This window comes from Artibeus jamaicensis, unplaced genomic scaffold, assembly GCF_021234435.1.
Source record: "Artibeus jamaicensis isolate MK-2021 breed Jamaican fruit bat unplaced genomic scaffold, CSHL_Jam_final scaffold_1964, whole genome shotgun sequence".
Classification (NCBI taxonomy): domain Eukaryota; kingdom Metazoa; phylum Chordata; class Mammalia; order Chiroptera; family Phyllostomidae; genus Artibeus; species Artibeus jamaicensis.
Genome location: NW_026522030.1, coordinates 38,771,903 through 39,001,821, shown reverse-complemented (window position 1 = coordinate 39,001,821; position 229,919 = coordinate 38,771,903). Strand labels below are relative to the sequence as shown.

The following is a 229,919-nucleotide window of genomic DNA, read 5'->3' as shown; positions in this document are numbered from 1 at the left end:
AAGCTGGGAAGAGAGCCTTGGTGGTCCTGCCCGCTGAAACGGTAACCACCCGGCTGACCTCTAGTTCCTGGTCCCTGCGCAGGACACGCCTTTACGCCCGAATGACACTATGGAATCCCCATTATGCAGCTCAGACATTTGTGACTTACAGAAACTAAGAAACTCTTTCGAGGGTCCTTCTGCGGCAGAGATAACGGTCCCTGTCTGGTTTTTGAACCACAACCCTACGGGCGCCCGCGACTTTCTCCTGCCTGGGCCCCTCTCGGGTCGCAGAGGCCGAGGCCTGGAGGGCCCCGGGCCAGGAAGCGCCGAAGCCCGCGCGCGCCTCCGGTCTCCCAGCCTTTTGCCCCGGAGTCTGCTCTGCATTTCCTTAGGAAGGTCACTGCGAGGACAGGACGTGGCCACCACCCGGGGACGTCGAACTAAAGGACTCCACTCAACGAAGGGTCTCAGAGAGGCCCTAGAGTGCGTTCTTGTTCCCTGGCCGCATTTTCGTTCTCTTTCCCCGCGTGATCCCCAAGAACCCAGGCGTCGGAGGCACAGCGACCCTGGTCCGCTTGCAGACGGGACCCGCGGCCTCCTCCCTGCCGCCTGCCCCGCCGGTGGGGGTGGGCAGCTACCTGCCCCGCACTCTCCCGAGATTCATCTCTGGAATCTTGACTCTGCGCTCCACTGCGCGCTCCGCGCGGGGCCCTGGATCCGGACGTCGGAGGCGTCCTGCGCCCTATCTGCTGGGCGGCACGGGCTTGGGCGGGTGAGGACGCCGGGCCGCGGGAGCAGCTGCCCTCGGTTCACGCTCAGGTCGGAAGGTGGGCTGCGAGGGGAGGGAAGGCTCAGATTTGGAAGAAGAGAGAGAGCGTCTGGGGGTCGGGCGGACTGGAGCCCAGGTGCCTGTCGCGCCAGCAGGCCCAGCGCAGGGTGATCCAGCAGGGCGGCCACACCTTAACCGCTCAGGACCCGTGTATCCCAAACCGCTGGTACTGGTTTATTCCTGGGAGTGTAGCTGACCCTTCAGAAACCATTCTCTTCTCCCGTCGGCCTGAACCAGTCCCCCTGCTTCTTTCATGTGGATTGGAAGGCAACAACAGACGGTAAAAAAAAATCCAGAGAAACAGCAGAAACTATGTAAAAAGAGACTAGGATCAAAACAGCGATGCGAACTAATAAGGCTGGGAAAGAGATACAGCACATTTCGTCTTCTAAGATTTTGCACCAATCTCTCACCACATTTGGTTGAAAGTGCAGGGACTCAGCTCTATCCCAAACAGTACTTAGGGAGAACGTCCAGAAATGTCTTCTGCATTAACACTGGTTCCAATCTAAACTGTGATCTTGTTGTCATTGCTAATGTCCCCTTCCTGTAATCTCTACAAAAACAGTTTAGTCTTAATGGCTGCTTTTTAATATCAGCACTGACATTATTTCAATGTGTTTTAAGCACTTATTGATTCCACACACACCACTAGGTTCAAAGAACTTAATTAGGTGATAGCTAATACTATCAAAATTTGCCACCCTCTCCCCGTGAAAAAACACCCCAGAAAATTAGATGTAAGGAAAAAAAAAGATTTGAGAATCCAGTCTGAAATTTAGTTCAACACCAGTTCCCTGTTTCTCAATTACCTGAATATACATAACCAAGGTATGTTTGTTAAAAGGAATGCATGTAACAGAAGTATTAGGTTATACACTGTATTTTCTTATTTGTTCTTAGAATGCAGGAGTATGTTTATTGTAGTCAGTAATTAAGAATATTGGGATAGTTATTATTTATTCAATTGGTGAAGCAGTTTCTATTCCCAAATTTAAGCAGAGAAAAAGGAGATTAAATTAAGTGCAAGAGATTTCCTTTTCTTCAGATACTGTAGCTTTGCTGTGTATAGCTTTGTCTGTATTTAAAGTCATATTTGCAATCAATAATTCTTCAGATTAAGGTGACTGTTATTGTGTTATCCGAGGTAACTATTGTATGAAAGATACTGTGTGGCATTTCAAGCAGTATTTATATTTTCTCTTAATTATTATCTCTTTTTTTTTTTGAATAATGGGAACTTCCAAACACATCCAAAGCTAGAGAGATTGTTGTAATTAACCCCTATGTACCTCTCAGCTGGGCCAACCTGGTTCCATCTTTACTCTCTGAAAGTCCTCTCCCCACTGAATTATTTTGTATCAAGTTCCCAGGTATTCTATCATTTTATCCACAAATATTTTTTAACATTCTCCAAGAGATAAGAATTCCATTAATGTGACCACAACACTGTTATTCGGTGTAAATCGTAACAGCATCACCGATTCATCCAGACGATGTTTAAATGTTCTCAATTCTCTCAGAACTTTCTGTTTAGTTGACTGGCTTGCACTGGAAGGCAAGTAAGGTCCACCCACTGTATTTGGTTGATACACGTTCTCTTATGTCTCAGGTTTCTCTCTTCTTTTATTTATTTATTTTTTTAAAAAACCCTTTCTGTTGTTGTTGAAGAAACTGGACACATTCTTCTAGTCTTGAAGAATTTGGCGTTTTGGATTTTGTAATTAAAGGCAATATTTTTATAGTAAGATATTCCCAGGGATAAGGTTATTTCAGACTTCTGAATATTAGCAAATAATAATATTGTGTGTAGAGCAGAGGCAGTAGTCAAGATACTTTGAAGAGTCCCCTGTTGAGAAAATAAATTTTAATTAAGGTACACGTGAGTCTGGGAAAAGTTATGTGAAAGTTCCCTAAATGTAAATGTAATGTTTTCTTACAACTTTTAAGACTAGATTGCTATTTCCATGTATTTATAGAAATATACAATTACCAATCAAGTATTTCATCTAAAGATATCAATCTAGTCTTATTTTGGCAAAAATAATGCTCTTTATCCCTTTAAATTTTTAGTTGAAGTTCCAAAGACATTTTATGTTTCAAAATTTTAGGTTTTACAGTGTTTTGTATTTTTAAAGTGAAAGTTAAAATGTGATAACATCCAGTCAGGGAAAGAGCAGGGTAGTAACAAATTCTGCACTCATGAGAAGGAAAAATCATTTTTGGATAACTCAGGATAGGGAAGAAATTAAACTTGATAGAACAGATTTCACTTGAATATAAGAATTATGTTCCATAAAAGTTGAAAGTAGCCAACTTTGGGGGGCTCCTTATTGCTTTAAAGAATATGCACACCAAGTAAAATATCCATTTTCATTTTTCCTTTGTATGTTGGGCTTTCATGACCTTGTTCATCTTGGTCTGTAGTTGTATGCCAAGGTCACTCTCTGGAGTTCCCGTGAAGGGAGAGACCGAGTCTCACTCATCTTTGTATCCCAAACAGTTTCCAGAACATTGTCAAAAATACTCATGAAATTCATTTGAATCTATCATATCTATAACGTTGGTGTGTATTGAAGTGTGGTACATATTTTGGGCTTTAACTTAAGTTTAGATGGATCTAAACGTATTCAATTACCAAAATTGTCTAAAAAGTATTATTTATCCAGAACAAATAGAGATTTTGGGTAATGATAAATGTGTATGTTGTAATATCTTAATAGGTCACATTTCTTAATCATTTAACACCTTTTGGTAAGCAGCTGATGTTTTATACAATATTGTTGGGTTTGCTTTTTTTTTGCTTGAGTTTCTTGGTTCATTACATATAGAACTTAATATGATATCATATATTGTATCTCTATATAATATATATAAATATATCTATTATATTTGACATGCAATAACTTTGAAACTTTAATCCTGGAATAGATTTCCAGTGTTTACGAAAATTATTTAAATGCCTAGTGTATGGAAGTAGCTTTCGTTTGTTAAAGTGAAACCTAGACTCGCGATTTCTCAAGGATGGGCCCTGTTTCCGAGGACAGATGGACAGCAGTGAGAGGCTGGGTTTCTGGATGAAATGTGTGTCAGTTTGCATTCCAGTCCTGACTATTCCCAGCTCTACATTCTTGGGCAAGCAACAGAACCTTTCCAAGCTTCAGTTTCCTTCCCCATTTACATAGTGGAGATGATTATAGATCTCATTGTGGGGACTACCTACAATAATGCATGGGCAGTGCTTAGCACAGTGCGTGGCATGGGCTAAAGGCTCTATAAACGTCAGCTATTATTTAGCGATGCTGATAACTATGATGTGTCTCTAGGTGGAATCCTGGCTGACACGCTCTTTCCGGTGTCCTGGTCAGTCTCACACGGTGGGCATCCTTTATTTCTTGCCATACATGGATGGTGTACTGGGCATGCTATTTCTTTGCTGCCAGAAGGTCCCTGGTGCAGGTCACCTGCTGGTTTAGTTCAGCCTCTGGTGTGAGGGGCAAGCATGTGCACCATCGCTTCCCAAGGACCAGCAGAGTGAGGTACACATCCTTAGGGTGAGCTCTTTCTGTTTGCATAGAGAACTGTTCTCCTCTACCACAGAAGCCCAGTAGATAACATGAAGTAACTAAAGTACCTGTAACATGAGAATTCATGCATGTTGGATAATAATAAGATTATCCTTCTGTTGAGTGAGTTGCCTGCTTCATTTCTGCTCAGCTTAATTTTTACTTGATACAGAGATGTATTTTTCATTTATTTATCCAGAAAATAGTGATTGAGCAATTACTCCATGTTTGTGCTGGGAGCAAGGGACCCAACGACGAACAAGACAGATGCAGCTCCCTCCGTCAAGGCCTGGAGCCCAGCTGAGGACACAAACGAGGAAGCAGGCAACTACAGGACTGTGTGATAGGTGTGGTCTGGGTCAGCCCACAGTGTGTGGGACGTGCAGGGAGGACGGGGCCACATGTGCAGCTGTGCAGCAAAAAGTGCTGGCTTCTTTGGCTTCTGGTTACTTTCATTCATGGAAGTGGAGGTGGTGAGAGACACACAGAGGCTCTAATTTGTTTTCACAGCTTCCAATTTGTTCAGGGGGGTTCCAGTTTGTCCCTGCTTTTCCCCACTTCATGTGTAGCTTTTCCTTCTGACTAACAGTCCAATCAATGTGCAGTGATTTCCAGCCACCACCAGACACAAAGGCCTACTGCAGACTTCGCCAGCTCTCACAACTGCGTAGTCTAATCCCGGTAATAAATCCCTTATTGCATACCCTCACAGTGGTTCTGCCTCTATGGTTGAATCATAATGGACACATCCTATTAGGTTATCAACTTCCTGCGAGAACAGACCAGACGTTACCCCTTTTCCTATGGAGTCTAGATAGACCAGGGGTCAGCGAAACTTGTCACTTCCCCTTTTCTTCTCTTTCTCCTCCTCCTCCTTCTTGTTTTGCTTTTCTTGATTTTCATGTTCTGACCTCCTCCCCCTCCTCTTTCTTTTCTCCTTCTCTCCTTCCTCTCCCTCCTCCTCCTTCTCTTTACAACCTTTAAAAAGGTACACCCATTTTTAACCCACAAGCCATACAAATGCAGCCCATGTTCTGTTCTGGCCCCTGGTCTATTCTTAACCAACGTTTCTTAAAGAAGTGGCACCACACTCAGGAGTGACTTTCATTTTCTTGGGCATAATGATTGGGAGGCATCATGGATATCGAGTGAAGTTTAGGGTTGGTGAACATCCTGAAATACACCAGCAGTCCCACGTGAGGGAGAAAGCCATGCATGATACTTGAATCTGAATCAATGGTGTAACACTTCCTGTAAATGGTCTGCATTGGTAATGGTCACTTCCATGGTGATTTACATGTCTAGATGTAAGCATATGACTAGTTCACTGTCTTTTTGTGTAGTCTTACTCGACATTTGGAAAAATGCAATCTTTATTTCCTAAGTATTTCTTTGGTCCCTGTCCATATTTGGACTCCAAATATGCAAATATCAGGCTGTTTAAAGTTGTCCCACAGCTCATTGATGCTGTTATTTTTTTCTATATTTTTCTCGGTGTCATTTTTCATAATTTCTATTGCTATATTTTGAAATTTACTTATCTTTGTTCTGCAGTGTTTAACCTGCTGTTAATCCCATGTTCATTTCACCTGTAGTTAAAATGTTCAATCTTTTCTAAAGCTTCTGGAACATATGAAACATAGCTATATAACTGTTTAAATGTTCTTGTACAGTAATCCTATCATTTGTGTCATTTCTGGACTGGTTTTGATTAATTTTACTTATAATTATTCGTCACATTTTCTTGTCTTTTCATGACCACCATAATTTTTGATTGGGTGACAGGCATTGTGAATTTTATCTTAATAGTTGGTACTTGATAATTCTGTATTCCCTGTTTGGAAAGGATTTGGGCCTTTGGGACCTTGCTTTATTGGGTGATAAGAACAGCATTTAGTCCAGAGCTGGTTTGCTCCATGACTGAGTCACAAGCCATCTGAGCCTGTGCCTCATGAACTGAGGTCTCCCATTCCGGCTGCTGGCGAACGGCGGTATTCTGGCTCCATGCGAGCACCTGGTGCTACTCCCTTTACTCTTGTGGATGGGTCCTCCCCCGGTCTCAGGTTGCTTTTTCACTCGCAAGCTCTGATCAGTACTCTGCTGATACTCAGGGGGAGTAGTAGTTGCCGCAGCGCCTAGCAGTGCTCTCCTCCCCAGTTCTCTGCCCTATTCCATTCCAACCACCTCAGCCTTCACGGATTCTCAGCTGTCTTCTCAACTCCGGAAGGCCTCTGGGCTCTGTCTGCACCCATCGTCCTCTGCTGTGGCCTGGAAACCCTAACAAGGCAGTAAGCTGGAACAATTGAGGGTTCACCTGGTTTGTTTCCCATCTCCAGGGGATCACTGTCCTTTGTTGCTTAGTTCTAGTATCTTAGAAAGCATCGTTTCATATATTTTGCCCAGTCTTTTAATTGTTTTAAGGTGGAACAACACGTAGCCAAGCATTTACACATCAGAGCATATATAATCTTACTTTAAGCTATTTCCTTTTCAAATCTTCTTTGTCTTGTATTTAGGGCATTACATCAATATTTGGAAATTCTATTATATTCCCATCTGTTATCTATTCATTTTATTTAAGGGTAGTGCGCAGGGCATTCCAGGGAGCAGGGGGTCTGGCAGGGTGAGATTCACAGCTCTAATACTTAGAGGGGCTTTTTAGTTTATTGTGCATATAGAGATACTCTTGAGAGTGAAATTGGGTGCTATAATGATTACATCAGGACCATGGCCTGCACCAGACTCACCCAGGCAGCCTGGGGCATATTTGTATCTCACCTGTACTCTATGTCTGTATCCAATTCATTGCTTAATTCTACAGCCTTTTTTTGAGCCTGCTGTGTGCCAGGGGCTGCCATGGACAAGATCGATCAGTGAGGCAAAGTCCCTGCCTGAAGGAGCTGACGGAGAGACAGGAGACAGTTTGTTGTGACCCAGGGCAACCTGTGCTCTGAGGATGGCCCAGTAAAGGGCAAGTGTAAGTCCAGTGGAGGGGAAGTCAGGGCACTTCACAGAGGAGATGAGTCTTGAACTGTGTTCATTGGGTCCTTAGGACGAGAGGTGGAAGCAGAGGTATTCCGAGGACTGTGTGTCAAGGCCAAGAGCCAGGGTACACCGAGTGTGATTGCAGAGTGATTCTGATTGGCTGGAGAACAATGTACAGGCAGAGCTGGGAGGAAAGGAAGGGGAAAGGTAGTGCCTACAGCAATAGCAGTTAATATTTAGTGCTCGGTTACCATGTACTAGGTGCAGTTTGGGGCACTGTAAACATATTAGTTTATTTAATCTTTACAACAACCCAATGAGGTAGGTACTATTGTCATCCCCATTTTACAGATGAAGAATCTAATATGACACACGGAGAGGTTGAGTACCTTGTCCAGGGCCACACAGCCAATACATGGTGGGTCCTGGAATGGACCCCAGTCTCCCTTCACTCTAAACTATTGAGAGACAGATGCTAAGGAGTCTTATTATTCCAAGCTAAGGTGGGTGTGCCAAAGACATTGGCATGCAGGCAGTCGGGAGGCTCTGAAACTTCTGAAATAGAAAAGTGACTTGTCTTAGGTGGCATAGGAAGCTCTTGAGCAGCATTCAAGGGAGATTTAGGAAGGATTTATATTGGTCACAGGAGCTGGCGAGAGGCTGAGCTAAAGCAGCAGGAGCAGGGACAGGAGGGACCCGCATGGGTAGAGTCCTCTGGCCTCAGAGACCACCGTGAAGGAGGTGGGAGGAGTCCAGGAGGATGCCCAGTGGCTGACTTGTGCCCCTGCATGGACATGTGGGTTTTACAAGGGGGACCGCCCAAAATCGAAATTATCTCCTGGAGGGTGGGCCCCTTTTAGTACAGGCATCTCCCTCCAGGTGAGAGTTCTAGGAGCCCATCGGCATCAGTACACCAGCTGGCATTGCTGTGAAAAGCTGCATTCAGCTTCAGTGAATTTTTTTGAAGGCTCTTTCAATGTGTTTTCTCATTCCGTGGTGGGTGATTTATGAGCGCATCTGCCCACAATGCTCAGCGTGCTCAGCAGGTTTTGACAAAAAGCAGCATCATCCCCATGCCTCACCCTCCCTGCTCACCCGATTTCACCCCAAGCAACTGTCTTTTGTTTCCCTGGATGAAAACGTCCTCAAAAGGAAACATTTTGCTGAGGTGGAAGAGGTGAAACAAAAAACAGCAGAGGCACTAAAAGGCGTCAAAATTGACTAGTTCAAAAACCGTTTTGAGCAGTGGAAAAAACATCTCAATAGGTGTACTGCATCAGATGGAGAGTGCTTTGAGGGTGACTGAAGTTTAAGCAAGTAGAATGAATACACAGATTTTTTATAAACAAATTCCATTTTGGGGGGTCCCCCTTGCAGAAGGAGAAGCAGGGGCATTTGAGAAGGGGGTTCTGACAATGACTTGCATCTTAGCCACGTGGTATTTGAGGTGCTCATACCAGCGCCAGCTGGACATGTTCAGGTGGCAGTAAGAACTTCAAAACTAGAACTCGGGAGAGAAGTTTGGGCTGGGGGTTTGGGCGTCACCATCATGTCCGTGGTAGGAGGGCTGGTGTTTGGAGGAGATGGCAGCAGGCCCTGAGTGAGAAGAGAGGCGAGAGTGGTCCCAGGGATGCCACTTTTCAGGAGGTGGCTGTGAGTAGGAGGCCGTGAAGAGGGCCGGGAAGGATGCCGGAGGAAAACCAACGCCCAGTGATACTGTAGATGCCGAAGGAGAAGGGCAACAGCAGGAATGAGTGAGTAGTGCAAAGTGAGGACGGTCAGATAAATCAAAGACTGGGTTGGCTCTAGCAGGTTATGTATGGAAGAAACTTGGAGCCCAAAGGAAAGCTGTGGTGACTTAGAGGGTGTTGGTGTCCTGGGGCTGCCATTAAAAAGTACCTCAAACTTGGTGCTTTGTAACAACCATACTTTATTCTTCTCCTGTTTCGGTGGCTGGAAGTCCAAAATCGAGGTGTCAGAAGGGCCATGCTCTTTCTGAAGTCTCTGGGGATGGGTCTCTTCCATGCCTTTCTCTCCACTACTGGTGCTGCTGGCAGTCCTTGGTATCCCTGGGTTTACAGACACGTCATCCCAGTCTGTGTCTCCAGTATCATGTCACAATTTCTGTTGGCTGTCTGCATTTCTTCTGTTCTTATAAAGACACTGGTCATACTGGGCCTTTCTCCTAACTAATTCCCTCTTCAACACCATCTTCTTCTCCAAAGAAGATCTCATCCTCCTGGGAAGGACATGAATTTTGGGGGGAGACACTGGTCCACTAAGTACAGGGATAAATACGTAGCAAGGAAGACTGTAGACTTCACTCTAAGAAGCTAGAGATGGAGACAGGGATAAACGGAGGAATCCTTTCCTCCCCACCACAATGGGAAAGACTTAAGTTACTTCGTTGAATAAATGAAGGAGCTCCAGGGATGGAGAGGGTAAAGATTCTGGACCGAGAGCATATAATTGATGGTGTGAGCTCCTGAGGGGCTGGAGGTTGGGACACAGGTGGACGGATCAACATTGGGCAGAACGGGGGGTGGGAAGGGGACAGGCGTGTGCAGATGCAGATGTGTTTGAGGGCAGAGGGGGCAACCAGCTGAGCAGATGAAGCGTGACAACATGGCTCCATGCGTGTTGGAGGTGTTCAGTAAGCAAATCGAGAGCAGATGTTGGAGTGAGCAGCTGAGGCAACAGCTTGTGGAACTAGCCCTGCTTTGTGGGTAGGGCATTAGTTAAGGATCTTGGCCATGGGAACCGAGAAGAATAGGGGAGTCTGTTCGTGCCTATTACAGAGCTTGGGGGTGGGGCAGTTTCAGCATCAACCTGAGGAATGTCCATGAAGGCCAGAGTGAGAAGCCCTGCAATCAAGGGCACCAGTTCTTATTTGGCGGTGAAGTCCTCGCCCAGCACTATCGCTGCCCTCTGTTTAATGGTCCCAACCCAGGGCAATCTGTAAGAGTCGCTATGAAAAAGGACTGAGGGGTAAGAATATGTTCCCAAAGTTAAGATGGAAAGAGGATTCTCCAAGATAATTCATGCAGAGGGTGGTGCAGGTGCACGTAAGAAGCCCTCCACTGCTTCAGTGTCAGGATGGAATTCATTCATAGAGAAAAGCCCATCACCGTTTGGACCCATGCGTTGGCCTGAATTTATTCCCCAGGCTGGAGGAATACTTCCCAAGATGAACTCAAGAAGGGAAAACCACAAACCCTTGTCAAACGACAGACCCGCAAACCTGCTGGGTAGTCCCTCCAATTTTCCCACACTTTTTCTTCCACTTGGCTTTGCCCCTTAACCTTAGGGTCCGTGTGAGGAACCAGGAGGCTCGAGGAATAATGATTCCAAGTGAAATTCCTAGTGTGCTCCATTTACCAAATGGAGGGGAAAGCTTTATACAATGTAATAGTTTTCATGGGGCTTATTTCTACCAAATCAGTTTTGGGTCCATAGTGAGGAATCTTTTCTGGATTAAACCGTTTAATTGTTGTGGAGATCCTGGCCTAAAATCAGAGTAGATAAAAACACTTTCAGAAGAATTGAAATTCTAACCCTTAATGGTATCAGACAGGGCTGAGCCCTGCCCTACAGTTTTATACATGCATTTTACTGAGCTGCTGCTGCAGCCGAAACAGCAGTTCTCAACTTGGGGCTATGTAGCCCCTCCCACCCCCCCGCCCAAGGGGACATTTGGCAAATGTCTGGAGACAATTTCTTTTTGTCGTGGAGAACATGAGTCCTTTCTTTCTCTTTTCTCTTTAAAAAATCCTCACCCAAGGACATGCCCATTGATTTCAGAGAAAGGAGGAGGGAGGGAGAAAGAGAGGGAGAGAAACACTGATGTGAGAAAGAAACATCAACTAGTTGTCTTTTGTAAGTGCCCGGACCAGGGACCGCAACCTAGGAATGTGCCCTGGCTGGGAATCGAACCTATGACCCTTTGGTTTGCAGGATGATGCCCAACCAACTGAGCCACACCAGCCAGGGATTTCCCCCTCCATTTTTAAAAACTGTGGCGAACACACATACCAAACAATGTACCATCTGGTCCGGTTTTAAGCTCGCAGTTCAGTGGCCATCAGTACACTCACTGTTGTGCTCCATCACCGCCCTCCATCCCCAGAACAGTTTTCATCTTCTAAAGCTGAAACTCTGCCCATTTAACAATAACCTCCCATTCCTTCCTCCACCAGACCCTGGCCGCCTCTGTTCTACTTTCTGTCTCTACGAATCTGATTACTCCGGGCGTCTCGCACATGAGGAATCAGACCGTCTGGAGGTGTTTCTGACCGTCGCACGGGGGAAGGGGCGCCGCTGGAGTCCTGTCGGAGGAGGCCAGGGATGCTACACAACGTCCTGCCATGCGCAGAATAACCTCACAACACAGCATAACTCAAGCCCAAATGTCAAGTGTACTGAGGTTGAGCAACCCCGAGCTAGAAGAGTTCCATTCATAATCTCAAGCTATAGCATATTAATTGAAAGACACTGGTTATGCTGCAGTAATAAACAACCTTCAAATCTCTGTGATTTAACACAAAAAAATTTGATTGTGCTCTACCATGAGGCATCTTAGGCCAGGGACTCAGTAAGTGATGGGTGTTGTAATAGCTTCTAACACTTCCACGGGAAATGTGCACGTCACTTGCTTTCATTCACACTGTACCCACCAGATCCAATCACATGCCCACGTCTCACTGAAACGGGAAAAGCTGTATTTGTGCTGCCTGTCACCTACCAGACCAAATAAGCAGAGACAGGGATTGAATCATATGGGCTCTTTGTCGGATGACCAGCGATCTGAGAAGATGGTGGGTTATGCACCCTAACAGACGGTGTTACATTTCCTTTCAAGCCAGCCTCTTTAGAAGGAGAAAAAAGTGTGGGTAAGTGTTGGAACTCAGGAAAGAGGTCAATCAGATAAAAGCTGCAGTCCAGCAATTTCCCTGACATCCTTCATCTACAGTCATTTCCTGTATCTGTGTCCTGTGTCCTGTGTCCTGGGCCACCAGTGGACTGTCTCTCTGGAACACAATGGCTCGGATACCACCTTGATTACTTCTGGAGCACAAAGGTCAATTGCCCGTGATCTCCTGGAGTCAGGGTGAGCTGTACCTGTAGTTCCTGAAGCAATACATGCATTAACTACTAGGCTTATTAACTGTTACCTTAAACTAAAATTTTCTAACTCTTGAGTCCCCTATCACTACTTCCAAAAGGGTAAAGAAGTACACTTCTACTCTGTGCCCGTCAGAAAGAGAAACCACCACACACAACAATTAAAAACAAACTTCCTGGGTTATCATCTGCTTGCCATGCTGGTATCCAGAGCAAGCCTTCCTCCAGTAGGAGAGCTCAGGCTGCCTATCAAAGGAAGTGGTGGCTGTACGTGCTGTGCCCAGGGTCCTTCAGTAGCCACCTTCCTCTGCAACTTTAGGTCTTGCTGCCACACTGGGCTCTGCTTCTTGCAGATTTTCTGTTTGCGTCTGCGCCATCCCCTTTTTGGAGCCTTAGCTTACTTGCTTCTTTAACTACAACCCGACCTCTTCCTTTGGGCTGGAATGTCTCCTTCCTTTGGCCTCAGTATAGTGAGGGTCACCTGAGCACCTGTGCTCAGTGCGTCCTGGTGCTTCCTGGAATCTCTGTCTTCATGACTTTGGCTAAAGGCTCTTGCATTAGACTGTTGATTTCTCTCTTCTTTTTCAGTAGACTTTTTGGTCACAGCAATATTGAGCAGAAAGTACAGAGAGTTCCCACAGACTTCTGTCCCCATTCTTAATGACCCACCAGAGTAGCACATCTGTTACAGCTGATGAACCTACACTGACATCATTATCACCCAGAGTCTGTAGTTCACACTGCGGTTCACTCTTGGTGTTGGGCATTCTGTGGCTTTTATAAACGTATAATGACATGAATAGCATTATAGTACCATGCAGAGTGGTTTCACTGCCCTCAAAATCCTGTGTTCTGCCTGTTCATTGTTCTCTCCCCAAAACCTCTGACAATCATTAATGGCTTTCTGTCTCCATAGTTTTGCCTTTTCAGAATGCCATATAGTTAGTCATCAGTGTGTAGCCTATTTTTTAAAGGTTTTATTTATTTATATTTAGAGAGGGGAAAGGAGGGAGAAAGAGAGGGAGAGAAACATTGATGTGTGGTTGCCCCTACATCCCTCCCACTGGGGACCTGGCCCGAAACCCAGGCATGTGCCCTGACTGGGAATCAAACCCGTGACCTTTTGATTCGCAGGCCGGCACTCAATCCACTGAGTCACACCAGCCAGGGCAGTATGTAGCCTTTTAAAATTGGCTTCTTTTACTTACTAATATGCTTTTACAATTTCTCCATGTCTTTTCATGGCATCGTAGGTCATTTTGTTTTAACGTCGAGTGATGTTGTATTGTCTGGGTGTACCACAGTTTATTTATCCATTAACCTACCAAAGGACAACTTGGTTGCTTTCAGATAATTAGCTACTCTTCAGAAAGTGATGCAGCAGCAACTATGCTGAGACTCAAATGGTTTGGAAGAAATTGCAAATATTTAAGTGAGTAAATTGTTACACTCCATCTAGTAGTTTATTTAAAAAAATAAGAAGCCTGGTGGTGTTTCATCCTGACTGCACACTGGAATTACTGGAGAGCTCTTAGAGATACTCTGATGTGGGTCCCGTTTCAAGCAATTTAAATGAATTGGCCCCCGGCTGGTGTAGCTCAGTGGATTAAGCACGGGCCTGCAAACCAAAAGATCACGGTTTGATTCCCAGTCAGGGCACATGCCTGGGTTGCAGGCCAGTCCCCAGCAGGGGATGCGTGAAAGGCAACCATACATTGTATTTCTCTCCCTCTCTCCTTCCCTTCCCCTCTAAAGATAAATAAATAAAATATTAAAAAAATGAATCGTTTTGATTGTTTCATGTGCAGCCAGGATTGAAAATCGCTGGTTTATCTAATTCTAGGGGAACACATTTTACATGGAACTCATCCTGGTCCCATGAAGACAGTGATCTCAGAAAGCAGAGACTCGGTTATGACTAGTCGATTAGTAACTCCTGCTCTTAAACACTTCCTCCCGTCATTAAAAAACTCCCTTTAGTGTTTTTTGGAGGAAGCCGAGATGAAAAGATGTGCCGAGTCTTCCAGGTTTCTCCATAGGACTTTGGGGCCTTTCGTGGTTCTGTTCTGGATCTGGATCTTTGTGTATTTCTCCCCCTGAGCAGAAATGCTGATGCCATAGCTGGTATGGGGTCATGTTGCCGACTGCAGGATGGATTGGTCTGGGCTTATTACCCGGAGTGGCTGAAAGGATGTATGTTCTGAGAGGTGAGAGCCTGTTATGGAAAAGAGGAGTGTTCAGATGCAATCAGAGGCACGGAAGATTAGACAGGACACCGAGAAAGAGGTCAAGGACAGGTCAGGGACAGACGCTTGAGGAAAGAGTAGGCCAAGGCATTCAAGATTCAAAAGACCATGACCAATAAGGGACCTCAGCCATTCACTTTTATCAGCCACAAGATACAGAGTGATTTAAAGGCTCAAGTCAGGCCAGACTGGTTCCAAGCCTTACAGCTGGTGGGTTTATGAATGGAGTCCAAGTTTCTGTGGGATGAGATTTGAGGGGATCCCCCACATTCAGCTTACTCAGAGCATCAAACGCAGCAGCCTTTGAAGAAGCCTGAAAAATTGAGCATTGAATTGGGGTTTTTTGGTGAAAAGTATTTACTTGAATTAAAGCAAGTGTTATTAGTTGACTGCCTCTACTATCGAAGTGCCTTGGTAGGGAGCCAGCAAGGCTCACCTTCCTCCGAACAGTATGATTTCCTGGTGCACCTGACTGGTCGAGTTTGCAGGGACTTGTGCCTCCTGGTAGACAAACAAAGGAACTTCAATGGATTTGAATCAGAGGATGTTAAAGCTGAAAGGAATCGTAAAAGTCTTCTACTTGAGTGATGGCAAATCAGGTTCATTGTGAGGGTCATCTTTGACTAATAGGTTTCGTCTACAAAGAAAGGATTCACAGTCCATGAGAGACTGTAATCGGCATGGGAGGGGTGATTGGTCATACCTGCCGCAGGACTTTGTCATCCCTGATTCTAATCCAATACTTTCGTGTGCCAGGAGACAGAAGCTCTGAGACAGTGGTTTGTAAAGCTCATTGTCTTACTGCTTTTGTGTCATTTGTTGTAGGACTTAGGTCTCCTGTCTCCAAGAGGGTCAGCTGCCTCATTACCGTGTAACATGGCTGGGTTGTCCAGTTCATCCGCATAATAGATATTTATTGAGGACCTACTTGGTTTCCAGCACTGAAATAGGTACCAGGTATACAGTAGTAAATAAACAGACTAAGTCCCGGTCCTCACTAGTCTTACATTTTGGAGAGGAGATGAATTAATAATTAGGAGAAAGCAGGGACTTTCTGCTTCCAGGGTAGGATACCAGAAGGTAAATTATGATGAAAGAAAATTTGGGGTCAAATCCTTAGTATGCATATATTTTAGGATGAGTGGGGTGGTCTGGCAGAGGGCACAGGCGCTCTAGTGCAGTCGGAGGGACCAGAAAAACCTCCTCCAAGGCTCTTTCCTGCACCGTGAGCCATCCTTGCTGTCTGTCATTCATGCGAAGCTCACTTCTTCCTCAGAGCCTTTGTACTTGCTGACCCCTCTTCCAGGAATGCGCTTCCCCTGGATGTCCAAATGGTACTCTTTTACTTTGTTCAACTCTCTGTCAAATATCCCCTAATGAGAGAGGCCTTTCCTGACCTCTTTAGTATAGAGTAACCATCTTCCTGCCCACTTACTCTTCTTCGCCATTTTTCATAGCATCCATCACCGCCTGCTGCATTACATATTCATTGGTTCATGGTTTTCTTCCTTTCTAGAATGTCAAGTCCATGAGAGCAAGAGTCTGCTCATTGATGTGCTTCTATAGTCTAGGAAAATGTCTGGCCCATGGTAGGTGCTTAATCAACAATTTTTAAGTGATGAATGGAGAATGAATGATGGGGTGGGAGAATAAGAAATGAATCCAATCCCTAAAGGTGCAAACCGTGCATGCAGGAGATCTAGGGAAGCTTCCGAGGCCTCCTTCAGCCGGTGAGGCGGTGCTGCTGATGCTCGTGCAGCCTGAAAGCTGGCATGTGGACAGGAGCTATGAGCTTCCACCTTCTGAAGCCACAGGTCATTTTCAGTCCTTCCTGTTCATTTCCAAGCTGCCTCAAGTATTACACATGCTTAGTCTTCTTACCAGCCTCCTTACTGCTGCATAAACTCTTGCCTTAACTTACAGCTTAAATAGCAGTGGGAAGCAGGGCTTTGTGGATATATATATAAAGTTAAATAAATGAAGTTCAAGAAAAATCTAAATTTCTCAGCAAATTAAGCTTCCACACCCTGCCCTGCCCCTACTGCACTGTGATCCCTGAAGTTACTCATCAGTAGACAATTTGGAGCTGCTTTTGCATTCTTTCGAAACGAGGATCAGGTCTGCATCCATTCCTTTTTAGGGCTATCACGTTACCTCCTGCTTTCAGTGTAGATTGCTGTGCTCCAGAGATAGAAAAATAAATCCAATAATAAAAATAACAACAGTATTAATAATAACAGAACATTTACGTTTTACTTATCATGTGTCAGTTACTATACTAAATCTTTAAATACAACTTTTATTAAAACGTGTTATATATATACTTGTATATATCATTTCATCAAATCCTTACAATAACCCTTTGAGGTCAATACTACTGTTTATCCTACAGAGCCTCAGGCACCTTGAGCGGCCTGAGTTGCACAGTAAGAGAGAGAAGTGGGGTTTTAAGAGTGTACCTGTTGGGTATGGTGTGTATGGTAAAGTCCGCATGGCCACTGAGGAAACAAGAATGGGGCCTGGAAAGAAGTGTCACAGATCCCAGAGAGAAGGACACTGTATAGCCCAGGGTCACAAGGGAAAACACCAGAGGGGTCTGGAGGCCAAAGACAGGAGCAAGTGGATTGCTTAGGCCACGGCTTCTGTTGGAATCTGTTGTTGGGGCGTCTGTGGAAAGACAAGGCAGGGCAGAGCAAGCAGCTTAGGACTGGCTTGTGCGAATGATTTTGGTGGGACTGACCTACAGGGTGATCTCTAGTTGCCTGATACCTGGCTCCAAGGTAATTAAGGCAGAGGCATATTGTTTCCTGGAGCATAGGGGCCAGACAAGAAGAAAGCTCTGGATTAGTTAGTTTGTGTATCACAGGCTTGTCCTGGCTGGGCTGTGTGATTCCTCTAAGAATTGGTTGGCTGTAGGAGGGGCAGTCCCTCAGCGAGAAAGGCTTTTGGAGATGTCAAAACATCATAATATACAAAAATCAAAAAGTATGGTAGTTCCCTCTTAACCACCGGTTCACTTTCTGAGGTTTCAGTTATCCATGGTCAATTGTGACCTGGAAATATTAATAGGGAAACTCCAGAAACAAACAATTCATACGTTTTTAATTGTGCACCATTTTGAGTAGTGGGTTGAAATCTCACAAGTCCCACTCCTCCCAGCCTGGGATGCAAACCTTTTGACTTGCAGCTTTTATCTCACGTATTCACGCAGCACACACTGTGGTCCCTCCTGTCGGTCACTCGGCAGCCGCCATGTTGGCCGTCAGATAGACTGTTGCAGTATTGCCGGTGCTTGTGTTCACAAAGAGGCATAAAGAGCTGTTACATGCAGTCAGAAGGTGAAGAGTAGCCTGGAGCTACATCATAGTGCCTCTGTCATCCACCTCACCTCATCTCATCACGTAGGCACTGGATCGTCTCACATCCGCACAAGGACAGCGAGTACAGCACAATAAGATATTTGAGAGGGAGCAAGCACATTCACAGTGCTTTTATTATAGTTTATTGTCACAATTATTCTATTTTATTTTAGTTATTGTTGTTCATATCTTACTGTGCCTAATTTAGAAAGTAAACTTTATGATAGGCATGTATGTACAGACAAAAACAGTACATACAGGGTTAGGTGCTATGTATGGTTTCAGCTGGGGGGCTTGGATCGTGTACCCTGCAGACAAGAGGTGGGGCTGCTGTACATACAGTCCAAACCTATTCATCTGGTTCCAGGTCTGGAGGCTGATCTGCCTCCTGTGTTTCCCAGGTAGATGGCCCAGGGTCACATACTCACGGGGCCCTGCTGCCACATGGACCAACACAAGTGCTGTGTTGGAGCTCTCAGCAGTGGGAGGGGATGGTTTTTAATGGAGACAGCTGCTTGGTGGACTGGAGATTTCTGGATGGGACTCAGGACTTCGGAAGGCAGATATAGGAGATAAAGTGGGGGCTGCAGAGAAGCCCTGCCAGGTCTGTTTCAGGAAAACGCTGAGAGGACTGCAGAGTATTACCAGGGGTAGGGAGGGAGAGAGACAAGCCCGAGGGCATAGAGTGGAGGTCTTTGAAGGCCCGGTTAGAGAGTTTTGAGATCTGTTTGTGGAGAGGAACTATGTAAGGATGGCAAAACTAGAAAAGATGCTAGAGATAAACGAGGGAACTGAGGCTCAGCTTCACAGTAATAAGTGGGCACCATTGGGAAATGATGTAGCAGGTGGAGTTCACAGAATAGGCAGGCACTTGTGGTAACTACTGGTGTCAGGAGCTCGGGGTCCCCAGGTGGAAGGGAGCACAGACCCCATGGAGTCTGGGGCAGTGAGAGGCTCATGGGACGCCAGTTGGAACTGAGGAACATGTCTGGGCAGAAGCTGTGCTGTGTCTGGACATGGCAGGGCTGCAAGGCAGGAGGAATTGCCAGGAATACATGCAAAGAGACCGAAGAGGTTGAAGGAATCCAGTGCCAGAGAAATCAAGGCAGGAGAAGATTTCAAGGAGGAGGAGTGGCAGCCAGTGGTTCCAAACTCGGAAGGCTATTCCGAGTTTGAGTTGGTTATGGCCCTAGAAGATGACGTTTTGTGTCTCTGCTGTGAGATGCACCAGACTGTCAGGAGTCGAGGGAAGAAGGGAGGTGAGAACATGGAGGAAGGCAGCACAGATGAGAATCCCAGATGTTGACTGAAGTCAGGTGGACAGACTCTTTCAGGAGACACAACTTGAAGACTGTGTCTTTAGAAGGGAGATAGGAGAGTATTTTTGGCTTGGGGAAATGAGCTAATCTTGCATAATGGGATTAAAATTTTCTTTTTATTTTATCTCTGAATCTTTCATCTTTAAAAGAGAGACAAAAATATGTCCTAGATTTATGAGGATTAATGGAAAAACAGGAATAATGCTTAGCATAGTGCCTGGAACATTATAAACACATAATACATAGAAGTTATTTTTAACATCTTATTACTACATGTTTGTGAAGGGCTTGTCCCAGAATCTTGAGGTCTAGGAAAGTATTTCCTACATTTTATTTTTTAAAGTATATTTTATTGATTATGCTATTACAGTTTTCCCAATTTGTTCCCCTTATCCCTCTTCTGCCCTGTACTCCTCAACCCTCCAGCATTCCCCCTCCCCAAGTTTATGTCCACAGGTTGTACATATAAGTTCTTTGACTTCTCATGCCATTCTTAACCTCTCCCCGTCTATTTTATGCCTACCAATTATGCTTCTTCTTCCCTGTACCTTTTCCCCCTGTTTGATGTCCATTTCTCTGATTCTGTTCCTGTTCTAATTGTTTGCTTAGTCTTTGTTTTCATTGTTTTTCTTTTGGGGGGGGTTCATTTGTTGATAGTTATGAGTTTGTTGTAATTTTACCATTCATATTTTTCATCTTCTTTTTCTTAGATAAGTCCCTTTAACATTTCATATAATAATGGCTTGGTGATAACGAACTCCTTTAACTTGACCTTATCTGGGAAGCACTTTATCTGCCCTTCCATTCTAAATGAAAGCTTTGCTGGATAGAGTGATCTTGGATGTAGGTCCTTGCCTTTCACGACTTCAAATACTTCTTTTCAGCCCCTTCTTGCTTGCAAGGTTTCTTTTGAGAAATCAGCTGATAGCCTGATGGGAACTCCTTTGTAAGTAACTGTGTCCTTTCCTCTTGCTGCTTTTAAGATTGTCTATTTATCTTTAATCTTGGGTAACTTAATGATGATGTGCCTTGGTGTGTTCCTCTTTGGGTCCAACTTCTTTGGGACTCTCTGGGCTTCCTGGACTTCCTGGAACTGTATTTCCTTTGCCATATTGGGGAAGTTTTCCTTCATTATTTGTTCAAACAAGTTTCCAATTTCTTGCTCTTGTTCTTCTCCTTCTGGCACCCCTATAATTTGGATATTGGAACGTTTCAAGTTGTCCCAGAGATTCCTAAGTCTCTCTTCATTTTTTTGAATTCTTGTTTCTTCATTCTGTTCCGCTTGGATGTTTACTTCTTCCTTTTGTTCCAAATTGTTGATTTGAGTCCTGGTTCCCTTCCTGTCACTGTTGTTTCGCTGAATAGTTTGCTTTATTTCATTTTGGGTATCTTTCCGTTTTTCTTTCATTTTTCAATCTGGTTCAATCAGATCTGTGAGCATTTTGATGACCAGGGCTTTAAATTCTCCATCAGATAGGTTGACTATCTTCTTATCACTTAGCTGTCTTTCTGAAGCTTTGCTCTCTTTTTTTATTTGGGCCATATTTCTTTGTCTTGGGGCACCTGTTAAGTTGTAAGGGGGCAGGGCCTTACGTGTTCACCTGGGAAGGGCAACCTTCCTTGTTGTGCTGTGGTGCTGCCTGTGGGGGAGGGGCCAGAAAGGGGACAATTCAGTTCCTCTGCTTGGCTCTAGCCCAGCTTTCCAATCTCGAGTGAGACTGGGAGTTTCTCCCATCTCGGCAAGCACCATAGTCCACAGTGAGCTCTGGGTCTCAGTTTCCTGTTCAGCCATTCTCGTAGGCACAGTCCTCCACCTCACCCCGGGTTCTCTCCATCCACTGCCTTACCTGTCTGGTTGTTCTGGTTGACTGTTTCTTGGTTGTCAGAGTTCCATGCAGTTTGATTTTCTGGCACTTCTGGTTGTTTATTGGTTTTAGATTGGTTGTTATCCTCCTTTTGGTTGTGGGAGGAAGTGAAGTGTTTCTACCTATGCCTCCATCTTGGCTGGAACCTCCAGTATTACCTACATTTTAAATCTTGGTATCTTGTATTTGTCATTTTGGGGGGGTACAGTTGATTAAGAAATATGACTTCATATGTTTTGAAAGATTGGGCTGGAAACAGACCCAAAGCAGCATTCTTGTTACTGCTCATGTACATGTGGAAATCATACATTTTAATTGTGTTATTATAGGAGCCAATTTCTTCCTCATGGGTGTTGGTGGGAGTTTCACCCCTAGGGAGAGGGAATTTGGTTTGGGATTTATTACTCGCATCTGTGAAGGGAGTAAGGAAGAATAAGAACAGGATACTCTCTGATAGGCAACTTGACTTTTCTTTTTAATTTTGATTTGAAACTTGTCATCTGAGACTGAGGTAATTTTTCTTATTCTTTAAAAATATTTTTTTATAAGCGGGAATGATCTTGCATGAGGAAGGACAAGTCCTAGATGATAGTGAGACTTTTTTCTTGGAGGAATCCATCTCTGTTCTTTTCAGTGTAAACTTCATGAAGAAGAGCAAAAGAAAAAAAAGCCCACAACACACACACGCAGTGAAGTGTGTGTGGGTGAAGTGCTGGGAAGCCAAAGGACAAAAATCTTTCTTTTTAAGGAAGACACCTGTGCTGCCAGCCGGCCAGCACAGCCACATGGAGCGGAAAGGAATTAGTTACAGCCCTAAAGGGGGATAAATGCATCTGGTGTCAGATTAACTCCAGCAAACAGTTTTGCTTAGCTTAAAATACCCTGACTCGAAAACATGCTGATTTCAGCGTGAGAAACAGATGTGTAAAGAGGTAAACACGACTTTTCAAAAAGCAAAATGTGGTGGGTGCATCTTAGGTGGACAAAAGGCAACGTAAAACAGCCTGGCCCATTCGTATAGAGATATAGCACATACATATTAAAGGACATACGTATATCTAACCTACTAGAGAGGTTGCCTAAGAGGGAGGGGGGCTGAGTGTGGGCCTCAGAGATAACAAGAGAGATACAATAAAACAAGACCGGGGCTATGCACAAACTGATAACAATGTGCTATGAGTTGAGTATGATTTTTAAGAAGAAAGAAATCTTTTAGTTGTTGGTCTTTTCTTTGTTGCCCCGTAACCAATCTGATGCAAAGGCAAAGAACCTTCCGGAAACATGCTGTCCTAGTGGTCACGTGTGTTTCAGGGAGTTCCTCAGAGCAGTGTTAGATGGCGGTTTCCTGAGGGGAAAACAAAGGAGGCCGGATTTCAGTCCAGCGTCAGAACCGGGGCACCACCTGCTGCCTAACAGTAGGGGGCGCCCTTCCCACAGTGATGAGCACCACCTGCCCACCTGGGCTGGAACCCTGAGCCTGAGCCCCTCAGGGCTTTCCCAGGGCTGTACCGAAACATATTTTTACAACTTATGTTTAGACTTAATTCTGCTGGAAAAGTTATTTTATGAAGATGTAAACAAGCAATCTGGGAACTGTCTAGCGACACTTTTACATGAGAACACAGATGAAATACTTAACTTTTTTTTTTTTATTGGGTTCAACATGGCAGGGTAAGAAGAGCCTTAACTCACTTCCTTCCATGGATTTAACAAAATCCACAACTTCATGTGGGATAATACCGTCTGAAAGGGACCTGAAAACTAGGCAATCAGAGCTGCCACAAGAAAGGATAAAAGGACAGAATGGAGACTAACAGGAGAGGCAGAGATATGTCTTGCCAGGGGGGAACCTGCATCCGAGCAGCCACAATCCACAAACGGGAGGCATCTCAGAAGTACAAGGCTTTTCCTGAGGAGAGGGGGGTTGAGTTCCATATTAGGTACCCCTTCAGTTCAACACAGGACGGACAAGCCCTTCCCTCACCGCCAAATCCCTGGCTTTCTACACATTAATATTTTATAGTAAACCTTTTTTTTTAACCTTTAAGATGCTTGCTTCAACTACTGCTTGTATATGGGGCTAGGAAGGTTCTTTGGGAAGGATTTGAGCCTTAATCTTGTCTGGTCCCTCTAGCTAGTGGGGCATCTCAAAATGTGGTCTGGGCCACATTTGTATCTGCAGGGAACTTGTTAGAAATGCAAAGCCTCAGGCTGCACCCGGACCTCCTGAACCAGAAACTCTGGGGGCCCGGGTAGACCTGGGTGTTAGATCTTTGCGTTAACAAGACCTCCAGGTGGTTCTGTGGCAGAGTTCTAGAACTGCTGATCTAAATCTCTCTGTCTTAAATGTGCCTGTACAGGCTTCCCTCACTTGTTACCTGCCATCTTTTTATTAAGCCTAAGTCACCTAGGCCTAAGCCAAACTCCAGACACTTACATTGGAATCTCTGGGAGGCAGAGCCCAGGCCTCAGTATTTACGTCTCCCCAGATGGTCCTCATGAACTGGGAATGAATGACTTGCCCTCCTCTGGGCTTCAGTGCCCTAACCCATCAAATCACAGGATTGGGCAGTGACTAGCCTCTCTTTAGAGAATCACTGATCTAGACCAGGGCTTCTCAAACTTCGATGTGCACCTGAACTAACTGGGGTCTTGTTAAAAGGCAGATTCTGAGTGAGTAGGCCTGGGGCGGAGCCTGAGGTTCTGCTTTTTTTTTCTAGCCTCCTAGGCAAACCCATACTGCCGATTGCCAACCAGACGTGGAGAAACAAGGGCCTGGGAGCAGAGGAAAGAGTGTTAGCTGAGGGGTCAGTTGACCTGGCTTCCGGGTTGTCTTTGCCTTCCTCTGGCTGGCGTCTTGCCTGAGCCTCCGCCTCAATTCTTTGGGCCCGAGGTTTGTGTTGCCTTACCTACCTCATAGGGATGTCGCAAAAACTGAGTGAGTAATGCAGAGTTGTTTCTCAAAGTGCGAGCATATGCCCCATGAGTTTAGCGAGTATGCGGATAAACATTTAAAAATGATAATAGCTGTTTATTTATTGCTAGGAATACTTTACTTAGAGTACATGTTGCTGGCCTTCCCCGTACAGTAATAAGAAAGCTTTCTTTTAAATGTGAGTCCCTTTAAATAAATAATAATGGAAATAGTTGACAGAGCAAAATTATGAAGATAGGATGACTCAATTTTTAGAAATGCTGAGAATGCAGATGTAAAAAGGGTTATGAGAGCTGAAAAAAAGTGCCCTTGATTTTGATTGGCCTGAGAGAGACCATATGTCAGATCACTTGTGGGCTAGGCATTCTGCAACACTCATGTACGGGGCTGCAGGGATCATTATGCAAAAAATATTTATGGAGTGACTTCTTTGCACTAGATACTGTTTTGGTCACTAGGGACAGAGACAGAAACTAATTATATCCACAAGAAAGTTATAGGAGAATAAGAGGTTATGAAATAAATGTCTACACCTCTAATTTAATATTTCACTATAAAGTATGCAAAAAGAAAGTCTTGCTCACCAACGGCTGGGAAAGCTGCCTTAACCCAATAATTCACTCAGACACAAATCAAAATCAGGGCAAGGCGAAGTCCCAGTTCTGACAACTTCTAATGGATAGACTGTGTTTACCGGACATGGGGCAAAGAGTTACTGCCCCCCTGCCCTTGCCTGAGCTAGTTTCTTGAACTGGCTAAACGGTCCTTGTGTAGGATGCTACCAGCAGGTCCTGTCATGGTCCATGAGGGCGGAGCTAACTGAGCCTGAAAAAGAGGTCACTGACTCTGATTCAAAATAAGAATTTTCTGAGATTACTAAATAAGGAGGCAGGAGTCTGGTGCAATTCAATGATACTTTGTGATCCTGGACCTCTGTCTTTGAACATGAGAGGAAATTGTCAACTGGTCATTTTCTCCTTTATTTTATTTAAGACATTGGGAATAAATGACTTGTTCTCCTCTGGGTTTAAATGCCCCCACCCATCAAATCGCAGGATTGGTCAGTCCCTAGGCTCTGTTTAGGCATAACATTTGGGTATGTATGATTTTAAAGTTGAGAAGGGGTATCTCACGGAGAGTTAGTGGAGAAGACTGGAGGGCTTATTAAAAATGCAGTGAGATACTGCTTGTTAGAACTGCCTTTTCCCGTAATATCTTTGCCGAACAGGGTGTGAACTTAATAATACTGCTTTATTTGAACTTAATAATACTACTTAATAATACTACTGATTCTTCTCTTTGATTTGAGATTGAGGCTGTTGAAAATGTGTCCTAAATTAGGTCCATCCAGGCAGAGTGAAGGTGGAGTCAATGTTTGCTGAAATTAAATAAGGTAGCCAATAAACAAGATAACTCTCACTAACACATACATATGAGGGACGACTCCCCAAAATACTGGAATTATCTTCTGAAGGGCGGGCCCTGTAGAGTACAGGGTCCTGTAGAGTACAGGCTTCCCCTACTGGGTAAGTGTTCTGGGAACCCATTCATATTCGTGTACGAGCTGGTGTTATTGTGAGAGGCTGCATTTGGCTTCAGTGTTTGCTCGTTGTTTTTTTTTTTGAAGACTTTTAATGTGTTTGCCCATTTCATGATAGATGATTTATGAACCTACCTGCTCACACCGTACTGGGTATTCAGCAGTTTTTGACCAAAAATGGCATAACCCCTGTGCCCCGTCCTCCTTATTCACCTGATCTTACCCTGAGCAACTTTTTTTGTTTCCCCAGATAAAAAAAAGTCCTCAAAGGGAAGTGTTTTGCCAATGTGGAAGAGGCAAAATAAAAAAACAACAGAAGCACTAAAAGGCATCAAAACTGATGAGTTCAAAAACTGTTTTGAGCAGTGGAAAAAATGTCTCGATAGATGGATTGCATCAAATGGGGAGTACTTTGAAGATGACAAGTTTAAACATGGAAGAATAAATACACAATTTTAATAAATTAATTCCATTTTGTAGGGTCCCCCTGAAACAGTTCACAGCCAAGAGGGGAGGCCCAAATAGGGATTTGGAATGGGGTCCAGAACTCAAGGAGTCCAGGAGACATTAGAAAGACATATAAGATGTCCTCACCCCTGCCTCCCAAAGGGGTGTGTTGGGGGAAGGGGCCCCTGGAGCAGGGACATGCAGAGCTGTTTTGTACAGCTACAGCCTTGCAGCTAATCCATGGCATGGCCATTTAACATATCTATAGACTTTAACTGGTTTCATCGATATGTTAAATGGCTGTGGCCATGCTTTGAGCCAGGAGGATGGAAGTGACTTTCACCCAAAATGTAACGGGGTTGGGGGGCAGGTCCCCCTGGTTGCAGTGCCTGTGTGAGAGCTTGGACAAGATTGGCTCCATGACATGGGGCCACACCTGCCCAGACTCATGATGGCAGCCCAGTAAACTTGGAATAATACAGGAATGCTGGCAGATGTAACTGATTGTAGGAGGGGTCAGAAATGGGGGTACAGAGGAAGGTTGGCTCAGGGATTTAAACCCAAACTCAGCAGCCATTGACGGGAGAGGACCATGCAGTTTTGGCAGAATGAGACCTCCACAGTTTTGCAAGAGTGAAGGGCTTTGGGGTGCTCCCCTTGGCCACGTGGCCTAGGAAGCAGGAGAGATTTTGCCTGGAAGAAGGGTGCAAGGACTCTTGCCAGTAGGTCATGGGAAGGTGCCACATGACTTTGGATTAATTGGAGATCCTGCCTGGATGGCAACACAGCTGGACCTCTACTTTTCCTGAGATGTGGTACCCCAGATTAGGACTGAGGGAGAAGGAAGGACTGTGTGCATCTGTGGGTATCCTAAAGGACTCTGATATTTTAATGAAGACATTAGGTCACTCCTTTACGTTTGTATAGCTTTAAATAAACATTTCTTTTCCTTTTCACAAATCTCTGGCATTGAGAGACATCTTTCCTCTGGTGGCAGACAATGCAAACCTAGTAGGGGGTCCTTTCAGTAATAGTATATCATACCTGCCTCAGGCCTGTTCTGTAACAACCCCTCATATCAGAATAGGCAAACAAAAAATTCCGTTCTTAGTTATCAGCTTTGTGGAATTGTGATACAGCCCCAATTACCTGTGCCCGTCCACCCTGGCTTGCTTGAACACAGAGGCGTGGAGAGGACCTTTCCAGACGGGTCTTCCCAGCCAAACCTCTGCACCTGTAACCTGCCCCCTGGAGACAGAGGTCTAAGATTTATGTTACTCGAACCAAGAAAGAGCCAAAGGGAGGATGGAGGACTGATGGCTTTGCTGCTCTATGTGGAAAAAGAAACAGACCGAGTGAATTTGTGTATAGTCCCTAGGGAGAAAGTGTTTTTTTGTGCTGTATTTCTTTTTATCCTAGAGACTCTGAGAGCAAGTTAGTGAGAAGTTGGAAGAGGCAGTTGCTAAAGTCTGGATTTATTTGAGTTTTGGGGAGAGCCTTGATTACAAAGGAAGAAATGCTTTGTTTATATACACCAGATGGGACGCAGGATTTCCTGGTCTGTCTTTCTAGGCACTGGGAGCCTCTGATGAAAATCAATGATCTCAAGTGGGGTGGGTCCTTACTGTTTAGCGGAGCCTGATATTAACATTTCCTGCCCAGGGTTTGCTGGAATCTGCGTGTTCCCGTCAAGTGATGACAAACCGATTGCACTGGTTTCCTGTCACCGGCATAATCTTTCTGCAGAGCCTGGGGAGGCCGGTCTTTCCCATGTGCCAGGTCCCTCGCCTGCTTTTCTTTGCTGTCACAAACTGACTCTGTTGCACTTAACAGCTCTCACTGTAAGTGGTGCTGTTGGACCATTTTCCTCATGTGTGTGCTCTTCCCACTGGTACCAAAAGGGCATTCAGAGGATGATTTGATATCAAAAGGATGGTTCCTTTGGACTAGTGGAATGAACTTTCTTCCTATGATACTTTCTTCTTACTGAGATATGTGGAGGCAGCTCTGTCTCCTAGTTTGTAATCCTGAGATTGCTCTTAGATGGGGGAAAAAAATTGAATAAAGCAGCGTGGGTGATGTGGTGGTGACTACTGGCTCGTCAGTGTTTGCATCTAAGAGGGAGGCTGAGGGCTTGGGGGATGCCCAGCAGCTGTGGGAGCCAGTGGTGTAAAGAGTGTAAGGGAGTTGGGGGGGGTACAGATGACAGAAGGTGAGCTGATCATTTATACATAAAAGAAGTAATAAAAGGGAGCCCAGGAAGGTGCAGGAAAAGGAAAGAAGATTTGCCTTGATGATTAACCAGGAGAGGCCAGTTATATTTTGTGGGCTAATTACATGTGGGAAAGTCCTACTTACAACATTTTTGTATATGTGCATGTTTGTGTGTATAGCTGTATATATATGTGTGTTATTTTATCATCAACAAACGGGTTCACTTCCTCTTCTCTCATGAGCTCCTTCCCTAAGGCACTGGACCCTGGCAGGCCCGTTCCCCTTCTCCCTCGTCCTGAACACTGAGGCACAGCTGCCCCACATAATCCTGGCCCTAGGAGGGTCATGCAATGTATACATTTTATCTTTGAGGAGCTTGCTGCTTAGAGAAAGTGTGTCACATTTTTAAACTGTGACTCCTTTGTATTTTGCAGTTTTTATTTCATAAGAGTAAGAGGCACTAGGCTTGTTATTATTTTACTGGAGGTGAGAGCTTAGTGGCTGATGTCACTGACACACTTGTTTTTCCTCGCCTGCCAGCAGCCAGGTTGCAGTGCAGTAATGAAACGATGGCACTACCCCCTGGACAGCATAGCCAGACTGGTTTTTACAGATGGCAAGCACCTTGGTCTGGAGAAACCTGGCACTGAGAGGGTGGTATACTTGGTTTCCTTCTGTCTGTCGCACTTTTGGTGAAATGAATTAGACTTTTAAACCAGGAAATCCAGCGAGATAAGTTAGATCTTTCCATAAAAGCAGTGGAGTATTTCCAGCTGGTTGGAGATATGATATGCAAATGCCTTGCTAAATCGGGGTCTGGTGGATTATTGCTGTCCCGGTGGGTTCCATTGCTCCTCTAGCAAGCTGTGGGCTGCGTGCAGAATGGAGCCAGCACGAAGCATCAGCACCGCTTGCTTGTGGGAAGACCTGGTGGTTCAGGTGTTTTTCATTAGGAACTGAGTGTGGGATTTTTTTCAAGCTAAAACTAAAGCAGCAGTTCTGGTAGGAAGAGCCTCCCCTATCTCCTTCTTCTGTCTCTGGATACTCTTCCTTGGAGAGCCAGATTTCAGCAGAAGGCATTGTTAATGGAGGACTTTGTGCAACTGAAACCTCCTGGGAGGAATGGGAAAACTGGAGAGACAGGTGGTTATGTCATGAACTTCAACAGTTTATTCAGAGGCTATTGATTTTAGAATAACCAGCCGAGACGACCAAAAGCACTTCACTTTGTAGGAAAAAGTTGCCTTCCCTTGCAATTATAGATAAGCTGAGTCCTAAGACTCATAAAGCAATACATTTTCCCAACTGATGACTGATTTTTCTGGTTGTACAAGTGATATCCAAGTTATCAGCAAGTACCTGGCTCAGGAACCCCATCGCCAGTGCTTTCCAAGGCCAGGTCTCACTTCACCTTTCCCTCCACCTTGTCATGTGTGTTGGGTGGGAATAAGCTTCCTGTGGGTTCTGTGGATCGGCTCCATTGTTACCTGAACAAAGTCTGAACATCCTGTTCAGACAGAAACAAAATTCGGCTAATTGTTCCTGAGTTCACATACGGTTTTTTTGTTTTGTTTTGTGCCTCTGGATACCTGGGACTTTCCTGTGGCAGAGCTGGCTTTGCCCCACGAAGAACCTGAGGCACGGGGCAGGGGGCGTGCTGCTCAGGACTAGGCACACACATTGGCAGGTGTTTGGGCAACAGTCTTGGTTAGCTCAGAACCCTCGGGCTCTCATGGGGGAGAATTAGCTGCCCACACTCTGCCTGGCGATCTGTGTCCTTGGTTGAAATAAGACCTGGACTGGAATGCGGCATGGAGGGACCAAGTCAATAGTTATCATTACTTTAAAACCTACTTAGATTGGTTGGAAAAAGTCCATCATAGATCTGATGACGAATCAGTGGCTGAACCTAATAGACCTAAGTTAGGGTTCAAGGGAAAACCATGAGGTAGGTTTTCTTTTTCACATCCTGTCTTGCCTTTCAGTTTCTTACCCCCATCCCTCAGGGATGCCCCCTGCTCACCCCCATCTGACCCTCCCCCTCAGTGCCCTGCCTTTGGAAGGGGAGCCTGCAAATTTCATAGTCATAGTGCTGGCCAGTGTTTAGTCTTCCATGATTTCTCTGTTTTAATCAGGGAGCGCTAGAGCAAGAGTAGATCACGCTAAGCTTTTTTTTTTTTTTTTTTAAGATTTTATTTATTTATCTTTAGCGGGGAAGGGAAGGAGAGAGGGAGAGAAACATCAATGTATGGTTGCCTTTCGTGCATCCCCTGCTGGGAACTGGCCTGCAACCCAGGCATGTGCCCTGACTGGGAATCGAACTGTGATTGTCTGGTTCGCAGGCCCGTGCTCAATCCACTGAGCTACACCAGCCAGGGCCTGCACGCTAAGCTTTTTAGTAAAAATCCGAAATGGTAGAATTTCTTATGAAAAGGGTAGACATTTTGGGGCAAGCGAGCTTGCCAAACGAGCTTGGCATGTGGGTGCCTGCTTCTTTGTTGCTTAAAATATGCCTTCAACTTAGTAAGTTAATTTGCCTTCCTCTTTAATTTGTATAATACATGCCATAGTTAAGAGATTTGAGCCCAAAATTTGTCACTAGTAAGTAGGTCGTAAGCTACGTGACCTTGGGCAAGTCACTTACTCTCTCCGGGCCTCAGTTTCATCATGGAAAGCGGAAGAAATAATAAGCTTTTAAAGAGTCTTTGTGAGATTCAAATGGGGTAACACACACACATGATCTCCTTGTTCTTACAAGCATAGGTTATCCTTCAAGGATATGAAAAAGTCTGGAGATATTTAGTTTCCCCCAGGGAAGTAAACAAGGGCAGGGGTGGAATACTTTTCATTTTGTATTTTTTTGAATTTTGAACCGTATGTAACCTACATGAAAAATTAAAATTTAAATACACCTAAGCTACTTACCAGGGATGTGTGAATATAAAAAATGCCCCCTTGGTGGTGGCTCTTTTACTCGGTGCAGGTCCCTGATGAGCAAGCGTTTCACAGGAACAACCTCCTTCCACCCTCCCAGCTGCTGTGTGAAGAGGCCGCTCTAGAGGGCTCCTGGCTGGGGGCACAGGAAGCGACTTTGGCAGCTGTATTCTGTGTATGTAATAACTTTAAAAATATTTTTATTATAAAATATTTCAAACCTACAGGAAAATATAGAGAAGTCTCTTTCTGTAATTATTTAGAGTGTTCTTCAAGAGTGGCCGTGGCACTTATTAGCCAAATCGGGATACTTTTGAGAGAGAAGGGGCTGCTGTTGATAATTACGTTGTGATAGCGGATGTAAATGGAACAGCCCCGGGGAAACTGGGGTGTGGTCACCTGGAAATCGAGCGTTAGCCCCTCGTGCCTCTTTCTGGCCTGTGCCCACCCCGCCGCTGGCAACCACAATCGTGCTACGGAAGTGCACGCTGTTCACAGTTTATGTGCATACAACATATGTGTGTATCACAAACGGTGCAGAGGATTCCTTTGTGTGTTTCTAAATGTTACATAGATGGTGTCAAATGCTCTCACTGTTTTAAGCCAGTACAGCATTTTTTCTTCTTTTTCTGGGCAATTAAAGAAACTAGGGCCAGGGAATAATGACATAGTAGCTAAGGTTCTTTTGACTGAAAGCAACAGAAACTAATTCTGGCTAGATTAAACCATGATGGGTTTAAGGAAGAATATTGGAACATCTTAAGTGTCTGTGACTGGGAAAGAGGCGTTTCAGAGCAGCTCCTGGGATAGGAGGGACAGGCAGCTATAGATTTAACCCCCCGAGTTCCCACCATCAGTATGGCCTTAGTCTGTGTATGTCTGGGGTCCAGTAGTTGAATTCTAGAGACAGAGAGAATCCAGTTTGGGCCAGGCTCTCTTCACTGGGTGAACCCTTAGCACAGGGTCAGGAATGGAAGATTGTGTAACAAGGACAAAACTGCTGAGAGCTCCTCCCGCATGACTGGGACTCTTCCCAGAGCGAGCGCAGGAAATTATGGGCTGGGCATCTAAAGAAGTGACAATCGTAAGTGAGCAGAGAAAATTTGGAGATGAGAAGGCAAGTTCTATGTCTATGGTTTCTTCTGAAAAGGAACAAAGGGAAAGCGTTTCCATTTGGGAATTCCTTCTTGGCTTTTCTTGGGAATTTTACATGGACTTCCAAATTCTGGATTCTGAGAAAAATCAGCTGAGACATCTTGAAAATTGGGCGAAGTAGTATAATTCTCCTATAAGAATTAAAGCTTAAATAGTCTGTGTAGAGACCTTACTGGTGGGAAGAAATCCTCTGACTTCAGGTCGAAAGCAAAAGCAGGCCATGCTGATGCGTGGAACTGAAGGTCAGGGTTGACTTCTCTGGGGCCTGGGCCAGGAGCAGCAGAAGAATTAGTCCGTACTGTATCTGTTGCTATAGGTGTGCTCTCACAGCTCTGTCCTCTGCCGACAGTGAGTCGTTTTTGTGAGTAAATATTAATAAATTTTTAGGCATAGTAGAGTTTTTATAAATCCTATGAGTGATGTTCTAAGAAATACCAGTTTCTGGAAGCAGAATATGTCATTAAATTGGGTATTCTGACATTTATTTCTCTGCGGTGCTCTTAGACTTGCCAGGAACCCCAAATATTACATTATTTGAACTTTATTGGTGAGAACAATTGATGTTTTGTGGAGTTGAAGTTTTATTTAAAGAATAATCCTGAAATATTTGTGGTGTTATCTTCCAATTTTAAAATTATCTTTATTTAGCATTTTGTTAATGATCATTTCTTTTAAAAAATGTTTTCTGTTATCCTGTGTCTTTATCAGGTAGATATCATTTTTATATATCATTTGATTCTATAATCTTGTCATAATAATTATAATAATAAACCATCCACTTGTTATTATATCTTTCTTTAACAGAAGACCATGAAAATTTCTTATCTAATCCTCTTACAGAAAAATGCTTTTCTATTATTTTTCAAAAACTTGTAAGTAAAGTATTATGAAAATACAGAATGGCATAAATTCTGGAGGAATTGTCAGATACTCCATTTCCTTATTCTCTAGTTCCAGGGATTACTGTCTGGCAGAAGTTTGGACACAGCGGGACAGAATAATATCCTCTGTTTAATAGCTGGTGCACTTAATGACAAAATGTCATTGTTCAGCTTCTCTTACTAATGATGCCCCCCGAGTGAGTCAGACTCACTGGGGGACCTCAGATACACAAAGGGACCCGCCATTGGGTCAAAACCTCCTGGTTGATTTCAGCTCCTACTGAGAGTTGGAAAAATCAATTCTGTGAGAAATGGAAAGTGATCACTTTCTGGCTTCCAAGGAAACCTTAGAAATAGGCGGAAGAAAAATGCCAAAACAACGAAGGTGCCATCGGTCTTCCCTTTGAGACTGGAAGCCGTGCTTTAGACCAGGAAACCAGGCCATGGGCACCATTTTTGGGATGCAATAGTGTGTCAAGAAAACACCAGGTTAACATGCAGTTGTGGGCCTTGTTTCTGCACTTGACTGAATTCACTTTTCAAATTGGTGTAGCCTCTGTCGATGTGCTCTGAGGGAGTGAATGTAAGACTGGGAGAAGCACATGGAGAAAACTGGTCAGGCACAGAACTGCTGGGGGCAGTGGTTCCTGGTAAATGGGTGAGTGCCGCCAGAGCCCAGCCGAGCCGAGGACTGAGGGTGGAATGTGCTCACAAGTCTGAAACGGCCTGGCCCCGTTTTTCACTGATGTTTTGCTTTCAGCCATGCAAATTCACCCAGACTTCACAGGTGAAAAAAATCTACTTGTAAGGCAGGACTATTGGCTTGTACAGCATACTTGTTACTAAGCTCCATGACCCAGGTGGATGTGAAATGGCTTTTAAGAAGTGACTTTACACAGGAATGCTAAAATATTTATTCAAGTATTTGCCCTAAATTGGGGATCTGCTCCTAAAACCCAATGTAAAAACCACCAAAGAAAAATTTCATGGAGGCTATGATTGAAAATGGCTAATAAAATATAATTTAAGTAAAACCTGGAAAATATATTTCCTTTTTAATGAATATTTACAAGGTATTCTTTTAACAAAATCCAACTATTAAAAAAGAATAAAGATTCCTTTAGAAAATTTTTGTCTTTTATAACATAAAGAACTTAGATAAGACTTTCTGAAGTTTTTAGTGACCTGTTACTGTGAATCATAGGTGGTTCCAGATACTTTGGGGGACACCTGGAAATTGAATGTCCATCCTTGGCATATCAGACTCTCATTATTTTTAGGTAAAACTAAGCTAAAATGAAACCATTTGCTTTCTAAACACACAATATTTACAAGTTAGTCTTTTAACATTGAGTGCTTTTCAAAGTTGGGGCCAGCACACACAGAAATCAGGAAACCACACCCACACTCCTCTTGCCCATCAGCGTCTCGTGCGGCCTTGAAGGAGTGATGCGTAGCCCTTCACTGTTCCTAAGCGTCCTGTGGCACCTCCACAAGTAACCTGCAGAGATGCTGGGAACTGCACTGCCTGCTTTCAGGAGTTGTAACTGCCCCCCATGGATAAGGCTGAGTGAGTGATCTCCAGCATGCGAGCCACTAAGGAGACAAAGTTTGTTTCTGGCAGCAGCACTGCTTCTGTTTCATCTCCTGCCCCCAATGCTTGGTCGGTTAGTCAGTGACAGGTAAGACCCCTCAGAGGGCAACCTAAGCCAGACATGATCACTTGGGAGGCCATCATGGAAGGACTGGAGAGGGGGGCTGCAGCAAAGAAGGAGTGATGGACCCTTGCCCCCTGGCTATTCTGACATAGCCCGAGTCCCCATTTCTGTCTGGGAGAAGCACTTCCTGGCTGTAATCCACTTAAGCCTGAAAACCTGTGATGGGGGAGGTGGTGCAGCCTCTTGTTGGCTAGAGCGGGATCTGGGGTGATCAGGCATAAGAAAGAATTCCTAAAGTCCTGTGAAGCCTGCTTTGCTAAGAGTGCTTTCATTCATATGATAAGGGTCCGAGCAGGAAATGAGTGTGTCTCCCAAAGTTTCTGCAATCCCCTTACCTGACAGACACTGACTCAGACTAAGCCCTCAGATTTCTTTGAAATGGTATCTACTGTTTGATCCTTGCCGCCTGACATTGATTGATGAGCTTTACCTGTTTTCCTGTGTATCACAACCCAATAAAAGTCATTGAGGAAGGGACTCCTAGTCTTTCTCCTCTGAGAGATTGACCACCTCTCCTCCCCAAGCAGATCATGTCTTGGTAGTTTCATTTCATCTGTGGCAGATGCGGGGACTTGCTGGTAAAGTTGCCCCCACACAGAGACCCTGGAACTTCCATGTGTTAGGCTGATGAGTCCTTTTGCACTCTTACTTACAAAGGATTTAAGGGTCAGTAAAAAGAACTTTTTTTTTTATCCTTAACTAGTTCCTTACTTTGCCTATGATGTCATGCTATATATTTTCTGAAAAGGTTCATCAGACACAGTTCATTCCTGCTCTCAAAGACAGTACTACCTCATACAAAGATTAAGGAACACTGCTTTTACAGTAATAATAATTAGGTGGTAACAATAGTTTTAGTAAATATAATAGAAATAATTTTACGGCTACTAATATAATAACAGTGATAAATAATTGCAGCAAGCTCTTATTAAGCCCTTATTATGCCCCAGACAATGTACTGAGCAATTTCCACATATTAGCTCTTTGAATATGATCATCAACCCTAAGAGGGAGTTAGCATTATGTCCATTTTTCAGGGGCAGAAACCTAGCTTTAGGGAGGGTCAGCGACTCGTCCAAGGCCACTTATATAGTCATCAACGAAGGTGGGAAACAAATACTTGAGGCCCAAGATGTAGGAATACAGGGACAATTGTGCTAATATTCATGAGACACATTTGTGACAAGTACCTTTCCATCACCTGAACGCTTCGTGGCTTTACAACGAAGGAATTAGAGAAGCAGCAGTTGGAATTGCTGAGTGCCATTTTATTTGTTGGGGAACAGAGGCTTAGTAGAAGATGTATTTTGGGAGAAATAGAATTGATTTTCCCCACCACCCAAAGGTGTCTGGACAGATTAAAAAGTGAACCAGTGTTTCCTTAGGGGACTGACGGCCTCATGACATTTTCCACCTGCTTCTCTGGCTCTCCGATACTTTTGGCATTTCTTCTGCTATGAGAGTCAGTGACTCAACAGCATGTTTTTAGCGCTCCCTGTGTGCAGTGAAGTAGACTCCAGCTCCACAGCAACGCATAAGCGGCAGGAGCCAAGTATGTGCGCCAGCCTGCCCTGCCAGCCGGGGGGAGGGGGGGACGATGGGAGAACAAACCATATAAAATAAAAGGATATATAAATACATATGCAAATCATTTTAAGTCTTGAAATCGCTCAAGGGCATATTTTTTAACTAGATGATTTTACCTGCTCCCTTTTGCAAGTTCCAGTAACTTTCTTAACAGCAACCTGACAGAAATTAATATTTTAATGCTTCATAACTCAAAGAAGGGAATCATAGAATGATTTAGATGGAAGGAACCCCCAAGACCTGAAGTGTTTCATAGAATATTTATGTCCTTGCTCTGCTAATAGGTATTTTGAAAAAAGTCCCCATGGTCAAATAAAATTTGTAAATTCTGGGTTCCAGTTAAGTAAGTTTCTTGCTTACAGAATCTCCAGTCTTTAATATGCTAATGTGCTTTGTGAATCTACAAGAGGAGGGATAAAGTATGAAGTGTCTCAACGCTCATTTTACCCCAAATTCTCTTTTTGGGAAATGCTGATCTAGCTGAGCTAGCTAGTGTATTGTCTACATGAAGGCCCTGGCTAGCACCATTTTTTTTTTTTTTGGAGAGCAAGGAAGTCCCAAGAGGAAGGGAGGATATATCAGTTGCTCCTGTTTCATGCCAAGAATTCTTAGTGAGATGCCTTTCTCTAGAGGCTCCGAGAGGGCCGAAAGGCATTTCTAGGCAAACCGAGCTGCCCTTCACTGGGACTCAGGCTGCAAGGAAGCTCTGAGCTCAGCACAAAGGGGTGACCAGCTTTTAGATGCAGGAAAATTTATTTATACCTGACCTAGCCCACTGAGGACACACGAAGGGGAAAAGGGGGTGTCTCCACCACAGTCATAAAGGTAATCTGAGTCTCTTAAGCAAGCTGGTCCTGTGAGTTTAGGTTGGGAAGCCCCAATTTTTAAAAAAGTTAAACTGATGGCTTTTCTGCAGGACTTCCCAGAGCTTTTAATATGAAAATGTGCATTACAAAGCTCCCAGAATTGGGTAGAGTGTGCAGGACTTGAAAAAGTTCCTTAGCCGTGAAACTCTTGCTTTGTGCGGCACTCAGGAGGCACTCATGGTCTAAGGAAAACCCTTTGAGAAGCACTGATCAAACCTGACCTTCTCGTTTTACCAGCGAGCGACTATGGGCAAGGCATTTCGTATCTGTGGGGCCTCTTGGGTTTCCTTCTCCGTCACTGTGACAAATTTATTAAAATAAACTTGATCAAATTTGGAGGCAGCTTGGAAGGGATTTCTTTAGTTTATAAACCTTTCTTTTGTATGTTTCAAGGGCAAATTACTTTATGTATTTTGAGTTCCCCTTATCAAAAAGCACAGCTTAATTCAACCAAGCCTTATAGACTATCACCTGTGCCCGAAGACCTTTTATGTACTGTGGTGATCTACAAATGTATAAACTGTCGTTCTTGCTGTACATTAATAACCATAAATGCTTTATTATCATTGATGCCAATAATGGAAACATCTAACATTTGTCAGGCACTGTACCAAGTACTTTAATCTTCCCAACAATTTATACGGTAGGGATTATAATAATGCCCATTTCACAGTGAGGACGCCGAGGGGAGGAGGGGTTCAGGGATTATTCCAAGGCCACCTACAGCTTGAGGAGGGAAGATATACATAGAAAGGTGCAGCAACATGTGAGACATTCTGTATGAGTAATACCAAGTGCTATGCAAATTCAGAGGGAAAAGAATTCAGAAGATCTGATCAGGGAAAGTGCGAAGTACCCGGTGAACACTTGTGGTTTGGCCTCCTGTTCCCCCTCCCTCTGGAGAACAGCCTCTCCCAGCTTTGGAGCAGTTCTTTTCCCTTTCACGGTGGAGCCTGGTAACACAGTTGGGCACATTGCCTTGAGCTGGGCCAGTCAGAGTCTTTGGGAATTTGGGGGTTAGAACCGAGGGAGGAGGCTTTCCTCTTGGCTGGTAAAAGTGTAAAGGCCTGTCTAAGATGCACCTCACTTGTCTTCAGCCCTGTGGAAGGAGCTGGGCTTTGGTGGGACAGAACGATGGTGGCATCATGAGAGAGGCAGGTGCTGAAAATGGAGAGGTGAGGTCCTGGAGGTCTTTTGGGCATCTCTAGGCTTGGGGTCCTGACTGGGGTAAAAGGACTTACCGCCGTCTCTTCTCCTGGAAATGATACTGTCCTTTCTCGCAAAATGAGATGTTATTAGACAGTGATTTAAAAAACCCGACACTATAGAGATATGCACGGATCCTTAAAAGTGTTGAGGTTTTGTCTAGTTGGTGCTAAGCCAAGTGTCCCTCAACCACAAAGTCAGGGGAATGGGCTCCTGGGGTTTATCTTTTTAGACCATTCTCTTCTGTACTCCTGTTTTCTGTGGGTTTTTCCTTGGTTTTGGATTTCAGGTGAGCTTTAAGGAGACAAGGCAGATCATCTCTGGCCCCAGCAGAATAAGACAGTGCATGGGAAGTACTTCATACAGTGCTTGGTCCCCTGTCGTTGTTTATTTGAAGGGTGTTCATTCATTTCAGGTAGGTTATTAAAAAGGGCTTTAACCCTCTTCCTACTGTAAGCGAATGGTTCTGGGAAGAACTCAGCAGTCTGGGCAAAGACAGTGTGGGCCAAGCCTGTTTCTAAGCAGGAGCTGGGCTGGGGAGGGTGGGAAGGGCAAGAATGAGAAGGAAGTGTGGGTCTGTGCTGCTGCTGGTACAACCACGGCCAGAAAAGCCGTTTCCACACGGAAACGTGGGCTGCCTCGAGAGAGCACGGGGGAAGTGCGGATGGCCGGGTGGGTCCCGCTGGACCGAGGGCCTGACAGTCTGTGATTCCCTGCAACAAATGGCAGTGGTGGAGGGTGTGCGCACACACACACAGACACACGCAGCGCCCAGCCTCCAATTTCAGCGCTGGCAGAAGATAACAATTCTCAGCTCGCCTTTCCAGGGTTATTTTTGGCTGGGGCTGTTGCTGATGGCAAAAGGTTCGGGCCCCTCCCAACTCCCTCGTCCTTGTTCAAGAGAGAAACTCATGCGTGTAAACTGCTCACTCCCAGGGAGACCAATAGACAAGTTTGCCGGTGAAAGGGGAGAGGATCCCAAATCCTGCTGCAGGATCATTTTCACCCCCAGATTATTTTCTAGCGGAGGGTGGGCCGTGGAGACAGCCGATTGTTGGCAAGGCGGGGGCCAGGCACGGGAGGAGCCTGCAGGGGTCGGGGTAGCTGGCACTGGGAACGTGTTTTAGGGACGACACCCCAAAAGTGAGTCCAGCTAGGGGAAGAAACTGCGGGCCCGTAGGACGACCGGCTGGAGAGAAGTCAGTGGGGGGAAAACTTTGTCGGAAGGTACAGGCCAAACTTCGCCGGGACAGCGAGCGCTGGAGAGGGAGGATCCACCGGTCTGTGCCGCAGGAGGGCGCAGGGCTCGGGCCGCTGGGGAGGGGGCCGGGGCGCGAGGCGGAGTTCGGCGCGCTGCCAGGCTTGTGGGGGGGCCCTGACGGGCTGCAGATTCCCTCCGGCTCCCGGGAGCCGCGGCAGGACCGGCCAGGAGGCGCCATGGAGGGGAGCCCCATCCCGGTGCTGACCGTGCCCACGGCACCCTACGAGGACCAGCGGCCCACCGGAGGCGGCGGGCTGCGGCGGCCCACCGGGCTCTTCGAGGGCCAGCGCAACTACCTGCCCAACTTCATCCAGAGCGTGCTGTCGTCCATCGACCTGCGCGACCGCCAGGGCTGCACCATGGTGGTGGGCAGCGACGGCAGGTACTTCAGCAGGACGGCCACGGAGATCGTGGTGCAGATGGCTGCGGCCAACGGGGTGAGTTACCTGGTCACCCTCGCTTCCCGCCACGCCACCGCCGTCCCCTCTTTCCGCCCCTGCCCTCTCCTGCCGGCGGCCACCGTGGACCTGGGCCCGGACTCCAGCCGTGCCGCTCTCCCAGGTCCTCCAGCGTCTGGCCACCACTGCCCTCCGCAGACTCCCCGGCGCTCCCCGGACATTTCCTATTTCAATCACCTTCTTCCACCCTAAAGTCTGGGTCTGCCAAATTTAACAGTAGTATCAGCTCAGAACATACACCAGGGTTGATCCCTGACATACTTGGCGAGTGTAATGGGTGAAAGTTTTTAATATCGTTGGATCATGAACCCAGTGGAATTATTTCATGATTAATATGATTTAGGTAGGAATGGGGTAGGCATCAACCTGATGCTATGCAGCCTGGGCGCTCAGTCCCCCCAAGACAAATCTGTAAATAGTCGGAAATGAGATTTGCAATGCCCCCTTTAAAAGCAGTTCCCAGCTTCTCTCCAAGACACCCTTGGCATTTCACAACATTTCATGCTGCTTCTCTCTGTGCGGTTCGCCCTCATTTCCTCTCCATTCTCCCACGACCTCTGCAGCCTTCTTCTGCAGTGCGAGTTCTCAGACATCGGTTTTGGGTGTTGCTGTTGTTGTCCCTTCCCCTCCCTCCTTTTGGTGTTTCCCGTACCCCTCTTTCCTCCTTCCCGAATCCAGCGGCTTCTCCAGGACTTTGACAAGAGGGATCCTTAGCTTCAGGGATCTCTGATTTCTATGTGGGAAACATTGTCTGAAAGAGTAACTTGAGCCTTGTCAATGCAGTCAGGCCCACTCCCGCAGAACTCTTCTTTACGTGGAATCCCTGCAAATGTATAAATGAGTGTGAACATGTAAAAAGTGAAACTAAACAATTTTCTGGCATTTTGATTCTGTCCTTTCTCTTCCCAACACTTTCCATTTTTTTCTCATTGTGTGTGTGTGTGTGTGTGTGTGTTAAAGCTTTGGGGTTGTCCATGTTTCATGTTTGTCTCCTGTGAGTCCCTCTCCTCAAAGTTTCAGGGATGGGGAAGGGTATTGGGAAAAAAATAACAAATCAGTTGGAGGGAACAGGGCTGAGGGGTGAGTTGGTGGTGGGATTGCGATTTCCAACCCCTGCAGATGATGATGCTGGAGAGGCAAGACTTGTGTTTCTCCGTGACTTTCAGTTGGGGTTGGTGAAAATTGGCTGGAATCAGGGGTTTGGAGAGAAGTTGACGAATGGCCTTTTACTTTTGTCTGACAACGCTGTCCCATGGAATGATGGAGAGCAGTGCGCCCTGGGAGAGCCGGGGCGGCTTTCATACTCCCTCCTGGCCAGTTTTTCCTGGGAGTGAGAGAAACATAGTCTGTCCAGTATTTACTGTGGCTCAGGGTATTTTTGAAGCTGCTCAGGATACAATTGTTGATTTGCACAAGCAAATTAATATTATGCTTTATTGTTTCTTGGCACACTCTACCATGAGTGTACCATGAGGGCTCTTCAGCCTCTTCCATGGGTCTTCCTTGATAAACACATTTTATTAACTTTGAGCAGAGTTTATTTTAGGAGATCATTAGCATATATTAATATATAACTTAAAATAGACTCAGCTTGAACCTTGCTGTGGTTATGAAGAGCAGAATGACAAATTAAAGTCCACATAGAAATACCATCTCTTAATCTGAAAGTACTACTTCTAAGATGGGTAGGCATGGGTGAAGAGAATGGTGGACATTTATCAAAATTTTCAAGCAGCCAATTTTAACCAATCTCTCCCTCATTTTGTTCAGTTCTTGGGGGGCTTTTGCTAAAGCAAAGTGAATAATCAAAAAACTGGCTTCTGGGGAAAGTGGTTTGGATAACTATAAGCAGAATTGGTCTTGAGTAATTGCAAACTGGTAGTAATGTCCTTGTCTCCTGATTTGGACTACTGAGTTGTATTCAGAAATGATGAACTTGGATTCTAAGTGCTTTGGCCTTTTTTGATTCTTACTGAATATTCAAAACAGGTTAGAAAATAGGAGAAAACTAGAATTTCTTTTTTTTTTTTTTACCTGACTGGAACCTGACTGGGCAGACTGCATTTTCTCTATCTAAGATCTCTTTGTTTTAATTTAAAAAGTTAATTTTACAAAATAATTTTATATAAGGAAACTATTATTGTTCTTTGATTATGTAATTGATGGAAGAGAACAGAAGTTTGGAATTTATAAAATGGTAAACTACATTATCAATGTTTGCATATCTTATAAAGTTTGAAGTAGGTTCTCAGACATATACCTGTGCAATTTGGGATTTAAAAATTTTATTACAAAATTATGAAATGTTCAAACTTTCAGAAAGAGGAGAGAATAAATAAATGGCATTCATATGCCCATACCCTAAATTGTTAACATTTGTTATACTTATTTCATCTCTTTGAGGACTATTTTAAAGTATATTAAATAAAGTGACATTTTACCTCTAAATTCTTTAGTATGGACCTCTAAAAAATAAGAACATTTTCTTTGAGCGTTACATTGTCATTATCATCCCAAACAAAATAAAAAGCAATTTCTCTGTATCATTTATTACCCAGCCTACGTTCAGATTTCCTCAGTTATTCCGAAGTATTTCTTCTAATCAAGGAACATGCATTGCATTTGGTTATTTTTCTTAAGTCTCTCCTAACCTAGAAAGTACCTCTCTTTTTATTTTTATTTTGTCAATGGAGTTTACTTAGCAGAGCGAGTAGGCCACCACCCCATTTCTGGAATTTTCTGATTATTTTTTGATGATGTCATTTAACTTTTCACTATATTCATGTTTTGTTTGTTTATTTGTTTCTCTTTTGTGAACTAAAGATTAGTTGTAAAGGCTGAATGAGACTCGGGGTCAATGTTTTTTACAAGAATATTTTATAGGCAATGGCGTATGTTCATACTGTATCACATTAGAAAGTATGGTCTCTGGCTGACCCGTCACGCGTGATGCTGAGGGGGTCACAGGGCTGTGGTGGCGATTGCCTGTAGCCTCCATGATCTCCCCCTGGGGACCAGCAAGTAGCCTGTGGGGTGAACTTTGTACCCGGTGAATATTTGTCTCCTTGTCAGCTTTTACCTGCTGCATCTGTGAATGATTCTGGCATGAGTGAAATGTTTCACTGGGGCTTCACAAGTGATGATTTGCTAATTCTCTAATGCCTTCTAAATGTTTTAGCTAGTGTTTTTTTTTTCCTATAACCTGGGAATTTCCCCCACACCTGGGCTATTTGGTTATCCTGTGATAGAGTTCCTTCTGGAAAGCAGGATATATATTTATCTCTCTCTCTTTAATTACCAATTTTCACAGTAAAAATTTGGTGAAACAGCCACGTCCATTGGTAATACATGAATTTTGTTTTGCTTTGTTTTCTTTTCTTTCTCTTTTTTGAATCTTGCTGTGGACTCCTGGATTCACATATAATCAATCTGAATGGACTCATGACTACTGAAAAGGTACTTTTAACCTGTTTTTGTAGTTTTTATGTGGTCATGTGAATTTACCTAAAAAATCCCAAGAAGTATTTTAATTCCTTTTTGATAATGCACATGATATCATATCAAAAAGAAAAATAACTACTAAGTACAAAGGGTAAATTGTATCATTTAAATGAATTGTGATTAAACTTAGTTTGTAACTAATTGATATTCTGTTCTATTTCTATTTCCATCTGCCTCAGATCCTCTTCAGGGGTTTAGATTCTCTATGTATCGATTCATTGGGGTATCTGATGGAGTTCAAGAGCTAAATACAACAGAAGGGCTACGAGAATGCCTCTGCCCTTGTCTGGGTAGATCCATCTGGCTGAGAGCGTTCTCTCTTTCCCTTCTTTGTTATCAACATTTTTGTCCAATCCACCTTTATTATTGGACAATGACAGCACTGAGTCTGCCTCAAGCTCTTCCTGACTTTTTCTAAAGTCTTGTCTCCCTGGAGACGACATTGCGTATCATCAGCACTGTCCAGCAGAACTTTCTGTGATGATGGAAATACCCTGTAATCTGTACTGTCCTGGCCACTAGCCACATGTAACTGCTGAACACTTGAAAGGCAGCTAATGCTACCGAAGAACTGAATTTTACATTTAACTTAATTAACTTTAAATAGCCACAAGTGGTTAGTAACTACCATACCTGACGGTATAGCTTTATAACTTAGCATTTAAAATGTGTGTGTGTGTGTGTGTGTGTGTGTGTGTGTGTTTAGTGGCACCGGACTGTTATATTCAAAGCAACTACAGGTTAAATAAAGGTAAACCACCAAACATTACAAATACACATTTGGTAAACCCAAACCAAACTCTAGCCTAGGAGACAAAGAGCTATGGTATAAAAAGTACTGTATCATCTCTAGCCCTGGCAGAATAAGGTGATGCATGGAAAGGATTTTATACAGTTTCTGATCCCCTGTCCTTGTTTATTTTGAGTTTATTCATTCATTTCTGGTAGGTTACTAAAAAGGGCTTTAACCCTCCTCCTACTGAAAGTGAATGATTGCAGTAAGAACTCAGCAGTGCGGGCAAAGACTGTGGGCCAAGCCTGTTTCTAAGCCTGAGCTGGGCTAAGCATGCATCAGCTTTGAGAATCAGCATTTGGCCTCCCCATATTTTCCCAGCTCTGCCTTACGAGTTGCAGGGCAAATGCTTCAGCCTCTTGAAATACCGAGAAGCCACTCGTTTCCTCATCTATAAATTGGATATGACAGCACCACTAAATTATCCTGGGAACAAAGCACTGCCTAGGAAAGCATTTTGTAACATTTATAACACTAAGAAATATTATGGGGTCTTATTAAGGCCAACCTAATGTGTTTCAAAGAATAATAATTTGAATGCACACATTGAATAAACCATGCAGTGGGCCCATTTGCAAACAACTTATATCTCTGTTTCATGTTTTAGTCAAGAGGAAATGCAGTTGTTGACTAGCCATGTACAGTACTGGGCATATGATAATCAACAACAGTATTAGTATTGAGTTACAAATTCCAGAGCTTGTCAAGGCCTTGTGAAGCCTTTTCGAGGTGGAAGCTGAAGTGCAATGACAGGAGGAAAGCTGGGTCCGCAAGGGGCTTGGGGGTGCCCTCCAGTTAAGGTGCTTGCACAGATTGTGTTTGATTCTAATGGGCCAAGGACAGATGGTCACTCCAAAGAATAAGAATACACTTGCCTTGAAATGATTAGACTATCTGGGGAACAAATTTTGGTATGGACGCAAAGGTAAGAGACATAGGCTTGGAAGAGTTGCAAGAAGATATGGTGTTGGGTGGGGAAGGAAGAAAAAGGAAGTACGAGAGGGAAGCTTGTGCTTCCATATGTCAGGTTTATTTCCTGGAATGGCTGTGGACATCTGGGGTTGGTTGGCTCCAGGTCTTACCTCTGGAAGGGAAAAAAGAACTGGGTGGTGATTGTTCTATATTTTCTACTGGTTTTCACTATGGAAGAGGTAGATGAGATAAGCTGTTGTGGCCCAGACCTTGGGAGGTCTTGTAATACACTAGAAAACCTTAAAGAGGTTTCCACTGCTATATCTTGCTTCCCTTCCCAAATCCCCATCCCAGATCTGTGGGGTTGGGATATCTGTTAAATGAGTAGTAGCAAGATTTAGGGAGTCCTCGGTTCCATCTCTCTATCTGTTTGCACCAGTTTATTCTTGAATCTTTTAACCCCAAGTCTTCACTTACTTTTTTTCACAGGAAAGTAAAGAGAGTGGGAGAGGTTTTGAGAACAGCTGGGCCCTCCCAGTTGCTGGAGTGGGTTATTTTAAGCTTTGTTTAATGTGTCCAGAGACCCAGATGGCATTTTTAACTAAGCTCCTTTATTAAACCTTCTAATAAAGCATAATGATGTTTATTGAAAAGACAGACACACATCAGCAACATTATGTGTGAAACTTGCCCTAAGAATTTTCTATGAAACATCTGTTCTCTTTGAGCCCTTTGTGATCTCGGAAGTTTGCTAGTTTCTGTACAGACTTGAGGAATAGAAGTTGGGACCGAGTTTTGAGGAATCTCAGCGTAGGTTTTGGCATAGCCAACCTTAACCCTTATCTTTTGGTCCTCAGCCACTCTTCTTTTAGACAACACTGATGTGAACAAATACTGTAAGAGAATTTGAACAGGATTATTTTGGAATAATGGATAGGGGGGAAAATGTCTAAATGTCCCAGGGATTTTTATGTTAAAGGTAGAAAGCTAGGCCTACAATGTTCTTCGTTTGCCTACAGCCTTGACAGTTAATTGCAAACAGTCAAGATTTGGCCAATATGCCTTAACTGTTTATACTTGCAAAGCCAGAGGGAAAGTTTTAGGCTCTTTCATCTGACTCACTCTCATTAGTTATGAGTAAAAGGATATTTAGAATATATACAAGACTTGTTAAAATCCACATTTTCTGAGTCCTTAAATATCTTTCATCTCTTACATTTTTAGTGACATAAAATTTTGGACTAAAGTCTATATTTATATGAAAAGTTTCAGGAACATTCAATTCCCCAAAGAAATTCTTTTTCTTGGTATAGAGTCACAGGAGTTTTTTTTTCCCTTTCCAAGTCTCTACTAATAGGTGCTTTCTACAAATATAATATTAAATTATTGCCAATATATTGTTTTCCTCCAATAAGAGTCCTGACTGGTAGCTAGGGGTATCTAGTTTTGCATTTAGGAATTTCTGATGGGAAGAGAAAAGAATTTGAAATCATAAACACCAAAGTTTATCCCATTTGACAAAAGACCCCCAAAAATACTGGGAGGAGAGTTTTACAACAAATGCATGATATCTACAATATATGAAAAGCTTTTCCAATAAGAAAATTCAAACAGTTCAAAAGAAATATTGTCAACAACAAAAAATACATGAAAAGGTGATCAATCTCAATAATAAAAGAAATATGAAAAAACCACCCATCGATTTGGAAAAAAGAATAGTACACACTCAGAGTTGGTGTGGATGGGGAAAACTGTTATGTTTGTACACTGATGGTGGATGTTAAATTGATACATTTTTTAAATTAAATAACTTGGCAGTGTATATCTAAATTAATAGAGTTCTTGTTCAATAATCTGGGAATCCTGTAATCTATGACACTACCTTGTAGACTTTCCTAGTACAATGTGCAAATTCTATGTACAAGAATACTCACCATAGCACTTTGTGGAAGAAAAACTTGGGAGCAATCTGTATGTTCAACAGTAGGAACAGGTACATAATGTATGACACACCCTCAGCACAGGTGTGTTCACATTCATAAACATGGGAGGTGGATCTATATGTGACATGAGAAAGTCGTGAATGACAGCTTGTTGCATGAAATGAAGTAATTAGTAATTATGTGTAGCATGATCTCACTTTTGTGTACATACTCTAGGCATAAAAAATAAGGTTAGAAAAATACACTCTACACAGTTAACAGTGACTATACTGGGTTGACCAAAAAGTCTGTTACATTTTTTTCTGTATGATGGCTCTAGTAGCATTTAGTTGTCCTTGACGTCATTGGAAACAATTTTGTTAGATTGTATTGTGGCAGCTGTCATATCAGCATGCATTTAAAAATAACATCAAAATTGGTGAATTTTGTGCAGCCATTTAAACATTGAAGATGGAAGAAGATATGCAGTATTTCCTGCCTATCACTCTTTATTATTTCAAGAAAAGTAAAAACACAGCTAAAACGCAACAGAAGAGATTTGTGCAGTATATGGAGAAGGTGCTGTGACTGATCAAATGTGTTAGAAGTGGTTTGCGAAGTTTCTCGATTCTATTGACATTTTGGCCAAATAATCCTTTGCTGTGGGGCTGTCTTATGCACTAGAAGATGTTTAGCAGCACCCCTGGCCTCTACCCACTAGAAGCCAGTAGCAGGAGATAGCTGACATACTCAAAATATCCAAATCAATAAAGTTATTGGTGAACATGAAAAATGTGTCTCTTATTTTACGGAAAAAACGTAACAGACTTTTTGGTCAGCCCAATATCTGAGGTCTGTGGGTGTGTATGGTTGGGGAAGGAGGATCCTTTCCCTCTCTCCTTCATATACTTCTCTTTATTAACTAATTATATACATGTGTGCATTGCTTTCATAATTAAACACATCAACAACGAATAATGAAGAAAAAAGAAGCAGCTCTAGATTTGAATCATGGTACTACCATTTGCAACTTGTATGATTATGAAATCACTTAGCCTTCTTTCTTGGGTTTGCGGCCTCATTAACAAAAACAGGGAAAGTAATAATACTTGTCCCCCATATCTTCCAGGGCTATTGGGAAGATTGAATGTGCTAATGTATTATTACCAATTATTTTACTTTTTCGTATAACAATTACCACCAAACAATTTTCCTCTGATGAAAGTAAAAGGACATGTGCACACTGGCTTTTTAGTCTCAGGAGCGTTACTGAAGAGAAGGCACCTGCTGGTGTGGTGACCACATTCACTTTGGGGAGGTTCCTCTTGACCTTTGGTGTTCCTCCATGCTGCTGAAGGCTGGCTGGGGAGGTCGTGACCCCGCCCCTCCCCGCACTACACACACACACACACACGCACACACACGCATGACACACCACTGGCACAGTACTTGAGGTAGCAACAGCTGCTCTGGCATAGACTTTTAACTCAATATAAAGGACTTTTCTTTTAGAGTGGTCTGTGCATTATGTCCTGTTATGAGTTAGCTGTGCCAATGCCATGTTTTCCCACCTTAAAACTTTCTGAGGCTCAGGCTATGTTGAGAGCAGCCCCCTAACCCCAGCTGCCCCACTGCCCACTCCTGAGGCCAAATCTTAAGCTGCTCTTTTCAGGAGTATTTTCGAGCCTAATGGACTGGGCCATGTGAGAGATTATGGAGAGGAACGGGCTCAGCAGAGGCTGAGAGACTCCATGCTAAGCTGCTGAGTGGTCTGAAAATGCACAGCTGCGGCAGCTAGTGATGCTTTCAGCTCTTTCGTCATGCTCTTTGTCAGGGTGCCTGTCTCTGCCGCCCGGCTGAGTGTTTGGTCAGGAGGCAGAATCTGCTTCTGGACAGGCGCTCCCAAACATAAAGTGACAGATGCTAATGTGGAATATAATACAGAAGACCCAGCTTTGCTGTCATAAATAACAGTAAATTGTTTAATCTTGCTGAGTTGTAAATCTATGATAGCCAGAGGTCCTTAGTTCACTGGAACATGCTATAGGGGATAGAGGCACTTAGCAAATGGGCAGTAATTATTTCCTGGCCAGACAGAAAGTGGTCTGATGGATTATTTAAAGATCCATATAAATGTATTTTAATTGATACATATATATTCCCATGAGTGAAAGATACTCATGGGAAAACACAAAGCTATAAAGAAAGGCTGAGATGCCAAAGATTCTGAGTTTTTATTTTGGGAATATATATATATACAGTAACCCTGTATATATGTGTGTATATATATTCATTCTACAGTTAGTCCTATAACTTTATAACTTTAAGTGGAATGACATATAATGCAACCAATTTTACCACAGGATAATTGATGTAAATACAGTTAAGTTCCTTTTGTATCCCATCAATGTTATAACAAGTTGATATTGAACAAAATGATGTTACTCCAGAACCTGTTGTATAAAATTTCTATCTGCCTATAGAGGTGCCACATATAAAATATTCTTAAGAATTTAGGTAGTTTGTCAAGTAGCAGATGTGTGTGTGCACTTGAGCAGAGGATACCCCACCCCCTTGAAGAGATGTATCTTCTTTGCTGGATATATTCAAGAGGAAGATAGAACAGAGTCCCAGACGTCAGGAGAGTTTGAAGACTGACTGCGTAGAATTTGAGGAGGTGACTAAATGTTCCCAAACGAGCTATGTTTCTATGATAATAAATAGGACTTGTGCTGGCACTGGGTGGGCCAGTACAAAGGAACATAGGCAGGGTGTAAGTCCTGCTGTTCTAGGCAGGGGTCTATGCCACAGGGCTGCTTTCCACGGTGAGCTCAACAGCATGGGGAAGTCCGCGGGCCGGCACAGTCTACACCAGGGGGCAGTGCCAGTCAGAGGTGCAGATGGGGGCAATGAGTGGAGGTCTGGGTCAAGGCAAGGGTGCAGACAAGGTCCTGTCACTCCTCACCATGGACTTTGGTAGTTTCTTAGTGAGCAGTTTTGGTGGTTAAAGGAGAAAGAAGACATAATGTATAGTTATGAAAGCATGTTACAACTAATTTTTAATTTAATTATGGGCAAGATATATTCATTTTAACTTATTCCACAGATTGAGTTCAGTCATCAAACATTTTTCAATTTTCACATATAAAAACTTTCAGTGAAAGGACACTTTTTTATTGGTCAATACATTATAGGACATTTAAATAATAGAAGATGCTACAGCCAGTAAAATCATGTGGGAGAATATTCAGTGAGAGAGAGAGACACACTTTAGGGAAGGGCTTGTTATATTAAGTGAAAGATGTAGGCCACACAAATTTTTTTTGTAAAAACATAAAAATATGTAAATGAAAGGAAAGGAAGAAGGGAGGGAAGAGGTGGGAGAGAGACAAAGAGAGAGAGAGAAAATGAAAGAGAAAAAGGGAAAGACCAAAACAGATGGACAAAAAAGACAAGGGGCACACATAAAATGGTAACAGTGGTCATTTTTAGGTTTACTGAGGATTTTTATTTTCCTCTTCCTTATGTGTACTTCTTAAATGTTCAAAAAAGGAACATGCAAATATACATTTTTATAATTAGGAAACCATTAGAGATTAATAAAACAACAAACTCACTCAATTATTATGATTTAAGATATTCAAAATTAAGAGTTGAAGAATGCAAGAGAAATGTATTAGAACTTACTGGGTGTCAGGCCCTGCACTGGGCTTGGCTACATTGGCCTTCATCCTCCATCATGTGATTGTTAGATCTTTTAGATAATAAAGCTGAGACACAGAGGGATTTGGGGTCTTGTCCAAAGTCATATATGAGGGGAGACTCCCCAGATACCTGGAATTATCTTCTGGAGAGTGGGGCGCTTGCAGTACAAGCTTCCCCCACTAGGTGGGTGTTCTAGGAAACCATCTATATCAGTTTATCAGCTGGTGTTGTTGTGAGAGGCTGCGTTCAGCTTCAGTGAATTTTTTGAAGACTCAACCCATTTTCTCATTTCATTACGGGTGATTTATGAGCACATCTGCCCACACTGCATGGAGTGTTCAGCAGTTTTTGACCAAAAACAGCATGACCCCCATGCCCCACCCTCCCTATTCAACCCGATCTCACCCAAAGTGATTTTTTTTTGTTTCCGTGGATGAGAAAAGTTCTCAAAGGGAAACATTTTGCTTATGTGAAAGAGGTGAAACAAAAACAAAAAATGGCGGAAGCACTAAAAGGCATCAGAGTCATTGAGTTCAAAAACTTTTTTTGAGCAGTGGAAAAAAAGTCTCAGTAGGTAAATTGCATCAAATGGAGAGTACTTTGAAGGTGATTGAAGTTTAAACATGTAAGAATAAATACATAATTTTTTAATAAATAGATTCTGGGGTTTTTGGGCCCCCTTACAGCTATTACAGTTAACGTGTGGCAAAGTCAGTTTTTATATCCTTTCCCATTATACCAACATCTCAGTTTATCTGCAGGCACTCAACTCTTCCGTCCTTGACCCAGGTAGATCCAGTTGTTATCATCCTGGTACCCAGGTGGGTTGGTCACTTCATGACATGGTTGGTCACGTTGTGACATGGCAGCAAACAGGGCCCTTTCTTATTTTAGGGAGCCAAACTCTGTACCTTAAGGTAAAAATTTCAGCATTTTTCAAACACTGAATTACCTTATCACTAGGAAGAACCAAAGTTCCAATTCCACTACCCTCATTTTGCACCTTAGGAAAGCAAGATTGTCTGATCCTTTCAGTGAGATCTTAAAAATTGGTGGGCTGATTGAGGAACAGAACTTGGGCCAAACTTCTAGATGCCTGTGAATTTTCTGAACTTGTTCAGATGTTAGGGATCGAATATGAAATCCACATCTTGATTTGGTTCTAATGGACCCTCATCTCTTGCTTCCAGCCCCTGAGTGTGTGTATAAAGACTTCCAGGGACACAGGGAGCTGAGGATGAGTTCCGTTGCTCCCATCTGGTCTCCATGTAACAAAGCATTTAACTGCACAATTATCCACGAGCAACTGGAGAAGTCCCTTGGTGTTTGGGTAACCACATCCATGTCTTGAGTTTGTTATTTCTTGAAATTCCACTTAGCCATCACCTGCTTACTCATGTGCAGTGCTGCTTACGGGCTGGCCCTCCTCTCTGACAGCTGGGACTGAAAGACTGAAGCCCCTGCCATCCATGGCAGTTTGGCTTTGGACTGCCTTTGTAGTTTTTGGTTTTTGTTTAACTGAGAAGATGGGAAACAGTCACCTTTGTGTGTATGACTTTCCAAGCACTTTGGAGGTGGATGTGGTAGTGGCTGTGTGGTCCTGTACAACACTCTCTCTGTGTAGCATCAAGGAAGTTTCTGTTTATTGCTCTCCTCACTCTCTCTGATTTGCTTTGAGACTATAGGGCCATGACGCGGTGAATGGAAGACAGTGAGGAATGTCATGCTTACTCTTCCTTCTCTCTCTTTGGGACTCCTTTTTTTTTTTTTTAAATACTTATTTAAAGCTAAAAGGAAATCATCAAGGGGAAGTCTTATTGAGGGAGTTCACACATGAAAACAATCCTGCCTTCATGGGTAATCCCCTACTGGGGAAAACTGATTTGGAATAAAAATTCTGCATCTCCTCTGAGATTCTAACCTGTGGGTTTAAATTGTACATCGCTGCTCTTTAGGCTTTTAATTTGAGCTAATTAAAAACTGAACTCATGCTAAATCTAATTTAGAAGAGTAGTCAGCAGAATTCTGAAAAGAAGGAGCCATCAGAAATAAAAATCATTAGCAAAATTAGCTGTATGTGCACCTGGTGTGAAGAAATGGAAGTGTTGGGAGAAAGCTTTGTGTAGTAAAACTTTCTCTTTTCAGGACACTGGTCTCTGTCATGTGGAGGGGGGTCCAGATTCCCTCAGCACCTGCTATGCCCACTCATGGGTAGAGCCAACAATAATACAATTTAGGTGAAGTTTAAGGGTGATGAAAGCCACTGGCATCAAGTTAAAGGGTTAGCACAGAGAGATTCTAAGTAACCACGCCATAGGAATGATGGTGATTGCTTGCAGAAGGAGGGCCCACAGCGCCCGCCTTTCCTAATGGTGCCGAAGGACATGTTCCTCAGTAGCAGTAAGGCCCGTCCAGGGAGCTCTAGTGTACCTGCTGCAGGGCTGGGTTGGTTGCCTTCCTCCAGCCAAAGACAGGCCATGTGGTGTGGGAGTGGAGATTCCTCCAGCGAGGTTGCCGCTGAATGGCATGGGTTGCACTCCCCAGCTGTGGACTGTGTTTCACTCAGGAATAGAAGACAGATGTTGCCTGTTCCAATGCTGTAAATGAATCAAAGCCAATTATGGAAGTAGAACATCTTTTCCTTGTAAGGTAGCAGTCTGCTACATTGATAGAGGGCAGTATTTCTAGGACTTTTTCAGAAAGTGAAGTGTCAGTTTAAGGGATAATCTGCCATCTTAGAATGAATTTTAAATGTTGGGGGAAGGGATTGGGATTTGGAGAAGGCAGTAGCATAATTTGGGTCATGTTTAATTTCACAAAGAGTTTCCCTTTATGTAGTTTCATCATAAGTGAATTTTCACAACCCTATACCCTTTTTGCTTTAAAGTTGAAGCTAGCAAGCTTTAGCAGAGTGAGGTGATTTGCTGTAGGTTAGGGACAGAGCCAAGACTCATATCTAGATCTTCTGACTTCAAGTTAACTACTTTTTCTTTATACCACAGATTATATTTATTTGGTCAATATATTTATTATATTTATTTGAGATCTATTACTAGATCTCAAAAACCATATCTTTTCTGGTGTCATTTGTCTTGAGCTAATTGGAAGAGCAAGAATTAACAGAAGAAGAGAAAACAGACAGACCCATGGTGGAGAAGGTGATGTGAAGACAGAGGTGGAGATTGGAGTGATGCAGCCACAAGCCCAGGAACACGGGGCAGCCCGCAGAGCCCAACAAAGTCAGGGAACAGATTATCCCCTAGAGCCCCTAGAGGAAATGCAGCCCTGTGGGGTTTTAGACGTCTAGCCTCCAGAACTGTGAGAGAATAAATTTCTGTTGTTTTAGCCACCAAGTTGATGGTAAAGATTATATCTTTAAGAATAATTCTAAAAATAGGATTGGTAGAAGACTATGAAAAAAAGATACAATAAATTTTCAGGTTCTTGAATGTACAAACTTACTCCTTGAGAGAAGTGACTAAATTGTATTTATTGCTATACCTGCAGAATCTTCAGCCTTGGGTGTAATACTCAGTAGAATGAGTTGAGTAATCAATTAAATTTTAACAAGAGCAGGTAGAACATAATTTATCATGGCTCCGGATAATGACATGAGTCTAATTGTTGCCCTATGTCTTTCCTGTCTCCATACATGGCACCACCATTCATCTAAGTTTAAAGGTAGACAACTGTAAAAGAAAATATCATAAAGTCTAGTGGCTTATAGCAATAACAAATATTTAGTATTTCTTACAGTTTCTTCTGTGGGACAGAAGATGGGTTGTTCTGGCTTGAGATGGGAAGTCTCATGAGGTTGCAGTCATACATTGGTGGGGGCTTTGTCACGTGAAGGCTTGGCTGGGGCTGGAGGGTACGCTGCGAGGTGGCTCACCTTCACGGCTGGCGAGGTGGGGCTGGCTGCTGGTGGGCGGTCTTCGCTCCTCTCCATACAGGTGCCTACACAGGGCTCCGTGACTGGTGTTTTCATGGCACAGTAATTGGTTTGCTCCAGAGTGAACAGTCCAACAGTCCTTGGAAGTCACACACTATGACTTGTCAGTATTCTATTCCTCCAGACCTGCTGTACTCCGTGTGGGTGGGACTCCACCAAGGCGTGAGTGCCAGGAGCAAGGACCACTGCTCCTAATTTTTAGAGTAGCTCCTCTCTTGGAGGCTGGCTGCCATAGCTCCTCTCTTTCATATTTCATTCCACATACATGTTCTGTTCATTCTCCTTCCAAAAAATGTCTCAGAAACAATCACTTCTCTTCATGCCTGTTGCCTGTAGCCTAATCCAAGACATTATTCACACTCAGCCTTTCATCCGATCTTTCTCCTTTTGCTCTTGTCACTCTCAGATGCATTTTTCACATGGTGCCAATTATTCATTTTTTTCAACCAATTCAGTATATTTGAATATATTGAATATATTCAGTAGATATTTTTTCAACTAATTTTGTATTTACTGTGTACTTCCATGCCCAGTTTGTTTTAGAATCTTAAAATATTGCAGTGAATTAACAAAGTCCTTAGAGCTTATACATAGTGGGAAAATGAATAAACATCATGGAAAATATTAGATGGTAATATGTGTAACACAGAAGATTAAAGCAGGGTAAAATACACAGAACAACAGAGAAATTAAAGACTGGTGGGTGCTGTATTATATAGGACTATCAACAGTGCTCTCTCTAATGAGTGGACATCAGAGGAGAAACCCAAAGGACAGGACAGGGTGGGTATATGAATACTCAAGTAAGAGAAGTCGAAGCAAAAGAAAGAACAAACGCAAAAGCCCTGATTGTGTCTGAGGAACAGCAAACCGGCCAGTGTGGCTGAAGCAGAGAGAGGGAGGGAAGTGGCAGGCGATGGGGGTCAGGTCACGTAAGGCCTTGGAGTCTATGATGAAGGCTTTGGCTTTACCTTGGGTTGGTGAGGGACAAGGAGAGCCAGGGGAATGTTTTGCTGACAAGATATACCTTGCCGTTTAACAAGATCATATGGATTGCTCAGTCTGTGATCTTTTAAAATGTAAATGGTATCAGGTCACGTCCATTGCTTAATACCCTTTGATAGATTCCCACTGTACTTAGAATAAAATCCAAGCCCCCTTGGCTATTATTAGTATTGTTATTATTAAAATCAACACCCCGTTATTCTCTGTCATGGAACCCTGCTGACTTCCTTCCTAATATGTATCCAAATTGTTGTTTATTATTATTACATTTATTTGTTTATAACTTGCATTGTCCTCTGAAAAATGTAATCTGGGGATGTTATGGTGTGTGGGTCTTTCATACTAAGTCATCTCAAGAGTGCTTTGTTTTTGGAGCTCTTGTGTTTGCTTTCCGTGGTACATTTTTTCTGTATCTTTCCTCATTGTCATATTTGATCAGTGACCTACCTCCAGCAATGCTATTGTTGGTGCCAGAGTAACTGCTGTTGAGCTCAATGCCAGACCTTGCCTTTGTCTATGGATTACATCAGCACTTCTGAAACTTTTATGGAGAAATTAATTATAGAAGGAAGAAAAAGCATCTTATTAAGATACTGATTCTTGCTCTGACCAGGGTGACTCAGTTGGTTGGGCACCATCCTGCAATGCAAAAGGTCAGCAGTTCAGTTCCTGGCCAGGGCATGTGCCTGGGTTGTGGGTTTCGTCCCAGGTTGGGGTGCATATGAAAAGCAACTGATAGATGTTTCTCTCTCACGTCAATGTTTCTCTTTTGTTTCTAAAAATTAATAAATGAAATCTTTAAAAAAAAGGATACCGATTCTTATTCAGTAGGTCTTGGCTGTGCCTTGAGGTTCTGCATTTCTGCCTGGCTCATTGGTAATGCTCATGCTGCTGCTCCTTTGAGTGATGCTCACCAAGCTTGGTTGAGCGTTAGAATTACCTGTGGAGCCCTGAAAACTACAAACGGTTGGATCCCACTCCCCAGAGACTCCAATATAATTGGTCTGGGTTGCAATCTGAGTACAATGAATTTTCTAGGCTTTGTTAGTGATCTACTTTGTAGCAACGACTGAGAACCACTGGATCGGATGGCATTGGGTCCTATTTTAAAACAAAGCAGACCGAGTAATGCTCTGCAGAGCTGTATTGCTTTTTTCTTTAAAAGTCTAGTTTGTACCTATAGAAAGAGTCTGGCCACACCAGTGGATGACTTAAAGACCTCTGCCTAGCATGACTGGGTAGCTTCTTCAACATGCCCAGCACATGCTGTCACTGAGTGGCCGATATAGAATTCCTGCTTTCAGGAGAGTGGTCATTCCGACTACAATTAAAATGCACTCACTGACATCGAGGCTGTACAAGTCAGGTCCCCTCCTGTGTGAGTATGTGCTGAGCCAGAGGAAGGGATGAAGCATAGACTTGCTTCATTTCTTTTTTCCTTGTAATTTCCAGCATGTTAATGTGCAGTTTTGGAGCCAGAAACAAAGAACTTTTTTTGTGGTTCAAGCTAACCCTTTGGTTGTTAAAAGCAGATGGTTCAAACTACTGCAAATTAATGAGGCAGTTCCAATTTACAGATTAATAATTGACTGCTAGGCGTGAGTGTCCCAAATGGTCTTGGAGACATTGGGCAGAACAGACAGTGCTCAAGCTCTGTCCCCTCCTCATCCCCGCCCACTCAGTTCCTTTTGAAGTGATTTATTTTGTGCTAACAGAGCCTGGGGCACTTTCCTGTTGAAATGTACTTCAATCCATGTAACAGGATTGATTTTTTTTCCTGGTTCATCTAGATTGGACGACTGATTATTGGACAGAATGGCATCTTGTCAACACCTGCTGTTTCCTGCATTATCAGAAAAATCAAGGCAGCTGGTGGAATCATCCTGACAGCCAGCCACTGCCCCGGAGGACCAGGGGGAGAGTTTGGAGTGAAGTTTAATGTTTCCAATGGAGGTATGTGATTCATAATATGTCTTAATTATCATGATTTCTTCCACCTTATGTTATCACAATCCTGCAATGGCCCCCTGATGGTAGCCAGAGTATAGAGGAAATAGCTCAGAAATATCTAGTGAGGTGTCTGTTTAAGTCAGGGATTTCCAGAGAAACACAACCAATAGGATATAAAAAGACTTATTTTAAGGAATTGGCTTATGTGTTTATGGAGGCCGAGAAGCCCCAAGCTCTGCAGTTGGCAAGCTGGAGACTCAGGAGAGCTGATGGAGTGGTCCTGACTGAGTCGAAAGGCCTGAGATGCAGCAGATCTGATGGTGTAAATTCCCGCCCGAGTCTGGGTCTGATGGCAGGAAGGACGGAGGTGTCAGCTCGAAGACAACCAGATCAAGAGGGGGAATTCTCCCCTGGTGTTTTTGTTCTGTGTGGGCCTTCCAAGGACTGGATGAAGCTCGTCACTTGTCTGCTGATTCAAATCTTAATCTTGTCAAGAAACACGCTCAGAGATACATCTGGAATAAGGTTTAATGAAACATCTGGGCTCTCTGTGGCCCAGTCAAATTCACACATGAAATAAATTATCACGATGCCTAAAGTGACAGGACAAGGAAGTGGCATAATGGGATCTTGAACCCATTTGGTCTCTTGGTCCCCTGAACGCCTCCATATAAAGAGTTGAATAAGTTGATGCTTATCTGATATGGAAAGACTCTGGACTGTAGAGTTGGAACATACCCTCCAAGTCATTTAGACTATTATTGTTATTTTACAGGTGAACAAATCAAAGCCCTGAGAGGCTCTTATTTGCTCAAGGTTGTATGGCTGCTCAGGGTTGACAAAAGCCTTTTTTGTCTAAGCCCTGGGCTCTCCTTTTCTACAGTGCTGACTCCTCACTGAAATGCTTAGAATTATTTCACTCTTCTTATAGTCACAGAAATTTATAGCTTGGAGATCCTGGTGGGGTAGGATATGTGTGTGGTATGAACTAAAAAATTTAAGTGTATGAGGTCTGCACAGAAAAAGTCCAGCCATTATTACTATAATGAGAATGGTTTGCACAACATCAATGTACCCTGGCAGCCAAGGAGAGTGGACTGGAATGTGCGTGCATGAACAATGATGATTTTCTGTACTAGTCAGTGGGGGTGGTAGACACTGTTGAGTGAGCATGTGTACTGTTTGGCTGTCCCATTCAAAATTACTGAGTGAGTGGAGCAACAAATTTGCATCAAATTTTGCATTAAGCTCAAACATTCCTTCCTCCACGGAAACTATTCGGATGATTCAGAAGGCTTTCAGGGATGATACGGTGAGTGCAGCACAAATAAAAGTGTGGTGCAAATACTCCAAAGATGGCTGAGAATCTGTTGAAAGTGATCCACATTCCACAAGGCAACAAGCAGAACACCTGAGAATACTGAACAGTACGGACTGCAATCAACAAAGATCAGTGACCAACAGTGCGAGAACTAGAAGCTGATTTGGGGATTCCAATAACTACTGTGTTTGAGATTTCAATGCTGGATCTTGGCATGAAAGGTGTTGTGGCAAAATTTTTTCTGTGGCTTCTGCTACCAGACCGGAAAGAACATCATGCTGCAGTTGCTAAAGACTTGATTCAAACCTCTACTAATGAACCACATTTCCTCCAGAAGGTCATAACTAGAGATGAATCATGGGGAAACTGTGTGAGGTCTCAAGGTGCCTACCTTGAAGGGGACTGCAGTGTCATTGTTCTGTGTACAATGTTTCTTATATATTTATCATCTTCAATAAGTGTCTCTACTTTTCATATTATATGGATGGATACCTTCTGGACAGATCTTGCATATAAGATAGGGAGAATAATGAATGAATATGTGTATCCATTACTTTGTTTTTCATTTTGCTTATCTTTTTTTTCTCTGAAGAATTTTAAGGTGAATTACAGCATGAAGGCATTTTATACCTACGTATTTCTGAATGCACCCCTTGAAAAGAAACAGATATCACACCCAACCAAAATAACACTAATTCCTTAAAATAACCTAAAACTTAATCTATAGTCAAAATTTTCCAATTGTCCCCAAAATGTCATTTATAGTTATTTTGTTTAAACCAGAATTTATCCTAGAACCATGCATTGCATTTGGTTGTTACGTCTCTTAAATCTCTTTCCATCTAGAACACTGAGTCTGTGTGTCTACATGGATAGAAGCTAAATTTTACCTGACAAAGGTTACCACTACAAATGTTTCCCGACTCCAGGCAAACATAGCGCATCCTGAGGGAACAGCATTATTGCCCCCTCCTTGTAGCCATTTTGGATGTTATCCAAACAAGGAAGTTTATTGATGTCAAGCATTTAAAAAAACGCCTTATGAAGTGCCTTCTCACTGAAGGTGTGTTTTGAGGAGCGCTGCTTCACTAAACATCACACCTAGGACCTGAAAGCTGGTCTTGCAGCAGCTAATGGACACTTTGGGAAAAACTGCAGTGTGAAGTATTTTATGCACTAACAGAGAGTGTTGAATGGGCTCAGAAAACAGCAGTTTGTAGAGAAGTGTCATATATAAGCTACCAAACTAAGCAACAGATTTCAAGTAAGAATTTGGAATTAATACCTGACTTCATAACTTACAAGAGCACCCCACTCATCTCTATGATATCCTGTGAGGCATAAAGGAAGTTGTTATTTAAATACCCAATTAGAGGAGGTTTTGAGACCTATTTAATCAAACCTTGAATAAGAGTAGAAGATTGAATTTATCATTTAGCCTTTAACGATGGGGTTGGCCAAAAAGTTTGTTTAGTTTTTTCCATAAAATAAAAGATAGTTTTCATTTTCACCAATAACTTTATTGATTTAGATATTTTGAGTATTTTGACTATTTCCCACTATTGTCTTCTAGTGGGGAGAGGCCAGGGGTGCTGCTAAACATTTTCCAATCATAAGACAGACCCACAATAAAGAATTTTTGGCCAAATTGTCAGTAGTACCAAGAAACTTCACGAACCACTTTTGACACATTCAGTCAGTCACAGCACCTTCTCCATACAATGCACAAATCTTCTTTTGCGTTTCAGTTATGTTTTTACATAAATGAAATAATAAAGCATAATACACCAAAAATATGTATTTTCTTTCATTTTCAATATTAAAATGACTGCACAAAAATTCACCAACTTTGATTAGCTTTTTAAAAATACACACTGATATGACAGCTGTCACAATACAATCTTACAAAATTGTCCTGAGTGAAGTTAAAGGCAACTAAGCACTACTGGAGCCATTGTGTGGAAAAACTAAATGAACTCTTTGGCCAGCCCAATACATTGAAAATTCTCCCTATTACTTTTAATTCTTTATGTTTGCATGGCTTGGCATTATTAATGAAACTAACTTTCCTGATGGCACAGAGAGATTCAGCTGGTCTCTTCCTACTCAAAGTGGAGTGAGGTTTAGCATGACATCCTTCATCTGAAGTTGCAGGCACAGATCTTTTCTATTGTGTGTCATGTGGACACATCATATGGAATAAGTTAAAGGGCTAAATGTATAGAAGAAGTAGGCATATCTGGCAAATTGGGACACATCTGGAGCTGTTGCTTTTAAAATATATTTAGGGAACAGGACTATTCTGAGCATGTTTTTAAGTTGAGGGAAAGATGTTAAAGAACAAATGGAATTAATAATTAAAACAATGATTATTTTTAAAGACTTTTAAAAGGGTTTATTTATTTATTTTTAGAGAGAGGGGGAAGGAGGGAGATTGAGAGAGAGAAAAACATCAATCTGTGGTTGCCTCTCATGTGCCCCCCAGCTGGGGACTGGCCCACAACCCTGGCAAGTGGCCTGACTGGGAACTGAACTTTTGGTTCACAGGTCAGCACTCAACCCATTAAGCCACACCAGCCAGGGCTACTGATCTTTTTTTTTTCCCATGTTCATATAACTTTTATTATAGTATGTTGTTATATTGTTCTATTTTGTTATTATTGTCTTTAATATATCTTATTGATTATGCCATTACAGTTGTCCCATTTCCCCCCTTCATTCCCCTCCACTCTGCACACTCCCTCCCACCCACATTCCCCCCCCTTTAGTTCATGTCCATGTGTCATAAATTTTTTAGCTTTTTAAAAAATTTTTATTTGATTGATTATGCCATTACAGTTGTTCTATTCCCCCCCTTCATTCCCCTCCACCCTGCATCCCCCCACCCCTACCATCCCCCCCTTTAGTTCATGAACACCTGTCTCAAGTTCTTTGGATTCTATATCTCCCATACTATTCTTGCCCTCCCCCTATCTATTTTCTACCTACTGTCTATGCTACTTATTTTCTGTACCTTCTCCCCCCTTCTCCTCCTCCCACTCCCCTGTTGCTAACCCTCCATGTGATCTTCATTTCTATGGTTCTGCTCTCGATCTAGCTGTCCTTTTAGCTTGCTTTTGTTTTAGATGTGGTTGTTAATAACTGTACGTTTGCTGTCCTTTCATTGTTCATATTTTTTATCTTCTTTTTCTTAGACAAGTCCCTTCAACATTTCATAGAAGAAGGGCTTGGTGATGATGAACTCCTTGAACTTGATCTTATCTGAGAAGCACTTTATCTGCCCTTCCATTCTAAATGAAAGCTTTGCTGGATAGAGCAATCTTGGTTGTAGGTCTTTGGATTTCATGACTTGGAATACCTCTTTCCAGCCCCTTCTTGCCTATAAGGTCTCTTTTGAGAAATCAGCTGACAGTCTGATGGGAACTCCTTTGTAGGTGACTGTCCCCCTAGCTCTTGCTGCTTCTAGGATTCTCTCCTTCATTTTAATTTTGGCTAATGTAATGATGATGTGCCTTGGTGTGTTCCTTCTTGGGTCCAACTTCTTTGGGATTCTGAGCGTCCTGAATTTCCTGGAAGTCTATTTCCTTTGCCAGATTGGGGAAATTCTCCTCTATTATTTGTTCAAATAGGTTTTCCACTGGTGGCTGTTCCTTTCCCCCTTCTGGTACCCCTATAATTCAGATGTTGGAGCATTTAAAGATGTCCTGGAGGTTCCTAAGTCTCTCCTCATTTTTTTGAATTCTTGTTTCTTCATTCTTTTCTGGTTGGTCATTTTTATCCTCCTTCTGGTCCACTCCTTTGATTTGAGTCCCAGTTTCCTTTCCATTACTATTGGTTTCCTGTGCATTGCCATTCATTTCAATTAGTTTAGCCTTCATATGTTTCTCTAATTTGTGACTAAAATCAACCAGTTCTATGAGCATCCTGATCACCAGTGTTTCAAATTGTGCGTGCATCTGAAAGTTTTGCTATTTCTTCATCACTTAGATTTATGGGCTCTGGGGCTTTGAGATCTTCTTGAGCTATTTTTGGTCTGTTCGCGCCCATTAAGTATGAGGAGAGGAGCCTTAGGGGCGGGGCGGGGGGTCCTCTAGGGTGGGATTGCTGGGTTGTGACGCTGTAGGTGGTGGTGGGGTCAGAGTGGGGAAATGGCGGCCCCCTCTCCCGCTTCCCGCTGCTGGGTGAGGAGCGAATCCTTAGCTGTTCACTAGGGCAGGGTCGCTCAGGTCGCTGGGTTGTGACGTTGTATGTGGGGGCGGGGTCAGAGCGGGGAAATGGCGGCCGTCTCTGCTGCCTCCCGTCGCTGGGACCCGCTCGGTCCTGTCTCAATGCCCACTCCCTCGCCGGTCTATCTGCGCAGGAATGCACCAGCACAGTCAACCCGCTGCCCTTCACGCTCACCGGATCCGCCGGTCACTCACTCGGTCGGCCCTTTGCAACCCCACTCCTGGGATCCGTGCACCTGAGTCCATCGGACTGAGTTTTCCTGTGCATCCGAGCTCTGCCAGCTGCTGGTCTCGCCCCTCTTACCGGTCAGGCTGAAGAATTCGTTATCAGACTTCCAAAAAGTTCAATTTTCTGTGTTCTGGCTGTGTTTTCTGTTGCTAATATTTTATTGTCTCTAAACTTGGTTGTGTGAGAAAGCGTGGCGTCTCCACCTATGCCTCCATCTTGGCGGAAGTCCGCTACTGCTCTTTTTTAATGCTTACAAGATGCCAGGCTCTATTCACAGAACTTTACACACGTTATCTCATTTAGTCCTTATAATAACCTGATAAAGTCACTGAGAAGTAAAATGGTTAAAAAAAACTTGACCAGCCTCACAGAATAAGCTATGGAGCTCAGAGAGGACCCAGATTCCAAGAAAAGGGGCTGAACCTCTGAGTAAGAAGGCAAAGATGGGGAAAGATCCCACTTTGAGGGGTGCAGATATAGTTGCCTATATTTGTTCAAAAAAGGGAAGAAAATTTTCCTGCTAAGGTCATGAGGCAAGAATAGGGAAATGATGTCATGACTAATGTCAGCAGTGCATCAGAGGGGCAGCCATAGGAGCAGGTGATGGTGATGTCCAGTGTTTGGGAAACAGCTGGATGGGCCTGGCAGAAAATCAAGAGGGCTGGTAGTTCTTTCTGTTTTCCCAGAATCATTAAAACATTTTTATTGTATTTTTTCATTACCACTTGTCCTCCTTATGCCCCTCTCCCCCTGTTGCAGTCACCACACTGTTTTGTCCATGTGTCCTCCACTCCCAACCTCCCACCTGGCAGTTCTCAATAGTGTGTGAGCCGACATCAGACCACTGGGATTAAAATCAGTGTCTGTCAATTACCAGTGATGTGACCTTGATTAAGGTCACCGTTTCCAATTTCAGTTTCCCCATTTGTAAACTGAGGATGATAATAATGCTACTTCATCCACTTTTTGTAAGTGCCTAATTCCATTTGAAGTGTGAGATGTGTCATATTTGTTGCTGCCACTCTGATGCACTGCTAACATTAGTCATGACATCATACGATTGCCTTCTCCTAAGAAGAGGGGTTTAACTTCACCCTGGACATCACTTCTCAGGAATCCTCAACAAATTTCCCAGAGTAGCTTTGCAATACATCTCCATTTATCTCAAGTCCTTTCCCTATTCTTGGCTCATGATCTTAGCAGGCAAACTTTCTTCTTTCTTTTTTTAAACAAATATAGGCAACTATATCTGCACCCCTCACACTTTACACATGTAAATTTCAATACATGTTGGCATGCGTTATTATGTTAACAAGCATAGCTCAAATAGTGGACCATAGGATCCTGCCTGGAATAAGAGATCAATAAATCTAGAATGTGTCGATGGCCTGGGATTAATTAAGTGAAGAGGAGCATGTTCAGCAGAGGTAGAGTAGGATAAATGAAAGATAAGGAATTTGTAGGCTAAGGACACTCAGGTTTGATATTTTTGAAAGAAGGATTTCAAGAGACAGTAATACTTGAGGTATGAGTGTACCAGGCAATTGACCAAAACAAAGAAGAAAATCACTAGAGTGGAAGATGACAAGGAACTTGGAAGTTGTCAAGGAATGCAGAGGTGGTTGATAAGCTCTGAGGTCATCAGCATGAGTGGCCAATAGAAAATTATCTGTGTGCTAGAACTCATTTTACTTTTTGGAAATCTGTGTGCTTTGGCATAAAAACTAAGAGAATTTAAAAAACTGATGGAGATAGAACTAGAACACAATGTGGTGTCCAGAAGACGGGGATATTTATGCAGTCTTTGATCCGGCAAGCATTAGCTTCGTAGAAAAAAATGCAAAAACTGAAAAAGACTGTTTACTTTTTATGTTTTGTAGAAGGGTGAAGTCGAGAAGGGCTATGCTTATCTCTTTTTGGTTCTTACTTTTCGTACATGACAAACAGATGTCAGCGCAGTCGGCTAGGCTCTTCTCTCTCCCACCTACTGGAGTGGTGCTATTGCTGATTGCTGTCTCCCCCACCCCCCAGCTTTATTGAGGTGTAATTGATATACAAAAGACTCGCACATACTTAATGCATGTAACTGAATGAGTTTGGGCACTGTTCCTTTTCTGTGTTCAACGAGCATCTATTGGGAGGCAGCAATAGTGTTGTGCCCTAAAGCAGTCCTGCCAAATAGAAATAAGTTGTGTGTTACATGTGTAATTTAAAATTTTCTAATAGCCTCATGAACAAAGTAAAAAGAAACAGGTAGAATGTTTAATATATTTTGTTTAACCCAATATATCCAAAATGTTATTTCAATCAGTTATTATGAAATTACTAATATGATGTACAATATTTTTCTATTAACTCTTCAAAATTTGGTGTGTAGTTTACAGTTATAGCACACCTCAGTCTGATTAGTCACATTTCAGGTGCTGAATAGCTACTGGCTATTGCATTGGACAGGACAGCTCTAAGGACTGGGATGTGAAAGACACTGAGAAATAATCTGTGTTCAGCAGAATGTTAAAATATAGTTGGTGAGTGAAGTTAATACACAAAGCTACCTAACATCTATCTGTCCTCTATCATTTATATTTTAGATCTTTCAATCTACTTAGTCATTGGATCCCCAAACTTGTTGCAAAAAATGCATTAAGATATAAAAGTTAAAAAAAAAACAAGAAAAAACTAAAGGAGGACAACTATTGTTTTTATGTTCAACTCGTTTCAAGTGTATTACAACTTGTCAACTTGATGAGGAAATTTATTGGATATTTTTAGTTTAAACCCCATTTAAAAACTTGGAGTTCACTAGAGAGTGCGATTTGGGGACATAATTTACCCCGGTACATGCACGCATTGATGAGGTAGCAGACCTAGGAGGAGAAATAACATGTCTCTCCTCTAGGTGCACTTGGGAAGCTGCAGTTTAAACCTGGAACCCCTCACTTCTGCCAAACGCACATCCTGTTTGTGTCTCATATCCTGAATAAAGCTGATTACGTAACCGGGCCTCCCTGGCAGGTGTGAAACTATTTTTAGGGAAGACGTATCATTGCTTAGAAGTGGATTAAAGCAAACAAACAAACATGTAGGTTATGAGGCTCCACAGAACAGGTGAGGCCGACTAAATTTCCTCCGGGGGGATATGTACAGCATAAGAAATACCGAGGCTGATTGAACCGTGAACTCTTGTCTGCTGTTCAGGGAACAAATGGACCTTTTCTCCTGATTGATAGAGGAGGGGGTAACATTTTTTTTCTGATGGAAATTTTAAAGAAATTGATTTTTGTGCTACATTGTTTTCAAATTTTAGGTCCTGCACCAGACGTTGTCTCAGACAAAATTTATCAGATCAGCAAAACAATTGAAGAATATGCTATATGTCCCGATCTTCGAATTGACCTGTCTCGACTAGGAAGACAAGAATTCGACCTGGAGAACAAATTCAAACCATTTAGAGGTAATAGATTATATTCTGAAGAAGTCAGAATAACTCCGTGAGTGGGGTGACTGGTTTCTGCAGGGCAGTACGTGCAGGAAAGTGACTGGGTTATCAACCTTGGGAGTGACACTTGATAAACGGGTATAATTGGAACATGGTGCAGAGGGACCTGAGAACAGACAAGATATTCAGAATTGGCAACTTTCAAAACCACCTTCCAAACTCCGTCATTTTCCACATAGGGAAAGTTTCGTGGCTGACTCTTATAGTGTTCCAAGAATAAGCTGTGCATTGCTTTTCTGAGCAATTAAAGTGAAGATGCTCAAATACCTTTTATAGGTAGAGGAGACCCAGCAGGAGTGGCATAAAAATTTCTCATGAAAGGTAGGCGTTTCTTTTTCGAGCCAGAGCCATGCAGCTCATATTGCTTCAATGCTCAATTGCTGATTACCTGCTCTCTACCAAGCACTGTGTTAGGAACTTTTACGAAAGAATTCAATAAGTACCCAATGGATTTAGGCAAGTGGTTAAAAAACTAAAGAACCAGAATGGAGTTGTCAACTAAAACTTCTAAAGTACTCAGACACCAGCCTTTTATTTTGTAGATTAATAGTGAACCATATAACAACATTAACGTCATTTGTGTATATATCCTTTCCTCCCTCTATTTTATCCTAGTGTTTTTCCCTAAAGGACATATAAATAAAAGCAAGCTAATATTTTTTCACTCCTTTGGTGTCCCTATAAACCTAAAAACAGTTTGTGTTAGGATGGTATTCATATTTTACAAGCAATTTAATTTGGCTAAAAGGATGAAATACCTGGCTCAAAGCAACATGGTATTGGAGGGACAGAGAAGAGCTCGAAATGCACCGTTCAGGGGTTGCAGTGTCGGACCAACTCTATTACACTTTTCTTGAAAGATCTGGAGTGACTCACTCACTTAGCTAGTCAGCAGAAATTATTCAAAGCTACACAATGCTTATTGGAGGCAGCGGAAGCCTGCTTTTATCAACCCGGTTAGGACTGTTCATGTACACACAAACACACACAACACACAATGATTTGGCGGCTAAAAGCAAGGGATGTGTTGTATTAAACACAATGATTTAACTGTGCTTGATTGCATATGTTTGAAGGACTGGACAATGAGATGACTAAGAAAAATCAGGCACTACTATCAAGAAGTTTTTTTTTGTTTATTGATTAATTGATTGATTGATTATATCTTCGCAATTCTATGTAGTTCTCTGAGGGACCTAGATCTGTGGCAAGCTCAGATTCAGGCCCATTGCTTTAGCCATATTGCTAGTCTGGTGAGTTTTTTTAAAAAAATGCTTTGGATACCAGGAGGTGGGTAGAGAGATCTCCTGGCTCCTGAAAAGAATTTGCAGGTAATCGGGATAATTTATGTGCTACATTCTTGGTGTCTTAAATGTTAAGCGGGGCTTGAGTTAACTGGAAACAAATGAGTTCTTGGCATTTCACCTGAAAGGGTGAAGAGCATGAACTTTGTGAAGTGAACTTTCAAATTTTACTGAATTCTCTTCGCTTCCTTGTTTTTTATATTTCTGTTTGGTATTATGTGTTATCTGCTCTAAATACCAAATGTACTTAGGCAAGTGGTTCAAGAATTAAAATACCAGAATGAAATTGCCAAAAACATTATCCAATATTACACAATGAGTAAAACTTTTAATATATTCAATACATGACCTTTTATTTTATAGACTAATATTTTGTTATGGTAAAATATAAATAACAAAGTTTATACTTTTAACCATTTTTAGATGTAGAGTTCAAATAGATTACTTTTTAATTAATTTATCTTAAGGCTTAAAATTTCCTTTATGTCAAAAGATGATTAAAAACTACCTGTGTTCCTTAAAAAGTGATTACATTATATTTGAATGAACACACGTACAACAATGATTTGAGTGCAAGGAAAAATATTTTTAGTTGTGTATTTGGCCAGATGAAGAGAGAATTTCAAATTAAATATTAAAACCTCATCCATTAAATATTGCACCTGGATTTACTAAAAATGATTAAAGATGGATTGGTAATATTTTTAGTGCAGTTGTAAGTATTTCAGGATTCCAAAGTATTTAGTATGTATTTGAAAACTTTGAAAAACAATACATATAAGTTTAACAATTTAACCACAAATTTAAAAAGCTGGGCTCATGGCCAAATTTTAGTGTCTAAAAGTCAAGTAGAAACTTTTCTAGGAAAAGTACTTTCTGAGTATTATGGTGTAATGATCACCAAGTTTGAAAAATGTCATGTATTCTGGTCTTATTTACTTGTCAAATAACTAAAAAGGACATGTTTTGGACTCATGGTCATTGGATGGTGCCAGACATTGAAGCGCATTTATTTAATGAGGATTTCTAAATATCTGGCCTTCACCTTCAAATTGGTACCAGATTGGGTACATGAGAGATGTCACACAAACTCAGGAGTATATCCTTCATCACTAATTCTGAACCTGGGTTGGGCTGGCACAATGGCATTTGGAAAATAGGAGTCACTGCTGAGGTCACCCCTTGATTTGTTTCACGACAGCTGAGTCATTGTTTGGCCAACCCCCTGGGACAGGCCACTGAGTATGCCAAGATGCCTTTCAGCATCAAGGTGGGCACAGTTTTTTAGAGGGAGGTGGTGGAAAGAAGGTGAGTCGGGATAACAGGCACAGTTTTAACTACTTTTTTCTTGTGGTTGATTTTTTACTCACAAAGGAAAATTAACAACTTGGTATTATTTACATCCATATAACCTGAGAAGTTTGGAGCATCTCACTGAGTCTCTGTGGTTTTGTCTGTAAGTGGACACTTGGCCTCGCACATAATGTGTGGGGTTATAATGGGATCGTGGTCAGAGGCTCATATATTAAGGTAGTGATTCTCTTTCACTTTCAAGTATTCTTCATGGTCACAGTTACTGATGTTTCCCTTTGCTTTCCTGTCCTTAGTGGAGATAGTGGACTCAGTGGATATCTATCTCAATCTCCTTCGGACCATCTTTGACTTTAATGCCATCAAAAGTTTGCTGACTGGGCCTGGCCAGCTGAAGATCCGAGTTGATGCGATGCATGGGGGTAAGCTTGTTCACCACTGGGTGGGCGAGAACTGTTAAGGAGCCCTTGACCCATGTGGGATTTCTGGGATTATAAGGAAGGTTGGATTGTAGATATTCACACAACATACATACTTTCAGTTCTTTGGCATGCTCTAGAAAACTTCAGGGCTCTAATTTCTCTTTTATGATGCAAATGAAAACAAAGCTTGAGCAAATAAGTGGGTTGTCACTCTGTGTTTGCTCCTGTGTATTAGGTAGATCTGCTCCATCTCCTGGTACTGGCGGGGTGGCCTTATGTAGCAGGTGACCTGTGGGGCCCAGTGGCACACGCTCTCTCCCATTCCCTGAGCCAGGTGCTCAGTGTCCCTTGTGTGGGTTGTGTACGCCTTCCTGTTGTGCTGTTGACACATCAGTACTTGGGGCTAACCCTCAGTCTGACTGGCAGTGAGGACTGGCCATGACCAGCTGCCGTGCTCGAGTTGAGCCCAAGAAGTGGGGTTTGTCCCAGTGGGCTCTGGTACCTATCAAGACTGCCACTTGGGTGTGCCACCTGTGGAGCTGATTACGTAGTGGTTTGAAGTCAGCCACCAAGTGTTGTTGGCTCTGGGGCCTTACGGGGACTGCTTCAGTGCCAGTGTTAGCTACTGACCGGGACCAGTCTGGTGCTACCTGGTAGGAGCTACAAAGTGATTCAATGTTGGTAGCTACCCGTACTACACCTAGAAGTGTGCGGGAGAAGCCATACTGCTAACAGTGGCTGGCTGCCACCACTACCATGCCTGGGCCACTCAGCAGAAAGCACAGGACACCCTAAGGCCACTCAGTAAATAGGCACAGGGCACAGTGAGGCCAGCCACCATCTACCTGGGGCCTGGGGACCTTTGAGAGTTTTTTAGAAAGACTGCAGGGCCAGCAAGGCTGGCTGTCTGCCTCTGAAAGGGCCTTTGGTCATACCCTGTAAGTTGGGTGGGGTGGGGGTCCCAGGAAGTAGTTGGGGTAGGGGGAGCGGTGTTCATCAGGCTAATGCAGGTTCTGACTTGGCCCTGTGGGTTGAGGACTCACTGCCAGAAAGATGGTGCCTGCCTGCTGTCTGGTTGTGAGGAGGGCTCAACATAGGGACAATAGCAACTGTCCCTCCAGTCCTTGCTCTGAAGCCATACAACTCAGTTTCTTCCTTTACATCTCTGGTGCCCTGTCCCGTTCCCTCAACCTCCACACCCCAGGGTGAGCGCCTACAGGCCCTGTGCTCAGGCCCTTTATGAGTACACCTGGGTTTCCTGTAGCCTTTTGTTTTACTTACAGGAACAAAATCCCTGCTGATTTTCACAGCCAGATGTTATATGGGCACCTCTTTCTGGCTCTGGTGCTGCAAGTTGGGGAGCCCAGTGTGGGGTCGGGACTCCTAGCTTCTCTGGAGGTGAGAGAGCCCTCCTGATTCTCAACTGCTACCTGTGGGCGTGGAGCCGACCCTTTTTGCATCTCTGCTCTGTTACCAGTCTCCAAGGGCTTCTTCTTTACATCCTTAGTTCCAGGACTTCTGGTCAGCCTGTCTTCAGATGGTTGTCTGGGTTGCTTGTCCTATAATTTGGTTCTAATTCTGGTTTGGTCACGGGAGGAGGTGAGCACAGTGTTTACCTACTCAGCCATCTCTTTTTAGTTTTTTTTTTTTGGGGGGGGAGGTATTTAGCACCTATTAATAAATACCACGAATATACTGCTTCTTGTCGATTTTTCAGTGTTGGCCATTATTGGCTTCATATAATGGAAAATGAGTTTGTAGCTTTTATTTTACCCTCTCCACTCACTGGAGTCAAGCACATTTACCTGGGGTAATTATATGACCATTTTGTTAAGATCGGTATCCACTGTCTGTATTACCCTAACATCGCTGAGCCATGCAAAGCATTATAATTATATTTTCTTTACATGATAATTTTTTATTGACTTGGAATTAGTCATTGTCTTGTTTACTCACTGCTTAGTCTTTGTTAAGTGTAGTTATCCTTGTTAACTTCCAAACTCTCCCAGTGTCTGAATGTCTCACTTCACTCTCCTGGAGACCTCTGATCGGCTTCACTCCGCACTGGTTGCTCTGTGAGCTGCTGCCTTCCAGGAATTGTCCCTTACCATCGTTCTAGTAATTCCCTTTACCCCTCTCTTGTGTTGGCTGTCCTCTTTCTGGAACCTTTGCCTTGTTTTCTTGATTAATTCCTGAGTCTTGGAGGAACACCTCCTCCAGGAACTCCGTGAGAGAAGTTCATGGCAGGTGAATGTTTTAAGTCATTGCATATCTGAAAATGCCTTTTATTCTGTGCTTACTCCTAATGGATATTTGTCTGGATGTAGAAATCTAGATTGAATATTATTTTCCTTCAGAAGTTTGAGGGCATTGCTCCCTTATCTTATGGCCATCTTTACTGAACTTCTGGTTTTTAATTCATTCTATGAAATCTTTCTCTTTTTTCTCTGGGCGTTTGTAGAGCCTTTGACTTAACCTTCTGCTGTTTCTACTTCCCACCATAATGAGTCTTAGTGTGGGACCACTTCCCTCTTTTTGGTCGGGCACGCGGGGGATCTTTTTAGTCTGGAGTGCTGTTCCCTTTCATTCTGGGAAAGTTTTCTTGAGTTACTTCTTGGGTGATTTCCTCCATTGTTTTTTCTTTCCTTTCTTTCTAGAATGGCTATTGTTTAGATTCGGGCCCTACAGAACTGATGCTGTCATTGTCCCATCCCCCCTGAACCATGCATTTTTCTTTTCAATATTTTGTAATACTTTCTGGGAGATGTAATTAACTTTATCTCCAATTCTTCCCATCAAGTTTTTCACTTCTGCTCTTATATTTTTCATCTCTCCCAATTTTCTTTCCTTTTCCAAATAATCTTTTTAAAAATAGTTTCTGATTCATGTTTCCTGAATGTCGTATCTCTTTTTTTTAAATAATTTTATTTAGTTATTTTTCAAGTACAGTTTTTTGTCTGTTTCTCCCATCCCAGCCCCCCACCCACCCGCCCCTTGCTCCCCACCTCCCTCCCATTTCCACCCCCCTTAGTTCTCGTCCCTGTGTCCTTCATATTTGTTCCTCAAAATTCCTCCCCTTTTTTCCCCTTCAATTCCCTTCCCTCTCCCCTCTGGTCACTGCCCACTTGTTCTCTATTTCAGTGTCTTGGTTTTTATTCTGTTTGCTTGTTTGTTTTGTTGTTCAGCTTCCTGTTAAAGGTGAGATCATATGGTATTTGTCTTTCAACCCCTGGCCTATTTCACTCAGCGTAATGCTTTCCAGTTCCATCCATGTTGTTGCAAAGGGTAGGAGCTCCTTCTTTCTCTCTGCAGCATAGAATTCCATTGTGTATATGTACCACAATTTTTTGATCCATTCCTTTACTGTCATATCTCTTTTTAATGTTAGATTTGCTGAGGTGATTTATATATATGCAGTAAAAACCCATACCTTGTAGATATACAATTGGCTGAAGTTTGACACATATAAATAGTATAGAACCAATATGACAGTCAAGATATAGAATATTTCCCTCAGTTCAAAATGTTTTCTTGTGGCCTTTTGAAGTCAAACCCATCCTCCTACACTTAGTCCTGGCAGTCACTCATCTCTCAGCTTGCATCACTTTCCTTACCCAGAAAGCCATATAAATGCAAACATACAATAAATGGCCTTTTTCTTCAGGCTTTTTCTGTCAGCATAACATTTCAGAGATGCATTCATGGCATTGTACGTATTCGTGGTTATTCTTTATTAGTACTGAGTAGTATTGCATTGTAGACATGTACCAGTTTGTTTACACATTCACCAGTTCATGTAATTAGGGTTATTTCTAGGTTTTGGCTACTACAAACAAAGCTTCTCTAATCATTGTAACCAAGTCTTTGTATGGATATGTTTTCATTTGTCTTGGATAATTACCTTGCAGTAGGAGTGCTGGCTCACAGGATAAGCAGCCCTACCATTTGCTTTACCAGGAATGTGTGAGGGCCCCCTTATTGATTTGTTAGGCTTCCACTGATACATACTTTAAAGTTTCCTTCTCTCTGAATAGTTTCTGTGTCCTCCAGGTAGTTCCTTACTTTGTTTTAGTCTCATGTTAAATGCATTCCTCGAAAGTTGGGTCATCCTCAGCTCTCTGACGTGTTTATGAGCGAGGCACCGATGAGTTGCCATCATCTCTGAGTCCAGGTGTGGAGCTCATCTTCCACGGGCTCTAATATCTTCTGGGTGGGCTGTTTCATCCTTCCCTAGTAGGCTGGCACTGTTTCCAAGAAAAGGATCTTTCAGGTTCTTTCCTTAGCATTATCTGGCCAGCTTCTATTTCCAAACAGTTTGCGTAATATTTCTGGGTTTGAGCCTCACTGCCTAGCTTGTACTGTGTGTCCATCTCCGAGTCCATCGCTCTGGCAGAGAAATGAAAGACACCAATTGGGCAGATCCAGGCCACCTCCCCAGCATCAGGAGAGGTGGGATTTAGTCATCCCCAGATCACATGGACTGAGATGGGAACAGGGTTGGCTCTTCAAAGGAAACCCGCACTGCTTCTGCTAGAGGAAGGGGAAATGAGGGCTGGGGAGAAAAACTCAAGAGGTGCCTCGCTATTTGAGGTTTGTGTTATATTAATGGAAAGTAAGTGGAAAGCAATCCTTTATATACATTTCAGCTAACAGAATTACATGCCGTCCGCAAACATGCTGTTATCTTTTGTCTCAGACTCTGTTCCCTTGCTCGTAATGTTCCTTTCATTTGGATAGCATATTTTCTCCCTGTCAAATTTATGACCCCCTTTGGGCCCCTATGTAGAAATGCTGCCTCCTTCTGGGAGCCTTACCTGTGGTAATTCTTTCTCTTAAGCCATTTGGTCTGATGATTTTATAAAGACACATTGAATAGCACTCGTCTCACCACTGCAGTCCCTCACCTGTAGATTTGATTCATTCACTATTGGATTAAGAGCCCAGCAATGCAGGAAGTGTGCATTTGAGTCCCTTGAATAGAACGCCCTCTGTTCCTAACATAGGGATTTCATATTAGGCAAGCCGTGAATGTGTGCTGAACTGGAAAACCCTATTCCTTAGGTTTATTTTATAAAATGTGCTTAGTTTTATATGCTCCAGTTTTACAGTGTTTAATAATGCACTTGGCAGAGTCACCACAATTGCAGAGACAAAGAACATTGTAAAAGCCTGTTACTGCTTTTGCATCTATTTAGCTAAAGCTTTTAATACACAAAAAGCAATGGGCAGTGAATCATTATAAAGTAGTTCATTTCTTTCTGGCAACATTTTAGGCAAGTTTTAAAGAAAAGTTTTATGTAACTGGATTATTGACCACATCTTCTATGTGCCTAACACACTAACTGGCACATAGTAGATGCTCAATGAATAGTAATTGAAGTGAAAATTATTTTGTATTGTTTATTGAGAAAGCTTGTAGAATTTATATTAATATTAAAATATTAAGATATTTTGATGTTTAAACATCGAAATATATGAATATATTTAATATAAATTTATGAATATTTATGTATATTATAAATTTTGTGAATATTTATAAAAATCATAAAATACATGTGTTAAGTTGTGTTAAAACATAGTAATATTAAATTCTGTCTTAATATATAAATTCTTGTGTTATTAAATATATATGAATTAATATGTATATAGATTGAATAGCACCAATAATTTTATAAAATATATGAAATTATTTTGTATAACAATATATTGTTTATATATAAATCAATATAAATTTATATATATATATTTTTGGTGCTATTAAATGGCCTTTCTTATCCTAACCAGAACAAAACTCTCTTGGGTGGGGTGGTATGCGGGTCTGCAAAGACTTCACATTGCCCTTTATCTTTTCTTAGTTATGGGGCCCTATGTGAGAAAAGTCCTGTGTGATGAGCTGGGGGCCCCAGCCAATTCTGCGATAAACTGTGTTCCCTTGGAAGATTTCGGTGGGCAGCATCCTGACCCAAACCTGACATATGCAACGACCCTTCTGGAAGCTATGAAAGGAGGAGAATATGGCTTTGGAGCTGCATTTGATGCAGACGGGGTAAGTAGGAATGTTTTTCACCTGCTAACCCTTTTGCCATATAATGAGCCAAGCACTGGAAACCGGAAAGTGAATGAAAACACCTGGGGCCAGCATGCAGGGGGCACATGAACCCTAACTGGCACTGGGTCTGCTCTTCTGCTTAACAATTATTGCAGCTTGATAGCCATTGCCGTTCTTAGTTCCTGGTAAACATTATGTTATGAAGAAGTCATTTCTTTTAAAAAATATTCATGCAATAACTCTATTTATGGCTTGTTTTGTTGAAAGCACCATATTAAGGAGCCAGCTGTTTTAGCAATAACCCCTGTTTTTCCATTATGTTTGGGGGACAGTGTGAATTGGGATCTGGAGGCTACTGAAGCCCGAGGTAGTCAGCCACATTTCAGCAGGTGGGACTCATTCTTAGTTGCCTCAGGATCCTGGGGCCTACAATATTTAGGGATTTAAAAGAAGGTTTCCCATGCCCTCTTTGGCCTCATTCAAGTTGTTTTAAGTTGTTTAAATATACGATGGCAGTAAAGTGACTTGTGATGAGTATGGGAACAGGCTGCGAGCCGCGGAGGCCTGCGTCTGATCATTTTCACACATTCTTTCCCACAGGACCGTTACATGATCCTAGGCCAAAATGGCTTCTTTGTGAGCCCTTCCGACTCCCTGGCCATCATTGCTGCCAACCTCTCTTGCATTCCATATTTCCGTCAGATGGGGGTCCGAGGGTTCGGGAGGAGTATGCCCACCAGCATGGCCCTGGACAGGTAAGCGAGGATGTCATCGTGGAAAGCTCCATGGTAGGATCTGATGTCAGCGTTTGCTTTGCTGCTAGTGATGACTCATTTTTCCCTGCTCTGTGGGGGACTTGAGGAACTCACAGGCATGGACAGTGTTCCCGTAGGAACACGAAGAGTCAGGAGGGCTGGATCTGATTCTTGGTTCTGCCACTTCTGACTTGTGGAAACCTTAAGGCTTACTTGATTTCTGTGCTCAGTTTTCTTGTCTTTAAAATGAGGATTATAACACTGTTATCCTTACTTGGATTGTAATGAGATAGGAGTGAGGTGCTTCATGTGAAACATTCAACAGAGTACATGGAACATAGTAAATACTTCATAAATGTTTAGCAATAGAACTTAACATGTAAGTGATGTAGAAAGAACATGGGTTTTCAGGTCAGATAACGTAATGTTAAATGCTGGCTTGTATCCTTATTAGGATTGCAACAATAGGGATGATCTATTATAGACTCGTTGTGGGCAGGAATGAGATGTGTGCAGCAGGATGTTCACTTAATAGGATCAAAGTGTTAGATATTTTTTCTCCTCACCTTACCCATCCTCACCCTCTTTTACCTTGCCTCATAAAACAAAGAATTTAAGAATCTAATATGTTCAAGCAATATATATTATTATGGAAGCAGTACATGTGCATAGTAAAGAGTTAGAAAACACAACAAATACTCTCTCCCTGCATTACCTGTGTTAATAGGTAAATGTCAATATGCAGCTGGGTCTCCTTCTATACAGATATATATATAATTATAAATCATGTATAATGTATAATATGTGTCATACATACTCTAGTTGCCTTTTTGTAATACCAAAAAGACATCTGAAAGCATATACTGCTTTATGACTTATTTTTCTTTTTAATCAACAATCTCCAGCTTTGTATTAGTACATTTTTGTGTCATCTAAAACCAAGATCATGTTCAAATTTCTCCTAGATGGCCCCAAAATGTCTTAAATGTATTGTTTGTGCAAAGGAATATCCCATCCGAGACCATACATTGCATCTAGTTGCTATATCCCTTAAGTCTTTAATATTTAGCACAATCCTTTTCTCTTGTCCTTAATAATAGTGATTTTTAAGGAGACCTGACCGAGTCGTCCTGTAGAATCCCACCTTCTGGATTGGTGTGGCTATATCCTCATGATGTTATCCATTCATCCGTGAGGTAAAAGTTACATACAGTGAAATGAGTAATCTTAAGGGTACAATTCAGTGACTTTTAAAAGTGTATACGTCTGTGTAACACCCACCCAGATTAAGATATAGAACATTCCAATCTCCTTCAAAAGTTCCCATTTCTCCTTCCAAGCCCCCATGGGCATCCATTGTCATAATCTCTATTTTCATATTTAGGTTTTGCCTGTTCTTGAATATTACATAAATCTAATATACTATGTGCTTGTTTGTTACATAGTGCATATATATATATACATATATATCGCCCACAGTCATTGCATTTATATATACACGCACACATTTTACTCATCTGCAATCATTGCATTAATTAGTAGTTCATTCCTTTCTGTTGCTCTAGTATCCTAATTTATGAATATGTCACAATGTATTTTTTCTAATCTTCTGTTAGTGGACACTTGGATTGTTTCCAGTTACTAGCAATTGTGAATCACGCTGCCTACGAGCATTCTCATACAAGCCTTTTTGTGGACACGTCTTCATTTCTTCTGGGAAAATATCTAGGATTAGGATGCTGATTGTAGGGTTGTGTATGTTTAATTTTACCAGAAACTGCCAAATTATTTCCCATTTTATACACTCTTATTTGGAATATATGAAAGTTCTAGTTGCTTTGTGTCATTGTTATCATTTGATGTTGTCAGTCTTTTTTATTTTAGCCATCCCAGTGAGTGTGAAATATCATTTTATTTTGGTTTTGATTTGTATTGTTCTAATTACTAGTGATATTGAGCTCATTTTCACATGCTTATTGTCCATTTGTGTAACTTTTTAATGTATTTGTTCAATTAAAAAATCAGGTTGTTTGTCTTTTTGTTATTGATTTCTAGAAGTTCTTTATATATTATGGATAATAAGGCTTTTGTAAGATCTATGCTGTACAAATATTTTCTCCCTGCCTGTGCTTGCCTTTTCATACTCTTGATGGTGTCTTCTGATATGCGTAGCTTTTAAATTTCAACAGTTCAATTTATTTTTCCTCTCATATGGTTAGCTTATAATTTTTTGTCCTCTGCATGAAATAGTTGCTTACCCCAAAGTCAGAAAGATGATTTCTCTATGTTTTCTTCTAGAATCATTGTAGTTTTAATTTTTACATGTAAGTCCTGCTGATTTTGATTTAATTTTTGTGTGTGGTGTAAGGCAGGGGTCAGGGAGATTTTTCTTCATATCCATTTTTTCTAACCCTATTATTGAAAAGAATTTCCTTTTTCCTTGGTGCCTTTGTTAAAAACCAGTTGACTGTATATATGTGGATCTATTTGAGGATTCTCTGTTGTGTCCCACTGATATATTTGTCTCTTGTTATGCCAATATTACATTGTCCTGATTACTGAAGTTTTAAAGTAAATACTTAAACCAGGTGACTCCCCCAACTTTTTGCTTTTTTAGCCAATAAAAAAAATTATGTGTCCTAGGTCCTTTGCATTTGTATATGCATTTTGGTATCAACTTGTCAATTTTAACAAACCCTGTTGAGATTTTGACTGCGAGTGTGTTCAATCCATAGAGCAATTTGGGAAGAATTGCTTTTTAATAATATTGAGATTTACAGTCCAGGAATGTGGTATATCTTTCCATTTATTTATTTTTCATTAATCTCTCATACATACGTTGTGGTTTACTTTCTCATACATGTGTTTTGTACTTTAGTGTAGAGGTCTGACCCAAGTTTTGTTAAATTTGTTCCTGGGAATTTATATATATTTGGATGATGTTGTAAATAGAATGGTTTTATAGATTTAATTTTCCAGTCGTTTTCTGGTAGTGGTTAGAAATACAAGTAATTTTTGTAATTTGATCTCTCAGTCTTCCCGCAGATGGGAAGAGAATCGCACACCTTTTGCATGTCCCCCACTTTACTTCTTTCCCTCCGGTGATATTGACATCAAGTCCATAATGATGAACCAGTTCAGTTTTAAATTCTTGCCTAGCGGCACCAAAGAGAAGGCTCTATAATTCCATGGTTTTATTGTTTGCTTCTGTTTGTCTTTTCTACGTCTTCCCTTTCAAACAACAACCACAACAAGGATTCGGTAAAACCATAGAGAATAGGCAAAAATGGAACTATCTTTAGAAATTGAGAACACAGAATTGCATAGGTCCTGAGCACTATGTAAGTTACTAGATATTTGGAAGTGTAGTTAATAATAACCTTTCACTTATGCAGAATGTTATAATTTAGAAAGAACTTTGATACATTTGATCTCACTTGATCTTTACAATAATAATGTGGTGATGGGGTAGGCATTACTCTCAACATATTAAAGATGTCGAACCAAATATCAGAGAGGTTAAGTAACTTGCATAAGATTGCACAGCTAATAAGAAAGAACCCAGGATTTGGAACTAGGTCTTCTGGTTTAATGCAATAGCAATTGCATCTGCCCAGGACCTCCAGTTGATCAGGATGTTCCCTGAGAAACCAGTTGAGAATATTACTCAACTTTCCTGTGGGGTAGCCAGCAACTTTTCAAACCCTGGCCCAGGGAGGCTGGTTTCATTCAGACAACAAAAAACATTTGTCCTCTATTCTTGTGGAAATTTCCCAGTGTTTCTTGATTTCACTTTATCCCCCCCTTTCAATAAATCTGTTTCAGTCAGAAAGGAGAGGCTTTGCTTAGAGATTTCACAAAGAACCTGTTCTGATATGTAAGTGACATTTAAAAGGATTATTTATTCATGCTTGCTGGTTGGGATTCAGGATTCTGTGAGGTTATGACACAGTGATTTGTTTTGGGAATCTGATCTGTTGTGCAGTCCCCAGGTGGATTCTCACGATGGACACTTTATAAGCTTCTTTTTTCTTAGATAAAATAAGTGAAGCTTCAAAGTTCCATCTTAACAGTGGTTTCCCATGGAGGTCATTGTTTAATATTAATAAAATCATAGGAATGTGCCCGTGATTGCCAGGCCCTGGAAGAATGACAACTGAATATTTGCGAAACATTAAATGGTGCATTTGCCCCAACTGCAGGGCTTCCAGGATAAGGGGGGCCTGCACACTGGAAACTGATGAATTATTCAGACAAACTGTTATTGTTAAAGGTAATCGTTGTTCCCTGAGGGGACACTTTCAGTGTCTTGTACTTCTATCCTTCCCAGTCACTATTACAAGGATTCCATTTACCCTGGGATAATACGGTTTCAGCCTTGAAAATGGCATTCTTTTGAGGCTTTGTCATCCATGTGATTTGTGGTTGCAGATGAATCTTTGTTGCTGAAATAATTTTGGTTCAATTGATTGGAAAAGTAAAGCACATTCAAAATATATTTGTGGCCTGAGGTCTGTTTCCACCCTACACGGAAGTATTAAATACTTTTCTGTGTTATCTTTCAATGATATTTATGAAGTGCCCATCTGTGCTCGGGGCTGTGCTGACTGCTATCGAAAACAAGACAAACATGCGCAGACTTGAGCCCTCCTCATTACAGATATTTACAGCCTCAAACAGGCTGGCAACCTTAGATAGGCTGCAAGGGGGCCAGATCCACACTGTCTGTTTTGACTACCAGGGGGGCTGTACAAGGTCCACCACCCGTAGATATGGAGGCGAAGGGAATTAATGCTCTTCTACTCTGTCTTTTCTCTTTGTGCTACCCTGTTGTTCACCATTTGCTCACACAAGAATTATTTATGTGTCCTACACATGGTCCCTTGCCCTGGCGGAACTTGCAGTCTAAGTACGTTCCACCTTACTTAGACAGATATGGAGAAGACAGACAATAACAAATAGAGAAAAATATGTGTATGTAAATAAAATTGTGATTCATACACATGGGAAACGAACTTGGAGCAGTAATGGTTGGTGAGTATGGAACATCCTGCTTAAAAAGGGTAGGCAGGAAATTCTCCAAGGGGTTGTGGGTAGAAACCAAAGATCAGAATGCTACAGCGGGGCCTGGCTATGATGCTGGGATCAGGAATGGTCCATAACACATGTGAAAATACTTATTTTTCAGAATGTAGTTTATAGCTATTTGTTGCCAATTCTCAGTCTGATATACGTACTGTAGCTTTATCTTGAACATATCTTAACTAGTCTTTGGAATCCAGACAGTGTTAATCCTATAAGTATGCAAGTACCTACTGATCTGTGATGACCTTGGTCTTTGCTGCATCCTTTAGATCTGTGCTGTTTTGTCTCTCAGAACAGTCACGGTGGACTAAGGTAGTGGGAGAGGTAGTGATATGAGCTAATATGTAATTACTTAGTCTCTCCAAAGATTGCTTCTGCTCTAGAATGATGGAAATTATTTTGTCACAGCAGATAAATGTGTTCAAGTGTACCCTGAATTAAAATTTAAAAAAATAAACAAAACCCTTTATCATAGGAGTTACTGCCCTGAAATTCTCTAGAACCAGTTCAGCCAGGGTCAGAGAAAGATGGCACACTCAAGGGGTTTACTAAAAATAATTTAATAATGGTAACCTAATAACCTGGTCCACAGAAGTATGGGCAAAATTTTAAAAAATTATGATGTACCCCAGGACTCATAATAACAGAAAGCTATTAATTCTCCCAGGACTGAAGGGTCAAGGGGAGGGGCCAGGGTAGCCATAGCTTGGTGAGGTGTGAAGTTGTGAACATTGGGCTGTCAGGGAGGAACTGAACTTGCCAGTGAGATATAAATACCACACTCCTCTCTTCTCCCACCTGCCACCCTCCTGCGGATGCCTCCTATTGGCCAAGCCCACCTGATAGTTAGAGGGCAACCTGTGAAGCTCATCCTTCTAGAGAAGTGAGGAGGGCAGAGATGGGCACTGAATGAAATGGGACTTCCATTGGACAAATTATGAAAAGATCATAATTAACTCAATAACTATAATAACTATAATTAACTCAATTCCTATGTATGCCTAAGCTCCAAAATAAGAAGGAAAAAAAAGGAGGGAAGGATAGAAGGATGAGAGTGGGAGATAAGCAAGTAGAGATTACCAGAAAGATTGGCCATTTTGCTGGTTATTCTTTGTTTACCCCCTTCTGCCCTTGGGGCCAATTTTCCATTGCTGTTTCAATCTTTCATATCTCACATTACTAATGAGTTGATGCACTTGAGAGATTTGGGTGGGTTTCCTTTTCTGCTAATTACCTGTTCCTGACCTTTGTTCATTTTTCTGTTTAGGTTCTCTGTTTCTCTCTCTCTCTTTTTAATGGATTTGCAAGAGTTCATTGTATGTTTTACTTATTTATTTTTTAAAGGATTTTATTTATTTATTTTCAGAGAGAGGAGAAAGGAGAGAGAAAAAGAGGGAGAGAAACAGTGATGCATAGGAGAATCATTAATTGCTTGCCTGTTGCTCACCCCCAACTGGGGATCTGGCCCACAGCCCAGGCATGTGCCCTGACAAGGAATTGAACCAGTGACCTTTCCATTCACAGGCCAGTGCTTAATCCACTGAGCCATGTCAGCCAGGGCTCATTGTATATTTTATATATTAAGCCCTTGCCATTTAGGCACTTCTAATTTTTATCTTTTTTCTTCAGATAAAGTTTTACCCCTAAGTTTTATACCTAAATTGCTGTTGGTAGCTGTCTGTTTTAGACAACTCAGATTTAAGATGTGTAAATAGCAACTTTTCTGGCTTTTTCCTTAAAATTGCTCTTCTTTTTTGTGTTTACTATCTGGGTGAATCACCTATACCAAAATCATAAGCCTTGGAATAATCCTAGAGTTCTATTTCTCCCTCATTTTCAATGTACCAAAGTCACTGGGTTGTGTTAGAAAAATCGCTTAAGGGTTTCAGAATCATTCTTTCTTCTCCAACCCTATTTTTACTTTTTAGTTCAGGTTCTCATAATCTTTTGCGTGAACTATCGCAATAGTCAATGAGTTGGTTTCCTCTCTGCCCTCAGACCCCATCTTCAGTTTATATTTTGGGCCACCCCAAGGTCAATTGTTCTAGAGCAGAAAGTCACACATTTTTCCTTTTTGCTAGAAAGCTGTGGGTGGCCTCATATGCCCCCAGAATAAGAACCCCCTAAAATGGCATAATCTCCTGATTATGAACATCTAACTCCTACCCACACTTTTACCCTGCCCTCTGGATGTGTCGGGCTGCTCACCGTCCCCCAGATTTGATGGCCTCTCACACTGCTGCGTCTTTACACGTGCTCTCCTCTTTCCTTGAGAGGTGTCCCCTTTGCCCCACTTTATCCCACTCTGTTCCTCCTTATCTTTGAAAGCTTGAGTCAAGCATCACCTTCTTGTAAGTCCTCCATTGGTATTTTGTTCTCTGTGCCCCAGCGCAGTGTGTGGAAGTCCTCTTCACAGATCACTTTATCACAGTTGTCACAAGGCATTAACAACATGTACTCATCTGTTTCCTACCGTCCTGTGAGTCTCCTGAAGGCAAAAGCTTTGTCTAGTGATGGGCACAGAATAAGTTCTCAGTAAATACTTATTAAATGATTGAATAAGGTTTCTTTTCTTTTTGGATACCTCTTATTTTGGAGAATAATTAGCTAGAACTTCACAGATCTAATTATATATATATATATATATATATATATATATATATATATATATATATATATATATATATCAGAGTTAACTACTGTGAACAGCCAACACGCTTCTTTTGATTTTTATGCAGAATAAATTTGTTGATGCTATCACTTGGTTACACAGGAAAGTATACCTGAGTAACAAGAAGAAAATGAATGATGTATAATCACACAACCATCTTCCAGTGTAATAAAACTATGCCTTATTTATAGTTTTCATTTATATTTAAGTAAGTTTCATAGTGAGTCAGATTTTTAGCAATGATCTGTGGGTATTGATTATAACTTCCTCAAGGTAAGATAAAAGGAAGCAACCACATAGAAGTTATTTTCTAGTCAATAATGAAATCCCAAACCTAAGCTAACGATTATTTATGTCTTGCTTTGGTAAATAGTATGAGGATGGATTTCTTACTAGAATATTTAGAGAATGCCTGGCATTGCTGTCCTCTGTGGTTTTTGTGTTCACCTACTGGAAAGGATGCTGGCAAAGATTCAAGCCTGTTATTTGCTATGTCTAAGAGTTGATGTCTGAGACATAGGAGATTTCATGCCTATATTTAGAGGAGGGCATTTATGCATTAATTGGCTAAACTGAGAGGAATAAATTGTTAACATTTAAGACTAGAAGCTTCAAGATGTTGGATAAACTTTTGTTCAGTTGTTATGAGTCCTCAGGTTTCAGCTGAGTGGTCAGAAAAACAATTTTGGATAAGCATTAAGTGACTTGAGTTCCAAAATGTAGTCATTATCAGGGTCCCATGTGAACTGAAAGACAAACCGTTTTTAGAAGTCAGTTCTTTCTCGCCTGCTGCATTTGCAAGGGCCCTTTACCACGGGTTCTATCTCTAGAAAGGCATAGACAGTCATCATTAAGGATGTCCAACATCCGATTCACAGTCCTTCCACTGACTCAGCCCTCCTTGGCCTTTGTGAAGTCACTTTGACCATGGGTAGAATCAGTTACTACTGAAAGAAGCCCCTTACCACCACCCTGGGTGATTGGGGATTAAAGACCATTTGAAGCAGGGATTTCAATGAAATCCAATGTAGAAAATAGATCTAAGTGACCTGCATTTCGTTGCGCTTCAGTGGAAGCATTGACTTCATGCCCCACCTTTATTTATAATCTCAATTTTGGTTTTTGGAGGATCCATGTGGTTAAATAACCTTCTTTTTTTTTTCTTTGTGACTTAAAAAATTTATACAATTTAAAAGTCAATCCTATTTATTGCTACAACGAGCCATGAAGTAACTTTTCTTTGCGCTGATAAAAATGTTCTATATCTTGATTATGGTGGTAGCTATTCAACGTAGTTATACAACTATATATAGTTTTCTATATATGTAGTCTTTACATATAAATTGATTAATTTTATTATATGTAAATTATACCTTGATAAAAGTGATAAAAATATTTAAAACCTATTTATTTAAAGACAAAGCACCTCTCTTGGGCCTTCCTTTATGGTTAGGGTCAGGAATCAGCACTCTGAATAATTCCAGCTCCCAGCATGGAGGCTTGTGTTGACTAGTCTGTCGGTAAACATTGCCTCAGTGCAGGTGAGGCGAGTAGGTTTTAGAACAGCTGCCTGCTGCCTCCCTCTTTCTGGGGGAGCTAGAACATCAATATACTACCTGCAATCTTGTCTTCTTTGAAAAAACTTACATACAGAGTCAGAGGTTCCAAGGTATGAAGATCATTAGTCAAATTTATTGGCGGCATAAAAAGATATAAAGAAGATAAGATAGCCCGGCATAGCTCTGAAACATATGCTTTGTCAACCTGCCAGAAAAGCCTAGCACTTGACAATGAATTTAAGTGAGGAAGGATAATGATAAATCATCCCAGGCCTGAAAATCTTTCTGGAGTAAAAGAGCACGTACTTTCAGTGTGTGATTTATATTTTAAAATGGATTTTGTAACTCTAGCAACAAAAGAAAAGTTTTAAAATGAATTCTGAACCCCAACCTCATAGGGGAGTGTTCAGCTAGTCCTATTGGAACACTGCTTAAGTGATTGCTGAATATCATTGATTTCACTTTACCCATCAGGCTGAAGGAAGAACAGTATCTAAGAAAGATGCCCAGGGTGAATCAAGTTGCCCCAAAGTTTGCCTGCTCAGCAAACAATAAATGTATTTCTATTTACAGTAAACTCTATTCGGTGTCTTGTTCAATTTTCACCAAATCTGCAGAAGTATTTGAGTCAGGCACTATTATTGACATTATATTTATAGGAAAAATATGATGTCGAAAGGTTAAGTAACTTGCTCAAGGACACACAGTAAGGAAGAAGCATAATTTCTTTACTTTTCTTTATTGCTGGGAGCAGGAAAATGTTCTGATGGCACCTTGAGTGAAAGTCGTTAGTGCGGGTTGGGGTCGTTTGTGTGTGTGTATGTAGAACCTATATTGCCCAAAGTGTGGCATGTGACAGCAGACAAGCATAATTAATTTTAACCTTAAGGTGCTATGTAATTTTGACCTTGAACATCACTGATTCTTAGTAAAACTCTGGAAGAAGTGGCTTCCTGGCTTGAACTTCAAACTTCCAGGAACATGTTGACTGAAGTTCAAGGTAAGGTTTGAATTTTATATCCTGTCTTCTGGATCTGCTTGAGGTAGTTCAGATCACCAGCAGTGGCTTCACAGAAGTCATTTATCAGGTTTCAGTGGCTTTTCTCTGTTACAATCTGTGTAAACTGGGTTAAGCAGATACATTTCCTTCACTCTAAGAGTTTTTAATCTCAGACAGACAACACTGATGACCAGAAACATGAAAGGTACAGATTAAGTACAATGGGTCCTTTAGTAAATAATGTGTTAGCAGATGGGTATTAGATGTCCATGCTTAGGGACAAAAAAGTGAAAATAAATCTCATTAGCCATTGTCTACATGCCTTACACAGGTGAGGGTGGAATCAGATCTGGGGATCCATTCGTCTCATCTCCGATCAGGTTTCTGCCTGAGGTTTAAATTTGTCATCTGAAATTTCAAGTTCTGTGAGAGCCCTCGATTGCATCAGTGGTTTATATTCTAACATGGAGGAAAACTCTTTGGTGAGTCAGTACCTGTATTTCAGAATGCAAGATCTCTATCCAGGACTCACAGTGATACTGTATCAGTCAGGATCTTTGTGCTGCAAAGGAGAGAAAACCAGCCCAAAGGAGCCTAAATAGTAAAAGGAATGTGTTGGCCCACACAACTGAAGTAGAGTTGGCTGCAGGTGAACCTTGCTCCAGCAGGTCAAATGATACTACATCTGACCTGGATATGCCTGCTCTGCTCTGTCTTAGAGGATGTTCCTCTAATCCACAGCCTCCCTGCCATTGGCTCTGCAGCCGCTCCCTTTGGGGGAGCAAATATGTGCTCTTACACTACATTATCGATGAGGATGAGAGACAAAGGTGTTTCGTTTTGTTTTTTAGAAAGAAGCAACTGAAAGATATTTTGTTGAGTTTTGACTTTGGTTGGTGTTTATAATACCATCTCTGAGCCATTCATTCATTGAGGCCATATACCATATTCTCTTGTTACGTCCTCACGCCCTGCAAATCCTCTGCTACTTACCAATAACTGACAATGGTATTAGAATCCGAATTTTGGTGCTTGCCTGTGATCCTTGCTTATGCTCATGGATTCATCTCTTTTCCTCTCCTCTCTCCTCTAACCCTTCCTTTCTCCCTCCTTTTTTTCCTCCTTCCCTGCCTCCCACCATCTTTCTTGTCCACTTCCTCTTTTCTTCCTCTTCAATCAATCTTCTCTCCCTCCTTCTTTTCTTTCCTCCATCCCCCTATTTTCCATACCTTTCACTTTGTCATTTTCCGAAAAACATTTTTAGCATCTACCGTGTATGAGGCACACTGCTAGATTCTGTACATCACTGCTGAAGTTTATCTTCTCTTCCACACCCTTTCTTCCTCCCTCAAACTGTATTGTCAACAAAATTTATTCATCTTCTTTGAGTAAGGTATTCTGCTCTACTCAAGTGGTCCATAACTTCAATCCGAATGTCAAGGATAAACCTGAAGAGTATTTTCAAGTCCTGAAGACATTGTATTTTACAGATTGACTTATATATGATTGTACCACCTATATTTAGGAGTGGGAGGGAGAGAGAACATGTGTGCTAGATTGAAGGAGAGAGAACATGGATTAAGGATGGAAAACATTTATGCCTGATAGTGTACTCCAATGAGCTCATGTATGCAATGGGTCGTGCTACTCTATGACTTTCATTGGCCTCTGCATTCAGACTACCCAGGTTTGAGCTGACTCCTTTCCTCTCTGGCTCTGTTACCTAACCAGGAGCTCTTCTGCTGAAGGAGGACAATAACAGCACTCCTCTCACTGAGGATTAAATGCAGTAATACATAGACCAGGTCTTAGCAGTGCCAGTCTACAGTAAGAACTCAGTGAGGTTGGCTATTATTATGACAGGATGGAGTTGTTATAGATAACAAACCAAAGGACAGATGGTGGATTCGAATGACTAGTCTCCAGTTTTTTCACACCAAGGAACTGGGACTGAACCTTAACCAGTGGCTGCACTTAGATCCTGTGTCCCTTACACAGACGATAGTGACTGAGCTGTGCTCGTGGCCGTGTGATCCTCCTAGTTCACAGTATGACCAAGCTTTCAGACAGCTGCTCTGTGAAGCTCAAACATCTGTACTGGTTGTTTTTCAGGCTACCTTGTAAATTATGATTGTTAATATTCTTTAGCTCTTTTGTATGTGTGTATCAAACCTTTCAATGAGGCACCCAGGATGAGACATATTGCATTTTGATTTTTTTGCCTTTTTGTTAGTAACTTTAAACTTGTTACAAATTAGAAGTTTTTTTTATTAACTTTTTCAAGTGCTTCCCTAGAAACATATTGTACCCTGGAAGCCTCATCTCTTTAGAAAAACTATCTTTGTGAGAAAAGATGGAGTTTCTTTTTATTTTAAAACACACCTGTGTCTGTCTGTATGCTGGCCAAACCCATTAAACCCCCATACAGAGCTCAAGGCTTTTTCCATACCACTGATTCTGATGATGGGATTTTGACATTTTGACTTTGCATTGTATACAAATCCCATTAAAATATGTAATATGATTTGTGTGCATAATGTAAGCACTTGACCATTTCTAAATCTGTTTAGTAGTTCAGCCCAAACCTAAAAAAGTAAAATAAAAGAAACTCCCTCTGTGATACACTGGTGTGTAGGAATGAGACGGCAGAGAAGTGATTCCTGAAAAGTAGCTTTCTTTGTTACTAACGTAACACTAGTTACTTCTTTTCTTAACGTTAGCATCTCAATTCAATTTACTATTGCAATGGTTGTTCCCCCACTTTGCTAATGACTTTACAGAATTTTATAAGCTCCTCTGGAGTCCCCTTATCTACAAAGCCATTAGTCAATTCCTTTGCTCCACTAGGGAGGGACTTGGGAAGAGGAAGGGTGGATATTTTTTTCCCAAATGGGGTTTATTTACATGAATCTTATCAAAATAGGTGGATTCCAGGAACATGAGGAATTTGAGAATGGGAGCTGACTTGCAAAAGGTCATTTGAATTGGTAGGAGAAACTTCCGTCTAAGGGCCACCTTCTGGAGTAGGTTTTAAACCTACAACCAGAGGCTGGCTTGTGGCTCTGGTGGGCATGGCATGGAGCCAGAGTGAGGCTGGCTAGTGGGAGATCTCACATGTGATGTGAGTTGTGATCATGTTTGGTACGTCTGACTTTCCCACTGATTATCTTTGCTGCTCAAAGCCTGGCTCTCCCCTTCTGGGAGGGAAGTAGCCAGGGCTGGTGTAGTGGCTCTTTTCCATAGAGCTCCCTGGGACCCACATTCCTTCTTCCTTACTGCTGTGCTTCCCTTGGATGTAGCCCTTGCCCTCATTTTTCATGACTGTGGGAGCTCCAAGTGTCATGTCTACATTTCAGGCAGCTACTGGAGCAGATGATAAAGGTGAAGAGCCTAGATATATACCATCTACCTTTCAAAGAGGTTTGCTGGAAATTTGGTACTTTTGCTTATATCCAATGGCCAGCACCTACTGATAATGGCCATGCCTCACTGCAAGGAAAGGTGGGAAATGGAGTCTTCATTCTGAATGCTCGAATACACCCCTCCAAATCAGGGGTTTTCCTATCAAGAAAGTAGAGGAGAAAGGTCATAGAGGGACAACTGTCCCTGCTTGGATGGTGTCATAAACATTTGTGTGGAATATTGTAGTCTATGAAGATATAAAATATTGGTCTTTTTAAAGCAAGTATTATTCTCCTTGTTTTATAAATAAGTAAACGGATGCTCAGAATAGGAGAAACACAAAGAGGTAGTAGCAGTCCTTTCCTCTGGAGTCATGTCAACAAAGATCGGGAAGCAAAGCTTTGGGGAAGGTGGCCATGTGATTTTTACCTGCAAGTAACTGAAAACTAAACTCCAAATGACATAAACAGTGAAGGAAAGGTATCTCTCACATGTTAACACATCTAGCAGGAGCTAGCTCAAGCCCGATTGGGGTGGGGAGCTGTTTATTGCTTCAACAGTGCCATTCAGGAACCAGAATCTACTGACTTCAGGGTGTGGTCTTTGTCCTTGGTGAGCTTTCCTCACGGAAAGGTTTCAGCAATTCTACCTGTTTGCCCCACATGGGACATGGTCTAATGGAAGAAAAAGGACTGCCTTTTATTTGTGTGTTATTTAAAGGTCAGAGAAACTTTTCCCAAAGCCATTCAGTGTAGTATTTGTCCTGATCCATAACATATTCGCCTTGGCCGAGAATAAGTAATAAAGTCATAATTCTGTTCATGAGGAAATCAGCATGAATGACTTTGAGTGGGCAGCTGTCAGCACCTGCTAATTTATTTAAATTATTTGCCACTATTAAAAGACATTCTAGAATTATGGGTGTTCTCCTGAAAATGCCTTTGACATCACTTATTACAGTTTGCTCACTTACTCATCAATAAACATTCATCAAATTCTTTCTTTGGGTTAGATAGTATTATAAGTGAATACAGTTCATACTTGGCCTCAAAAAGTTATGATTTAATGAGAGAGACAGATATTCTGAGCAACACTTACAAGACAATGTGAGGAATGCCATAACAGAGGCCATGAGAATGCAGAAAAGAAATGACTACATTGGTGTGGATCAGGAGCAGGACTTGCAGCTATAACGGAACTTTCTCCTCTAGGTTATGGATGTTTCTCAGGGGAAGGTCTTGAATGAGCTGCTGGAGAACAGGGACTATTTTATTTGTTTGTTTGTTTATCTATTTATTTATTAAAGATAAATTTAATTTATTTTATTTATTTTATCTATTTTATTTATTTTTTTAAAGATTTTATTTGTTTATCTTTAGAGGGGAAGGGAAGGAGAGCGGGAGAGAAACATCGGTGTATGGTTGCCTATCATGCATCCCCTGCTGGGAACTGGCCTGCAACCCAGGCGTGTGCCCTGACAGGGAATCGAACCGCGATCCTTTGGTTCTCAGGCCCATGCTCAATCCACTGAGCTACACCAGCCAGTGCTTTTTTTTTTAAATCTTTGTTTGCAATCTGAATATAATAATTTGACCATAGTAGTTGCTCAGTGTGGTAAGTAGGGATAAGTCAGGTTAGGAAAAGAGAAACCATTATGAAACAAACGATCTATTGTGAGTAAAAATGTGCTAAATTTTGGTGATGAAGAGTATGTGCTTAGAATCCACAAACACCGACTTCCAGTGTGAGCTTTACCCTTACACTGCTGTCAAAATGCAGGGAAGTCATTTAACATCTGCATGCCAGTTTCCTCATCTGTCAAGTGAAAATCAGAGCACTTTACCTCATCAGGTCATCATACAACTTAAATGGAATAATACATGTGAAGTGACCAGCACAGAATAATCATTCAATGAATACTAGCCCTTATTATCACTTAACAACACAGTTTACCTTATTCTACTCTTTCTCATCTAAATCTTCAATTTTACTGAATTGTCTGTTGAATAAAATCCTTTGTGCAAATCAGAACATTTCTGCCACCTGGAAGCAGTTGAGCTTCCTGATTTCTCAGTTAAGGGCCATAGACATGTGCAGTCTGATTCTGATAAGTGTCATGCGCTAATACTTCCTGCGGCCTTTTTACGCGGTATTCTCTACTTCCTAAAATGGCAAAGGGTGCGCTGTTGAACAGTTGCCAATTTTTCCCCACAAGTGGCTGGGTTTTTCTTAATTCATGAAGTCACCCTTTGTTGATGAGACTTATTTCCACAGGAATTTCTAGGTCTTCCCAGGGCTTTCACTCTGGATGCATCCACCAAAGGTGCTGGGTATTTTTAAGCTGGGAGGGTCAGCTAGTTATAGCAGCCACACATCAGACAGTGTATATCCTCTAATTGTCTTCAGAGGCCATTTGCTTAATAGTTTCTTTCTTTTATAAAACTATGTGTCACATACCATTTATGAGAAGAATACAGTATTTTAGAGCATGCCATTAATACTTAGGGATGATTTACCTAACAGCTGGAACAGTGAGGTTCAGTAGAAATCCAGTTGCCTAGAATCCCTGGTCTAATGTGTGGCTTGAAGGGATTGAGGACACTGATGTGTTCTTTGGGGAGAGACATTCACAGTTTGACAGGAAACATCTGTTGTAATCTGCTCCGGTATCAACACAATGGATGTCGTAGGAAACCCGTTGTTACTGAGTGGGTTTCATTTTTTGAGCCAGGGCTTGGCCTGAGATTGGTGCTGTTTGGACAGACAGCACAACGTGGTCCCCTTTTTGTCAAGTTATGGGCATAACGAGCAGCATTATTTGAGAGTGTTCTGGGGCCATTTCTCTATTTAAAGGAAACTGCTCCTCCTAGAGCTGGGTGACTCTCTCTGTTCCTTTGTGCTTTCTCCCTCTGAGCACATTTCCACGCGTAGTTCAGTTATGACCGAATGCTTTCTGACCTTCATTCTGCATCTTCTCTCGTGAGTAGAAATGGTTCCTTGTGGAGTAGGATTCTCCCCAAGGGTGTCAAAATATCTGGCAAACAATTGTGCAAACACTCAGGCTCACATATACTCACACTCACAAAATTTTAGAGATTGTCGTCCACCCCTTAAAGTATATTTGCCTCCTCTCCCCGTCTTCAGAATCCCTGCCCAGGATTAATTACAGGCGATGCTTCTTTTAGCTCCATGGTTTGTAGGGGAACCTCCTCGTTTTCCATTATTCAAAATAGTAAAGTTGGTATCCGACACTTAAAATTTGCCTCTGGAAAATTCAAGGAATTCAAAGGAATCTTATTGTATCAGTGCATTTATGACACTGCTGATAAAATGTGAAGTGTAGGTTCATAGTACTGAGCTCATATCACCTCCACAATAATTTTTTAAATTCTAGTATCCAGAATGCCCTGGGCATTGTGAACAGCTAATAAAGGAACATAGGAGCCGATGTTCTTATATACGGATATCAAATAATGTTGTACACATGAAATTTATATATTATTATATAATATAAATTTATATAATTCATATAATCCATATAATTTATATATGAAGTTCACATAAAATTATAGAAATCATAATTTTATTATAAAAGTTATAATTTTGTATAAATTTATATAATTTTATATAATAATACAGATTTGTATAATTTATATTATTATATATGAAATTTATATAGAATTATATAACTTTATTATAAAATTATAGTTTTATATGCATTAAATTTATATAACTATTTTTATTGAGGTAACCAATGTTACCTCAATAAAAATTTAATTAATTAAAGAAAAAAGTGACACTCAGACAAAATCAAGGCCTTTTTTCCTCCGTTCTGGAATTAGATTGATTAATCCAAAGAAATTGGAAAGGCCATATATTCTGTCATGGGAGTTCACTCACAGCACCAGTTGAGAAGAATCAAGGAACCTCCAAGATATTTTTTATTGACCTTGACAATGGGTCCACATGAAAGACAATGGAAGGATCTCCAACAGATTTCTTTGTCTTCTCCTCCTCCTGCTTCCTACCTAATGGCCTGAATGCATATGTGTTCCAGATGTTGGCCTCATCCCATGTGGACAAACTCATTTCCTTTTTGTTAACCAACATCCTCTGCCCTGGTCAGGCCGCTGTCTGCACCGCTCTGGGCCAGCCGCGATGCACAATGTGGAGGGCGGGGCCACAAGGAAACCATGAGACGCACTCTCTGCCTTAGAGAATCTCAAATCTCAGGAGGAGGTAAAGACAAGAAAACCAGTAGCAGAAATCATTGTTCTAAGGTAGATGACGCAAAAACATGAGAAGTCTGCTTTGCTTAAGACTGGAGAATGCTGGGCAGAGAAGACTTTGGAGAAGAGGCGCTATTTGGAGAATGTCGAATAGAAGGTTTGGAGTATCGGAGTTTGTCTGCTGGACAGGAAGGAGAATTGAAAGGACGTGCCAGGCCGTAGACAGCAACCAGTAAAAGTGTGTGAGGTATAATTTACCAAGGCACGTGAGGAGACTGACAAGTATGGTTTTTTCTGAGGCATTTGTTGTAGACCTCACGGAGGCACATGTGGTAAACAATGGGAAGGAAGGATGCTGGGTGTGTAGCCAAGGGAAGGCCATGCGGGGAACCAATTCTTCATGTAATAGGAAGCTAGTTCTTCTCTGGACCTTCCTATGTTCCCTACAAACTCTTTCTGGCTTCCTATCCATTTATTTGCCAGTCGTTCGAGACCTACACTCTCTAGTATTTAGTCGCTTCTCACATGCAGATAGAAAACCTGAGCCAGATTGAAGTCTGGAGACCCAGAGACCTGGTTGAGCTCGAGGAAGTATGGGATGTACCTTTAGCCTGAGGGAGAGTAGCTGAGGTACATGTTCTGAGAGGACGTGTTCAGGGAGACCCTGAAGCTAAAGGCTGGCAGGTGGGCATCCAACAGGGCAAAGACCTGCAAGGGAATTCGGGTAAGAACTTTAGACCACAGTAGGGGGTATTTGGAGCACAGTCTGCAACCTGGCAGAATCCTCTGAATCACAGGGGTGTGGATAGCTGAAGCCGTGGGCTTGGTTGGCCATGGGGAGGGAAATTGCTATTAGGGATACGAACTGGCTTATACACACCTCAGAATCATTTCTCCAAAATGTTTCCTTCATTTTCACCTGGTTGGAATTTATTTATCCTTCCTTGGCGATGAAGAGTACTCTGTTTATGCTTTTAGTATGTATATTATGCCTTGTTCATGGTGGGTTTTTTGTTGTTGTTTTTTACATTTCTGCTTCAACTCTTGATCATATATTTGTTAAGGCACGGAATGTGTTTTTATTCCCTCTGCACTTATCTATGTCATGCTCTGAATAGTATTTTAGATAGGGCATATATAAATACACAGATGCAATTTTGTTCAGTTAAACTAAATTGAATAAGTTTCATCTCCTTTTAAGAATAGAAATGGTGTTTTCCAGTGCCTAGCAACTATTCCAGGATAAGTCGGTATTGTTGAGATTTAAAAATGACTGGCTGGCTTAGTCTGTTCCGGCTTCCATAGCATAATACCACAGATTGGACAGCTTATAAAGAGCAGAAATTTATTTCTCACGGATCTGGAGGCTGGAAGTTTGAGATCCAGGTCGCATTGTGGTCCAGTGATAGCCCTCTTCCAGGTCTCAGACTTCTCACCATATCCTCACACAGTGGGAGGTGCTGCGGAGCTCCCTGGGGTCCCTTTTATAAAAACACAAATCCCATTCATGGGAGCTCCACCCAAAAACTCCATTTTCTACTACCTTCTCATTGGGCAATGGGATTTCAACATATAAGTTTGGTATTGGGGGAGACAGAAACATTTAGACAATGTGACACATGCTTATGGGGAGAGGTAGGATCTAAGCAGTTTTTATAAATGCTCTGTCATTGGTTAACCAATGACTTCCTGCCATCCATTCATATTAAAAACAAAACAACAAAAGGAACTTGACACAGTAAGAGAAAATCCAGTATGAGGTGTAGTGCTTTGAGTCCAAGGGAGTCCACACAGGAGTTACAGATTGCTCTGTTAAGATTCTGGCACGAGTGCGCGAGCAGAGCTGGTGTGGAAAAACCTAGCTCCCCTGCCCCTCGGCCGGATCCCCAGGCCTGTGTTTTCCTAAGCTCCGAGGTGTCCGTGCAGAAGTAGGTTACAGTCATCTGCCGTGGTGGCTGGCTGGAGAACCCGCCTTTCTCGGCTTTCTTCTCTTCCTTGTCCTCCCCTTCCCCTGCCTCTGCTCTCTCCACTCCCCACTCTCCCCACAGACCAGCTATGTGCCCTTGAATCCTTGTTTCAAAATTCAGGTTTGCTCCTGGGGAATCAAACTAAGACATCGGGTTTATTTATTCTCTTTCTTCTTATTTGGTGTTTCCTAAATATTCAGGTCTAATTATTTGTGTCTGGCTTGGGAAAAGTAGGCAATGAGAAAATTAAGGCACACAGAGAAACTTTACACAATTACAGCAGGATGACTCAGAAATGTGCCTCGCTCTAGGGTGTTATGTCAGGCCCTTCTGAGCAGGAAATCTCAAAGGGAATGTTTTTAGCTTTTGTGATTATGTACGATTGTGTTATTTTATGAAATCTACTGCTATGCAACTCTGTTGAGGAAAGACACTTGATAACGCTGAGTATACATCTGACACAAAGGGAATTTTATCTCAGAAATGCTATTTCCTCCCAGCTCTGAATGTTGACAGATTTTCTTTCCTCATGGTGTTCAACAGGTTGGCTGGAAAGCCAGGATCAAATACCAAGGCGAGGCGTGAAGACTGGGCAAGCTCAAATTTAATGAGTACAGCATCCTTCTGCTAAGTTCTCTGTCCCGATAAGATAAACACCCTCTTGAGGGATGTAGGCCTGCTGGGTTTCTTTATACTGCCTGCAGCACAGCTGGAAGGTACAGCTTTTAAATAGGTTCCACGCAATAGGGTTTCCTTGGCAAAAAAAAAAGGGGGGGATTGGGGAGAGAGACACAGTGACAGAACTGTATTTGGAGGTCCCTTCTTGACAGGGTTGTGTCTGTCTATTTTATAAATGCTCTGTCATTGGTTAGCCAATGACTTCCTATTTAAAAAGTAGGTTGTGCTTTTAGCTTTCAGGCTAAAAAAATTCAGCTGAGAAGCACATGTGGTGAGTCCCCAAGAAGCTCTTCACCCACCCTGAGGTCCCTCCCAAACCTGGGGACCTTGGGAAGAAGCCATGAGAGCCAGAAAACAAGGGAGTGTGCGGTCCTGGGCCCTGGGGAGCAGTGAGAATGTTGTGCTGTATCTCCATTTGTGGAACATTTGGATGGCCCCTTTTGAAGTACCCTGGATGGCCCGTTTTACGGACCGTTGAGTTGTATCTCCTCTCATCTTCACCATTCACAGGAATACTCAAATACAGGGTAGGCGTTTTCGTGCACAAAGTTGTGGGAAGGAGTGACGTTGTTGCTTGAAAGGGTCCATTATACAACTAATCGAGCAGGAGGGGCACAGGGAACACGTACATAGTGTTAAATTCTGGGTTAACACCTGTCTTGAAATCCTATTTGCTTTGACCTGTTTATTTGAGGCTTGCCCCCCCCCTTTTGTGAAAGACTTCTTTTCTGTGTTGTTTCCAGGATTTGATGGCGTATGCTAGACCTGGGAGGAACCAGGAAAAGCCTCTTAGCTCTGCCTCACTCGTACCATGTCCTTCCCCTGCCACTGGCTTCTTGGGTTATTTTAATTTCACTGTCTGTGTCATGAACACCTCCGCAGTAAGTGGTCCCTGCCTGGCTGACACTTCTCTTGAGACACACAGTTGCCAGAGCCCTCTCTGATACCATGAGGGAGCAGGGAAGTTAATTCTCCTGACTTCATCTCTCCGTTTTTGCTCTGGTTTCATCCTAACAAGAGCCAGAGCCATTCTTCCTGGGGTTACTGAGGGCCTTTCTCTGCAGTTTGTCCTTCTATCACATCCCTGGCTTACATCCCTGACACCACCTGCTTGCAGGAGCCGGTGTTTTGTTTGCTGAGTTTGACAAAGGGCACCTCAAGCCTATTTGAACTACAGAGGCCTTACCCCATTTCACTGGGCAAATCAACTGGAATGCTCTCTTATTTATCTCTGAGAACTCAGGGGAAGGAGTCCCCAGAGCATTTGTCCCATGGGGTTATGTCACCTCCGACTCTGCTTTGGCTCAGACAAAGGCACCTGGGCTCTGAATCCAGCTCTGCCCCTGTGCTCGGCTTTGTAGACAAGTGGTATTATTTTTAGTTCGGAGACCTTTTAGTTAACATCCTGTAGCCTGGAGGGTGTGAAAGAAACAGGCTTTGGAAATCAGACCCTGTCACTGATAGCTTGTCCTAAACTGCAGGGGCGATAGAAACAAGGATGCTTTGTGTTCAAGAAAGGAGAAAACCCGGCCCAGCAGTTGCCACTGCTGGCTGCTTCTGATGTTCTCACCTCGCCTCTGCTCTTTGTCAAGAGGATTCACTGCTCTTAAACGCCTGCCCTGGGAGGGGCCGAGTCTTTGGTGGCACCTCACTTAATCCCATCTGAGCCCAGGGGAGCCAGTTTTATCAGCTGGCTGCGGAGGGAGTGGGGGCACGGCTGGCACCCTGTCAGGTACCTCTCCCCCTTTCCTTCAGGACTCATCCTGCCAGCGTGTCGAGCTGAACCCCCTCCTATCATCCCACAGCCTGTTGGTTTGAATGTCAGAGTCGGGGGGAGGAAGGAGGTGTCGGGAGATGAAGTTCAGAGGGAAAATGATACTGTGTGAGGAGCGAGGCTTATGTGAGCTCTACTGCTGATTTTGGCATCAAGTGAGAAGAGACAATGTGGCAAGGATCAGGTGGCCCGTTTTACAATGGCTGTGACTTTTACTTACTACTTTACCAGGTGCTCCCCCATGTATATCTAGACATGAACTTCTGCTTTGGGATTTTGACAGAAAAAATCCCATTAAAGAAATCTCATGAAATCAATTTGATTTAATATACCATGATTGCTCTCAATTTCTAGCTGCTTATTATTATTATTATTATTATTATTATTATTATTTACTTTTTTATTATTGTTCAAGTACAGTTTTCTGCCTTTTTCCCCCATCCCAGCCCAACACCCCAGTCCTTCCACCTCCCTACCCTGTTTCCAACGCCCCCTTGTTATTGTCCACGTGTCCTCTATCCTTGTTCCTGCAAACCCTTCACCTCTCTCCCCCTGAAATTCCCTCCCCACTTCCCCTGGTCACTGTCAGCCTGCTCCGTATTTCAGTGTGTTTGGTTATATTTTGCTTGCTCGTTCGTGTCATTACTATTCTTTATTAGGGGGGAGTTCCAGGCACTATGATGTGTCAGAGAGAAGTTGAACAGAAGAGAATGGATCTTGATTTTTTTTTCAAGTTTTAAAGCTCTGTAACTGCTGGCAATTTTCAGCAAATATATGGAGTATACATCAGGTGGACAGTTTATGGAAAACAGCAAAACACAAATCAGATTTAATGATTAGCTCCCAGGAGCTTGGCTCCTCCTCCATTGCCACCAGCAGCCAGGCCCCTGGAAGGAGAAGGCCTTCCTGGTTGGGAGGAGTTGGTTGTGGGTGGACATACTTCTGGGGGATTTGGCCTCAGCCAGAATGGGTATTGCTTCTAGTGCAGCCAGGCATTTTGAAGCTGAGGTGGAAGGAGCCATTTTGAGGGGTGCTGGGGATGGGGGGGGGGCGAGGGGAGACCAGACTGGCAGGGGGCAGGGTAGGGTCTCCCACAGCTCTCCTGCAATTCACCTCCTCCCTCCCACACTTAACTTTGTTTAGAAGCATTTCCTAGGAAACTGATCTATTTCTCTTTTGATTAGCAGTCAGTGCTCCCAGTCTGGAAATGTCAGTTGCCATATGAAGCCTCCCCTCTGCATATTCTCAGAGCCAAAACAGAACATTTGCATGATAGAAATGAGAGCATTTTCAGTGTCACAACTGGGGCAGACTTTATGTCTTTTTTGTAATGGTTCTTCTCTCTCCTGTGAGAATTCTGTCATTGTTGAACAGTCCTCTCTGTTCTACTGAGCGTGGGTGCTGCTGGGAGACTGTTACAATCGGATTCCAGTCAGGCTATGATGCTCCATACTGAATGGTGTGAAGGCCTTTGCTCTGTAGTCCCCTGTAAGGTCGGTTGCCAAATGCATGGAATGTGCCTTGACTCTAGTGTTTGGAGTTGTTACTGCATGCAGACCAATCAAGTTACCATCAAGCACCTTATGCAAATATATACCAAGCAGAGATCCAGCCATTCCTGCTGCACTGGTGCCCTGCACAGCCCAGCCCTCACTTGGTGACTCTGAAGACCCTGGAGTAGTGTTACTTCCAGCCGCAAACCTCTGCAGGGTGGTGTGTTGCAAAAACAGAGTCAGAGCTGCTTTGTTGCCTGTGATTTTTGTGGGTCAAGAAAACAATCAGAAGTAGGTCACACCTGAAGGAAATGGACCCCTTTGAATTCATGCAGTAGACCATGAGATTTATGCTATCTACGAGGAGTAAAAAAATGGCCCACTGACCTTGAGCTTTTTCACTCACAAGGCATGTAAGTTGGCTACAAGGTAGTTATCATGATGTATTTTAGGAATACTATTAGATCAAATGGGGAAACTGGGAGGCACTTTGTAAGTTGTCATGCACTATACAAATGATCGCTGTGATGAATTTTTCTTAAAATGAGTAACTAGAAGCATAGAGTTGATTAAGAGGTTGACTGTTGCCTCTAATTAATTTAGTATAGCCTCATTTATTAGTCTATGGCCAGAGGTGATGACTTAGAGCCTAGAGGTTTTACTCTGCCCACCATGACCTTCAGGCATTTATCAGTAGGCAGAACAGTAAAGAGTCTGACCTTGGAGCCTGAAGAATCTAGGAATTTGGACTTGACTCTGCGATGTATTAGTTAGATACCTTAATCTCAGAATTTTTTGGTTTGTCAAATAAGGATGTTAATTCATGAATTGCCCCATGGTGCTTGTGAAAACTATTGTAAAATAAAAGTCCATGTCATTTACACTTCAAATAAAAAAATGCATGGATGATTTTGAATGTGCTTTGAAAGAGTGAAGCATTACAGAAGTTTAAGGTATTATTACGATGATCACAGGGGCTTTGAAAGAAGTAATATTAATTTGAGATTCATACTTTGCCTACAGATGATTTCTTCTTTGGAAGGCAAGGCCGAGGAAAGGTAGACAAAGGCATAATGTGGTTGTGTGTGTGTGTGTGTGTGTGTTTCTGTGTGTGCACACATGTGCACATGTGGGTGCCGTGTCCATGAGGGGTACATAGTATGAGGTTAGATGTGTTCTGGCCATTTTTACTTTTGCACTCAGATTCATTCCCTGCCCTTCCCCTGCCCTGTCTGTGCCTCTGGGAGCTACTGCTAGCTTCCTCTTTCACCCCAGAGTCTAAGAGTTCATTGCTGTTGGACGGCTGCAGCATTGGGGGCTCCCTTAGTCCCTGCAGCCCTGAAGGTGTGGCTGGCTTCCAGCATTGCTAATCTCTGGGTGGTTGCACTGACTTCTGTTTGGCTGCTTATTTCTCCATCTTCTGGGTAACTGATTCTCCACATTAAATTCCTTCTGTTTGAAAAGTTTAGAGTTCATTCTGCTTTTCTTACTGGACCTCACCAATACAAGATGTTTACTTCATAGATAGATATTAGATTAAGACATGGGTACCAGCAATTTGTAGAGAAGAAATGTAACATAGAATTTTAATGAATGCTTTGTAAATTTAGTAGTCTATAAATTTGGTTACCTTATTTTAAAACAGGACAACCATGTTCTGAGTGTACCCTGAATCTGCTTGAAGACTTAATTACAATAAGCAGTTTAGCAAAATTTGGCGTCTAATATTCTGGAATAGATTTTTTTTTTTAAGTTAACACAACTTTTTCTCCCTGATGTCCTTTTCAAAACTTAGAGTAACCAACCAGATGCTTTATAGTGCCTGAGTTGGTCAGGTTTCAACTTGCATCTATAAAACAGGGTAAGGCCATTATCATCTTGCAAAAAACATGAATGAAATAGAAACTCAAGCTTGCTTTTACAGAAATATTACTGAGAGATACTAATCTAAATCTGGATCTGTTAATACTGCATTTACCTGTGATCAATTCTGAGTTCTCTTTATGCATTATCTTATTTGTCATTGTCTTTATAAAATTAAGAATAGGATGCAATTTCCCAAGTTCTTAATCATGGAGGCATCAGGGATGATTTTAAATGAGCTGTACTAGGTGATTAATGGCCATTCCCATTCCAAATGGCAGTTGAAATAGCATGTTGAGAATTCTTTGGGTCTTAGAGAGTTAGACAGTCCTATATTTGCTTTTTGTCCCTTGGATCTTAACATTTCAGTTACATCTGTGGAAAGGCTTAAAAACATCTGTGCTGAGGTTCAGAACAAGGATAAGAGTCAAGTGATGAGTTATAACTTAGTTTACATTATCTATATTAAGAATGGAAATGAGCAATAAAAGGTCACTGATGAAATGATTAAAGTGTCAATGTGTTTAAAAGCCAAGCTTTTAAAGTATCAATGTGTAAGTAAAATTACTCCTAACCTTAATTTAAAACATTGCACTCTGATTATAAATTTTTCTGAAGTGAAAAGCAGATTGCCCAGTCCCTGCATAGAACTCAGTAGATATGTGTTGAATGAACAAACCACAAATAGAATTAGGACTGGGATGCACTCCTGCCAAATCACTAAGGAAAATAAAAGCAATAAAATTGAGTCCCGATAGCACTAACTAAATCAGTGGGGGAGTCTATGAAGTACAGAAAGTACAGAACAAGATGATAGAAGGAAGTCCCTGGCTTGTGTCCATGTTTAGATTATATATGTAAAAGACTTAAAATGTTTTGGAAAAGACAAAGGATCACAGGATGGAGTTTCATTCACAATGAAGTATATATCTTTACTTCACTATAGTTAAGATATATACAAATTATCAAAAAGAAAAAAAAGCAAAACTCAAGGACAGAAAGTATTAAACCAATGAGGATAATCCTTATTGATCCTTTATAACTCATGAATATGTATCAAAAGACAGCATCAAAATACATAGAGAAATGATTCCTAAATGTAAAATAAAAATTTCTAAGATACTTTGTGGTAGTAAGAGAACTTATTGCAATTCTAACTTTTGACAGAGCAAGTATGAAGAAAAATCCCCAACAACAAAATGATGATTTGATGACTTGGCAAAAGAGTTAATAACAATGATTGGCTCCTAAATGTTTGTATGGTGGGTGGGGGGGGGAGTTTAGGCATCATAATCTTTTCAGAAGGGGTGTAAAAGAATTGTTTTAAAACTCTGTTTGGATAACAAGGACTTAGTTTTTGTCCATATTTAAATTATTCGGAATGACTGAAGGAGGTTCTGGGGTGCGCCAAAGCTCCTACCTCCTCCCTCTTGTTAGCGCAACTGGTCCTCATCATTGTCACCTTGTTCTGGAGCTCCCTATTCCCCGTTTAGGAGAGTAAATACAGTAGACATATAGATGAGATAATTAAAGGAAATAAAATTAGCATACTAATAGGAAAATAAGTAATAGGAGAAAAGCATTCTGCAAAGGCGAAAATATAAAAGAACACACAATAATCTGATTTTAAAATGGTAAAATGTCCTGGGGTGGCAAAGTTCCTCTCAATTCTTAAAGAATTCTCAGAAGAGCTTTGCACAGTCATGATCTGGGGAGTGGTAACAATTTCATGCAGACCATTTCTCTCCCCTCCCCTGCTCTTCTCCCCTCCTCTTGTCTTCTCTCTCTCTCTCTCTCTCTCTCTCTCTCTCTCTCTCTCTCTCTCTCTCTCTCTCTCAGTCTCTCTCTCTCTCCATCCCTCCCCCTGCTCCCATCTCTGAAAGCTAAGGTCCTGAGGACCCTTTAGCATTCCATGACTAGTAAGACACAGCCCTCAAATACTACATCACTTTCTGATGGACAAAATGTGGTGTGTGTGCATATACATAACTCTAGCTCCTTTTTCTCTTTCTTCTCTCCTTGCCATTAGAGGAGCAGGGAGTGGATAGGAAAACAGGAGAGCAATGGACAGACAGAATTAACTTAGATGGGGGAAGACTGGCTGAGTTTGAGGAGGTTGAATTTTACTTTCCAACCCATCCGGACGTTCCTGCTGCTGTGCCCTTTGACAAAACGGGTAGAACACAGTCCATGGTCATTTCTCTTCTAACTTCACTTTGGAACTCCTCTGCTCGCTCCTCCCTTCTCACATCTGCTCCTCAGACACCCATGACTTTATGATGCACAAGGATGGTGAAATGTCTGAGTATTTTTCCTATGAGGAGCAGCTGACACAACCTAAGAATTTTAGCAAAGGAAAGATTCAGTTTTGCATTTGCCACAAAGCGTTTTTCAGAGCAATCGTTTTTCATGAGAAATCATAATAGGTGTTCCAAAATAAGGCAAAAGGGTTCCATAGACCATAGGAGTTTGAAAAGGAATGAAATAAAGATAAAATTATTTTTAAAAAAACTTTACACAGCCTTTAACAGGTTGCTGTGATACCCCAATAAAGGGCTACAGAATGCAGTCTTTCCCAGACTTACCAAGTAAGGAACCCCCAAGCCAGGTGCATCTATTAACATTTCTTAGAGCACTAGGGTCCCTTGGGGACCACTTGGGAGAAATCTTAACCTAAGCCATCAAGTGGAAACTCAATGGGCTTATTCCGTATTTAACCAGAGGGCAGATGCTTGTAGAAGTTTTAGGAAGAGAAAAAATTTGACTCAGTTATAAGTGAAACTGTCACTATGAATGCTGCTCTGCAAAGGTATCAGGGGACATCCTTGAAAAGGAAGCTATGAAACCTGCAAAAGCTAGTGGGCTCCACTGTCATAGATTTTACAGGAGGGATTTTGTAAGTGGAGGAGGTTGAAGTATTTGATTTTAAAGATCCTTCTTAAAATGTGACTCTATGACTTTAAGTTGCCCTCCCAACTCAGATCTGTACTCTGATGTCCAAAATGGAACTTCTTCCTTCTTTATCTGACCTTCATGTATGAATGTGATTAAACATATCTCTAACAAGGCAAATTTGATGTAAGTTTCTTGGTGTTCATTAAAATAAAATTTCTTATTCCAAATAAAAAAGTAATTCAAGAATTATAATGATCTTTTTTGGAGGATTTTTCTCTATGCTCTTTCTAATTCTTGGTCACCTCATCCTTATTTTATGGCCATTGGCAGGCTAAAGGACACGTTCAGAAACAAGCCAGAATTATCAAAACTTCCATCCCTGGCCAGTGTGGCTGACTCAGTGGGTTGGGTGTAATCCTGCAAAGCAAAAGGTTGCCAGTTAGATTCCCGGTCAGGGCACATACCCAGATTGTGGGTTTGGTCCCTGGTTGGGGTGTGTAGGAGAGGTAACCAATTGATGTTTCTCTCTTATGCCGATGTTTCTTTCTGTCTCCTTCTCCCTCCCTTCCTCTCTCTCTAAAAATAAATTAATTAATTAATTTTAAAAAAACCCTCTTCCCTAGCAGTGAGAAAAAAAGAGAGGCAACTTCCTTGATGACATGGTACAATCATCTAAACGGCTAAATTCTTTTCCAACGAAGGCAGGCAAGCCTCAGTGTGGTCAGAAAGTGTCCCATCTGGTCAATGATGTTGCAGCAGTCCTTCTAAATGAAAGGGGGAGGGAGAATGAGGTGAAGGAGAGAATAATGAAGATTCTGAGGCACCATTTCTGGTAATTTGTGGAGGCTTTCAATTGTTTATGTATCTTGGAGAAATTGGACTTGGAATTTTGCAAAGGTATAGTTGTTATTATTTTCCTTACTATAATTAGTGGGGAGAAAAAAAATTAAAGAATAGTCTCAGCATGTTGTGGGTGAATCAAATCCTACCCTAAGTACTATCATATTTTGGAGTCAAGCTATCTAAATGCCAGAAATATATATTTTTTTACTTTTTTGTAAAGAAAAAGAGAGTGCAGGGAATGGAGAGGAAGAGAAACATCGATGTGAGAGAGAAACATTGATTGGTTACCTCTTGCACGTGCCTCGACCAGGAACCCAACCTGCAATCTAGGTTTGTGCCCTGACCAGGAATTGAGCCTGTGACCTTTTGATTTACAAGACAAAGCTCCAACCAACGGAGCCACACCATTCAGGGCCAGAAATATCTTTAATTCAGAATAGCTCAGTGCTAGACATGTGGATTAAATGATTTTCTGTTTGGTGTGTGGGACGGCAACTATTGTGAAGCAATTATTTTCATCAAATGGTATGATAACAGTTTTATTTTTACTGATTGATAAATTAAAGCAAAGTTTTAATTTTCATTATCAGGAAACCCTGGACATAAAAAGTGACAAGATGCCCAAAATCTCTTTCTATGACTGGGATCAAAATGAATTTATACTGAAAGCTGACTAGGATTCACATTATTCTTATTTTCAGTTTCAGATAAAAAAGAAATACCTTCTGGTTCTCATCAAACTTTATATTTTATTTGGTATGTGAAACTCCTCTATGTTACACTATCTTTATTTAAAAAAAATTAAATTTACTACTGAAAGATTTTAAATTATGTAAAGAAATAAATTCATGATTAAAAACTAGCAAAAGTTTCACCTGCACCAGCCCAACAACTATTTTGATCCTGCAGAAGCAGAGCAGTATAATGGAAAGAAAGAATTTGAGATTAGATGTCTTTCTTGTTTTTAAATATTTCACTCTGACTTTGGACAAGTCACTTACCCTCCTGAATCTCCATTCCTCATGTGTGAAAATAAAAGTGGTTCATTATCATACCATTTATTTCCTAAGGTGGTTCTAAGTATTCAGTAAGAGAATATGTTAAACCTTCAGTTTGCTTACATATATATACAGTTATTTTTACCTACTTTTAGATCTTTGTTCATGCATGTATGGTTCCAATCGCAGTGCCTTATATAAACTTGTGTTCTACTTTTTACCATTGAACATTATGGCTGTGTTGTAATTTACCAGCTTTCCCCCTATTGATGGACATTTAAATGGTTTACAGTTGTTCCTTATTATAATAATGTAAGGAAAAGCATCTTTGTACAGTTAAGCTTTTTTTTTTTGACCAATTTCCCTGGGACTAGTTCCAGAGGAGAGATTATGGAGTCAAAGTGAATGAACATTTTTTATCCATCTTGTCTTTTGAGTTTTTCCTTCATCCAAACAACCCTTCCCTTTGGTAACTTCCCTAGAATGTCACAGAATGCTTCAGTGCCCTCTTGAAAGCAGCCACAAGATCCAGAATCTGCATTTGGAGGCCACATTTCCATCTTTAGGTTCTATCAAAACCACTTGCCTAGGCGGCCTCCGCCTAGACTGCAGGGTCCTGGGGCAGGACTGTGCCTTAATCATATTTGCAGCCCAGTGTGGCCTGGCCTGTCATAGATCTCAGTTAGTGATTGTTTCATGGAAATGAACTGAGCAGATGGCTGATACCTGATAGGCTCCTTGCAGTCACCTGACTGGCCAAAACATTCATTCATCAAAGAGTTATTAAAAATGTCAGGCAGGAAACCGGTGCTAGAAACTGGAGATAGGCAAATATGGCACAGGTGGCCTTGTTTTCCTAAGAGCAGAGTCCCCAGTGGGAGTGGGAGAATTTGGTCTTCAATCTGTGAATTCCTTGAAATGGGGTTGGAAGGTGGAGCTGGCCTGACCTGTGTAATGTGATTTTGGAGAAGGTCTTTGCTCTGGTCAAATATTTTAATCATCTGCTCTCTAATATCTGTCATTCTGTAACCAAGATCTTGTTACTGAGGTTGAAATGACAGAAAGGGCCACTGCTCTGTTGTTTGATAAGCTATCCTGTGTCCGAGAACTCCAGGCTGGGTGTAGGAGCCAGGAAGTGAAAACAGACTTCCTTGACACAGCAGGGGTAGGGCGGGTTTCCAAATCCCCTCTGGAGCAGAAAATCCCTGTTTGATCCTATCTTAGCATCACAAGGCCACCTGCTGTGGGCATGGTTACTGGGGGCCTCTGGCCAATTCAGGGAGGATCAGAGTTCTGAGCTTTTGACTCGAGTATGAGTAAATCCACGTCAGAACTTTATATGTATCCCACTTGCCAACTGCTGAAAAACTTTGATAAGGGAGCAGAAATTGAGAAAATAGTTCTGAATAGTTGTGTTTTTTTGGTTTTTTTTTGTTTTGTTTTGTTTTTTTTGCCTCAGACTGTGGGTTGTTTTGCAACCTATTCCTTCAGAGTCGATGTAATTGAGTGAAGGCTGGCTGAAAGCCAACATTGGGTCTTAAAGCCTGTTGTGGTGCTGGCTTAGCTTGAACTCTGAGGGCGCAGATAGTCAAAGAGGGCAACTCTGCTCCAGAATTCCAATGACTGCTGTTTTCTGTGGAGACAAGAGAACTCGGACAAGTTTTTCAGACCTCAAATTGTTCTACGTTGGGTGTTGCACTGTTGAGCAGGGATGTGGAATTTTCTACAGGAGTTAAAACATCACAGCTTTCCCTTAACAATGCCCTAGTAAAGAGCTCCTTAAATGTGGCTAAAAATTATATACTTTATTTTTGTATGCATTATGGTAGAGTCATTTGTACAGTTAGTGAAAATAAATGCACTTGAACTTACAAATAGATGGAACTCCATGAGTAATATTTATTCATTGTTCTAATTTGACCAGAAAGATATTATCTTCCAAAGATTGCCACTTAACCAGTGATCATCTCTGGGACTAAGAGGTTTTTCTGCTTTAGAGTATGATCCATTTGCAAGTTTGAAATGTCAACTAGGAGAGGGATGTAGCACAGTTGAAGGGCACAGAATACTAGTTGCAATTTCATATATGCATGTGAAGGGGTTTGGTAGATGTTTGATTTATATTTGGCTACCCACTGATGGTTTTATTACCACAAATTTATATCAAAAAGCAAATTCTTTTGAACTTAAAAAAAAGATTTTAGTTATTTATTTTTAGAGAGAGGGGAACAGAGAAAGGGAGAAATACATCGATTGGTGGCTTCCTGTACATGCCCAAACAGGGACCTGGCCCACAACCCAGGCATGTGACCTGATTGAGAAGCGAACCAGTGACCTTTTGGTTCACAGGCTGGCGTTCAATCCCTAGAGCCACACCAGCTAGGGCATGAACTTTTTTACTTTCAGCTCTTATTTCAAAAGTGTTTTTTTTTTTCCCTTTGTCTTTTTTGACTGGCTTTCAGGCAGGCATGTTAATTCCTTTCCCTACCTTGAGCCAAGACCATGTCTTGGGTTTCAGCTGCAATCTAATAACCTGTCAGGAGTATGGAAATATATATCTGGAGTTTGTGATTCTGCTAGGAACCAGGATTTCCAGGAGTGCCTTTTGGAGGAAACTCTGCTCTGTGCTTCTCATTTCTTAATATGTTGGCTCTCAATGTTAATTCAAAGCAGCTGCAGGAGACCAGTTTTCGCTGGATGTTGCTCTCTCTATCTTTCACATTCTTCAATCTCATATGTACATATACCCAATGACACTTAAGGAACTTTTATAAGTGTTTGGTTTTTGGGAGAATGCTCCTTATAACTCAGATTTCATGGGTAAAATCCTTGCCACATAACTGGGGAGGTGGTATCAATGGTGAAGTCCTGGGTTCCATCTCTAACTCTGCTGCTTACTAGTTGGGTGATCTTGGGCAAATTGAACCTTTCTATCTTTTGCTTTCCTTGTCTGTAAAATGAAGATGAAAATTGTCTTGGTTTAGATGCTTCCAGTGATCCAAGGTATATAGATAGAATTCTTTAGTGTCTGCTTGAGAAATTGTACTATTATGAAGATTATACTAGTCTTGTTATAAGTATTATATAAAGTAATACTCTAAAGCATTTAGAACAGTTCCTAGAACATAGTAAGATTTTCGTGTACATTAGTTACCATTACTACCTTAAGGATCTCAAAAAATATTAATTCTCTGCTTCTGTGGGAGGGGAGGGCTCTGCCCACAGAGATCCCCATCCACTATGGATGGGAATAAGTCTACCAAGATATGATCTGCTTGGGGAGGAGATGTAGCCAATCTCTCAAAGGAGAAGGGCCAGGAGCCTGTTCCTCAATGGGCTTTTATTGGGTTTAATTTGCATAGGAATACAGGCATATAAGTAAAGCTCATCAGTCATTGTCAGGTAGTGATGATCAAACAATAGATAACATTCAAAGAACTCTGAGGGCTTATTTTGAGTCAGGGTCAGTTAGATAAAGGGCCATAAAACTTTGGGGAACAAACTCACTTCATGCTTAGACCCTTATCATTTAAATTGAGGATATTAGCAAAGTAGGTTTCATAGGAGTTTACACATTCTTTCTTAGGCCTCATTGCCCTGGGGAATCTGCCCTTTCCAGAACAGGGCTGCACCTACCTCCAACATTGTTTCAGGCTTAAGTCAGGCAGGGGAAGTAAGGCAGCCAAGAAATTAGGAGACTTCTTGCAGACAGAATGAGGACTCAGACGATGTCAAAACCAAGGGGTGAAGGTCCATCACCCTCTTTTTCTATAGCCCCCCAAGTCCTTCCCTGAGGGCCCCTTCATAACCATGCCTGTCTTAGGTCATCCTTCCTTTGAGGACTCTTACCCATCATTGTCTAACCAGTCATCCACCTGGGGCCAAGAAGGGTGAAGTAAAAGGGGAAGAGGCAGGGCCCCTACCAGGAAGATAAGCTTTGTCTCCTTAGTGGCTTATGGTCCCAAGGTCTTTTTACTCAGCCTTAGCCATGGGGAATTACATCTTCTGAAACCAGGCTGGGTGGTTCTGCTTCTGATATGGGACAAAGCTCTAACTAAACTAAATGCATGGCTACTGGGGAAATTTACTTTTGTCTTCATTTCTAGAGCAGTAAATGTAATCAAATGTTAAAAATAATCAACTAACCAACCAACTAATAACCAGTCAACCAACAAATAAATCAAGATGCTAAAGCAGTAGAGTGGCACTTGACTATACTTACCACTAACACAAAATTTGTAAAACACAAATTTATATCAAAGATTTAATTCAAACTTCCAATTAATATTACAATACTATCCCTTCAAGAAGTGTTTGTTGCTTTTATATCCCACCAGAGACAAAACTCACAGCCTGACAGTGGTTTTTGTCAGTGTTCTTGGAAGTTAAATGAAACAAGTATATTTTGGAATGAAGTGGTATATTAAGCAGTAAAATTTTCCAAACGTGCAACTTTTTATTGGTTCTTATGAGTGACAGTGTCTTGGATTAGAGAGCATTCACTTTATTTGTCCCAACATCTGAAGAAGAATAGGCCATACTTTTCTCAAGTCTTCATCCCCAAATTTAAGTTGTCACTTTTCAGAAAATTTTTTAGAGCTAATCTACTTTTTTGCAATTTAAGACAGTTCCTTTTTTCCTATCTTTCGCATTCATCCTTTGAGTAACTGCCAGGTGTGGACTTGAACATCACGATCCATTTACATAGAATTGAATGCCAGTGATTTAGAATACAACTCAGTGTTTGCATTGCTCAGAAGAGGAACGATATCTGGATATCTAAGGTTGGTTATTATTTGCTTTATTTGAAGACTTTGGTCTTTATTTGAAAGGCAAGTTCAAATGAAAATCTTCTTTTGTTATCTTGGATATATTACTTGAAATACAGAAACACCCTAAAAATAAGCATAGATTATTGAAATAGCTCCCCAAAATTAATGCTTTTGGAAATACAGTATCCTTTTGCCTTCTCTATAGTTCTCAGATTTAACCAAGAGATATTTGTCATCATTCTGGCCTATGTCACCAAATTTCAGGGCAATGTGACATTCAAAGAAACAACCAAAAGCAAATGAAAAGCGGTTCTAAATTTTGCTTGCAGTTCTCAGAATACATTTCAGGGATTCTAAGGACAGATCCTAGCCATCTTGTCTAAGATTGTCATTGTCCTACTGTTCGCTTCCTCATGACTGCAGCCCACCTGGGGCCGTTCTTCTCCACTTTCTTCTTTTCCACCACTGTCTGACACTGCTCACTCTTTTTTCACATCTTGGAGTCTTTCTTTCTGTTCCAACATCTTTCTTCCCGTTTTCTCAATTCTGTATCACAAAAACCCAGCAAGTAAGTTGAAAGATAAAACATTTCCTTAGAGGGTGGGCAGAGAGGAGATGCTAAGCAGACACAGACAATTTCAGCATGTGACTAGGAATGCTCAAATAAGAAATTTGTCTCTGCCTCAAAAGCATTTCGTAAAAAGAACACAAGGATTTAGTGTTGCTATTAAAGCTCTTACTTAGCTTAGGTTAAACTTTCTAAAAGAGGCAACTTGTCTACAGTTTTCAAGCCCACAGCAGTGGAACGTGTGCTCGGAGAAACCTAGGATAATAACATTTACAATATTCTTTTAGAACTGGTTTAACAGAGACACAATCTGAGTCTATTCCATCTCTCCTATAGGAGAATGGATTTTCCAGGACGCTGTGCTGTTGTTTTCCAGAAATTCCCTCTAGGAATAGTTCAAGGAGGCAGCTGGGTAGAAGAGGAGTGCTGGAGAGAAAGAAACTTGGTTCTGAACAGCACTTTACCACGGTGAAGAGAACAACCTTTTCCAAATCAAAGAGTGGAAGGGTGGTGGTGACTGCTAGAGACCGCAGTGCCAAAGCCTCCCCTGTCCAGCTCGCCCCTGGAGCCCCCACTGCTCCTGCGTGAGCTGTCTGTGGCCCGGGAGCCTTTCTGGTGTGCAGCTCGCCTCCGGTTATTGGCATACTGCAGGGACTACTTTATTATCCTTATGGAGGTCCTTTTGTCGAATTTCTTTTTGCTTTTAAAAATTCGACTCCCTCACATTACACACGCACCCAGAGTTTTAATTGTTTTTTTTTAAGAAATTAAAAAATGAGGTCATATTTGTTTTTTGACCTGAAAATTGTTGTGGTGGTTGTTGTTTTTCACTTTACAGTTTGTCATGAATATCCATATGGGGGCATTTAAATATACCAAATTCTTTTTGACAGCTCTTTTATTCCATTGCACAATGATGAACTTTTGTACTCAACAATTCCGCTATTGTTGGACCCGTAGGTTACTTCGTTTTTCACTGTAGAAACAATGGTACAGTTTATATCTTAATATATATTATTTTTGCACACTTATACTAGTATCTCTATACCATTGATTCCTACAAGTGTAATTTCTAGGTCAAAAAGAGTGTGCTTTCAAAATTGTAATTGTTGCTACAGAATTGACACCCCCTTCCAAAGAAAAAGTTTTGCTCCAAAAGGCGTGGTTTCTAATCTGAACTCTGCTGCTTCATTTGCTTCCTCCTTTCCCTTTGTCGGCTTCCTCTCTGTGACATGAGGGAAGTGGAGCAAAGACCTCTGGGTTTCAACGTCTGCTCGTGAATGTCTACGTAACAAACTGATGTTGCCCAATTCAGAGAATTATGTAGGGCTCTTCCAAACGCATATGCATATCTGCTCTTTAAAAGACTGGTGAGGGCAAAGCTTATTTAAGTTCCTTCTGATTTAGCTTTGATTAATAAACAAATCCATTAGCCCCCTGGAAGATTCTTTCTGAGACATTCAAGCTGTGAATTTTTGTTTCAGGGCTTTTTGAACGCTGAGAGACACTGCAGAACAATCTCCTATTTAGGCCAGATTTTGTTTATTTTACCCAATTCAAATCAGTTTGGTGACTGAGTGTTTATGTGTACTCTTAAACGTTCCCCAGTACTTGGAGAGGTCACATTTGACCCGTTGGTCATTGAACAGATTTGGTTTTAATCAAGTCCCAAGTCAGATGCAGCACTTATGTGATAGTGATCTTTTATCTAAAAGCCACGTTTTGATCACTGAGCCTTGTAAAAATCAAACACATAAATAAAGTGAAGAGGCCGGGAAAGATGTTGGTTTGGTTCCCTTCAACCTTCTGCGTACTGCGGGCTCAGAGCCAAAAGAAGGAGAGAGGTAGAGTAAGGGGGATTTGACGCTTTCCTTGCTGGCCTGGGCGAGTCTGCAGACCTCCGGAACCACGCTCTGCAAAATACAATGTCCCCCTCAGGAAACAATCCTGGGTTAACACAGCAAATATCAAAGTGTACATTTGAAATTGATTGAAACCAATAAGGGTATGGTTTAGAATTTCCAATGGTAGGATACTTTTAGGCCTGCTCTATAAAAGATTATTTGTAAATAGTTTGTGTGCTAGTTAGACAAAGACAGGAAACCTCGGGTCAGAATTTGAATCCCTCTGTGACATTGCATCCTAAGCAGGGTGAGTGTGCACCCCAAATAACTTATTACTATTCATATGCCAAAGGGTGGTGTTAATTAGGTTTTTGAAATAAATTTGAGCCATAACACATGTGGCCTGTTCCCAGACAGTATATCCTTTGAAATAGAGCAAAAACATTCTTGATAAATAGGGAATTACTAACCCTATTAAGATTCTTTCTGATAAATCTTGAACTTAGAAGTTTGAATATGTAAGAACCCAGTAAGCATCCTTCCGAAGCAGGAACAGAGGCTTGTAGATAGGAGGACTCTGGCGGGTCGTGATGGTCACGAGAGAGTGACCGGACATTATGGACATCTGGACATTATGGATAGGTAAGCTAGAAAAGTGAGAGATGGAGCCCAGAAGATAAGGTTAAAAAACACACATGCAGTGGAAACTACAGACAGTGGCAGGGAGGAAGCCAGGGAGAAGGAGTGGCTGGGTCTGGGGGTGACGAGCCACGTGACAAAATGAGTTCCTGCTTCTGCTCCCGAACAACACCTGTTCCTGAAGCCCGGTGCTCGGGGTTTCCTGAATTTCTGTTAAGGCTTGGCTTTACAGTAAAAATTTCTGTGTTCCCATTCTTAAGCATATTCTTACATCCTTCTTCATCACACAAAGTCCTGTCCTATTATTTGACATAACTTGAGCTGAGACTTTGTTTCTTGCAACCAGAAAACCTGAGTTAAAAACTCTCATTATTAACTGTGTTTGCAGATGAAGAAACCAAGGCTCAAGGTCAAACTCTAGTTAAAGTTAAGGGGGCTGGAATTCAAATCCCGTTTTATCCAACTCCAAGGCATTTTACACTATTCCATGCACTCAGATATATCTCCTGACACTTTGTAATGTTTAATTTTATTTGTATTTTCATAGCAATATGCTTTTGATAGTTAAGTGAACCAGCTTGGAACTTAGTGTAAATTTGCCTGTGTTAATGAATTTCTTCACTAAATTTAAGAAATGGTGTCATATTTATGCATAACTGACTCCTGGTTTTCTATTATTAATAGTAAATAAGAACAGGTTTGTATATGAAGATGTTTATAGCGTACATTTCACTTTGATTATCCCCATTAAGTCACATCACTTTGAAATTAAAAGCAAATGAGGCTTGTCACATACCCTTTAGTAACTTGCAAGTTAAAAATTCTTAGCAACATAAGTTAATTGTAACTTTTGAGATTGTTCTCCTTTACTAATTTCTTCTTCACTGAACTTCACTTGTTTCATTTCCTCTGGGGTTTTGTTGAAAGAAGTTTTGATAAAGGATGTTATTAGTGGGAGAAAGGAAGCTTCGCACATTCTACAAAATGACATGCCTTAAAGGGAAGGGAGTCCTCAGTAATTCCTCAGGGAGCCCAGTCCATAGGCAACAGACTATAAAGGTGGAGAATACCTCTTTCCAAAGGGTGTTGTATTTTACACTTGTTGCTGCACCACTAAGTTTCCAAATAGCGAATAGTTTTGCTACATGTAAAGCATCTACAGGCATCTCAAAAACAGAGATTAATTTTTCAAAGGAACACACACACACAATCATATACTGCACATGTACAACCAAATTATAGAAACACTACCAGTTTCTCTCTAGACCAAAAATAGTAAACTGATGCCATGAAGTTATTTTTTGAGCAATGGAATGATGTGTTTGTTTATTTTCTTTTTAATTGAGTTTGTTGGGGTGACAAAATTGTATAGGTTTCAGGTGCACAATTCCACAGCACATCATCTATACACTGTACTGTGTGTTCACCACCCCAAGTCAGGTCTCCTTCCATCACCATTTATCCCCCCTTTACCCTTTTCTACCTTCCCTCATGACCTCCACCCAGCAATCACCACACTTACTTTGGAATTATTTTGCTAACACTTACACATTAGGAGATTCTACATAAAAATCCAGATTGTTGCTTTTTTATTAAAACACTGCTGTTCTGACACTACACTACTAGGCCTGCCTTCCCCCATGGAGACAGTTGCTTGGAGCTTAGTGGAGGCTGCCCCCAGTAGTTCTCTACCTCCATCATTCCTTAGGTCCAACTGGCTGCTTAACCTCTGTGTGACTTACATGGCCTGTGGAGGTGTTTGAGTTTGCAGTTTCTGATTAAGGATCCAGATTTCTTAACCTTTAGTCCTTACCAAAGGGACCTCGGGTAGGATTGGAGCAGCTATAATAACCTATAGCTATTTCACTGTATTCTAAGAAATGGCTCTGCACGGCAGGTGTGCATCAACATCTCCTGCAGTGCTCTCCAAAAATCCATATTGTACCCCCCCCGCCCCCGCTGTTTCCAGCTCCTCTTTCAGATCTAGTAGGTCTGATGTGGAGCCGGGAGTCTGAATGTCTAAAAAGCTTCCCTCTTGGTTTTGATTTGGAGTAAGACAGAGTAAGCATACTTTATTCACCTGTTTTTCATTGAATGCTGCTATATAATCCAGACAAGATGTATGGAACAGCTATTTGAGCACTCTGGAAAAGTAAATAGTAACAGACAGCAGGAGAAGACCGGAAATTAAAGTACCACCAAAGTAGCCCTGGCTGGTGTAGCTCAGTGGATTGAGCGCAGGCCTGCGAACCAGACAATCCTGGTTTGATTGCCAGTCAGGTCATACACCAGGGTTGCAGGCCAGTTCCCTGCAGGCCAGTTCCCAGAAGGGGACGTACGAAAGGCAACCATACATTGATGTTTCTCTCCCTCTCTCCTTCCCTTCCCCTCCAAAGATAAATAAATAAAATCTTAAATAAATAAATAAATAAATAAATAAATAAATCACCACCAAAGTGGTGATATGCTTAGTATCCTCCAGCTTGAACCCAGTACAGCCTGAAACCCACGCAAGTAGAACTCTAGGAGCAGTCCTCTATCTCTGGCTCCATTTGCCTAATAGCCAGAGAGAGAATGTGTAAGGAGATCTCCCATTTTTCTTTTTGTCCTTTCACTTCTCAATTCTCAGTCCATGGCACCCCAGCACCCCTGGGACAGCAGTGGCAGTAGAAGTAGTAAGGTGACCAGCGGGAGCCCAAAACCTGGGGGGAGAGAAACATTCCTCTTACTAGGGAAGTGGTTCCAAGAGAGTAGGGAAAAACACTGTCACTTTTTTTCCTTTCCTGCCTTCTCCCCACCCCACCCCTCAAGAAACATGGACAGACATGGAAGTATATGGAAGAAGAGAATAAATAAAGCCCTAAGCTTCTAATCAGAGTATGCAAAAGAGTCCCAGGAAGCTGGAAAGTATCTGGGAGATCAAAGAGGGTGTGAAGTCAGGGAAAATGACCCTCAAAGTCATGTGTGAACCACTGGGCTATTCCTGAGCCAAACATGCATGGATCTGACCCTAAAGAGTATATGTAAACTTTGAGAACTCAACTGTACTGTAGCGACTTTGGAAACTAGAAATATGTTTGGTCAGTTTGCTAAAAAGATATAATTATAAATGTATATGCTCCTAAAAACAGTTTCAAAGTATGTGAAACAAAAGTGGACAGAACAGGGTGAAGAAATAAAGAAATCTAGAATGATAGATGGCGATATCAACAATATCCTCTCAGAAACTGATAGAATAGACAGAAAAAAATTAGTCAGAAATTCAGGAAAGGCATGGAACAACATTATCCTTCAACAGGATCTAATTGACATTTACAGAATATTTTAGCCATCAGAATATGTTTTCTTTTCAAGAGCATGAATATGCACCAAGGTATACCATATGCTGGGTCATTGGAACAAACAAGCAAAAAACAAATAAAAACAGAATGTAAAAGAATTGAAACTGCAAATTATGTATGTTCACTGACAATAAATGAATTAGACTAAAATTTGATAACAGATAACAGAACAATCTCTGAACACTTGGAAATTAAATATGCTTCTAAATATGCTTCTAGATAACCTGTGGATCAGAGAAAGTTTTAAGCAGAATTAGAAAATATTTTGTATTAAATGAAAATAAAAATGCAACACAAAATTTGTGGGATACAGATAAGGCAGTACTGATTGGGGAACTTGTAACATCAAATGCTTATGTTAAAAAGGAAGACAGTTTTTAAGTCAATAATTTATGCTTTTACATCAAGAAACTAGAAAAAAGAGAATAAAATAAATACACAACAAGGAGAAGGAAGAAAATAATAAAAATAAGAACAGAAATCAATGATATTGAGAATAGTATAACAATTTAAAAAATTAATAAACCAACAGCCTGGCTCTTCGAAAGGGTCAATAAAATTGATAATCTAGTAAGACTGAGAAAAAGAGAAGATGAATTATAAATAATAAGGGAGACTGTAAACAAGTCTGTGAATAAATTCAACGACTTAGATGAAATTGGCTAACTCTTCAAAAATACAAATTATTAATACTTATCCCAAATCAAATGGATAATTTGAACATTTCTATATAGCTATTACAGAAAATGAATTCATAGTTTAAAAACTTTCAAAAAACAAATTTCTATGTGTAGATAGTTGCATTGTTAAATTTTTCCAAATATTTTTTAAGAGTTATACCCAATTTCTTCCAGAAAATAGAATATAATGAAATGCTTCCCAACTTATTTAATGAGGCCAGCATTATTCTGACACTAAAACCAGACAAAGATGCTATAAAAAAATACAGACCAAAATCCTTTGTAAACATAGGTATAAAAATCCTTAAGAAAAGATTATCATAATAAGCTCAACAAATATATAAAAAGAAAATCAGGGGTTTATTCTGAAAGTATGAGGTTGGTTTAATATCCAAAAAACAATTGATATAATCTGCTTTATTAACAGTTTAAAGAAGAAAAACCACATGATCATATAGTCAAGACAAAAAAATCATCTGACAGAATGTTAACATTTACTAAGACTAGTATTGAAGAGAGCTTCAATCTAATAAAGGCTATCTGCAAAGCAGCCTAGAGCTAAAATTATATTTGATGGTGAAAAGCCAGAAACAAGATCAGAAACAAGGCAAAGTTGTCCACTCTCACCACTAATGTTTAACATGGTACTGGAAGTCTAGCTAACGTGGGAAAGCATAAAAAGGAATTAAAAGGCACAGAGAGTGGAAAAGGAAGAGATAAAGTGGTTCCTATTCACAGATGCTATGGTTTTCTGTGTAGAAAACCCTAAGAAATCCACAAAAAAAAGTCCTAGAGGAAGATCAGAGGATACAAAGTCAACAACCAGAAGTCAGTTGTATTTCTACACATTATCAATGGTCAGCTACTCACTGAAATGACAAAAAGCAATAGTATTTACAACTGCTCGACAGAATGAAATATAGTTCTTGGCTATAAATTAATAGTGGCATATATGAAATTTATGTACTGAAAGCCACAAAACATTTATTTTAAAAATTACCCTGAATGGAGAGACATATACCATGTCCATGAATTTGAAGACTCAACACTAGCACAGGTGTCATTTATCTTCAATTTGACCTATAGATTTAATGCAATTCCAATAAACATTCCCATAGGACATAGATATAGACAGATTGATTCCAAAATCCATATTGAAAGGCAAAGGAACTAGAAGAGGCAAAACAGTTTTGAAAAGAATAAAGCTGAAGGAATGACATTTTCTGGTTAGCAGAAAGCAATGTGGTATTGACCAAGGGGTGGACATGGAGATCAATGAAACAGAATAGAGAGTCAGGAAATAGACCTAAATATGGCCAGTTGATTTTTGACCAAAGTGCTAGAGCAATTCATAGAAGAATGTATAATCTTTGCAACATTTTGAAAGAGTCAGAATCATCAATTCAATTAAAAATGGGCTAAAGATTTGGTTCAAAGAGAATGTATGGCTGCCAAATAAACACATGAAAGGATATTGAACATAATTAGCCTTTACAAAATGCAAATTAAAACCAGGATGAGATACTAGTACATAACATCAATTAGGATGGCTAAAATAAAAAAAAAGTATATAGACAATACCAAGTGCTGATGATGGTGTACAACACCTGGAGTTCTAATACACCACTAGTGGGAATGCAAAATGGGACATACAGCCACTCTGGGAAAGTTTACCAATTGCTTATAAAAAATAGATGATTACCACATGAGTCTGTAACCCCACTTCCTATGTATTTACCAGAGAATCAAAACCTTATGTTCACACAAAAACCCAGACACAAATATTTATAGTGTGGTTCATAATATCCCCCAGCTGGAAACAGCCCAAAGTCCTTCAGCAGGTAAGTGGCTGACAAACTGTGGTACGAGGATATAGTCATACAATGGAATATTATTTGGCAATAAAATGGAAATACTGATACACAAACAAATTGAATGAGTCTCAAGCTATTATGCTGAGTAAAAGGAGTCTGATTTGACATGTCATATACTGTGAGTCCATTTATTTGGTACTCAAAAAGACAGAACTACAGAGGCGAAACCAGAGAAGCGCTTACTAGGGCTAGGAGTAGGGAAAGGTGGGACTGTCCATGGTGTTTCTTGAGGGTGATGGAAAAGTTTTGTCTCCCGATTGTGGTGCTAATTACATAAATCTATACATAACATTAAAATTCACAGAACACAACAGCAGTAAATCTATTTTATTATAGGTTAATTTCTATCTAGCTAGCTAGCTAGCTACTGTATTTTGCCATGTGTAATGTGCACCCATGTTTTTGGCCCAAACTTTCAGAAAAAAAGCTTTTCATTTTACTTTTTAAAAAAATATGTTTTATTGTCCTGCCTGGTGTGGCTCAGTGGATTGAGCACAGGCCTGTGAACCAAAGGGTCACTGGTTCAATTCCCTTCCCCTCTCTCTAAAAATTAATACATAAAGTATGTAAAAAATATATATATATACATAATTGATTATGCTATTATAGTTGTCCCATTTTTTTCTCCTCTTTATTCCTCTCCCCCGCTGTACCCTGCCCCCTCCCACAATCATTCCCCTACCTTAGTTCATGTCCATGGGTCACACATGTAAGTTCTTTGGCTTCTCCATTTCCCATATTATTCTTAACCTCCCCCTGTCTATTTTGTACTACCATTTATGCCTCTTATTCCCTGTACCTTTTCCTCCATTTTCTCTCCTCCCTGCTGATAACTTTTCATGTGATCTCTATTTCTGTGAATCTGTTCCCGTTCTAATTGTTTGTTAATTTTTGTTTCTGTTTTTTAGGTTTGGTTGTTGATTGTTGTGAGTTTGTTGCCATTTTACTGTTCATATTTTTTATCTTCTTTTTCTTAGATAAGTCCCTTTAACATTTCATATAATAAGGGCTTGGTAATACTGAACTCCTTTAATTTGACCTTATCTGGGAAGCACTTTATCTGCCCTTCCATTCTAAATAAAAGCTTTGCTGGATAGAGTAATTTTGGATGTAGGTTCTTGCCTTTCATAACTTGGAATACTTCTTTCCAGCTCTTTCTTGCCTGCAAGGTTTCTTTTGAGAAATCACCTGATAGTCTTACAGGAACTCCTCTGTAGGTGACTGTCCATTTTCTCTTGCTGCTTTTAAGAGTCTCTCCTTATCCTTAATCTTGGCTAATGTAATTATGATGTGCCTTGGTGTGTGCTTCCTTGGGTCCAACTTTTTTGGGACTCTCTCAGCTTCCTGGACTTCCTGAAAGTCTATTTCCCTTGCCAGATTGGGGAAGTTCTCCTTCATTATGTTTTCAAAGAAGTTTTCAGTTTCTTGCTCTTCCTCTTCTCCTTCTGGCACCTCTATGATTGAGATGTTGGAACATTTAAAGTTCTACCAGAGGTTCTTGAGCCTCTCCTCATTTTTTTGAATTCTTGTGTCTTCATTCTGTTCTGGTTGAATGTTTCTCTCTTCCTTCTGGTCCACTCCATTGATTTGAGTCCCAGTTTCCTTCCCTTCACTGTTGGTTCCCTTTTTTTCACTTTTCATAGCCTTCACTTTTTCCTCTCATTTGCGACCATACTTGAGCATTTCTGTGAATATCCTGATTACAAATATTTTGAACTCTGTATCTGATAGGTTGGCTATCTCTTCATCGATTAGTTGTATTTTTTTCTAAAGCTTGGATCTGTTCTTTCATTTGGACCATATTTTTCTGCCTCAGTGCATGTGTTATGTAGTAAGGTATCTGCTATGTATATGTAGCAAGGTGTATGTAGCAAGACAATCCATGCGGCTATGTTGTGGGGGAGGGGTTGGAGAGAGAGTAATGCTGCTTGCTCAGCCCTTAGCTGCCTTTCAGTCACCTCCTCCACTACCCACAAGCAAATTGGGCCTTTCTGGTGCTGATTCCAAGGTGGGTGGGTTTGTGTGTGTTCTAGGACCCTGTGGATCTCTCCAACGAACTCTCCTGTGAGGCTGGGAGTTTGTCCTGCTGCCTCAATCCTCACAGGTTTTTATGGGCAGAGGCTTTGAGGCTTATTTCCTGGGGCCAGAAGCCTGGGTTGTGCAGACTGTCTTGCTCTCCAGTTGTTCCTTCTGGTTTATCCACACATGAATGTGGGACTGCGCTCTGCCAGCTGCTTCCTCTCCTGGTCTGCCAGCCCCAGTGTTCCAGCCCCTTGCCCGCCCAGTGTTCCAGCCACTGCCGTGCCACAAGTCCTTTCCTCCCCAGCTGCTCATCTCTGTTCCTCCTACCAGTATGGATGAATGTTTCTTCCTTAACTCCTTGGTTGTTGGACTTCCATACAGTTAGATTTTCTGGCAGTTCTTGTTATTTATTTTTTTTAATTTGTTGTTGTTCTTTTTTTGGCGAAGTGGATACTATACCTATGCCTCATCTCGATCAGAATTCTCATTTTAGTTTTTAATTGAATTTCTTATTTATATATATTTAGAAACAAAACCAATTATCGTATTCCAGGATATTATTTTGCATATGGATATCATTGTTGCTTTTAAGAGTTACACTTTTAATGCATACGCATAAATCAAAGAATTAAAAACATTTATGTAGATACGGAATTAGTACTACCCATGTATAATGCACATCCTCATTTTTCCCTAAAAAATTTGAACAAAAAAATGTGCATTATACACAGCAATCTTACCTGAGGATGTATTTTCATTGCTTTTAGAAAGAGAGGAAGGGAGAAAGGGACAGAGAGAGAAGCATTTATTGGTTGCCTCCTATACATGCCTGGACTGGGGATTAAACCCTTAACCTAGCTATGTGTCTTGATAGGGAATCAAACCTGCAACATTTCAGTTATGGGATGACACTCCAACTAACCAAGCCACACCAGCTGGGATATGTTGTAGGTTAATTTTTAAAATTAAAGTACATTTTAAAAGTTTTCCTCTTAATTCTAAGGTGCATTCTGGGTTGTATAATACTTCTCCAGAGCAACTATTCAATGATGGACCTGTTCAAAAGAGATTTGGAACTCCCCTCAAAGAAGTTAGAACTTATTTTGGAGAATTGCAGTAAATAAGCCGTAACCTGGAGCAGGAGACAGTCATCTCAAAGCAAGAGCAGTGGAGACTCTGAAAGTTTGCCTTGCTGCCAAGTCAAACAGAAAACACAAATATTTGTGAGGCTTTGTAACAAAAGAGCCATACGGGTTTTGGCAGAAAGACATCTTAATGGCTCTTGTGGCTTTACAATAACTGAGCTTTGCTGCCATTATGTGGAAATTGCACACAGATGCACCTCACGTCAGGGACCACAGTGCTGCTCTAGGGAGAGGACGTTACAGATAAAACTCTACTGACAGGGAGGGGCGTCTGTCTACTTGTGCAGATGTGGTAGCCCAGTAACTTCTTGGCACTGGATCTTGAGATTGTGTGCATTGGATCACTTTGCAGTTGTGGGTTCATGGCTATTTCTATTTTCAGCTGCACAGATAGAATCTGAAGCCTTTCAGTTTGGGGACGGGGTACTTGGGGATCAAAGGCAAAGACTGAGCTTTGTGGATTGAGTGGAGTGGGATCGGTGCAGATGGGGGTTTCCAGCTCTGCATCCCCACCCATTTAACTGCAAAATATCACAATCTCTCTCTTTCCAAAATGGAGATATTTAACCCCAACTTCCCTTCCCATAGGATTGAATCAGATGCTCGCACATTTATGGTTTGGGGTTAAGGAAGCCAGGGTAAAGTAGGGTTCTTGGCCTACAAAAAGGAATGCAATGGAAAGATAAGGGGTAACTCACAGAACCAAGGGAAAAGTGGCCTCAAAAATAATAGGAAGCTGCTGTGACTGGTGTGGCTCAGCAAAAAAAAAGGTCACCTATTTGATTCAGGTCAGGACACATGCCCAGGTTGTAGGTTGGTTCCCAGTAGGGATGTGTAGCAACCAATCAGTGTTTCTCTCTCACATCAGTGTTTCTCTCCCTGTCTTTCTCCCTCCCTTCCCTTCTCTCTAAGAATAAATAAATAAAAATCTTAAAAAAAATAAAAGATCCTGGGTGGCAAGAATTATGTATGAGCAATGTCTTCAGAGAATTGCCTTCCCGATCAAGGCAGGAACTATACATATTCCTCTTTTTAACTTAAAATTTAGTGTATACTTAGTCTAGGTTGAGAAACATGCTTGCTCTCTGGCCAGAGAAGAGGGAATCACCTTGAGTGCCATGTGGTAGGGAAGGGAGTTGTTCTACAAAAGTAAAATAAAGTTCTGATTCCTGGATAAGGGGTTGGATATAGGACAGGAAGAAGCAACATTTTCCAGATCACCATGGAGAGTTATTCTACATTTTAAACAAAACAGCACCGCAAAGTGTGTGGATGGGTCTACCTGCAGAGCAGAGAGGGATGGGGAAGCGTTTGGTGTTGTGGCAGAACAAGCAGTAGTCTAGGGACTGGACCTGGCCCAGAACACCCAAAGGGCTCTGCCATAGCTGGCAAGTTAGTCACTCTGCTTAGATCTGCTTCAAGGATGTAGGGGTTTATTTAAAGGATGAAGGGGTTGGATTATCTGTTCCTTTGAATCCTTGTTGCTCATATCCTAAGAGAAGTACACTTTGGGCCATGACTGTGTTCCTTAGCTAGGTATAAGACTGTGTTAAATTCAACAGAATTTTTTGAGTGCTTATAGTAATGGTTCTTAAGTATTAGAGTGTATAAGAATCTTATGGGGGTTGGGTGGACGGAGATGTCCTTGTTAAAATGCAGTTTCTAAGGCCTCATCTCTAGAAATTCGGATTCAGGCATGCTGAGTGGAGCCCCCAAATCTGTATTTTAAGTAAAATGATGCAGGTGGTTCAGCCTACAGACTGGCATACCTGCTGTTTGGCACTCCGTCCCTGGAAGGAATCCTCCTCAGTTGGAGCTACAGGTATTTAAAAATATTTAAAATTGGGCAACTGGCATGGCCCTCAAAGCTCCCTCCTAGGCCCCCTAGCTAGTGTGAAGGTGCTGGGAAGACAGTGGACACTAGGATAGCCAGGGGCATTCAACAGCCCAGGGCTCTGCATTCTCTCCTCTCACACACTCTGTCTGCTTCACATGCAGCCATGCAATAAAACTCTGGGATATAGAGAGTTTGCATGCGGACCTTTTGAGAGCTTTCCTTTTTGTGTGAATTGTATGAGGATCTTAAACAACACGTTTTTAGGCGAAGACATCGATTTGGGATCACCGGGGTCTGATTTCTAAATTTCTGGTTTTAAGATGCTGAACCTCTAGGCTACACTTTCACATTCAACATGGCTCATGGTGGGAGTTACATCAAAGGATTTTCTTGAGTGTGATTTGTACTGCAGCCTTTATTGGGGGGACCTCTCAGTGCTTTTTAAAGTATTCAGTTTCACATCACAGTGTTCCTTGCGTACATGTCATTTGTAAATGGTAAAGGAATATGTTTTATGTGTATAAAGTGCCTGAATCTTTATTTACTAGGTTGTACAAAGTGCCATTAAAACCCAGAGTGGGCGCCCAAGGGTTCCTTGGCTTTTGGGGGCAGGATAGAAGAATTTGGTCACCGGAACCAGCATGTCCTCCACATAGATTCAGAGCCCTGGCAAAGGAAAGTGGATTACAGCAAGGGTGGAAATAGTTAAATAGTGACAAGAAACCTACTCGTGTAGTAAATAAAAATTAATTTTTAAAGTAATAATTCTAGGAGGCCATTACCACAGTGTTTGAGTTAACTTTGAATATCATCTGATGTATAATGGACAAGGCACTTCCCCAAACATTCGCATTTAATACACCCTCTCGTCTTTATTTGTTTCAATTGTAGGACAGAGATCGGATGAGAAAACTTGGTCTGTAACTTCTCACACTATGGCTAAGACCCTCAGTAGATAAGAACTCTTCGTAGTTGATGGGTCCCCTGTCCTATTTCTGTGTTATGTTTCAAATGAAATACTCCTTTCTTTTCAGATGCTTGATTAGTTGGGTATATGCTGTGTGTGTGTGTGTGTGTGTGTGTGTGTGTGTGTGTGTGTGCACGTATGTTTAGTGGAGAAACAAAGGGCTAGAGTGAGAGGGTAAGTGGATGAAGGATAAATACTCCAAGTTTTGTTCTTGGTTTATTTTTCTCTTTCTCCAGTACTTGGGGGGAGCCCTGCATATTCTTTGGCTTTAAGAAATGCTGATATTTAAGAGAGGAAAAAAAGTGTTTATTCTTCAGAATTTAAAAAAACAACTCAGCAAGTACGCCTTCTGTTTCACTTGGTCTTGTAAGTAGTCCTTTGCCAGAGAGATGAGCTTTGTGTCTTCACTCTGGCGAAATAGTCCCCCATCTCCTGATTGACATTCCTCCACTCGTGTGCTTCATAAATTAGGAGGGAGGGTGCCATTGTCATACTTGACCATATAAGGGGAAGAGAGGCCCTGCTATTATTTGATTCTGCCCCGTGTGAGAACTGTATGTAAACTCAAGGCCTTTTAAGGGAACATGGTGCGGGCAGGGAAAACGTCCCCAGGCAGTCCATCCTTTTTCTTCGCTTCTGCAGCGCTGGTGCCTGCGAGCCCTGTCATTTGGAAACATAAATCACAGGGGGGTTGCCGGTGCCAAGCTCCAGGGAGCAAAACCTCAGAGGGCTGCACTCACTGCCTAGTGCTGTTGGCATCTGAGTTTTCATTACAAGCCTAATTCACAAGTTGGCTTTTTGACTTTTAGGGTGAACTTCACAACACACACATCCTGACATTCACTTAAACACCCCACTTCTTGTTATGAGTAATTATGGCGGCAGGGAGGTGACCACAGCCTCCTGAAGATTTCAGGTTAGTCTTGTCTGGACTGTAGCATTTGTCTCTTTACAGTCTGGAGTTTAGGGAGAGCTGGCCTTGAAGCACAGGGCTTTCTCTTGCGAGCGCTGAGACCTTGGACAAGTTACATACCCTCTCTGAGGCCCCAAATAACCATCTAAAAGTGGGAAAGATAAATGCGATAAAACCTGTTTCAAGGGTCCAGCGCAGTACTTGCTAGCTGTTTTATTACTATGGCTGCCAGAAGACGGCTGTAGGTTTGCTTCTTGCAGCAAGTATTCCCTACAATTGCCACTATGTGATCCCATGCACTTTTTACAGAGTCTTTTTTATAGGTAAAACACATTCAGAAGTAGTCTTAGAGGTCCTGAAGAATGTCCTGGCATGATTTGGTGCGTAGAGAATGGGTTCTGGGTCTGAATTCCCGCCTAGCCACCTACCAGTTTACTGCCTTGGACACAGTACTTAATCTCTTAGAACCTCAGTTTTGTGGTCTGTAGTCTGGTGATAATGATTATTAAATCCAAGCATTTGGGTTTGTCTGGGCAAAAACAAATCAAGTCCGAGCAAGGACAAAGAAAGGGTTTATTGCAAACCTGTGGAAATTTCATGGAAATACTGTGCTTCGGAGGTCTCCTCATTGCCATGAGAAAGTGAAATGGTGACCCTGGTGCTCCCTCAGGGACCGTGTGGCTCTGTCCACCTGGTGGGCATTCTAGCCGTGGCTCCATCAGCACAGACCACTCCTGCAACAGGATGTCTGGGCTGAAGCACTTTCTCTGCATGGGTGACAAGCAATAGAGTATGAGGGGGGTCAGTGCGTGAATGTGTGGGAGCACCACGCACAGTGCCTGGGACCAGCTAGGTGCTCGCCAAATGTCAGTCCCATCCCACTGCATCCCTACTCCCTCCCACAAGAGCAGACACACCCCTAGAGCTAGCGCACCCAAGAGCAGAGAGGAAGGAGGTGCTAGGTTCACATTCAAAGTGGAGAACAGGGAAAAGTGCAGCGGGTCTCAAGGGGGAGGAGGAGTTTCTGTTTGTAGGTACATAAGCTGTCTCCTCCCTTTGCAGCTAATCCTATACCCATTTCTGTCTTTGAATCCCACCTTCTTCAGCCACATTTGACCTGCAGGAGAGGTTAAACTAACAGATGTATAGATTTTTGTATGTGTGTGTATCGCACTGTTGCGTAGGTTGTGATCACTGTCATTTGTGTGTAGTTTGTCTTAACTCAGTGTTCTTAATAACCCCCCCCAGAAGTGAGAATCTGCTAGAAATAAGAAGCACTATTTTTCTATAAGTATGGACACTCGGGCTTTCCAAACCTACTATTGAAGATATTCTATCAGAAGGGTTAGAAATTTGCATGTGTAATAAGTACCTCATATAATGGATGTTATGAAGAAAGCGTGGCAAGCACCAGCCTCCTCTGAGAAGCTGAGCAGTTAAGCACCACAAACTAGATAAAAGCAGAGGGAAACCTGTCCAATCTTGTACGCTAGGTTCGACCTTGAAGGACACTATCTGGGGACTCCACAGATGTCCTCTTAATGGTGAGGCTATAAAAGTTTCATCCCATGGAGTTGTTTTGCTACTTTTATTTGGATTGAATGTGCACATTTGGTATCATGGGGGGACCCCAAATCTGTGATAAGTGAATGACCATTTCTTTTTGTGAACCTTGGACACTGGTTTGAGATTTCCGGAGCGATGTCAATAGCCTGGCGCCTGGCTAGTGTGCTAGGGTCGCATGTGTTCATGTCTGGTATTCCAGGTGGGCACAATTAACTGGGGGCTCTTGGCAGAGAAAATGTGAGCTGGCTGGGAGGATCCTGGAGTGGGATGCCTGGAAATAAAGTTGTAGGACCTTCTGAACAATATCGTATGTGAGGAATGCTGTGAGGACGGAGTGGAGGAGAGGGTGCAGCTTTCTTCCCGAAACCTAACTGTGCAGGGAACCACCTACAGTTCTGACATGAGTTATACACGCCCCCCTGCTCCCTCCCACTCCCACCCCCCGCACCCCGTCCCCATATACCAGGGCCATGTCATCCCTCACTGGTGCCCTCGGTGGATTGCTTAGGGCCTTTGATATTGAAGGCTTTAAAATTAGAGACCTGAAAAAAAATCATTAGCTCCAAAATGAAAAAAAAAAAAAAAGCCAAATAAACATGATTATCTAGTTTAGTGTGTATAAAATGCTACATATTGTTCCTTTATTAAATTTAGTACCCAAGAAGCCGTCATAACACTGGAAAATAATGAGTAGAATATATTTTCTCATTTTGAAAGAATTCCTGAGTGTACATGATCAATGAGAAATCATTGCCTATGGTCAATTAAATGAGTGACTTGTAGCTTCATTATTTCAAAAGCTAAATTATAAAAATTCTTTCAACATTCCTTCAGAGCAAAACTTAGATTTTTGAGTGAGATTTGGATGTACTCTAATCTGTTTGGTATGACCCAGGGTGGGGTCTCCCACACCCACCCGCACTCCTGAAGTCACCACCACATGCTGCTGGGCAGGGCGTGTGGTTGGAGAAAGAGAAAATGTGTTGCTCAAAGCTGTGTCTTCGACAGTTCCGAGACGGAGAAAAGCTGTTGGGTCCACGATCAGTCATCTACCCACAGGGGAGGGTGTGGTTTAGCCCCTGCTACACCAGGAAAGTACTTAAGGAGCTTGAGAGTGGCAGCTTCTTCTCTGGCGGAATCCAGGTGAGGCAAGGTCCGCTGAGTCCTCGCACCCAGTTGCACGGGACACGCACTGTGTGAGGGAGCCACATTCAAGGCGACAACGCTGACGTTGAAGACACCTATTTTTGAATAGTTACTATTATGACAGTGTCTCAGCAGAAGACATTAATGTGCGTGTTTTTCCCCCTAGGAAAGGTGGTGTGGGAAACGTTTCAACACGTTTCCACAGCGGTATTGGGTCCCGCAGAGGGTGCACCCCTAGCACAAGGCGTGGGCGGCCCCCTTGGGCTGAGGTAGAGAGTGGTGCGCCTGTATCATCGTTCACTGCAGAACACGGGATCTTGACCTAAAGAGAATTGTTTCTCTCGCAGGACTGTGCCCCTGCGGCGGTTCTGAGAGCCCAGAAGCCGTCGCATCATCTCTGTGATGACGTTTCCCCTAAGCTCCCACTTAGGCCCAGCAGCAGCCTCCGCGTGGAACGGATCCACACAGATGATGTTCCCTCGCTTCGCAGTCTCTGAGAAGGGGGACAGGGCAGTTGAGTGGACTCGTTTCCCTGGGGAGTCTCTGCTTCTCCAATTAATTGCAGGAACTGTGTGTTCTCACCAACCTATTTTGGTTCCCGTGCCCCAGAGCCTTCTAGGCCCTCTGAGAGTCTGTCTCGGCTGGGGCCGGGGCCGCACAGGTCACCCTGAATGCAAACAGCTGCTTTTTCCACTTCCTTCCTCTTCCCTTCCTGCTTCCCTGGGGCCCGGACTCCAGGACCAGACTCCTCAGGGGAAGAGAGCCTGACTCAGGCACCGAAGAGCCCTGTCATCAACCACAGCCACCAGTCACGTCCCTGGACATCCCTGAAGGGCCGGGCCAGGAGCAGACCCTGAGCCTGGGCTGCCCCCTCTGCTGCACTCAGAGCTTCTTGCAAGCCAGGACTTGGAGGAGGGGTACTATTGCTTCCCTGGGGTGCTCTTCCAACTTCTCATCCCTCAGGCCTCTCTGGGAAAGACACCTTGCTGGGAATCCTGACGTGACTTAAGAGTATTTGACCCATTCCTTCTCCTTTGCTCTTGAAAGGTGTCCAATGGGAGTAAATTCCTTTGAAGTACACCCTGCCATGATCATATATAGAATATACTTCTCAGTTCACCTTAACCCGTATATTCTGTGTGCTAAGGGAAACGTCAGCCCTGTCAGGTGCCCCGGTCAATGGGAGCAATGTTTCTACCCCCTCCTTTAAGTTCTACAGTGAAATGAGCATTTAGTTCTGAGAAATCCCACAAAGGTAAAGAGAGGTCCGTTTTAACATAATCTACTTGTTCACAGTAAACTTTTAGCCCTGTTGGTAGACTAACATACCCTTAGTTAGAAGTAAGGCTGTCAATCTTTTCAGCCAATCCTTTGTATAATTCCATTTGGAAATCCGTCCACCATAACTTAATTTTATCCTGAACTTTCAATGGTCTCACGTACTTGCTCCCACTCGTATTTGAAGGATTTAGTTTTGGAATCTAAATTACATTTTATACCTGTAGGGGGAGCCTGTGTTTTGATAGACCTGAGATGCTTGCATAGCATTAACAAGTATCTCCAAGCACTGGCTCTTGCCAGGCTGAGCCCTTGCCCTCCAGAGGCACACAGATTAGAGGGAGTCAAGTGTCCCAACATCAGTGCCATGTCCTGTGCTGAGTGTGTGACTAGTGGGGTTTGTAGTGGCAGCACGGAGAAGGGACTGGGCAGAGTGACCTGCCAAGTCAGGAAGCAGCGGGAGTCTGGAGAGTGAAGAGCATGCTGGGTGTCTTCCCTTTGCTCCCAAGACCCTCTTTCTATCCCCTCTCTGCTCGCTGTTCCGCGGGCTGGCTGACCTCTGTGCACTGGCTCATCTTCCTTCAGATTTCAGTTGGGTCGGACAACTGGGAGCACAGCGGCTATCAGGCAGAGGGAGGGGAATGTGTTCAGGAATTTATTTCTCTTGCTGTAGGGTTTCCATGGGCTGGCCACATGCCTCTTCGGGAGGTCATGGCTCCTGCCAGGCAGCTCTCTCTGCCCAGCTCTGTTCCTGGGTGTCGGGAATGCATTTGGGGTGGGATAATGCCAGCCCTGGTGTTACTTGCCCTGTTGCACTGTACTCTGTACACAGGTGCTCTCTCGCTCCACTGTCCACACCTGTGTCAGTAGTGCCTGTACTAAACTCTCAGATTGCTCGGTTTGAGTGTTTCATCTCTTCCTGTTGGGACCCTTAACTGATACAAAGAGCATCCCCACCTAAGTGAACTATATGTGCAAGGATCTGAGCTGCTTGGTGCTTTAAGGAGACCATCAAAACAGTGGTTTGCTTCAGCAGGAGGCTAAGAGAGGAGGCAGAAAGCAGCCGGAGAGGTAACCAGCTAATACCTTTGCTAATGTCTGTGCATCCCTCTGGGTGTTTGGGGCTTCCCAGGCATCTGCCCATCAGTAAGCAGATTCATTGTTATTCCATTTTGCAGGTGAAAGAGCTGGGCTTTACCTTCTGCTGTAAAACCATTTCTCACTAAAGGACATCAATTTTAGTTTCTTTCTTCATAACTATATCTTATTAAGCTGAAGTATTTTTTGAAAGATAAATTAATGTTAGAGCAGAATTAATATGGCATGACTTTACCTTATATCTATCAGTAAAATTAAAGCCCATCTTGGGTAGTGAGTGGAAATCCTGGAAGTGTAAGTGCAGTCTTGAATGTGGTATCTTTCAGATGGGCCTCTGTTTCCCGTGATGAACACCTGTTTTCTCAGAGGCTGTGTGGAGAGCCCACCCAGCTGCCTGATGTCTTGATCTGGCTTCCCAGGAACTAGCAACCTGGGTCATCCATCAGGGACACAGCTCTGAGCTCTCTGGTGAGGTGAAAGGTCAGGCAGAAGGACCCCTGGTACTCCAAATCCAGCCTGGGTGCCTGCCTCTTACATCCCCAGAGGGAACCCTTGGCAACATAAAGATCTGCATGTGTCTCTGCTCAGGTGACTCCGCCTGGAGGCTTGAGTGCTTTGGCCTAAAGATTCTTCATCTCCCTCTTGTCGAAGAACCAGGAACTCCCTAAGGGAGCTGAAAATAAATAAGTCTCTAAGGGAGCTGCAAATATCTGAAACAAATAAGTCTCAGTTAAGAATCATATGCATCGGTGAATTCTTTTCTATAATGTTGGCGGACAGTTTAGCAGGAGAAGTGGAAGGGGAGAGTACTTAGAGTACACAGAACACAAGCACCATCTCTTAATGAAAAGAGAAGAAAGGTTTTGAGTCCTATCCATGCAAGTAGAAAGCACTGACTAGGATTCTTGGGAATTGTGCAGGCCAATTAATTATAACTGGCCACAGCTAGTGGGCCCAGACCTGCCTTCCACCTTCAGAGGCACAGCTGGTTCTGGCTGGTTCTCTGAACCAAATGGTGTCGCATCTCATCATTTTAGTCATTTGGTCCTACTCATTCTTCAGAGTTGCAAATATCTGAAACTTATTATTACAGAGCAGGAATCATATCCCCAGGGGTTTTCAAATTGAATTACTGAGGGAGAAACAGGAATTGGAATAGCAGAGATCTAAGAAAATCCTGCCAGACCAAAGTGCACACTTAATTTCCTCCTTGTGGCTCTTTTGCCTTCCATACTCTGGAACCCTACAACCATGGTTGTTTATTTGCCACTGTGTAAATAAGCCACAGCTGGTCTGCTCCGCTACTGAAAAACAGTTTGGTTGCTTCCGGTTTTACTCTTTTCCTCTCTCACCAGTAGTGCTGTACTGACATCCCTGAACCACGTCTCCTTGTGCACGAGTCCCCGTCTCCCTAGGACAGGTACTGAGTGAGGGTGTTGGGCGTCACACGGCATGATCAGCTCTCCAGGGAATTCTTAAATTTCCCTGTTAAGTGAGGGCGCTGATTTACAAACTGCCGTCGATCTTTGGATTTCTGATTTGCCACCAATATGTGGAATTATTCAATTTTCTTTTTTTTTTTAAGTGATGGGTGTGACATTACCTATTTTCTGATTACTCTGTATTTTTATATTGGCCAGTTAATCTCCCTCTTCTGTGAATTGCTTAGGTCATTTGGGTGTTTCATCCTGATTTACAGGACTTCTTTATTTAGGTCGGATACTGATTTTACAGCTGTTTTGCATTGCAAATAGCTTATTGCAATCTATAGCTTAGCCCCATTCTTTGGTGCTTTTGACAAAATAGATATTTTGACAAATTTCAACGGGATTAAATTTATCAGTCTTTTCCTTATGTTTTGACCCAATTTATGGCACACCCTGCTCCTTCTTCTTTTTTCTCCTCAAAATCTTACTTCTGTTCACTCCTGGGGACGCATTGCCAGTGCTCTGTTGAATGTGAGACCCCTGAGCAAGACACAGCTGTTTGCTCTCTGAGAACTGGCAGTGCCGTGATATTCCAGTGTTCGCCTCTGCTTAACGTCTTACCCGTAGAATGGCGATGTGGCCTGTGGAGCGGACACCAGTGTTCTCTCGGAGCTTCGTTTCTTGTTTAGAATGAGTGTCCATTGGTAGTCGCTGTGTTTTAGTTAATGTCCAGTGCTCAGATGTCCCGTTTTATGACCTAGGATCAATGCGAGTTCTATATCCCCACCCAGGAAAAGATGTTAATTGAATCCAGAAGGGAAAAACTGAGGACCAGCTTTAAGAATGAGAAGAAGCTTTCTTTAGTGAGATGTTACCTCCTGGGTTAGCACTCTCCTGAGAGTTCTTACTCCTTGTTGCCTAGAGGAGTAAATGATTTGATTCTAAATTTTCCAAGAGTGTCATATAGGCTTTTTAAAAGCTTCAATACAGTGTCTACATAACCAAAACTTCAAAGCGAAACAAAGGACAAGAAGACGGTGTACATTTTGTTATTCTGGGAGCAATGTCATTGGCAGCTGACAGTTGTTTGCTTTTGCCGCTTGGCTGGAACACGAAGGGCTTCAAGTTTGCCAGCCCCAGCTCCTCACCAGCTCTTCTTTGAAAATAATGAGAAGCAGGAACGGTTTACATCACAGTACTCAGGCATCAAGCTTGCAAACACAAATACTTGTCAATTCCCAGGCATAGGGTTACAGGTTATTTACTAGCTTAAGAGAGTGAACCTGTGATTGTTTCAGTTTTGTATACTTTTCTCTTAGCTCTTTGGTCATTTCCCAAAGCCACAATTTTTCTTTTATGTAAATTCAAGATCCTCAGATATATGCCTGCCTTATATTTCCTAGGAGAATTAAGATCTCACTGGGAAGGCTCCTATTTCCCCCAATAGCACCTGCCCTAAAATAAAACTACAGAAGCCTCCAGATAAGGCAGCAAAGGCCCCTGGGTCTGGGGGTTCCCCTTTGTTTGTTTTACAACTGGCCAAAATCAAGAAGTTTGGAGGGAACATGAAACATGCAGTTAGTTACCTGTAGCTTTACTTGGTAAACATTCTTTAGATGATATGTTCTTGTTCCTTTGTGTTAAATATCAAGAACGGTGGAAATGTTGTAAACTCTAGGAATTTTGCAGTTGTTAGAGCACTTTCTTTTAATTATCTACGATCACATTTGAGTCTCATGACCTCCCTGATAAGGCAGGCAAGGAAGGTGTCATTTAAAATGTGAGTTTCGAGGTTTAGACCAGGCTGAGATGCTGCAGGCCCTACAAAGAAGCAGCTCTCTGTGAAAGTTTATATCCAAGGCTGTAACGCTTTTGTGGTCATCTTATGATGACAGCCTCATGTTTTATGTTTATTTTACCTGAAAGTGTGAGTTGCTCCGCCCCAAAGATGAGTTTAAGAGGATACTTTAAAATTGCTTTTAGAAGAGGAGGCCTGACTGAACTCTGCCTAATGCTTGTTTGTGATTTGCGTAGGATGCCTTAGAAATGCTTCTAAAATGCAAACTCACACAAGCTGTTTGCCTCTCAGCTGCTCCAGCTGGCAGTGCCAGACAGCAGAGAAGGGATCTGGGAGTGAACTCACCGACAGGAACCTCCTGGAGGATGAATCTGAGGCTAGTTTTGCTAACTGTCTGCTAGGCATTAACCAGCACATCCAGAATGCTACAAACTCCATTTTTAGTAGGTTATGTCTTGAAATTATATAAACGTGACTAATTCAAATATGTACTTAGTCTTGAACACCACGGAGGCCTTTTTTTCTTTTATATAAATATTTAATTGAAGCATAATGTATGTAAAGAAAAGATACGGCTCATACATTGCTCAAAGACTTTTCACAAAGTGAACATACCCACGTAACTCCCATCAAGATCACAGGTGGCAAACACAAGGCCCGAGGGCCAAATCCAGCCCTCTACCTTGTTTTACCCAGCCCAGCACCTTGTTTCTACCCGGCAGCAGCACCAAGCTCTCACTTAACTGTTAAGGAGCAGTTACATTTATACAATCCTAAAATTACATTTGGCCCTTTGAAGGCGACCACAAGGCTGATGTAGCCCCTGGTGAAAAGGAGTTTGACACCCCTGAGCTAGATCAAGAAACAGAGCAGCACGCCTGATGCTCCCGGGATCCCCATTCCAACCACCCCTCCCTCCCGTCCTCCTCCCTCCCTGGCCTGACCCCTGTCACCAAGGACTGGCCAGTTTTTATCTTCATCGAGGTGTAATTGACAAATAAAATTGTAATATATTTAAAACGTATGACATGACGATTTGATATTTGAATATGTTGTGAAATGATCACCACAATCAAGTTAATTAACACAGTCAGCACCTCACATGGTTACTCTTTTTTGTTTTTGGTGAGACTGCTACTTGCAGCAAATCTCACGTATATAATACATATTATAAACTATAGTCACCATGCTGGACATTAGGTCCTCCAAACTTATTCATCTGATAACTAACAGTTTGTTCCCTTTGACAAACGTCTTCCCATTTCCCCTACACCCAAGCCCCTGGCGACCACGGTTCTACTCTCTGATTCCATGAGTTGGACTTTATTACTTTTTTAAGACTCCAGATATAAGTGATACCATGTGGTATTGTCTTTCTCTACCTGTCTTATTTCACTTAGCAGAATACCTTCTGGGCTCATCCATGTTGTCGAAAATGGCAGAATTTCCTTTTTTATGGCCGAATAATATTCCATTGTAGATACATAGTACCACACCTTCTTTATCCATCTATCCTGGATTCCAAGAGCAGCTGGGTATTATGCCTTGTGTACTCGATATAAGCAGTTGTTGTTTACTTGCAAGCTTTAAAAAATTCTATTCCTCAAACCTTTGATTCTCATTTGGTCACTCTGTAATTCTTTAACCTCTTATTTTCTAGAAATGTATTTGTTTCATCTTGATGACATCACTACCTAGAGAAATTCTCTTTGCTTAAAATGCCTAATTTAAGCAAAACATGCAGACATGACTTAATTGTATATTTAGAATACCACAAGGAAGGAGACTGAAAAGTAGATATTTTCTCTTTTGCTATCCAATAGCACACCTTGAATAATAGATATTAGTCAACTGAAATCATACAGAATTTATGGAGGGCATGTCTGGTAGGTGCTATCTTACCCTAGATGGGGACTGGCTGTAAAGGCATAATAGAGGTAGTCTCTACCTCAAAGAACTTCCAGCACATTGGTGGTGGTGGTGGTGTCTGCGTGTTGAAGCAAAGTGTAAGGGAGAGAGCAACATACGCACGGACGACGTGCACGTACCATGTTAGAGGAAGCACAGTGGCAGGAGGGGTTACTGTATGTTTTTGTTTTTTGCTGATTCACACTTTTTAATATCAATGAAAGCACCTGTTGCTGCTGACTGGTGGTGCCTGACCTTCTGGGAAGAGAACGTTGCCAAGCCCAGGAAGAACCTCTTCCAGGGGAAACTGTGTCCCACAGGGATAGTCCCTGCTGTCACAGGGACGCCAGCTATGTGACAGGCCCCATGCTGAGGGCTGTGCAGGGCTCCTCTCAGAGACAGTCCTTCATGGGCTTTTCCAGCCTTCTGGTGGGAAGTCCTCTTGCTGTCTAGCCTAAATGCCTTGGGCTGCTTTTGCCTGACCAGGAAGGGTTATTTGGACTGATTGCAGTGATAGGACAAGGGTCGTCTTAGTTCAGAGAATGGAGCTTCTGCTACATAACTAATCCCAAAATATATAAGGGATCAAACACAGCAAAAGTTAAAAATTCAGTCGTCAAAAGTTAAAAATGGGTGTTTTTGATTAGTAATTCATTCTACGTGAAATATTAATTTAGAGATTCAGATTCTTGTATCTTGTGGGTCTACCATCTTCAACATGTAGCTTCAGGATTGCTGGACTTGTCCCCATGAAACCGGCAGAAGGAGAAAACAAGGAGGATAGAAAGTTTTAGTAGCCAGGTCTGAAAGGGCATTAGTCATTTTTACTTGGGTTTCATTGGCTAGAACGCCACCAGGTGGGCACAGCTAACTCTGAGGGAGGTTGGGAAGTGTAGTCCAGCTGGAGTCTAGGGAAGGAGGATTTGTTGACCACTTCACAGCCTTAGCATCACTGGCTTCATAACAGCAGGGCATCGCAGATTGGTCTGGAGGCAATGTGAAGTCTTTTGAGAGAGACTGGAAAAGAAGATTAATGCAGGTAAAGTGAAAAGCATGAAGGACTCAGACCTGAATTAAAAAAATGCAAGAGCATACTTGAAATGTAAGAGATGGACCAGTTTTCAGGAGCATGTAGAGAACATCATGGGAGAAACTGTTAGAAAAATAGGTTTAGGCTATTTCCAAACTGAAGTCACATGTTTTGAAGTTTTAAAACCCATACTGAGGAGGGTTTTTTTTTCTTTTCCCCTACTGGGGTTCACTCCCACTTGCAGGAGAATCATGGCCCAAATCCATTTTCTTTCTTTTCTCTCATACTTTTGTCTTTCCTAGAAAGTGAGTTCTTGCGTTTGTCTCAACAACTGGGGGGCAGCAGTCCGGGAGAGGGGTGCAGCCCCTCAGCACCAGCAGCTTTATTTTGAGCTTTTGTATCGCCAGGTTTCAGAGGCTTCCTAGGTGCCTCCTGCTGAAAACCAGTACGGAGAACAGTGTCTGCTGAATGCTGTTTGGGGTGGATCCCGAGTTCATCAGGAGAAGGGAGAGGAAATGCCTTCCAGACTCTAGGACATAATCAACTTATGATCAGGATCCTGAAGTTTAATTACCCACATTGTTTTCTCAGGTTGCTTAGCTCCAACTGTGGCTCATAATTATAAAAGTATCCGGTCCTTTAAAATCTACCCTCATCCTTCAGCCTGATGACCTCTTGACAACGATTAATTGGGAAGGGTGGGAACTGGGGAAATCCTTTCTCCTCCCTTCGGGTCTGCCAACTTGGCTTTGAATCTACATGAATGTTGTGGCCAGAGCACATCCATTTCCACAACCTCTGCGCTCACCTCTGCTCATGTTCTATTTGGTAATCATATACATTCATATTTGCTAAATTAATTTTGACCCAGGGTTCTCTATGTGCTGCTGCAGGAAAGCTTCTGTGTGAATTACTCCTCCTTCCTTGAACTTCTGACCATGAAGTTAATGGTTCTGAAAATTTACCTTGGCTCTACAGTTTGGGGAGGATTTGTTTCATTGTTCCTGCCAGGATATAAGTGTAATTGTCTATCCTTCTTAGACCACTGAAATAAAGAGAAAACAGACCCTTTGATATAATACCTGAACATTTAAAAGGTGCTTTTTTTTTCCAAAGCAAACTTAAAAGACACTTAGCCCATATTTTTTCAAGATCCTGAGCTCATTAATTATATATACATTTTATGGAAAGGGAGGTGTTTACTTACCTGTATCAAGAGTTTCTAAATTTTTTCCCCTCTAGCTGGCCACAGACCACATTGAAAGAAATTGTTATATTGTGTTCTCTGTCCTATGTGCATCTTTTTTCTGTTTCTTCTTAAAAATTTTTAATTGAATTGAAACACCCATTTCTTGTTCCACTTATTTTACGCATTCATCAGTTGATTCTTGTATGTACTTTGACCAGGGATCTAACCACAACCGTGGCATATCAAGGCAATGCTCTAACCAACTGAGCTACCCAGGCAGGGCACCTTCCTCGTTTTCACCAAGACACCCTCACTGGTTCCTCCCCATGGCCGTCTTCTACACTTAGGGCCTTCAAAAAACTAAGCCTTGCTCATGGCAGGCATTTGGTGTCTTTCTTTTGAGTGCTTGCAAGTGAGAAAGGTAAAACTCTCCAGGCCAGTGTCTGTGGTACCAGATCATTCCCCAGCATGCTTTGAGATCTGTGTACCTCTTGACACATTAAAACATCTGCAAGGCAGCGTAGTGTAGGGAAATAGAACCGTGAGAAGAGACTGAGCAGACTTGGGTCCACATCCCAGCTTTGTCTTTTACCTCCGTAAGACCTGAATAAACCAGTTGATTTCTTTGATCTTTGAGCCTGAATTTTGATAACATTGATTAGTTTTAGTTATTTTCGAGCTGTATCTAAATGAAACAGTACAGTATATATTTGTTTGTTATTGGTTTCTTTTACTCAGTGTTTGCGAGATTCCGTTAAGGTGTTGTAAGTAGTAATAGTTCTCTCAGTATTGCAAATTATTTGTTCATTCTACTTTGATGGACATTTGGGTTGTTTCAGTTGTCATGAATTTGGATTCTATGATAATTTTGATAAAATCTTTTACACATTCTGTTGAGTAATGTCACACAGTGTGTTCTCCCAGAAGCAGCTTTGAGAGAGATTTGCTTAGAGGAAGTTTATTTCTTCCTGCCATCAAGATCAGAGTTGCCTCCAAGATCAACACCTACGGGGAGTGAGAAAGGAGGGTGGGACACAGAGGGAAGGTGGCCTTCAAGGCAGTCACACAAGGGTCTCAGCCAACCCGCGGGGAGCTCTAGAACTGACATGGCCCACAGAGGTGTGCCAGTTACAGGCAAGAAGGCTGGACCTTTACGTGTCCCTCATTCACCAGTCACTGGATGTGGACTTACCAGGGAAGTGCCCATGACTTTGAGTGAGACGGCTCTCTTTCACAGTAGGGGGGCCACATCTGTGAGCTGTCATCCATCCACATTCCTAGAAGCTGGGGATGGGGAGAATGAGCGTTCTAGTCCTAACATTCCTAGAGTGTGTGTGTGTGTGTGTGTGTGTGGGGAGGGTGAAGCTGAGCAGTGCACCACAGTGTCCATTACATGTCATCAGTAACTTCTAGGAGTAGAATTGCTGGTTTATAGAATATGTGCACATTCCTCTTTAGAGGATACTTTCAAACAATATTTCAAAGTGTCTGTACCCAAATACCACCTTAATTTAGATTCTCAGATTTCCAAATGGGGTCTTACCACAAAGATAAAAGCACATTTATAGAAGGGAAACATAAATGTGAGAATCTTCTATACATTAACTTAATATAGTCTATATTATGGGGAAAGCAAATGTGAGAACCATTGGAGTAGGCTATTTATCATTCTCTACCTTATGATCTGACATCCTGAAAACTGTCAGTATTGTTCTGGATGTTTTGAAATGTAATTATGTAATTAGTACATGCTAAAGACTTTCTTTTGTGCTCAGAAAAGAAAGGAGATATATGAATTGACTGTTGCCTCTGATTTCATTTTTCAGAGTGGCCAAATCGATGAAGGTCCCTGTGTATGAGACCCCAGCTGGATGGAGATTCTTCTCAAACCTGATGGACTCGGGACGGTGCTCTCTGTGTGGAGAAGAGAGCTTTGGCACTGGTAGGCTTTGTTGCATTGATGTTCCTGGGAGGGGTGGCTGTAGCACTCTGTGACTCCGGTGTGGAGATCTGTAAGCCCACTGTGAACCAAAGGCTGGAGGAACAGTTAGAGGCAAATAAATAAATAGGAAAGAAATACACTTGGTAGAATATGTGTTATGATACTCTTACCTCAACTGCCCATTTCTTCTTCTTTTTTGTTTTTAACTTCCATTTATTTTAAAAAATTTGCTGTTATGGACATTTTATTTTAAAAAGCCTGAGTAGGGAAAATATCATATTGAATTTCCATGTGCTCATCAGTTAACTGCAATCATCATCAGCTCATGGTCAATCTTGCTTTATCTCTGGCCTCCCCCACTGAGGAAGCCCTCCTTCCTGATTATTGGAAGTGATCCCTAGTGAATCTTTAAGTAGAATGACCATTGAGAAAAAAAGTACATAAAGTACTTTTAGGCATGATAAAACACATTATCATGCCTAAAATGTTAAAAAAGAAATAATTTCTTCTCTCAGTATTTTAAATGTGTCACTTTATGGTCTTCTGGCTTGCTTAGTGTCCAAAAAGTGGACTCTAATTCTTACTTCTCTCTTGAAATTCTCCCAACTTCCACCTCTGGTTGCCTTCAACATTTTCTTTTTATCTTTTGTTTTCAACAGTTAAATTATACTATGTCTAGGTGTGTGTATTTTTTTTTAAACTGTGCTTGGGTATATCTCAGATTCTTGTTTAGTGTCTTGCATTAATTTTAGAAAATTCTCAGCCAGTATCTTTTCAAGTATATTTCCCCCCATTCCTTTTCTCTTCCTCTGGGACTTTAATTATACATATGTTAGATGAATTATGACCATATGTTGTTTCAGAGCTCTTTTATCCACTGTTTGGTTTTGTTTACTTTTTTCCTTTTGTGTTTGAATTTGGGTAATCTTTACTGACATATCTTTAACTCATTGGTTGTTTTTCTTAGCTGTGGCCAGTTTACTGATGAGCTTACTGAAGGAATTCTTCACCTCTGACATCATGTTTTTATTAATAGCATTTCTCTTTGACTTTTTAAAAATAATGTTTCATCTTTCCAAAGAAATTTTTCTCATATATGTTGTTTATAGGAAAGGAAGTTCAAAAAATCCTCCTAATTTATTTATTAAAAATGTGTATTTATTCTTACGTGTTTAAACTTTGTTCACCTTCAAAATACTCTCCATTTGATGTGATACATATATGGGGACAATTTTTCCACTGCTCAAAAAAGTTTTTGAATTTGTTGATTTTGATGCTTTTTAGTGTTTCTCCTGTTTTTTGTTTCACTTCTTCCACATCGGCAAAACAGTTCCCTTTGAGGACTTTTTTTCATCCAGGAAAACAAAAAAAAAGTTACTGAGGGTGATATCAGGTAGATAGGGAGGGTGCGGCAAGGGGGTCATGCCATTTTGGTCTAAAACTGCTGAACATTCAGCACAGTGTGGGCAGGTGTGCTCATAAGTCACCTACCATGAAATGGGCAAATGGGTTAAAAAAGTCTTCAACCAAACATTCAAAGAAAAATTAACATCTATCCTCAAACTATTCCAAAAAAATTCAGGAGGAGGAAAGACTCCCAGACTCTTTTTATGAGCCCAGTATTATCCTAATCCCCAAACCAGGTAAAGACACAAGAAAGAAAATTGCACGCCAATATCTCTGATGAACATAGACACTAAAATCTTTAGTAAAATACTAGCAAATCAGATCCAGCAATACATGAAAAATGTCATACACTATGATCAAGTAGGATTTATTCCAGGGATGCAAGGATGATACAATAGTCATAAATCAATAAATGTGATACATCACATAAACAAAATGAAAGACAAAAAAACCACATGATCATATCAATAGAGGCAAAAAAAGCTTTTGATTAAAATCCAGCACCCATTTATGATAAAAACACTTAGCAAAGTGGGAATAGAGGTAGCATACCTCAAACTATGAAATACCTACTGCAAACATCATACTCAATGGGCAAAAACTAAGAGCATTTTCCTTTTCCTAAGATCAGGAATAAGACAAGGGTGTCTGCTTTCACACTTTTATTCAATATAGTACTACAGGTCCTAGCCACAGCAATCAGACAAGAAGAAGAAATAAAAGGTATCCAAACTGGAAAGGAGAAAGTAAAACTGTCATTAGAAAGGAAAAACACGATAGCATGCATAGGAGAAAACCCCATAGACTCCACCACAAAACTATTCAAACTAATAAGTGAATTTGGCAAATTAGTGGGTTACAAAGTCAATATTCAGACATCAATGGCATTTTTTAATGTCATCAATAAACAATCAGGAAAAGAAACTAAAAAAAAAATCCCATTTACTATAGCAAATACAACAACAAAAAATAAAGTACCTAGGGATAAATTTAATCCAGGAGGTAAAAGACCTGTACTTGGAAAACTACAGAACACTAAAGAAAGAAATTGAGGAAGATACAAATAAATGGCAGCATATACCCTATTCATGGATTGGAAGAATTAACATTATTAAAATGTCTATACTACCCAAAACAATATACAGATTCAATACAATTCTTATTAAAATACCAATGGCATATTTCATACATCTGTAACAAATACTTAAAATTTTTATGTGGAACCAAAAAGGCCCTAAATAGCCACAACAATCTTGAGAAAGAAGGAAAAAGTTGGAGGGATCACAATACTTGGTATCAAACTATACTACAAGGCCATTGTAATCAAAACAGTCTGGTACTGGCATGATAGTAAACATACAGATCAATGGAACAGAATAGAGAGCCCAGAAATAAACACATGTCTCTATGGCCAATCAATATTTGACAAAGGGAGCATAAGCATACAATAGAGTAAAAATAGCCTCTTCAATAAATGGTGTTGGGAGAACTAGACTGGTACATGCAAAAAATGAAACCAGACCACCAACTTAACCACATACCAGAATAAACTCTAAATGGATAAAACACTTTAATATAACTCATGATACCATAAAAGTCCTAGCAGAAAACATAGGCAGTAAAATTTCAGATGTCCTGTGTAGCAGTATTTTTGCTGATATATCTTCTAGGGCAAGGGAAATAGAGGAAAAAATGAACAAATGGGACTACATTCAATTAAAAAGCCATTTTGATGACTAGAGAAAACATCATCAAAATGAAAAGGGAACCAAGTGTATGGGAGAACATATTTGCCAACAATATATTGGACAAGGGTTTAATCTCCAAAATATATAAAAAATCCATACAACTCAAGGACAGGAAGACAAACAATCTAATTAAAAAATGGGTGAAGAACCTGAATAGACAATTCTCCAAAGAGGACACACAGAGGGCCCATAGACACATGAAGGTTAAAGTCACTAGACATCAGAGAGATGTAAATTAAAACCATAATGAGATATTACCTCACATTTGTCAGAATGGCCATCACTAATAAATCAACAAACATCAAGTTCTGGCTAGGATGTGGAAAAAAGGGAACCCCAGTGCACTGATGGTGGGAATGCAGTTTGGTGTGGCCACTTTGGAAAACAGTATGGAATTTCCTCAAAAAACTGAAAATGGAAATGCCTTTTGACCCAGTGATTTCATTGCTAGAAATATACACTAAGAATCCCGAAACACAAATTGAAAAGAACTCTTTCACTCCTATGTTTATAGCAGCACAATTTATAGTAGCCAAATACTGGATACAGCCTAAGTGCCCATCAATAGATGAATGGGTGAAAAAACTGTGATACATTTACACAATGGAATACTATGCAGCAGAAAGAAAGAAGAAGGAACTCCTACCCTGTGACAGCATAGATGGAACTGAAGACTATTATGCTGAGTGAAATAAGCTAGGTGGTAAAAGACAAATACTATATTATCTCAATTATGAGAAGAATCTAACAAACAAAGTAAACTAATGAGCAAAACTGAACCAGAAACATGCAAACATGGAACAGATTGACAGCTGCCAGAGGAAAGTGGGGTCGGGAGGAATGGTGGAAAGAAGGGGAAGGGGTTAGCCAAAGAACATGTATGAATGACCCATGGACATGGACAATAGTGTGGAGATTGACTGTGGAAGTGGGGGTAGGCTGGAGAGAAGAGGGCAAAGGGGGGAAAATTGGGACAACTGTAATAGAATAAACAAGAATAAGAAAAATAAAAAGAGTCTTCAAAAAAAATCACTGAGGCCAACACAGCCTCTCACAACAATGCCAGCTGGTGCTCTGATACAGGTGGGTTCCTAAAACCTCACCTACTGGGGGAAGCCGGTACTACAGGAGCCTGTCCTCTAGAAGGTAATTCCGGTTTTTTTGGGTCCTCCCTCATACGTGTTTATATGTGATGTTTATCTTTTTCAATAGATCATGTAAAATATTAAACATAGTTATTTTAATCTCCCTGTCTGATAGTTCTAATATCTGGTTTATCTTAGTTTTTGGTTCTCTTGATTACTTATCTTGATAAAGCAGTGGTTTACTCTTTCTTGTTTTCCATTCAATTTTGCATTGAATGTTGGATGGTATGTCTATAAGAAGAGTAGAGACTCAAGCGAATAATATTTATACACAGAATGGGCACAGCATGTCTTCCATCAGGCCATTAGTGTACAAAGTTAAATTAATTTAGTAAGGAGTTGAGCTGGATTTGGATTTTATTGTTTCTATTACGATGTTTAGTGTTCCACAGGCTTCAAATTCTTCCAGAAGTGGAATATTTTTTACTATGAGTTGAAAGCAAGGATAAGGTGCTGGAGGAGATTTTTTCGGTGTTTTTGTTCTATCCTTAGCTTCCAGCAGTTACTGTGTATGTGTCATGCAAAATAGACTTCTATCACCCGGGACTACAGTGTCAGCTGACCTCTTCTTAAGATTAGTGTGGAATGCTGGGTAGAAATTTTCCTACCCTCTCTCCAGGAGCAAAAGTTTTTAGTTCAGCCTTATTCCAGTAGTAGTGGGTCCTTGGGATGAGAAGGGTCCAGTAGCCTGGGCCCTTGGGATGAGATGGTTTGCAGCTCCTACATTTATGAGCTTGAGGCTTGTGTGTCCTCTGAAGGAAAGGGCTAGGGAACTGGAAGGGCTTCAGGCTTGCTTCTCAGAAGCAGCTGATCCTCTCCCACATGCCAGAAAGTTTGTTTCCAAACTTTCTTGTGAGCAGCCAGTGACTTCTTATTATTCACTTATATGGAAGCATCCTCTTTCTCCTGTGCTCTGCCAAAAGGGAGACTGTTTTGTGTCTTGTCTCTCCTTGGAGGGGCTCATCCTTCTGTAATTCACTTTACTTTATTGCCTTGTGATTTTGGATCTCTAATGAGTTCAAGAAAAGTTATGGTTTTATAAGTTTCCAGGCCTTTTATTGTTACTGGGAGTGACATTCTTTTGCAGATTTTCATATCCTAAACAGAAGTGCAGAAGTGGAACTGTGAAAGTAATGTCTTAATAATTTTTTCTAGTCTCCCCACTTCCTACAACATAATAGTTTTTTTTTTCCAATTAGAATCCAAAAAGTCTTACATTATCACTAGTTGATATGTCTTAAGTCTCTTTTTTAAAAAAATATTTACTTCTTAAAAAAATTTTTTTATGGTTCAATTACAGTTGCCCCATTTTCCCCCCATTGCTCTCCCCTGCCCTACCCTGCCCACCCCTCCCCCCAACATTCAATTCTCTGCCCCCCACCATTGGCTTTGTCCACAGGTCCTTTATACATGTTCTTTGAAAACCTTCCCCTCTTCCCCACAGTGTCCCCCTTCCCCCGCCCTTCTGGTCACTGTTAACCTGCATTTTTCTCCTCTACATTTTTTCCATATAACTTATTCATTGAAGAAACTGGGTTGTATATCCAGTAGAGCTTTTCTGCTTCAATTTTAATGTTGATGTCCTCATTTTCTTTTCTAATTTGCCTGGTCCTTATATAAGGAGAAGCTATTGATTAATGTATGCCTTTTCTCTGGTTTTCTTTCAACCACCTTAGCCCATCCCATTATTAATTTGAGCACTTTCTTTTCTAGAAACTCTATCTTCTCTTAGGATTTTTTCCTTAGGAATACAATTATATAACTAATTTTTGTTTTATAATATTTATAAATACTTTTATATTTTTCATATTTTTATTATATTTCCATATTTTATTGTATTAGCTACAATCTTCAAATAATATTAAGTAATGTAATAGTTCATGATTTTAGTCAATATAGATTTAATATTTTATTGTTTAGTTTGATGATTGCTTTTTAATATTGGTGAAATCTTTATCATATATGCATAGATTTTTTTTCTATTCTCATTTTATTTAGAATCTTATCAGAAATGGCTGTTGGATTGATCAGGCACCCTTTCAGAATCTAGTGATAATATGTTTTTCTCCTTTATTCTATGAATCTAATAAAATTCTGTGATTGATTTGGTGATATCAGACCAAATGTTGTCATAATGCCAACAACATTTCAGCTGTGTTCGGGTTCCTGAGAAATTTCTTCCTGGGGAATTTTATCCTATTACCAAAATCAGTCAAACCCAGCAGCCCTGCCGTTAGTGGTGGGGGAGGGGTGGCCTCCTCTTTGTCTCCCGGGAAGCAGAGCGACCACATGGAGCTCTCTCAGGGACCACTGCCTGCACTCAGAATGCACGAGCGGCGGCTCTGCTTAGCACAGTCAAAGGACTACACTCTCTCTGCTGAGGCCTAAGTCCACAGCTTCCTTCCTCTTTGGTGTTCTTTGTGTTGAAACCAGTGACTGACTCAAAAGTAAATCCCAGACTATATATTGTACATAATAATTCTGCCCACTGACTATTAAAATAACACAGATATAACAACTAAAAAGGAAAACTGGTAAGTCCAGGCTATGCCTCCTCCTCTGTCTTCACCTTCATCAGCATTTATTGAGTGCTTACAATCTACCACGTAATTTTAGTTTTTAACATGAAAGGATAAAATATGGCACATGTAAACCTTATTATACCCTCAGTAATAAATATTTGCATACTTCAATTTAACAAACATTTACTAAGTACTGACATTGTATAAAGCACTGAATTATATGGTATATAGAATACAAAATCGTTAAGACCATACCCCCCCAAAACTAAAGATCTTTAGAGTACGTAATCAGAAAGATGCACAGGTGATTATTACATAAAGCAGAAACTTTGAAGTTTCATGAAAGAGGAATAGACAAAATACTATGGGAGATGAGAAAAGGAGAAAATGCTTTGGGATGGGAGATTCGAAGCTAATTCCATAGAAGAGATGCAGTTGGCCCAGTTCTTAGAGAATGGAAAGTATCTGTGCACATGAGGATGAGAGGACAGGGACGTGCCAGGTGGAGGGTGCGATGTCAAGAAAGGAACAGTGATGAGAGAGCAGAGGGACGTGTGTTGTGAGCAGCTCGTTGTTCAGTTTGTCTAGAGCAGTGTTTTCCAAATGCACGGATTAATCAAGACTCATGTGGGGTAATGAGATTAGTATCATGTCATGAAGAGTTTAAAAGATCTAATTTTTAATCTCTTAAAAGAGGCTAGAAATAATCAGAATGCATTGCATTCAGCAAAAGTAAATGTTATTTCGAGAACTATATAGATATAAATATGCACACAGGTATCTGTGTGTATAGTAGGTCTCCTTGTAAAATGTGTTTATTTTTAGTTACAGCCAGAGATGTTGGCAAGCTTTTTCTGCAAAGTGGCAGATAGTAAATATTTTAGGTTTTGCAGACTAAGAGGCTACAGACGGTCTCTTTCACAATCATGTGGTTCTGCCACTGTGGCACAACAGCAGCCATAGACAAGACATCAACAAACGAGCATGCTGAGTTCTAATAAAAATTTACTTACGCAGATAGGCCTAAGTCCAAATGTGTTCCATGGACTGAAGTGTGTTCACCTCTGACATCTAGGGTAGGGTGGAGACGGGAGTGTCAGGAAACAGGGCTGGGAACGTGAGTGAGGAGAAGCCAGTTTCTGAGGCCCTTTGCTTGCCTAGCTTAGAGGCTGGCACTTGACACAAGCGGGGATAGGAAACCATGGTGCACAGGAGGGAGTCTTGCTTGCACTGTTCAGAGAGTTTTGCTTTCCGACAGCTTTGCTGATTGCAACATGTAGGCTGGACTGAAAGGGAAGTTTAAAGTTTCTCATTGTTATGTTTGTCTATCATTTTCCTTTCAAGGAGCATAAGAGATTTTTCAGTGTATAGAAGAGCCCTGAAAGTACTGCTTCCTTCACTACGCTTCAGGTTCAGGTGACACAAACATGACTTGACACACGGAACTCCTGATCCCAAGAAGTGGTTGAGTGCTCTACCCAGGGCCCCCGAGCCTGGAAAAGACCTCCTCGTGAATTAAATTACCATTGAACCAGGTCTCCTCCCACACAGTACATATTGCTTTCCACCGCCGATCAGTCTTTCCGATGAAAGCATGACTAATTCAGTCTTTCTAGCCCTCAACAGTAAATGACTGTGAGAAGGCCTGAGAAACTGGACCACTCAGTCTTGGAAGGAGAAAGTTGCTTCATTCTGCTATTACACCTGGCTTTATTAACGCCAGTTCTCGGAGAGCCATGGGCTGGTTGCATCAGAATTACCTGCAAACCTTGCTAAAAACACAGATTTTTCTATCCTACCAATACTTGGGATTCCTGGCAGATTGGGGCCCGAGAATTGGCATGGTAAATAAGTATCCTTGTATCATTCTGATTTGCAGTCAGGAGAAAGCATTGCTCTATTGAGAATCAGTATTTTTGTTTTCCATCAGACGTGGTAGAGTGTGCCTGAGATGCCGCTTTAGGTGTGATCCAGGAAGTCTCGAGGCCCAGGAAGGTGAGGCTGATGATCATATTCAAGACCCTCACTTGCCACATACGGACAAGTCTTCTGGCCACTCTGACCCTCACTTCCAACCTGTAAAAGTCAGCTGATCACAGGCACTTCCCTTTTACCTTAGGAAATAGTTTTCAGAATCAAGTAATTTACCTAATCAAGGGAGAAAAAGTGGAGAGATGGAAAGGTTTTAGAGCTGAGACTGGAGAGAAAGACACTTTTAAAATTTAGCCAGACTGTTTCCAGAGCAGACTGTTTCCAAACCTTTTCCAGTGTCCCTGAAGTTGGGGCTGGGTACCAACTAGAAAGATGACTTAGTGCCAGGAAAGCTTGAAATTATGGTTCTGCCTCATGCTCTAGAATGCCAAGCTTTTCATCCAAGATGAGCAGAACACATCCAGGGTAGAAATTTCCCTTGCTGGCTTCTGGAGTACCCAGACCTTTCCAAGGCAGTGAGCTGGTGCTCGGATGCGATGCTGTTCAGCTTTCTCTCCTATGGAGAGGTCCAGTTCCCAGGCGACGGGAAACTGGTATTCATTGCTCTGCCAAAGAACCAAGGTCATTTAAGAAGCCAAATCATCTTTTGTGTTAGGGACAGGCATTCACCCACTTCCTGGGAAGGGCCCTGGAAAACTGCTTTACAGAGAGAAAGGAGAACCTTTTATAAATCCTCCCATTTCAATGGCAGAAAACTGTTCATCTTAATAGCATTCTGGCTACTTTGATAACGTTCTGAATGGGAAGAAATCTGAACTTGTTCCATATACAAAAAGGGATGTACTGAAATACCAAAACTAAGATCTAAGCCAAAAACTGTGAGGTTTTTTGTCATTTGTTGATGATGTTCTACATCTAGCTTCCATCGTTGTCTTCAGTCCTACAATTTGGGGAGTGTACGAGTTGTCACAGCCCAGAGTTCGTCCCTTTACAGTAAACTCTGAAGCATTGCTCTCTCTGTGAACATCTGGATAAGTTCCAGGCTTGACTGCCACCTTGAGTATCACTATTACTTTTATTATGTTTTTTTAAAGTTAATGTCAATAGCCATACAAATTTGCTAAGTAAAATCAGGCAATGCAACAATTTTTATTGTTTGTAAGAGACTGCTCTCTGTTGAGTTTTTCACAATAATAATGATCTTTTTAAATGAGCACTAGAATGTGCTGGGATACTGCTAAGCCTTTTGTATACATCCATCTCTTTCTGAAAACTTGGAATGGAATCCGGGTTTCCTGGCACCAAGATAACTTGCTCATCGTTGTCACACCAACTTTTCCACTGGACTCTAGAGTACAGCCTGGTGCTCCTGAAATTGGCCGTTGTTTATATCTGCCCAGTCTCTAGTGCAGAGGGAAGGGGCCCGGAGTGTATATTCCACGTCACGGGAATTCTCAAGCACCTTTCCAGTCTTTTAAGATTTGCTGGGTCCCTCTGCTTGCCATGCAGAACTTGAAGGTGCACTGAGGACAGGGGCCATGCCTACCTCATTCCGCTCTATTTCCCAGATACATGACAGGCTTTGAGTGTTTGCAGGATGGATGCAGGGGTGGGAGGGAGGAAGGAAAGGAAGAATGGAAGGAAGGCTGGAATGATAGATGGAGGGTGGATGAATGAAAATGTAGAAGGAAGGAAGAAACAAAGACTTTCCATTTTGGTGTTTCTTCCTTGCACTTTTAGTAGTTATATTTTTATCATTCTGAGTGAATGTATTTCTGGAGATCCAGGCAGTAGAGTATCCCACTATTTGGGAGGATTCATAAAAACAAAAACACACAAATATACACCAGGTGGAAGGGGATGAGGATGGATGTTATAAATTACAGTAAAATCAGAATCATATAAAATTTTTAAATTAAGTTTTGGTATTTTCAATCATAATATAGCTAACAAAGCACTTCTAGGATGACTCCTTCCACAAATGTGAGCTAATGAACAGATTTTAAATTTCAAATAGTGTTAAGTATTTATAATATGTTTAAATAATTTGATCATTTCCTGTGTGAGGGTTGCTGGCAATTACCTGTAAATAACCATGTTCAGCAGTGGGCTAGGTTCCAGCTTTAGTGACTTTTCACATATACTAAATTGTTACAGCATTTAGCATGGATTTTCTCTGCTCTATTGTCTTTTGGTTTATATAATTGACTTATTCCCTGGTTGTTTTGTGGAGGGATTTTTATCTCCCCTAGTAATTATACAGTTTATACACTTTCAGGGCCATGCCTCTTCCTTTATTTACATTTCACACATGAACGATGCACAGCCTAACAAGATCCGCTTCCCAATAAATAGTGCTACAGAACAAGTATGGAATAGATGTGGCTGTCTCTTATTCATATAATTGTTTTATCAAATGTTGTATCTTTTCAAAAAGGTAAAATAAATGAAAGCTTTAGTCCATTCCCCATCTTAATGATCATGAGCTGTACATTTGGCTCTTTCAATAACTGTCTAGCTCTGTGGAGAAAGAAGCCCATGTATCTGTGGATGTCAGATTATTGAGGTTCTACCACATTTCTTTCGTGTGTGGCCAGCCTGTGTGGATTTGGCTGGGTAGCAGATGTGACGTGGGGAAGCAGTGTCAGTGCTAAAGAGAGTGGAGCCTCTGCTGGGCTGGTTGAAACAGGCCATGTGCACATGTGCAGTTTAATACAGGCCGGCCAGAGCACAGAGGTGCCGTGATTGACATCCCCAAGTGCCTTCTCGTAGAGTCCGGAAACTGAAACTCCCTTCTGGACCCTCTACAGACTATCAGTTCCGGGAAACAAGCTCCCTCCCGCTGTGAGAAGACTGTCTTCATCATATTAGATCTTTCCTTGGGGTCTCCATGGTCCCAATACCCCTCAGTTCATTCTCCAAGCTGATGAAAGGTGGCAGGAAGGGGTGTCGTGTGACACCTAAGTGTGGGGCAGAAACAAAGGAATGGGCCTCTGAGGCTGTGTCCGCACTTAGTAGTGCATGCATTCTGGGACTGGGATCCCGGGGAACCGTGGCCCTTCGCCACAGACTGAAGAATTCCAAACAGTCTGTCTTTTCGGTGTCTGCCAAGGGACGTTTAACAATGGGGCCCATCCCTTTGGGTATTTAAAGACACAGTCCCTGAAATTGTGCTTTGAGGCTTCTCCACCTGCTCTCTGCTGGTTCCCAGGAAGCCCCACTGGGTAGTGACTGCATAGTTTCGTGGTGCAGTCTCGTGGTGCAGACCTTACACCCACTGCAGAGATTCCTTGCACTGTTATGTCCAGTCCAGGAAGAATTCTCAGAGTTGTGTTGTTCCCATCGACAGTGGTGAAAAGGAATGAGAGGAGATGTCTCAGTGAGAAGGTCCCACTGTCTCTCACCTTCCTGTGCTGGTATGGTCAAGTGAGAGAAGTGTATCAGCTGGCCAGCCAAGATAGTGTTATGCTTTCCCCTCCTCTGGGGTGGATGGCTTGACTGCCCTAGGACGTGTTAGGATGAGATAGTGCTAATATGTATTATTTATCAATTAGCTCCTAAGTAACAGGTGTGATGCTTAGGGCCTTGCATATATTATGTCACTGAGACTTCTCAGCAATGGACCACACTACCCTTATTTTACAGATGAGGTCACTGAAGCTTAGGGAGGAAGGTCAAGCCACTGGCAAGATCGCATTGGATTCAAACTTAATATCACTGGCTCAGCACAGTACCCTGCTGCCTCTGTTTAAGGAAATGCTGAGGGGTCATTTTCTCCCATCTGGTTCTTCTAGTAGATGGAGGTGGGAGGGATGCAAGGGGACTTGGGAGACTTGTGTCAGGGAAACAGCCCAGCACCAGGAATTGACAGGCCTCGCCCCAGCCTTGACTTCCCTCTCTGTGGTTGACGAAACTTCCTTACAGAGACCACTTCAACTTCTCGAGGCCTAAGTTTCCTCACTAGAGGGATGATCTGCAAAGTTTTGTCTAATGTAACGTTCCACATAGCTTCTAGCTAGCTACTTGTAGTGAGGTGTGAATCTGATGAATCATAGTGAAGTTCATACTGGAGTTTCACTCACTCATTCATTCATTCATTCATTGAGCATTAACTGTGCCCCTCCTGTGAGTCGGGACCAGGGTAGAGTGATGAGGAATTGCAGACACAGGCCCTTCTCTCACGAAGGTTACAGGGTCTTGCTGTGCTCAGGATATTAGCCAAAAGTCCTGCAGCATTTTTGTGCCAAACATTATTGTTATTAATAATTATTATCCTCATTGTCCTCATGATCGTCATCACATTCATTGTTGCACAGTCTTGTTATTGGGAGGTGTTGCCCACAGCGGAGGGTGGGCTCCCTCTGTCAGGTGCTGCCTTTCGGAGCAGTAAAGCCTTTCTGAGCTGCCAGCCAGCTCTGCCCTGCCTACGTGCAGCATAGCTTTGTGCTCCAACTGGTGAAAATATTAGAGCATTTATCTTTTAAAAAGCACTTACTTTTTAATGTGTGGAAAAATGAGTTTTTACATGAGTCTTGCTGTTTGGCCAGCTAACAGGGTTTGAGGCAGAGAAGAAAATAACTGTCTCAGTTCTGTAGTGTGTTCTCTAATCTCAGATTCACCTGCAAGGTGTGTCTCCCACTTTTTCTCTCATAATTCCACTATCTTTTAAAAAATAAATGCTTGTTTTGAGTGGATAAGGAGAAGATGGGAAGAATTTTACTGCAAATTAATAAAAACTTAATTTGCAAATGAAAAGAGTAAATTGATACGAAAGGAGAAGTAAAGAGAAATCTGGCAACTTTCCTGCTTGTCTAGAGTGAGAAGGAAGAAGGGCAAACTTACTACCTGAATCTTCGGAAGGGCTGCCTCTGCTCCATGTGTGTGAGGCATGTTCCCCGCTTCCCTGTGACGCCCACGGCCCGCAGTCACACCGGGCTGTTTCGGTAGTCGGGAAGGCCACGGGGGTCCATGCCAAACTGCGCACTTAGTCGCTGTGTGACTTCAACAAACAACCTAACCTCAATATCCTATCTGTAAAAAGGAGCTATGAAATTGTGAAAAAGTAGATAATAGATGTTTAAAATACTAGGTTCAGTGCCTGGTGCTTTGCTATTACTCTTCTAAGAATGGAATTTATCTCAGTTAGCAATTCTGCTTCAAGAGCAAGTTTTGCGTGTCTATTTCCTGTGATTTCTGGCTCCAGGAAATGTGTGTGCTCAGGTTTGTCTTGAATGCGCACATATCGTCAAACCCATCAGAAACCTCTTTGAGTGAGTGAGCGGCTAACCATCCCAGTTTGCCTGGGACTGAGAGGTTGCCTGGGACGTGGGATGTTTAGTGCTAAAATCAGGAAAGTCCCAGGCAGACCAGGGTGAGTTGGTCACCCCCTGACCAGCAAAACCCTCACCAGTTTTCCAAACAAAAAGGGCAGGGAGAAACCGGGACACTGAAGCTGACTCCAACGAGAGTCCCTGCCTCAGCAAGGCCAGTGACATCTGTGAACTGGAGACCAGTGTCTACTTTTCTCTAACATTAAATTTAAACAAGAGGAGGAAGAGGCGTAATTCCCTACTTCTAAGTGATCTGCCCCCAGTAGGGGACTATTTTGAGTACCCTTCATGTAAAGCAGTGGCTTTACATGTTTGGTTGTACCGTGAGAATCACCCCAAGGAACTTAAAAAGAAAATACTGATGACTGGCTCTCACAGCCCAAAATTCTGAGCATTGGCATCTTTTAATAAGTTCTTTAGGTGATTCTCATATGCAGCCTAAGTTGAGAATCACTAACCCACATTCCAGCTTGGAGTCGACAGCAAGTGCAAAATGATTTCTATTTTCCCGATCAACACATTCAGACTTGTCTGATCTGAGTGGTGGCTTGACCTGCCAGTAACCTGCGTGATGTTTGATGGAGCTGATTTGCCCCTGCTGGGATTTGCATTTGAAGAAAGTTCAAATGGATGCCTGAGGCAACTGAGGACTCTTTTTCCTTTTCCCCTTTTCTTTTGTGAGATCACTCTACTTAGTGGTGTCCTGCCAGCTCAAAGCAATAATGGTTTTAAAGCTTGAGAGAATTGGAAGTCCAATTTGGGTAGAGGGGGAACAGGAATGTTTCTAATGAGAAAAAATAGCCTTTCTTTTTGTACCCATTTTTGCTGGAATCATGGCAGGAAGGAGCTGAGCACCTTCCTTCTGGTATCTAGGCGGGAACAGCTGCTTTTCTGGGTCGTTCACCTCAGGCGGGGCTGGCCAGGACAGAGGAAGGCAAGGTGAGTGGAACTTACAGGCTTTGGGAACATAAGTAAAAGCTCCTTGCGGTGTCCTCAGTCAGGTGGCAAACTCTGGCTGCACCACCAGCCAGGAACCCAGAAGAAGCAAGCTACAAACATTATAATGATGCTATTCAGTCTTAAAAAGAAATGAGCTATGAAGCCATAAAAATTCACAGGGGAACTTTATGCATGCAACTAAGTGAAAGATGGGAAACTGAAAAGGCTCCGTATGGTCTGAGTCCAACTATATGATCATCGGAACAGGAGGAACTATGAAGGGTGGCAGGAAGACTGGTGGTTGCCCGGGGCTGGGAGGGAGAGAAGGGAGGACAGGCCAGACACAGAAGGTCTTTAGAGCAGTTAAACGGCCCTTTGTACTCTAATAATGAATACATGTCATTACGTACTTGTCAAAACCCACGGAATATCTAACACCAAGAGTGAACGGTAATGTCAGCTGTGGACTGGGGGTGATAATGATGTCGGGGCAGGTTCATCAGCTGTAACGGACGTCCCACTCTGGTGGGGGCCATTCGTGGTGGGGGTGGCAGTATTTGCCTGGGACAGGAAATATATGCTAACTCCCTATACTTTTTGTTCAGTTTTTTAAAAACTGCTTTAAAAAATAGTCTATTAAAATTTTTACTGACAATGACATGGATAAATGCTACAGTAGAAGAATTTTTTTTCTGGGATCTCATGTTTTAAAGACAGAGCAGATGTGAATGTGTGAGGTGAGGAACTTAAGAAATATCTTATTTGCTTTTTTCCCCAAACAACTCTTTAACTGTTCACAGAATGTTGGGATTTTGCCTGGGAAAAATGAGGTGAAATGCAGGCTGGGGAACCCCCTCTCCACATGAGGTCAGCAACAGTAAAAATGGTCGTGGGGGCTTTTGATATGAATCTGAAGCTTCATCCCCTCTATGGGGGTCTCTGTGAGACAAGTAGACCCTGTCCCCCAAGCCCAGCTTCCCCAAAGGCCAACTTTGACAGCTCAGATGTGGCTCTCCTTCCTTTCCCATCCAGATTTTCTGAAGCCTAGCAGAACACCCTGATCCTAACCCTAAGACCTGAGAGCCCCAAGGAGAGGAGGGGATCACTCAATCTCTATGCTCTGAAAAGCTCTGTTGTTCAATCTAAAAAATGGGATCGATCAGTTCAAAGTTTAACACCTGTTCATAAGTGGTATTGATCCCTTTAATACCCCAGCTAGCTCTTGGTAAATGGAATTCATGTTTTTAAATGTGAATTTCTATATTATTGATGGCTTAAAATTTTATTTCTGTCTTATTATGAAAATAATGCATGTTTATTGTGGGAATACATCAGCAGCAGAAGAAAAACACCTGCGATTCTGCCACTTCGGAGACAGCCATTGCTAACGGCGTGGGGTATAGCCCCTCCAAAGCACACGGAGAGCATCCGGGGGAAACATCTGTGTATTTGCAGCATCAATGTCTCCGCCCCACCTCAAAGAGCTGCAAAGAGCACAGTTAATTTTACTTGATCGTTGGTCCCTTAGGAATCTTGGCAAATGTTTCACTTGTAAGGCAAGGATACCAAGCCAAATCACAATCTACTATGCAGTTGGCTACAAATGGTTGAGGGGGTTTTTTAATTCGGCTAAAAGAACTTTTTGTCTCTTCACGACTAAGTTTTGACATCTTATCTCACAGTTAATAGCTTCTAATGGTTGTCTCTCCAGGTAATGTAATCCATCTGGAGATGTGAGGTATGCAAAGCCCATGTTTTTAGAACAAAAGGGTATTTTTCTTTCACCAGTAAATAAAAGTGATTATTTTGCTATAAAAGGACAAAAGGCTTTAAAATTATTTCACTGGGCAGTTTCCTAGAATTTTTTTTTTTTGGCACTTGACCATGGAGCTAACCTACCACCTTCCAAACTTCTTCCATTTTTGTAGCAAAGAATTCACTGAATGAGCCTAGAGTAACTCCATGGTGGGATGATTAAAACCCAGGGCCCTCTTAATCAAACATGTAGTTTGTCATCAGCAGACAATGGTGGGTGTGCAGAAGAACTGAAGACATCCTTTTTCTCCCTTAGCCGCCTCCCCTGCCCACTCAAGGCTGTACGTTTTCCTTTCCGAGGAACAACATTTAACACTGTAACTATAACCAGAAGGTATCAAAGATGCTTAATGTAACTAAGGCATTTTCCCAACATTTTCAAGATTTAAACAGCTCTGTGACATCAGGTCTCCTTTTTTGATTTTCTCTATATGTTTCATTTCCCTGAAACCCAGGAGAACTGTTGTCTACTCCGATTGCTCCATTGCAAGAAGAAATGGTCCACCCCCTGGTCCCAGTTGCCCTCTTAAGACATTTCTATTGCTAGAGACAGAGGATAAAATTGTATGAATAATTGAGGTCGATTTGCCTCAAAGTGTGTATTGAGGAATCAGCACCATTGTTGGTGCTGTATGTGAATTGCTAACAACAAGATCAATAGCAACAGCAACTTCTGGTGACATCTCAGTCACTGTTCTAAATACCTCGGGGTGCTTAGTTGCTTCATCCTGATGGTAACCCCATGGGGTAGAGGCTATTACTGTCCCTATGTTGCAGGTAAGGACAGCAAGTCACACAAAGGTGAGTAGCTGAGCCAGAATTTGAACATGAACAATTTGACTCAAGAGCCTGCCCTCTGAACATGATTAAATTGATATGACAACTTCACAAGATTGGTGATGGTGTCCCCATGTTACAGATGAGAAGTTGGAGGTCAGAAAGATGATCATCTTTGGAGTAACTCCTCATACCTGGGAAGCAGCAGAGTTTGGTTGAAAACCCTAGTTCTGGAGCCTCCCCCATGTCTCTCCCTTATACTACATTTTTCAAGCAACAGTGTATGTTCCTTTGTATTCAGGGCTTCATTCTCATCGGAGGGAGCTTAGGATTGGCCGATACGCAGATGCTTAAATGGGCCTACAACACATACTTCTGGGCTCTTTTTGTACAGGAAGCTGCTTGTTTAGACTGTACTCATTCATGTGAATGCCCATGAATCTGCATCTCTTTCTGTATCAGTAGTTGTAGGGTTAAGCTTTGCAGTTTATTTCTGCCTTCAGGATGTTGTGGCTCTTGTCCCTCTGCTTGGAACGCTTTGTCCTGAGATCTTAGCATGACTGACTTCTTCTCTGGTGTCAGCTCAGATGTCATCACCTCAGAGGGGCTGACCCTGACTCCCTGTATTAGTTTCCTAAGGCTCCCATAAGAATTATCACAAAATGGGTGGCTTAAAACACCAGAAATGTATTACTCTTTCATAGTTCTAGAGGCCAGAAGCCCAAAATCGAGGTGTTGGTAGGGCTTACTCCTTCTGAAGGCTCTAGGGGAGAATCCTTTCCCACCTCTTTTAATTTCTGCTGGTTTCATGCAACCTTTAGCTTGCGGCAGCATAACCCCCGTCTCTGCCTCACTCTGTGCCTTCTGTCTGTGCCTCCTTTTCTTCTAAGAATACTTGTCATTGGATTTAGAGCCCACCTGGGTAATTCAGGATGGTTTCATTTAAGGTCCTTAGCTTAATTATAGTTACAAGGCTGTTTCTCCAAATAAGGTCACATTTGCAGGTTCTGGGTGGGCATACCTCTTGGGGGGCTGTTGTTAAACCCTACTGTGCATAAACCACCTTTTAGATCAAGCGGCCTTTGCTGCTGTTACATCTGCAACATCATCACCCAGTTAGTATTTTTCTTAGCCCTTGGCCTTATTCGATGCATCTCGTTCTTTAATTTGTCCACTCTTCTGTTGTTACCTGCCTCTACCTACTTGAATTCAAGCTTTATGAGTATCACCACTGTGTCCTAACTACCTAGACCAATGCTTAGTCTAGGGCAAAAATCACCAAAATACTTACTGAATGAATGAGACTGTTCAGCAAGTGTGCTGTCAACTTGGCTCCTTTTAAAATAATTCACAGAACCTTATTTGATTTATTTTACATTATCTTATGTTATATGAATTTCAGTTACATGTTTTTGGAAATGTAAGTATTTTATGGGGCAGATATTTAACACAATGAATAAATAAATATATCCAGGCATTTCAATGTGACAACTGCTAACTGGTCTTCAGAGTTCATTTAGTTTTTACCTTCCCCCCAGCAACAAATCCTTAGCAGAATATTTCTCTCTCTCTTAGGCTCTGATCACCTCCGGGAGAAAGATGGCCTTTGGGCTGTCTTGGTCTGGCTCTCCATTATCGCTGCCCGGAAGCAGAGTGTGGAGGAAATTGTCCGAGATCACTGGGCCAAGTTTGGCCGTCACTACTATTGCAGGTAAGAAGAGAGAAGGTCTCCGTATGGGCCCTGGGGTTCTACTCTCAGAAAAGCTCTCTAAAGCTGGTGGACTGGAACCTTGAGAAGGAGGCATCTTTCAGGAAGATCTAAGGCACAGAGAATGAAGCTGGGTAACCTGTGATAGGTGGTTTGGGGTGGTGTCAAAGACCACCAAACTGAAGGACATGCATTTTTCCTCTGCCAGCCACATCCCTCTGTACCTATAAGGCAGGCAGCCATCTCAAGAGGGAATCTGAACTGCAGAGCCTTGAGAGGGTCTTTGGTGCTTGTAGGGTTGTACAGTCAAACCAGGGGCTTTCCTTGTTTGGTTCTCCACCCATAATTATCAAGAAAGGTGGGGGCAGAGACAGAAGCTGTGACAGGTCGCTGTGCTTTTGTGATCTTTTCCCTACCTTTGTCTTACCTCCCCACTAAGGGTCCAGACCATGTCCTAGCAGGCTGAGCTGGTGCCCTCTGACAGGAGCCCCAGAGTTTGATTCAGGAGCCCCAGAGTTTGCTATAGTTTATCCCCATATAAGGAGGTACAGAAAATGGAACAATTACCCTGGGAAGGAGGAAGGGAAAAGGTCAGTGGCAATGAGCTTAGGGTTAGAGGGGTTCTCTACCACTTTCCTGTTGTTGAAGGAAGTGAGGCAGCAAAGTCTTCCGGCTGTGCTGTTGCCTGCTATGTGTGTGTCCCTAGTACCAAGCCATGGTTTGGGGGAACAGCGGTAGGAAAGGATGTTAGGAAAGAATGTGAGAGTTGGGCGAGGGAATCCTTGGGTACTCTTAGAGGCTCTCTGTGTATTAAAAACAGACTGTGGCTCATTTGCTTTGCTTATAAATAGTTAACTACTTTGAATGTTTGGTTGTGTTTCAAGAGCCTGAGGACAGAAAGAAAGCTTTAGACTTCCCTTATAAGGTGATTGTTTCTTAAGAGGTCATTTAACTTAGATAAATATCTGAATAAGGAAGCCTGTGATTGTACTCATTAAAATGAAAGAGACCGCAGTGCTCAGGCAAATGTCCATGGTGCCTTAATATTCCTGGTCCCTGTTCAGTCAAGAAGGCTGAGGATGTGAGACGCTGTGATCCACCCCAGTTATTCACTGTGTCTTAGAATAAGGACTCTCAGGGCAGGTGGGAACTTGCTTGACTCTATAGTATTTCTAACAAGTGCCAAAAAATTCTGCTTCTTGTAGGCTTTTTTTGGCATACAAAAAAAAGAGGCTAATTAATACAGAAAATCTTTCAATTAAATAAAGCTGTTTTTAAAAGTCCAACCTGATAAAGTATATTATGATTGCTAACCACTGGCTTAATGAGATTGCTTCAAGTCAAGGATGTGTTGTTCATAAATTGTGGAATGATTAGCTTTCTGCCAGCATTTTGAAGATGTGGTGTTGTGATAAGTGTATTTATAATATAGTTCACTTTTTGTGGCCAAGACTTGCATGACAATTACTTTTTTCATAACAAATACCATATTAGAGAATACAATGCAGTGGAGATTTGAGTTCTTGTTGGACATTGTTTCGTGTTTCAGATTTCTGTCCAAAAGATCACAGAGATAAAGAAAAAGGGAGAAGGGAAAGGTAGAATTAACGGTAAACATTTCCTTCAGCCTCCAGCAAATGCAGATGAAAAGGTTCTTATGAAATAAAATGATTTCTATCCTGTTTTCTTAGTGGAGAGGAAATAATGAGACAATGTTGGTTTAACTAACATCAAGCCTGAAGCTGTATCTGAGAACCCGGATGGTTTTCCTTATACGAGTGGACCCCGGGAGTTCTGCATTCCAAGGCCTCTTCCCTTGGACGTGTGGTGGTGGTGGAGGTCACCAGAGGGGAGGGCAGGACCAGGACCTGCTTGCATGTGCAGATGAGCCTTTGGGCAGGCCGGTCTGATGACTTCAGCCACGGACTGTATGTGATCTGTTCCGGCAGCGGGTGTTCTCAATTTTTGAATCACTTTCAATGCTTCTTTATCTCCTACTAGACCCACTTAGTGCATCATCCCGCCCCCTTTTGCTTGGCTGGGTCTTTACCTTACCCCAAACTCTACCTTTAAAGAGAATCTAGGCTCAGAATGCATACACTGATGAGAAAGAATGTTCTGAGCTCCCTGTTGTTTTGCTTCTGAGGCTGGGGGAGACACACCTGTGTAGGAGAGCAAGAATAAAAGAAATGGGTAAAGACACAGAAGACACATTGCTAGACGTGATATGTTCTCCATTTTGGCGAATACCCTGATGTTTACTTAAAATGTGTTGTGTGGAAAATGTAGAAACAATTATTCAGGTCTTCCTTCTTTCATTTCACTCCACTCTGAGAGCGCATTCTTTTCCCATGTTACAGGGAGGCCGAATGTGAGGTCCCAGCATGGCCACTTGAGCACAGCTGCCCTTCTAAGGGCTTGCTTCTTCCTCTTCCTTTTTTTTAAAATTGATTTTAGAGACAGAGAGGAAGGGAGATAGATGATAGATAGATAGGTAGATAGATAGCTAGGTAGATAGATAGATAGATAGATAGATAGATGCAAATTTCAATTTATTGTTTCACTTATTTATGCATTCTCATATGCATAAATTCTTGTTTTATTCATATTTTATGTACCTTATTTCACTTATTTATGCCTTCTTATTTTGATTCTAATATGTGCCCTGATGGGAGATTGAACCCACAACCCTGGCATATCAGGATGATACTCTAATCAACTGAGCTATCTGACCAAGGCCAGGACTTATTTCATAAACAAAACAAAATGGTTGTACCATTAGATTTGAATCAAAAACTGTCTGACATTGGGAAAGACCCTGTAGTTTCTTTATAACTAGGAATAAAAGTAAGTAACAGTTTTAAGCACTGGTGTCTGGCACTGTGCCAACTACAGTACTTGGTATCCATTTTTGTATTTAATCTCCCTAATAAGAAATATGATGGGTGTTATTTTTAAACTTTTTTTTTTCTAATCACCCCTCAGCCCTGTTGTTATATTTGATGATCTTGGCTAGAAGGCCTTTTTTTTTTAATGGAAAAAGGCTGATATTTCTTCCAAGTTTCCATGAGAGTTTTATGGTATGTTGAATTCCATTTTTCTCTCTTCTCCTCCTTTGATTCATCTTTCTCCTTCCATCCTCCCTTTTCTCCCATCTTTCATTCCACTATGTATAAAACACTGGCTACTTACTAGAAGCAGCCAAGAACAAAACAGGTAAAGACTATGCCCTCTGGGAGCTTACAGTTTTTGTGGGCAAAGGCAGACAAGAAATACTGGAATAAACAAATATACAAACAAGGTAAATACAAATTAGGATAACTACCAAAACCATATAAAGGGTATTGAGAGAGGGGGAACAGTAGAGGGATATGCTACCTCAGAGGGATCTTCTGAGAAGGTCACTTTCTAGAGGCAACACTAAGTTTGAAAACAGGGTATTGAGAGAGGGGGAACAGTAGAGGGATATGCTACCTCAGAGGGATCTTCTGAGAAGGTCACTTTCTAGAGGCAACACTACGTTTGAAAACTGGAGGAAGGGAATGCGCCAGCTATTTGAGTAGCCAGGGCAAGAATGTACTAGGCAGAGGGACAGACAGCAAGCCCGGAGGCCCAGAGGCAGGCAAGGGCGAAGCATCTCTGAAGACTGGTGGGAAGGCCAGTGTGCCTGGAACGTGGTGAACGGGAGAAAGTGGGACAAAGGCCAGCGAGGAGGTGGGCGGGGCCAGATTCCCCTGGGCCTCCCAGACTATGGTTAGGGTTTTGAGTCTTGTTTTCAGTGCGATGGACTCTTTTGGAGGAATTTAAAGGAATGGAGTGGTGCGACTTGATTTTCACAAGTTCGCTCTGGCTGCTGTGTGGAGAATGGATTGTTAAGAGCCAGGTGGAAGAGGGGAGACTAGTTGGGGGGTGCTTTTCTGTGTGGTTCTTCCACGAAAACAAAACCAACGATCAGATGACTTTTACAGGTTCACTAATTGCTCATTCTATAATTAGGTTTGTGTTCATCTTGCCTCCCCCTAACCAGGTTTGACTATGAAGGACTAGAGCCCAAGACAACATATTACATCATGAGGGACCTGGAGGCGCTGGTCACAGACAAGTCCTTCATCGGCCAGCAGTTTGCAGTGGGGAACCATGTCTACAGTGTGGCAAAGACAGACAGCTTTGAATATGTGGACCCTGTGGATGGAACCGTGACTAAGAAACAGGTACTTGCTAAAAAATAACCAAAGAAGTTATCAGGCAGAGCCAGGTACCAAAGTGTCCTACAGCTAGAGATGATACACTCTGAGTCCTTTATTTTATAGATGAGAACCTGGTAGCCAGGAGTGAGGGAAGCCCCTGGTGAGGGTTACCTACCCAGTAAGTCACAGAGGGTAAGATTAGAGCACAGGGCCCTGAATTTCTGTCCGCTATTATTTTACTTGGTAACTAATGGGCCAGTAGACCCAACTCTTCCTTCTGGAATGTTTGCAGCCTGCTGGCTCTCTCTGTGGTTGCCATTGCTGGTGATGGACTCAGTTAGGTTTCTAAGAGCAAAACATCCTTTTCCTTGGGACCCTCGGGTGCAGGCATATTTCCTCTTCCATTACCTGTGTCACTGAGGAATGGCAGGAGCTTAGTGAGACAGGTTTGTTACTCCTGGTAGGGGAAGGAACAGTTGGCTAATCTTCCCGGCAAAACCCCAAAGCATGATTTATGGTTCAGAAGTTTTATCACCATAGATAAGTGGCAAAAGTAACCACGACTTCTATTATGGTCTCAGTTTTGTGAATTGTATAAGAAAAGTTGAAAGCTATTACAATTATTTTTCTTCTCAGTTTTGTTTGCTCATTGTCTATGGCAAATACTGACCACTGTCAGAGTCAGTTTTAACATTTATAGTCTAAATAAGGTATCCAAGTAACGTTAAGAGAAATTTCACTCTAAAATCCCCAAATTCTTATCTTCTTACAAGTCTTCATCAAGTATGCACAGCAAAACCAATGAGAAGCATGTTTTTGGGGGGACTAAGTATAATAGTATTTTATTATATTAGCAGTGCTGTTTTTATTTTGATCAGTATTTCATTCATACTTTTTGTCCTAGGGTACCCTAATTTGCAAATGTTCCAAAGCTCATTGTCATTCTGTTACTCTTTTGGTATCCTCCCTCTGGTCTTAGTTTTATGGTGATTTTTCTTTTCTATCAAAATGTCAGCCTTTCATTCTAGGCCTCCTGTGGCCAGACAGATTGGTTATACAGTCTTACTTTGGAAGGACTAAGGTAGTGGAGAAAATACTGGTTAAGAAGTTTAAAGACCCAGAATTGAATTCCACCCCTGCCACTTGCTAGTGTCTGACTTTTGGAAAGTTGCTTGATTTCTTTGAGCCACAGTTTCTTCCTCATCTGCAAAAAAATCTTCCCCAGGGTCGTTCCAGAAATGGAATGAAATAAAATGCACAAAACTCCTCACTAGCCTTTACAACAGGGAGTAGCCATACATTTTTCTGTAGCTGGGTTTTGTTTCACTCCAGGATGCTTTCTTGACTGGATTGAATTCTCTCCCAAAATATCCCAGTGACTCCCTGGAAAAGTGAAGTCAGGAGCTCAGCACATGCCATTTTGAGCCTCTCTGCTTCGGATAAGTCGAAAAGTTTTGTACCATATTTCCACTTCCATTTTACTCTAGGGACCTCAGAACAAACTTCTCCCAAAGCCAGGGCTCACCTTGTGGTTGTTATTGTAAAAGTTAAAAGTCATAAAATACGTGCCTGCTAAAGTGTCTGGGAGGTTTCTGTGCCCCGTGAGGACGGCCGGAACACCAGCCCTCGAAGGGGTGTCTGGTCAGTGCGAGGTTCTGGACTTCATCTATTCATGGGAAGCTTGTCTGTTGAGCTCATTTGTTTTCCTCTTAAATCCACTAATGCTCTACCATTTTCTTCTTCAGTGCACTCAGCCTTTGGATACATTTTTCCTGGCTTTTCTTGAATTGTTCACATCAGGCTAATTCCTCAGCTAGATCTCAAGTTTGGACATTTATTTATCCCATGCCCCCTCCCCTCCAACCCTGAATAGTGGTTTCCAATTTTGTACTCTGTAATTTATTGATCCTTTTTTCTTTCCACTCTTTCATTGGAACTTGTATGTGGCCACAAACAGATCAGTGCTCCTGGAACATCCTCCTGGGAGTTGCTCTGGTGCAGAAGGAAGGCTGTTCATCTTCCCAGATTCTAGGACCCGAGCGACATCTATATTAGCCGGTGGCCCTGTGTCACCCTAGAGCTTCTCCGTAGGTCTAGGTTTGGCTCAGCGAGGATTATGGGAGGGCAGTTAACTCTCATCCCCACCACCAGTACGTCCCAGGTGATGCTTTCACCCCAATTGTCCCTGTTGGTGTCGAGGGGGAATTCCTGCACTGCGGGCCTGTTGCTAACCCTCCATCGCTGAGGCCCACATGTCGGCATTCTTGAGATGGCAGGAACAGGCAACGTTCAATTCCAGGGACCGTTGAGTGTAGGGCACACTTCATGCAGCATTTCTCTGGGAGGCGGATGGCTGTGGTCTCTCCAGTGTTCTTCTGCGTTGCAGTCAGATAGACAGGTTTAAAGGCTGGCTTTGCTACTGCCTAGATTTGTGACTTTGGTTATGTTACTTAGCTTCTCTGGACCTCACCTTGGTAGTGGGGGCGGGTGACACTAATAATAATGACGGTTTAGGGTTACAGAGAATGATCAAGGAAGAAGTCCCCAGGCACAGTGGCCCGTACCCACTGATGCGTGAGAAATGTCGGTTCCTTCCCCCTCAGCAGAATCCTCCCCTTGTCTGCATATCAGTTTGCAGAAAAAGTGTGAGTGATGTTTAAAGGTACAGGCTTGAAGTCCAAAAGTCTTGGGTTTAAATCTCGGCTCTGCCACCTCCTTGCTGGATGATCTTAGGCAAGTTGCTCAACCTCCCTGCACCTTTCCCTCCTTGCCTGTGAACACAGGAATAATAATTGTGAGTACCTCATACAACTGTTGGGAGAATTGTGAGATAACACATGTAAAGTGCTGGCATATAATAAACACTAATAAAGGGTTAGCTGAAAAAAGTTATATTAAAATTGGATCATTGGGAAAGAAAAATTTTGGCATTTAATGAAACATATGATAAGAAGAGCAGGGGGAAACACACAGCTCTGCAGGGGGTCACGTTGAAGATATGGGAAGGCCTCTTCATTTTCTGAGTTATCTATTAATTGACTCCAAGTCGCATTTCTCTGCTTTTCCTAAGTGCCCCTCCCACACCACCTACCTCCCTACTTTGCTTCAGAAAGGAAAAGTTTTTGTTTTTTTTTTTTTCAAGACAGCACAGTCTCCTTTTTGTCCTTGATTTGAGGCTGAAGTCAGGAAAAGACGATGGGGAGGGGGTGGGGGGAGAAAAGCTGTTTCATATATCTCAAGAGATAAAGAAGAAAAGCTTCTCTATCCAAAATGAAAATCTCATTCTGGTGATAAGCCTTCCCTTGGCCCCAACTGTCCAACCCTCTGCTGTGGAAATCTTCAGCAAGATCTATCTCACCTGTGAGACCCTGTGGGAGTCACTCAAAGAGCAAGAAGGAAAACCCTGAGGTCCTCAGCCGTTGACATGAATTCCCAGGGACCTCACCGACCTCATTGTGGCCTATCAGGGCTCATGGAATGTACTGACTGCCTCCAAATGTCTGAATTTTTGTGACCTTGGACACCGAGAGAAAACTTGATGTGTGCCTCACATTAAACAGGATGCAAGCGAGATTCTGATTTTAAAATGCCGATTTATGGAGGCATGGTTCAACAACGGCAGTTCGTCCCTCTACCCTTCCCATGAGGACATGTCGCTGTTTTATTCCCAGGTAAAATCTAGGCTCATGAATGAATGGTGATGATTTCTTCAAACATGAGTAAGAAAAAAAAGCCAGTAGCCACTATGAGAGTGACGGAGGGAGCAGTTTGACCAAATTGCTGACTGATTTAAGAGGTTCCCGATGTTTGCCTTGCAAAGAGGTGGGAAAGACGAGGGAAGACAAGGGTGGCTCACCCTTTGTGCAAACAACCAGCCTTTCCATGGTGCTAGCACTCTCTCCTTTTCTCCCACCATTGATATAGCCCAAGGAACACAATCAATATCCAGAATATCCCCTACCATCACCCTTCCCAGTTCCTCCTTGTAGCCTAATCTCCTCCAATCACCACTCAGTGCCCCACAGTTATGAGACCCTCCCAGTTCTGACAGAAGGTATACTCCAACCTCAGTGCTGGGAAGGACAGTGTGAGGATGGCACCAGCACTGACCGATGGCACATAGCTACTGTGGTGGGCATCAGTCTAGAACTATAAACCATATTTTGAAAACTAGCTTTCAAATGAGAGATGACATTTCAGCAGCAAAACTGAAGCAACCAAGTCTCCTTTCATTACTCGTCCAACTTCTGAATTTCTATTCAACAAGGTCAAAAATCATGAAATTCTACCAATGCCCAAGTCATTGGGAAGTAATAGTTCAGCTGATATTTAAAAGTGGATGTAAATAAATGCATACTGATTAGCTGATGTGGAAAACCAAATCTATTTAACTCTGTCAGGCTAACTCTGATATTACTTCTACCTCTTCAAGTTATGCAGGCTGTCTGGAGAGATTTTGGTGTGTTCTCAACGTGGAAAAGGAACTATTGGAAATTAGTTTAGAGGAAAAGCACACTCTGAAGACTGATTCTGAAGTCACCGTTCCTGTAGAGTTATTATTTTAGTATGCAGGAAGGTGTCTGCACTTTTTAATTTCAGTATTTAGAAGTAATAAATTGTTTTAGGTGTGGTTCTTAGTAACTGAGTTTGCTGTCCTTTCACTGTTCATCTTTTTTATCTTCTTTTTCTTAGGTAAGTCCCTTTAACATTTCATATAATAAGGACTTGGTGATGATGAACTCCTTGAATTTGATCTTATCTGAGAAGCACTTTATCTGTCCTTCCATTCTAAATGAAAGGTTTTCTGAATAGAGCAATCTTGGATGTAGGTCTTTGGATTTCATGACTTGGAATACTTCTTTCCAGCCCCTTCTTGCCTGTAAGGTCTCTTTTGAGAAATCCACTGACAGTCTGATGGGAACTCCTTTGTAGGTGACTGTCCCCTTATCTCTTGCTGCTTCTAGAATTCTCTCTTTCATTTTAATCTTGGCTAATGTAATGATGATGTGCCTTGGTGTGTTCCTTCTTGGGTCCAACTTCTTTGTGACTCTCTGAGCTTCCTGGATTTCCTGGAAGTATAAACTAAAGGGGGGGAATGGTGGAGGAGGGGTGTGCAGGGTGGAGGGGAATGAAGGGGGGAAATAGAACTGTAATGGCATAATCAATAAAATATATTTTAAAAAAAGAAGTAATAAATTGAATTGGCAATCTTGAAATCACATTTTAGTCTGGCATGTGGTGCTTTAATAATATATACTGGAGTACTGCCCTCCCCTGGTAAACAGTTATGGGAGAGTTCACTGAGACCTTGTCTCTGGAGGCGCCAGATGAAGGCAACGGAAAGTTGTCAGCTAGAGAATCTGGGGATCCCGGAAAATTGCTCCATTTAGAGCCAACTGATCTACCTTCAACTTCAACCTTCAACTTTTATCACATTCTAATCAATGAACCAAATGAGAACCTATCATTAACAATTTATTATTGTCCGGTCACAAGCCACTTTCTGGAGTGCGGTTTGAGCTACTAGAATTAGCATTTAAGAAATCATTTTGGTCATGTGATTATCCACCTACAGAATTTAGTGAAATCTGAAGGTTAGTACTTATAAATAGTCCTCCTGTGTTGGGTCACAGAAATGTTTAGGGAGTGAGGTATTATCATTACATATATATTGTGATTAAATCTGGGTTAAAAACCTCTTTTTCTGTTGCAAAAGAATCTCTATACTAAATATACATTTCTTCCCTATTTCCCACTTTAGCACATGGTGAAGGCAGTTGAAGTTTGATTCATTCATGTCTTTGTCTGTTCAATGACTGTTTACCAAACACTGCTGTGTGCTACTCAGCTTGCTGGGCTTTAGGGGTACAAGTCTAGCACCAAGTCTAGCAGGGAGGACAAACTGACATTAAACTTGTAATTGCTATATAATTTGTCGAATGCTATTATAGGTGAAGAACTTATTTGAGAGTGCATATCAGGGAGAACTGACCTGGGCCAGGGTTCTGGAAAGCTCTCTGTGGGGAGGCGATATTTAAGCTGTGCCCTGAAGAATGATCTTGCTGGGTCAGGTGAAACCATCATATCAGACAACATGCTTTTCTTTAATCAAATGTAGTTTTGCCATTGTTCAGCTTTCCACATAAAGACCTGGGATTTCAGAGTCAGCACTAACATTCTCAGCGGGATGTTATAGCACCTGTGATTATGAGTCTCCACTTCAGTGCTCATTCAACAATGCTGGAGTTGTGGTAAAGAAAGGTGGTCAGTGCTCTTCTCGGGGGACACCTTGAACACCACAGATTTTTTCTAATAATTACTTTTCCTGTGATATTTTCTATTTGTCTTCCGAGGACCAAACACATATCCGATGTTTTATAATGGCTGATTTGAAGATAGAGAAAGGGATATGCCATTTCTAGTTAGTTGGGAGTTCTTACACCTTTGCTTCTTTTTTTTTAATTTTTAATTTTAATTTTTTAATTTTTAAAATTTAATTGTTGTTCAAGTACAGTTTTCTGTCTTTTACTCCCATCCCAGCTGGCACTCCTTTGCTTCTAATTCATTATAGTTATAATGAGTTACCTCTCTTGACCTGAGTTGACTCCTTTGGGACTATCTTCTAAAATGTGTGATTAGGAATCAAAACATTCTGGAATTGTATCACATTTACTTCCTACTGAAATACTAGTGTCTGTGTATAGTCAGGTGGGCAACCATAACCAGTAAACATAAATACGAAAGGAAAAAGCTGCAAAGGATCTCAGGAACTAAGGGAGGGGCTGCTCCTGTTGTCTGGGGGAAGTGTCTGTGCAGCGTGTCCCAGAACTGGGGCTGGTGTTCAGTGAACGGGGATCAGCAGTCGTTTTTGGCCGAAGACACGGGGAAATGGAATGTGTATGATGTAGTTCTGTTGTTCCAAGGTGGAGAGTTGGAATTTGGGTGAGAAATAAGTACTAAGTCTTCGCTGTCCAAGTGGCCCTCTCGTCACCTAACATGGTTTTTGCTGGATGGGTGTTTGAAAGTGCACCGAAGAAGCCATTTGAGCCTGATTTCCTGCAAATTATTATTTACAATTGTGGGCTTCCAAGAGGGCTGGTTGGTTGTAAAAAAGAGTAGATGAGAATTGTTCCCAAGAGTAGGGCACCTGGGTATGGCAAGGTGGCCAGTGAGTTGCCCAGGGACACTGGCCTAACGTGGGAGGGGCAGCTGAAGTTAAGCCAGCCAAGAGGAAAGGTGCTTTTCTGTAGTTTGTCCACCTGTTTGTAATTTATATAAGGGCACGGTATGGACTAGCTGCTGCCCTTCTCACCCACTTTTGAAGTTATCCCCGAGCTAACTATGACTTAAACAAAGAAAAATGGGTAATTCTAAGTAATTTTTTCGTGGAGAAATGTGGCTGTCCGATCCAAATCTTCTGCTGTATAAACTGCGTGTTTTCGTCTACAAAATATGGTGCAGATGTTACCCAGCAATATTTTCACCTTGACACTTTCCAGATAACTCGCCGGGATTTCCTGTGGGAGATAACATCTGTGTTAGGCTCACAGAGCCTTTCTCTGTCCTGTCTCCCGGTTTATACGCCTGGTGTGGCCAACTGACTGTGTATGCGACATCATACCAAATTTAAGGGCCGTGTGCTATTTTCTGCTGGAAGTCTTCCTAAGTCGGTACTTGACGAGGTCAGAAGCTGCCAAATAACTCTTAGTAATGCACAGCCCCCCTTCCCTGCCTGGCTGTAGCATGGCCTGGAGTCTCCAGACTAACATCTGGCAGCTCTGTGTGTATTTAGCAACTTTCAGGGTTCCCTGTATTGATTTATACAAGGGCCTTTCAAAAGAATCAACATTTATTTATCAAACACATTTGTCACATGCCTACTCTACCTAAGGCTCTGGGCCAGTTTGGGGACCATACAAATCCTATGAGATACTGTTGAGATATTTCACTGAGAAGCAATGTGTGACTGTCAGCAGTTTCGTGCATTTCAACCTGAAGTTGTGAGCCCACAGGCAGTGGGCCTGGACTGAAGTCCTGGCTCCTCCGTGCACTACATGTGTTACCTTAAGCAAGTTTTTTAATTTGCCCTTTCTTTTCAGTAAATGAGAAAGTGGCCTGGATGACTCTAAGAGCCACCCTTTAGGACCTTAACAGTCTAAACTGACCAGCCTGGAAGAAGTATTTTATTGCCAAAGAAACCAGTTCTGTGGGGGGTGTGGGATGAGAGTTAATAGACCCATGAGTTCAGTGGTGATTTCAGAGGGCGAGACAAAGTTCTTAAAATAAAACTCATGTTATTTCTGCCCAAGTTAAAAATAAATAAGTACGTACATGGCACCAAAAACCATCACCATTTAGGCTTTATTTAGCAATCTTCTGCAAAATCTGGAAGGTTGGACAGCTTAGAGCCTAGCACCATTTTCATTAAAAGCTCTAACATAGTAACAAAATGATATCTGTATAGTGATTTATAATTTTCAAAGCATACATTTTCTGATTTTGTGCTCATAATAACCTAATAAGCCAGGCTCCTTTATTTTTCGCCCATCTTTTAGGAAACTAAGGCTTAGAGAGTTTAAGTGACTTACCCAAGGCCACCGGCTTAAGCAGAATTCAAGCCTGGATTTTATAATTGTGGTCTCTGTATCATGTCCAAACTGACTCCATGAACAGCAAAACAAAGAGGGGGATAGCTGGGGAGAGAAAGAAATTCTACAGAGATAACTGGAAGCAGAGTGGAAGGGTTTCGTATGGAGATACCGGTTGTTAGCTCTTTAACAATCCTTCTTCACTGGGACAAAGCTCAGCTGGGCAAAACCCTTGCCACCAAAGCATGCAAGTACAGGCACTCAGAGGGAAGAAAAATGCTGGGCTGGAACTGAAGTGCCTTTGGATACCCCCACCGCATCATTAACATTGTCCTCCAATGTTAATGCATAAGGGCATCTTTTTTCCTTCTCAAAGCTTGTGGCTATTATGTCATTCGGACATTCCAGCTCCTGTGCCTGCCAAGGCAGCAGAGGCATCATGGATTCCTTCACTATTACTTTAAGAATTCCTTAGGAGACTGTGCTAAAAACAGTTAGTGTCAGATGGCTCAAGAGGAGATACTTCTAATGGTTCTCCTGCTGAGGAAGGAGGCTTTCAGAACTCAGCAAGATGATGTTTTATTATCCCCCTGTGTAAGGGCCTCCTAAGATCCCAGTCCAATGGCAGTACACACATGAAACCTTAGCTCTTAAAGGGATCTTCTTTAAGACTGACTTGCAGTGTAGTCCAGTCAGTTGATAGTTCAGTTGATATTGAAGCCAGTGCTTCAGAGAAAAAAGGCCACTACAATGGTGTCCATATTTGTCTACATGTTAGAATCACTGGAGAGCTTTTACAATCCCAATGTCCAAAGTCACATTCATTCAAATAAATTTTGAGGGTAAAAGTCAGGTATCAATATTTTTTAAAAGCCCTCTGAGCTGATTTCAATGTCCAGCAAAGTTTGCAATTAATGGGCTTATGATTTGTCTAAGATCACATAAGTGGGGAGAGGAACCCACCATGGTTCAGCTCAATTGTTTTTAGCTGAACGTAACTTTTGCCTGGAAAACGTAGGGTGAGAAGACACAGAATAGCTGCCATAATGATAACATAACAGGTCTAAACAATAGATAGAAATTTCTCTCTCACAACTGCCCTTCAAGATGAATAATTAGCCCCAGTTCACTAATGGAGAATATGAATGTGTTTTCATTTGGCCTGTGAATCCTATTTAGATGTGGAAGGAAGCCTTCCAGTGGTGCTCCTTCCAGCTGTCAAACCTACTGCGCGCCAGGCATTGTCCTGGGCTGCGTGGATAAATGGTCAACAAGGAACAAAAAGCTCGGCCCTCCCAGAGCTTATCCATTAATGAAGGACCCAAAGACACAGTTCAGCAATTCCAATGCTTTAGGGTCAGGACTGTGGTGGGAACTTATTTTATTCATTTGCATTGGACCTTGATTTTTTCGAGAGGATTTGTGACAGAAAAAAACACACATAATGAAGTTGTTAGGCTATAAATAAGAAACAGAAATCAAGACTAGGGAAAATATAAGTAAGTGTAGAGAGTTAAGGACAGAAGAACAATCAGTATAATTATGCAAGTCATAAGGATCTAGTTGGACTGAACCTCAATTTTGGCATTAAGTGTTCTGGCAGCCATATTGAAAAGGGAGCTCTGTTTAGTTGCAAAGTTTTTATTGTCAGAAAGACAAAAATATACTGTTACCTCAGGGAAAGAAAGGCTTTCCTAACACTTGGCTCATGAGGAAATGTCTCATGTGGAATTCCAACAATATTCCTATAGTGACTACAAAATTATATTTTATAACACAGTGTCTTGAGGACCCTGCAGCCCTGGCTGGTGTAGTTCAGTGGATTGAGCGCAGGCCTGTGAAGCAAAGGGTCACTGGTTCGATTCCCAGTCAGGGCACATGCCTGGGTTTTGGGCCAGGTCCCCATTGGGGGACACATGAGAGGCAACCACACATTGATGTTTCTCTCCCACTCTTTCTCCTTCCTGTCCCCTCTCTCTAAAAATAAATAAATAAAATATTTTTTTAAAAGACCCTGCAGTAAAAGCAAGGATATAAAATGGTGAATTTATGTTGTGAGTAGGTGGTCAGAAGTAAGTTGATTTGTGCCAAATATATATCTAGATGAATCTACAGCTGTAAGCTGAAATATCTGAGAGAATGGATAAATCGGACACCCTTAAAAGCAGTCTTCATAATTTCTCTGTACTGGGATTTTGATAAGGTAGATGGTAGAGTTTTTTTTTATTTTTCCGGGACAGGGTTGAAGGGTAAGTATTCCACATTGTGGATAATGTAATGGTTTATACTAGGGGTCAGCAAACATTTTCTTAAAGGGCCAGACAGTGAATATCTTAGCCCTTGTGGGCTAGTGTTTGTCAAAGCCGTTCAGCTCTGCAGGTACAACACAAAAGGAGCCATAGACACTATGTAAGTGAATGGGAATGGCTGTGTTCCAATAAAACTTGGGTTTGTAGAAACAAGTGTCATGTCAAATTTGGCTGACAAACTGTATTGCCAACCCCTGGTTTAACACTGAAAAAAAGCAAAGTATACTCTTGCTATCCTTTTGTTGGAATTACAGAACATTTAGAAACTTAGTCTTGGCCAATGGCGACTTTGGCCTCATGATTTAATCGTTGGTAGGTAACGGTATGTGCTGGCAGGAGCATGGCTCACATTCACATCGCAGAGTCATTACATTTGCTGGAGGACCCACGCGGACCCCGAAGCAACCCAATATAACTATTCACTCATCAAAATGACACTCAACAGACGGGGAACCGGGGTCGTTGCAGCGCAGAAGTGGGATGGGTCTGGCCATTTTTTATTTCGTGTGGAGAAGGAGAATTGTGTGTCTCACCTGGAGGTCTCACAAAGCAAGGTGGATTCTCTATTAAGATCTCCTAGTTGGTCCCTTAGGAAAGAGAGAAGTTGGATTATTTCCAGTCAGTGTGCTATTTACTCCTTTGTCATCTTCTCAAGTGCAAAATCTGTTCCAGGCTACCAGATGTAGATTCTAACATATCTTCTGTGAGTACAGCCAAAAATACAGCTGCCTTTATGAAAAAAAATAATATGATTTTGCTGGAAAAAGGCTTAGTTACAAGCGGGGAATAGATGTTGATGGTTTGTTATGATCTGGATTTTAAAATACCTCCCACTGGCTGTAAACTAACCTGGGGGGTTAATTGTGTAATGGGAGCTACATTAAAGGGTTAAGTCTGTGAGGTCATCAGAAAAGGTGGCCTCAAGTGATTTGGAATTTGCAGCAATGGATGATTTAGGGCCCCAGCCTTAGAAACTGTTTTAAGCAATTTATGGACAACCCATGGTCCTGAGCAATGAACACATGTGTGCCGCAGGTGGTGACAATGGGAAAGCAGGCTTAGACAGGATTAGCAGCTTCAGGGGAGTTTGCAAAAACAGGGAAGACAGTCGTGGAACCTTTGGGGCTTCCTTGTCAGTTTGAGCATAATTTGATGCATCGTTCTTTCTGGATAGCAGAGAACTGTTCCTTTTGCTTCATTTGGAATTTCCAAACTATTCACTTGTCCAGCAGCATATGCTGGTTGAGAAAATGGTTTCTGTTTATTGTAATCAACTATGTCAGGCATATTGGAGAACAAGTACTATGTCTTTTTGTTTATATGCTCAGAGCTCTATCCAGTACCTGATCTCCAATGGCCACTCCAAAAATGGTTGCCCACAGAATGAATCCTGGACAATATCATCCTGTCTACACAACTGGTATCACAGAGCAGTGGATTGTCAGGAAGGGAGGTGGCTCCTTTTTGTTGCACAAACTGTGCCAGTCCTTGAACTAATCCAACAGAGATTAGGGCTTTTTTTATTTAGGGACTGGAAAAAATACGACTGTAAGACTTAGAAAGCAGAAAACCTCTCACATGGAATCATAGTGCCCCAGTAGATGCCACCATACTGGGGGGGAGGGGGCGTGAATAAATTATATATATGGCACGTATGAGATATTTTCAATAATGGCTTATTTTTAACAAGCAGAATTTGAGACCAAAGAAGTTTCAAGGGTAAATTTCTTGGGGAAAAAAATGCCTCATACCAAAGTCACCTAAGATTTCCACTTTTTCTGAAGTAATGGGTGACCAGACATAGTATTTCATTCATCCTCTTTCCTCTGGCTCTTGCCAACATGCTTATTAATAACAATGACTTTATCAGTTGTCTTAAGAAAACTAATTTCCTTCAACAGAAGTTGCAGTATGATTTTACAGTCATATTTTTTAAATATCTGCATGCAATAATAAGTACATGCAGAATGGGGATATTCTGAGCCTAAAACAAATTAATACTGAGCAACACTGAGGTTCCGCCACAGTGGTGTCCCCACCCCACCCTGGTGGCCAGGTCTTGTAAGAAGGAAGGGGAGGGCCAAGAGGATGGGGATGTCCCCGGGTGCTCTCTGAATCCAGCTGAGGCTCTAGCCCTGAGCATTTCATTATAGGGTTTCCTTCTACCAGAGGAATGTGGGAACAAGGAAAGAAACAAAGAGAAGATGAACTTAAAGCAAAGCCTAAAATCACATGGGATAAACTTAACACGGCCAGTTTGTGTGACGGTAATAGATAAATTGCCTACCTCATTGTGTCTAGGTTTACAAAGGATGAATTTTGGCCCCAGGGACATTAAGTATCTTTTCATCCTTATTATCTCCACCCCGTCACCAGTCCAAAAAACTTGAGCATCTGTTTACAGTTTTGCTCCTGACCCTCCCCTAGCATTAACCAGAAGGCAACAGAAATAGAATAAAGAGATTAATGCATAACCTTAAGCAGCCTCTAGGTTCACCTCACAGTCCTGCCTGGGTGAGTGTCGGGAGCCCATTACAAGTTGTCATGACTCTGAGTATCTTTAGTTCATAGAAACATGCTAACATCCAAAGTAGATATTAATTTTTTACTTGTGTATTCATCTGTTCATTGATTCATTCTGAATGTTCTTGGTCTCAGGGCCTGAGGATCATTTTCTCAGATGCTTCAAGGCTCATCTTCCGGCTCAGTTCCTCCAGTGGCGTGCGGGCCACCATCAGACTGTATGCAGAGAGCTACGAGAGGGATCCCAGCGGTCATGACCAGGAGCCACAGGTACCAACACAGAGCTGTGCTCTTAGCACTGTGCATTTCATTGCTTCTGGCAAATTCTGGGAGCTCCTGTATGCCTTTAGTAGGAGTGATTTGATTTTCTGGAAAGCAAATTCCATATCGATACTTCCAGTTACAGGACAAACTGAGAGTGACTCTGTGCAAATTTAATTCATTTCTTGCAGTGTTGGAAACAGAAAAAGTGTTCTCCAGCATCTATGATGAGTTTAGGCTAGCATTTCCCAAATGACTTGTCTCTCTTGACTGCTCTGCATTTTGTTAACTGGGGTGACAGCAAGAAGAGGTGCTTTGTGTAGACAAGGACATTTTGAGTCAGAGTCAAACTGGTCAAACCACCCAGAGCCTTGACTATGCTCAGGTAAATTATGAGTCCTCAGGTGTTTGGGAAACTCTGTGTTGGACCATGACCTTGAGGTGCCGATATAGATGTTACTCTGGGCTTCCTCTCTGAGATTGCTACAGAGCCTGGCAGGAGAGGAGGGACTATGGCTGGTCTGAGTTTGGAGTCAAGGGAAGACACCAGCAAGGCTCGACCAGCCAGTATTTGGCAAAGCCCCCTTATGTTGTCAACAGTGGAACTAATAAAGAACTCACTCAGAAACATAATAAATAACACAAGCATAAGGGTCCACACTCCCATATTTGTCAAAGCTCCAGGCAACTTTAATTAATACCAGAAAAGACTCTATCATGTTGGCCCTTCCAGCTACACTGCTGCCACCCCCACCCTCTTGATCTTTACTTCAACTTGGGTTTGAAGCAGAATCTTTGATGATTTCTTGAGATGAAAGCATGGGCTCCATCTGCAATACTTCTTTTGGGAAATAGAGGAGTGAAGAAGAAGTCACTGCTTCTCACTTTACAGTTGCTCAGCATTTCCAGTTATAATCTGTCACAGTGGTTCTTTGGCTGGAAGAGAGACCAGAGAAAGTTTTCTCTCTTTGTCAGTACTTCAGTAGATTTATTTTTTCGTGATATTTTTCTCTCGAGAGTCTCAAAGAACTTGGGGAAAATGGTACCATGGATCCTTACACCTGACCCTATAACAAGATCTGTATTGAGTAGAATTACCCCAGGTGTGAAAGTAGAGGCCTAGGAGGCTGAAAGCTATTATCAGGGTTTCCAAGAACAAGAAGGGGCAAAGCACAAGGTCAACACCAAGTCCTTGGCCCTTCCCTCTCAGAATCAGAGGCTTCCCGTGCAGGGATGGGCCTTGCTCTGCCGACATAATTTGTTAGTGAGTATGTGTCATCCATGATAGTACAAAAGCATGCAAAAGCTGGAGGCTTGCCCTATTTCTCTGTATAAAAAAATCTCAGCTACATTTCATGTCTGGGAAGCAAGATGAAAAGCAAGGACCTGAATGTCCAGGGCTACGTACAGGGTGAGGAATTATATTCCCGGCCTCACCTAATCTGACTCACCCTGACTCAAGGCAGTTACTTCTCAACATTCTTTTCCTTATTTGTATGCAGTACATGTTTTTGATATTTGCTTATTTTTATTTACTTTCTGCGCCGACTTCAGCAGTATCTATATAATGTTGAGGCCACTAGACATATGTGAAAACAATCCTATACACACATTTTTCTCTACCCTTCTAGGTTCCTCTGGCTGGTCTAACAATAAAATTGGCATGACACAGATTAGCAGGAGAAAAACAAGTTAAAGTTTAATGACAGGTATACCTCCTATATACGTGGAATAGACCCAGGAAAACTGAGGAACCCCCTGTAATGGCAACAGCCACTGCTTTAAATGAGGTTGCCAGCTTATAAGACAAAAGATTTTGAGGGTGGGGAGTGAGTCATGGGAGGTTACCAGGAAAAGCCCGGTAAACAAGGGTAAGGTTATTATGCAGAGTTAAGTCCTTGCCTCTCCACTGATAAATGTTTCTAGAGTTAAGTTCATGCCCCCTTCCCTGTGAAGTCAGGGAGACACTCTTGCAAAAGGGGATTTCCCCTCTGCATGTCTGTTACTCAGGGATAATTTCTACTCAGTTTTTAGAGCTTTGCCTATGTCTGCAGTTTCTTTAAAATAATCAGCCTAAAGTAATCCTTAGGCCAGAGAGACACTTTTTGGGGTGGAAATTTGCTGTCCCACAAGTCTCTCTCTGAGATGGCCCACGAAAGCTGAGTGGTGCCACTTTTTTTTTTAAAGGCTTCCTTTTTAGCTGAAGACCTCCATGGGCTCTTTGCTAGAGCACAGGGTGCTAGGTGTTGTCAGGGCCCAGGGCAGGCTGCCCCCAAATATCCCACCACGGCAGATTGATTACTTTGAGTTAAAGTGAGTTGACCAGCAGCCAGTGTAAGAAGGGCACCTTGACCCTCCCTGTCTCCTTCAATGCAGGAAGTAAATCTCCCCTGTGAAAGGCACCCTCCTTGCTCCAGGGGGGTGCAAAGAGATGCCCTTAATGCTAGAGGTAAGGAATCTCGAGCCTAGAAGCCTGTGTAAACAAACCTTATTTTTTGCTAATTTACTACCGAGGCCCTTTTCTGTTTAGATTCCTTACAAATGAGCATCCAAAATTAAGTTTCTCTGTCCTGTCAGATCTTCACAAATGTATTGTTTCTTTGTCTTAAAAATATAAAAAGGTGGGCGGGTTCGTTATTTCTCCGAGTGTTATTTACGATCTTCTGTGTGCATGTGTTAAATTGGTTTTTCTCCTGTTTATCTGGTCTTTTTCAATTTTATTGTTAGTCCAGTCACAAGAAGTCAACAGGTGTGGAAGGGAGATTTCCCCTCCTGTACAGTGTATGCTCTTCAGTCCGTGGGCGAATTCACCAGCACTGTGTGTTTTGAATGGTTGGGGAATCCTTCCACTGATACTGTGCTTCTGGCTGCTGATATTCTCTCCCATTCTAATCACAAGCAAGGGTTTTCTCAGACGTGGTTGGGTGGAGCTCCCAATATGTAGCATAGGACCTAGCTAAAAATTTTATATTAAAATAGACTCTTTACTAAAATGCTATATATATCATTGACTCACCAATTTATGGCCTGTTGCATAGCACATTTCAATCAAGATATAAGCCCTGGTTGATGTGGCGCAGTAGATTGAGTGCTGGCCTGTGAACCAAAGAATTGCCAGTTGGATTCCCAGTCAGGGCACATGCCTGGGTTGCAGGCCAGGTCCCGGTGGGGACCTGTGAGAGGCAACCACACATTGATGTTTCTCTTCCTCTCTTTCTCCCTCCCTTCCCATTTCTCTAAAAATAAATAAATAAAATTTATTTTAAAAAGATATAATTTAGAATACAATTTTTAAACATTAAAAAAAAGATTTTATTACCTAACTGGGGACCTGGCCTGCAACTCAGGCACATGCCCTGACTTGGGAATCAAACTGTCAACCCTTTGGTTTGCAGACCAGCACTAAATTCACTGAGCCAGATCAGCCAGGATTAGAATAAGATTTCTAAACCTTGTATCTAAACCCCTAAGGAAAGAGAGAAGATTTTCTCATCAGGCCCACCAGCACTTAGGCACTTACCCGTACCTTTGACAGCATCACTTTCCAGGGCCACCTACTTCTGCCCTAGGAGAGTTCTGGAAGGAAAAGCCTTTGGACAACTGTTAACAGAGAGCAAAGATAAGGCATTCTTTCCAAGCTGTTAGTGTTATTACTGATTCAAGGCCTGGCAGGGAAACACCAGCATGTGTTGCTTTCTCAGCCACAGAGAAAACCTCTTCCATCTTTTCTGGCTCCTTCTGACTGGCAGCCCAGAGAGCAGAGGGCAGAGAGCGACCCTGCCCCACCCGGCACTGGCACTTGCACACAGATGCCCATTAAAGGACCTCTGTAATCTGCAGAGGTTCCCTTGACAATCTCATTCCAATCCAACAGGCACTTTTTAATGCCTTACCTGCTCAAACACTATGCTCATCTTCATTCAAGTCGTTTAGCAAGAGGACTGGAAAGTTCCCTTCAGCTGACTTCATTAGAATCTAATATTTTACTCTGCACAGGATAGTTTCTTTCCCAGACCTTTTAAACTGGTGAACAGAACCTGTTTTAAACACTTATTCTGTCCTTGCCTCAAGGACGTGTTCGTAACTGTCCCACTGGTGCAACTAGGGAGACTTGGGATGCAGTCTATACGCACACGTCACTATCCCTGCTTGTAGATTTTTTGATTCGGGTTCATTTGTATAATAGTGATCATACTATTTGTTTTAAGTTAATGTAAAATAATTTATTACCTACATTCAAAAACATGTTTTAGAAAACTCTCCCTATATGCACTTAGAATTGGTGGTGCGAGGAGGAAGGAGATGGGGGGAGGGGTGCAGATGCAGTGAGAAGGTGCTTGCTTCGCCCTCGCTGTGTCCTTGGTAAACCAGAAAAGAAAGATTCCAAGGCCTATTTCGGAAAGATTATGTAGTTTGAAAAATACAAGATTACTTGAATTTTACTGGCAATCAGTAAGCCTTCAATGAGCCCTCAGACCAGCTGGTAATAATTTGGGAAAAGGGATGAGCCAAGAGCATTTAAATTCACAGGTAACGAGAAACAGCCCAGCTGTTTGCATTTTCTTTTGCACAAGGTGTATTAACAGGACTGCTAAGATCATTGTATTCACCTTCTTCCTGGTCCCTTTCTGCTTGTGGGTGGGGCAGCTAGTGAACAATAAAGGATCCTGAAGGAACAAGAAGGAGAAGTTTTGCTAAGGGCTGGGATAATCTCAAACTGATAACCAGCCTCCGTGCTAATCAACAGTTGGCTTAGGTATTTGAACAGCACCCCACCTTAAGCCCTGGAAGGAGCCTGATTTCCACCCCCTCCCCTTTCTTCCAACTAAAGGAGTTTCCTTTGTATTTCGGACAAACTGTATCTAGAAGTCTTTAAGGACTAGGGTCTAACCACCAGGAGTCCCTCTGTATTGGATTCATCTGTCAAGGCGAAGACCGTCAGTCATTTTCTTCTTATTATTTTTTAATTCGGAAATATAAAGTACAGCGCCATTCTGTTATATGGGAAGAACATACCATTTATCATCTAAATCCGGGTACTTTTGGGAGTGAAAGGGGCACTAGTAATTACAATGAGACCCTCCCATAAGCAAGGACATAGGTGACTCTAGCTACCTGCCTTCGTGCTGTCTGAGAGCTGCACGTCTCTTCAACGCGGGCTCCCGGGGGCACTAGCACACTAACCTGTCGTACAGAGCGAGCACGGCAGGGGCCAGGCGTCAGCTCGGCGCTTCCAACCCAGACCGCACGTCAGAACGAGGAGGGTGGCAAGGCCCGCGCCCCACTCCCAGACGTTGGACCTTCTGTTGTTCTGGGTTGGAGCCTGTAAGGTTAAAGAGCTTCTCAGGTGATTCAAATCAGAGAAGTGCCTCTCAATGTTAACGTGTATATTAATAATCACCTGGGGATCTCGTTAGAATGATGATTCGGACTCAAGTCTGAGGACGGCCAGAGTCTGCATTTCTAACACACGCTCCAGTGACACTGTTGCTGGCCCAGGACCCACACTTCCAACAGCAAAGAGTTCTATGACCTGTGAGGCCCTAACAGCAGGACCTCAAATTCTTTTTTTTTTTTTTTTAAGATTTTATTTATTTATCTTTAGAGGGGAAGGGAAGGAAAGAGGGAGAGAAGATCAATGTATGGTTGTCTCTCATGGGTCCCCTGCTGGGAACTGGCCTGCAACCCAGGTATGTGCCCTAACTGGGGATCGAACCATGATCCTCTGGTTCTCAGGCCCACACTCAATCCACTGAGCTACACCAGCCAGGGTGCAGAACCTTGAATTCTTAAAACTTGTAGAAAGGGCAACACCTGTTTTTAGTGCCCTTACATGCATGGGCTGCTGTCCTGTAGACTCACCTCTCCATTTGTTTATCAAACTGCACTTGAATGCCCTCTAGGCATCTTTATATGCAAAACTGAATTCCTGCCAGCCTCCCAGTATCCTCACCCTACCTCCAGCTCCCCCAAACACCCTGCTTCTTTCAATTTTTCTTCATTTCAGTAACTGGCGGCTCCATCCTTTCAGTTGGTTTGGCCAAAAATCTAGGATTCATCCATGAATTCTTCTTTCCTTTTCTCATATCCCATATTCAACAGCAAAGCCTACTGACATGACCTTCAAACCACAAGCAGGGTCTGACCCCCTCTCACCAACTCCTTCCACTGGTGCCCACTCCCTGCCCACATTGTTCTCAGCACAGCAACCAGAGTGATTTTTTTAACACACGGCAGATCACCTCGTTGCTCTGCTGACATGCTCCAGTGTCACTCAGAGTCATCCTCTGAGTCATCCTCCTGTGTCGTCCTCATGTCAGAGAAGAGCCCAAGCCCTCACCGTTGCCTCAAGTGCCCTGCCGGAAGCCTGCCTCTGACTTCATCTCCCACCTCTCGCTCTCCTTCTCTCTCCACTCCAGCCATTGTTCTGTGAGCAGGCCAGGAACACTCTGCCGCATGACGCCTAACCCGCTGTCCCTTTGCCTAGAATGCATTACTCTGCAATATCAGGGTGGCTTTCCCTTCCTCCTGCACATTAAACAGTCCTCACACCCAGTTCTGCCACCTCCCTTGCCCCGCGTCACTTTTCTCCACAGCGTGTATCCCCGTCTCATATATATGTTAACTTGTCACTGGTTTTGTTGTCTGTCTCTGCCCAGTAACATGAACACACCAGGAGGCTAGGGCTTAGTCTTTTTTTTTTTTCTTTCACTGGATCCCCAATGCACAGAATACCACCTGGCATACAGCATAGGCAAAAGTAGGTTTACAGTTGTTTGTATGGAAAATAATACAGTAAATAATAATGGAAGAAGAAACTCTTTCACATACTCACAACTGTAAACCTACTTTTGCCCACCCCTGTATGTAAACGCCTGATACAATTTTGCCAAATGACTGAAATGTTCATGTTAATTACTTTGGAATATCTCAGACTGATTGTATAGTCCAAGAAACTGAAATATTCTGCACTCAATATGACCCTTGGTGCTACCATCAGATTTTTCTGTTACGATTTAGGGTTTGAGTAAAATCAGTTGCCATTTTAGGGCCCCTATGATGCACCCTCAGATACTTTAGATACATCCATTATTTTATTACTCCTTGCAATGGCCCCCAGAGTAGAATCATTGTCATGCTTTTGCAAGTGAGGAAACTGAGTCAGGGAGCCATTCAGACTCATGGAGCAGGTAATTTCTGGATTTAAACTTGGTCTCATAACAAAACCCTTGTTGTCCTTGGAGATGCTTGAGGTCCATAGGAAACAGAATTCTTCCTTTCCTGTGCTTGAATTCAAGGCTGCGGCTGGAGCCTCAGTTTAGTGTTCTTGGGGGGTTCTTTCATTCATGCCAGCCAATTCTCTGACTCTTGGACACCAGCTGGGTGCCTGGCAATTAAATTCAGTTCTGATACTAACTACCCTTGGTTAGCCTAGGCCCCACAGATTAAAAGGGTTCAATCCCACAAGACCACCCCCACTTCCGATACCAGCTGCAAATGATGTGCCCAGGGTACCCACATTTCTGCCTGGCCAAATAAAAATTCGGGAGTTTTCATGATCCCCCCACCCCTGCAGGCTTGATAATTTGCTAGGACAACTCACAGAACCCAGGCAAGCTCTTTGCTTATTAATAGTGGTTTATTACTAAGGATACAGCTCAGGAACAGCCAAACGGAAGACATGTGTAGGGCAGGGTGTGGGGAACGGGCGGTAGGAGCTCCCACGCCCTCTCAGCACACCGCTGCCCCAGCTCGTTGACCTGTTCATCAGCTCAGAACCTCTCTGAGCCCTGTCGTTCAGGCGTTTTTACGGAGGTTTCATTATGTGCTACTGGTTAATTAAATCATTGGCCACTGGTGACCGAACTCTACCTCCAGCTCTTCTCCCTCCCTGGGAGGTTGGGTGGGGCCAGACAGTTGCAACGCCTCACACCCGGTTGGTTCCTCTGGCTCCAACGCTCCTCTTAAAGCTGTCAGTGGGGGGGCTGCCAGGAGCCGCCTTAGCACAAACTCACTTGCGGGTGAAAGTGTCTTATGCTGAATAACAAAAGACGCTCCTGTCTCCTGTCACTCGGGAAATTTGAAGGGTTTGGGGAGCTCCATGCCAGGAACCAGAGACACAGGTCAAATACATTCTGTATTGCACCACTCTTTATCAATGTGGGTAAATGTATTTTGTAAACAACCAGTTTTCTCTCCATTAATATGAATTAGCCATGAATAGAAAAATGATAGTATTCTGAGTGCACATTGGTTATATTCTATAGTTAATAGATCTGAAGTGACTTGAAGAATAAAACTAAAAATCGAAATACTGTATGATGTGGAAGAGTCAAACAGAATGGAATTCAGAAGTGACATAAAAGGACATTCACTTAGACATTTAATTTTCATGACAAGATGGGAAATTGTATATATGCATATATATGTGTGTATGCATATGTATATGTATACATAAAAACATGTTATTTAAAAAAATGTACACAAGGCTGTACTAATGCCCATATATGTAAGGAAAAACATGAGGAAATACCTAATTTTATTTCTCACAGTTTGATCTGTATTGCTGTAATTTGGGAATATCAGGGAGGGTGGAGTGATGGAGAGAGAACTTAGGAAAGAAACACGTGGTTGGAGAGTTGGGATGGAAGTGCTGTGGCCGAGCCAATAGCCAGCCCCTTTGGCAGGGAAGAGAGGCCTTGCCTGGAGGTCTCGGGAAGTTAAAGAATAATGAGGCAGAAAAAGATGACCAGCTGTTCCCCACAACTAATGAATATGCAATTTCAATAAATAAGCTGAACTGGAAGGGATTCAGGTAGACTGTTAGACCAACTTTAACTGTGAGGGTGCCTGCCCAAGGGAGATGGCTGGTTTTGCTTTTCTAAAAGTCTCTAGAAGTCTCTAGGACCACAGAGATTCAGATGATTTTTAAATATAGTCAAGGGTAGGAAGGATGGAGCAAGATAGTATCTCAAGCCTTAAAATTTTGGTTCTGTGATTCTTCTTCTTCTTTAAAAGAAATGTTGTGGTCAGGTAGGTTAGATCTCCCTCTAGTGGTGTAGGGAGGAATTTAGTACAGCTGTGTTTTCACAAATCAGTTACTTGGAGCTGAATTAAAGTTAAGAAGATGTATATGTTTTCTGTGTTTCTACTCATTTAGGTGAATTAGTGCCTAGAAAAACGAAGCAGAGCAAACAGTCCTTCTTTTCCTTGCTTAGATACTGAAATCTGGGCTTAGTCTCTAGGGCAACGGGTGGATGTTTTTCTCTGGAACTGAGAGCCATTCTGGGATCAATCTGATGACGTGTGGAAAACTCCCTGGGACTGGGAATCTGGCAGGTGTTTCACCAGGGCTAGTGGCTCTCACAGGCCAGGGCTGCTTTGGGTTTTGGTGACCATGGGACTTTCCTTTGGCCTCTGCTGGGATCAGACCCTCTTCACGGTCCTGAGTGTATCCTGGCCTGGGGCAGGGATTCACCCTGTCCACCCACACTGTGGACACTCTAGGACCTAGGGGAAGGATGTGCGTTTGTGACAGCGACTAGCACTATAGCCTACTCATGCCCATCCCACAGAGAGTCCATCTGAAATCCCCCTTTTTGGAAGTATACTCACAGGAGACCCTTATGCCAAACCTTGGAAGACTACCTTGGCAGTGCCTATCTCTCCCAAGAACCAATGGCCCCAAGAGGTGGAAGGCCTAAAAGGCATACCCGGATCCCAGCTTTGGATTAATGTTTAGAGACCTGAAGCTCTGAAAAAAATTTATGTGCCCTCCCCACTTCCCCACATGTTATTCAAAAGAAAAACAAAACTAGCTTTAAAAGGAAATGTAAGAAAATCTTACAAGACATCAATCGCCTTTATGGTGCTGTTTGTTCTGGTGCCTCTGCTGTGCTGTGCCCAAAGCACGTGCTTACCCAGCTACTGGTTAACCTGGCACTGTTTCCGTCCACAAATCGGAGGCCTGCTAGATCTTGTTTACTCAGCCTGAAAAGGGTGCATGAATGAATTTGCCTTGATCACACAAGTACAGAGGGTCATTGGCCATAACTTCTCTCACCGGATGATGGGTTTGATGAGCTGCGGCCAGCATAATCTGGCATTCTCAGCATCCTCCTTGTGCCAGGGGTCCATCCCTTTCAGCAGAAAAACATACCGGCTCATTAGCCAGTGGAGAGTCGGACTGCCTTAAGGCAAAGAACTTAAGGCAGTTTTTTGGTGGATAGTAAATCATTTACTTTGCTCATAAATTACAGAATATCAAGATATACTATAATTGAATAGTGTATTCAAGTGAATAGTGATGGTGAATCTGGAGATGGTCTGTGATCTTCAGAATAAAAGCTCTGACTATGCCCTGCACCCAACTGCACCAGGGGAAGGAAGGGCCTGGTCTCCCCAACAGTGGTCACACTGTTTTGCCGCTGGGAACGCAGGGCCCTGGGCAGCTGAGGGGAGCAATGTGACTGTTGCAGCTCTCCTGTCTGCTCTTGGCTGATTTCAGGTTTGATGCCTCAATCCTGGAATAAGAAACTGTTCAAGACGCAGGTGACAGGCTTCCCCATCCTTTGATTTTGCCTCCCAGGAAAGCTGGGAGGCGTGAGCTCCACCAACACAGCAGCATCTCCAACTAGAACGCCCAAGGGCAGGAGGCAGAGCAATAAAAGTTTATGGAATTCTTGTTTTATGGGGTTTTTCTGTTTCCTTTTTGAGCATTTTTGCTGGTAGATATCATCCTGTGAAGCATTGTTTGGTGGGCTGTAGCCTGGGTACCCTACACTTAATGGTACTGGGATGGGAGGTAAATAAGGCAACGAGAGTGTCTTAAAATGCAGGTTTAATTATTCAAGTATGGCAAAGACAACAGATTAGAATATGACTGCCATTGAAAAGACAGCTTGTTGCCCACTGTTCCGGGGAGCAGGGGACACGCCCGTGCCATGCAGGTCTTTACAGAGAAGCAGCAGGGTCAGTTATGAGGCAAGAGGGGGGTCGGGGGTGGGGAATGTGGCAAAGAGCTTCCACTGTGGTTTGTGTGGAAAGGAATGGGCAAGGCAGGGATCATTTCAGCAGGCTCAGGGACATAGGGACTGTCCCTAGTTTTCTGATACCTGGCCCTGGGGTGATTGGAGCTGGTGGACAGTCATCTAAGTGTGAGAGTCCAAAAATGGAGGAGGTTGGTCTGCATGTAAAAGGTGTGCTTCCAGGGGAGCCATTTGCTGTCTTTAGAAATCAGCTAACCTTGGAGGGGGCAGTCCCTTGAAGTGGTCCCTCGCTGTCAACTCGTCATAATAAAAGACCTGTCTAATAGAGAAAGGAAAAGAAAGATGGGTAAAATGTCTGGGGCACCAAGATTTCATTCTGTCCTATACCACTGGGGCCAAGGGGCCCACTGCTCAAACATGGGGCTTAGGAACCCTACATCGCTGGTCTGGAGCCCCAGTTCTGCCACGCTCAACTCTGCACCTCAATTTCTGTAAGCTTTAATTTCTGTATCTTATCAGTCAGATGGGGATAAAAATACATACATTTCATAAGATCATTGTGATGGTTAAATGAGATAGTTCACACGGAGGGTTTTGGAAAATGCCTGGCACATAAAAAGTGCTCAGTAAGTGTGAGTTGTCATGAATATTACCATTCTTGTCACTGTTCTTATTAAAAGCAATGCAGATTAGTTCTCTGACTACAGGAGAATCAAAGAGTCTCAGATAATTACAATTTGTTTTATAATATAGTCAACCCATCTTGTCTTATCTTCTCCCATTAAATTCTCTGAGGACCAACTGGAACTCTGGGAAGTGTCCCAAGAGAATTGGTGGCTGTAATGACCTTGTTCTTATAAGAGGGTGCCGAGGCCCCTATGGCATGGTGTTTTATACACTCCACATTTTATTAAAGGTTCAAAAATAAGTTGGAAAGTCTGTGTCTCTGCATTCTGCTCTCCTCCTCTCCCCACTCCCATCCTTTAGAATCCTTCTATCCATGGAGCTCATAGGAACAATTTCTCCCTTCCTTGCTTAAAGCAAGAGGGACTGAGATGGGATCATTCGATAATTTTATTTTATTGATGGCAAGGTGCAATTGGTGGGTTGTTTGCAGCTCACTTTCCGGAAAAGACTTAAAGACTAAAGTGGCCTTGAAGCCCTGGCTGGTGTAGCTCAGTGGATTGAGCACGGGCCTGCGAATCAAAGGATCGCGGTTCGATTCCCAGTCAGGGCATATACCTGGGTTGCAGGCTGGTTCCCTGCAGGCCAGTTCCCAGCAGGGGATGCACAAAAGGCAACCATACATTGATGTTTCTCTCCCTCTCTCCTTCCCTTCCCCTTTAAAGATAAATAAATAAAATCTTTAGAAAAAAAAATAATAAAGTGGCCTTGAGACAAAGGGTAGGCTCATCGAAGACTTCAGGAGTCTCTTTTGCTGGTTATGAGGCATGTGTTTGCTGGCTTCAAAGAGCTAAATGCAAAATATTAATCCCATAGAGTAGGTATTAGCAAGGTGTTTTTTTTTTTTTCTATAAAGAGCCAGATAGTAAATACTTTAAGTTTTGCTTTCTATATTAGCTTACTAGGGCTTATGTAACTAAGCATCATAGACTGGGTGGTGCAAAGAGAAATTTACTGTCTCACATTTATTGTCCAAGATCAAGGTGTTAGCAGTGAGCGTTCTGTTTAAGGGCCATGAGGAAATGATCCATTCCAGGCCTCTCTTCTGGGTTGTAGTTGACCATCTTCTCCCTGTATCTCTTCACATCATCTCCCCTGTATGTGTGCCTCTGTCCAAATTTCCTCTTCTTGTAAGGATATCAGTCACACTGGATTAGGGCCCACCCTAATGACCTCATTTTAACCTGACTCCCTCTGTAAAGGCCTTATCTCCAAAAGTCACGGTCTGAGGTACTGGGGGTCAGAACTTCAATATATGAATGGGTGGGGCAGGGTACAATTTAGCCCATAACATTAGTCATGTGGTCTGTGTTATAACTTCTCAACCGCCCTGGTAGGTTAGTCCTTGGACTGGCAATGCCAGCATGACCTGGTTGCTTTTTAGAAATGCAGAAGCTCAGTCCCCACCCCAGACCGGCTGCATCAGATCCTGCATTTTAACAAGATCTTCAGGTGATCTGCATGCACATTCCAGTCTGAGAGTTCCTGCTTGCGAGCCTTTGGGATTCCTTTTTCTACTGCTGCTTAACTGGACTGACTTTCCCTGCAGACCAGATAAATCCTTCTAATGCCAAACTGCTGGGAAGCATTTATAGGAGTGACTGGCCTCTGCTATCCACCCCCCTTTTGAAAAATTACAGTGCAGAAAATAACCCAGAAAAAAATGTCCAAAGACCTTTAAAGACCTTTTTCTGCTTCTCAGAACAATTAACAAAATGGAAACAAGAAAATCAGATTCACTTTGCATCTCCATAGAAACCCTACCTCAGTATCAACTCCATAGTGTAAGACTGTTTTCTTCACACAATTATACTAATCAAGCTGAGAGATTCAAAATAAACCAGGAAGGAAGTAAAGTTCTTTTTTTTAATTGAGTTTATTGGGGTGACATTGGTTAATAAAATCATACAGGTTTCAGGTGTATAATTCTAGAATATATCATCTGTATATTACATTGTGTGTTCACTACCCCACGTCAAGTCTCCTTCCACCACCATTTATTCCCCCTTTGCCTCTTCTACCTCCTCCCAGCTGCCTCTCTCTAGTAACCACCTTACTGTTGTCTGTGTTTATGAGGGTTTTTTTTTCCTTAATTCCTTCAGCTTTTTCATCCAAACCCCAATCCTCCTCCCCTCCCCTCTGACAGCTGTCAGTCTGTTCTCTGTGTAGATGAGTTTGTTTCTATTTTGCTTGTTAGTTTATTTTGTTAATTAGATTCCACATATAATTGAAATCCTATGACTCTTGTCTTTCTGTAACTGGCTTATTTCACTTAGCACAATGCTCTCTAGGTCCATCCATGCTGTTGCAAAAGGTAAGATTTCTTTCTTTGCCATTGTATATTCCATTGTGTGAATGTACCACAGCTCTATTATCCACTCATCTACTGATGGGCACTTGGGCCCCTTCCAAATCTTGACTACTGTAAGTAATGCTGCAATGAACATGGGGTTCATATATTCTTTTGAATAAGTGTTTCTGTTTTCTTCAGCTATATTCCCAGAAGTGGAATCACTGGGTCATAAAGCAGTTCCATTTTTAATTCTTTGAGGTAACTCCATACTGCTTTCCAGAGTGGCTATACCAGTCTGCATTCCCATCAATAGTGCACTAGAGTTCCCATATCTCAACATCCTCCCTAGAACTTGATGTTTGTTTATTTATTAATGATAGCCATTCTGACAGGTGTGAGGTGGTATCTCATTGTGGTTTTAATTTGCATCTCTCTGGTGGCTAGTGAGCATCTTTTCATATGTCTATTGGCCATCTGTATGTCCTCTTTGGAGAAGTGTCTATTTAGGTCCTTTGCCCATTTTTTTAAATTTGATTTTTTTGGTGTTGGCTTATATAAGCTCTTTATAATTTCTGCTATTAACTCCTTATCAGATATATCATTGGCAAATATGTTCTCCCATACAGACATTCCCTTTTCATTTTGATGATGGTTTCCTTTGCTATGCAAAACCTTTTTTAGTTTGATGTAGTCCCATGTGTTTATTCTTTTGTTTCCCTTGTCCAAGGAGATGTTTCAGAAAACATGCTGCTATAGGAAATGTCCACGATTTTAATGCCTATGTTTTCTTCTAGGATTTTTGTAGATTTTTTTATGGATTTACATGTAAATCTTTAATCCATTTTCAGTTATCTTGTGTACTCCGTAAGAAGATGGTCTGGTCTCATTTTTTGCATGTATCTGTCCAACTTTCCCAACACTATTTATTGAATAGACTGTCTTTACCCCATTGTATGTTCTTGCCTCCTGTGTCAAATATTAATTGACCATAAAGGTACGGGTTTATTTCTGAACTTTCTGTTCTGTTCAATTGATCTATATGTCTGTTTCGATGCCAGTACCATGCTGTTTTGATTACTATGGCCTTTTAGCATAATTTGACATCAAGTAGCATGATTACTGCAACTTTGTTCCTCCTCCTCAAGATTGCTGTTGCTACTGAGCATTCTTTGTAGTTAATGTAAATTTTCGGAATATTTATTCTAGTTCTGTGAAATATGCCATTGGTATCTTGATAGGAATTGAGCTGAATCTATAGATTGCTTTGGGTAGTATGGACAGTTTAGTGATGTTATTTTTTCCTATCCATGAACACGTTATGTGCTTCCACTTATTTGTATCTGAACTCAATTTCTTTCTTCAGTGTCTTATAATATTCTGAGTAAAAGATTTCTACAACCTTGGTTAAATTTATTGCTAGTTATTTTATTCTTTTAGAAGCTGGATTCTGCCCAGACCTCAGCAGGTTGAAGCCTCCAGGGGCCCAAAGTGTGGGGCTAGAGGGATCTCCTATAGTGGGAGACACCAGTCTGGTTCACAGGAAAGTGGGGGGAATGGCCCCACCCCTCAGCCACACAACTCAGTCACTGACACCCCCTGTGTCTGGCTGGTCCTTTACACCCCAGCCCAGGCAGCTGACTCTTCAGTAGGGTGCAAGCTCCGCAGGGTGGGACTGTTGCATTCCCCCAGGCTGATGCTGAATGGAGGGGAGTGCTCCACCAAGAGTAGTGACATCTGTGGTATGATAGAGGAACTCAGCTCAGGGATCCTGGCACTGTCCCTTCCGCTCTCTTCCCAGAGCTACAAACCCCTGTGACTCTAGACTACTCTGCTCTCCCTCTGCTGGAGCCCAGGGTGTGTGTCTATGAATGGAATTCTGTGCATTGGCTCTTTAAGAGAGCACCTGTGTCTCCTGAGGACTCCCTTCTCTCCTTTGCAGAGAATCCCTGCTGTTTTTCACAGCCATATGTTATGTGGGTGCCTCTTCCAGACTCTGGTGCTCTGGGCTGGGGAGCTTGTGGTCGAGACCCCACTCATCTTAGGGGAAACCTTTGCAGACGAGATGTCCCTCTGGATTCTCAGCCACTGCCGTGGGAGGGGGCCAGCCCTTTTCTCATCTCTGCTCTTCTTACTCGTCTTGACATGGCTTCTTCTGTACATCCTTGGTTATAACACTTCTCTTCAACTATTCTTCAGCTGGTTATTCAGGATGATTGCTCTGTATTTTGGTTGTAATACCAGTTTGGTATTGGGAGGAGGTGAATGTAATATCCACCTACTCCGCCATCATCTTTGTTAAACCTGAAGTAAAGTTCTAATTTAACTTTACCAAGATAGGAAGCCTTGCTAAAAAATGTGGGTAGACAGTCTAGCACTATTTCAATTACTAGGTAAAAAGGTTAATAATATACTAAAAATACTTAAGGGTTATATGGCAGTTGTATCTTAAAGGCAAAGTCCCCGATAGAACATGTTCTTTCGTCAAAAGTGGAAGAAACTTTCAGTCACTGTACTCGTAAAATGTATAGTAACTGTCCATAAATTCCACTAATAGTTTTCATGTCACAGGGAAGGATCTCTCTTCGTGTAGAGGCCTCATTGCTGTCCTCTGTGTGCCTGGTGTTAGAGATTCTCCTGCTGCACTGCCTCTGTTCCACGACTCAGGAGCCCTCGTGGCAGAAGTTTTCCTTCCGCTTCGCTCTGCTGCTGGTGCTCAGCCCGGCTGTCCTTGCCGACTACTTTAGAAACTGATACACCCCCGAGGAATGTGTTCCAAGGGCAGCAACGTCTCTTCTTTCTGTTTTCAGCACTGTCTTGTTCAACTGCACTCTGATTGTATTCCCTCTGGCTGAATATACTGGTCCTGCTGCACATAAGTAAAAAGGAAGGCCGGCTTTTCGGAGGCTGAGATGATCTCACTGATGCAGAGAGATCTGACTTCTGCTTGGAGTGGCTTTGGGCATCTGAAAACCGAAAAACACTTCCGATGTTCTTAACCTTTTTTTTTAGTCTAAAAGATAATATAAACTTTATATTACGGGCAAGGAAACAGAAGCCAAGTGGTTGTTGACTGTCTACCAAAGGTCATTCTGTTGGGGCTAGAGTGCCGGTCTGCTTCACTTCCATCTTTCTGTTCCAGTAGGCGAGGCTTGCTGCTTCAGTAGTAATAATAACAACAATGACAACGTTTAGTAGCATGTCACGTGCCTGCCTGTCCGTGGGCTAGGCAGAATGCTATGTGTTTTGTGTGTGTTATATCCAATTCTCATCACCATCCAATGTGATAGATACTCATCCATCCGTATTTTATAGATGAGAAAACTTTGACCCTGAGAATTGGAATAACCTATTATTTATAAGTAGTATAGCTGCTACACTACTTTGGACCTAGACTCTGGACCCAGAGCCCATTGTCTTAACTAGGATGCTATTTTTATTCTGCCAAAAAGTATATAAGGATGTGTGCCCACTTATGCAAAATAAATTAGAGTAATCGGGGTGCCCATTTCAGCCTGACGTACCAGTAATGCACCCCAACCCATCCTCTACGACTGTTCTAAGGTGTAATTCTTGAGCACCACAATTCCAGAATAGAGGGAAGACTGGTTTGTTGTCTACACTTCCTGTCTCCATTAATGTCCTCAAATCCCTTCCCAAGGGCTAGTCCTGTCTTAGACGGCTGTACTCTCCAGGAGCTGGAGACCGCCCCATTGCTACTGCAGCCAGTTAAACCAAGTGGGCTGTGGTGGCTGTTGTGGAAAGTACAGGCAGACTGTTAACCTTTCCCCTGTAGAAACAGTATTCCCACCCTGGGATGGACCTCCACCATCTTCCGCGGAAGATCCCTGCTTAGCCCTCGGCAGTTCTTCAAGGTAGGGAAGGGGAAGAGCTCATTCTGTCAGGGCTCCACGTAGCCAGGGCTTCTGCCCACCAAAATGGGCTGGGGTCTTAGCACCTCTGCTCTTTGTCTTCTTCTGCTCACACAGCTGCCTTGCCAGGCTCCAGTGTCCCCCCACCCCACCCTGAGAGGGCTGCGTTAAAAGGAGACAGTTCCTGGGTTATAGTTTGTGTCCCAGTCGTGTCGTGGTCAGCTCAGCTCACGCTGAGAATCTGAAGCTCAGGAAATAGGGCTGGGAAGGATTTCAGTCCTTGCACTCCCCATAGTGTTGTTCTGGGATCCTCTTGCAGATCCGCCGCCCTCCTATACAGTCTTTGCTCTCCTCCTAGCGGTAATTTCCGCTTCAGGAAAAGGGGAGTTAGCTTAGAATGTCCTGGATGCTTGGATGTGGAACTATCCAGGGAAAATGTATGCCTATTACTCCTGAGATCATTTCACTGCTCTTTCCACATTATTGCTAGGTCAGTGGTGGCAAATTCAGATGCCGGCTGAAACAGGCAGCAAATATTAGATTAGGGCCAGTTATGTGGGAACTCCAGGGACACTCAGCCCTCTCCAGTTATTGCCTTATTAATATTTGAGCTCAGGCTCGCTAGATTTGCTGGATTCTCATATGAAATAAGACTCTTATATATTGGCAGGAAAATGATTACCAAAAAAGAAAAACCCAACCCTGTGTGATGAACTGCAAGCTTCTGGGAATAGTGGACTACGTGATTCACAGTAACCCACCCTCTAAACAGAAAACAAGCTGAAAGGAAAACATAAAAGCATCATTTGGGAAGCATCAATGCCCAAATAAGATCATAACACAAAAAGGAAGGAGGTTGGAGCTCAGGGAAAGGAGGCAGAGCCCTTTCTGCCCTGTACTATTTTTCTGTCCAGGAGAGGTGCTAAGAGTGGCTGCTTTGGAGGAATTAAACAAGTTATAGGTGACAAGCATCAGGTCGAGGTAGAAAACCTGGCACATCACCACCTGTCTCTGCCACCCAAAGGACTACCCAGAGGAAGCAGCTAAGAGGCAGCCCAGTATGGCAGCTTCGTGTGAACGACAGAAATATAGTGAGACTGGGGAACTCAACAAAGGCAGAACAACCCCTGTTCTAGATTCTTAACTCGAAGGGAACCATTCCAAAGGCACAGTACAGACTGTAACCCGGAGGGTTATGAATCCATGGTTCTGAACTACCTGCTCCTTCAGGAGTCTCATCCAAGGAGACAAAGGAAGCTAACACTACCCTAGGTCTCAAGTTGTTTCTGTAAGTCATTTTGAAACAAAGTGGCCAGCAAACAATTACAAGGCACTTGAAGAGACAAAGCAATGTGTACCAGAATTAATAGAATATAGAGAATAGAGGGTAAGAGAGTGATGGATATAGTGAAGTCTAACTTAATTTAATCAAAATCGCAAAAGGACAGGAGAAGCTACTGGAGCACAGGTAAGACTTGAGAAGGTCAGAGCTGAGGATTTCCCAGTGCCAGTCAAGGAAGCCGGCTGACTGGTTGCAGACGCCCAAGCAGGACAGATAAAAATAAATTCATATCTAGGTGTGTCAGACCAAACCTGCAGAAAAGAAAAGGCAAGACAAAAAAATCAAAGACAAAGTTGTTTTATGGACAACTAATTTTTCAGCAGCAACACCGGAAATCAGAAGACTGAAATAAAATAACTGACAGTCTAGAAACTATCTTTCTAAAATGAAAGCAAAATAAAGACATTTCTAGACAAACAAAACCTGAAATAATTGGGCCCTGGCTGGCATGGCTCAGTGGATTGAGCGCAGGCCTTTGAACCACAAGGCTGCCTCTTCGACTCCCATCAGGGCCTGGGTTTCCGGCCAGGTTCCCCAAGTTGGGAGTGTGCAAGAGGCAACCACACATTGATGTTTCTCTCCCTCTTTTCCCCCCTCCCTAAAAAAATAAATAAAATCTTTTTTAAAATCCTGACAGAGGGCCACCAGAAGACCCACACAAAAAGAATTCTCAAGGACGTTCTTCAAGTGGGAGGAAAGGTCTCCCATATGGAACCTTGGAGGTGCCTCAGTGAGTCGAAAGCAAAGAGGAGCTATGAGCAGGGGTTGGTTTGTATGAACACTGGCTGTAAAAACACTAATAATGTCTTGTGGTGCTGAAAGTCGTCATCATATTGATATGTTAGAGAACTAAAAGATATAACCACAATAGCTATGAGCCCTGTGAAAGCAGTCTTAGTTAAGGCATGCTAAGATCTTTGTGTATCATGGAGGAAAGTAAAACTGTAGATCATTACTAGACTTTGATAGGTCAAGGATCCGTGTTGTAATTTCTAGGTGGCCATCACAAAAAAAATAGAAGAAAAAAAGATATAACTCCCAACCTAACAGAGGAAAACATAGAATATGTTATCACTTCAAAGGTAAACGAATTAGATGTCCAGGGGAAAGACAAAGTCTAGGTTTTTTCAAAAAGGCAATAAGTATATCCTTACAAGAGACACATCTGAAACAAATAAACAAAAAATTTGCAAGCTAAAATAAATGAAAAAGTTATATACAAATAATAACCAAAGATCTAGCTTTATTAGTTTTAGATAAAGATCAAAATAATTGTTAAAGTCAAAGAAGGACTCTTCAAAATGACCCAAGTTTAATTCCCCAGGAAGACCTAACAGTTTTAAATCTATAAAGCAAAAAAAGGACAGAGCTATAAGGAGAAATAGAGAAAGAAATCTACAATTTCTTTGACATGTTTTAACACTCCTCTCAGCAATTATTAGAACAAATAGATTTTTAAAAGTTACTGAGGTTATAGAATATTTAAACAACATAGTTAACATGCCTCACTTAATGGATATATATATATATATACACACATATACATATATATGTATATATACTATGCCAAACTACATCAACATGTAAATTATTTTCATGCCACAAGGAACGTGTATAAAAATTAACTGTATGCTGGGGAATGAAATCATGCAAAGTATTATCATAAGGACAATTTAATTAGAAAGTAATAAAATGCATTCAGAAAAGTATTTGATAAACGATGCCTTTTAAAATCATCTGTTCATGATAAGTCTGCAGATAGGGGTCAAAAATTGAGTCAAGTCCTTTAATCTTTTAAAGAGTTTTTCTAAAGAAAGTCTTGGACATCAGCTCTAGGTACAGACTATATTTCTTGCTAACTAAGAACGATTTGATGAGTTCGTTTAGAACTCAGATAGACTGGGCCTCCAGAAGCAGCATCAGCTTTATATATAATTTGAGTGTGTATCTTTCATGTACTTTCCTATGAATGCTATATTTCACAATTCTTAAAAAGGTAGTTTACAAATAGTGTACCTGTAATGGAGAAACCTTTTTACAGTAGAGGCATGAAGACAAATTTATTTAAACCTTTCAGAGAAGGGAAACTTTTCCTCAGCAGCAGGGCCATCGAGGACAGTGGAACACAGCATGGCTTTGCAGTTAAAAATCTCAGCGCGGACTGGGTTCGGGGCTGAGCTCTGCCACTAACTAGCTGTGCAACTTCGAGCAAGTCGCCTAGTGCCTCTGAGCCTGCTTCCTCGCCTGTAAAATGTAGACAATACCACCTGCCTCACAGGCTATTTGTAAAGATTAGCCCACTACATGAATTTGGAATAGTGCTTGGTACATACTGGGTACTCAGAGCAAGCTATTAAAAATTTCTAAAGGAGAACCAAAACTTCAGAACTTGAGTCACAAACCATTGATCGGGGGCCAGGGAATGTATTTCCTTTTCCTAAGACTTTGCAAGTCAGTAAATCAATTCTCTGTCTTGCCGTGGAATCAGTTCTATTGCCTGTGACCTCAACCCCGCCAGGAAAACGTTTTTGAGCAGGAATGAATTTGACGTGCAAGCTGCGTACTCACCCCAGGGGAGGCCTCCTGGCTGTCTTCAGGGACAGGGCCACCGATGCAGGGCTGGGGATGCAGCTCAGGGCCATGCTGTGTCTCATTGCCTGTGACAACAACCCTGTGAAGCAGGAACTGTTACGAGCATCCCAATTTTAAAGATGAGGTACAGAGAGATTAAGAGCCTTGTCTAATAAGCGCTGGAAGATAAGTCCACCCGGCCAGGTCAGTGTGGCTTCTATTAGGCTTGTCTGTGCATTCCCAAAATGCTAGTTTAGTTTTTGCTTTGACTGAACTTTTGGGGGAGAATTTTATCTGCTCATATCTTGGAATGGCTTTCCCCCCCACTCAGAAGAGAGTTTTTGTGGAGTGGGTGTTTATTTTTCTGATGCTGACAAGACAGATGGGCTCCCTCAGTGCTACAGGTAAATTCAGATTTCCCTATAGCCCTTTTTCATGTTCTGTGTTTTGGTTAATATTAGGTCCATTTTGGATCAAGATTGGTAGGTTTATTACATGCACAGGGGATGAAAATTAGGACCATGATTGTATGAACTGTAATAGAGCAAATGTTTGCAATGCTTAGCATTCTCTCTTAATTTGTGTTAGAAAAATGTATTGGATTTGATTTGAATTTCAGTAATAATTTTGCTGCTTCCATATGCTTTCCAAATGAATGTCAAGTAGCTAGTCATCTTTATTACCTAAAATCTGGACTAGGTAAGCAGGGCGGTGTCTAGCCCTGTAGGGCACCTTTGTTCAAGTTAGGAAAGGGGCCCTCAGTGGGAACACACAGGGAAGTGAGGCTGGCGGATGGCCCCTTTGTGAGAAGACAAAAACATCTGTTCCTCCTCCGGGAAAATGCAGCTCCTTGCCAGGCCTCCTGGCTTGCTGAGAGAAGCTGGGGGTAGATTCCACCTCCTCGTTCCAGGCCTCTTAAAAAAGTAGCCTCAGGTCACGGACCCCCACACTTGGCTCTCCTCTGTTGCACTGCATGAGTGCTGGGGTTTGAAGCACGGTGTGATCGGAAACTTTCTCCAGCACTGACATGTCCTGGAAACAAAGGCAGGAGATGATTTCAAATTTATAATCATAACAGGTATGAATTCTCCACATCTCCTGGGATGGAAGAATGTCACATTTCCATATTAGATGAATGAAACTTGTTCTCCCTTGACCCCCCCTGTCTGAATGAATTGGCAAGAAGCTCAGCAGTGGCCATTTGGGGCTCCCACCCCTTCCCAGATTATCTAAGCTCACAGGGTCTGGAAAGGGCGCATGCCATCGTAGAGAAGAGCACAGGTCTCTGTGGTTGCTGTCGCCCCTGAATGTCACCCCACCAACTGTCTGGGGTGCTTATCAGTTTAAGGCAAGAATCTGATCAGCTGGTTCAGGTTTGCCCTAGGCTATCTCAGTCACTGGCCAGACCATAAATTGCCTGCCTGTAGGTCAGGACCCACTCCTGGTCCAGTCAGCTATGGCCAAGGAGTGAGATCATGTAATATAAACAAGGCCACTCAGTGTTTATCCAGAGCAAAGCATTTGACCAGCACCGTAATGCGCATACCTTAGAGCAGTGGCTCTCAAAGTGTGATCCTTGGACTAGCAGTACCAGCAGGACCTGGAACTTGTTAGAAATGCAAGATCTTGGACCCCTCCCCGCAGGCCTCCTGAATCGGGAACTCCAGGGAGGGAGCCAGCTGTCTGCATTTTACCAAATCTCACAGATGATTCCAATGCACGCGCAGGTTTGAGAACCACTGCCTTAGGCTAAGCAAACAACACATGGACTGAAAATGGACTTTGAATGAAATCCTGAGAGGAAGTTGGGCAGTGCAGTTCAGCTTTCACCAAATGGGAATGTTGGTGCAAGTTGCCACTAAGGATCAGGAGAAAGTGCTGTTTGTTTTCAGTCCTGATTTTGTGGGTGCCACATGGTAGTGTTTCTGGTGTCTGCATTCTCTGGATCGCAGCACCTGCCCGCCCCGCCTCCCCCATGAGCTAGGACAAGTACTGCCATTCCGCACCCCCCACCACACCTTCCTGCAAGATACTTCCTGACCCTCGCAAGGCACATTCCTCATTGTGGCCAGCCCAGCGCTGGCTCCCTCCACAGTCTGACAAATCCTGCTTAATAAGTGATTGTGTCTCTGGTTAGGATTTTGTTTTTCTCCAAAAAAATCAGTTAACTATTTACTTTGAGTCTTGTGACATTCACATCATATACACCTCTCCTGTCTGTTGCTGGTCAGGTTAAGGAGTTCAGTTTGTTAGGGGTTTGTTTTTGTGGCTCTGATTTATGTGAACATGGATGAAAACAACTACCACATAGAGCAAGAGAGAAGATGGGAAAGACAGTGAAGGAGAAACCTTCTCTGTCCTTCCAGGGGGTATGAACAGCTTAAAACCTAATCTAGGGTTTGCTAGGATTAGGGTGAGGTTAGCAGGGTGCAAAATGTGAGGAGATGCCAAAAAAAAACAGGAATAGAGATAAATGTCATAATGCGGTATTTTTAAAAATCCAAATCAATGCAGAAAATCCAGGGTAAACAAAGTGTCAAATTTTTAAATAGAGACAGGATCCAGTTTCCTGTTTAGCCTGGCAGGTCTGTTCACTCAAGATGACAGCTGAATGCGCCCAGCCTGGGGCCAGCACCCCAGTGTGAGTGCTGCAGGGTGGACGCCTTGCCAGCTGCGTGTGCTGCAGGACGGACATTCACTGTTTCCTGCAACTGAGGGTGGGACAGATATGCCCAGCATCCTAAGAAGTGGTCCTGGAATCAGAAAAAAAGATGCTCTATTCCTAATTGATTAAAGTCTCTACTAGGTAATTTTCTTTATTCACAAAAAATCACCTTGGAACTTCCATTCACATCCCTGGGAGTGCACTTCCCACTGTCCGCCTGCTCTTGGTCAGCGGAGATGGCTGCTCAGATGCCTCGTCTAAGGTGGGGCTTGTCTGGTCCAGCGGGACAACAGCCCTGCCATTTCTCCCTCCCCTCCCCTGAGGCTCATTTCTCTGTTCGTGTTCTGTCTTGGGTCTCAGAATCAGAGCTGTGTGATGGAAGAACAGTAGAGGAGGCGTCGCTAAGTTCTTACCCCAGCCCAGCCACCCAACACAGCAGCAGCCCTGGGTCAATCACATCTCCTCCTGAGGCTGGGTTTCCTGGTCTGTGACAGGAAAGACTCAAACTAGGCTATTCCAAGGTCCTCTCTGCTTCTCAAGCTCTGTGTTTCATTCCACCTCAGAAATTTCACATACACAGGTTCTCATTTTTATCTCCTCTTCTCACTCCCCATTCTGAGGGCCTTTCCAATGCTTCAGGAAAGTTAATTCCCCCTCTCTTTTTTCCATAATACATGGTTGATGACATGAGTGAAGTATCTTGGATTCGCACGTATCAAAGCTGTGGTTCTCTTTTCTGTTCTTTCCTTTCCTCCTTTCCTCTCTTCCTTTCCTCTCTTCTTCCCTCCCTCCCTCCCTCCCTCCCTTCCTTCCTCTCTTCCTTCCTCCCTTCCTTCCTCTCACCCCTGTATTGACTCTACACACTCAGGCAGGAAAACAATACCTTACTTTGTGATCCTCAAATTAATTCTGACTTGCAGCTCCCACAAGGCTGCAAAAATTCAATCTTGGGCATGTTTAGGGACTCCCCCCAGAACTCCTTAGGGCCATGCAAACACCTAAAGACTTTCTGGGTTTCTGCAACATGGCTTGTTGACCTCACTAGTGTGTAGTCCACGGTGAACATCACTGACAGCCTTCCCAAACCCTCAACCCTTGTGGGCAGACAGCCCCACCGTTTCTGGGCCAGGCGGGCCTGGGCTCTTTGCTCAGGTGGGAGCTCCTGTGCTGATGGTCTTCCTCATCTGGACATTCCAAACTCTGTTCCCTCCCCTTCCGTCTGCATAATAGCCATGGAAGCCTTCTCATGTGACATGGTTGGGACAGGGGAGACTGCTTGGCTCACTAACCCAGAAGGACAGTTCACAGATGTCATTAAAGGCATACATATCTCAACGATTGTTTTTTAGCACAAAATAGCACATGAATGCTTATTTTTCAATCTTTTGCTTTTGGTCTAAGACCTTTTTTCTTTAAGAATGAGCATACCATTTAGTTGTGATTATTTTTCTTTAAAATATTTTCATTCATAATTCATCATCTGTGATGTTCACTTTTAATTTCTTTATAGCCAGTGAGAATTTACAGATGCTGTGAAGCTATATGAGGGAAGAATTTTTTATATTAATTTTATTTCTCCTACATATTTTATAGTACCTCACCCACAACTGATTTGAGAGGATTAGCGAATGGCCATGGCCTAAGTCTTCCCAGACATTCAACTTAATTTTCACAGAAAGTACCTCTACCTATATATACTTACACTTCACTGGTTTACAGGTAATTTAATAACAGCATGCTCTAAATACCAAGTACAACAGGCCTTAACATGGTTAGGAGCAAACTTAACTGACTCCTGGTAAGCACTTAACTCAATTGCTGGAAGCAGAAGTCAGGGGGCATGTTAGAGAGTGGCCCGTTGGTCACAGACACCCAGTGTGCTGCGGACGTCAATCAGCTGTCCTACAGAAGATGGGAAGCGCGGGCCCATCTACCGCGTGCAGTGGAGGTCTGTAAAGGGGGGTTTGAAATATTTACGGCATCGCTCACAACTGTGCTCTTGCCAGTAGGTACCTGCATCAAGACGCAGAGTGGAAAATCCTGCATCTTGAAACATACAAGGATGCAAAATAAGTACGCTTTCATTTCAGTTCTTGAAGTTTCAAATTCAATTTCACTGCATTTTCTTAAATTGATAGGATATTTTAAATGTATCTTTGCTTGTTCTTCAGGACTTCAGTTAAAGTAATTGATTTTAAACTGTCCTTGTTCAACCTCTTTCATAGGTATTACTGAGGAGTTACTGGTATATTGCTCCCCCCCCAGCAAAAAAAAAAGGGGGGGTGGGGGAGAAGGAAAGAGGGAGGAGAAAACAGGAGAGAAAGAGGAATGAAAGAGAATAATTCCTGATTTCCATACACAATGGATGTTTGGCTCCTAAAGAATCCACATTCCGGCCTGGCCAGGTGGCTGAGTTATTTGGAATGTCTCCCGTATCCCAAAAAGGTCACGGGTTCTATCCCCGGTCAGAGCACATGCCTGGGTGGTGGGTTTGATCCCAGGTCTAGGAGTCTATGGGAGACAACCAATCAATGTTTCTCACATTGATGTCTCTCCCTCTCTCTCTTTCTCTCTCATCCTTGGTTAGGATTTTTTTTTAAATGCAGATGTCCCTGTATGAGTGTCACATTGACTATGTGCTGAGAAAGTGTAGATTTTTCCTGCAGTAGATTTTCGTGGCCATCAGTTGGGTTGTCAAAAGGAAGAGAGATGTTCTGTTTCTATGTGTCAAGTTTGTGGGTGTGGAACCAGACGGAGCCACTGCTGGCTTGTTTAGTTGTGAAATGACTTTAGATTTCTCATCTCCTTCTAGTGTCCACGGTTGTGTCTGAGCCTTGTCATCTAGATGTCTTCATAGAGGAAGCTAATTTAATACATTGAGCCATAAATGTGTTTAACCACTGGATTTGCTGATAGAGAGATCTTTCCAAGGCATAGCTCTGACAGTGACACCTTTCAGCTCAAAAACACTCCATCTTCTTCCCTCTCCTAATGAACTAAATCCTTCAGCTTCGCTCTGGCATTAGATCCCTCAGTTATCCTTCAGGACTGGCCCGTGTCTACACTCCACTCAGGACACACAGGGCTCCTTGTACCCTGGGCATTTGCTGGCGTTCATGTCTGGTGAGGATGTCTGCATTCCCTTCACCCCTGTACCTGTCCGGTGTGTGTGGGGGCTGCAAGTGACAGAGATCCCCCTCCCCAAGGACAGGTTTTATTTTCCTCAAATGGCGTATTTTTTCTTCCTTTATGCCAGGGTTTCAGAAGCTTCTTTACTGTCCATATCTCTACTTACTGTTTGTTTTTAAATGGACTCACTTTGTTTCTCCTTCAGTCCATTTACTTACTACAGAACATTTATAGTGGTGCTCTACAAGGAAAAACACATTATCCCCGATAAATAGAAGGGCACCGTAAAAGGGAATCATGGAAAGCGTGAGAGCCAAAGGATAGCATGCGAGCACCTCTCGCTCAGGGACAGCTTGCCCGAGGCACCCTCTGCCTTGGTTGCACCGTTACAGACTGGAGGCAGCGTTTCTCCCCGACGGTGTTAGGAGGGTCGAAGGAGAATGGAAAGTGAGTAACCTCCTCATTGCTTTGTAAAGTAACACCATGTCCCTGCACCATCTCAAATAACCTGTACCAACTAAAATCGTCTTGAGTGGTCTATGCCCTGCACTTTGGAAAACAACACACTAGTCCTATGACATGGTGAGCAGTTAATGGGCAAGAAGTGATCCTCATTTGTCATCGCATCCTCCGTCATTCCAGGAATCCATTCCTTAGGTCTCTAAACTGCCCCAGTGTCCTCCTTCTAGGGGACACTGAGGAGCCGCAGGAGCCACCATGTTATCTGGTGGCAGAAACGAGTGGTTATTTCTGCAGCACTAGCCTATTAGATGGGCCTGTCGTCTGTGACATCTCAAGAGAGTAGGTTCTTCACATTTGGTCTCAGGATGGAGAACCAGTGTTTTCCCTCAAGTTCATGTGTATGTGTGTGGGGGTGATGCATGTAGATTTTCCTGGCCATCAGTTGGGTTGTCAAAAGGAAGAGAGATGCTCTGTTTCTGTGTGTCAAGTTTGTGGGTGTGGAACCAGACGGAGCCACTGCTGGCTTGTTTAGCGGTTGTGTCTGAGCCTTGTCATCTAGATGTCTTCATAGAGGAAGATAATTTAATACTCCGATGAGGAGAGAAGATAGCAGAGGAAGACTGGAGTTTTCTGGACTTCCCTAATTCACAAAGCTGCATCCGTGAAACACTCCAGTGCTCTGGCAGTTGGGTTGTGCAGTTTCCTACCTTCGATCAAAGCGTCTGGGAGTTAGAGGGGACTCTGGGGACTGCCTTCCCCTCCTCCTCCCCTCGCCCTGCCCACTCGGTCTCCTTGTGTGAAATAGGAGACCCAGGCCGGAGAACAGGTGTCCTGCCCATGATGGTCCAGCCTGTCAGGTGCACATCGGAATGGAATCCAGATGTTCGATAGCAAAGTCCATTGCAGTGGCCCTCCGATGACTGACTGGAGTTGTTCACAGACCTTCTTCCTCCCTTTTCAGGCAGTGCTGAGCCCGCTCATAGCCATCGCACTGAAAATATCCCAGATTCACGAGCGGACCGGCCGGAGGGGTCCCACCGTCATCACCTGAAGGAAGGAAGGAAGGAAGGACCCCTCACCAGGGCCAAAGGAGAGCGCTCGGCAGGAGACACATCACCCACACCTTCTTGCTACCTGTTTGTGCCTCTTATGACTTTGGGGGGAAGGGAAGCGCGAAAGCTAATTTGCTGGTGGGGTAGGGGGAGTGGGTGGGAAAAGAAAAACATCTGTTTTTATTTGGCTGTTGGTCAGTTCTTCCCAATGCAATAGGGTCTTCAGTTGTCTGTTAAAGCTGCACTGTCACGTGTTACTATATTATCACACAAAGGAAACTCCCCTTTTGAGGAAGGGTCCGTGGGCTAGGAAACTGTTAGTCATGACACCTGGGCATCGTTGGTCCCGCTCGGAGAAGGTTCTGAAATAGACTGGAGGAGAGTCCAGTGCCGGAGTCCAGCAGACCGAAGCCACAGGTGCCTTGGCAGACCTAAGAAGACACTCCTGGGCACCTAGGAGGATTCGACTTTACGTCCAAGGTCAGGTTTTCCATTAGGAAATTTGTAGAACTCCTAAGAGCCCGCCTCAAGCCCGCCGACCCCCGACGGCCCGCTGTCCCACCTCCCCATCTCCGGGTCCCCATGCCACCCCCCCTCCCATCTTCTAGAGCTGTCTACAAAGCACAAAGGCACGCTTTTAACGAAACCCATCGAAGGGCGTTTTCCTCTCTTATTTTGTAAATACCAGTTTAGCTATGAATCTGGCTGCATCCCTTCAAATTCAGCCATTCATATGCAGGTGGGAAACATTTTCTTGGCAGGACCTCGCAAACGGACACTCCACATGTTTCCGACCCTTCCTTGATTCCATCACCGAGGGTGACACATGGCTTATACTCATTCCCCCCGGGGAGACAAAATGTCACCATGTCTGCTATTTCTCTTTCTCTCTGCTATCTCATCTCCCAATAAAGGCCTGTTTTAATGCACTTGTTTGGACACAGTTCAGCTCTCACCTACAAAGGCTGTAAAAGGAGACAATGAAATGCTGTAACAGTAGGACATGAAGTGGGCACTGGAGGAAAACCTTGCTGGGACTACAGATATGGGCAGAGTGGGGACCCCTGCTGGCAGCAGAGGGTCACGGCAGGCTTTCTTTGCCAGAGACAAGGATATTGCAGCTTTAGCAGCCGCCCTCGGACTCTGCCAGGACGCTGGGTGCGTGGGACCTGTTTGCGTATGTTTTGCTTCCTTGGGAACAGCACTCTCACTTGTGTCATTTGCACAGATGACGTGGCGTGCTCTGACTGTTGAGCAGTTTGTTATTGCTGTGGTCAAGATTAGTGCAAGCATCGAAACATCCCCCACAAGGTGTCTGTTTCCATTTTTCTATCCATGCTTCTGTCAGAAACGTGCTAGGACATTTAGTATCCAATAAAAAAGAAATTCCTTATTTCATCCTTATGCAAAGATTGTGGCATTTTGCTTATTTATTTGCCTTGCCCTTTGAGAAACTCCAGGATCAGTCACTGTCCCCATAAGGCTGCCTTTCAGAACACTAGCAAGGGCTGGTTTTCATCATCGTGACCTTAGGAATGTTTTAAATAAATGGAACAGAAAAATTGCTCATAGCAGGAACTGAAGTGGCATTTAGTCTTTCATTGTGAGTATCGTCCCTTCGAAATCATAGGAGGCTGACTTTGAGCTAAGACTCTAAAGAACTGGTTATGACATTTATCAGCAATGGAATACGGTTTGCCAGCTGCCTCCAGGTCCCCTGCGCGGTGAAGTGCAGGTCCCCAGCGGCCTCCCAGCCACGCCTCGGCTCTGAGTTGGTCGGCACCATTAGACACATTCTTTCTTGGCTCTAGGTAAGAAAATATTTATTTTTTTCTTAAGTTGCTGAACTTTTAACCATTTTGAACCTTCCATGTCCAAATGTGAATTAATCCTCATTTAAAAACTCCGCCTCTTTATTTCTGTACAGAGTTGTGTGTGTCCAGCAGCCCAGTGAACACTCATTCATTCAGCAAACACTGGCTGGACAACTCTCTGCAGAATCCTGGTTTTGGTGCAGGGAGGCGATGTAGCGAACATTATCCCTGCTCCTAGGAGTTCGTACTTTGGAAACAGGAAGCGATGACAAGAACACACAAAGAATCGGGTAGACGAGAATGCTACCACAGAGGCACAAGCCACGTTCTGTGGAAGTGCACAGCGAGTTTGACTCAGAGACGGCGGGACAGAAGCACCTGAGCAGTTTCCCAAAGAGAAGAGTTTCCCGGGACTTGTAACCATGTATGTAATTTCTCCAGGGCCAACTGCAGTGAGAACAAAGACTAGGAGTTGAGGGGTAGGAGGGCTTGCTGTGGGCCCAGAGAGCGGCTGGCTTGGATGAGTGGGCCTGGAGCGAACACAGCGTCAAAAATAGGGAGAGCCGATGCTGGGCCCAGTGACGGAAGGAAAGCAGCAGCTGCACAGACCTCTATTTTTGCAGAGCGGCTCTAGGACACGGCCTCTCCCTGGAACTTGCTCACACTCACATTGCCAAGGTATGCTGTCTGCTTGACACGACAGCTGGGCTTCCCTTGCTGAGTTATACATTCCTGCCCTCTCGCCTTATCCTCAGAGAGGTGAAAGACAGGAAGTCACTCTTCTGCACTTAATGTTCATTGTGTTCTTAAAGATGGAGCTCCAGCTACCAGTTTTTCTTAGGAGTGAATGACTGGAGAAATCCAAGAGATTTGTGGGGACCACAGGAAACCATCATAGGAGAAACTATGGATAAAATGTGGCGAGTGTCAGGGCCACTCTGGTAATCAGCTAATATTGAGGGTCCACTTATAGCCCTGTGCCCCCCCTCCAGACCAACGACAGCAACAATATGTGTACAACACTGTGGTTCCCACCAGGCCAGCATCACCACCCACACAGAGGGTATTTGGAAATGTGTGTGTATGTGCCAGGGAAGGCTTTAGTGGGAGGGGACCGTGGATGCTAAACATCCTGCCAGGTGCCAGTTCCCTAGAACAAATAGTTTTTTTGCCCCATCCATGATTCTTGAGTTTATTAGCTGACCTTGAAAGTGGGCAGGCAGTCATTACTGAAATATATCCCTGGCATTCATGGAACAAACAGTTGCATAGCACTGCAGGCTGAAGGGCCCAGACACAACATGAGTGCTTCCTGCACAGGAAGCCTCAGATTGATGGCCAGGCCCAGGTGGCACATGGAGCTGACAGCTGGTTGCACTGGGCCAGTGTCCTCTGCAGATAAAACAGGCAATGACATGGATAGTGGTGTGACGACTTCTCGCTGGGCAGCTGTGGGTCAGTGTGAGGCACTGTGGCAGCAGTATCCATTGGCCACAGCAGGTCAGGGGAATGGGGAAAGCACCTGGGGGAAATGGTAGTAACATCACAGGTGACCCTCTTTTATCGCCTTGTCATGCACTGGGTGTTCTCGAAGCATGAGGACACCTGCCTGGAGGACATTCCCATTCCTGAGTCGAGAAGGGTCTGAGAAACCGTGTACCTTTGGAAATGATGTAACTGCCAGTAAATCAGTCTTTGGCCCTTCAACAGTTACAAACAGCAAGAGATTATCCGAGGCGTTGGAGCTTAGCAGAATGCCTGCTCCACTCCAGCCAGCTGCAGTCTTTATCAGAGGAAATGGCCCATGCACTTGACAGTGCACTTGGTATGTGGATCAGCTGAACTTGTCATGGAAATTATAGAATACACTGCAGAGATGCATTATAAACCTGTATTTTTATTTGAGTTTTATGTCTTTTAGCACCTAACGTGTGCCCTGCAATACAGATGAACTGGGGAGATACATCCCCAAATGCTATGTGTGTAAGTAGTATCCTGAAAGATGGATAAGATTGTTAGTAAAAGAACTTGTGAGTTTTTGTGTGGAGGGCTTAAAAATACCCATACTGCATCTCAGGTATGCAAAATACTTGCAGCATAAACTATTCTATAATCGACCTTACCATGCTCATCTTCGGGGAAGGGCACTTAAACTTGCTGTTCAGAAGGGTGATATAAGATTAAAATACTGGGGAGCCATTGCATCTGAATATTTCCCTTTCCCACTGACACGCGAGTCTGCCACTCTCATCTGAGAAGAGGGAACAAGCAGAGACACTCTGCTTGGAGGTCTGCCTCTTTTCTGCCTTCTCACTATCTAAACACCCTCCCTGTCACTCTGGAATCATGGTTCTCAGTCCATCACCATTAATTTTATCATAATCTTCAGGAGGAAAGGGGGATACAGTGTCTACTTCCCCTGAGCAAATCCCCCAGGGGTGGCCAGTGAGTTCTGAGCAACCACACAGAAGCCTTTTGTCTGACTTGCCCAGGGGGCTTTAATTACTGGGCCTGCCACAGGTAGGATGTGCTTTGGATGATACCCACATTCTTGATGCTTGCTTCAGAGTATGTGTGCTTAAAAAAAAAAATCAGTGAATTAGTATTCCTTGTCAAAAAGCACCTGGCTAATTTTCTGAATCAATAGTTTTTGGTCAGTAATGTTTGATTTTACAAAACAATGAACTCATTTGGATGCTGCGTTAGTTGCACACAGAGAATGAAACTTTGACTTCTGTTCCTCTATGGATTTTTTTTTTCTGATAACCAATGGCAAAAAAGGGAAAATTTAAGTAAAAAATTTATTGCAGAAGGATATTAAAACAATTTTCTTATGTAAACCAAAATTAACATTTGTTTCACGTGCCTCCCAGTAGTTGGAAAAACCATCCGTAACCAATGCAAACTCTGGGTGAAAGCCCGGGGTTGGAGCAGTTCAGGCCTTGAAGACGCTTAGCTCAGCCCGGGAAGTTTCCAGACAGTGTCTCAATGGAGGGACGGAAAGAGATGATTAAAGAGAAGTAACAAGCTGCATAGCTAACAGACAATCACCTCCCTGTCGGACAACCTCGAGTGACCTGCGTGCCCACTTACACCCCTGACATCGAGGATTTAAATCCCAGATGCCCAAGTTCATGCTTCTGTAAAGGGACCAGGATTTCCTTTTACGTGGCTTTCTGTGTATTCATCAGGACCCGCTTCATCTGCGCCTTCAGCCCTAACGGGGAAGAGAAGGCCTTGGGGCCCCATCCCATCTCAGTAACCCCCTTCCTTCTGGGGAGCTCTTCATCCTTCCCATCGGGACCCAAAGCCCCTCCTGTGTGTTGGTGCCCAGTCACCAACAGCTGCCTGTGACTGCTAGGGACCATCTTTCATCATCAGTGGAACATCAGAGGAAAGGAAACTCTACCCATAGGTGAGGGCCAAGCTCCAGGGCAAAAAACCTGGAGGCCTTATTTACATTTTAAAAAAGAATCTAGCAGACAAACCCTAAAGCAACCTCTGCTGCCTTTAACTCTTGCAGCAACCCTGGGCTCCATCCTGTTGGGGCCCATTTTCTGAAGAGGGAAGGAAGGCCAAGCTGCTCCCTGTGAGGAGGGAAGTAAGACAGGGTTAACCCAGCACAAAAATTGGAAGTGAATATATCCCCCCATGCCCCTCTACAGACCCCCCTCCATCCTCCCGAAAACAACTGCATGTTATTGGAAAGTCTTAACTTGTCAAAGCCTCAGTGTATGCATCTGTAGAATGGGAACAACCATTGCACCCATCTCTGAAGGTTATAATGAGAGCTAAATAAAAAGCAGAGTTCATAGTATGTAGGCTGCCATATAAAAAGCATTCCACAATGGTTAGGTATTAACCCCAGCATAAATTCTTCACTCAATAGAAGAGGAAACTGAGGCCCAGAGAGATGCAGTCTCTTGTCCCAGCTCTAAAGCATCAGGCTGTGTCTCTTGCCACCACCCTGCCATTCCAACTTCTCCTCTTGGAATTAAATGTTAAATATAATAAAGCCGGCAACATTTCTTACAGAGTCATGATTTCCTTGGGGAGCTCTCATGCAGGGTTTTTGACCTGGCTTTTCCTCCCACAGTCCCTCGCCTGCTTTTATTGTTAGCAGCTGTATCTCCTGAGGGTGCGTCATGCGTAGTGCAGACCTTCCCCCTGCCTCAGCACTCCCGACTTTGCCTCTCGGTGTCCTGCGTCGGTGTTGCTGCCGCTGCCCTGTCCACCACGGAGTTGTCATAGGATGGGGGCGCCTCACGGTGAGCATCATTTTCATCCTCAAATTCAAGGTCTCTCTCTGTGTACAGAGGTGGAGGAATATCCATGGCCTCCTGCTCTGCAGAATAGGATTGCTTTTCAGCAGCAAGACCTTCTTCATAAGCAGGAGGGTAAAAATCTGGCCTGGGGGAGAAAATGCCGCAAACACATGTGTTATTTAAGTGGTTCATGCCAAAGAGGCATATGTCTGCCTCTCTCGAATCACACTGAGCAAAGTTAAACTGTTAAACATTGATTTTGGAACAGATGTATTTCTTCTCAGGCATCACCAGTTTAAAAAAAAATGCCCCTCTTCCAGCAGAGCCCTGTTTATCAGCAGTGAAATGTGGGTCTCTGCTGTCATACTTTTCCCAGGGTTATTCTGAGCTAGCCCTCTCTTCCTCATTGGTACCAGGGACTTTCAGTGTGAGATCCTCAGCAGAGGTAGGGGACACGCGGGCCTTGACCGTGGAATTCCCTACCCAGTTACTTAGTCCATTCACACCCTCGTCCCCATTCACACACATCATCTTCTACTCGGCTGCAATCACCATCTCAGGTCCACCAGCCAACAAAATAATGAATGAAAACCAGCTCTGTGCAGTTCTCTGAACTACAGCAGATGCTGCTCTCTTTCCCATCACTTTTTCAAGTCTTGACAGCTAGTAAAAAAAAAAACAAAAACAGACAAAATCCACGACAACCCATACTCATTTCCCAAGCGGTTTCAACTGAGAACTTGATGTAGATTGCAGCTGCAGCCTTTACCAGGCCATCAGGCCAACGGCTGACAGAGCCCTTCATGCCAGAGCTGATGTACACATCGGTACTCTTGCCTGGTGTGGCTAATCGCTAAATCTTTCCGGCTTCTCCATTATGACTAGGGTTGGGTGTGGCGGGGGGAGGGTGAGGAAGAGAGAGGGTGAACTTGGTTGAGTTGTGTATTTATAGAGTGAATTCTTCCAGTGCCTACAGGGAGTGTTTGTGGTATGTAACCACAACAGAACAGGCGCTGCAACTTGTGCCACAGCGCCCTTCCAAATGTGACCAGGACCAAAGCCAAAAGGCTGAAGCTGCTGTCTACTGTACAGCCCCAATCTCAGCCTTCACTCAAAATAGCTCTGGCTGTGTCGTGGGGCACAGGTGTGAAGACACTGATGACAGAAAGGTGAGCTGTCCCCTAGAGTAACATGAGAGGCTCCAGGATGACTGCCGCCTGCCCCGCAAATCTCCTTCACCTCTCACAACACCGCCCACCTCCCGCAAAGCAGTTCCGGTTCCCAGTGCCCACTGCCCTGCAGTCTATCCTTGCAGACCCATTTGCTTTATACCTCAACTTGGGAACCCATTTGGAATGCTAATGCTTCTGAGAAATGCAACTTTGGACTGACGTGGGAGCCATGTCGAATGGGCCGGGGTCTATCAGATGCAGCAGGAAGAGACAATAAAAGGGGGCATCACGATGTCCACAATTTACTTTAAAGCGTTTCTGCACAGTGTGATGCTTTGTGTTACATGTGTGTTAGAAACTTTAAGCCTGAAAGGTAATCAGTTACACTTCTCAGGAATTCACACTCTGGAGGCGATCATCTAACATTTATACAAAATAAAATCAGCACTCTGAAAAATCTTCTACAATCACTTTAGTTATCTTAATTTTTACCAAATGCAGAGACCTTGCTAAAAAGTATAATAAACATTGGAAATGACTTGGCGTTATTATAATTCACATCACTAGCATAATAATGTCAAAAATCAAGTCATGGGTAAAATTACAAAATTCACAGAGTAGCTAAAATATTTTAGATAAAGAAGGTAAAAGAATTTGTGGAGTCTTGCAGCCTGTACCTGAAGGATGATACCTGATGTTTATCCCTAAATGGTCCTGTTTCAACGAAGAATGAGGAGGCTTTTGGTTGTCTGATACGAACAATAAGGTTAACTGATATTTTTTAATGTGGTAAAGTACACATAACATGAGATTTACCACACTGGCCGAGTGGGCAGTTTGGCAACGCTGAGTACATGCACACTGTTGGGTGACCATCACACTGTTCTCCTCCTGACCTGAGCCCCTGTGACCATAAACAACTGCACCCCCTCCCCCGGCCTCTTGCCCCTGGTAACCAGCGTTCTACTTTCTATGATTTAACTACTCTATGTACCTCATATAAGTTGAGTCATATACACATTTGTCTTTTTGTGTCTGGTTTATTTCACGTAGCATAATGTCTTCAAGGCTCATCATGTTGTAGCATAAGTCAGAATGTCTTTACTTCTTAAGGCCGAAACATATTCCATTGCATGTGTGTGTCCCTTTGGACTAATGGTCATTTCCACTCTTTGGTATTGTGGAGAATGCTGCCATGACTGTTGGTGTACAAACATCTATTCAAGTCTGTGCTTTCAATTCTTTTGTCTAATACCCAGAGGCAGAATTGCTAGATCACAGAGTGACTATGCGTTTAATATTTTGAGGAACCCCCATGTCATTTTCCATAGTGGCTGCACCATTTTTTATTCCTACCAGCAATGCACTAAGTTTCCAACTTCTCCACATCCTTGCTAATACTTGTTTCCTGTTTGTTTGTTTGTTTGAAATAATTGCCATCCTACTAGGTACAATGTGGCAAGATCAACTGAATCTCACCTCTGGATTATTGCTTTGCCTCAGATGAATCTTTCATGTGTTGTATGATCAAAATACCTAAAAAGATACCTGAAAGCTGGGACTTCACTGAGCTCATAAAGAGGTTGCAGGGCTGGTTTTGTGCCTGCTTGCTCCTTTGTTGTGGGGCAGAATTTGGTTCTGAACTTGCTTTTCTTATAACCTTGCAGCTGGACTCAGGAATAACCAACCATGAGCAGCCTCTAAGGAGAGTTCCCATGATACAACAAGACAACCTTAGAGCTGGGCCTCTTATTTTGGCTCAGGTGGGTTTTCAGTGTGTGTGTGTGTGTGTGTGTGTGTGTGTGTGTGTGTGTGTGTGTGTGTGGCAGGCGGGGGGCTGGGGAGCGGGGAAGGGAGCCTCTGAGACAAATTTCCTTTACTTCATGGTTTTCCCCAGAGGCAGTGCCATAGCTCCTAACCACTAACCCCGGAGTAACTGCCAGAGGGTAAAGCTTTGGTTGTAGACATGCAGCCCCGTGAGATGGGTGATTGCTCCACAGTGGGGTTAGAAGTCACTCAGCTTTGCCAGAACTCAGCCCCATGTCAGCCCTCATCAGTCTTCTGGCTTCTCAGCACATACCTGTCCACTGTGGCCAGGATCTCAGGCCCATGAGCAAGGTGTTGTCTGAGCACGTGGCTGAACATCCCTTTGTTTCCACTTGCCTGGCGGTAGGTGCTCCAGAAAATTCCACCCAGAAGGATCACAAACCCCAGAGGCAGAAGCACATAGGCCAGGATCAGGTTCCTCTGACAGCTGATGCTGGAGCCCAAGGACATGAAGAAGGCCCCCAGACAGACCGTCAGGAAGCCTGTCAGGAGGGCAAAGGCACAGAGAACTGTGCTGGTTCTGTTCCACATCACTGCGCCTTTGGAACCCAGCCACTCCCTGGCTTCCCTTCCTCAGAGAGAATGCTCTCATTAGCCAGCTCGTAGCTTTATACACTTTGGGACCAACTGGCCTTTGGACAATTAAATGAAGCAGGCACTTAGAAGCTATTCATTAACCATGGAGAATAACTATATCATTGGAGGATTAACCTGAATACACAGCACTGTGTACTATAGAAAGGAGTGGCTTCTTGTAGTTGTCTCCTTCTTCTGAGTTGGATGGATCCTCAGCTGACCCCGTTATTTGAGGGGTAGTCTCCCATCCTTTGAGTTAAAGGGCACTGGCGTCTTAATCCCCACAGTGGATAACTCCCCACTGATGCTAGAGAAATCAGCATCCCTTGATGAGCAGTCTTCTCTGGTTTGGCAGGAAGTCCTTCCCTGATTTCTTCTTCCTTTCTCTGTACTAAAAAGATTTAAAAGGGGGGAACAAGGAGGCTCTTAACATGTTTGTCTTGCCTCTTTCAATGACTCTTTCATTATTGCCCTATCACTGTGATACTGAAAAAATTCCGAGTGAAAAGCCCATGGATCGAACCCCCTGATTCCTTCTATATTGACAAGAAAGAGGAGCATCAGCAGGGGGGGAAGAGGGTGCTGGAGAGAAGAGCTGAGTAGACAGAGCTTCGGGGATCTGGGGCGTGCTCTGGAGATGGCTGTGAAAGGTGATGGTCAGGTGACTCGTGCTCTCACTCCGGTGTTGTATCTGTCCCATTGTCGAGGCCCAAATGTTGAGATCTAGTGTCATTTCTGCTTCACACATAGGTGTTAGGTAAAAATATTCAGTTATTGCTCAACCACTGGCCATGATTCTTGCCTTACCAGAGATAACTAAACCAGATCCCACCCTTCTCGCTCTCAAAGAAAAGGCAACAGGCATTTGATAACAGAACATTCCCTAGAGTGTGTAGCAGGTTACTGCCTCCGTGCACACACACAAATAGGTGTGAGAAATGCCGCCTACTCAACCCCCAGCCTCCCTCACACACATCTGAGGGTTTCACAGAGCACACTAGCATATGAAAAGCTCTGAAAAGTTCTGCAACCTCTTCCCCTCATCACATAGATTCAATATACTAACTAAAATTTTTTTGGTAGATGCTGCTAAAAACTGTTCCCTGTCCTCTCCCCAGCACCTTGGCTCCATGTAGTGTTGCCTGAAAGAATCTTTCTAGAACCAGCCTCCTCTTTTATGTCCAGAATTTGTTTGTTTCATCTTGACCGTGTAGTTGTAGACACCCTCTCCCAGAGCTGGTTCATACCCAATTTTTTTTCTTTTTCTTATCTGATGCATGGTGCTGCCAAAACCCTGCTGCCCAGAAGGTCCCTGGGTCACTCCTGTCCAGAGATTAGCTGCAGTTCCTCTTTTCTATTCCTCCACCCCATGATTCTATTACCATTATTTTCCATGTAGTTTCCTAGTGGAAAAGGCAGTTCTTTGCACAATAAATGCATGCATAATGTTAGCCTCATACCCACTATCTCCTCAGCTTTACTTCCATGTTATAAAGCAGGAGAGAGACAGAAAGATGCTGGATCAAAAATGCTATAAGGAACATCACCATTCTACCTCCCAACTTCTGCCTTTATTAGCTTCAACCCTTACCCTGAACTACTTGCCTCTTACAGAATTGATATTATCCTTGAAATCTTAAAACAACTCTTTTTTCCCTTCTTCCTCAATTGGTCTTGAGGATGGCAGATTTCTAAGGTGAACCCCACTGATCCCTGTCTTTTTAAGTATGGGCTGGACATAGTGACTTGATTCTAACCAATAGACTATGACAAAGTGATGGATGTCACTTCCAAGAATAGGTTATAGGAGATTGTGACTTCTGTCTTACTAGCACTCTCTCTGTTGCCCTCAGTTTGTAGCCTTTGAGGAAGGAAGCTGCCATATTGGAGAGGCCCATTAGACAAGGAACCGAGGGCAGCTTCCAGCCGACAGTCAGTGCAGATTTGAGGCCCTTAGTCCACAAGCCAGTGAGGAGCTGCATCTGAAACTGGAATCAAATCCTTATTTGATGAAGCCTTGGGGTGACTGTAACCTAAGCAACACTTTTATTAAGAGCTCTGGAAGCCAATGACTCAACTACATCATACCCAGATTCCTAACACACAGAAACTGTGAGAAGATACGTGTGTGTTGTTTAAAAGCTGCTAAGTTTTGTGGCAATGTGTTAGGCTGCAATGGAGGATTTATACAGTTCTTTAGGACTTGGAAACCAGAAGAGACCATCGGTGTTAAACGTTTACACATAGAAAATGCCCCAAGTTAGCTATAATCCTCCTCACCATTATTGTTATTATCACTACTGCTGTGGTTCCAAAAAGCAGGAAAGACACAGGATTCTGAACTATATGGTCTGCATTAGGAGTTGGGTCCCAGCAACAGGTAAAAGGCAGGGCCCTGGAGATACTATTAAATATTAAAAGAAGGGGGGAGAGCACTCTCCATGAGAAATGACCACCCAAAGGGTTGGGCTTCTTTGTTTTAGACCAAAACAAATGACCCCCAAAGGGTTGGGGGTGTGAATCAGACCGGGCATTAGGACAGGTCAGGACTAGTTCGGTGATCACATGAATATTTGAGCAAGTAATTATTTCTATACTTTCCCTCTTCCAGTTCCAATACAGGATAAATAGTGCCTTGTAGTTTGTCAGATAGATTCTTCACCTCCATATACTTTAAAGAGGATCCTGTCATTCCAGAGCAGTGTGTTTTGCATTCTTGTTGGTTCTTTGTTTTGGTGAAAAATTGAGTAAGAAAGAGCATACTCCATGAGATGGCAGGGGGGTGAGAGTGGGTACTGAATTCACATAAGATCCCCGGGTTCAGAATATTTGAGGAGTTTATCTTGAATGAGGCGGTGCATCAAGGAAAAACTACAGAAGAATATGTAGTCTCTGAAGAGAGTAGACGAGAACCGGAGAAAGAATCAATGCACAAATAGAAAGTATTGCCTGGAACCATGTGTGTCCTCCATGATGATCAAGACGTGCGATGAAGATTTTGTGGTACAGTTATTCTTGCACATTTGTGTGTTTTTAATAAAATATATACATTATTGAATAATTGCAGTTCTTTCTCCTGTGACTCAGCTTTGGCTCTGTACCACGTAGCACTGCCATGTGAGTGTTACCCCCCTTTGATGCCTCAGAAGGGGCCAAGGATGACTAAAACCTGCAGTTGAAAGAAAAATGTTAGCACTTGTGGTTCCTCTGTCATTCGTGTTGTGGTATGCCCACTTTTCCCACAGTCACTGGCAGTGAAGAGATTTTTTTTGAGCAGTAGAAAAGGAAAACAAGCATGTGCTTGCTTCCATGACAGGCACTGGGAGAAAGCGCCGTGTCCGCATCAGTCATGGAGGGACAGGAACCTGCAGCCAAGTCCTCAGGCTGGGAAAATAAAAAGAATCCAGTAAAGAGCCAAACACCAAAAAATCACCCTAAGGAGCCCATTTCAGGAGACCTTTGGGCTTTTGTCTGGGATTCTTTATGTTCAGCCCTGTCTTCTGGGTCTGCCTTCACTCCCAGGCTAACTTCTCCATTCTCTTCTACCTCATCACTTACCCAGCACTAAGTGACACTGACTCCTCTTCAAGGTGGAGAAACTGCAAGAGGCAGAGGTCGATGACTCACCCAAGTTTACACGGATAGCCTGGGACTGATGGTAAATGGATGCCCTGGGAGGAGTATGGACAAAAGCCCACCTTCTAACGAGGAACATTCTGGAACCCATTGGAAGCCAAGCTGAAGTCCTCCTGTTCCACTTCCTATCCCTTCAACATGGGACCCATCTGGGAAAATGATGTTTTGCCTTTAATCCAGTTTATTTATTATTGGTATGGTAACAGGGTACAGAGCAAGATTCCCCTGAAAATAAGAGAAAGCCCCCACAAACCTTGATTGGGGGAAGGAGGAAGTGGATGGTACAGCATTTAAGATAGTTTGCATAACAATGGCAAGGTAATAGCTATGCCTTTATGGAAGGAGAGGGGACTGTCACCCTACGTGACTCTGAGAGCATTCAGGGACTTGTGACACAGCCGGGGGAGCTTATACAGAGCCTGTGCAAGAGTCAGGGGGGCCAATGCCCACCCTGGAAGTCACTGGGAACTCCTGCTCTGATTAAAAATGGCAGACAAAAGAAGGTAGAAGATACGGGGGAACTAGCAAAAATGGCACATCATTGGAGGGGCCATATATGAGGTCACATAGGAAGTTCCGGGCCAAGCATTTAAAATGAGGGCAGAGGCTGAAAGAGAAGAAAACACATGGTCTGAAGATGTAGAGATGGGAGTCAGCTGCAAGGGCTGATGTGTAAGAGGAAGCCACGCAGGCTGGAAGGGTGCAGGAGAGACCCCCACCATGAAGAGAAGAGGTGCAGAGCAAATGAGAAAGACACGGGCATCTGCCATGAGGCCTGGTGTCTGAGGGAGAAGCCATGTGGTCTGTGGTGAGAGAGGAGCTAACTTCTGCTTCTCTGAAGGATGCACGTAGAGGCGACTCTCTTGGGATGAGTGCCTCCCTGGACTCCACCATGACCTAGCGTAACATGGCCCATGTTCTCCTGAACCATTGCATGGAGGCTGAGAACGATGAGCCCCAGACCCTGAAGCAGAGAACTTCTGTGAGAGGATGGTGACCCTGAAACCACAGTGCACATTCCAGAGGGATGGAGACCTGTTTGCACAGCCAGCTTAGAGACAGATCAGGAAATGGGGAGCCTCTGGGCATGGCTTTGGCTCGTAGCCTTTTGGGGAACAAGGGAAGTGCTGGGTCTCATGGGAGAGGAGGGCTCCGAGCAGGACTGCGCGCAGCCTCCCAGGGTTGGAGCCCTGTTCATAAAAACCTGTTACCTTCGATGCTCATTGTTGGGTTGTGTGTCAAGTCTCCACGTGGCCGAGCCCCCGTTTGCTCGGTTACCATGTCATTCTTAAAAAGTCATTGATTGGCAAAAGTGCCTGGGTTGGCAGTAGGCAGCAACATGTTATTTGGGTGACAGCCAAACTATCTTAACACTTAATCACTCTTTCAGCACTCTGTTCCTTTGAGCATGACTGCCACACAAATGCAGTTCTGAACATTGAGTGCAGCTGTGCTCCAAGCACTGTTCTGCTTTCCATGTTGGTGCCCCTGAACCTGCACCCTCATTCGAACTCTCTGTGCAAGGCATAAATGTCTAGGAACTTCTAACAACCCCTGCCCAGTCATTGCTTACTAGATACTTGGCCCCATACCCTTCTTTTAAAAACAGGACAAGTGTATTGCCTTGGGTAAGAACCAGATGGGGACTTTGGAAGGAAGCTAATGGTGTGCAGAAGCTGGTAGAGAGGAGGGGCATGGAGCCAAGAGCTGAGGCTGAGTGGTCAGATTTCAGAAGGTCACCTTGGTTCAGGAAGTGAGGCTTTGTGGGAGGTGGGGAAGGCAAGCAAATGCGCAGCAAGCAATGTCAACAGGGTCTGATTTTATGGTTGGTGATTACTGAGTGATTTCTGGATTAGCCTTTCACACGTGTGGGTTCATTGAACACTGTCCATTTCCTCCTCTCTCCTTCCTGTTTTCTTTGCTTTTGAAACTCCCCCTACCTACCGCCACCTCTCCTTTTCCCCTCACTCACTCAAGGAGAAAAGTGAAAGGAAGGCATTTTTAGGCTGACAGAGCACAAATGGCTTCTCAGAAAACGCGTAGCATTGTGAGGGAAGGTAATATTAGATCATCACACGATATGCACAGTCCCCCTGGAATGAACCTAGCGAGTCTCAAATAAGATGACAAATTCTGGCCCTGGCCAGGTGGCTCAGTTCATTGGAGTGTCGTCCCATTCACCGAAAGACTGAGGGTTCAATCCCCCGTGGGTCAGGTCTCCTATGGGAGGCAATGAATTGATGTTTCTCTCTCACATCTGTGTTTCTCTCTCTTTCTCTCTCACTCCCTTTTATTAAAAGATTTTATTTATTTTATTTTTAGAGAGAGAAGAAGGGAGAGAGAAAGAGAGGGAGGGAAACATCAATCTGTGGTTGCCTTTCAAGCACCCACTACTTGGGGAATCTCACCGGCAACCCAGGCGTGTGCCCTGACTGGGCATCAAACCTCTACCCTTTGGTTTGCAGGGTAGTGCTCAGTCCACTGAGCCACGCTAGCCAGGGCTCTCTCACTCCCTTAAATTAATAAAAACATATATTTAGGTGAGGATTTAAAAAAATGAAGAAGACAAATTCTGTTCTAGAAGAGCTCGGCTTCCTGTTTAATACACAAGTAAGCCAGAAGAGATTCAATTTCTTTATGGAAGCTAATTTCTCCTTGGAAAACTGAAAGGAGATCATACTGCTGTGGTGCTCTGGATCAAAGCAGAAGCCTCAAGGCAGGGCGGAATTTGACAGCCTGCACTGACACCAGCTGGCGTGGTGGCCCGTGACCTGTAAATGTGAAGTGGGTTCTGTGCCTTCCTTGCGAAGTTCTTTCTCTTTAATGCTAACCTTTGGTTTCCCACCTACAAATAAATCCTAATATGCATTCAGTAGTCTCATCATTAGTAAGAATACAGAGTGTCATTTTCAAATTTTATATATATTGTAGCATAAGTCAAAGAGTTTAATATCAACACAGACCAAAATTTTCAGTAAAAAATGCAAATAAAAATCAAAGAAGATCTGCAGCACCTAAAATTTTTCTTTAAAAAGTATTATAAATTGATCGGTTATTTTGCTCATTCTGAAAATTGCATATAATCTAAACCTGCAAAGGCTTTTAGAAGCAATGACAGCCCAGGAGCAAAGAGCATTCACTGCACTCACATGAGCACCCTATCACCATGCCCCACCCTCCAAAAACAAGCCCGTTTGTAGAAATGGTTGGTCTAGGTCTCAGGCAGAAGACATAATTTTGAACCAGAAAGCAAGGAAGCTAACAGAAACTCCAGGAGTTGTTCAAAGAGTTATAGGAGGTAACTTGAAAGGTCCCTTACTAGTCCACAGTTTCTTAACCTCAACATTAAGTTTCTTAACCTCAATATTATTAGTATTTTGAGCCAAGTAATCCCTTGTGGTAGGGGCCTTCCTGTGCATGTTCGGTAGCAACCCTGACCTCTGCCCAATGTCTCCAGATGTTGCTTAATGTCTCCTGGGGGTCAAATTTGCCCTTGGTTGAGAAGCACTGCACAAGCCCAAGATGGGATGATTTGAGCACCAACATTTCAAAAGCTAAAATGACTTGAAACAAATAAAATACGAAAGAATTTGAGTTCATAATGTTTCTTCAGCACAGAAAAATCTGTCTTCTCTGACTTTTGAACTCATTTCCATCTATTCCTGTCACTCCCTGTGTTGCACATTCTGTAGAATGATGTAGTAGGAGCTTCTGGAGATCCCTTTATCTCTTTGCACTGTGTTCTGGAAGGATTCCTTGGCCTAGTGTTCTAGGTCTGAACTTTAACCTCCATCTGTGCCCATTTGGCTATTTATCCCAATTTTCAAGTAGCTGGTGACTGTATCTCCAATAATCCAGAAGTCTGATCATTTCTTTCACAGAGTTGCTTTTTCACAGAGTTTGTAAGTGCAATAATAATCCCAGGGGATGAAGGTTCTAGTCTTAGGAGCCAGCTCCTACAGTGTGTAAAGTAGGATCTCAGATGCAGGAAGATTACCTTGCTGTGGGAGTTTCCTGTCCCCAGTACACGAGGTCTGGGAATCTCTTATATCAGAAGCATCTCAGAGGTTCCTTTTCTGGTCCCCTCTGCCTACCTCAGTTCTTGCTGTATGCGTAGAGCTAGCAGGTTGTGCTATACTTCTGAGTGAGCCCCTTTGATAGGAGACCCCCCAGAATTACTGTTTACAGCTGTGTTACTGGGGTTTTAACATGGGAGCAAACACCACTGTTGCCAGAACTTCAGCATATGAAGGACGCAGGCGGACTGTGACAGGTCCAACAGTCCATAATGCAACCTTTTAATTTAATGACGGCCCCTCCCACTGTACTTGTTAACCCTGACATTGAAGTTCCTTTAGGGATGTTAGTGTACAAAACAGCTTTTACCTTGGCAGTTTCTATCTTCTGTCTTTTCTCTACTCTTACTGCTCTGTCCATTCAATTATATCTTTGTTTATTTCCCCAGGAAATCTTCAAATTTTTTGATCTTTGATTATAACTACTTTTCTTGTTTGTCATTTTGATAGAATTTGGGGAGACGGAAAAGTAGACAAGTGTGCTAGGCCAGCCAATTTGATCCCCAATTCTTTTCTGAGTGTATCAGGACATGAGTGAGTATCATTTACAAAATTAGTATCACACTCAATATATTTCATTTTGTATTTTGCTTTTTTCACCAGAACAATATGCTTCATAAAACATTATTTTGAGTGCTTGTGTATTTTGAATGAGCCTTCATAGTTCATCATGCTGGAATATAATTACTAATGTTCATTTATTTATTTAGCAAAAATTGATAAGGTCCTTGAGGAGAGCAGAAAAGTTCAGCTTTGCAGATCCCAAAGATCAGTTGGCATGTGTGATGTATAGTAACTAGCTCTACAAGTGTTCCTGATTCAAATGGATTTTCTTTTTTCAGTTAACAGGTGAGGACTGAGGCACAGATTCAGGGTATTGGGTGGAGGGGAGCAGCAGGAAGGAAGGTTGACTTGGGAGCAAACACCACTAAGTGTGTGCATTGCTGTCTTTGATTTGATTTCCCCACCTACAATTTAGCTGCTACTGCAGAGGTTGACCTTAGTCGAACTGGGAAATATGGATGTTGAGGTTTTTCTTTCCTCTTATTAAAGCCTTGGAGACGAGAACCTACGTTTGGAACATCATGTTCCTTCTTGCATGCATCCCAGTAGGTACACAGTATTTTAGACAGGATGTGTTCCTGAGCTACAGGTGTATCAATACATATAAAGATGGTATTGGTCTACTAAAGTTGCTATTTTTTGCCTCAGAAGGATGAGTCACTCTCTGTTTATTTTGAAGGACTGGAGTTCCAGCTACCCGAAGCCAGGGAATGGAATCAAGTCATGAGCGTGCTGTGACAGCAACTGTAGACTACTATGAGACTGTGACATTCAGATGATTAGAAACCTTTGTTTAAGCATAATGAGACGAATAGGCCACCACGCTTGACCAAGTGTTGGAAATCAACATGAGGAGGCGAAGGGCAAGATTATACTCACAGGGAAGAAGTATTACCAAACCCAGGGTTTTTTTTTCAAATTTTATAACTATGATTGAAGGTCTCAAAAGCCATCTTTTGTCAGCAAAAACTGAAAAACAAATTCAGTGTCTTATTTTTCTCTTTCCCTTCTCAACACATCTGTTTATTTAAATGAGTCATCAGTGTCTCCCATGGAGGAAAATTGAATAATTCATTAAAAACATCCCTCTCTCTGAATGAGTAAGAGAGACGTAGACATAAATTATGATCTCTTCACAAGCAATAGTCTCACACTAAAAAATCAATAGGGATCCAAATTGATTTATTTTTTGAAAGATGAATTGAAGAGGAGGGGCCAACTTGCCCCAGGTACATTAGAAAGAGTAGCAGGAAGTACCTTGGTTTAAAATGAAATAGGTGTAATGTCTCAGTTTCTCACATTTTATAGGGTCCAATATGAAAAACACGTCTAAAACAATTGTAATTATCATCTTTTAAGTACCGCCATGTGCCAAGCACCATTTATTTACTGTTTTTAATTCTCACAACAACTGCAAGGTGAGTATCAGCTCCCCTTGAAACAGGAGGCTTTGAGCTCTGAGAGCGGCCATGACCAAGGTCCCTGAGAGCCAGTGCACACCCCCTCACCTACTGGCTCTGCACCTGCGCTCTTCCTCTCATGTCACAGTGGCTCTCTTGACAGCTGAGTTTAAGGCTCACGATTTTACTTGATTAGCTTACAAGTTGATAAAATTATTGGCTGTTGCTTCCAACGGACTTTAAAAATAATTATAGGATCACAGTATTTACCTGATGCGGACCCTGGCTTGTGGGGTCCACCACATTGTGGATGAGGCAGGAGAAATTTACACCAACTACCAGGTCCTGTGGAGGAAAAGGGATGACATGGCTTTTCTCTCAAGAGGAGAAAAAGCTTCAGCCTCTGCCATGACAGGCCTTTATTTCTTTTCTGGGCACATTACATTGAGGATGGTCCTCATTTACTATGCACAGGTTCACTTTAGGTGGTTACCTTTTACAGAAAACAAAGGAGATGATGCCGCTAATCACGTCACAGAAGAGGGATATTTGCAAATGAAAAGGGAAAAGTGGTTGAACCAGTTACACTCATCCTTGTAAGTTTTAGCATGGATTTTAGGAAATTGCTTTGCTGTAAATATTTTCTGCCTCAATTCATAGTGAGGGAGTTTTAGCAAAAGCAAGTCTCAAAGTGGCCTAGGTGCATTGCAGGCCTGATTCCCCACAGGAGAACCTATCTGTGGGTATGGGTCCTGTGCATCGGATCTTGCTTTCCACTGGGAGCTGGGCCCATGACAGGCAGAATGGTCTCCTACATTTACCGAGTACCTACCATTTACAAGTGTATTGCTGGGATGAGCTAGGCTTTGCTTTGCAGCAAACCATCCCAGGTCTTAGTGACTTTAAGTAACAAAAGCTATTTCTTAGTCACTTACTGTGTCCATCATAGGTCAGCAGGGTCTCTCCTGTAAGCTGACATTATCCCAGCTGAGCAATGAGCTATCCTCCAAAACAGTAACAGCCAGAAGAGCCAAGAGAAAAGATGACCCAGAGGGATCTTACATTGGTGATTTAAATCATGTTAGAGGAACACACTGGAAAGAATGATTAATTTTAAGTGGTGAGAGTATAGAAATCTTAGCAAAGAAACTTGAAATGCTTTCAAAAGAGTTTTAAAGCATTGAAAGACATTTTAGGGAGAAAAGTAGTCCAATGAAGGAAGCTGTGTGAAAGGGTTTGGCATGTTGAGACAAAGACGGGTGGACAGATGGGATGGGAGGGGGGTAAGATGAGCAAGGAATCAGAGACTGGAATGCCATTCAGTCAAGGACCATGGAGAAGTGCCCTTTGATTGAGGTTGCCACAGAACTGTATCAGGGACATCGGCTCAGATTAATCAGTGTTGTCTCAGCTCTTAGAGGATATGTTTCCATGCCAATTCGAGTAAAATAACAAAATGTTAGAGCAGAGTGCCTTATGTAAAATAAGTGATGAATAAATGGATGAATAAATGAATGAACGAATGTGTAAGAAGAGAGTTGAGAAGGACATTATATGTTAATATTTTGACAA

The 229,919-nt window shown here is 42.5% G+C and overlaps 2 protein-coding genes across 2 annotated transcripts; one reads left to right on the top strand and one right to left on the bottom strand.

The window, feature by feature from the left end:
• The first annotated feature begins 39,651 nt into the window (after positions 1-39,651).
• Positions 39,652-210,421, top strand: PGM5 (phosphoglucomutase 5). Its single transcript, XM_037165571.2, has 11 exons — positions 39,652-40,453; positions 58,055-58,217; positions 67,298-67,444; positions 70,401-70,526; positions 76,382-76,572; positions 77,176-77,330; positions 142,656-142,771; positions 161,962-162,097; positions 166,122-166,305; positions 179,837-179,971; positions 208,927-210,421. Exons 1-11 carry the CDS (start codon positions 40,193-40,195, stop codon positions 209,014-209,016), a joined length of 1,704 nt encoding a protein of 567 aa, XP_037021466.1. The 5' UTR covers positions 39,652-40,192; the 3' UTR covers positions 209,017-210,421.
• A 3,193-nt stretch (positions 210,422-213,614) lies between these two features.
• TMEM252 (transmembrane protein 252) lies at positions 213,615-218,699 on the bottom strand. The gene is made up of 2 exons (XM_037165573.2): positions 218,349-218,699; positions 213,615-215,241 (listed from the first exon to the last, which is right to left on the bottom strand). Exons 1-2 carry the CDS (start codon positions 218,624-218,626, stop codon positions 215,004-215,006), a joined length of 516 nt encoding a protein of 171 aa, XP_037021468.2. The 5' UTR covers positions 218,627-218,699; the 3' UTR covers positions 213,615-215,003.
• Positions 218,700-229,919: the final 11,220 nt, after the last annotated feature.

What these genes read in the sequence shown, in the direction of transcription:
- TMEM252 (XM_037165573.2), bottom strand. Translation starts at nt 218,626, where the DNA reads ATGTGGAACAGAACCAGCACAGTTCTCTGTGCCTTTGCCCTCCTGACA. An exon ending in ATCCTGGCCACAGTGGACAG is followed by an intron (nt 215,242 to 218,348) that starts GTATGTGCTGAG and finishes TTTCTCCCCCAG; the next exon opens with GCCAGATTTTTACCCTCCTG.
- PGM5 (XM_037165571.2), top strand. Translation starts at nt 40,193, where the DNA reads ATGGAGGGGAGCCCCATCCCGGTGCTGACCGTGCCCACGGCACCCTAC. An exon ending in AGAAGAGAGCTTTGGCACTG is followed by an intron (nt 142,772 to 161,961) that starts GTAGGCTTTGTT and finishes TCTCTCTCTTAG; the next exon opens with GCTCTGATCACCTCCGGGAG. An exon ending in GTCATGACCAGGAGCCACAG is followed by an intron (nt 179,972 to 208,926) that starts GTACCAACACAG and finishes CTCCCTTTTCAG; the next exon opens with GCAGTGCTGAGCCCGCTCAT.